At 40.2% G+C, this 288,358-nt stretch overlaps 1 protein-coding gene and 1 long non-coding RNA gene across 16 annotated transcripts; both read right to left on the reverse strand.

The window, feature by feature from the left end:
• Positions 1–9,461: 9,461 nt before the first annotated feature.
• LOC309651963 lies at positions 9,462–33,270 on the reverse strand. Its single transcript, XR_014258504.1, has 2 exons — positions 27,021–33,270; positions 9,462–19,710 (listed from the first exon to the last, which is right to left on the reverse strand). It is a non-coding gene; the product is annotated as an uncharacterized lncRNA (long non-coding RNA).
• Positions 33,271–48,598: 15,328 nt separating this feature from the next.
• HUWE1 (HECT, UBA and WWE domain containing E3 ubiquitin protein ligase 1) lies at positions 48,599–190,374 on the reverse strand. Of its 15 annotated transcripts, XM_082445060.1 has the most exons (86): positions 190,238–190,374; positions 189,946–190,038; positions 185,902–185,989; positions 183,937–184,073; positions 163,394–163,462; positions 159,169–159,267; positions 158,328–158,534; positions 156,782–156,934; positions 144,935–144,997; positions 142,994–143,071; positions 142,063–142,110; positions 141,914–141,982; positions 141,358–141,457; positions 139,959–140,080; positions 139,513–139,663; positions 139,247–139,374; positions 138,513–138,653; positions 138,193–138,298; positions 136,807–136,932; positions 136,181–136,282; positions 135,641–135,721; positions 124,816–124,922; positions 124,098–124,275; positions 123,147–123,238; positions 122,301–122,512; positions 116,206–116,263; positions 115,021–115,197; positions 111,254–111,499; positions 109,966–110,099; positions 109,105–109,199; positions 104,434–104,625; positions 102,042–102,258; positions 101,504–101,626; positions 100,477–100,714; positions 99,852–100,082; positions 98,434–98,556; positions 97,877–97,972; positions 97,041–97,310; positions 95,648–95,800; positions 94,025–94,152; positions 93,718–93,799; positions 92,867–93,043; positions 92,228–92,387; positions 91,577–91,935; positions 88,519–88,714; positions 87,143–87,310; positions 85,979–86,124; positions 85,495–85,561; positions 82,988–83,202; positions 79,504–79,715; positions 78,858–79,040; positions 76,325–76,497; positions 75,827–75,975; positions 74,988–75,063; positions 74,038–74,136; positions 73,316–73,449; positions 72,960–73,128; positions 71,385–71,613; positions 70,572–70,750; positions 70,204–70,293; positions 69,889–70,043; positions 68,676–68,721; positions 66,872–67,159; positions 65,616–65,871; positions 65,292–65,422; positions 64,549–64,763; positions 64,183–64,471; positions 63,940–64,042; positions 62,582–63,128; positions 61,258–61,861; positions 60,127–60,245; positions 59,858–60,014; positions 58,500–58,632; positions 58,033–58,235; positions 57,302–57,429; positions 55,904–56,000; positions 54,874–55,023; positions 54,220–54,465; positions 53,777–53,894; positions 52,998–53,138; positions 51,715–52,002; positions 51,486–51,591; positions 50,736–50,853; positions 50,256–50,437; positions 49,778–49,968; positions 48,599–49,228 (listed from the first exon to the last, which is right to left on the reverse strand). In XM_082445060.1, the coding sequence occupies exons 5-86, from the start codon at positions 163,436–163,438 to the stop codon at positions 49,126–49,128; spliced, it is 13,266 nt and encodes a 4,421-aa protein (XP_082301186.1). In that variant the 5' UTR covers positions 163,439–163,462; positions 183,937–184,073; positions 185,902–185,989; positions 189,946–190,038; positions 190,238–190,374; the 3' UTR covers positions 48,599–49,125. The 15 variants fall into 15 exon arrangements, with proteins under 15 accessions (XP_082301186.1, XP_082301185.1, XP_082301188.1 ...); XM_082445059.1 differs by lacking the exon at positions 185,902–185,989; XM_082445062.1 differs by lacking the exons at positions 189,946–190,038; positions 190,238–190,374 and adding an exon at positions 187,554–187,754.
• Positions 190,375–288,358: the final 97,984 nt, after the last annotated feature.

Raw genomic sequence — 288,358 nt, forward strand, 5'->3', positions numbered from 1 at the left:
CCTAACTCTACCTCAGGGAGACTAGCAGAGGGGCTCAGAGTAGGCTTCACAGGAGTGCTGCAAGAGCTGGGTCTTGAAGGACGAGTAGGAGTTGGTTAAGTGTATGGTTGAGGCTGGGGGTTTGGAAGAGCATGTGCAAAGGCTGAGGCATAAGTGCGGCTGCAGAAGGGCAAATAGTTTGGTATGGTACAAGCACAGGGAATAAATATGTGGTGGGGGAGAACTTTATCCTGTAGGCAGCAGGAAATCATCAAATGGAGGAGTGTGCGGAGAAAAGCAAGGTCCTTATGGAGGCGAGGGCATCTAAATTAGGTCTTGGAATATGAGCAGAAATTCAACAGGCAGAGATGTGGGATGGAGAAGAAGGCTTCCCAAGTCGGGGTGGGAGTGGGACGGGGAATAGTGTGAGCAAAGGTGTGGAGGCAGGAATGAGCCTGACGTGTGTCAGGTGCATTGAGGGAATCCATAATCTGGTATGCATGATCAAAATCATCTGGGGTGCTGTTTAAAAATGTCAATGCCTGGGCTCCACTAACCCTCTTCCCTAGAGATTCTGATTTATATGGTCTGGGGTGGGGGTGGGGTCCAGGCCTTAGTATTTAAAAAAAAATCCCTGTGATCCTAATACGCAGTTGGGCTTGAAAGCCACAGCTGTAGGGAAGTTGTTGAGGACGTGGGTGGGAAGGTAGGCTAGAGCCAGATACTTGTGATGATAAATGAGCTAACGTTTATTGAATGTTAACTATGCGCCAGACACTCCATTAGTCCATTTTATCCTCATAACCCTATGAGGACCGGTACTATTATCCTGTGTTGCAGGTGAAGAAAGAGTAATTTGACCAAAGTAAGTGGCAGGCAATCTGGCTTCAAAGCATATCCTAGAAGGATTTGTATTCCAGGCCAAAGAGCTTGGGTTTTCTTCTGTAACCATCTTTATTAGTTTAGTGTGTATCTGTCCAGAATACCTTTATGCATGTACAAGCAAGTATGAATACATATTCCCCCCTTTCTTACACAAAAGGTAGCATACTAGATACACTGTTTTGCATCTTGCTTTATTAACCATATATCCTGGAAATCTTTACAAATCAATACATAGAGAACTTTCTCATTCTTTTTTTACAGTTCCTGAGCATTTGTTTGTGTGTATGTACCATAATTTATTTATTCTTGAGTTGTCCTCTGTTTCTAACTATCAAAATGCTGTAATGAATAATCACATATGCATTGTTTTGTACATTTCCAGAAATGAAATTGCTGGGTCAAGGGGTATATGTGCATTTGTAATTTCAATGAATACTGCCAAATTTTTCTCCATAGGTCCTGTATTATTTTGCATTCCTACCTGCAGTGTATGACAGTATGTAGGCACATTTTTTTTCATGAAATAAGTTTTACTAATCATTTCAAAGGTCAAAAAAATTGAAAAATTTCTAGCAGGACTGATCAAGAGAAAAAAGTGAGAATTCAAATTACTAACACCAGCTATAAAAATTAGGATATCACTACATATCCTACAGATATATGAAGGATAATAAGTAAATACAATAAACAACTTGAACAATTTGATATCTTACATAAAATGGGCAAGTCCCCCGAAAATAAAATAACTAAGATTGACATTAGAAGAAATAGAAACTCTTAGTTGTTCTATACCTGTTAAAGAAATTGGATTCAACAACATTCCCCCACAAAAAAACTCTAGGCCCAGATGGCTTCACCAGTGAATGCTATCTAACATTTAAGGAGGAAATATCAATCCTACATGGTTACTTACAGAAAATGGAGAATAAGGGGATATATCTTACCTCATTTTATTTCAGCTTACTGTGACCAAAACTTGATTGTCTATATCTTCTCATGTTCATTTGGAGAGTTGTGTTTTTCAAGGAATTTACCTATTTTAATCTAAATTGTGAAATTTATTTGCATAAAATTGTTCATAACCATGTTTTAATACTTGCAATGTCTATAAGATCTGTAGTGATGTCCTTTTTTAAAAAAAAAATTTATCTATTATTATTTTTTTGGCCACACTGCACGGCATGCAGGATCTTAGCTCTCTGACCAGGGATCGAACCTGTGCCCCCTGCACTGGAAGCATGGAGTTTTAACCACTGGACTGCCAGGGCAGTCCCCTGTAGGGATGTCCTTTTTATTCCCGATATTTGTTATTAATATCTTCTCTCTTTATTCTTGATTAGTTTTTCTAGGTGTTTATCAATTTTTTAATTTTTTAATTTTTTAATTTTTGGCTGTGTTGGGTCTTTGTTGCTTTGCGTGGGCTTTCTCTAGTTGCAGCGAGCAGGGGCTACTCTTCGTTGAGGTGCGCAGGCTTCTCATTGCAGTGTCTTCTCTTGTTGCAGAGCACGGGCTCTAGGCACCCAGGCTTCAGTAGTTGTGGCACGCGGGCTCAGTAGTTGTGGCTCACGGGCTCTAGAGCACAGGCTCAGTAGTTGCGGCGCACGGGCTTAGTTGCTCTGTGGCATGTGGGATCTTCCCAGACCAGGGCATGAACCTGTGTCGCCTGCACTGGTAGGCGATTCTTAACCACTGCACCACCAGGGAAGCCCTTATCAATTTTTAAAATAAGTTTTCTAACAACCAACTCTTGGTTATTAATATATATTTTTTGTACATTTGTTTTCTATGTGTTTGTTTTCTATGTGTTTGTTTTCTGTACTTCCTTTTTTTATTTTTTATTTTTGGTACTGCCTTGGAATTTCAGGCTTTTCTTTTCCCAACATATGCACTCAAGATTATAAAAGTTTCTTTAAGGACCGCTTTGGCTGTACCCTCTAGTTTTCTAATTTCTAATTTGATTTCTACATTGACCCTTCTGTTATTTAGTGATGTACTACTTAATTTCCCAGCAGTTCTGGATTTTCTAGTTATCATATTGTTATTTATGATATCACATATTTCTACTATGATCAGAGAATGTGCTCTGAATTATTTCAATACTTTGAAATTTATTAAGCTTACTCTATAGCTCTGGATATGGCTAATTTTGGTAAATGTTCTATATGCATTTCAAAATGTTTATTCTGTTTTCATTGGCTCTGGTGTCCTGTATATGTCAAATTTTTTTTTAAAGGTGGGTGTTTTTTTTTTAATTTTATTTATTTTTTGGCTGTGTTGAGTCTTCATTGCTGCGTGTGGGCTTTCTCTAGTTGAGGCGAGCAGTGGCTTCTCTTGCTGTGGAGCATGGGCCCTAGGCTCATGGGCTTCAGTAGTTGTGGTGCGTGGGCTCAGTAGTTGTGGCACGAGGGCTCTAGGGCACATGGGCTTCAGTAGTTGTGGCACATGGGCTTAGTAGTTGTGGTGCATGGGCTTAGCTGCTCCGCGGCATGTGGGATCTTCCCAGACCAGGGCTTGAACCCATGTCCCCTGCATTGGCAGGCAGATTCTTAACCACTGCGCCATCAGGGAAGTCCCTATGTCAATTATTAATAGTTGTTGAGATATTTTATATCCTTCCAGATTCATGGAGTGGAACTGGAGATGTTTGGGTCTAAGTTCTTATTTTTTATATTGAAGTATAGTTGATGTACAATGTAAGTTTCAGGTGTACAACATAGTGATTCAAAAATTTTAAAGGTTATACCCCATTTATAGTTACTATAAAATATTGGCTATATTCCCTGTGCTGTACAATATATCCTTGTAGCTTATTTATTTTATACATAGTAGTTTCTACCTCTCAATCCCCTGCCGCTCTCTTGCCGCCCCTTCCCTCTCTCCACTGGTAACCACTAGTTTGTTCTCTGTATCTGTGAGTCTGTTTCTTTTTTGTTATATTCACTAGTTGTTTTATGTTTTAGATTCCACATGTAAGTGATATCATACAGTATTTGTCTTTCTTTGTCTGACATTTCACTTCATAATACCCTCCAAGTCTCTCCATGTTGTTGCAAATGGCAGAATTTCATTCTTTTTTATGGCTGAGTAGTATTCCATTGTATATATGTACCACATCTTCTTTATCCATTCATCTGTTGATGGACACTTAGATTGCTTCCATATCTTGGCTATTGCAAATAATGCTGCTATGAACATTGGGGTGCCTGTATCTTTTCTAATTAGTGTTTTTGCTTTTTTTTCAGTTAAATACCCAGGAGTGGAATTGCTGGGTCATGTGATAGTTCTATTTTTGTTTCTTTGAGAAACCTCCATGCTGTTTTCCATAATGGCTGCACCAATTTATATTCCCAACTACAGTATACAAGGTTTCCCTTTTCTCTACATCCTAACCAACATTTGTTATTTGTGGTCTGTTTTTGATGATAGCCATTCTGACAGGTGTGAGGTGAAATCTCATTGTGGTTTTCATTTGCATGTCTCTAATGATTAACGATGTTGAGCATCTTTTCGTGTTTTTGGATGCACTCCTACTTCCAAAGGTACCTGATACTGTCAATTTTGGAGTCTTTTGGGGATTCCACTTTCAATATTATGCTGATTTTTATCCTCCCAACTGCTAGTATATAATTTTGCTTTCTCTGGTCTGCTATATCTATTACCACACATCCATATGCCTCCCACATACCAAAATACATTCCAGAATTTTCTCCTATAATTCTTTTTGTCCTTATGGGTTGAGGTCTTTTTTTTTTTTTTTTGTAGGCACAATTTAAAGAATTACTTAAATTTGGAATAGATGATATGCATTTACTTCAAAAATGAAGATTAAAAGGTGTACAGTGGACGGACTTCCCTGGTGGTCCAGTGGTTAAGACTCTGTGCTCCCAATGCAGGGGCCACGGGTTTGATCCCTGGTCAGGGAACTAAGATCCCGTATGCCACACGGTGTGGCAAAAAAAAAAAAAAAAATGGTGTGCAGTGGAAAACTTCCTGCCATCACTGTCCATCTACCCAATGTCCACCTTCCCCAACATTAACATTATTCCTTTTTTTTTTTGCCACAAGGCTTGTGGGATCTTAATTCCCTGACCAGGGATTGAACCTGGGCCCTTGGCACTGAGAGTGCGGAGTCCTAACCACTGGACCACCAGGGTATTCCCTAACATTATTCTTTATTAATAATATTCTAGTGTTTTCATTCTCTCACCACACCCCCCCCCCGCCCCAACTCTCTCTCATGGGATTTAAAAAAATTTATTAATAGAACTTTTCATACATACACAAAGATAAAGAATAATTCTGAAAAGGAGGAACAGTCTGAGTCCTATGAACTGTCAAAGCAACCACACTGGAAACACTGGGAATAGAATCCAATGTGAGTAGGAGGAACATAGTGTTAAAGGAAAAAGAAGGTCCAGATAAAAGTGAGGGAGGAGAACAGAAACCCCAGTATCTCAGAGAGCAAGCACCCATAATTTTGAGCTCTTCACAAAAAATAGAAGAGGGAGCTATAGAGCCATGAAGTTAAAAAAGCCATCCTGAACCATGCTTCCCTTCTAAACATTCAAGAAAATTGATTTCATATAAAAGAAAGGAGGTCAAATCCCATATAACGTTATTATAAGAAAAAAGAGGATAAGGAGCAGAATAACATCCCTATGGATAATGAGAGAATGCCAGAAAGACATGCCTACGAAACCAATGAAAATTCCATACTGGTATTTCCAAATGAGCTAAGAGATTAACAAGTGATACAAGATATGAAAAAGCAGCATAAATCAGAATGAGAAAAATCCAGAAATCGGACTTCCCTGGTGGTGCAGTGGTTAAGAATCCACCTGCCAATGCAGGGGACATGGGCTTGAGTCCTGGTCTGGAAAGATCCCACATGCCACTGAGCAACTAAGCCCGTGCGCCACAACTACTGAGCCTGCGCTCTAGAGCCCGTGAGCCACAACTACTGAGCCTGCGTGCTACAACTACTGAAGCCCGTGCACCTAGAGCCCATGCTCCACAGCAAGAGAAGTCACCGCAATGAAGAGTAGCCCCCGCTTGCCGCAACTAGAGAGAGCCCGCGTGCAGCAATGAAGACCCAACGCAGCCAAAAATAAATAAATAAATAAATTTTAAAAAAAGAGAAAAATTCAGAAATGAAGTAATAGAATTAAAGAATTCGAAACAAAACAAAAACTCGTTTCAGAAACGAAGTCTAAAGTAGAAGGAATGTAAGAACAAATAAACACAACAGATAATGGCTTAAGAGAAATAGATGAAAAAGAGGAAAGCTGTTAAGATAAAAAATAAATGAAAAAGGGACTTCCCTGGTGGCGCAGTTGGTAAGAATCCACCTGCCAGTGCAAGGGACATGGGTTCGAGCCCTGGTCCGGGAAGATCCCACATGCCACAGAGCAACTAAGCCCGTGTGCCACAACTACTGAAGCCTGTGTGCCTGGAGCCCATGCTCCACCAACAGGAGAGGCCACCGCAATAAGAACCCCGCCCACTGCAACGAAGAGTAGCCCCCCCCCCCACCACAACTAGAGAAAGCCTGTGCGTAGCAACGAAGACCTAATGCAGCCAAAAGTAAAATAAATAAATAAATAAATGAAAAGACTTCTGGTTTCAACTTGGACATGTAAGGAACTGAAGGAAAGAAGCTCCCATCCTTACAACAAGAAATAAGTTGGACAGAGAGCAAATTAACAACAGTGTGAACTCATCAGAGAACTGAGATCACAGGACAGATGGTCATCCTGAAATCTGGAGAGAAACTAGTGCCTGCAGGGAGACACAGGACCAGAGCATTTGCTCACCTGGGGCAGAAGCCACTGGAAGCTATATGAGCTGAGAGGAACATTAAACCAGAAATTTTGACAGATTGCCAGAGGCTGAGTGCAGGCTAGGGAGAGAGTGTGAAGCTTCTGGGGGCTGCAGTGCAGGTTTTTACCTCAGGAACCCCACCAAGCTCTCACAGGAAGGATAAGGGAGAATCTGGAGAAAGTTCCCTCCCTGGCCCCATGGCGGGAGGAGGGAGACAGCAGCCACAACACCAGACCACCTACACTGTCCCCTTACCTGCAGGGGGCAGAGTAAGGCTTCTAGACTGGCTAAGGGGCAGTGTCCCAGGTGTGAGATCTCTTAGTTCTTTGGGGATCTGTGTCCTAGGGCACGGGGTCCATGAACTGTTTGGGGCTCTGCTTCCCAGTATGTGAAGACTTTGAGTACTTTGGTCTATGTGTCCAGGGTATGAGCCCTCTGAAGTATTTGGGAGTTGCTGACCCACAGTCTGAGGTTCTGAGATGTTTGGGAGTCATTGTCACAGGATGTGAGGTCACTGAGATATTTGTGTTTCTTTGTCTCAGGCTGTGAATTCCTTGGGATGTCTGGGAGTCTGTGTCTGAGAGTGTGAGGTCTCTAGGCTGTATCTCAGGCTGTGAGGCCTCTGAACCCTTTGGGGTTCTACTTCTCAACGTGTGACATCTCACACTTCCTAGCATGTACAGTCTCTGAGCTGATTTGTTTTTGACCGTGGCATGAGTTCTCTGAAGTCTTTGTGGGTCCATTTCCATGGATGTGAGGTGTTTGATATTTTGAGGGTTGGCGTTCCTGACTATAAACATCTCTGAATTTTTGAGTTTCTCTCCTTGAATTTGAGGCCACGTTGCTGTTCCAAGGTGGTGTTTAGCCATGTGTCAGGTTTCTGAGCTGATTTAGCAATTATGTCCAAAATGTGAGGTCAATAAGCTTTTTAGTCTCTTTGGAGGCTGTTAAATGTACAAGTAATTTTGGGAGTCTGTCTTCCAAGTTGTGAAATCTCAAATGCTGATGGGGGCATTTTATCATACGGTGATACTAGGTGTTTAGGGGCTCTGTGTCCCAGGGTGTGAGCTGCTTGAGGGCCTTCATCTACGTCATGATATCTTTAATCTGTAGTTTATTTTATTTTTTAATATTTATTTATTTATTTGGCTGTGCTGGGTCTTAGTTGTGGCACGCGGGATCTTCGTTGCCACGTGCGGGATCTTAAGTCGTGGCACGCGGGATCTTTAGTTGCAGCATGCGAACTCTTAGTTGTGGCATGTGGGATCTAGTTCCCTGACCAGGGATCGAACCCAGACTCCCTGCATTGGGAGCGTGAAGTCTTAGCCACTGGACCGCCAGGGAAGTCCCTAATCTATAGTTTGATATGTAGAGTCTCAATACCATGGTGTGTGGTATCTGAGTTACTTGGGTCTTTGTTCCACAGAGTGAAATCTCTGAGCTCTTCTGTGTCCCATGGTGTGAGGTCTCTGGGCTTTTTGGGGATCTGTGTCCTAAGTATGAGGTCTCTAAGTAGTTTGGTGTCCTGTTTTCTATTTTTTTTTCTCTTTTCTTGGCCACACTGAACAGCAGGCGGGATCTTAGTTCTCCGACCAGGGATAGAACCCGTGCCCCCTGCACTGGAAGCGCGGAGTCTTAACCACTGGACCGCCAGGGAATCCCTGGTGTCCTGTTTTCTAGGTTGTGAATTCTTCAAGCTGATTTGTTCATTTTCTACCTGGGTTTGAGGCCTCTGAGCCCTTTGTGCTTTTGCTATCCAGGGTGTGGGGACTCTAAACTTTTGTGAGACTCTCCCTGATGGTGAGGTTTCAATATTCTGTGGGTCTGTGTCCCTGAGTATGGAGGCTCTGATTTTAAGGTTTTCATTCCTGGTTCCTGTTCAGAGGTATGTTTCAGGCCTCTGAGCTGTGCTGATTTAGTACCTATGTCCAGAATGTGAGGTCACTCAGCTGTCTGGGTTTCTGTTCAAGATGATAGTGCCCAAGCAGTTTGTGGGTCTGTATCCTTGGATGTGTGGCATCTACAGTTGTTTTGGGGATTTTGTCGTAGAATGAGATGTCTCTCCTCTGTTTGGGATCTGTTTCCAGGATGTGCTGTCTCTGAACTCTTTCTAGGGCTGTGTCTCTGGGTGTTAAGTTCTCTATGATGCTTTTGTGGAGATGGGCCACGTAATGAGGATCTTTGAACTGATTTAAGTTTTCTGTCTTAGGATCTGATGTTTGTGTTCTTTCAGGGTTTCTGTGTCCCAAGGAGTAAGGTCTCAAATCTGTTTGGGATTCTGTGTCCATGGTATGAGATGTGTAGGCTTTTGGGGGTCTGTGCCCACCATATGTGGCCTATGAGCTTTTGGTGGATCTGTGTTTCAGGGTGTGTAGTTTCTAAGGTGTTTGGGATAGATCACCAACTGAGAAGATCACTGGTGTGAGATACCTCTGAGCTCTCTGAGGATTTGTGTCTGATGTGTGAGGTGTCAGAGGTGATTGGGGCCTCTGAGGTTTAAAAAGGAAGGCTTATGTCAGGGTTGTAGATCTCAGAACTCTTGGGAACTATGTGTCTAATGTATGAGGTATCTAAGTTGTTTGCTGGTGTGTTTTGGAGGATGAGGTCTGTGCTATTGGTGGTCTGTACCCCAGGTTGTGAAATTCCTGTACTTTTGGGGGGGGTCTTTGTCCCAGGGTGTGAGGCACCTGAGGGATTAGGGGTTTATGAATTTTGTGGGTTCAGTCCATGTGGGAGGTTTCTGAGATGTTCATGGATCTTTGTCAGGATTTTTAAAATTTATCTATTTATTTATTTATTTATTTATTTATTTATGGCTGTGTTGTGTCTTCGTTTCTGTGCGAGGGCTTTCTCTAGTTGCGGCAAGTGGGGGCCACTCTTCATCGCGATGCGCGGGCCTCTCATTATCGCGGCCTCTCGCTGCGGAGCACAGGTTCCAGACGCGCAGGCTCAGTAATTGTGGCTCATGGGCCTAGTTGCTCCGCGGCATGTGGGATCTTCCCAGACCAGGGCTCGAACCCGTGTCCCCTGCATTGGCAGGCAGATTCTCAACCACTGCGCCACCAGGGAAGCCCCCTTTGTCAGGATTTGAAGTCATAAAGATTTGGGGGGATGTTTTCATGGTGACTTGTCTCTGACGTGCCTAGGTGTGCAAAGTCCATGGGTGCAAAGTCTTTAAGATGTTTTGGTGTCTGTTTTTTAGCGTGATTGGTTGGGGTACTAGAAGAAATGAGCTGAAGCAATGGGAAAAAGCTGTCTGAGGGTGTGATGCACGAACTTAATATTGTACATTTTCCAGTTTGGGTGATGATGTCAAGGTTATTTCTGTGGGAGTGAGTGACTGAGAACATCACTGGAGGAGAGAAAGTCAAGGAAGGGAGGCCAGGTCTCTGTGTGGAAATGGAAAGGTCATTTAAATGGAAATGAAATCAGTAAGGTTCAAGGGAGGGGTGATATTGGAGAGAGGCATAGCAATCTAGGAGCTAAAATTCCAGAGAAATGAGAGTTGGTAGATGACTTTCACCAAATTGGGACTCTTGTAACATGAGCATTGAAACTGAGGGGCTTTGGGGGGAGGGATAATATAGGGGTAGGGGAAAAAAGGGTTATTATGGGATTATATGAAATTATGTCTGTGAAACTTCTTTTTATATAAATTTATTTATTTATTTTTATTTTGGGCTGCATTGGGTCTTTGTTGCTGCGTGCAGGCTTTCTCTAGTTGTGTCAAGCGGGGGCTACTCTTTGTTGCAGTGCGTGGGCCCTAGGTGCGCGGGCTTCAGTAGTTGTGACTTGCAGGGTCTAGAGTGCAGGCTCAGTAATTGTGGCACACGGACTTAGTTGCTCCGCGGCATGTGGGATCTTCCCGGACCAGGGATCGAACCTGTGTCCCCTGCATTGGCAGGTGGATTCTTAACCACTGTGCCACCAGGGAAGTCCCTGTGTGAAACTTTTGAAAATTATAAAGCACTATAGAATTTAAAGAATCTTTCATTCAATAAAAAAATTTTTTTTTGAACTGAGGGGCTTTAAGACAAAGGGAGGCAGAATTGTTTGAAAGTAATCTCTGTGTAACAAGGATTTAAAAAATAACTCTTATACTGAAGAGGGAATGACGGACTCTCATCACTTTGCACACCACTAATGAAACAGTGGATCCAGGCAATGGCTATCTAGGGCCACAGAGTCACGAGAGAGAACCGGACGTACATGCCTCCTGATGGAAGACCTCACAGCACCACCTATGAAGGATTCTTGCCCCAAAACTGAATGCGTAGAAGATCAATTTCTAGATCCAACTACCAGTTTATAGATCTCCAGGCGTCAGAAGAACATGTTAAACTAGACCATAGGAAGCAGTCAGCCTAATAATCCAGGCTTCCTTCAGGTCTCCGCTTGAATGTCACCTCCTCAGTGAGATCTGCCCTGACCATGTCATATAAAATAACAAGCCCTCCCTATCTCAACGACCCGGCACTCCCTCTCCCTTTGCTCTGATTTGCACTCAGTATCATCATCTGAGTTTCTTATTTTTATTGCTCATTTATTATTTGTCTCTGTCTTGTGAGAAAGTGACATTCATGAAGGCAGGGGCTTTGTCTGGTTGCTGTGTTGTGTGTCCCCAGCAGCCAGAACATGGCCGGGTACAGAGTTAAGCAATGCATAAGCATCTGTGGAGTACATGCATGCATGAATGAATGGATCTGGCAGAGCATCAGAGCAGTAGTCCTAGCCCAGCTCAGCGCTCATGGTAATTCTCCCACCTGCTTTCTGTCCATCAGAAGGCCCTTCTCCCCACCCCAAGGATGTTAAGGCAGATGTGGGCTCACAGCTCATCTTCAAAAGGCTATTGTACCTTTTGTCATAAAACATACTTCCTCAATCCTAACATAATAAATATAACTTCTGCTTCTCTTTTCCTGGAGTGGGGGTAGGTGTGAAATAAAATTCTATCAACAACTTTAAAAATAGTTAAAGCAGGTGATCCCTGTGATCTTAGAATATCGAGACAAATGTAGCCATTCCTGTTGCTATTTGGATGATAAATTCTTATGGTAAATGCAACCTGGTTTGAAGGGGTAGTCTGTAGGAAGATGAATTGTCAAAAAGAATACACCACCTTGATATGGGTTGTCATTAAGTCCCATAATTGTGACTTGTCAATGAAACATCATCCCCAACTGGACCTACAGAACATTGTGCCGGAGGGTCATGGGCCAAATCACTAAGTTCCTTATTAATTCATTTCAGTGCCATAGTCTGTGCTTTTTGTCTGGCTCCTCACTATCTTGGTGTGTGCTCAAAGGTCCGGCCCAAACTCTTGATTATCCGGGCTGCTGGGAAGGGTTGCCTCTTCATCTCACACCAGCTCTGCCAGACATAAGCACAGAGGGGCTGCGGTGTCCCTCAAGCTGAGGCCTCGGCCTCCTCCCCGCCCACCTGACAGCTGCTGCATCCCTGACCCTATGGTGCTCATGCACACAACACGAGGTGATGGTAGTTTTCAATACTATCAAAAGGTTTGGTTTTTTTTTTTTTTTTTTTTTTTTGGTTGCACCCGGTGGCTTGTGGGATCTTAGTTCCCCAGCCAGGGATTGAACCCAGTCCTAACCACTGGACCGCCAGGGACTTCCCAAGGTTTGATTTTTTTAAAAATATAGAATTAGGCTTTTTATCTTGTGTCATGGAACCGTCTATTTCCTTACCACCAATTTATTTTAATTTTGGATTAAATAAATGATTTGGATTAAATAAAAAAAATTCTATCAACATTCTTTAGGTGAGTTCCTAGTACATAGAGTTACTTGAGCCACAACAAGTCCATTGGGGAATTTCCTTTTTCTCTACTCTAGAACAGTTTATATCAAGTTTGAGACAAAGTGATGGAAGCATATTATCTAGAGCTGCACTGTCTAATATGGTAGCCACTAGCTACATGTGTCTATTTGCAAATAAATTAATTAAAATTAATTTAAAGTATTTGACACATGCTACAACATGGATGAATCTTGAGGAAATTATGCTAAATGCAATAAGTCAGTCACAAAAGGACAAATACTGTATGATTCCACTTATATGAAGTACCTAGAGTGGTCAAATTCATAGAGACAGAAAGTAGAATGATGGTTGCCAGGGGCTGGGGGAGAGGGTAATGGGGAGTGATTGTTTAATAGGTACAGAGTTTCAGTTTTGCAAGAGGAAAAGAGTTCAGGAGACGGATGGTAGTGATGGTTGCACAGCAATGTGAATGTACTTAATACTACTCAACTGTATACTTAAAAATGGTTAAGATGGTAAATTTTATGTTATTTTGTATATTTACCACAATAAAAAAAATTAAAGTAAGAATTCAGTTCCTCAGTCACACTTGCCACATTTAAGTCCTCAATAGCCATATATGGCTTGTGTCTGCCATATTGGACAGTGTAAAAATAGAACACTTCCATCATTCAGAATGTTTTATTGGACAGTGCTGCTCTAGAGTTATGGGAGAAAGCACTGGAAGAACTAAAACCAGAAAGAAGTTGAAGAGGTATAAATGGTTGTCTCTGGGCCTGAAATATGGGGTGAGGAGGGTCCCGCAGAAACCTTGTTTTTCACCAAAAGTCCCTCAGGACTGTGGGACTTATTCCCATGCTCATGAGTTACTGTGATGAAAATGTCTGAAGGTCGAAGGGTACAAAATTTCATTTATGAGTAAATTCTGGGGATATAATGTACAGCGAAATGACTATAGTTAACAATACTGTACTGTATACTTGAAAGTTGCTATGAGAGTAGTTTTTATGTTCTCACCATAACAACAACAAAATGGTCATCATGTGAGGTAAAGGATGCATTACCTAACCTTATTGTGATAAGCATTTCACAATATATAAGTGTATCAAACCATCACATTGTGCACCTTAAACTTACACAATATTTTATGTCAGTTACATCTCAATAAAGCTGGAAAAAATGTCTGAAGGAAAACCCACTCCCCCAGGCCCCACCAGAGAGTTAGATTCCCTCCTCCTTCCCCTTCTTTCCTCCTCCTCCTCCTTCCCTCTTTTTTTGCCTTCTTTTTTAAATTGAGGTGAAGTTCACATAACATAAAATTAACTATTATAAAGTGAGCAATTCAGTGACAACTAGTATATTCACAGTATTATGCAGCCACCACCTCTATCTAGTTCCAAAACATTTTCATCACCGTCATAAGGAAACTTTGTACCCATTAAGCAGTTGCTCCCCATTCCATCCCTGCTACCCTCCCAGCCCCTGACAACCACCAATCTGTGTTCTATCTCTGTGTATTTACCCATTCTAGAATCATACAATATGTGACCTTTTATGTCTGGCTTCTTTCACATAGCATAATGTTTTCAAGATTCATCCACGTTGTAACATATATAGTATGTACTTCATAACTTTTTATGACTGAATAATATTCCTTTGTATGTATATACCACATTTTGTTTATCCATTCATCTGTTGGTGAATATATGGGCTGTTTCCATATTTTGGGTACTGTGAATAATTATGCTATTAACATGTATGCATATCTATTTGTTGAGTACGAGTTTTCAGTTCTTTTGTGTGTCTACCTAGAAGTGGAATTGCTGGATCAGGTGGTAATTCTATGTTTAGCTTTTTTGTTTGTTTGTTTAGCTTTTTGAGGAACCGCCAAACTGTTTCCACCGTGGCTGAACCATTTTACATTTCCACTAGCAGTGTACAGGGGTTCCAATTTCTCCACATCCTCACCAACATTTATTTTCTGTTTTGTTTTTTTTTGTTTTTTTTAAATTATAGCAGTCCTATTGGGAATGGTACCTCATTGTGGGTTTGATTTGCATTTTCCTAATGATGAATGATGTTGAGCATCTTTTTGTGTGCTTTCTAGCCATTTGAATATCTTCTTTGGAGAAATGTCTATTCAAGTCCTTTGCCCCTTTTAAAAATCAGATTTTTTTGTTGTTGTTGTTGAGTTGTAAGACTTTTTAAAAATATATTCTGGATACTAGACCCTTATCAGACATATGATTTGCAAACACTTTCTCCTATTCCGTGGGTTGTCTTTTCGCTTTCTTGATAATGGTCTTTGATCCACAAAAGTTTTTAATGTTTATGAAACCCAATTCATCTATTTTTTCTTTTGTTGTCTGTAATTTTGGTGTTATACCTAAGAATACATTTTCTTTTTTTAAAAAAATTTTTATTGAAGTATAGTTGATTTACGTGTTAATTCTGCTGTACAGCAAAATGATTCATATATATATATATGTATATATATATATATACATATATATATATATACTTTTTGTTTTTTGCGTTTTTTTGGCCGCACCACGCAGCTTGCAGGATCTTCCCCGACCAGGGATTGAACCCGGGCCATGGCAGTGAAAGCCCAGAATCCTAACCTCTAGGCAACCAGGGAACTTCCTATACATTCTTTTTCATATTCTTTTCCATTATGGTTTATCACAGGTGGCAGGTGCTTCCCACCCAGTGGATCACCTGACTCTTGCAGTGCATACCTTGGCCTATGGGAGTGGGAGGGGAGAAGATTCTAGATCACAGTCTTCTTGTTATCTCTCTCTTTCAGTCAGAGGTACAGACACAGCCCCCTGAGTGACCCAGACACACCCACGTACAGTGACCATGCGTTACTCACACACCCATGGCACACAAACCCAGACATAGGCACACGCACTCTGACACATGGCAACAGCAAACACAGACACCTGCAGATACAGTCACCCAGAGACATGCAGTATAGTGACCATTAGTCACTCACAAAGAGACACAAATCCCATAGAGACCCACATGCCATGTGGACACACAGCCCGTGAGCACAGGTATGAGCAGAGCCCATGCAGGCTAACACACAGCAATGCCAAACCAGACCTATACAGACACAGTCACACAGGTACATACACAAGCAAAGGTGCTGAGAAACAAAGGGGCATGCAGACTGGGGTCACACACACCCAGAAGCAGCCATAGAAATTTTCCTAAAACACACTGTCAGACACAGGTACACAGAATGGAATATAGTTTTCACATCTGGTGATATCCAGTATGTCTCTTTTTGGGATGTGGCAATCATTAGTGATCACTGCCTGGATCTATATTTTCATTAGGAGATAAGCTGTAGTGAATCCAATGAAGTAAGAGAGGTACAATCAAACATAATTATGGACCATAGAATTTAAGCTGGGTAAGGAGGAAAGTGAGGACATGAGAGAGGTCTGGAACAGTGAAAAGGTAGTGGCATCAATAAATTCTGGGTCCTAATGGGGTTGAAGGGTGTGATGGTTAATTTTATGTGTCAACTTGACTGGGCCATGGGGTGCTTCCTGTTCCCACTACCGTGTGCTCTGCTGGCCCAGAGGCCTTAGCTCAAAAGGGAGGAATGCTTCCACAAGGAGATGCAACAGTAATTCCATTGAAATGAAAGTTAAGACTGCTGCCCCACCTCTTTGGTCCTTTTGTGTCTCTGAATCAACAGTCAAAGAAGGGAATTACTGTGCTGGCTGGCGTGAATCCTCACTAACCAAGGGGACATTGGACCACTACTTCACAATGGAGGTAAGAAAGAGTATGTCTGGAATACAGGTGATCCCTTAGTATTACCATGCCCTGCGATTGAGGACAATGGAAAACTACAACAACCCAATTCAGGCAGGGCTACTAATGGCCCAGATCCTTCAAGAATGAAGGTAAAGAACCACAACAAGCTGAGGTTCTTGCTAAAAGCAAAAGGAATATGGGATGGGTTGTGGAAGAAGGTGGTTATGAATACCAGCTACAAGCACATGACCAGTTACAGAAATGATGACTGTAATTGTGAATAATTCCTCCTTATTTTGTGCTATACTGAATTTTTGTGCCCCTCAAAATTCATATGTTGCAACCCTAATCCCCAATGTGTTGGACTTTTTTTTTTGAAATTTTATTTTATTTATTTTTAAAATAGTTTTTAAATTTTATATTGGAATATAGTTGATTAACAATGTTGTGTTAGTTTCAGGTGTACAGCAAAGTGATTCACTTATACATATACATGTATCTATTCTTTTTCAAATTCTTTTCCCATTTAAGTTATTACAGAGTACTGAGTAGAGTTTCCTGTGCTATACAGTAGGTCCTTGTTGGTTATCTGCTTTAAATACAGCAGTGTGTACATGTCAGTCCCAAACCCCCAATCTATCCCTCCCCCCACCCTTCCCCACTGGTAACCATAAGTTCGTTCTCCCCAGTGTGTTGGACTTTGGATGTGGGACCTTTGGGAGGTAATTAGGTCATGAGGGTGGAGCCCTTATAAAAGGGATGGGATCAGTGGCCTTATAAAAGAAACTCCAGAGAGCTCCCTTGCCCCTTCCACCATGTGAGGGCACAGTGAGAAGATGAACATCTATAAACCAGGAAGCAGGTCTTCACTGGACACTAAATCTACCAGCACCTTCATCTTGGACCTCTCAGCCTCCAGAACTGTAAGAAGTAAATATTGTTTGTAAACCACCCAGGTTATGGTATTTTTGTTATAGCAGCCCAAATGGAATAAGACATTTTGTTATGAACGTGTATGTGTGTGTGTGTGTGTGTGTGTGTGTGTGTGTGTGTGTGTGTGAAATATCTTTTTCTTCCCGCTCTTATTCTCTTATCATGGAACATAAGATGTATTCACTTTATATCATAGTATTTAAGTATCGTTAACTTTACATCATAGTATTTAAGTTATGGGATATCAAGGAGAAGATTAAACATCACCCAAGGACTTTACCTCCTCTTTTGGGGAAGGAGTTAGTGCATTTTTGGTGTACGCAGGATAGCTGAATTATGATAGGTAGAAGGATAACCTTGTTATTACCTTCATTTGGAGATTAAGTATGATTTAAGGAGATGTGTATGTGTGTCAAGTTGACAAGGGGTGGACTTGTGATGGTTAATTTTATATGTCAATTTGACTGGGCCATGGGGTACCCAGATATTTAGTGACATTATTCTAGGTGTTTCTGTGAGGGTGTTTTTGGATGAGATTAACATTTAAATCAGTAGACTGAGTAAAGCAGATTGCCCTCTCTGATGTGAGTGGGCCTCATCTAATGCGTAGAAGGCCTGAATAGAACAAAAAGGCTGACCCTCCCAACAGGTAAAAAAGAATTCCTCCTGCCTGACTGCCTTTGAAGTGGGACATCACCTTTCCCTGCCTTTGGCTGTGAACTGAAATATCTTCTCTTCCTGGGTCTTGAGCTTGCTGGCCTTTGAACTGGAACTACACCAACAGTTCTCCTGGTTCTCAGGACTTCAGGTTTGTACTGGAACTACACTATTGGCTCCCCTGGCTCTCCAGATTGCTGAGTCACCACCGTGAAGATCTTGGGACTTGTCAGCCTCCATAATTGCATAGGCCAATTCCTTATCATAAATCCCTCTATATAAATCCTATTGGTTCTGTTTCTCTGGAGAACCCTGACTAATACAAAAGGAAAGTGAGTTGGAAGAAGAGGTGGTGGTCAAAGAGTGAGAGCCTTTTTTTTTTTTTTTTAATTTATTGTTTGTTTGTTTATTTATTTATTTACTTATGGCTGCGTCAGGTCTTAGTTGCGGCATGCAGGATCTTCGTTGAGGCATGTGGGATCTTTCGTTGTGGTGCACTGGCTCTTCATTGTGGTGTGCAGGCTTCTCTCTAGTTGTGGCGTGCAGGTTTTCTCTTCTCTAGTTGAGGCGTGCAAGCTCAGTAGTTGTGGTGTGCGGGCTTAATTGCCCCGTGGCATGTGGGATCTTAGTTCCCCGACCAGGGATCGAACCCACGTCCCCTGCACTGTAAGGCGGATTCTTTACCACTGGACCGCCAGGGAAGTCCCAAAGAGTGAGAACCTTGAAATTGATATTGTAGAGAGGCTGCACTTAATGTTATCCATACAGGTTAGGGTATAATGATGGGAGTGGGTGGATGAAGGAGGGTGGGCACAATATTAATGGAGAAGAAGAGCTCATGGAACAGAGAGGCCAGAGGTTTGGAATGTGTATTTTGAATCCACCATCATGTAGATTTTGAAATCACCAAGGTTCTGAACAAGAGAGGAACTGGAGAGAGTGACAGTGAGCCAGGGGAAAAAACCCTCAAAACCTAAAGAGGAGTGAGGAGGGGTGTGGTAGATGACTGTAACGAAGATGCAGAGAAGGCCTTGTAGACTGATGCTTGTGCCTCAAAGGAGCTGGAGGACTTCCTGAGTAGGAAGGGAACGTGATCTGGGGGCTGTGTGTGAAGTGCAAGGACATTTATGCCTCCTAGATCAGTGGTCTGAGAGCTGTGGGAGCAACTTCACTGCTCAAGAGGGCTGCACTACTGTCCAGGAAGATTCATGTTCCCACTGGAGTGAGAAGGCAAACTCAACCTTCAGAGAAGAGGTTGAGGATGGAGGGATTCTGCTGATGACTAAGTGTGAGTTCCAGAAGGCAACATCTCAGGAGACGGGTCAGAAAAGAGAGTTTGGGGACTTCTGTTTCCAGCCATGATGCAGGAACAGGGACTAGATTTAGTTTCTTGCCTTAAACAACTAAAAAAACAGATAAAATATATGGAATGATGGTTTATAGATATTAGACAACAGGGAACATGGGACCATGTTTCCTCAGAGAAGGGAAACATGAATAAACCATATGATTACCTGGAGAGAATTTCCATGTGCAGTGCAAGGATGTGGCAGGGAGGACTCAAAAGGAGCCTGGTGGTCTCCCTGAGTTTAGAAGACACAGTTAAGAGTTTGTGGAGGGGCTTCCCTGGTGGCTCAGTGGTTAAGAATCCGCCTGCCAATGCAGAGGACACGGGTTCGAGCCTTGGTCCGGGAAGATCCCACATGCCACGGAGCAACTAAGCTCGTGTGCCACAACTACTGAGCCTGCGCTCTAGAGCCTGCAAGCCACAACTACCGAGCCCACATGCCACAACTACTGAAGCCCGCACGCCTAGAACCCGTGCTCCGCAACAAGAGAAGCCTGCACACAGCAACGAGGAGTAGCTCCCGCTCGCTGCAACTAGAGAAAGCCCGCGCAGCAACGAAGACCCAATGCAGCCAAAAATAAATAAAATAAATTTAAAAAAAAAAGAGTTTGTGGAGGTCACAGCAGCTAGAATTTGCAGGACAGGTCAGAGTGCTATGGAAGAGAGAGCTGCGCACAGAGAGAAAGCTGTGGAGACCTACAGACGGTTCCCTTCAAGTCTTCAACCAAGTACCGATCAGCACACATATGTGATAAAACTGCCTGAGGCCAAGGAAAGGCCACTGAAAAGGATCAGGAGGAACAGTCCTCAGAGGCAGGAATAGTTCATTTCCAAATCAGCCTGAATGGAAAAACCTCCTCAGAAACATATTGCCTCAGTACTAAAGTAGCTCTATACTAACAGTCAAATTAGCCCTGGACTAAAGGCTATTCAGGTCCTGCCTAAAAAAACTTAAAAGCAAGCCTCAAAAGGATTAAATTGATTAACTGTGTCCTAGAACAAAGCTCACCCCCCTACCCCAATTTTTTAAGTACCAAAAATTTTTAAAAAAAGCACTCAGCAAGGTAAAATTTACAATGTCTGGCATCCAATAAAACAAAGAAGCAGGAAAATACACCCATAATGAGGAGAAAAAGAATTCATAGAAAATGACCCAGATGAGAGAACCAATAGACAAAAGGACATTAAAACAGCTATTACAAATATAATCCATACATTCAAGAAGGTAGAGGAGAGCATGAGCAGGGCTGAAATACAGCACCCAAGGAAGACCTTACTCTGCCCCTGCTCCTCCCAAACTGAGATCCAGTCCTTGTTGGAGAGAATGTGATCGTGGTTCTCTGAATGGTGGAACTTGCTGGAAATCTGCTTTCTGGAACTTGGCAGATATCTACCCTCTAGGGTGCCAAAGAAGGTTGTTCATGGGGAGGTGTGTCACCAGAGGCACTCTGCTACAAAACTACCCGAGGGAAGGCGCGGGGGTGGGGGTGGGGTGGAGGGAGTGGCCGGCCACTGGGCACTTCTGGCTGTTATGCGTGCGCGTTGCAAGAACTGGAGAATGAAGATGCTGTGTGAGTGCTTCAGAAGCCGGAGGCAAACTGCTAGTGAGCTGGCTGATGGGGGATTCCAGGGAGGAGCTGCTGGCCACCGGGTGCTGGCGGTCACCACGCACTGCAGGAGCCAGGCACTGGAAAATGTGTGGGTGCTTCAGGCCCCCGGTGCTGGAGAAAGCTGTGTGTGCTGCAGGACCCTGCTGAATGGGCACCCCAGAACCAGTAAGCAAACCCATTTTCCACCTTGAAATGCCTCTCTAGCGCCCTCTACTGGCAAAGCTTCAGTGCGGGCTGGCAAAGGAAAAAATATTTAAATGGACCAGATCCATTTGCGCAGAGCGGGCGTAAAGAGTGGATTTGAAGCCAAGAGGCAAAAATCAATAAGTGGCACAGTCCACCCCTTTGACTACTCAGCTTCTGTGTGCACCCTTTTTGAATTCTTGCACAACAAAACAATTTTATTTCTTCCTAACAAGATATAACTATTCTTCTCATAAGAGAGGAAGTTATCACTCTCTCCCCCAAATGAGGAGACACCAGACAGTTCCAAAAGCCATTGTATCCATTACTGGCTGTTAATTACTCCTCAAAGTTAGTCGCAGTTCCACTGATATTCTATTATCTAAAGACTAAATTGTAAAATTAACTTCCAACAACTATTTGTATATAAAATAAAAATGATATAAAATAAAAATGGGAAGGAGAGAGAAAAAGAAAATGGCTAGCATATAAAAATAAATGCATAAATATAACAAGCAAAAAGAAAATTGGCAAAGCTACAATAGTACTCATTTCTGTATTTGATCATGAGGCTGTAATTCCCATCGATGGCTTCCTTCTTCTTTCTTCCACTATCCATTCTGTATTTCCCCCTGCCTTCTTCCAGAAACTCAGATGCTTTTTCACCTGATGGAGTGACTCAAACTTTTATTCCTGAGTCCTCAATCATCCTGCCAGTTTTTAGTTGCTGTAGTTCTCTACTACTTTTTACTATTGGGCATGGAAGTAGTAAGAGGCACCCTAAATAATCCTCTGGGTTGCAGACATAGTTCTCCTTGCCTGTGTTGTGTAGCAGCAAACCAATTTCTCCTTGGTAATGAAGATCAATCATTCCAGCCAGTAAATTAACTCTACCTCCCCCCACTTTTTTGCCTGTAGTTTCATTGGCATAGAGCCTAAAATGTCTCACGTTCCCATTCAGTGGACCCATTGATGTGCCTCCTGGTAGAGGCCTCTCCCACTGGCAGAGAAGACTCATCAGAATTTAGGGCACAATGCCCCCAGCTTCATTAGGGTCTTCCCACATGTACGCATTCTATCTTACAGGATCCTATTCCTTCCCCATCAGTGCCCTCAGTTTAATAGTAGACACCCTGCGAGGCTAGGGGTTCAACTTGCATTGTAATTCAGCCAGTCACAAGATGAGATTCTGCATTTGATTTTTCAGCAAAAGACTGATCCCCGCTCAAAGATAGTCAGGCAGTGAGGGAGTGAATTCTCCATCACTCAGCCTTCTTGTTGTATTCAAGATTTCAGTTGATTGGATGAGGCCAACTCACATTGGGGAGGGCAATCTGCTTTACTCAGTCTACCAAGTCAAATGTTAATCTCATCCAGAAACAGTCTCAAAGGCATACTCAGAAAAATACTTAACCAAATATCTGGGCACTCCATGGCCCTATCAAGTTGACACATAAAAATCAGAAGGACTTGAAAGTGAAATTAAGAAAACACTCCCATTTACCATTGCAACAAAAAGAATAAAATACCTAGGAATAAACCTACCTAAGGAGACAAAAGACCTGTATGCACAAAATTATAAGACACTGATGAAAGAAATTAAAGATGATACAGATAGATGGAGAGATATACCATGCTCTTGGATTGGAAGAATCAACATTGTGAAAATGACTCTACTACCCAAAGCAATCTACAGATTCAATGCAATCCCTATCAAACTACCACTGGCATTTTTCACAGAACTAGAACAAAAAATCTCACAATTTGTATGGAAACACAAAAAACCCTGAATAGCCAAAGCAATCTTGAGAAAGAAAAACAGAGCTGGAGGAATCAGGCTCCCAGACTTCAGACTATACTACAAAGCTACAGTAATCAAGACAGTATGGTACTGGCACAAAAACAGAAATATAGATCAATGGAACAGTAAAGAAAGCCCAGAGATAAACCCACGCACATATGGTCACCTTATCTTTGATAAAGGAGGCAAGCATATACAGTGGAGAAGTGACAGCCTCTTCAGTAAGTGGTGCTGGGAAAACTGGACAGCTACATGGAAAAGAATGAAATTAGAACATTCCCTAACACCATACACAAAAATAAACTCAAAATGGATTAAAGACCTAAATGTAAGGCCAGATACTATAAAATTCTTAGAGGAAAACATAGGCAGAACACTCTATGACATAAATCACAGCAAGATCCTTTTTGAGACACCTCCTAGAGAAATGGAAATAAAAACAAAAATAAACAAATGGGACCTAATGAAACTTAAAAGCTTTTGCACAGCAAAGGAAACCATAAACAAGATGAAAAGACAACCCTCAGAATAGGAGAAAATATTTACAAATGAAGCAACTGACAAAGGATTACTCTCCAAAATTTACAAGCAGCTCATGCAGCTCAATATCAAAAAAACAAACAACCCAATCCAAAAATGAGCAGAAGACCTAAATAGACATTTCTCCAAAGAAGATATACACATTGCCAACAAACACATGAAAGAATGCTCAACATCATTAATCATTAGAGAAATGCAAATCAAAACTACAATGCGATATCATCTCACACCAGTCAGAATGGCCATCATCAAAAAATCTAGAATCAATAAATGCTGGAGAGGGTGTGGAGAAAAGGGAACCCTCTTACACTGTTGGTGGGAATGTAAATTGATACAGCCACTATGGAGAACAGTATGGAGGTTCCTTCAAAAACTAAAAATAGAACTACCATATGACCCAGCAATCCCACTACTGGGCATATACCCAGAGAAAACCATAATTCAAAAAGAGTCATGTACCACAATGTTCATTGCAGTTCTATTTGCAATAGCCAGGACTTGGAAGCAACCTAAGTGTCCATCGACAGATGAATGGATAAAGAAGATGTGGCACATATATACAATGGAATATTACTCAGCCATAAAAAGAAACGAAATTGAGTTATTTGTAGTGAGGTGGCTGGACCTAGAGTCTGTCATACAGAGTTAAGTAAGTCAGAAAGAGAAAAACAAATACCGTATGCTAACACATATATATGGAATCTAAAAAAACACAAAACATATATATATATATATATATGTATATATATATATATATATATATGTATATATATACTTATATATACGGTCATGAAGAACCTAGGGGCAAGACGGGAATAAAGACGCAGACCTACTAGAGAATGGACTTGAGGATATGGGGAGGGGGAAGGGTAAGCTGGGACAAAGTGAGAGAGTGGTAGTGTATACATGGACATATATACACTACCAAATGTAAAATAGATAGCTAGTGGGAAGCAGTCGCATAGCACAGGGAGATCAGCTCGGTGCTTTGTGACCAGCTAGAAGGGTGGGATAGGGAGGGTGGGAGGGAGGGAGACGCAAGAGGGAAGAGATATGGGGATATATGTATATGTATAACTGATTCACTTTGTTATAAAGCAGAAACTAACACACCATTGTAAAGCAATTATACTCCAATAAAAATGTTTAAAATAAAATCAGAGGGACTTAGATATACAAACTAGCAGAGATCAAAGTTGCCAAGATGGGAAACAAAAATTCTGTGAGTGAGTTATTAGGTGTACTACTTAGAGGGACCACTCCTAATTCTACCCCTTGATTTCAGGACCCATTTATACTGGCTATGGGGGGAGACAGCACCATATAATGGTCTCTGATTCAAAGTATATACTGCGTCCTATAAAACAGCATCCCATCCTTTTAGGGTGTTGTTTCCCAACTAGCATCATAACTGAGTCTTCAAAGCCATTCTACCTCTCAATTAGGCTAGCTGCTTCTAGATGATGTTGCATGTGGTAAGACCAGTTAATTCCATAGGCATGAACACCTTGCTACACGTCCTTTGCTGTGAACTGAGTTTCTGGATTAGATGCAATGCTGTGCAGAAGAGTCCACAGGTGGTGGTGCTGGCACAAGCATTATGGGCGGGGAAGGGAAAACCGTATCCAGAAAATGTGTCTATTCCTGTGAAGATGAGTCTCTGTCCCCCTCTTGATGAAAAGGTCCAATATAATTAACCTGCCACCAGGTGGCTGGCTGGTCCCCACACAGAATAGTGCCATACTTGGGACTCAACTTTGTTTTCCATTGATGGCAGATTAGTCACTCTGTAGTAGCATTAACCACACCACCCTCAGTAACATGAAGACCGTGTTGTTGAGCCTGGGCATAGTTTCCATCGCTGCCACTTTGTTCATGGGCTTTTATGGACTGAATTGTGTTCCTCAAAATTCATATGTTGAAACCCTAAACCCCAATGTGATGGTTTTTGGAGATGGGGCCTTTGGAAGGTAATTAGGTCATGAGGGTGGAGCCCTCATGATGAGATTAGTGTCTTTATAAGAAGAGACATGAGAGAGCCCTTTCTGTCCACTATGTGAAGACAGAGCAAGGAGATGGTTACCTGTAAGTCAGGAAGAGGGATCTCACCACAAACCAAATCGGCCTGCACCCAGATGGTGGAACTTTCCAGCCTCCAGAACTGTGAGAAATATATTTCTGATGTTTAAGCCACCCCATCTATGGTACTTCTGTTATGGTTGCCTGAGCAGACTAATTTACATGGGCCCATTGTTTCTTTTACCAAACACTGGAGAGGATGGTGAAAAAGGCTGATTGGTAGGCAGAGAGCACATCATTTTATCCACCCAATTATTAAGAATCTCCTCTGCAGTGTGTGCCTTTTGGTGGGCATTCGCATGGGACACAAATATCTCCACTGTCTGTGTCCATTCAGAGGTCTGTTCACCTCTCTCCTCCCTAGACTTCCTTGTCACTAATATTCCAGTCCTGTTCCTTCCAAGTCCCTGACCACACATCAGCACAGATCTATACTTTTGGCCATCTCTCACTCTAGACACAGTGGACAATGAATATACTGCTCTGTGTTCTGCTCACTGGAGAGGATTTTCCTTCACTACGGTCATTCAGGGTCACCCCTGAGTAGAGCTGTGATGTGCATCTGTCCATTTTCAGATGGTACCAGCATATCATGCAGATGTGTATGTAAGTCAGGCTTGAGTCTTTTCATCCTCAGTTAACTGGTCATAAGGAACGCCCCATGACACCATAGACATCAACTGAAGGAGAGGAGGCAATACAACAGGAGTTGGTGTCAAAAGAGTCTGAGCCACTTGCTCAGGCAACTTACTTGGACCTTCTGGACCTGTCCAACTTGGTCTCTTCTATACCATTTTCATTTGATATTAGATTGCTGCTACACATGGCTTATTTATGGCCCTATGGCTGTGTGGGTCACACAAGACACCTACGTGGGGATCTTAGGCTGTATGGTTACCTGCTATCTCATGGTTAGGTGTTCAGTCTCTGCCAGGGTCCAGTACTAAGCCAGCAGCTGTTTCTCAAAAGGAGAATAGTTATCTGCAAAAGAGGGCTCAAATTGCTCTAAAATCCTGGAGGCTAACGCTGTGATTCTTTCATTAGTGCTTACCAGAAATGTCATACGGCATTCTCCTTTGTCATAGACACTTCGAGTATCATTGGATCTGCTGGATCATAAGGTCCAACTTGAAGAGCAGCTTGTCCTGCGGTCTGAACTGCAGAGCTTTAGCTTGTTCTGGTCCCATTCAAAACTGGAAAGCTTGTGAGCAACTCTGTAGATAGGTTCAAAGTAACACACTCAAATGTTCCTTCCAAAATCCAAAGAAGCCTGCCAAAGTGTCTTAGACCGTTCAGGCTGCTATAACAAAATACCACAGATTGGGTGGCTTATAAAGAACAAACACTTAGAGGCTTCCCTGGTGGTGCAGTGGTTAAGAATCCACCTGCCAATGCAGGGGACACGGGTTCAAGCCCTGGTCTGGGAAGATCCCACATGCCGCGGAGCAACTAAGCCCGTGCGCCACAACTACCGAGCCTGCGCTCTAGAGCCTGCAAGCCACAACTACTGAGCCCACGTGCCACAGCTACTGAAGCCCGCATGCTTAGAGCCCGTGCTCCACAACAAGAGAAGCCACCGCAATGAGAAGCCCACGCACAGCAACGAAGAGTAGCCCCTGCTCTCCGCAACTAAGAAAGCCCGCGCGCAGCAACGAAGACCCAATGCAGCCAAAAGTAAAATAAATAAAATAAATAAATTTATTAAAAAAAAAAAGAACAAACACTTATTTCTCACAGTTCTGGAGGCCGGAAGTCCAAGATCACAGCACTGGCAGATTCAGTGTCTGGTAACAGCCCGCTTCGTCATTGACAGCCATCTTCTCACTGTAATCTCACATGGTAGAAGGAGTGAGGGAGCTCTGTGGGGTCTTTTTCATAAGAGCACTAGTCCCATTCATGAAGGCTCCATCCTCATGACCTAAGTACATTCCAAAGCACCTCCTAATACTGTCACACTGGGAATTAGGATTTCAACATACGAATTTTGGGGGGACACAAACATTCAGACTATAGCACAAGAATTATACCTCTTTGTGGTAGAAGGTGTGAAGTGTGGCAGCTTGTCTTTCCCCTTGGAGGGAATTTTTCAACATGCTCTAGACCATTTATTCCTAGAGACTTCGTTGAGGCAGCAGGCCCCTGAATTTTTGCAGGGTTTATATACAACTGTATTCATCAGGCTTCTCCAGGAAAACAGAACAAATAGGATGTGTATATACTAGAGAGAGCTTTATCTTAAGGAATCGACTCATATGATTATGGAGGCTACCAAGTCTAAAATCTGCAGGGTGGGCTGTCAGGCTGGAGACGCAGGGAAAAGCCAATGTTGAAGTTCAAGTATGAAGGCCATCTGCTGGCAGAATTCCTTCTAGCTCGGGAAAGTTAGTTCTTCAGCTGATTGGATGAGACCCACCCACATTATGGAGGATGATCTGCTTTATTAAAAGTCAACCAATTTTTTTTTTTTTGGCCACACCACGCGGCATGTGGGATCTTAGTTCCCCCACCAGGGATCGAACCCATGCCCCCTGTAGTGGAAGCACAGAGTCCTAACCACTGGACCACAAGGGAACTCCCCACCGATTTAAATGTTAATCTCATCCAAAAAAATCACCTTCACAGAAACATCCAGAATAACGTTGGACCAAATATCTGGGCACTGGCCTAGCCATATTGACCCTTAAAGTTAACCATCACCCAGCACTTCCATTCTTACTAAGGCATCTAAAGTACTTGTTACTTCCTGCTCACCAGATCCAATCAACATGTCATCAATGTAGTAGCCCAGTGTGATGTTTTGTTGAGTGTCAATGTTATGGAGATCTCTGCAGGCTGTATCATGGCAGAGATCGAGAGATTTGACATAGCCCTGAGGCAACACCTTGAAGTTATACTGTTGTTCTTATCAGGTAAAAGCAAATGGTTTCTGGAAGTCCTTGAAAATTGGTATGGAGGAAGAGTCATTAGCCAGGCCAATACCTGCATACTGAGTTCCAGGGGTTATGTTGAGTTGTTCCAGTAAATATACTATAGCTGGAACAGCAGCTACAATTGGAGTCACCACCTGATTAAATTTATCGTAGTCTATGGTCATTATGCAAGATTCATCTGGCTTCTACACAGGCCAAACTGGTGAGTTAAATGGAGATGTGGGAGGTGTCAGCACATCTACTTCTTTAACTTCTTCTACAGGGCCATTAATCTCTGCATTCCCCTAGGGATGCGTTATCACTTCTGGTTTACTAACTTTGAAGGGAGTGGAAATTCACTTCCATTTAGCCCTTCTTACCATAATGGCTCTCATTATTATCAGCAAGCTGATGTGGGGATTATGCCAGTTTCTAAGTATGTTTATTCCAGGGATAAATTCAGGAATTGGAGAAATAACTACAAGGTGGGTTAATGGACCAACTGGGCTCAATGGGAATCAGATCTGAGTTAAGACTCAATCACCTGACCATCGTAAAGCCCCCCACTTTCGCTGTTGGGCCACAGTAGCATTTCAGGTCCCCAGGAATTAGTGTCAAATCAGAGCCACTATCTAGTAATCCTCATAAGGTCTGGGTATTTCCTTTTCCCCAATGCTCACTCACTCTATTAAATGGCGACAGGTCCCTCTGGGGAAGACTTGGAGGAAGATTTACAGTATGTTCTTACAACAATGGTACAGGCTCCTTCCTCTAGTGGACCTGGCATCTCCTTCAATCAAGGGGCTCTGGGTCAGTGAACTGACTTCTGAAAACAGTGAGAGGCTGACTCTCCACTGTGGTGACTTGAGTCAGATTTTTAGCTACTAGATCTAGAACTTTTCCTATCATATAGATTGAGTGATATTCTAGTAGGCTATTCATCTATTTTATTCCTAGGGACATCATGATCAATTTGCCTGTACATCCATGCTGCCCTTTACAGATGTGCCCACTTTGTCTTTGGCAGTTAAGTGCTACCACTTGGCCTCTGCTTCTCTGGGTTTCCATCATCACCACTGAAGCCAGGAAGCCTATCTTAGCCTGTTCTGGCTGCTATAACAGAATATCATAGACTGGTGGCTTATTAACAACAGAAATTTACTTCTCACAGTTTTGGAGGCTGGGAAGTCCAAGATCAAAGCACTGGCAGATTCAGTGAGGGCCTGCTTCCTCGTTCATAGATGGCTGTCTTCTTCCTGTGTCCTCACATGGTGGAAAGGGCTAGAGATCTCTCTGGAGCCTCTTTTATAAGGGCACTAATCCCATTCATGAGGGCTCCACTCTCATGACCTAACCACCTTCCAAAGTCCCCCATCTCCAAATACTATCACATTGAGGATTAGGTTTCAGCATATGAACTGGGGGGGGAACATATTCAGTATATAGCATTCTGCCCCTGGTCCCCCAAAATTCACGTCCTTCTCACATGCAAAATACATTCATTCCATCCCAACAGCCTGAAAAGTCTTGATTCATTCCAGCATCAACTCTAAAGTCTAAATTCCAGTCTCATCTAAATATCATCTAAATCAGATATGGGTGAGACTCAAAGTACAATTCATCCTGAGGAAAATTGCCCTCCAGCTGTGAACCCAACAAGTTATGTGCTTCCAAAATACGGTGTTAGGACAGGCATAGGGTAGACATTCCTATTCCAAAATGGAGAAATAGGAGAGAAGAAAGGAGTGACAAGGGCCTGAGCAAGTCCTCTTTGGCCAGGTGCTCTGCTCTCCAGGCCCACTGGGGTGGAGGCCCACCTTCCAGATACACTGGGGTGAAGCACAATGGTGTGGCTTTGCTGGGCAAGGGCTGGGCTCCCAAGGCTTCAGACAGCCAGCTCCCAGGTTGTTCTCTGCCACGGCCCCATGGCTCTTGCATCTGGAGTCCTGAGCCTGCAGCTCTGCCAAGAGGCCCAGTCCTTTGAAATCAAGGTGGAGGCACCATGTCCCCTCGGTTCTGCTGGATGTAGCCCATACCACCCCAGGCCGCCGGAGCTGCACCTGGGGCAGTTGGGGAGCCCAGTGCCGAGTGCAGTAGCAGAACCCACCACCACGTGAGGTGGTGCCAGGCAATGTGCCAGCGGCGCCTCCTTTGAAATTACTCTGCCCCCAGGGCCCTTGCACTCTGGACCTGTGATCAGAAGGGCAGCCCTGATGCTCTCTGGATTGTCTTCAGGGTCATTCTTCCCCTATGTCATTCCTGGCCTACAGAAGAGAGCAACCACAGAGCTTTCCAAGGTTGCAGGTGCGCTTCTCACTAATGCTTTCTCAATGTCTCGGTGAAAGTAGTGTCTTCTGAGCCTTGTCATGGAACATAGTTGGGGGTTGCATTCAAGTCATACATGATAAGTTCTGTCCAACATTCCCAACGCCCGAAGCCTTTGGATTCCCTCCTCCATATCATGCCAGGACACCTCTAGCATCTCAACCTCATTAACTGTAGGCCACAATTGAGTCTCAGTTTCAGTCAGCCAACCAAGTAAACCCTTAGAGCATGTGCTGACACATTAAATCCAGAATCTCTAGTAAGTGTACCTATATCAATGAATTCTGCCTAATCTAGAGTTATATTCTGCCCTCCTTCATCTAACACCCTTAGAGTCCTCTTCTGAATATATTCCCCAGATTTCTGCCAATATATATAAGCAAAGTCTTGCGATTATTTTGGTGTATAAGCAATTTCCAACTTGGTCATAGTATGCACTTGTTCCCCTGGACCATGCTGAGATTTGACCTCAGTCATGGGTCTATCAGCAGTAGGGGTGGTTGTGGTGGGTCTTGAGGAGAATGAGTATCCCTTTTCAAGGCACCTGGACCAGGTGAGTTTATCACAGCATTTTCAAGGAGAGAAAGGTTAGTTTCAGACACTGAAGGGCAAGCTACTTCCGGAACCGTGAGTTTCATTTGGGACCAAACAGATGTCCCCATTCCAAGTTTCAGGATCCCATTCTTTAACAGTCAATACCATAACTTTCACATGGAAAATAGTCAAGACTGTGAATTCAACTGTCGTTGTAATTCAACAACTTATACAATTAAATGTTGTGTTTGATGTTCAGCAATATTAGCCCTGTCGCTAGGCATCATGAAAGTTCTCTGGTTCTTAGGCTGTGACTTGAGCTGAGAAATTAACAGACCCAAGCTTGTTATTTTTTTCTTTGTAAGCGCTCAAGTGCATTCAAAATAATCTATCCCCCATCACGGTCTTCATAGTCATGATCATGGCCATAATAGTCAAGTGCAGCAGCCATTTCGGCTTCCAGGGAATGTGCTTCAGTTGGCACTTCATCACAATCAACCATAGGTTGATTAATTGTGATGCAACGGCATGCCATGGATTACTAGCATCCATCTCTCATTGGCAAGGAGTTCAGCACCGTGCATAAGCCCAGAGGTGTGAACAAACCAATCTCAAAGTCCCATCTCTGCAGATTTCCTTCCTGGCACCACTCCTGGTAACAATTCTGTATCAGTCTGAGTCCTATCTGGAGAGAGGAGTAACAGTAATTTGAACAGGGAAAGTTAATATAAGGAATTACCTATAACAGGGGATTGGAATAATGAGGGATTGGTTAGTGAGATGTGAAGAGAATTCAAAAGAATATAGAAATAGCAGATATAAGAAGTAGTCACAAGGGAATTCCCTGGTGGTCCAGTGGTTAGGACTCGGCACTTTCACTGCCGAGGGCCGGGTTCAATCCCTGGTCGGGAAACTAAGATCCAATAAGCCATGCAGTGCGGCAAAGGAATTAGTCACTATCCCTAGGCTGGCATAGAATGCCCCTGGGGCTGAGGTCCAGATCTTGTTGGAGAGGCATGACTGTAGTTCACTGCAGGGCAGAGAAGTCATTGTGGTGCTGCACTGGTGGAACTTTCCAGAAATCTGCCTGCTGGGAGGCAGGAGAAAGCTGTTCACTGAGTGCTGCTGGCCTCTGTGCACTGCAGGAGCCAGGCCCTGGGGAAGCTGTGAGTGCATCAAGATCCAGAAGCATTCTGCTTGCTACCAAACTGCCTGAGGGTGAGTTCTGGAGGGAGAGGAAAGCTGCTGATCACTGGGTACTACTGACCACCATGCACGGTAGAAATCAGGCACTGGAAGAGTTGTGAGTGCTGCAGGAGTCTGATTCTAGAAAAAGCCATGCAGAAGGAGCCTGTCAAGCGAACACGCAAGAGTCAGGAAGGAAACCTCTTTTCCTCTTGCAATATCTCTCTAGCACCCTCTACTGAGAAAGTTTCAGTGCCAGCTGTCAAAGGAAAAATAGTTAAAATTGCTTCATTATCACAGAATAGGCAGAAAGGGTGAATTTGAAGTTGAGAGGCAATAAATTGATAACCAGCACACCATGGGTCAAACAAGAAATCCTAAGAAAAATTAGAAAGTATTTTGAATGAAATTAAAATGAAAATATAATGTATCAAAATATATGGAATGCAGCAAAAGCAGTGCTTAGAAAGAAAATTATAGCATTAAATGCTTATATTAGAAGAGAAGAATAGTCTCAAACCAATGACCTCAGCTTCTACCTTAAGAAATTATGATAAAAATAGGAAATCAAACCTAAAGTTGAGCAGAAGAAAGAAAATAATCAAGAGCAGAAATCACTGAAGTAGAAAACAAAAAAAAAATAGAGAAAAGCAAAGAAACCAATAGCTGGCTCTTTGGGAAGATCAATAAAACTGATAAACCTCTAGCCAGATTGATGAGGGAAAAAGGAGAGAAGACCCAAATGCCTAATATTAGGAATGAGATTTTGGACAACACTACAGATCCTACAGAAATTAAGATAATAATAAAGGGATGTTATTTATTTTTAAAATTTTATTAAAGTATAGTTGATTTACAATGTTGTGTTAATTTGTTGTGTACAGCAAAGTGACTCAGCTATATATATATATATATATATATATATATATATATATATATATATATATATATATATATATATTCTTTTCCATTATGGTTTGTCACAGAATATTGAATATAGTTCCCCTGTGCTATACAGAATGACCTTGTTGTTTATCCATCCTATATATAATAGTTTGCCTCTGCTAATCCCAAACTCCCATTCCTTCCCTCCCCTACCGCCCCCCCCCCGCCCTGGCAACCACAAGTATGTTCTCTATATCTGTGAGTCTGTTTTTGTTTTATAGATATGTTGATTTGTATCGTATTTTAAATTCCACATATAAGTGATATCATATGGTATTTGTCTTTCTCTTTCTGACTCACTTCGCTTAGTATGATAATCTCTAGGTCCATCCATGTTGATGCAAATGGCATTATTTCATTCTTTTTGATGGCTGAGTAATAGTCCATTGTATATATGTACCACATCTTCTTTATCCATTCATCTGTCAGTGGACATTTAAGTTGTTTTCATGTCTTGGCTATTGTAAATAGTGCTGCTGTGAACATAGCGGTGCATGTATCCTTTTGAATTATAGTTTTGTCTGGGTATATGCCCAAGAGTGGGATTGCTGGATCATATGGCAACTCTATTTTTAGTTTTTTGAGGAACCTCCATACAATTTTCCGTAGTAGCTGCACCAATTTACATTCCTACCAACAGTGTAAGAGGGCTCTCTTTCCTCCACACTCTCTCCAGCATTTGTCCTTTGTAGACTTTTTAATGATGGCCATTCTGACTGGTGTGAGGTGATACCTCATTGTAGTTTTGATTTACGTTTCTCTAATAATTAGCGATGTTGAGCATCTTTTCATGTGCCTATTGGCCATCTGTATGTCTTCTTAGGAGAAATGTCTATTTAGGTCTTCTGCCCATTTTTGGATTGGGTTGTTTGTTTTTGTTGAGTTGTATGAACTGTTTATATATTTTGGAAATTAAGCCCTTGTTGGTCTCATCATTTGCAAATGTTTTCTCCCATTCTGTAGGTTGTCTTTTTGGTTTGTTTATGGTTTCTTTTGCTGGGCAAAATCTTGTAAGTTTGATTAGGTCCCATTTGTTTATTTTTGCTTTTATTTCTATTGCCTTGGGAGACTGACCTAAGAAAACATTGGTACGATTTATGTTAAAGGAATGTCATGAAGAGCTTTATGCTCATAAATTCGACAATTTAGATAAAATAGAGACATTCCTTAAAAGACACAAGCTACTGAGCTCACTCCAGAAAAAGACAATCTGAATAGCCACATGTCTTTTTTTTTTAATTTATTTTTGGCTGCATTGGGTCTTCATTGTGGCGCGCGGGCTTTTTCTAGTTGTGGCGAGTGGGGGCTTCTCTTTGTTGCAGTGTGCAGACTTCTCATTGTGGTGCCTTCTCTTGTGGCGGAGCACGGGCTCTGGGCATGTGGGCTTCAGTAGTTGTGGCACGTAGGCTCAGTAGTTGTGGCTCACGGGTTCTAGAGCGCAGGCTCAGTAGTTGTGGCACACGGGCTTAATTGCTCTGCGGCATGTGGGATCTTCCTGAACCAGGGCTCAAACCCGTGTTCCCTGCATTGGCAGGTGGATTCTTTTCTTTTTTTCTTTTTTTTTTAACTCAAGTGAGTTTTTCTTCTCTCTCTTTTTTTAAATTTTATTTATTTATTTATTTATTTATGGCTGTGTTGGGTCTTCATTTCTGTGTGAGGGCTTTCTCTAGTTGCGGCAAGTGGGGGCCACTCTTCATCGCGGTGCGCGGGCCTCTCACCATCGCGGCCCCTCCTGTTGCGGAGCACAGGCTCCAGATGCGCAGGCTCAGTAACTGTGGCTCACGGGCCTAGTTGCTCCGCGGCATGTGGGATCTTCCCAGACCAGGTCTCAAACCCGTGTCCCCTGCATTGGCAGGCAGATGCTCAACCAATGCGCCACCAGGGAAGCCCGGCAGGTGGATTCTTAACCACTGCGCCACCAGGGAAGTCCGTAGCCATATGTCTTTAAAGAAATTTATTTCATAGTTTAAAACTTTCCTACAAAGAAAACCCCATGCCCTGATGGCTTCACTGGTGAATTTGACCAAACAGTTAAAGAAGAAATAATAGCAGTTGTACACAAACTCTTCCAGGGGATAGAAGAGGAATGTATTAATTTTCTTTTTTTTTTTAATCAGTCATCAATTTTAATTTTCTATTGCTGCATAATAAATAACTACAAACTTAGTGGCTTAAATCAATATCCATTTATAATCTCAGTTTCTGTAGGTCAGAAGTCCAGTATAACACAACACTGTCCAATATAAAATAAAAATTAAAAAAAAAAGTCCAGTATAACATGACTCTGCTCAGTATAACAAGGCTGAAATCAAAGTGTTGGCCAAGCCAAGATCTTGTCTGGAGGCTCTGGTGAAAAATATGCTCCCAAGCTCATTCTTGTTGTTGGCAAAATCCAGTTCCTTGCAGTTGTAGGACCGAGGATCTCACTTCCTTGCTGGCCACCAGCTGGGGCTGTTTTTATCTCCTAGAGGCTGCCCACACTCTTTGCCATGTGGCCCCCCTCTGTCTTTGGGCCATCAACAGTGCATCAAATACTTTTTGTCCTTCTGATTTTGGACCTTTATTACATCTGCAAAATCCCTTCACAGCAGTAACTAGATTCATGTTTAATTAAATAACTGGGAGAAAGTATGTGTACACCAGGGGCTGGAAATCTTAGGGGCTGTCTTAGAATTCTGCCTACCACAAGGAAGGCATACTTCCCAACATATTCTATGAGTTCTGTATCACCCTGATCTTATATCAAAACCAGACAAAGAAATCCCAGCAAGTTATTTTATGGATATCAACAAACTGACTCTAAAATGTGTAATGGAGAGGCAAAAGATCTAGAATAGCCAAGTCAATATTGAAGGTGAAAAACAGAGTTGGAGGACTGATGCTACCCGATTTCAAGACTTACTATAAAGCTACAGTAATTAAGACAGTGTGGTATTGGCAAAAGAATAGACAAATAGATCAATAGAACAGAAGAGAGAGACCAGAAATAGACCCACATAAATGTAGTCAACTGATCTTTGACAAAGGAGCAAAGATAGTCTTTTCAACAGGCTGTTGACACCTGTCAGGATGGCAATTATCAAAAACAACAGCAACAACAATGACAAAGGACAACAAGTATTGGTGAGAATAGGGAGGAATTAGAACCCTTGCACACTGTTGGTGGAAATGCAAAATGGTGCAACTACTATGGAAAAATGGTATGGCAGGTTCTCAAAAATTAAAAATAGAACTATCATAGGATCCAAGAATCCCACTTCTGGTTATTTATCTGAAAGAATTGAAATCAGCATCTCAAAGAGATATGAGCACTCCTATGTTCATTGCAGCACTATTCATAATAGCCAAGATGTGTGAACAACCTAAATGTCCACTGACAGGTGAATGGATAAAGAAAACATGGTATATACATACAATGGAGGGACTTCCCTGGCGGTCCAGTGGGTAAGACTCCGAGCTCCCAATGCAGGGGGCCTGGGATTGATCCCTGGTCAGGGAACTAGATCCTGCATGCATGCCGCAACTAAGAGTTCACATGCCTCAACCAAGACCCCACATGCCGCAGTGAAGATCCTGGCGTGCCGCAACTAAGACCTGGCACAGCCTAAATAAATAAATAAATATAAATATTTTACATACAATGGAATACTATTGAGCCTTTAAAAAGAAGAAAACTGCAATATGCAACGACATGGATGAACTCTGAGGACATTATGCTAAGTGAAATAAGCCAGTCACAGTAAGACAAATACTGCATGAATCTACTCATATGAGGTATCTTAAGTAGTCAAATTCATATAATCAAGGAATGGAATGGTGGTTGTCAAGGGCTGGGGTGAGGGGGCAATGGAGAGTTACTAATCAATGGGTGTAAAGTTTCAGTCAAACAAGATGAATAATCTTTAGAGAGCTACTGTGCAACATTGTACCTATATAGTCAGCAATAATAATTTGTACACTTAAAAATTTGTTAATGGGGTAGATCTCATGTTAAAGAGTTCTTATCACAATAAAATAAATTGTGCTGAAACAACTGGACATTCACATGCCAAAGGAGTAATCTAGACACAGAACTTACACCGTTCACAAAAATTAACTCAGACCCAAATGTAAAATGCAAAACTATAGAACTCCTAGAAGATACCATAGGAGAAAAATCTAGACGACTTTGGGTTTGGCAATGACTTTTTAGATACAACACCAAATGCATGATCCATGTAAGAAAGAATTGACAAGCTGGACTTCATTAAAATTAAAAACTTCTGCTCTGTGAAAGACACTGTCAGGAGAATGAAAAAACCAGTCACAAACTGGGAGAAAATATTTGAAAAAGAGATATCTGGTAAAGGACTATTATCCTAAATACACAAAGAATTCTTAAAACTCAACAGTAAGAAAATGAACAACCCAATTAAAAAATGAGCTAAAAACCTTAACAGACACCTCACCAAAGAAGACATACAAATGGCAAATAAGCATATGAAAAGATGATCCACATCCTATGTCATTAGGGAAATGCAAATGAAAACAGTAATGAGATGCCACTACCACCTATCAGAATGGCCCAAATCCAGAATGCTGACAACACCAAATGCTGGCTAAGATGCAGAGCAACAGGAACTCTCATTCATTGCTGGTGGGAATGGAAAATGGTACAACAACTTTGGAAGACAGTTTGGTAGTTTCTTACAAAGCTAAAGGTACTCTTACCACATCATCGGGCAATCACACTCCTTGGTATTTACCCAAAGGGATTGAAAACTTATGTCCATACAAAAAACTGCACGTGCAAATTACCAAAACTTGGAAGCAACCAAGATGTCCTTCAGTGGGTGAATGGATTTATAAACTGTGGTACATCCAGACAATGAAATACTATTCAGTGCTAAATAGAAATGAGCTATCAAGCCATGAAAAGATATGGAGGAACTTTAAATGCGTATTACTAAGTTAAAGAAGCTGATCTGAAAAGGTATGATTCCAACTATATGACATTCTGGAAAAGGCAAAACTACGGAGACAGTAAAAAGATCAGTGGTTGCCAGGGGCTAGGGGGAAGGAGTGAGGGATAAAAAGGCAGAGCACAGAGGATTTTTAGAGAAGTGAAAATACTTTGTATGATACTGTAATGGATACATGTCATTACATATTTGTCCAAACCCACAGAGTGTACAGCACGAAGAGTGAACTCTAATGTAAGCTATGGACTTTGAGTGATTATGATGTGCTAATGTAGGTTCATCAGTGGTAACAAACGTACCCCTCTGGTGCAGGATGTTGTTAATGGGGGAGTCTATGCATGTGTGGGGGCAGGGGGTATATGGGAAATCTCTGTACCTTCCTCTCAATTTTGCTATGAATCTAAAACTGCTCTAAAAATAAAGTCTATTAAAAAATCAAAGAAAACTACAGATCAATATCCCTCATAAACATAGATACACAAATGAATGGATAAAAAAAGATGTGGTATATATATATATATATATATATATATATTTACAATGGAATACTACTCAGCCTTAAAAAAGAATGAAATCTTGCCATTTGTGACAACATGGATGAGAGTATTATGCTAAGTGAAATAAGTCAGACAGAGAAAGACATATACTGTATGATTTCACTCATATGTGGAATATTTTAAAAAAACAAAATAAATGAACAAACAAAGCAAGAACAAACTCATAGATACGGAGAACAGATTGGTGGTTACCAAAGGGGAACAGGTGTGGGGAGAGGGAGAAATGGGTAATGGGGGTCAATTGTATGGTGATGGATAGAACCTAGACTTTTGGTGGTGAGCATGCTCTAGGGTATACAGAAGTCAAATTGTAATGTTGTACACATGAAAATTATATAATGTTATAAACCAACGTTACTTCAAAAAAAAAGAGAGGAGTAGACAGTTGTGGGGATCCTTTCACAATGTATATAGATATAAAATCATCATATTGTACACTTTAAATACATTACAATATTATTTGTCAATTATACCTCAATAAAGCTGAAAAAAACCCCACAGATACATGAGTTTTTAACAAAATTCGAGCAAATCAAATCCAACACAATATATGAAAAAGATAATGCATAATGACCAAGTGGGTTTTAATCCCAGGAATACAAGGTTGGCTTAGCACTTGAAAACCAATCAATGTAATTCACCATATTAATGAACTAATAAAGAAAAACCATATGATCATCTTGATTGATGCCAGTAAAGCATTTGACAAAATCCAGCATCCATTTCTGATAAAATAAAATAAAAAAGAAGCAATAAACAATCTCTTAGAAATTTAGGAATTTGGGGGCTTCTTTAATCTGATAAAGGGCACCTACATAAAAACTACAGCTAATTTCATTCTTTTTTTTTTTTTTTTTGGCCACGCCGCGTGGATTGCAGGATCTTAGTTCCCTGACCAGGTATTAAACTTGGGGCCACGGCAGTGAAAGCGCCGAGTCCTAACCACTGGACCACCAGGGAACTCCCTCATTCTTTTTTTTTAATTGAAATATAGTTGATTTACAATGTTGTGTTAATTTCTGCTGTACAGCAAAGTGATTCAGTTTATATATATATATATATATATATATATATTCTTTTTTAAATATTCTTTTCCATCATGGTTTATCACAGAATATTGAATATAGTTCTCTAGGCTATACAGTAGGACCTTGTTTATCCATTCTATATATAATAGTTTGCATCTGCTAATCCCAAACTCCCAATCCATCCCCCCACCTTGGCAACCACAAGTCTGTTCTCTATGTCTGTAAGCTTGTTTCTGTTTCATAGATAAGTTCATTTGTGTCATATTTTAGATTCCACATGTAAGTAATATCATATGGATGGGATGCCTTAATCCTTCCTTCCTTCCTCTCTTCCTCCCTCCCTCCCTTCTTTCCTTCCTTCCCTTCTTCCCTCCTTCCCTTCCTGATGCCCGCTTATCTGGGGCTGCGGCTCTGGCCGAGTCCACGGGGCCAGGCCCTCAGGCTGCTCTCCCACTAGATGGTAGGCTGTTTAATTTTAATTTTATACTGTATTGGAGTATAGCTGATTAATAGTGTTGTGTTAGTTTCAGGTGTACAGCAAAGTGATTCAGTTATACATATACATGCATCAATTTTTTTTCAAATTCTTTTCCCATTTAGGTTATTACAGAATATTGAGCAGAGTTCCTTGTGTTATACAGTAGGTCCTTGTAGGTTAGGCTGCGGGATCTTAGTTCCCTGGCCAGGGATCAAACCTGGGCCCCTGCAGTGAGAGCACCAAGTCCTAACCACTGGACTTCCAGGGAATTCCCTAGGCTGTTTATTTTTATTTAAGATTTATTTATTATTTATTTTAATTTATTTATTTTTGGCTGCATCAGGTCTTAGTTGCGGCATGTGGGATTTTCTTTGAGGCGTGCGGGATCTTTCATTGGGGCACAAGCGCTCTTCATTGTGGAGTGCAGCCTTCTCTCTAGTTGTGGCATGCAGGTTTTCTCTCTCTAGTTGTGGCGTGCAGGCTCCAGGGTGCATGGGCTCTGTAGTTTGCGGCACGCAGCCTCTAGTTGAGGCGCGCGAGCTCAGTAGTTGTGGCCTGCGGGCTTAGTTGCCCCGTGGCATGTGGGATCTTAGTTCCCCGACCAGGGATTGAACCCGCATCCCTTGCATTGCAAGGTGGATTCTTTACCACTGGACCACCAGGGAAGTCCCGAGGCTGTTTATTTATTTATTTTTATTTATTTATATATTTTTAACATCTTTATTGGAGTATAATTGCTTTACAATGGTGTGTTAGTTTCTGCTTTATAACAAAGTGAGTCAGTTACACATATACATATGTCCCCATATCTCTTCCCTCTTGCATCTCCCTCCCTCCCACCCTCCCTATCCCACCCCTCTAGGTGGTCACAAAGCACAGAGCTGATCTCCCTGTGCTATTCGGCTGGTTCCCACTAGCTATCTATTTTACATTTGGTAGTGTATATAAATCCATGCCACTCTCTCACTTCGTCCCACCTTACCCTTCCCCCTCCCCGTATCCTCAAGTCCATTCTCTACATCAGCATCTTTATTCCTGTCCTGCCCCTAGGTTAGTCAGAACCATTTTTTTTTTTAAGATTCCATATATATGTGTGAGCATACGGCATTTGTTTTTCTCTTTCTGACTTACTTCACTCTGTATGACAGTCTCTAGGTCCATCCACCTCACTACAAGTAACTCAATTTCGTTCCTTTTTATGGCTGAGTAATATTCCATTGTATATATGTACCACATCTTCTTTATCCGTTCATCTGTTGATGGGCATTTAGGTTGCTTCCATGACCCAGCTATTGGAAATAGTGCTGCAGTGAACACTGGTGTGCATGTGTCTTTTTGAATTATGGTTTTCTCAGGGTATATGCCCAGTAGTGGGATTGCTGGGTCATATGGTAGTTCTATTTTTAGTTTTTTAAGGAACCTCCATGCTGTTCTCCATAGTGGCTGTATCAGTTTACATTCCCACCAACAGTGCAAGAGGGTTCCCTTTTCTCCACACCCTCTCCAGCATTTATTTATTTATTTAAATAAATTTATTTATTTTATTTATTTTACTTTTGGCTGCGTTGGGTCTTCATTGCTGCGCGCGGGCTTTCTCTAGTTGTGGTGAGTGGGGGCTACTCTTCATTGCGGTGTGTAGACTTCTCATTGCGGTGGCTTCTCTTGTTGCGGAGCACAGGCTCTAGGTGCGTGGGCTTCAGTAGTTGTGGCACACGGGCTCAGTAGTTGTGGCTCGTGGGCTCTAGAGCACAGGCTCAGTAATTGTGGTGCACGGGCTTAGTTGCTCCGCGGCATGTGGGATCTTCCCGGACCAGGGCTCGAACCTGTGTTCCCTGCATTGGCAGGTAGATTCTTAACCACTGCGCCGCCAGGGAAGCCCTCTAGCATTTATTGTTTGTAGATTTTTTGATGATGGCCATTCTGACCGGTGTGAGGTGATACCTCATTGTAGTTTTGATTTGCATTTCTCTAATGATTAATGATGTTGAGCATTCTTTCATGTGTTTGTTGGCAATGTGTATAACTTCTTTGCAGAAATGTCTATTTAGGTCTTCTGCCCATTTTTGGATTGCGTTGTTTGTTTTTTTTTTGATATTGAGCTGCATGAGCTGCTTGTTAATTTTGGAGATGAATCCTTTGTCAGTTGCTTCATTTGCAAATATTTTCTCCCATTCTGAGGGTTGTCTTTTCATCTTGTTTATGTTTTCCTTTGCTGTGCAAAAGCTTTTGAGTTTCATTAGGTCCCATTTGTTTATTTTTGTTTTTATTTCCATTTCTCTAGGAGGTGTCTCAAAAAGGATCTTGCTGTGATTTATGACATAGAGTGTTCTGCCTATGTTTTCCTCTAAGAGTTTTATAGTGTCTGGTCTTACATTTAGGTCTCGAATCCGTTTTGAGTTTATTTTTGTGTATGGTGTTAGGGAGTGTTCTAATTTCATTCTGTTCCATGTAGCTGTCCAGTTTTCCCAGCACCACTTATTGAAGAGGCTGTCTTTTCTCCATTGTATATTCTTGACGAGGCTGTTTATTTTTAATTGTGGAAATACATGCTCACCATGAAAAACAGACAGCAAAAATGCTGCTACTGTCGCCGCCAGCGCCGCCACCATCACCACAATGATAATAATACAGATAGGGAATTCCCCCAGTGGTTAGGACCCTGAGCTCTCACTGCTGAGGGCCCAGGTTCAATCCCTGGTCAGGAACTAAGATACATTACAAAATGACCACCATGTTAAGTCTAGTTACCATCTGTCACTATACAAAGGTATTACAGTATTACTGACTATATTCCCTATGCTGTATGTTACTTTCCTGTGACTTACTTATTTTTCTAAGTTGAAGTTTGTATCTCTTAATCCCCTTCACCTATTTCGCCCAACCCCCCCACCCCCCTTCCCTCTGGCAACCACCAGTTTGCTCTCTGTAAGTCTGTTTCTGTTTTTTTTTTTTTTTTTCCTATTTTTTGACCACGCTGTGAGGCATGCAGGATCTTAGTTCCCCGACCAGGGACCGAACCTGTGCCCCCTGCAGTGGAAGCATGGTGTCTTAACCACTGGACCACCAGAGAAGTCCCTGTTTCTGTTTTGTTTTGCTTGTCTGTTTTGTTTTTGAGATTCTACATATAAGTGAAATCACACGATATTTGCCTTTCTCTCTGATTTATTTCACTTAGCATAATACCCTCTAGGTCCATCCATGTTGCTTCAAATGGCGTTATTTCATTCTTTTTTATGGCTGAGTAATATTCCATTGTATATATGTACCACATCTTCTTTATCCATTCATCTGTTGATGGACATTTAGGTTTCTTCCTTGTCCTGGCTATTGTAAATAGTGCTGCAATGAACACTGGGGTGCATGTATCCTTTTGAATTATGGTTTTCTCTGGGTACATGCCCAGTAGTGGGATTGCTGGGTTATATGGTAGTTCTATTTTTAGTTTTTTAAGGAACCTCCATACTGTTCTCTATAGTGGCTGTATCAATTTACATTCCCACCAACAGTGCTAGACGTTTCCCTCTTCTCCACACCCTCTCCAGCATTTATTGTTTGTAGATTTAAACAAAATTTTTTTGTTTATTTATTTTTGGCTGCATCAGGTCTTAGTTGCGGCACACAGGATCTTCGTTGAGGCATGTGGGATCTTTCGTTGCGGCGCGTGGGTTTCTCTCTAGTTGCGGCGTACAGGTTTCCTCTTCTCTAGTTGTGGCGTGCAGGCTCCAGAGCACATGGGCTCTGTAGTTTGTGGCACACAGGCTCTCTAGTTGAGGCTCACGAGCTCAGTAGTTGTGGTGGGTGGGCTTAGTAGCCGCGAGGCATGTGGGATCTTAGTTCCCTGACCAGGGATTGAACCCGCATCCCCTGCATTGCAAGGTAGATTCTTTACCACTGGACCACCAGGGAAGTCCCTGTTTGTAGGTTTTTTTATTATTTATTTATTAATTTTAATAAATTTATTTATTTATTTTTGGCTGTGTTGGGTCTTCGTTGTTGCGTGCAGGTTTTCTCTAATTGCGGTGAGCGGGGGCTACTCTTTGTTGTGGTGTGCAGGCTTCTCATTATGGTGGCTTCTCTTGTTGCGGAGCATGGGCTTTAGGCACGCGGGCTTCAGTAGTTGCGGCACATGGGCTCAGTAGCTGTGGCTCGCGGGCTCTAGATCGCAGGCTCAGTAGTTGTGGCGCACAGGCTTCATTGCTCCACGGCATGTGGGATCTTCCCAGAGCAGGGATCGAACCCGTGTCCCCTGCATTGGCCGGCAGATTCTTAACCAGGGAGCCACCAAGGGAAGTTCCTGTAGATTTTTTAATGATGGCCATTCTGACCGGTGTTAGGTGATACCTCACTGTAGTTTTTTTTTTTTTTTTTTTTTAATTTATTTTTGGCTGCATTGGGTCTTTGTTGCTGCACGCGGGCTTTCTCTAGTTGCGGCATGCAGGGGCTACTCTTCGTTTTGGTGTGCGGGCTTCTCATTGCGGTGGCTTCTCTTGTTACGGAGCACGGGCTCTAGGTGAGCAGGCTCAGTAGTTGTGGCGCACAGGCTTAGTTGCTCTGTGGCATGTGGGATCTTCCCGGACTGGGGCTCGAACCCATGTCCCCTGCCTTGGCAGGCAGATTCTTAACCTCTGTGCCACCAGGGAAGGCCCCTCACTGTAGTTTTGATTTGCATTTCTGTAATAGTGATGTTGAGCATCTTTTCATGTGTTTGTTGACCATCTGTCATTTGTGTTTCTTCTTTTCTGAATTGCCTTTTCATGTCCTTGGATGTTTTTCTGTTGCGGAGTTTGTCTCTCAGTGATTTGTAAATAAAAAAATATATATACAGCAAGGATTAACCCATTGCCTGTTAGAGATGTATTGTTTCCTAGATTGCCGTTGCTTTTTAATTCTTCTCGTGGTGTTGCCAATGTTTTAGTAGTCAAATATATCAGTCTTTTCCATTATAATGTCTTTTGTAGTTTTTAGTGTTAGATTTTCCATATCCCAGATCACTTATTTGCCCCCAAAAATAAGTTCACGTTTTTCACACTTGAATCTTCCATTTGGAATTTATTTAGTGTGAATTGCAGAGCAAACTTTCTATTTCTCCCCCTTCCAATACTTAGGCAAGTTTCCCAAACTTAACATTGACAAAGCTATTCCTTCCCCAACTGGCTCTTGGTGCTTCATTTTCTCTTTACAGTAGACCATAGCACACTGAATAGTCACGGCTTGAAGCCATTCTCTGTCAGGTCTGCTCATTTCAGCTTCCACCTTGCTTAGCATGTCTGTTTTCCAAAGTCTCAAGACCAGCTATACTTGCAAATGAAGACAGTAAGCCTGTTCATTTGCCTCTTTTTATGCTTCTCACAAGAGTTTTGCAGCATCCTTCTTCACATGGATCCCAAACACTGCTTCTTAAGATTATTCCTAGGTATTTTATGTTACTGTTGTGAAGGGAATCTATTTCCTGTTGTTTTCTAACTGGTCATTGCTTGTATTTGAGAAAATGTTTAATCCTGCTACCCCTGCCTATCGAGTCTTTGTGTATCCATTGCTCCCTGAACTTTCCTAACACCTAACCCCTTCCCTTCAGTGAGTTTTTGGAAAGCAGTGACTTCTCAGTGTTGTCAGTACATGGTAAGCGCTCAGTAAAAATGTTTATGTTGGGTAATAATTGTTTCTCCAGCCAAGACATACTATGCTTCATAAGTATAGAGCCATACATCCCAGTTTATCTGGGTTTGTTTGCACTTGTGGCCCAGCATAATTTTTTTTTTTTTGGTGGCTGTGCCATGTGGCATGTAGGAATCTTAGTTCCCCGACCAGGGATTGAACCCGCGCCCCCTGCAATGGAAGCATGGAGTACTAACCACTGGACCACCAGGGAAGTCCCACAGCATAATTAATAACACCCTTTTTATTTTAAAATTTGCCCAACCTTGGATGATAAGTTATATGGTCACCCTAATTATAAGAAAAGGGGACTATTTTAATAAGGAGATAACCAGTAGTAATTGTAACACACATACATCAGTGGAGGGAATTATTAGGGGGCAAAAAGAGACATGTTTAATCATATCATGAAAGCAGCTATTAATTAGCCTTCACGTAAATTTAGGCCTGTTATTGACTTCCTTGATACCTGCCTCAAATGCATTTGGAACTATTGAATTGTCCATCTCAAAAAACTTATTTTGAAATATCTCAGGTGTAGAAAAGTTATAAAGTATTATAGTATTATAAGAAATACTTATGTACCCTGCACCACCCAGCTTAAGAAATAAAACATTTAATTTAAGCCCTCTGGGTAATGTACCTCTTCCCAACTTCATCCCCTTTTGTCCCCCATAGCTTATCCTGAACATCGTGCAGTACTTTCATACTTATGCACGGGCTTCCATACTCTTCATACATGTGGATGTGGTTTTTCATGTTCTTGGTATACACATATGTAGTATTGTTTTGCAATTTTTAAACAGGCAGGTCTCATACATTTTTGCTTATCTTTGAGATTGTGTATGTTGATATATGCAATGGATATTTTTACTATTGTATAGGATTTCTTTATATTAATTTATCAGATTAGTTATACTTGTTGGACAATAAACGTTTACACGTATGTTTTGTTCATTATAACCAGGCCTCTTGCTGGACTCACTTAAGCTCTAATAACTTTTGATTCTCTTGGTTTAGCAAAATAGTTTCTCTTCAACAGCTATACCTTGTTTCCTGCTTTATGGAAATGGCTAGAACTTGCAGAACAGTGTTAATGGTGATAACTGACCACTTTATGCTTGCAGTGTGATGTTGACTCTTGGTCTGATGCTACCTTATCAAGGTAGTATCTTTACAAGTTACCAGGAATAGTTACTGTTGGCAAATGCCTTGCATCTACTGTCAAAAGGTTTTTCTCTTTTGACATTGAGGTTATGAATATCCCAAAGGCAAATCATACTCAGTCACATTAGGTTTTTGTGGTATGCCATTGAATTAGATTCATTTATTTCCTTCAGGATTATTCCATCTGTACTCCGAACTCCCACACCCGACTCCCAACCCTTGCACCCCTTTCAAATTTAAATGGTCAGAGCTTTAGTCTACTTTGATTTTTCAAAGAACCAGTTCTTAAGTGTATTGATCAATTCTACTATATTTCTGCTTATTTGTTCCTTTTATTTTAAAGCCCTGGTGGACTCCCAGCCTCATCTCAGGCCACTATCCTTTGCTCAAGCCTTGCCCTATCAACTGGACCCTTGCTGCCTTGAGCTAGATTACCCTGTTCTTCTTAATCTTCACTCTCACACAGCCTTATGATTCAACCCAAATGCCACTGACGATAGAAAGCCTTTCCTGATCTCCCAGACTAGACCAGGTACTTCTGCTGGGCACCCAGACCCCCTTCCTACACCTGGTCACAGAACTGATCTGTCTTCACCCCTTGACTAGAAGCTCAATAGGAGGGACAGGGTTGATTCATCTGTCTTCTCAGTGGTCAGGGGGGGCCAGGAACAGACAAGTGTGAATATTGGAAGAAAAAAAAAAAGACAAGCAGCCATTTGCATCAGGACCAAGGGATCAGGTTAAGGACAGACACACCACTTTCCTAGATCCACACTTTGGGACATGGTTAAGGGGAAAATCTCTAAGAAGTAGAGCCTCGGAGAATGAGAAAACCCACACAAAGCAAGTACCACTTGAGGTTATTTTTCTAACTAAACTTTTATTACTTTTTTCTTTGAAGGCTGGAACCATCAAAGTCCTTAGATCAACTTTAAGTGCTGGATGGAGTAAAAAAAGCCACAAAAGACTGTTGGGCGATCCGTGAACAGACTGGCAAACAAGCAGATGACAAAACAAAACCAAAAAGGATGGAAAGACCGTTCTGGGGAGCTAGTCAAATTATTTGCTTATTAAAATTTGTTAGAAATAAACTAAAACATTAATAAATGAAATCAAAATTTTAAACTGAGCTCCAGGCTTGAAACTGTTATAAAGGCTCAGGAAATAGAACCTTCGGTTGGGATGAGTGAATTCTCTTAGAACCCTGCTGGTTTGTTCCCCTAGAGCAAGGCAATGCTTTGTCCTTGGCTATAATCTCTAACACCATCACCACCCCCAAGTGCAGATCCCATTCTGAAAAAGATCTCCCCAGTTCCTGATGACTCTGAAGGAGGAGGATGCACCCGTGTGGTGACAGAGATGGCTTTCTGGAGAGTCCATTTGGATTTCTTCTTCAGCCATCTAGCATGTGCTCAAGAAGTGTTTCTTTTTAAACTTGAAAAAAACTCCATTGTGAAAAGTGAGTTATGAAGAGTGCTCTTTATTTGAAACCTCCACAACACAGACGCCAATCTTTTCTCGCATTGAATCATTAGCTGTGCACATCAACACATTCCAAGCACAAATTAAGAAATGCAAACAGAACAAAAAAATATATATATATATAATTTTTTCCCCTATCCAAAGGTTTCAAGTCTCAATGCAGCAAATCCTTCTGAACACAGAATCTGAGGAGCACACTGTTCAAACAGTTGGGACAAACGGGTCCCTGTAAAGGCTATTGCCTTTTTAATACACGGGGTGAGGGATCATGGACGGCATGGAACGGGGAGAGGAGGTGAGGAAAAGGGAGCGGGGAGAGAGAATGAGCAGGAAAGGGGGAACGGGTATGCGCTGGGGAAGATGGGGCAGCTGGGACACACACATGGTGAGTTGGTGGATTTTCATTTATTGGTTTTGACATTTTCTTTCTGGTTCTTTTTTGTTTTCATTTCCCCCCTTCCCAGGTCCAACAATGGTAGAAAAACCCCACAGTGGTGGGCGGGGCCTTATTAGGCCAGCCCAAAGCCTTCAGAGCACTCCTGGATGGCCAATAGTAGCATGTGGCGGAGCTTCTCAAAGCTCTCATAGGCAGGCAGGTCCAGCTGATTAAAACTAGGGAAAGAAGAGAGATCAATTCGTGACAAAAGATGATAACCAAATCCGTGTTCCCATGGTGCCCACTTGACTTCTGCTCGTAGACTCCCAATCCTGTCCTAGCCTTGTCTGCCCTCCTCTAATCTGGCCCCAATACTGGCCACCAGGCACCTAAAAACATAATCTGACCCTGTCACTCCTCCTTAAATACCACGACCCTACATGAAAGCTCCAAGGAGGCATTCAGGGTCACTGGTCACCCCTGCCGAGTTCTTTAGCATTCTGCTCCCTGCAACTCCTTGCTCTGGCCACGTTGAGCCCTGGAATACACCTTGTTCTCACATGGCAGTGCTCATCTGCAATGTCACCCCAGCCCCACTGTGAGTCTGGGCCAGCTTCTCATCTCAAATATCATCTTCGCCACAAAAACCACCAAACTGTGAGCTACCCCAGGTCCAGGGTACCTGGGGCCAGATTTGCGCTCCTGACCACGGGTAGGGGCCTAGAAGTAGCAAATACGCAAATTCAATCTAAATGCTGAAAAGGAGAACAAACCTTTCCTCTTACCATGTGTGAGCTGAAGGCAGGCGGTCTGTGGACCTGTCATCTCGATGGATCTGAAACTTCTGAATGCCATTCATGCCTTCAAGGGCAGCAAAACCTTGCAGGGGCACCTTGGAAGTACCCGTGACAAACTGGAGGAACTTGGCACGGTCAGCTTGATCGAAAGAACGCAGTGCTCTCCAGAACCACTGGATCTACAGGAATGAACACAAGAAGCCAGTGTTAGGTAGAGAGCTCTTGGAAGAAAGGGGGATGGGATTTGGAATGTTAGGCAAGCCCCTTCTGTGAGACAGGTTTCAGTTCCTCCATTCACAAGATGAGCAAGGAGATCACCTGAAAACTGAAACTCCAGAAGAGTGAAGAGTTAGGTACAGGTAAGCTGTCACTCAAAACTCCCTTCCCCTAAGAGTACTGGTTTATTTGGTGTCATACAAACTAACGCTGCTTAAGGATACAGGGAGGGATGCCAGCAGCAGCTCACCTGAATAGAGTTGGACTGGTACTTGTGGTATTCAGTGTTGGATTTCAAATCGTCAATGTCGATTGTGGGCAGTCCTGATATGAGCAGCTCTAACTCCTGCTCAGTGAAGATGGAAATGAGGCGCTTTGGAATGATCTCATAGAAACCTTCTAAGAAAGCTGCCAGCTGTTTGCGGATGGCTCCTGGGGAGAGAACCAACAAGCCACGTGGCATCTGAACTCATACAACTGTTAGAGGTCAGAGATCCCCAATCTGGCAGGATGCTGACTGATCTGCCTACCTCACCTACCACTCTGTTTCTAGGCCCCCATATGAGGGTGGATGAAGGGAAATATTTTTTGGTCAGGTTTTTGGACTTCTTTTATGCAAGGCATTTGTGGCTGGCATAGGGGAAGAGAAGAAACAATGTCTGTGAAATGAGTGAGGCCTGACCTTGCCCCATACTGAGCAACTAGGGAGTCTAATGGACATTTCCCCTACCTGTCATTCTCATCTGGCACACCAGGTGTACATACTCCTTCTTATTCTCCTCTGTTACCAAGATGTTGGCCCCATTGGGTTTGAGGTCACGAACTTCACACACTCCAAACTCTTGGACCTAGAATACCCAAAACCAATAATATGAATCAGGCTTGGTCTAGGATGGAACTTACATAGATACCTGGAAACACACCCTAAACTCTTTGCTGTATCCTGGGCAAGGAGATGAAGCAAGGTCATAAAAAACAGTGACTTTTCTCATGAGCTCATAAATCCCTAATAGGGAAAGGCCAAGGGTTTGGTCCTAAAACATACGGAAACTATCAATAGTAAAAGGGAAAAGGGCATGGATAACATACATAATGTAACACAACAGAATCTTTATGGAAAGCAATTTGGGGGAAGAGTAACCTTGAAATTTTTTTGTTTTTCATTTATGTCTATTTGTACAATTTTTCTAGAGTGAACTGCCTTTGGGAATGAAGAATAATGTACTAGAGCATTTTTTCAAAATACAGAGGAAACTAGGAAACAGCCTGGATTGTTTTACAAATTCTGGTTTTTCTGTTTGTGCCATCTCATGCAAATACCCACTGCTCTCTGCCAGATGGGGAACGGGGAATGGGACTTAAGACATCAAGATGCTTCCTTAGAAGCATTAGAGGTTATCCAATGCCAGTTCAAGGACAACCCCATAACGGGTTTCCTCGACTAGCTGGGATGTGCCATGGCCAGGATCTCCTGACCTACCTCAGTGCTGAAGGTGAGGTCGTAGCCTAGTGTGGAGACATCATTTTCCAGCAGATAAACCAGGCCCTGGTAGAAGTGGTAATCTTCGCTCTCCATATCTGTATATCTAGATAAACAAAATTAGGGCCATGGGTTGGGGTGGAGGAGAGGCAGCCTAGTGATGGGACACAAGAAAAGGGACTAGATTTCCAGGACTGAAGACAGTCCCAGGTTTGTGCCACATCCTCACCTGACAGACTTGCCCAAGATGTGTTTGTAGAAGGACCGAGTAAAGTAGCACTCTAGGAGGCGGTTGTCATATACAGCTTTGGCCACGATGCGTCCAACAAACTTGAAGTAGCTAAGGTGGTTGGGGTTGCAGTGGGAAGATGGATTGATGGTGTATGTGACCCGATCACCAGGTGAGGTACGGAACAAGGCATACATAGGATTAAACATCTCCCGAGAGATGATCATATACCACTCCCGCAGGAGCCCTCCGGCATCCTGCCCTTCTTCTCCTTCAAACACTATATACCTGTATAAGAGAGCAGAAACAGGGATGTGCAGAAAGCCCAGGACAAATCCATTCTTTTGCACAGCATGACCTGAGTGAGCGATTGTGAAGGAGTAGCTGGGGAGTGCAGGGTCAGAGGACAGTGGTAAATGCAGAGTGCCAGGAGAGCCCAGAGGAGCGGTGGGGATCTGGGACAAAAAAGGGCATCACTGATGGAAGAGATGTCCCGAAGTATCAGTAAATCCTCACCCATATTCCAGAAAACAGTAATAGGAAAGGTATAAAGGCCTAATAAGAAAGCAGGAGGCTTTCATCAAGGAAGGAATCATCAAGTGGCATCAAAGAGAGCTGAGCTCAGAGTCCGACGTCTATAAGGATTTGGTGGTGGAGGAGTAGGGTTCAGTCTGTCTTGGAAGCCTCTCTGACTTCCTGTGTGACTACATGGATAGTGAGCCCATGCCATAAGGGAAGGGAGGAATCAAGTTCCTGAGTTCAGGAGGATCAAACTACATCAATAGGTCTATCATCTCAATGGCTCCCATGACACATGGTACTGCAAACTGCCAATCTCCTCTAGGTGGCGCCAGAATCACCAGTGAGGGATTACCAATTTGGTGGGGAGCCACTCTTGCAAGTATGGTCTCCCTCAACCCAGGGTACCATTTGCTTAGCAGGGTTCCCGTTCCTAGTGTAACAATGGAGGAAGCTCTCTTTGCGAAGCCATCAGGTGTACCTTTGTAAATGTGAAAGACTCTCCGGTCTGTACAGGAATTGTTGGATAGCTCAGCCCAAGGGCCAGATGGCCAGCAAAAGACCAGTCTCATGAGACTGGGTGGAGAAGACAGGTGACAGTTCAGTGAGATTATCTAAGCTGGATTCCTCTTAGGAATTCCTACTGGGGAGGGCAGCACCTCCCTAAGTTCCCCTGCACATTTGGGCCCCAAGTAAGCCTTCACTACCATGTAGGGAGGGTCCCAACCCTCCCATCCTGCTTATTCTCTGCTCTGGGCTCTTACAATCGATTCTTCATTTCTTCAGGGGATTTCCGGTGCAGCTCACGATAGGAGTCTTCAAACACATGGTCACGGCGGACGTGCACAGCCATGTCTTCTTTCCGGAGCCCCTCGTCCAAACGCTCCAGCTCTTGGCGGAAATATCTTGGGAGGTAGGAAAGGAAGGAAAATAAGATTAGGGGTGGCAGAGTAAACTTTTGTTTGCCTGAATAGGATGAAGATCCGCAGTGATGTTCCCCCCATCCTCCAGACACTTTGATCCCTCCAGTGTTTGGGAGAGGCAGGTCATTCACTACCAACTCTAAATTTTTCCCATCTCCATCGAATAGGGGCCCACAGACATTAAGGCATGGAATTTCTGCAATAAGCAGGTAAGCATGTGTAGGTGCACAGGAAGGAAGAGAAGAGTAAAAAATGACAGGAGTGTTGTGGAGGCTCGCCCCCCCATGAGCCCTGCTGTGGCTACCTGCACCTCCTGTATTACCCCAAAGGAAGGACTGGGACTTTAGAAATCATGTGATTAAACAAAGGCTTGCATTTCTCTGATGAAGAATGGAGACTGGGTTGGAGAAGGCCAAGGAGTATTTACGTACAATGATTGTCCGTGGCACAGACAGATGAGTCTCTCCCCGCCCCCCCCACCCCCCAGCACCATTCTAAGGGCTGCCACCAAGGGAAACTTTTTTCCCTGAAAACATCATCCCAGGAGAAATTTTGGCTCCTTTCTGGGAGCGGAGATACCATTTAGAGAGTTCCCATCCCCCCAACACCAGGGCACATACTTGCGCTTGACATCAAAGTCGAGGACACGAATGTAGTCTACCAGGACAGCAAAAGGCCCATCAGCGAGGTGGGTGGTGGACTGCCGTAGGATCTGGTTTAACACAGTGCGATGAGTCTCTGGGGGGAGAAAGGACAGCAGGAATCAGCACATCATGGGTCTCAGAAGAATGACTGAAAGCCAACCAGCCAGCAACTCTCTCTTCCTTGTTTCAGGGGAAAAAAACGTAGTGTGGCACACAAGGACTTCCAGACCCAGTCCCTACCTCACTAGCCTCACTTTCCAACACACACACACACACACTCTCTCTCTCTCTCTCTCACTCTCTCTCTCTCTCCCTCTCTCCCTCTCTCACCCTGCAAATCAGCTAAGAACAAAATGTATGAATTGATCCTGTAAAAAAATGAAGCCTTCTACATTTGGGTACCTAAGAGTTCCCTGTACCTGCAAAGCGAAGAAACTTCTGTGTGTCAGGGGGCAGGCTTGATGAGATGTGCATAGACGAGGGCTCCCGGGAGAAGAATGGGTCAAGGGAGGAAGGAGTGGCTGGGGTTAAGGGGGCAGGGGAGAGTGGAGGAGGCTCATCCTTGATGTGTGCCAGCTGGCTCTCACGGGTGTCTCGGACAGGAGGCTTGCTCTCCCGCTCTGTGGCATGGACCAGAAAGAAGGCCTCGACGGCAGGCTGTAGTACTGGGGGTAGGAACGATAGGACAGTGACAATTTACTTTATAAACTTCAACATATAAACCTCTTCCCCCCTCATAATCAAATTTCAAAAGTACTACATGAAAAAGTAATGAAAACTTGCAGGAGAAATATAATGGTGCCTCAGAGGAAGTCAGAGTTTCCAGAGAAAAATGGGATAGGCAACCAGTTATAAAGATTCCCCCAGTCTAAAAAGTAAAAGATACCAGCTACCAAAAGAGAACGTTAATCTTTTTTCTGACAATGAAGTCAGAGAAAAAAAATCCTCTCCTTTGAACTCCTATTATGGAGATCTGACAGAGAGGAGTAATCTGGAAGGAAGAAAATTAAGCTGGCAGAAAGGGCCCCAGAGCAGATCAGCGGACCTGGGCCCTCCCTCAGGCCACAACTCACCTAGCACCGCATGCTGGTCATGGGATTCCTCCAGTTCCTTTAGGCACTCTCCCAGCATGTCCCACAGCTCATCCAAGCTCAGTTGCTCGCTGAGCAGGGGTAACTCGGGTGGCCTCTCCTCCTTCTCCTTCTCCCCCTGTGGAGTTCCATCTGAGCATAGAGGGCACAGAGAGGAGAGATTGGGAAGCCCCTGAGGCTTTTCCTTCATTCAGACCAAATGCACAGGCCATTAGGCAGATCAAGTAGATTGGTCCACTGGCCAATGAGTAATTGAGTGACATCTGAAAGCAAGTTCTAGTCCTATACTGGATGGCATTTAAACTTAAACTGAATAAAATTAATACAAGAAAAAGTTTGTCTAGTTGCACTAGACGCTTTTCAAGTGCTCAGTAAGCTACATGTAGCTAATGGCTACTGCAAGAAAATTCTACCAGACAGCATTGGTCTTCTCATTGCCTTACTAGCTCCCAGAAAACCTATGGATTATTAAATGATTTAATATATTTTAAAAACTGGATGTCCTATGACAACACTATCCCACAGGAATGTGTTAAAAGGGTGCCAAAAAGCATTCTATATGAAATTAACCTTGAAAAATGCTGCTAATAATAGCATCCACTGTGTGCCAGGTACTGCTCTAACTGCTATATGTACACGTGTTAACTCAATCCTAACTATGAACATCCCTATTTTAAATGAGGAAACTGAACAAAGAGAGGTTTGCCTCAGGTCCCAGAGATAGTAAATGGGGAGACAAGACTCAAACGTATGCTGTCTCCACACAATATCATCATAGTTTCTTTACTACAGAAATTGCAATGTGTGCTATGATTCTCCAATGAGGACCAGGTGGTGATGGTTAGTGATCTTAGTTGATTGGTACGGGCCTATCAACATACAGAAACCAGGGTTCACTTGAACAAACTGGAAAACACTGAGCTTATGTATGTTGGAAGCAGGGGATCCAGCAGGCATTCCATGAAGACTGGTTCTCCCTTTTGTTGGGCTGGAGATGGGAAGCAGTACTGACCAATGGACTGAGTATCTTGAGCACTGGGAGATGGCTGGTCCACATCCATGGGTGATTCCTCCCTTCGGACAGATGCCTCTGACTGGCTTGACTCCGACTGGATAAAAGGGAGACAAAGTCACATAAAGGGTGCAACTCTGCTTTCCTCAGGGACAGGCTAGAGGCTGTCCTACAATCTCTCACATATCATAAGCTTGGAAAGAAGCCTCCCATGTCTTCCCATATGGGAAGAAGTTTCCTTAGGTAGCTCTCCAGGACAAAAGAATGGCCTTCCCACCTCCTTTGCTGTCCTCCACCCTGAGCTAGCAAGCTTTTGCAAAGAGCTCCCTGGATGCCCACATTTGCCTCCACTCTATTCCAGGCCTGTGTCCAGTCAGGCACCATCCTCCTGGACTTCAAGACTTCTAGGGACAGTTTACACACACATATATACCTATATATAAAACTCAGATGGGCAGAAGGTAGGTTTACTCTTTGTTCCTTTTTGCTCACAAAAGGGGAAATAACGGGAATGAATTAGTGCAATCTTTGATGGATGGGATTGGCTTTTTAAAAAAGCCAACATCTGTCATATCAGGTGTGGGAAAGAGACTGGGCAGAAAAAATAACTCCAGAATAATAGTTCTCTATTCTCCCTTTCTACCCTGCTGGAGCTACAGCTCTTAAATTCTAGGCTGTTCCCAGCATGCTCAATGAAATCACACTGTATAACAGTAATTACAGATAAAGAAAAAATAGGCATCGAGATATCCTTATTTCCCGGATCTTGGGAAGGCGACTTGCATGTTGTTACAAGGACAGGAAAACAATGAGTGCCACAGCATATATACATGATTCCAGGCTTTTCCTACAGCCACTCTGTGCTGAGATCCCAACAATGAACTGGCTACCTAGGAACCTGAAAAGGCTTCCTCCTAAAAGTGCCCAACTGCCTGGGTGCCAAAGGAGTATGAAGAATAGAGGCAGAGACCAGGGTGGAGGGATCAGCCATAGCCAGAAGAGGCTGTGTGGGATGTGTACCAAGCTTGGGGGACTTTCAAGGGCAGGATTCCTGACGTGTCTCTGAGGTACTTGCATTGTTCCATGAGACTGAAAAATCTTTTATCACGAATCCCCTCAGAACCCAGACACTTAGCATTATGCAGTTTGCAAAAGCGCCACTGTTGATTGGATAGCTGGGAGTGGGGTATGACGGCCAAGCTTTAAATCAAACCAAACCAAACCAATAAACAAACAGTAAAGAAAGCACCAAGAGAAAGTAACCCTGTTATCCAGAAGCATTCATATAGCAAACTTAATGCAAAAGCATACAAGGTAAGGGCAATGAAACCCCACTGATGATGTGGTGGGGGAGGGAGGAGAGACAAATGAATGAGGGGCCACAGGCATCATGCTAACCGTTGCTGCTTGTTGCTGTCTCCGCGCCCTTTGACCCTCACGTACCATTTGTATAATGGCATCAGCCTCAGCCTCCAGCTGCCGAACAGCTGCCTGGATGCTGCTAGCTGAGCCTAAACCGGAAGAACCTGGGAGAAAGAAAAAATAAGGTAAGATGTAAACTGTAGAAAGAGAGAATGCTCAATATTCTCTCTCCCATCTCCTGGGCCACCACGGGACACCTTGCTGAAGTCTTTGAGCTTTAAGCTCAGGCAGCCTCAGAATGCTCATCGTCAGGCACTAAGAGCTACCATTACAGATAAGGGCAGGCAACATGGGGCTGGGCAGACGGATGGTGGCAGGTGAGAGAGTTCTGCGGGACAGGGGGAAAGACGTTGGATTTGGCATGCCATAGCTGAGGCAACATGGCTACAATATTTTAGCCAAGAGTGTTCAAGGAAGCAGAGAGGAGACAAACTCAGTGAGTTAAATCTTGTTCACCAAAAGATCTGTCCCCAGTTTCCTTGCCAGATTTCCACTCCCCTTTAATTCCCACTTGCCCTAGTGAAATTTCCTATGTAGACGGCTTGAGTGAGATACAGAATGCAGCCACCAACATTTTAAGATAGGATCATCATTTTCCTTAGAAAAGATCAAACAGGAAGGAGACATGACATTAAGTCCTGCCCTCCAGGGTCTCTTGTTTTTCCACCGCCAACCTTGCCCCTCAACTGGACACCCCAGTTCCATACCTAGCCTGCCTGTCTGCTTGGCTTTCTTGTTAGCTCGGCGTGTGTCGTCCCGGAGCTGGATGATGACCTGCAGTACCCTCAAGAAGAACTTCTGGGTAGATGTCTTGGATGTCAACATGGACATAGAAGGCAACTGGAGCTCCCGGCCACCCAGAGGTCGCTTCTGAGATGCCACGATTACCACATTCTCAGCCATGTCAAACCTGGAGAGTGTAGAGGTGGCTTGCGTATACTGAGAGCATCAAAGCATCAACACCCAGAGCAGGCAGGGCTTTCTTGTGTCAAGCAGGGGGTAAGGAATCTCAGAAGAAAATCACACAAGTAGGAAAAATAGGGCCGACTGTGTACAGGACAGAAACAAAATCTGTCCAGGGAAGAGGGAAAAAATAACCAGGAAGCCAGGAAGAGCCACTTTTCAGAATGTCCCTGATCCCAACCCCACAGCCAAATGGGCAGCTGCCACCTACCTGCTCTGCATTTTGCCTTTCAGCTTGGTGGTCTGTGGCTGCTCCTCAGGCAGGCCATCAGGGGAGAGGGTCTCACACTGGGCTCGTCGCTGCTGTTCCAGATTGTATTCCCGTAGTTCAGCCAGAAGGGTTCCTGGGCAGGCAGAGAAGCCAGCAAGTGTTCAGAGACTTCCCTAATGAAGCAGTGAAAAGCCAAACCTTTCCAAGAAAACTTCCTAGGTGCTTTGTTCAGCTGCACTGAACCTGGAATGAGCAGAATTTTGCTCTGTTCATTTTACTATGTGTGCTCACAGATCAACTAACTGCTCAGGGGCCACTGGTTTATCTGGCCTTGAGAATTTGCTGAATCTACAAGAAATACAGCTCAGTGCAGAGGGGAAAAAGTATCTCTTTTGAAGCCCGTATACCTCTCAAACTTCTTAGGTTTTTGTGGTAATCTCAGGCAAATTGCTTAATCTCTTTCCCAATTTGCTTACCCATCTTAATAATGTGGCTCATACTGCCTAACCTCACAAGGCTGCTTTGAGAATTAGGAGATAACTGTCTAGCAGAGTGCCTAGGACACTGCCTAACCTATGGATGTTGAATAAATGGTGGCAGTCAAGAAAGATCAGAGGCCTCTTTTGGAAGAACTCTGTAATTCTCATGCAACAAAGAACATCCTAGATCACATAGTTTAATTGACTCTCATGTCACCTCAGCTCCAGGGATGTTTGTGAGAAGGAGATAACTACACAGGTGGTTGAGATCTAGGGAGACCCATGATTGGGATGGGGGGTGGGAGAGAGCAAAGAGTGTCTCTATAGATGCTGAAAGCAAATCTGGCCCCACTCCTTGATTCAGCCACCCCATCACCTGGGTTTTAGTTTTCTTGGTAAAACAGGAAGACTGAAACTAGATAATTTGCAAGTATTCTTAGAATTTTTGTACCCTCAAAACTGCACAAAGGCAGAGGGTATTATTCTTTCAATTCCCGAGCCTGAATGTAGTATAGGTGCATCTCTGAGGTGGCGAACTGCCTCAGCAGGCTCATCATAGGGCTCTTATGAGTGCCCAGAATGGAAAAGCAATGTCGGTCCTATGGGTTCTCATTTTCCTTCACTAAGCACCAATTACCAGCTGTGTGCCAGGGATTGGGAATGTAGAGAGAAGACCAGCCCTGCTCTCAGAGAACTGGGCAGAGGAAAACAGATGACAACCTAGTATTATCAGTGCTGTGAAAGAAGAGCTCATGGGGCTGTGCTACAGATGCACAGAGGAGTTTGATTCAGCCTGGGGGTTCAGGGAAGGCTTCCATAAAAAGGTGACACCTAAGTGGAAGGTTTCAGAAAAACAGGGTGCTTTACTCCTATTATTACCTATCTGTTTACAAAGGGTATAACCCAGATGGCGGGCTCCATTCAGTAGCAGCTTCAAAACAGTGTCCCGGGTCCCAGGGTCCCCCCGAGAGAGCTGCAGTAACACATTGGCTGCATCCTCTAGGCCTTCTTCAGAACAAGAATGGGATGTCAACACCTGGGAAAAAGAAAGGAGATGGGGTGAGCACCAACTTGAGAACTAAAACATTATCTACCCCAGTAAACTCTTTCTCCCCCAACCTTGGGAGGTCAGAAGAGCTTGGACTCACCTCTACAGAGAGCTGGAGCTGATTTTCAGTGAGGCCAGAGGATACCATCTTAAAGTCCGTGCTGCTGCCGGTATCACCCACCTTCGCTGGAGATTTGCTGGCCTTAGTAGCAGTAGAAGCTTTGAGGAAACAGACAGAACACTGTAAGCCTCTGAAACTCGCATGCCAGAGACTTAAGTGGCAGAGCCAATTGCTGCACTGCCCAGGGCTTCAAAATGGAAAAGTAGTGAAAATGAAGATCCACCCCACATAGCCGAATCCAAATGACTTGGGATACCAAGGACTCTTATGACTGTACCTTCTAAAGTGACAAAGAATCCCAGATATTTCTCGCAACTGTTCCCCTACCGTCAGAGGGCTCTCTGAAAGCCCCCCTTCCTTCAAAATCTGTTTCTTCAAATGATTCTTATTAGTGTGCCGCAGGGCACATTCCCTTCACTTCCTGGGATGGCCTGGCTACTTGATTCTACCCTGATTCCCACTGTTATCCTGCCTGCTCTTGAACTGCTTCCTCTGAGAACTGGCTCCCTCAACCAGGCTAGAAAGACTGGGGATTGTTTAAAGACAGGGACTTTCTCCCTCTCCTTTTTTTAAAAAAAAATTATTTATTTATTTATTTATGGCTGTGTTGGGTCTTCGTTTCTGTGTGAGGGCTTTCTCTAGTTGTGGTAAGCGGGGGCCACTCTTCTTCGTGGTGCGCGGGCCTCTCACTATCATGGCCTCTCTTGTTGCGGAGCACAGGCTCCAGACGCGCAGGCTCAGTAATTGTGGCTCATGGGCCCAGTTGTTCCACGGCATGTGGGATCTTCCCAGACCAGGGCTCGAACCCGTGTCCCCTGAATTGGCAGGCAGATTCTCAACCACTGCGCCACCAGGGAAGCCCCTCTCCTCCTTTTTGAGCTTAGCCTAGGGGAAGCCACATTCAGTGGTCTCCACAGGAGTGGTGGAGGGGGGAGGGAGGGGAAGACGGAGAGAACTTGGACAAATGAGGGTGAGAATTAACACATTTGGCTCTCACAAACACAAACCAAGCTGACTGCTGTCATTTAGGGAGGAATACCCGGGTGGGGGAGAGTTGGGGATGAGGTGGGTGTACACACCCCTCAGCTCCCAGCCTACATCCACACTTACTTGAAACAGTAGTGGTAGAAGTCGTGGGGGTAGTCACTGTGGTTGAAGCGGCTACAGCAATGGTGGATATAGTCGTGGCAGCAACCAGGGCCGGAACAGAAGTGACAGGGGTGGTTGCAGCAGGGGGAGTGGGTGTGCTGGAGGCAGCAGTGGTAGTGGTGGTAGATGTGGTTGATGTGGCAACACTGGTGGAGGAAGCACTGCTGCCAGAATTAGCCTGTGCTTCCGACACTTTGTTTTCTGGGAGAGCAATTGAGATGAGAGAAAGGAGTCTGAGGAGTTTCTCAGTTAAGAGAGAGCTCCGGCGGATGACTGGGTGTGACAACATGTTCATGAGCTGCCCCAGTGGAGAGGCCTCGAGGCTGTATGGGGAAGTTTCCCCCTCACCACCAGCGCTCACTGGCACTGACTTCACAGAGTTCTTGCCTTTCCGGCTGACATTCATGTTGTCCAGTTTTACCAATAAGTCCCAGAAGTCTGTGCAAATGCCACTGCTCGTGGACTGTGAAGAGCATGGGCTGCAGGCCTGCTTACTGCCCCTCTCCCGATCACTCTCACAGTTTGTTTCTTTGGTCCGCTGCTGTGTGAAGTGGCTGGGAAACACCTGCCAGGAAAAGAAGGACAGGCTTGGCGTACGAGGTCTACACAGAAAATGTCTTGTGACAAGGAAAGACAACTGGCTCCTAGACTCTCCACTCCTTTGGACAGCTTTAGTAACACTGGAGAGATGTAACATAGGAGTTTTATCCAACTGATGTTGTGAAGCAGCCTAGAGAAACTAACAAAAGCTCTGTAGGGAGACAGACGATTAGCAAACTTTTCTGAGCATCTATCTCTATACTTACAAAATGGGGAGGATACCTACACGACTGTGCAAAATTGTTGAGATTAGAGGTAATGCATTTCGCATAGTGCCTGGTATAAGGCAGGCCCTCAACAAATGGCAGCAAAGCTTATGAAAAAGAGGACTGAAAAAAAAAAAAAAGAGAACTGAATTAAGTTCTAGGTCCAGCCAGCTCCATCACTTACTAGCCACGACAAAGCCACTAAAGATTTCTGTATCCCAGCTTCTTCATCTGTAAAATGGGAACCATGCAAACCACTGAGGGTTGTTTGATGGCTGAATGAGACAATGCATAAAAATTGTGAAGCGTGAACACAAAAAACCCACAAAATTATTTACTGGACAATCTCCCAGAAACAATACAGGCCTCAGCACCAACGATGAGGACCTGGTAGCTCCCTCAGAATTCAGATTTCACCTACGCTATGGCTGATAACCGTCTTCCATCCCCAGGAGTTGGGTTCCCTCCAAGCTCCTCACCTTGGCTAATTGAATGAGTGTATCCAGAACGTGTCTGCAGACAACAGGAGCAGCCTGGGGGTGGATGTGGACAGTGGAGCCACTACTTGCATGCTTCTCAGTATGTTTGCGCCCCCCTGAACGCTGGATCTGGAATATATTAGTCCTGCAGCCTAGGGCTGCATCCATGGATACTGAGAGCCAGGAAAGCTGGTTGGAGCTCTTAGACTCCATCTTGTGTAGCAGGTCCAGGGGCCGGTTCTCATGGCTGCTTGACCCACAGCTCTTGCTTGACTTTTTGCCCTTTTCCTCACTTGAGGAGAGCCTGGGTGTTTCAATGCAAAGCTCACTCTCACTGCTGCGCTGCAAGATGGAGAGCAGGCTTCGGATGACCCAGTGGCGGGTCTGGGCGTGGTAGCAGAGATTTCTCAGTACTCGATGTAGACGGCTAGTATTGAGCTTCGGCTCATCCACAAAAAGTAGGACCAGGAGACAAGACAGGGCTTCGTGATCCAGGAGGAGCCGTCCTCGGAGGCGTAGGAGAGTGTCCACATTACTGCCAGAAGGCCTGGAACAGAGCATAGTTTCTGGGTAATATTTTGGCTAGAGCTCTGGGATCAGGCATAGGCCTAGGGGAGGGGGATGAGCTGGATACATCCCAGGAGGCTCGAGCAGGGAGGGTGTCCAGTCCAAGGACTCTTAAGTATTCTTAATAGTAACAACAGCTGTCCCCTTGAGTGCCTACTATGTTCCAGATACCCTACAATATCTGTAACAGCTTCCTCATGGGGCTCCTGTAAAGACTAGAGAACCACCCAATTTTGAGATGATGAGCAAGAGGCTCAAATAGGTTAAGTGACTTGCCCTACATCACCCAACGACTGAGAAGAAAGCAGAGACTGCAGCCCAGGTCTGTATCAACTGGTAAAATTGGACTGCCCATAAAGTCCTAGGACACAATGCTTATTTTGGCCTTCTATAGACTACCAGGAGGTTGTCTGCTGAATAGGGACTGATCACTCCCTTCACGCTCTGGCCTCGTTAATAATGAACTCTTCTGCAGCCTAGGTGCTGTAATCTCAAGGCAAGCGGTTGTCACTGTTTTCCTATTTGTGTGGGAGGCAGGTGGCTTTCCTTGTTGTAACCACAGCTAGAGCCTGCTGCCTGCCTACCTTACTTTGTGATTATGGTCTACAGTAGCTACACTAACCAGAAGTGTGGCTTTCTGAAGGGGGAGTCCAAAGATCTGGCTTCCCCATTCATTCAAGTAAACATCCTAGAGAGGTCATTCAGCCTCTCCACCTATAAATAAAGGGAGTTGGACTAGTAGTAGACATGAAAGGTGGTATGGCAAAGAAAAAAAGACAGGCAAAGGGTACCTATTATGGCTGCTGCTACCCCCCATCTGGAAGGTGCCGCCTCTCTGCACGGCAAGCCGAGTGTATTGGACCCCACGGTTGCCACTCAGGCGACTGGTGAAGGCTGGAAGGAAAGAAAAAGGAAACTGAAATTGGGGAGGGGGTGTGTGCTGAGCTGGGCCCAAGTAATACAAAGGAGAACAAAGAGTCTCATGTGGCCAAAGCCAGACATTCCAGAGCCCTCCCACTTGCCTCCCTCTGTACCCGGGCTTCGAAGAATGGCAGAGAGTGCAGAGGTGCTGCTGTGCCCAAAAAGCCGCTCATGCATGAGCTGCCTCTGCCGGGCTTCCTGCTCTCGCCTCAGGGCTTGAGCCTCAGCTGCAATGTCAGGTGGCATCACGGCCAACACGCTGTCCTCCATGTCCTCTAGGACACTACGGCGCAGGTCTGAGGGCAGAGTCTGGATGAAGGTCACAGGGTCCATGGGGGTATCTGAGCTGGCATTCTGTGCCAGTTCCCGTCGCTGTTGCTCAGCTCTCTGCTGTGCCAGTACCTACAGAGCAGGAGGAGTCAATGGGGGCATACCCACAGCCAGGTAGCCTGGCACCACCAGCCCCCCCGCTCACATACTTCCTCCTGGATGGCTGGAGGCAGGGCGGCCAGGAACTCAGGGCTCACTTCGGTCACACCAGGATTCCCCACCACTGCAGGAGCTGAGCTATTTGTCGAGGGGGCAGTCCGCGTTGGTGGACGAATGCCCAGCTGGTTCTGTAGAACTTCTCGGCGAATGTCATCAGGGAGCGCGGCCAGAAAAGAGGGGTCCACGCCTTCGGGGAGACTAATACCTGAGGGGAGATGCAAGATGTGAAGGGACTTTTACTTCTACTGAAGCCTGAAGATGTACTTGGATCAAAGAAACCCATGGCCTTGGATGAGGGAGACCAGCTTTCTCTGTCCTCATTTCATGCCAAGGACACAGGGGACACAGAGAAGGCCCACCCACCCTTCCCTAGGCTCCGAACAGCTCTTGTTATATGCCAAGTTCTGTGTGTGCACTGTCACTTAACCTTCAAGACCCCACCATGTAGCTATCATCACCCTCTCAGTATCAATGAGGATCAGAAAAGTTAAGTAATGGCTCCAGTTCCTAAAAGTAGGTGGCAGAGAGGGGATTTGAGCTAAGATCAGTTTGACTCCAAAGGCCTGGGCTCATTCCATTGTGTAGCATCAGCATCCCCTTACTGCAGGCCCTCCCCCCATATATATGCCACCCGCCATCTGGATGGAACGGTTCGACTGGTGGGCATTTCCATGCCAAGGGTTACTAGAAGCCTAAACAGCCCCAGGATGGCCTGAGCACACATGGAGCTCACCTGCTAGAGGATCTTCTTCTTCACTGCTTGTTGAAGGCAGTGGTTCTTCTAGGATTCCCCGGGAATCTGCTCCAGAAATGGCCACGGCAGAATCTCTGGTGGAAGAACTCTCAGAGGATGCAGGGGTAGAGCTAAAGGAAATCATTTTCAAGTTCTCTGTATTATATTTTCCACTTATAAAATATTCCTATAGTACCCCTTTTCTCACAGAAGCCAAGTTGATTTCCCCAGTATACAAAGCATGTGCACTGGTTACTAAGTATGAATGTGGCTTGAAATACCCACCAACACACCCTGCCCTCCTCTCACTCACACAGTGCTTACCTGTCCTCTGGGGGCTGGGTAGGTTCCCCTGACCCTTCACTCCTGCCTTGCACTTCTGTCACAACTGGTGGGGCATCCCCAGGAGTGGAGCTGCCTGCTGTGGGCTGCTCAGAACTGCCAGGTGCTGAGGTGTCACCCACAGCTTCCTCCAGGGTGCAGGAAGCCAGGCTGCTGGTGTCCATGGGAGAGCCTTCCAGTTGACTGCTGACAGCTGTCAGAGCATCAGAATCTTCAGCTCTCTCTGGGGAAAGAGAGGCTAGGAGGAAGTCACATGGAGAGGTTAGATCTCTGCTTCGAAGAGGGGGAGGCTGAATTAAGAAGCAGCCAGATCAGACTTCTCACTTCTTCACCTTCACTTCACGCTGGCCTGATGCTCCCCCCTCAATCTCATTTGCTTTAAAAAACTCAACTCAAGCCCTTTCTATTATCTGTTAAACATTTATGGTGTTCCAAGCATGCCTGTGAAACATCTTCTCTAGGCACCCCAGGTAAGGGATCCTGTCACTTTCAGATTTCCTGCAGGTATCATTTACACAAGCTCTTTGGTTCTGCTTGTCTAAACAAACAAGGTTCCTTTAAGGCAAAACCCCCTACACCCTAAGGTTTTTCCAGAGCTCGTCACAGGCAGTATGGTAAAGAGCAGGAACGGCAAACAGGCTTGTTTACCCTGTTGGAACACTGCTGAGAAGAATTTTGAGGCCCCATTTCAAACCAGTGGGAAACAGTGCCATGAGATAAATGGTGTTGGCTGGGATGGGAGAGCTGCTAAGTGTGCGGTCACGTGCTTGCCCATTCCTGGAAATGTTGAAGAAAAGCAAGCTCCAGAGTTACACAGATCTGGATTTTAATCACAGCTCAACCACTTACTGAGTGACCTTCGGCTAATTATTTCACCTTTGAGTTCCAGTTTATTCATGGAGATAACACCCTCTACTTTGGATGATTGTTTTTTAAAGAAGTTAAATAATAAAATAATAAGCATGGCATGATAGCCAGGAACAGAGTGATCACCTCAAACTGTTGGCACCATCACTAGTATCATTAAGACACTCAGATGTATATATAATCACTTGAGGACACAGAGAAGAAACCTCAACTTTAGCTAAAAAGGTAATGTGCAATATGAGACCCTACTGTGAGGGCTTGAGCTTCTACTTTAGAAATTCTCTAAAGTAAGAGAGTAAAGAGGAACTACAAAGATGTCCATTCTTCCCCCCTGTTCTACCCCTACCCCCAAACCTTGAAATTCTACTCACTTATAGTGGGAGCTGGGGATAGCTCCATCTGAGTTGTTTCTGCTTCTCCACTTGGCCTTGTGGGACCCAATTCCTCTGGCTCTACAGGCATCAATAGCTGGGTAGAGCTTCCCGCTTCTCCAGTCGGGGACTGCAGCTCTTGAGAAATCTCTCCCAAGGCTGGTGGGGGTGGGAGTGTTGGTTGCTGTTGTGAGGGCTGCAGAGTGACAAGGGACTCCTTGGGCTCAGATGTAGCTGCATCAGTTGAAGATGGGGTTGTTGGGTAGCTCTCAGGCATGGGAGTCCCATCTTTCTCGGAAAGAACGACAATGGGGTTGTTAAAAGGCAATCAGCCAAGGACCGGGGGAGCCACTCAATCAGCACATGTGGCACAACAAGTATCCCACTCAGTCAGTGATGCAGGATTCCCCTCAGTCACCAACTGCTCCTAGGAACAGCTCGTGGCTGGTCTGGTATACTCAGGATGAGGGCTAAGGCACAGTGCTATCTTAGTCCCAAGAACCAAAAGATCTGACTCTTTGTAGACCCTAAGAATTAAATCCATTCTGTGCCCTGGGTGGAAGGGGGAGAGTTCAAGTCACTTTATAATACTTGCCTCACCCTAAATACCACCTGTCCCCTTCCACCTCCCTTTTCTCGCAGTCCTGATTATCCAAGGAACATCTACAACTCTGTCTGATGGAGGCAACGGTGTTAAGACTAAATGTGAATATGCAACACACCAGGGAAAGTAGTAAGTTGTATAGTTATCTTCTAATTGGGGCTTAAAATCCCTACCCCACAACAATACAACTTACTACCTCACCCCGGCATGAGCAGAATCCTCTAGCAAGGGCAGCAGGCAAAAGGCCATTTTACCTGATGACAGACCCTTTCAAAGACCTTCTACCAGATTCAGGGCACCAGGACACCTACCCTCTTTCACTGCTTTAAAAAATACTGTGTAGGCTTTGGTACAATCATTTCCCAACTCAAGTGCCAAAGGAGACAGAATGTATAGGGAAGCAGAAGAAAGTTCTGAGGAAATAGGGGTGGGGGAGACATATAATACCATATGGACCAGTTATTAGAATCACAAAGTGGCTACTGACGTTAGGAAAATTAGGAGGAATGGAAAGCATAGAGTAGTAATACCATTTAGCCCACTGAGCTACCTTCGCCAAAAGCAGATTGCTCAAGGCAACATTCTTAGACTTTTAGATTCCACAGACCCACGAAATTTATAGAAAAAGGAAAAAATAAAAAGAGACAAGAGACTAACACAGGGTCACCAACTTTTAATTTTAGCCAAGTAAGAAAAAAAATCCCATTAATATCATTTAATAAAAATATTTTGATACCAAAGAAGTAGGAAGTACATAATCTCTGTAATTTATAATAGTCCTTTAAATTGAACAAACTCAGCTTTTTGAGAAACTCATTAAACCTCCCTTATTCTGTTCATTTCCACTGAGGACTAGCATTTAGGAACCACTGTCATCAGGTGTTCTCATTAAGCACCACACCATGGGGGTCAGTAAAGGGGACAGGACACATGGCCTCACTACACATGCCAGAACGCAGTACAGCATAATCAGAATGAGAACCTAAAAACACAGCACGTCGGAGGGGAAGCGCACCACCGTGGGAAAGACAGTAGACTGTATAGTTATCTCCAAGATGGGGTATGACCCTAAAACTATACAATCTACTACCTCATCCCACAGAGCACCAGCGTTCATCTTCAGCCCACTTGGGCCAGCTATTTGGGTCAGGATAAAAAACCAACCAATTATCAAGAAGGGGAAAAGGGAGGGAGAGTTACCTGAGAGGTTCTGTTCAGTGGAGTCATTTGTCTTAGATGTAGTACACTGCAAAGAAAAGGGACAGACCAATGTGGGACTTTGCAAGCACATGAGATAGAGGTCAACTTTAATAGTTGCCATCTCCCACATATGACACGTATGACCTGGATGGAAGATGAGCACTTTAGCATGCAAACATACCTCCAATTTCTCTAATACATACTCATGCTCAAGGATTGCTTGGGGACAAGGGGGAAACTGTCAGGGGGCTGACTAAACAATGAGAGGAAAGGATAATAAAAACCACATTGGAGATTGGCTTGGACATAGGACATGACCTGAACACAATCGCTGAGACAAGCAAGAATTTCTTAAAAGTTTCACCTATATATATTTCCCTTCCTTGGGCTCATTTTGTACACTCCGGCTTACAAAATGCCAGGCTTATTTCCTATCCCTTTACATGTGCTTGAAACAATGTTACTATTTATTAGGCAAAAGTTCTATACAAAGATATTTGTTAGATCAAGCTTGTTATCATAATTGAACATTTCAATATCCTTTTAAATCTGATGCCCTGTTGAGTGAGGTATAATAAAGTCTTTCACTCAAGTCTTTTAGTTTCCTTGTATTTTTATCAGCATTTACTTCATTTATTTCAAAGCTATACTATTCAAGGTTCCAGAAGTTTCAGAAAAACCAAAATCATGTTAGAGATTTCACAAATTGAGCCCTAGAAAATGACATGTGGTCATGGGGTTCAGGGTAGGAACATTTTCTCTGATCTGAAGCCTAAGCCCAACTTATTCAAATGTTGGAATGGAATCATATTGGTAAGTTTTCCCTGACACTTAAGAAGGCAATCCACCGAAACGGAATTGAACCATTAAGAGCATGGGCTTAGTCAAGGTCATTGTTCTTGTCTAGCTGTATTCACTGAAAGTAGAGACTGTACAGTGAGTCAGGAGCTGTTGAGTCAGGAGCTGCTCTGGTTCTGACTCCAGTTTTCCCCAGCAAAACACCGGAGAAACAATTTTCCCCCTGGGTTTGAATTCTTTTCCCCTAAAAACCATTCAAGTGTACAGTGAATTTGAAGTGGATCATTTCTCAGTTTCAATGTGAACGTCCTAGAATCTTCCATGACTCTTGGGGCCAACCACATGTATGCTAAAGCCATGGGAAAGTTAAGGCAGACATAGCCAAAGATGAGTCCTCCCAGCTCTTGGGAATCACCTGTGCACTCTGATCCCTGTTCTCCTTATCTTCTTTGCCTTTGTCGGTTATCTTTGTTTCTTCCTCAGCTAGTTGTTTCCTGCGTTTCTCCCGCCTTTCTTCCAGCTCCTCATCCCTCAGGAATTCCAGGTGATTGACAATGGGCACTTTAACAACTGGACCAAAGAAGCAAAGATCGGAGGCTGCTCAGGGGAGGTGGGGGAGAAAGCCAAGAGGCAGAGCTTGGGGCCACAGAGAACCAGGGAAACAACTTTCCATGCACTGTCCCAGCCCTGGAAGACTCACTACTGCCCTGATAACCGAACTGCCACACACCTGAAACACAGTCATGCATGCTCTCAGCATCAAGAACCTTGCATTCCTCTGTCCAACGGGTCAGGGCTGTGGGGATGCTGGACAGGGTCCCTGTAGGGAAACAAAGGAGAGTGAGACTCTTGGCATTGTCATGCATCAATTGATCCAAAAATTGCAGTATTTCCCTAACAGGACCCAATGTCTATCACAAGGTTTGGAACATCATAGGTATCCAGATGTAAAACGGTTTTTATTGCCCTTGGCTAAATCACTGAGTGGTTCTGGCTCCTATAAAATGGGATTTCTCCAGGCAGGGCAGATACTGTTCTGCTTTCCCTCAGCAGGGAAAAAGACCAGACAAACGTTACCCTTTCACCACATAAACTTGCCTGCTTGGCTGGTAGCTGTACTCTGATCATGGAAAAAGTCATCTAGTAGTTCATCATCAGACCGGGCGATGATGTGGACGTCATCGTTGCCCACTAGGAGGCGGGCCCGGCCTCGGCTTTGTAGGGGAAGGCTGCTGCTCAGCTGAAGGATGTCAGCAGCAGCAGAGGGACCAAGCAACCTGTAGGGTGATGGTGGGGTACCATGGTCACTGTACATCCATCCACAGGGGCACTGCAAACTGTTATTGTGAGATCCTTTCTGTATCCTCTACGAAATGCATGACATTATTATGGACCTGATCATAGTGCACATAAGTCTTAGTTACTTTTCTAACTACTCCATCAGTTTGCAAACTTGTTTTGGGCTAAGGCTGCGTATTACTCCATAGTTCCTGGAACAGAGTGAGCGTCACTGATAATATCAGGCACTGTGTTAGGGTATAATCTCTCTCTTGTACACCCACTACCGTCTGTACATTGACCATTATGATACCTATATTCCTTCCTTTCACTTCTAAAATTGTTTCTCCCTAGTGGGAGAAACTCTAAGCCAAAGGGCAGGGATCCTGTCCTGACCATATCTTAAGTGCTAAGTGTTTGGCATATGAGATGCTTAGTGACTGCTGAATGTATGTACAGGACACTTAAGCAGAAGAACATGTTATACAATTTGGTATTCTCCCGAAGGCTGCACATATAATCCACAAAGAAACAGGACAAATACATTATCTGTGTGTGTGACAAGAGCATTATCCCCCCAGGTCAAGACAATGCTGAAGCTCATTGAGCCCAACAATCTTCCTTGTAACTCACCTCTGGAGTATAAGAGGAGGATTGGGCTGACGATTCCCAGGGTAGTGAACGTGAATGGTGTGGCCTGTGTTGGCCGTCAGCTGCCTCAGGGTCCTCTGACTGCGCCCAATGCCCTGGGTGAGACGCGTTGTAGAAGAGCCACTGCCCAGAGTCAGGGAACTGTGGTCTGCATGGCGTACCATCAGTGGGTGGGTGGTAGGGATATTTCCTGGGGATGGGGGGATGTCTGCTGCAAGGACAATATGCAAAGGGGTCAGTGCCAAAAAGAAATTTCTTCTATGGTTGTTCAAGCAGAACCATGTCTCCTGGGCCTTACTTCCTCACACGGAAACCTGAGCTTTGTCCTTTCTCCCTCATTCCCATGCCTCATCTACGATCACTGACACTACCATGGCTTATGCCACCATCTCTCACCTAGATACTGCAACAGCCTCCTAAATAGTACCTTCTCCCAATCCATTTTCTATACTAAGCCGCAGTGATGCGTGTAGGCCCCTCAGAAACATGCTGTTCTCTCCACCTTGCCGACTCCTCTCCCCCTTCTTCACCTGTACTTTTTGTTCTTGGCCTAGATATCACTTTTTCTGATTCTACAAATGGGCCTAAAAACCCTTTACTCTGTGCTTTCTTACCATACTACAATGTAATGCCTGCTTACTCATAATTCCTAACAGACCATAAGCTCCTATGAGGGAAAAGGACTGTTTTCTTTTTTATTGCTGTATCCCTAGCACCTAGGACACAGTAGGCACTCCTCAAATATTTGTTCAATTTGCTGAATGGACAGAGGCTCAACTTAATAAGGAAGATTGATGGAAATCACAAAAATGCAAAGAAAATCGCAGAATAGAAAGTATCTTGAAAATTATGTAATCCACCCCATTTTTTTTTCTTTTCACGTTTTTCATTTACAGGTGACAAACTGAGGCTCAAAGGTGACAAACTGAGGCTCAAAGAGGTAAGAGACTACTTGGCCAAGACAACAGACCAGAACAGTTCAGTGTTTTCTGCTATATCATGCTTGTGATTTGGGAGTAAAGACCTGCCTTCTCAAGACAGCTTGATTTTAAGAATTGGATGCTAAAAGGGAACTTTGACGTTGATGGGGGAGGAGAGAAGAGATTCACTCTCTCCTCCGAAAAGATGCATTCTTGATGAACAGAGTGAATGTGTTCAAATCTACTCCCCAATGCCAAGCTCAAAGGTGTCTATCCAAACTCTCAAGATCCAGTGTTACAGACATAAGGATTAGTGATTGCCCTATCACTATAGTGTACACATGGGTGCCTGATGCAGTCAGCCTTGGTCTCACTTTTGTTTTAATTCAAGCAAATCATCAAGTTGTCCAGGCTCTAAAATGGCTGGCTGCCTGTTTACTGAGGTGGAGAGAACAAAAGGAGCCTCTCACAATCCCTCCTTCTAGGTATACACTTACTGAGAGAGATGGATTCAGGTATCCCTTGCCCCAGGAAGTTGGCATAAGAAAAGAGGTGCTTTCTGTATCAGATTGATAGCTGCTCTAGTTCAGGGTATAAGAATCAAGAGATAAAACCCAGCTGAGCCCCTGTGTCTTACTAGCACTGGAGAACATGTTGTCAAACTCAATGATGAGATCATCCTCCCGGTCAAAGCGCTCAAATCGGACCAAGGGAGAAGCGTTCATATCAGGGTAATCCTCATCCAATTCCATTTCAGAGCCATCGTCGTCATCGTCTTCATCTCCCTCTTCACCTTCATCATCCTCCTTAAGGGGAAAATAGGAGATGGAGAATTGCTGGAGGTAAGGATTTTCTGAAGTCTGGTGTCATGGCCACATTTGCACATGAGGGAGGGAGGCGCTGAGGCTAGCAACCCAGACTGTTGGTTTTCTCCAGCTGTGTGTTCCCACGGAAGAGGATGTCTGAACCAACCCAAACACAGTCCCCCCTCACCTGATCATCTTCCTCATCTTCCTCCTCCTCCTCCTCTTCATCCTGACTATCATCCTCATCCTCGTTACTGCCACTGCTGTCCTCTTCCTGAGTGTGCTCCTCCTCATCCTCAGGGTCCAGGATATTCATGGAATCTAAAACAAAGGGAGCACATTGGAGGACTATACTGAGTAGCTAGAAAACAGGCTACTGTGCAGGCCAGCAGATTGAGTGGGAAGGCGATGGGGTATTTGACTCTAGGAGAGGAAGAACCAGATCTGGGGTGATATACAGACTTAGTGAGCCAGCCCCGATTTCCTGAGAGTGCCAACCAATGCATCAATATGCTGAGCCATGCGGCTGAATGTGGAGGCTGGCTATAGGGTGGTGCTTGAGGAGCCATGGTCTAGGACTTGGCCAAGTCTGTTGGTGCCCCCTTGCCTTTCCAGCCCTACTTTGCTACTGACTGCATCCTGTTGGTAAGAAGGAATCTGGAGCGATGATAGCAGGTGGGTGAGAAGAAAGCGAACCAAGTAAGAAGTGACAAACTTTTGGGCAAGCAGTAGTTAACATGTTATTTGAAAAACTGGCTGAGGATAAAGTGGATGGTGTATGTCAGCGCATGCAGACAGATGCTTCCTTATTCTGCACATGTGGGCAGCTGCCTCCAGGAAAACCCTAGTATAGTGTCTGTCAGACGTGCAGGGCAAGAAGGGAGGCCTTTCTGGCCTCGGCACTCTCACCTTCTCGGTTGGCCTGCAAGGTGGAAGCTTGGCTGAGGTTGGAAGGAGCTTCATCCATCAGCACGTCCTCTTGTGATTCATCCTCTCCACTTCTGCTCACTGAAGGTTACAGAGCAGAGCCTTCACTGAACAACAGAGGACTTCCCTTTCCAGATTGGGTGGGCCTAAAGTAGCTATGTACACCCAGCAGATATCCACTTTTTTTTTGGATGAGGAAGACCTGGGTTCTCTGCTGTTGACTAGCTAGGTGAGCTTGGCCAGTCACTTTACCTGTCTGAGTCTCAGTTTCCTCAACTGTAAAATGGGATGATCACATCTGCCCTGCCAATCCCACTAACTGTGAAACCGCAGAAGATAATGGGTGTGAAAAAGCCTTGTCAAGTTTAAGAATACATGTCTACTTCTGTTTATCCTTTGATTTTCTTCATCAATAAAATAAAAACAAGTAACATATACCCTTGGAGCCAGGTGACAGTAGAGTACCTTTGCTGTTTTTCCTGAGTTGTAAAAAGCAACTTTTTTACAACTCAGCTGTAAAAGTTGTAAAAGATCCTTAGGGAATGATCACTCTTTTTACACTACTGAGACTTGGAGGCAGAAAGCTCCTGGATTCACTGAAGAACTGAAAGGAAAGCACTTTCTCACCCTACAGCCTCTATAGCCTCCTCTAGGCCTCCATGAATAAACACTCTTGATGTGCCTGATGTATTATCTATACTGATGGCCACCCCCTCCACCTCCCCCACAGAGGCAACACTTCAGACCAGCCACAGGTCTGTAGATGGCTTGTGAATTTCTCATCTGTAAGACTGTCAACATCAAGACAAGCAGCAATCTAGGCTGGCTATGAGCCCTTAGGCAGAGCTGAGCAAGCAGATGATGAGAAAAAGGGTCCTCCCGAGAGAGACTGAGGCAAAGGAAGAGGCTATACTCAGTTCTGGGGCTCTCACCTATAATTGTACTGTTCCCAGATCCGCCATCCCTCTCAAGCAACTCATCTATCAGGTCCTCCAGCTCATTCTCAACCTGGAGAGAAATAGAACATATATATGGATGCACACAAGTCTATCATTGTGCTGGTGCTCAACCCTAAAAAAAGCCAGCAAGGGAGCATATATTTCTAGGATAATATGTGACAGGATGTTACATAAACACCACACACTTGGTGCTAAGAGCACAGCAACTACCAGGTGCTGCCAATCCACACTCAGACTGTCCTTCAAATGGGTCCATCCCAGTTATCTGAGACCAGATTAAGTCTTTATACTCTTCAGGAATTCAGGAATACATGCAGATCTCCTTAGAGCTAGCAGCTCAGGACTGTAGGCCCCATTTCTTACCATTGCTACCAGCTCCAGAAATTACAATGCTTTCTTTAGGGTCTGTAGAAGACTGCCATTTCAATGCCCCAGTGAGAGCTGGTGCTATAGGCACAACAGTGATGTTAAGGAGAGTCCATTAATGGCCAGAACCAAGTAGATCAAAGACCCTGGGCCCAGAGGGCTCAGGCCAGCTTTCTATATCAACATTTCACCCGTGCCTATGTTTTCTTGTTGGGATCTACTCCATTTTATATCGATAGTATATGGCATTCTGGCTCTGCACCCACCCCTCATTTAATACAATTCAAACACATTTACTGAGCATCTACTAAGCATTATCATCTGTGCTCCTCTGCAAAATAGACAAATGCATTTAGGCAAGGATCTAAAGTACTCACCCACCCACACCACTTGGGGGTTTGGTTCAGCACCACAACAGGGGTATGCTGGGTGATCTGCCTCCCTACCTGCATCTCTTGTGAACTGAGCACCTCAGGCTGCCCAGCAATCACCACTGAGTCGGTTTCAGCCTCCCCATCCATGATATCCCCATCTGCCACCTCTGTCTGAGTGACATCATGATCCTCCTCCTGCACTTCTGCTTCCCCAGGCTCGCCTGAAACAATCAACCAACCAGCAAAATAATCAAAGGGTGCCTATGTGCAGGGCACCACGAGACAAGCGTAAGACAGTAAGGTCCCTTCCCTGGGCAAATTTACAAGTTCTCAGAGAATAAATGAATGGGTGACAAAGGAAAAGACAAGGCTACGTGTGAGGATAGCCAAATAAGGCTGCAATTTTAAGGAATTCTTTGTGGGGCAGATTCCCACGCCACTATGACAGATCTGTGGAAGGCCAGCAAGTTCCCAGGGAAACAATACCAAGCTAGAACAGTTGTGATGCCATGCCCATAAAATAACTACACCCACCCGGCCAGCTCTCCAGTCCATTGGCTGATTCCCTACCTGGGTCCTGTTGGTTGCTATTAGAGTCCTGAGCAGCTCCTTGGGCATCCTGCTCAGACTTGCTCTTGCTAGAAGCACTCTTGCTGCCAAAAAGGCTACTGGGCTGGTTCACAATCCGGGAAAGTGTTTCCAAAGGCTTCAGAGCAGCATTGACTGTGTTGGCCATGTTGGGACTGAGATAAAGGAAGATACAGAGATGAACTGAGCACAGAAATCCACACTAAAAGGAACCAAGGCTCATCAGAGTAACAACTGATCCCAGGAATGGGACATGGAAGGTACAAGGTGAGCCTGAGACATCTTGTTGTGCCAGAAGGCCTTCAAAAGCAAGAAGGCTTTAAAAAATTAATGGGGTCATTACCACAGGCCAAATCTTAGCATCAAAAAGAATAATGATGGTAATGGATTATAACACATTAAATATAATCTGCAGCCACAGGGATACAAATGCAGGCAGAAAGAGGTCTTCATTATATAAGAACGCCAGCTAATAAACAGGAATGAGAGAATCAGAAAACTATCACTGCAACCAGCAATGTTAAGTGATCTAGGTAAAGACCACTAGTGAATGCTAAAACTACTGAGTTAAAAATCTTCAGGGCATAGGATAGTCACGTGATCTTCACGTGAACTCAAAGCATCACCTCACGGATAATTTGTTAATACAAAGTGGAACTCTAACCATTAACTATGTGATCAAACTTAGCATCACCCAATAATGGGACAAATTGGCATTATGCGTCTCCTGATGTGATGCACTTAGAAAGGCAAACATCACCTATGTAGTATTCTTGCCAAAAAAGTTTACCCTGAACCTAACCATAAGGAAGCAATTAGACAAATCCAGACTATGGGATGTTCTGTAAGACATTTGACTTTCTGGACTCTTCAAAACAGTCAAACGTCAAAAAAAATAAGAGACACGTGGCAATCAAATGCAATGAATGATGCTCTCTGGATCCTGGATCAACACACTCTCCCCCAGGATATAAAGACATTCTTGGAATAATTGGAGATAGATGAATATGAAGTATATAGTGAGTATTATTATATTAATGGTAAGCTTCTTAGAGGTGATGATGGTATTTTAGCTATGTAATGGAATGTTTGTTCTTAGGAGACACATGCTGAAGTATTCAGAGGTTAAGCATCACGTTTATAACAAATTTCGAATGATTTACCTCACGAAAAGAGGAGGGGGGGAACTAAAGCAAATAGGACAGAATGCTAACCACTGGCTAATCTAGGTGAGACATACAGTGCTCATTATACTGTGAGCTCAAAATCTTTAAACATTAAAAAAAAACTGATGAGGTTGTTATCAAAAGAATAAAGAAGTCAGTCTGAAGAGGTCCCACAAGTCCAAAGGTGTAATGAAAAAGAACGTGAAGGATGAGCATGAAAAGAAGGATAACTGTAGTGATCCAAGTAATTCAATCAGATTTTAAAAATCAAGGAAAATTCATGAGTCCATAATACTACACAGAAAATAGAAAGCCAGAGCTCGTATTTGAGGTAGAGTTTAACCCATTTTTGACTTTACTCTGAAAATTGGTGACTGAAGGGAAAAAATTAAGTTTTTATCCTGCCTTTTTAGTAGGAACTGTATTATAGGGTAACCAACTTTCCCTCTTGAACTGGAGCTATAATCACAGAAATATAGCAGCTAATAATGTAGAAGGAATGACAGAAATTACAAAGTTGTCACTGATAATCCTCTAAGAAATGAAAAGACACAGGCAAGGATTATCAACTGGTGTTAAGACCATTAATTAGGTATATGGTTGATAGGGAACTAGACATTTGTACAGTGCTGAAGCAATAACACTGTTTATTTTCTAGTAAGAAGGAGGAAAATATAACAGTACAATGATGAATTATCACTCTACCCTAGTGGTCAATCTTATCATGATTAATGGTAGTTCAAAGAGATGCATCGCCCCATGATACAATATGAAATGTACATCATCTACGATATATCCTAGCCAAATAATGTTTAAATTGCTCCATTAAGCCTCTACCTCTAAGCTTACAGCACACAGGGAGTAAAAGCAACAAGTTAAACTACACTGCGTGGAACTAAGTGGACCAAATCTAGGAAAACGTTCTGCAGGTCTGATCACTTCAATAAATTCGTTCATGAACAACAGCAATAAAATGAAGATTAAAAAAATTAAGGACCTGTATTAGAATAACAGAGACTCAGAGGACACAACCAGATGTAATACAAGGTCCATAATGATCTTCTTACGATAATTAAGAGGGGGGAAGCTTGGGGAAAAAACTACTGATACAGACCAACTCATGAGTTTGCGGCAAATGAGAGAATTAAGGCCCAAAGAAAGGAAAGTGCCTTGCTTAAAAGCAACAATACTAAGAACTCAGGTTCCCGCCTACACCCAAACTTCCTATCACACTGGCTGCTAATTACTTATCTGGCGAGGATACATGAAATACTAGGCAAATGGACAAGTATGAAGCACGATTAAGGAGAGGGCAAAATCCTGGTGCTGGAGGTCAGGAATAATTTTACCTGGACAGGTCCAGGCTGTGAGGCACTCTGGCCAGGTCATTAACCAGTCCCTTCTTCAGGAAGAGTCGAATGATGTTGTTCATGCCATTGTGTTGGGTCTTGGCTGTTGCACTGCTGTAGAAACTGGAGGTGGAGGGGCAGGACTCCATGATAGTACTGATGATACACATCACTGCCTGAAGCCTAGGAGAGAAGTTTGACATCTCTATCATGTGAATACAGCCCATTCTTAGGCCACGTCTTCACTAACTCGCCTCAGATAACCCTCCTGGTTTCCTTCGTGTTTCCTTCTGGAAGTAACATCTAAACAGGTAAGAAAGAACTCACTCCCTGGGTAGAGGCATTCTTCATTTTCTTTAAACATAATTTGAAAAAGTAAAGTAGAATAACCCCCTCAACTTCTTGCTTGAAGACCCTAGAAATATAACGAAAACATCCCTTTGTTTTCTCTAAGCCGTTTACCCACCTCCTCCAAGTGTCATTAGTGCTTTGGGTATTTTGTAGCACTAGAACTATCTGAGAGAACCAGAGAATGTACAGTGCCAGTATGACCGGAACTCTTGTTCAAATGCAAGGAATCCATGGGACAAGAATGAAGTTAGGGGATGCTACTGGTTTTTAGCACTAAGTCAGGCATGGATTTTACCTGGCATGTTTCTCTGTACTCTCAGCCATAGCCAGTGCCCTTCCCAGGGCTGCTTTTACTTCATTCACAAGGGCCACCTGGGCATCTGTGCCACTCCCTGCGGCAGCCAGGCTTGCGAGGAACAGGCGGGCCAGGGCAGGTGTGTCCTTGTCTTCTGCATTCTGGGTATGTGGGAGGAGGTGGTCCAGGACAAAAGCTAGCACACTGCAGTCCTGAAAAGTCATTAATCATGACATTTACTCACAAGCACAATTATGCCATACTGTTTGCACATCAACAAGGTACACGCACACAGAACTGATCCTTGGAGTCATCCAGTCAATGATTATCAGGCCCACTTTATAGATGAAAAAACCAAGACTTAAAGGTGCAAGCCAAGTGAGTAACAAATCTTGAGTTTATGCTTCCAAATTCCATTCATTTTTCACAAGTTTACACATCTTCATTAATCTGAGACCTAAAGAAATGTGGCTTGCCAAAGCACTTAAGTCAATGGCGATGATTCAAACCTTGATCCCTAATTCAGTGCTACAATTACTCCAGTTTCTAATTAAATTGTAGTATTTACTGAAACCTACAATGTGCCCAGGACCCTGGGCTAAAAATTGGCAGGGGTTGAATGAGAAACACACAGCACAGTCACAGATATGGATATGAAGAAATAGTTAATGCAGGGTTACTTAAAATAGCAAAAAAGGCCCAATAACAGGGAAGGATATTAAGTCAGACTTTCCCTCCCCCTCTAAAAATGATTTCTGCCCTGATAATTCTTTATCTTAGAAAGAAACTTAGTTCTGTTGTCATTCAAGTAGATTTTGGATCAAAACGCAGTGGTGATTTTGGAACCAGATAGAGATGATGGTTGCACGACACTGAATGTACTAAATGCCACTCGACTGTATACTTTAAGATACTTAGTTTTATGTGCATTTTACCTCAATTTAAAAAATGCATTGAAGGGACCTCCCTGGTGGTCAAGTGGTTAAGACTCCATGCTCCCAATGCAGGGGGCCTGGGTTCGAGCCCTGGTCAGGGAACTAGATCCTGCATACTGCAACCAAGAGCCCACATGCTGCAACTAAAAGAGCCCGCGTGCCGCCAACAAAGACCCGGCGCAGCCAAATAAATAAATAAATATTTTTTTAAAAATGCATTGAAGAATTCTAGGCTCTGGGAAATTAGATAAGGTGTCCCTGTTAACTATTAGAAATAAAAATTTCCCAGTAGTGAATAAAATACAAAGTTAAAACAGTTTTCTGGAAAAAAGTGTAACATTACCAGTAAAAACTGAAAAAAAAGCAAGCCTTGCAATTTGGGCGACTGAGTGGATTCGTGCAACCGTGACTCAGTGGAAGGAATCTGGATATGAAACCAGAGACCTGGGCTCTAATCCTAGTCTTGCTACTCTGCAGTGTGGCCTTGGGCAAGTTACTGACCTCTCTGAGCCTTCTCTTCTCTCTGTTAAGGGGAGCAATACCAACAACCTTGCAGTGCTGAGGTGAGGATTATCAATAGTATCTGTAAAGCACCTATGAGTACCCAGTACCAGTAAGTAGGTCACTTGATACATATTAAAGCAGATACTTAATAAATTTGCAATTAAATGTCTTATTCCACAAGTATGCTATTATAACTACAACTGGCATAAATGAGTATAAGCTTTGAAATAAATGTCTAATGTATACTTAATACACACATTCCATAAAGGACTTATATCCAGAATATATAAAGAACTCAGTAGAAAATAAGAATAAAAGACTTGGACACTTCACAAAAGAGAATATACAAATGGCCAATAAAGACAGGGAAATTTTAACCACAATGCAATACCAGTATGAACCTACTAGAATGGTTAAAATGAAAAACAGGAATACCAAGTATTGGCAAGGAGGTGAAATAATCCAAACTCCCATATGCTGTGCTGGTGATAATATAAATTGACACGACTGCTCTGGAAAACTTGGTATCAGTTGCTAAAGCTGAACACACCGGCAATTCCACTCCTAGGCACATAGCACCCAACAGAAATATATGAACTTACGTATGAACGTGAGTGTGTGTGTAAAAATACACACACACACACACGAACTTATATATGTTCACCAAGACATGTGTAAGAGTGACTGTAGCAGCACTACTTTTAATACTTCCAAAAGAAAAACTAGCCAACTGTCAATAAGCACTAGAATGGATAAGACTGTGTTACATTCACACAATGGAATTCTATACAGCAATGAAAATAAACTAAAACTACACACAAAGATGTAGTTGCAAATATGTTAAGCAAAAGAAGCCAGACACAGGACATACTGTAAGATTCCACTTATATAAAGCGCAAGCCCAATTCACGAACGCAAGATAATGGTGACCTTATGGAAGTTCAAAGGGGAAGGGGAGACATGCAAAGGTGTGAGTGGGATTAGCTTTTGTGGAGTTTCTAATGTTTAATTTAGTGGTAGTCATCCAAGAAAAATTAACTGGTGAATCACTTAGGAGTAGTGTAGTTTTGTATGCATTTTAAAAGCTTGGATTAAGATAAAAATAGCTTAAAAAATGGCAGCTGCTGTCATAGATTCTTTGTCTGCAACATTATTGCCCCTGTTCCATTCTCACACCCTTTACTGCTTACTAACCATAAAATAACTATGTGACCTCCAAAACAAGGTCTCCTTTATGAAAAAAACGTCCTTGGGTACCCCTTTTACATATATGGGAACATGATATGGTTTCTTAAAGTGTCCTTTCACTTGAAAAATCCAACCTGAAGATAATTCTGTATCAGGACATATAAAATATGACTTCATTCTTTCCCATGCTCTATTGATGAACATTTAGGCTTTTCTTATATTCTATTTATTACCAATACTGTTACACATCAGGTGTCTGCACAGGTGTGAGTACATCTGGAAGATAAACTCCAATACTGTGTACTTCATTTATTCTCCTGTCTCTTAGATACCTTTACCTAGGTGATCCACAGATACCTCTCAAATTCTACATTTTCTCTTCGAACCATTTCCTCTTCTAACAAAAGGAATAAAAAAAACATAAAACAAGAAACATCTCGAGTCCTTGATTTCACCTTTATCCTCCAAATCCAATCTCGTCCATTTCTACTGGTAAAACATCTCTTCAACTCATTTATTTCCCCCTCCAACTTCATCAAGGTCCTGTATTACTTAGACTACTATACCAGCGTCCTGACTGGTCTGACTCCAACCTTGCCTTTTGCAGTCTCTAATAAGGCAGACCAAGTGATTTTCTACAAAACAAATTAACAAACTACATCAACTCACTTCCTGCAAATGAGCCTGATGGCTCCACATCATGGAAAAAAAGGCCTAGCTCTTTAATGTGTCTTAAGAGGCCTCTGCCTCTCTCATCACTGGGTTAGCATGCACGGGCTCCTAGCAAAGCATCCAACACATAGCAGGTATCCAAATGATAAAAGTATAAAATATTAAGCAGAAATTAGAAATCTTACCTCTTTGATCAGCTCAGACTGGCCCACAGTATAGCTGTAGTTGGCAATCAGGGTAGCAATACCAACATAGGATCTCACCAACTCTGCCAGAAGCCGAAGAATAGTGGAGGTGGGCATTAACGGTTTGCTGCCCTTGCCTTTCTGCTTGCCCTCCTCAGACGCCCGGTCCCCTTCTTTATCTTTCTTCCCATCCCGAGACTCCTCCGGAGTTGAAGCTGTTGAGAAAGAGCCAAACACTGGTTCAATTCCACACTGGAATATTGGCAAAATCAAGTCTTAGGTGGAAAGGATACTTCAGGCCACTAGTACAAACTGAATGCCCTCCTCCTACTGCAGTGGAAAGACAGATAGCTAATATGACACAGGTCTCAGATGCGCTCTACGGATATAGTACAACAGAGAGGCTTTACCCAACTGTTCACACATCGTCCGCCATTTCCCTCCTCTTATACATTTTATGTTCCAGAAATACTGTACTAATAGTAGTTCTCCAAACATGCCTTGTATACTCTTTTACCTCTTCTTCCCACATGTCTGTGTGGCACACATTTACTTAATCTAGCTAAGTTCAAAAGCTGATCTCCTCTATAAATGATTTCCTGCTTCATCCAGGCATACCGAGATGCTATCTTATCATGTGCCCACTATATCTTATCCCAGCACGCCTCCATTCCAGCAGTTATCTTGTACTAAGAGCACTGCATGTCACCCTCACTAGACAAAATTCTTTAAGTGCAGGGAATGAATCTGATTCATTTTGGTGTCTACTATAGTCTGCCACATAGTGGGCAATGATGCTTCCCTTGAATGATACTACCATCACCCATACTATATACTACATATGAGCAGTAAGTCAACCAAAATGAGTTAGCCAATATTTTACTAATTATTAGCCTTTTAAGCATATCCTCCAGGGACTAAACTGGCATTAAGTACAACATCTCAACTTAGATTTCAAAGATCCTTCCTGTCAAGGAGAAGGAGCTCTTGAAAGGTCTCATTAGAATTGCTTCCATGACATTTCTCTAATTCTTGGCAAGTAGCCAATGGGCTCTGTTGAAACTGCTAGAAAGTAAGAATCCACCATATAAATCTTGTAGCCAGAATAGTGTCACTGGCACCAAAGTTCTATAAGCCAGCATGGAAGCTACCAAAAGAAATATACGGAGAGGTTTAAAGAGTAGAACTAAAGGACGTTACCACAGCAACCACTACTGGGTTAGTTAAGCTACAGTTCCATTAACTTCATTTATTCTATATTCCCCGTGTTGTACAATATATCCTTGTAGCTTATTTTATAACTAATAGTTTGTACTTCTTAATCCCCTACCCCTATACCGCCCCTCCCCCCTTCCTTCTCCCCATTGGTAACCACTAGTTTGTTCTCTGTATCTGTGAGTCTGCCTCTTTTGTTATATTTACTAGTTTTTAAAAAATATACACATATATTTAAAAATTTATTTATTTTTTGGCTGTGTTGTGTCTTCATTGATGCACGCGGGTTTTCTCTAGTTGCGGCGAGTGGGGTCTACTCTTTGTTGCGGTGCGCAGGCTTCTCATTGCGGTGGCTTCTCTTGTTGTGGAGCACGGGCTCTAGGCACGTGGGCTCAGTAGTTGCGGCGCGCAGGCTTTAGTAGTTGTGGTGTGCAGGCTCAGTAGTTGTGGCTCGCGGGCTCTAGGGTGCAAGCTCAGTAGTTGTGGTACACGGGCTTAGTTGCTCTGCGACATGTGGGATCTTCCTGGACCAGGGATCGAACCCATGTCCCCCGCATTGGCAGGAGGATTCTTAACCACTGCGCCACCAGCAAAGTCCTACTAGCTTATTTTTTTAGATTCCATGTATAAGTGATACCATACAGTATTTGTCTTTCTCTGTCTGACTTATTTCACTTAGCATAATGCCCTCCAAGTCCATCCATGTTGCTGCAAATGGCAAAATTTCATTCTTTTTAATGGCCAGTTCCATTAACTTTAGCATATAATGAGGGGTGGGTGCAGGGCCAGGATGCCATATACTATGAAATGGAATAGATCCCAATAAGAAAACGTAGGCACGTGTGAAATGTTGATATAGAAAGCTGGCTTTTGGGCCCAGGGTCTTTGATTTACTTGGCTCTGGTCATTAATGGACGCTCTTTAACATCACTGTTGTGCCTATAGCACCAGCTCTCACTGGGGCAATCAAATGGCAGTCTTCTAAAGACCCTAAAGAAAGCATTGTAATTTCTGGAGCTGGTTGCAATGGGGCCTACAGTCCTGAGTTGCTAGCTCTAAGGAGATCTGCATGTATTCCTGAATTCCTGAAGAATATAAAGACTTAATCTGGTCTCAGATAACTGGGATGGACCTTTTGTTTACAGAACGCTGAGCACAGCCCCGAGAAAGTTCACTTACGCAAGTAAACGTGACAATTATGCCTGTATTCCCCTACTGCCTGCCCAGGACACTCCGTTTCTTCAAGCTCTCTTCTCAAGAAATAAGAACAAAAGAGAAAAGCAAACCATTACCTTCTCCTTGGGATGTCCCAGATGTGGCAGTCTCAGTGGAGGTACCATCTGCAGCAAAGACCTGACTCTATGGGGGAAGAAAACTCCTGAGCCATTATTAATTTCAAAGACAGTTGTCTCCAAATGGCAGGACTCCTTTTCAGGGTACTGGCTGTAAATGTTATAGACTCTCTTTGTCTATCTTTTAACCACCTTTTCCTTCTCTATACTATAATCCGTGGGAAGCCATCATTATAAACAGCGACTGGAAGATTGAGGGGAAAGGGAACGGGGGAAGATGAGAATGAAAAATGAATTAAAGAAACATTTCTAATCCAAGGAGAAAAAAGAAAATCCCAGGGACAACCCGATCTTCATTTTTAGGCAACAGATAATTTATAGATACATCAAAATTAATACCTTTGAAATATCCCTGGCATAACCCTATATCCCGTAGTAGGTACTGAAAAGGGAGAAGGCAGATAGAAGGTTGGAGCTGACTTACATTAATGGAAAATCCTGGCTGTGTGTCAAAGTCACTGCTCTGACGGGTAAGTGACCGGTACTGCTGGTATACATCATCACCCATGTCTTGCAGGAGCTGGCCAACCTCTTGAGTCATGCCCCCAGGTTTAGGATCAGATTTGTCTGCTAGAAAAATAAAAACAAAACAAAACTCTTTAGACTGTGCAATGTTAATGACCATCTGGTAGCTTGGTCAATTTTGCTCCAAGTTGCTACAGCTGTTTACACAGTAATATTGCTAGGCTTTGATTTAAGAATGAGAAATGTAGAGAGAGCATGGTTGAAAGCCTCATTCTATCACTAGTTTTGTGACCACAGGCAATTTACTCTCTTCACTGTCCTTAGTTATCACTACTAAGCTTAAATGAACATACCTGACATTTTGCCTAGTACAGTGAGAGGTCAATAAATGGTTGCTATATATAGCTAAATTATTATTATTATTATTATTATTTTGGGGGGGGAGGGTTTAGGAGGTGGGGTAAAGGTTTTGCGATTGTGGGAAAAGCAAGGAGCTCTATAAGGATCAGAGTGCTGTATGGATGAAAAGCACTAAAGACTCAGATTTTCTTGACTTGTTAAATGCACTATTCATGAACTTTTGGCAATTCTGTGGGACCTATCAAATAAGTATGTCCTGAATAAAATCCAGAAGGATCTGACTGGAATAGAACTTGAGTTCCAAGCAATTCATTCATAACTTTCCCAATACTTAAAAGCAGCACCTTAACTAAGGACAAAAGATAGGGATGGTGGTCTCAGAGGTCAGGAAGCCTAGCCACACCTTCTAATATTGTTCCCAGATCTTAGGGCAACAACTATGTTTTGTTTCTGAGAGTGAAAACATTGGAGACTTCTTGGTATTTTATCTTCAACCTGCTCAACCTGCTTATTATCTCCTTTTTAATCTTTGTTCATTCTTCCCTCTGTATGGGATGTACTCTCATACAAAAGATTCTGGTAATCTCCTTATCCTTATCATTCATACTGTATGACTATTAACTTCTTCAGAGAAGTGGGCTATATGTCTTATTCATCTTGATTCCCAGAGAGTGGGCAAATAGTTGAGTGCTCACTAAGCCATGAGTTAGTTGAAGTGACCTAAACAAAGTGCCCAGCCTCCTCAGGTGGGCTAGTTACATACCTTCCTCTGGAGCATGGTATGCAGCCAGGGCATTTAACATGTCATAGATCACTTCCTTGATAGTATCAGGAATGACAGGCAGAGGTGAGGGCTTCAAAGGGGTTGTCTTCACCAGCTGTACAGCATTAGGGCCTTTAATTCTAAGATTTTCAAATTCATCATCTGAAGCTAAGCCAAAGTGAGACAGAGAAAAATCAGTCAATAATGAACGGGTACCTACATTTGGTTACTGATAAAGACTCAGAAGCCGGGGGTGGGGGGCACTTCCAAACAATGTTCAAGTAGTCTACTAGAAAATCTGGCTTTTACCTTCCCTAAATCCCAGAGGATTTCATACAGCAATATCAAATAGTAAAAAAAGAGTATAGGCTTTGGAGTTGGGGACACTTGGTTTTGAAATCCAGTTCTGTTACAGGATCATGGCCAAATTATTTCAACAAACCTCAATTTTCTCATTCTTGAAAATTTGAGGATTAAAGGAGACCATACATGAGAAATGCCCAGCACAGAGCCAGGGTGGGGCTCCTAAAATAATTAGTCCCTTTCCCAACTTTGAATTTAAAAAACAAACAAACCAACAAACAAAAAAACCCCTAAAGCCCCACGACCCCACAGAAAAGTTGAAAGGTTAGTACAAAAAAATCCATATACTTTTCATCTAGAATCACCATTTGTCCACCCCTAAATATGTCTACCTGCATCTAAGATCAAGGATATTTGTCTACATAGCCAGAATACCATAATACCCAAGAAATTTAACACAGATACAATTATATTATCTAATACATAGTAACTGTTCTAACTTCTCCAAATCTCCTTTATCTAGATTCAGCATCCCATCAAGGTTGGTGGTTTTCTCTCATCTAAAAGGAGATTTTATCTAGGAGATCCTTGCATTTTTTCCTTTCACAACATTAATATTTTGGAAGAGTCTAGGTCAGTTGTTTTATGGAATGTCTCACAATTTGTACCTATCTAATTGTTTCCTCATAATTATAGGTCAAACATTTTTGGCAAGAATACACCGTGATTCTTCCTACTGTATCACATAAGTCACGTCCATTTGTCCCTCAATTATCACTCTATCTGTAAACCATTCACTGTTTACATTCACTGTTGTCACATCAAGCTAAGTTATTTGAAGGCAAGGACTAGACTGAATGAGTCCTTGGTATCTCTGGCAGGAACTACCACAGGGCAAGGACCAGAGAAGCTACTGAACTACCCCTGAATTGACCCACTTGATCAACTAGCCAATGTCCCAACGCTTGCCTAAGGAGGTTTTCCAAGTTATAGGCTTCCTCACAGAAAATTTTTGGAGTTATACTAAGCCACAGACCTCAATGTCTCAAAGGCCAAGAGAAGGGTAAACTTACCAGTTCCTGAGCCTCGAGGGGCTGGAAGGGCAATGCGGATACAGCAGTTGGCCACTTCTGTGAAAATGTCTGGATTGCGGCATGCGGCTGGCCCAAGGACACGAAGGATATAGTTGATCTCCCGAGAGCCGAGGCTGCCAGATACAACACCAGAGGTAGTGCTACCAGCTCCACTTGTAGCTGCTGAGCGAACAACCTAGTAAAGAGAGGGAGAACACTGCTGATTAAAGACCACTTTCTAAAACACAACTGCATTCAAGGAAGAGTTACCAAGGATTAAAATACCAAACAAGTTCTGCCTCAAGACAGTGGAGGACAGCCTTTGATCTTTGGGAGAAAGATACACTTGGTCTTTCAAGTCCTATTCCTTCCCAATTCAAAAAATGTGGCTTACAAAAAAGTTACAGCATTCAGCATACCCCCAAAATTATCAGCTATTAGACTAGATGATATGTGACCTTTATAGAAACTGGGTAACGTATATAGATCATTGATCATCCAGATTATGGCTCCCAAATTTAAGTGCCAGCTCCTAGCCTTCCCAAATGCCATCCCAATTTTAAACCAGAATGGTTCAAACTCTAAAAATATGTAATATTGACATCCACTTAGTGTATAAAAACAAGATTAAATGCTTTCTTTATGTTTCAAAGTCAATAATCAGTCTTGGATAATGACAGCCAGGAGATATCAAACTACTTATGGACTGTTTGCTTTGATACCACAGGGCTTAGACATTGTCATGCTTTTGCTCTTCTCATAAAATGACTTGTTAATCATGGAAAATATAGGAAAGTATAACGAAAATAGTTCCACTGTATTTCCCATGATCTATTGCTTTGTGAATTATGTTCATAAAGGTAAAAATCTTTTGGACTCAATGCTTTTCTTACCAAACTGGTCATGCTCTTCAGTTTAGCATAACAACTTCTACATCTTGCCTGCCAGGCTGCTGCAATCGTAAAATAACTCCCATTTTTTAAGTACAGAAAAGTGTAATTCCACTATGTGCCATCATTTATTCAGTCCTCTGCTGGACATTAGATCTCTAGTCTTGATATTACAAGTAATTCTACAGTGAACTTTCTTGTATATGTACCTTGGCATACTTTAGTTATCAGATAAATTCTTAGCCGCAGAATTTCTAGGTCAAAGGATATCTTAAACTGACAGTACCAAATTGCCCTCCAGTGTGGTTGCACCAATTTCCAATCCTACCAAAAGTAAGAGTATGCCTGGTTCTTCACACCCGTACCTGCAATGGATATTATCAAGCATTTACATTTTGCTACTTGATACGTTAAACCTGCCACTGATCTTCCTTTGTTTCCCACACCCCCAAATAAAATTTCCTTTAAGCTTACAAAGTCTTCTGTCATCCAAAAAGAACCTATATTTTTTCATAGCATTTTAAAAAGTTGTATAAACTTTAAACATTTTAAGTATGTTTGTTTTTAAGTCAGAATCCTATCTGTATATAGTTGTTTCTTCTCTGTTGGGCTGTCTCCTGACCTTGGATCAGTGTACATGCTGTCTTTAACAGCCTTCTTTTGGTTTTGCTCATGTCAGGTGAAATCAAACAGGCTGGCTGAAGAAGAACTGTCTGAAGAATGTGAGATATATACTCATATACGCATAGAAGCATGAAGTGGCACCACCTTTCCGGCAAGCAAGCTAAAAAACAATATATACCTTTTGATCCAATTTCTAAGCATTTATAAGAAAAACGACCTTAAATGTGACAAAGCTATGCACAAAAATGCAAATAGCAACACTATATATCAACATGGGAAACGATGTTCCAAGAGAGGAAATTGAAAGTGAAGGTCAGTAGCATTCACCTGATGATTGTTGAGAAAGAATTAGCAGAGGAAAGAGTTTGTAAAAGTACTGTGGAGAAAAAGCCTTACTGGTGAGATGTCAGCCCCCAACCCCTCTGTTGATGTCTTAAAGTTGATGACATAAAGGTTTTTATTTTTCTAATTGCTTTGTTATTTCTTCTACTGCTTTATATGTTTCCTAAAATAAACAAATAAACCTCAGTTTTCTCATGTGCACAATGCATATTTGTAAAGAGCTTATCACAGTCATAAACATTCCAAAAATTTTACTACGGCTGACCCTTGAACAACATGGGGGTTGGGGCACCAACCCTCCGTGCTGTCGAAAATCGACGAATAACTTATAGTGGCCCTCCACATCTGAGGTTCTTTATCTGTGGATTCAACCCACTGTGGATTGTGGTAGTACTGTAGTGTTTACTATTGGAAAAAAAATCTACATATAAGTGGACCTGTGCAATTCAAACCTGTGTTATTCAAGAGTCAACTGTACTTTTACAACCCCAAAACACAACGTTTGGAAAACAGGCTCTTGGGTGAAGTACTCCTATAAGAGAATGACCTTTAAAACATGAACTTGGTGGAGGGTATCCTAGTTCCTTATTAACAAGTTTTGGAGGACACAGGGAGTGGGAAGGGTAAGCTGGGACGAAGTGAAAGAGTGGCATGGACATATATACACTACCAAATGTAAAACAGGTAGCTAGTGGGAAGCAGCCGCATAGCACAGGGAGATCAGTTCGGTGCTTTGTGACCACCTAGAGGGGTGGGATAGGGAGGGTGGGAGGGAGGGAGAGGCAAGAGGGAAGAGATATGGGGATATATGTATATGTATAGCTGATTCACTTTGTTATAAAGCAGAAACTAACACACCATTGTAAAGCAATTATACTCCAATAAAGACTTTAAAAAAAAAGTTTTGGTTCAAGAAACCTATATTGCTAGAGAGGACTTTCTAGATAAGAGCTACCACTATAGTAAATTTAAGGGTAAAAAATGTATTTTCTAGTACCTTTTAAATGTCACTCAATGGGATAATCTACCATACACCTAAGCAAGCACCTAAGCACACAGTTGGGAAATTCTGTTGGGCAGAGCATATCTGTAACACCTAGCTATATACTTGATGAAGAATCAGAAGTCTATCTGCTCTGAGAGCAAGGAGAACAAGGTTATTATGTAACACTAAACCAGCATCGGACACCAAAAGGACTCACCTTTTCCATGGTATGGCGGAGGGTGCAGGGGTCCTCAATAATGTGTCTTAAGAGAAGGGTGACCAGGGGAGTAAACCCATTGAAGCCTGAACTCTGGGTCAAATTCAAGATCATGCGGGTACTCTTCAGCTCTGCAAACATCATGGCATATTTGTGGTCTCGGGTGAGCCTCAGGCAGAGGCGAAGGGTGGCATGCAAAGTGTCTGGGTCCACAGGGACCCCTAGCATGCTCACACAGGCCCGGATTAAAACAGTCACCATATCCTCTGTCAGGCCCTGGATCAGGATCTCCCCAATTTTTGTTTCTTCCAGGCTTGTCTCCTTTTCAGTATTTGTACTGTCTAGGGCCAAGGGGGTATCTATAAATGGGAAAGTAAGTGTTCAGACAGTTAACTTGACATTTCCTCCCATCCTCTCCCTCTTAAGTAACCAGTCAAACACTTGGGTCCTATTAAGAGAAACAGACCAAATACCAATTCAAAGACCAGATGAAAAGGCACATAAAGAGGAGGACTGTGTATCTTTAAGTCACCAAGCAATCTGATGGATAAGAAATCACTCATGATGAAATCTGGCCAGAATTTAAGCCATAAAGGCACACTAGCTTTGTGTAAGACACTCCTTGAAAGATTCAAAACTAAAAGTCCATACCATTGGCTTTATTTTCTTTACGTTTGATATCCATTTCTTTGCTTTCTTCCAATGTCTTCTCTAGTTCCTGTCCATTGCTGTTTTTAGAATTTTTATTCAGCCGTGGTACCCTCAGGAGTGTCAGCATCACCGGGCGCCGGTTCCCTGTTTCCTCATTAACCTAGGAATTCAAGCAGACAAAAACATCTCTACCGAAAAAAGAATTGTAAGGGGGGTGGGGGAGCTGGAACTCTGTAGCAAAATGCTGTAACAGGAAGGAACCTTGGCAATTTATCCCACCCCTATCATTTACAGAGAGAAAGCCTGAAGGTCCTCAGAAGGAAAGTGGCATACACGAGACCCTACAGCAAATTATAAACTTTCCAATAGAGCAGACTCCATCCCCCAACCACTCCCTAATCCTTGACTGAACACTTAAAATCATTTCTGGGTGGGACAGTATCAAATTGCCACAGATTCATGGCCTAACACATGGCTTTAAGAAGACTCAGTTCTCTGAAAACTATACCCCATTTAGTAGTGGTAATACTGTTCTTATAACACGTCAGGACTGCTGGTTCAGGAAGAAGCAAGTGGAAAGGCATACTCAGCACCTTCCCCTCTTTTCAATCAAGTTTATGGCATTGAGTGAGCATGTACCTGCACCATTGTAGTGAACTGGACAGTATATCTTCTTCGGCCTGCAGTGAAACGCACACTTGTCTCTCCAGATTTCCAGGCGGAATCAATAGTGCTATTGTTGCTTGCACTGTAACTACACCAACGTCCAGAGCGGTCATCAAACCAGCGCCAGTTGTTGTTGTTGGACTGTAGGTACTAAATACAAGAACACAAAGTTTCATTGTACTTCCTTACAAGGTTGATTGTTAGAAGAAATAGTAATTTCATCAGTGTTCATTGCTAAAGCTAACCCAGGAAAAAGAAATATATTGGACATTTAAAATGTTTTGCAAACCAAGAGAGAAGTTTTCATATACCTTAACCCTCGCATTCCTGAGCCTCTCCATATGCACAAAACACTCTATACCCTTATCCTGTGATGCTCTGCTTTCCTTTTGTTTCCAACTATTTTCCACAAAAGGTAAACATTTTAGATGTACTGGAACAAAACTTGTTTCTGGGAAGGTACTAAGATGATGTGGCGTATATAATTTTCGTATAAGGAGCACTTGCTTTTGGAGGAATCCTTGCACACTCAGTCCTTCACATAAAAGAAGAGCCACTCCTCCTCTGGAGACAGAACACTTCTTTAACATTTACTTCCAGGGTAAGTTCTTAGACCCTTTAGCCAGCAGCTCCATAAAAAAAAAAAAAAAAAATTTCTAACTCCCAATTCAAAAGAAAACTCTAGCTATCAAGATCCCTCAAGAGATTTATGCCTTGATCAGAGAGCTTTACATTTTTTTACCACTATCCCATATTCTCTTCTGGTCTATTCTTGCCTCAAGAAGCTGAGCCGTTCTGCTCACCACATACACCACATTACATACCTTAGTCATTTGGGCTCTCCTTTTTGAGGAGATGGCTGTCTTTTCATAGAAATCAATCAGAAGCAATACTGGGGTGATCCACCTATAACAGGAGAAATGATTTACTCTGGGCAAGCCAGAAACCTGCACAACATGGGAAAACTTATCTTGATTTCATCAGGTACCTCACAATTTTCAAACCACAAAAGGTATCCAAGATTTGTCCCATACGTGCCCCAGAAAACTGCCTGATTCAAGCCCTAAGCTTGAGGGCCCAAATCCCCAGGGCAATAGAAATGAAAACAAGAGAGATTACAGGGTCACTCACTTTGGGGTCTGGACCTCCTTTTGTTCCTTGGCGGCCTGTAGGCAGGGCTGAACCACTTCCAACAGTTTGATTAGGACATTAAGGATGCCACTAGATTCAACCACCCAAGCACAAGGTAGCTTCAACTCCTGATTGATCAAAGGAAAAAAAATAAAACAAATACCAGCTTCTACTCAGTATCAAGGATTAGCATGGTATAGAACATAAGAGTGAATGCTAATAGAATTGGTTGAATTCAAATTGCATTTCCACCACTTACCAGCTGTGTGGTCCGAGATTAGTTACTTAAATTCTCTAGGCCTTGGTTTCCTCATGGGTCAAAGGGAATAATTTCTATCTCCAAGGTAATTGTGATACACTGTGCCAACATAGTGGCTGGTACATTAGTATGTGCTTAATATGGAAACTGTTACTAGTATCATTAATATCATTAAGACCTGTTACCTACGCTAGTTGAAAAGCTTCTGATTTACAGACAACCTTTATAATCTCCCAAGGAAGATGGAATAATTAAACACAGCAACATAGTTAATGGTTCCCCTTACAAGGGCTACAAAAAGTGTTACTGATGTAACAGGAAATCACTGGAAGTGATTTAAATGGCCGACAATAGGTAGTTATTTAAACTAGGGGACCTCAAAAAGATGGAATAGTATATACATGACGTGGGAAAATATTTGTAATATAATACTGAGAGAAAAGAATATAAAACTTTCTAAATACTCTGATCCCAATTGTTTAAATGTACAAAAAAAAGACTAGAAGAAAAATATTAGCCTGTCCTTTGTGATTTTTTTAAAAAGGGGGGCTCATGAGTGATTTCTTTACATTGTAATGTTTTGAGGGACCCCCAGCATTCAGTACTTTGCAACATTTCCCACAAGTATCTATTCACAAGTGCTATATAATAAGAATCACCACTTTTATCACAAAGGAAAGCCCTGAGACTGTAGACACACAGACTGACACATATATTGGACTTAACTCCTGAATTGCTACAAGGGTTTACTCCATTAAATCCAGGTTTTACCATTAAACATGATAAGCTAAGAATGAAGAATCACTTGCTCAAGGTTAGGCGCCTCCTAATTCCTATGATGGCTGGAACAAGAACATGTCCTGGCCAAAGCACACTTTACCTCAAATAATCTGCTGACTGACCAGGTAGGAAAGAAGAGTCAGATTCTATCTGACACCTATTACCAAATTTCCACATCCTACCCCACTCTTTGGCTGCTAGTTAGTTTTCCTCAGAGAAGCCAAAAATATTCCACAACTTAACTGTAGTAGTCATTCTAAGTACCTTCTTATAATTACACCCCATCCCGCAATCCTCTAAGACCCAATTCAATTAACATTTGTTCTGAGAAGCCCTTCTCTCATTATCCAGAAGTGATGTATACTGCCCCCTCTGAACTCAGATAAAATTGTTTATGCCATTCATGTGGCATAGAATGCTGTATTTTGTACTTAATTGTGTGCATTACAGCCTATTAGAAGCTGTAGGCTATGAAATGCAGACATTTCCTTCATTTCTCTTTACCTTCTTCAATGTCTCAAATGGTAGGTGTTTGATGATTCTTTGATGAATGAATCACAAGGACCAAAAGGTCTAAATCTTACCTCAAAAAGCAGTGTTAAAAGCAAGATTCTAGTAGCCAAATTGGAGGCCTGGGGCAGGGTGGCCATCTGACTGATCCACTCTGACACAGTTTTTGTGTCACTTGTTGTCAGGGGAAGAGCGGCTTTGATCAATACATCAGCAGCTTCCCACACCTAGGAAAGCAGAAAAGTGGCCAAGTCAAAAACTGTAGATTGAGTATGATGAGGTATGTCAAAACATTCTCAACCTTATAAAATACTCCCTCCACCTCTAAATACATTCACTGAAGGAGAGGGGGTAAATATTAACATATTTACTATAGGGTGTCTGTATCAAAAGAAGATGTATGCTATTAAAGGAGCACCTCTAAAAAATTATTTTCTTAGGCTAGATTACAAGAAGTCTAAATTCTAAGTTAAAGAAAATGAATATTTTTTAAAATTTTCTGGTGCATATACAGAGTCAACCCCACAAAGGTTCTACCAACTTAAAATCTTTCACTACACCCGCCCCAGAATTATCATTAAAAACAGAAAACAAAAATCCCCGTTAGAAACATTGGTCTTGCTTTAGTATGCACGTTAAAAATTTCTTGTAATGAATTTTATGTAATTGCTCTTGTCTATTAAGGTTTTAGTTTGCTTAAAATCACTTCTATAAGCTCTTAATATAGATTAAAGATAACTAAACATTGGCCATATCTTGTGGGGGGAAGAAAAAGGGTTTATTCAGTTTGCCTTTTACTCTTGTGATGTTTCCATACACTAAAGTTATGTTTACATACAACACTTACTTTCTTCCTCTGTCTCTAAACTTAAAAAAATATATAAAACGAGATTCCAATGATCTAAATACATAAATCATAAAAAAACAGTAAAGGAAATACAACCAAAATGCTAACTGGCTATGTGGGAATTTAGGGTAATTTATTTCTTATTCTACTTCAACAACTAGCATACATTAATTTCATAATGAGGAAAAACACTGCTTAAAAAAAGACAAACAATAGGTCACAACTACTCATTCGGATGGGGACTCATCTGTCAAAATGGTTGTTGCATAGGAGGAGAGGGAAAAACATTTATTTAGGCCAGGGGGCCTAACTTGGTTCAAGAGTGAGAGACATTTTTGACATTTTAGATGAATCTAAGAAGAGACACCTAGAAAAAGAGAGCTTTGTTTTTTTCTTTCAAAGACATTTTTTTGTGTGTGAAGCAGTTAATTCATGTTTTGCAGGAAAACACTCAAGAAAGAGCTAGATTACTAGATCTACAGAATTCAAAGAACGAATACATCCATATCAAATAAAATGCAAAAATACTCATTAAAAAAATAAAAAAAGAAATCAGGTTTTGATAGATGGCAGGAAAACCATTTTACATACTCCCCTCTTCTGGCCCCTGGAGAACTTACCTGATTGACTACTTGCTTCAGAATCATGTCTCGATAGTCTGCTCCATTACGTTTGATTGCTGTCATGATCAGATCACACACCCGGTACACTGTGTCTGGGAGCTCATCAAGAAGGTGAAAGCAGCCTGGCAACATGGTATCTGTGAAAGTGTGGAGTTCATCTTGCTCCAATGGATCAGCATCCTGGAACTTCTCTAGACATTTAGCCTCTTCCTCTTCCTGCTTTTCCCGAGCTTTCCGTTCCTCCTCCTCCTTCCGGCAAGCAACTTCCTGGAGGCAGGGAAGGAAGAAAGTGAGAAGACTCTAAAAATGTATCTGCCCTACCATATGAATATTCTCTACCTTCTCCTCAAGCAGGTGATACATTCGTTAGAGTGTGGCAATGAGTATGAGGGCAGCCACACAGGCTAAGGCAAGACAGGGGAAGGACACCTCCAATCCTCAAAGCACTGGCAACTTAGGTGCATCATCCTACATCACCCCCCACAAATATCATTTGTAGACATTGCCCTGCATTCTCTGCAGGTATGGTAAACTGAAGTAATTATTACCTAGATTCCTAGGTAATAAAGACAGCCAAGTTTGGCCTAATGGGTACTACCAAGGACATTTTGGGCCTCTTATTTAACAATAAATATTAATGCTTCATCTGTTTCACTTAAAGCTTCAGGTCAATGTAATGTAGATTAGTGATGGCAAGGTTGGGATGAATGAGTATTCACATGTCTTTGTTTAGACTTTAATTCGACCAATTACTCTGCAGTAGTAGCAGAATGTTCATAGAAATACTAAGATTAATGTGTCAGACCCTCTTGGAAGCCCCGTTTCCTAGTTACCTCAGGTGACTCTGCCCTTTGATCCATTGGGATATCCTGTCCCAGAGACATGGCAATTGCTCTCATCATCTGATCCTCTTCGGACATACTCAGATCCTAAAGAGCAACAACAGAAAATCCAGCAACTATACACACTCCAAGGAACTACACACACAACTCATAAGGAACCAGACATCCTGTGCTCAAGCTTTAGAGAGGAAGAGAAGGGGCTCTGAATGCTGCTCTCTAGAGTCAAACTCAATTAGGCTTACCTGGTCACTTACGAGAACGAGAGGGAAAAAAATCACAATAAAATTAAATATAGGAAAGGAGCTTCAATGTGACCACCTATTTGGCATCTCACAAGAGAGCCTTCCTATTACTTTCTTATTATGCATAATTTAAGAGTTCCTCTGCAAAGTCCAGTAATTTCCATGACTAGGAGACAGAAAGCTTCTGCTCCTTATATTCTAGAGCCATGAGAGTTAGCATATAAAGAAAATATTGGCACGGAGAAGTAAAGCACATCAGCAGCCAAACCAATGCCCTGAAAGATTAGAGCCCCTGAGCCAACTCACCCGAACAACTCCTCCCATGATCGGGGGAGGGTGGGTTAGAAGGTACTCTGTGGCCTGCTCCATGGTGCTGGTGTTCAACAGGGCCTCCATAGCATGTTCCCTTGTGAAGCCCATGTCCATGAGCTACAAAAAGAAGGCAGGATCTCAGAACCATGGTAAAAGAGAAATCCAAATGCATTTTAAAAAGAAAGGAATCCTTTTAAGACGTAAACAAGTTTTCCTAACTTCATATGAACTGAGAACATTTATAAGGTTAAGGCAGTTAGATAACGTGAATGATCCTTTCTGCCTGGTGCCTCCATACCATTTACACAGAGCTACACATTGAGGCAAGGAGCCAAGGTGATTCTCAATTCCATCCTTTAAGAAAATTCACCTAGATGGTTATTATCATTAGGAAGATTATTCTAATTCAAAGATTGAGACTCACACACAGAAACAAAACTTGGTCCCACTTTTCTTGAAGACAAACTGGCAACAGAACAAGAGACTGAAAAACTGACCCAGGAAATCTACAACTAGGAAATAATCATGAGATGCACAGAAAAATTTGTAGAAAAAGAAACTATACATCACAGCTTTACAACATCAAATAATAAGAAAATCAACATATCCAGCAATAAAAGAATGATTAAGAAGTAAAAAAGACCCATTTTCTTAATGACAGCGGTATAAGCCTACATACTGTATGATGTTACTATGTAAAAATTAGGCATAGAACTAAGTGATGAAAAAAAGGACATAATGACTATTTTGTGTGGTGATATTAAGAATGCCTTTAAAAAGTATTTCAGTATATTTCTAACTTTTCTTTAAGTGAGCACTTTTAACTATTATAATAAAAAAAAGTGGCATGTACATATAGAAGACATGTTTGAACAGGACTCTAGATATAAAGAGAACACACATACATACACACAAATTGCAAGAGGAGTACGCTAAATGCTGTTTGAGACTGAAATGTGAGGATCTAAGTGCATCCCCCCCCGCCGCCACTTCTAGCCTCCAATTTTTTAAAATTTAAAAATGAAAACAAAAGTTTTATAGGTGACTAAGGTTTCCAAAAGCTCTTGATGGAAAATAAATTTGGGCCACAATATTCCTTCTCTTCATAGACTAATGAGAAAGTAGCTGAGGACAGTTTGCCTCCAAAGAACATGGCAACCACAGCCTACTGAGAATACGTAAAAGACTTCCAATACTAAACAATATGCTTGGGAGGACACAAATCTTTTACCTATTAGGAGTACTGAAACTATTCTCCAGCTTTCTCAGGAGAAGAAAATAAAGAATAAGAGAGGGAACATATTTAAACCTATCCCCTAACAGGACCAGGCATTAAGAAACTTAGAAACCCCACGAGCAGTATACTCTCCGGTGCAAAGTCTTGGCCCTGGAGTGTGAGGTCAGAACCCCACCTGTTGTAGTTGTTGCTGGTTGACTTGAGGTTCCCGGCGGGAGCCACCTTCCTCTTGTCCTGTATCCTCTTCTCCTCGAGACCCCTCCTTCTCTTTGCTCAGTCTTTCTCGAATAACAGGTTCTCCTCGGAGGATGTGGCACAGGATGGCCAGCATGGACTCAGCCATTCGCCCACCATACACCTTCAAGGGTTTCCGGTTCCACAGGTTCTTGATGCAAGTAAAGGCTGCCTATAAGTCATTTGAAAAGCTGTGTGAAGATCATTTTGTTTCAATTCAAAACCCCAGGAAGAATAAGTCAAAGACTTATGAGATGGTCCTTCCACAATCAGTGCCAACAACAAAATCCTAGGCAGTACTGAGGTTGGGGGGAGCCCAAGGAAGTACAGAGAAGGGGCATTTAACCCAACCTGGAAGTACCAATCTGAAGTTTACAGTTCAAATGTTTACACCACAGAAAATTATCAAGTGATCTCTATCCCATTCTGCAAGGCAGCCCTATCTGGGAGTAGGATCCAGTGGTTCTCTACCAATCGAGTTGTTTCACTAAGAAGGACAAAACAGAGTGGGAGCTACCCAGTTGGCATGAGAAATTGCTCTTGGTTTTAGAATGCTGACTACTCACTTTCTGAGTTACCACAAGGAAGCGGAGGGCACTGAATTGTGGAAAGTTCTGAACACCTCCAGGCAATTTAGCAGGCAGTGAATGTGGAGATTCAAGCACCGTGGTGGGATTCACCATCTTCTCCACCAGCATTAGCCAGGCATCTAGGAATTCTCCTGTGCCATCAGGTAAGTCTGAATGTTCTAATCCCTCAGCAACAGGAACTTTGCCTCCCATGGACAGAGCCCAATTGAATGTTCTAAATTCAAATAAGAGAAAGTATAGAGATAGAATATTAGTATTTTAGATTGGTGATGGGGAGAGAAAGGGACACATTCAAAAGCTTCCCAGTCCCTCCTCTTGGAGCTATTGCTTCCAGTCTATCCAACATTTATTAGCTTTACCCCCCACCCCTTTTTTTTTTACTTGAAGTATAGCTGGTTTACAATGTTGTGTTAGTTTCTGGTATACAGCAATTCAGTTATATATATATATATTTATATATATTTATATATATATAGTTCTTTTTCATTATAGGTAATTACAAGATGTTGAATACAGAGCTTTACCTTTTATTTGGGTTTTTATTCCAGCTTTATTGACATATTATTGACATATATTTGTTATACGCATATATGGCAAAATTACTACCACTTCTAGCTTTACTTTTAAAGCCAAAACAAACAAAAACCCTAAAGTGAAACTTAGCTTAGAATCTTCTGACCAAAAGAAGCAGAAAAGTGATCATATTCAGAGAAAACAGCAGAAAAGGACAAGTCTATTAGAAAAATATGTACCAGACATTACAAGCCAAATGAAGAAAAACAGAGACCCTTACAAACATTCCTAGGACAGGCTGAATCCCACCCTCCAGGAAGATGGAGATAAATACAGTTAGTTCCTGAAACGTGAAAGGGTATACCCAATGGCTGTCCCTATGTATCCCACTGTCACAGGATAGGTGGCTTAGAAAGTTGTGGGCTGATAAGGCACACAGAAAAGACCAAACTCCAAACAATGCTTCTCTGTAAAGCAACATGATCCTTACTCAAAAAGAGCATTGTGGCCTCCAGAGCAGAGAAATTTTTGCAGCATGAGGTGGTAGGGATACTTCCTCTCATCAAACAGCATTGGGGACGTAAAACCAACTGAACAGATGAAGAATGTCAGCCTGGAAGAGGGAAAAAGCAAAAAGTTAACCTTCTCTGAGGCAGACACAGAAGCAATGGGAAATTCAAGTAAAAGCCAAGAGTAAAATTTAACATTGCACTGAAGTGACTGATAGACTGACTAGAATGCAGGTGGGTGACTAGTTTGGATATTAAAATTTCTAAGGCAAAAAAGGGTGACAGTTCCCACCTACTAGTAAATACAAGGTTATTGGAATGCAGTTTGATTACAAATGCTTTTAAAATCTCTATATTTTACACTAGGCAGAACCAAAACAAGTAGCTTAAACAGTATTTGGGGTACACATTTAAGAGTAAAACAAGGGACCTCCAAGTCCTCTAATTCAGTGGCTCACTCTGCATTCAAGTGGAGAAGGAACCAATTAGATTCTTTCTGCATCTCAAGCGGAACCTCACCTGAAGCGTGGAGTAGGCGTATATGGTGGAGGCTGCCAAGATAAGCCCTTTGTGAGGAGCTTAGTGAGAGCTGAGGCCGTTGATCGAGCAGCAGGTGTTGGTGCTGTGGTGGTGCTGGCAGCATGATGGCTCCTTCTCTGGCGGACAGGAGACCCCACACAAAGTTTAACAAGGAGTCCAAATAGCTCAGCCAGTGCTCTGCCTAATCTAGAGGAAGCTGGAACCCAAAAGTCAGAATAAGGCTGTACAGCATTTTCAGAATGGTTTCATTATAACAGACACATTACTGTTAATACATTTTAATGACTGACTACTCCCTCCCACTCAAACATTCTATGAAACACCTGGACTTGTCTCTACATATGATATCTGAAAAGGAAGCTCCACAGGGAATAAATGCCTCTTTTGAAGGCAGGAGACTGAGAAGTATGTTGGCATTCAATATATAATAAATATGAAAGACAAACAAGATAAGCACTCACACTGTTAGGAGATATAAACTGAAACTACCTTTGTAGAAAGCAATACACAATATGAACTATTTAAGTAAATGATATATCTATGTATTGAATTATGGAGTCACTTAAAATGCCTACAGAGAACTTTAAAAATGGGAAAAATGCTAACAACTTAGACCAGAAAAAAACATCACATATATACTAGTATCGTCTCATCATAACATTAAATGTATGGTCCCCAAAGGAAAAAAGGTTGTTAGGAAAAGCATAAAAATTTAAAAAGTGGCCTTCTTAACACATTATATTTGGGTAATTTCCTTGCTTTTCTTAAAACATTTCTCTGTACTTTTTCTATAGTGAATATTTATTACTCCTAAAATCACAAATGAAAATGCTGTCACAACATGTCTGAAATAAACATTATTTCATCATGATCCAGGTCTGAATCAAAGCACATCTCTTAATTATACACATGTATATATGAACCCACTGTAAAAAAAATAGGCTCTACTTGAGCTGGTACCACATATCGTACCCCAAAACCTCAGTAAGCTCTGAGATACACAGCATAAGAAGAAAGGAACAGGTCTTTTCTTTTTCCCAATCCATCCAAATTAGGATCTCCCAATCCTAATGAGGGATCAGGCTACAGATACTCGCACTGCCTGGCTGGAGGTTGGGTGGGCCTAGACTCTGAAAGCCTAATGCATGTACACATTAAGTTTGTACTTTTCCACCACCGTTTTCAGGTGAATAGACAGCAAAGTGGCTCAAAGGTAGTCAGCAAGGATAAAAGAGAAAAACAAAAGGCCAGTAACCATAGAGAAACAGACATCAAAAGCATGGGCTGGGCCCACACAGAAACCTCAGAATGTTCCAAGGTCACAGAGGTCTAACAAAGAAAGGGGAGATAAACATTAGCATCTTCTTGGATGGTCAATTTTTCTTCAATTTGGGGAAAGCGGCAGTAGACTTTCAAATTAAAACAAAGGAGCAGAATTAAACAAATTAAAACAGAACATAAAATTCACGGAGGTTTAAAATAACAAATGGAAACACCAAAGGCCATATTTTGCTTGCTTTTGGGCAGAGCCCCCAATTCCCAGGAGTTGTCTACATTTTCCTTCACATTAAGGTGTCAGAAAGTGGCAAATGTACAAAATTGGTAGAGGTACAGAACACAGAAAATAGGTTCCCCACTGATTTTACATTAAGGGGCAAAAGATGGCAAAGACAGATCAGTGCACATCTTTATTCACTGTTTTGGTTGCACCGCACAGCACGCGGAATCCTAGTTCCCCGACCAGGGATTGAACCCGCACCCCCCACAGTGGAAGTGCAGAGTCTCAACCACTGGACCGCCGGGGAAGTCCCCAGTGCACATCTTTAATGTGGTCTTGCATCATATTACTGTAGTCTCCACAGAGCTGGCAAAGTAACTACTAAAACACAAATCAACTATGTCACTTGCCAGCTACACTTGAGGGACAGAGAAAGGAAAAGGAGACTGAGTGCAGTAGCCAGACAGGTAACAGGAAAGTAGGAGGGCTTAATATTAATACCACAAAAGCCAAGAAAAGAGTATTTTGAGAAGGAGGTGATAGGTCAACCATCATGCTGTGGAAAAGTGAGAAGTGGACTGAAAAGTATCCAATGGACTTAGCAACAAGGAGGTTACAGATACCTCGGTGAGACATTTCAGGGAAATGGTAGGAGCAGAGGTCATTTGCAGTAGTAGAAGAGTGAGCAGGAAGAAAAGGAGGGGTAGACTTGGCTTTCAGAAAGCGATTCTCTCATCTCTGTATCCCTAACAGTTAGTACAGAGCCTGTCACATGGCAGACACCTGAAAATGAGCCACCAAGTTTAAAACTTCCTTAAAGGAAACAATACAGCCATACCAGGCTCTAAAAGGGAGCAGAAGAAAGAGAATCACCTGACAATAACGGCTTGATTTGCTTGATTCTGGCAGCCATGGCAGGTGTGATTTTAGATTTGCCCTTAGAGTCTGAAGCAGTAGGTTCATCTGTCTCCATAGGAGCCAGTGTGTCACCATCAAGCCCAATGCCTTCCAACAAGCCCTGGGTAGAAGCATCCATACTTCCAGCAGTTCCATCCTGTTCCCCATCTGTAGACATAAGAGGGGAGCAATAAGACCATGTTGACCCAGCACTCACCTGGTTCCTTGTTCTGAAGAGTCCGAAGAAAGAGGTACCTACAGTGCTTGTTACTAAAATGTCCACAACTTTCTAAATCTGAAAAGAAAAAAACGCAAAACTGTACTTCTTTCCCTGGAGTCCTTCTAAGTAGCTAACACTGACATCTTCCAATGAGAGCATGTTAAAAGTCTTAACTTTCAAGGGCTACCTTGGAAGACTGTAGGCACACTGCATGACCCAGAAACTTCACATAAACTGCAGTGTGTGTGGTGACCCCATGCACTCAAGGCGCATACCCCACTAGAGTTTTAGAGCTCGTTAATAAACTCATTTGGACATCACAGATTACCACTAGAGAAATATATTTCCTAGAATTTAAGATTTTTGTATATGAATGTGAGATGAGTCTTTTGGGGGGGGGGTGTGCTCTTGATCTAAGAATCAGCATTAGGCAAACTATAAAACACATCAAATTTTCTTTCTAATATTCTGGAAAAACTATGTGGAAATGGAGATACCTTTGTTAAATGTGAAAGAAACTGCTGGGGAAAAATATATCTAAATTGTTATGCAAGGCAATTCTTTGACTGCGAGTCTAATTTTGTTCTTGGTTTTTAGTAAATTATTTTATTCTTTCCTTGACTTAAAGTTGGTATATTTAAGACTGACAAAATTTGAGATTCTAACACTTGGTTTCGTCCATTTTCGTGTATATTTTATTAATTCTGTCCCCTTCCTCCAAAATACAATAACTAGCTGTCACATAAAATCCTTATTTGTTGTTTCATAACTTATGTCTGCTTTATTAGTTCCTTATCATTTTCTCTATCTTTAGCAATCTCAATACAATTTTTAAGCATATCTTTTTTTTAAACATCTTTATTGGAGTATAATTGCTTTACAATGGTGTTAGTTTCTGCTTTATAACAAAGTGAATCAGTTATACATATACATATGTTCCCATATCTCTTCCCTCTTGCGTCTCCCTCCCTCCCACCCTCCCTATCCCACCCCTCTAGGTGGTCACAAACCACTAAGCTGATCTCCCTGTGCTATGCGGCTGCTTCCCACTAGCTATCTATTTTACGTTTGGTAGTGTATATATGTCCATGCCACTCTCTCACTTTGTCACAGCTTACCCTTCACCCTCCCCATATCCTCAAGTCCACTCTCTAGTAGGTCTGTGTCTTTATTCCCGTCTTACCCCTAGGTTCTTCATGAGCTTTTTTTTTTTCTTCTTAGATTCCATATATCTGTGTTAGCATACAGTATATCTGATAGGTTTTTAAAAAAAAATATCTTTATTGGAGTATAATTGCTTTACAATGTTGTGTTAGTTTCTGCTGTATAACAAAGTGAATCAGCTATACATAAACATATATCCCCATATCTCTTCCCTCTTGCATCTCCCTCCCACCTTCCCTCTCCCACCCCTCTAGGTGGACACAAAGCACCGAGCTGATCTCCCTGTGCTATGCGGCTGCTTCCCACTAGCTATCTATTTGGTAGTGCATATATGTCCATGCCGCTCTCTCAGTTCATCCCAGCTTACCCTTCCCCCTCCCTGTGTCCTCAAGTCCATTCTCTACGTCAGTGTCTTTATTCCTGTCCTGCCCCTAGGTTCTTCAGGACCATTTTTTTTTAAAGATTCTATATATATGTGTTAGCATACGGTATTTGTTTTGCTCTTTCTGACTTACTTCACTCTGTATGACAGTCTCTAGGTCCATCCACCTCACTACAAATAACTCAGTTTCATTTCTTCTTATGGCTGAGTAATATTCCATTGTATATATGTGCCACATCTTCTTTATCCATTCATCTGTCCATGGACACTTAGGTTGCTTCCATGTCCTGGCTATTGTAAATAGAGCTGCAATGAACATTGTGGTACATGACTCTTTCTGAATTATGGTTTTCTCAGGGTATATGCCCAGTAGTGGGATTGCTGGGTCGTATGGTAATTCTATGTTTAGTTGTTTTTTTTTTTTTTAAACTTTGGGTTTATTTTATTTATTTATTTATTTATTTATTTATGGCTGTGTTGGGTCTTCGTTTCTGTGCGAGGGCTTTCTCTAGTTGTGGCAAGTGGGGGCCACTCTTCATCGCTGTGCGCGGGCCTCTCATTATCGCGGCCTCTCTTGTTGCGGAGCACAGGCTCCAGACGCGCAGGCTCAGTAGTTGTGGCTCACGGGCCTAGTTGCTCCGCGGCATGTGGGATCTTCCCAGACCAGGGCTCAAACCCGTGTCCCCTGCATTGGCAGGCAGACTCTCAACCACTGCGCCACCAGGGAAGCCCTATGTTTAGTTTTTTACGGAACCTCCATACTGTTCTCCATAGTGGCTGTATCAACTTACATTCCCACCAACAGTGCAAGAGGGTTCCCTTTTCTCCACACCCTCTCCAGCATTTATTGTTTGTAGATTTTTTAAAGATGGCCATTCTGACTGGTGTGAGGTGATACATCATTGTAATTTTGATTTGCATTTCTCTAATGATTAATGAGCATTCTTTCATGTGTTTGTTGGCAATCTGTGTATCTTCTTTGGAGAAATGCCCATTTTTGGATTGGGTTGTTTTCTGGATATTGAGCTGCATGAGCTGCTTGTATATTTTGGAGATTAATCCTTTGTCAGTTGCTTCATTTGCAAATATTTTCTCCCATTCTGAGGGTTGTCTTTTCATCTTGTTTATGGTTCTCCTTTGCTATGCCAAAGCTTTTAAGTTTCATTAGGTCCCATGTGTTTATTTTTGTTTTTATTTCTATTTCTCTAGGAGGTGGGTCAAAAAGGATCTTGCTGTAATTTATGTCATAGAGTGTTCTGCCTATGTTTTCCTCTAAGAGTTTTATAGTGTCTGGCCTTTCATTTAGGTCTTTAATCTATTTTGAGTTTATTTTTGTGTATGGTATTCTAATTTCATTCTTCTCCATGTAGCTGTCCAGTTTTCCTAGCACCACTTATTGAAGAGACTGTCTTTTCTCCATTGTATATTCTTGCCTCCTTTATCAAAGATAAGGTGACCATATGTGCATGGGTTTATCTCTGTGATAGGTTTTTTTTTTTAATTTTTAATTTATTATTTATTTATTATTTTTATCTTTGGCTGTGTTGGGTCTTTGTTTCTGTGTGAGGGCTTTCTCCAGTTGCGGCGAGTGGGGGCCATTCTTCATCGCGGTGTGCGGGCCTCTCACTATTGCGGCCTTACTTGTTGCGGAGCACAGGCTCCAGACGCTCAGGCTCAGTAGTTGTGGCTCACGGGCCCAGTTGCTCCGCGGCATGTGGGATCTTCCCAGACCAGGGCTCGAACCCGTGTCCCCTGCATTGGCAGGCAGATTCTCAACCACTGCGCCACCAGGGAAGCCCCTCTGTGATAGGTTTTTATACACAGAATTATCTTCACTGTTTTCTTAATAGTTTATCAAATTCATTTTCGCCCTGATGCAGAGTATAGGAGAAGAAAACTTTCTAGAAAAGCTACTTCTGTTAATTTTTGGTTTGTTGCATTACGGTCAGAAGATTGTATTGGGTGGGCCAAAAGGTTCGTTCGTTTTTTTCCGTAAGATGGCTCTAGTAGCACTTAGTTGTCTTTTAACTTCCTTCAAAACAATTTTGTTAGATTTTATGTGACAGCTGTCATATCAGCATGCATTTAAAAAAAGACTTATTAAAATTGGTGAATTTCTGTGTAGCCATTTTAATATTGAAGATGGGAGGGAAAAAAAGCAACATTTTCAGCATATTATGCTTTATTATTTCAAGAAAGGTAAAAACGCAACTGAAATGCACAAAACGATTTGTGCAGTATATGGAGAAGGTGTTGTGACTGACTGAAAGTGTCAAAAGTGGTTTGCAAAGCCAGAGCCACTTAGAATAGTCATTTACCATTTTAACGTAAGAAATTAAGCTTCTGAAAAATAAGCATACAAAAAAAATTAAAGACCCACCATAATCTTTGTTACAGTAATTTCTAAGAATCAATCTTACATTCTCAAAAAACTACATACAAAGATGTTCAGTTTTCAAAATAGTACATTAGAAACAACAGGGAATGGTTAATTCATGGTACCTTTACATGGCACTTAATATTAAGTGAAAAGAGACCTGTAAAATATTATGTCTAAGATAATCACAACTATGTTAATAAAACATACCTTCAGGGAAAAAGATTAGCAGATACTTCCAAAATATTTTTTGTGGTATAAATATGGGTGATTCTTCTTTCTACTACATTTTCTAATTTTTATCATTGTGGGTATGTATTTTTTTAATAGAAAAAATAACTGAAAATAGTTTAATTTTAAAATAAATAATTAAAAATTAATGAACGGAAAAAACTGAAGACTACAGATGATAGACCTACTAAAATTTCACAATAGACCTATAAAGACAGAGACAGACAGAACTTAAGAGAATTAATGGCTAGGATTTTAGTTTCTTGGAGTTACCTGATCTTTTTCCGCCCTGGGTCGTACCTGCCTTCTCATCCTTTGGAACCAGTTTCTGCATGTCCGCCTGACCAAATTCACACCCAGATGGCAGGCTGCAAGAAGAGAAACAGTGAGCAAAAAAACCTCTGATAACTCATCTTTTTAATGTTGTGCTTGGTCTCTGACCTGCTTGGCTGACACTATCCCCCTCCTATAGCAGGTAAGTTAACCTAATAAAACATCTGCAATGATGGAATTCCTGAGGTCGTACTCAACAGGTTTCCAACTCAACTCTTTATATCTGGCTAACAACAGGACCAAACTGTAAACACCCACCATGCTGACACAGCATAATTGAGATATCAGGTTAAAGATGACACATTTGTAAGGAAGTCCTTTGGCTGATAAGTGGGAAGGACAATGCTATTGGTTAAATGTTGTGTCTCCTCAAAGTTCAAATGTTGAAATCCTAATGTCTGATGAGACGGTATTAGTAGTAAGGCCTTTGGTAGGTGCTTAAGTCTTAAGAGTAGAACCCTCATGAATGGAACTAGTGCCTTATAAAAGAGGCTCCAGAGAGATTCCTAGTCCCTTTTGCCATGTGAGGATACAATGAGAAGTCTGCAATGTGGAAGACAGCCCTCACCCAACCATGCAGACTTCCAGCCTCCAGAATTCTGAGCAATAAATTTCTGTTGTTTATAAGGACCCAATCTGTGGACTTTGTTATAGCAGCCCGAATGAACTAAGACAGACAAGGAGGCCTCTGAACTCTTTACCTTTCTATCCTTGACCAAAGCAATACCCCAGGCTCACTAAGCTTAGTTTCTCTGTTAGGAAAGACAACAGAGATAGTGAAAGAGATGACCATTTCCTTACCTGTTTGGGGTACACAGGGAGAGAAGGACAGTGCTTTCCCACACCAGGGAACAGTATAACTGGCTCAGCTTGCTCAGAACACTCAGACCCAACTGAGAGCCCCACTGGTTTACGGAGATGGAACGAATTTCACTCTGTAGCCAAAGTAAAACAGGTGATCTCTGGGATGCCCTCTGAACATTTATATTCAAAATCAACTTTCAGCTATTTACAAAGGATAAGGGATTTCTATTTTTCCTTCCTTACTATTCTCAGAGTTGTGTACTTCATCAAAATTTCCACACTTAAGAGATCATAGTTCCAGAAGGTATTCTCTTACAATATTTACAATCTGTCTCTAACATCCCTTCTCATTTCTTCTTTGTAAAATGAAAAACAGGAGTCATAGGCAACTCTGTTCTTCTAAATGGAAGAAACAGTTTTATAGACACATTGACAGCTTCCTAATTTTTTTAGATGGTGAGGGGGCTTGTTATTTCCTGTTTATTTCTTTATTTCAATCAATCAAATCACTCCCTAAAGCTCTGCTATGTAATTTACTTATTTTCTAAATAGTTTATAATTGTGCTTTTCATTTATTTTGATCCAAAGAACACACTCCTAGCTCAACAGCATAAAACAGGGCTGCTAAAAACACGACACCAATAATCTTTAGACTTGATTACTTGACAACTAAAGGTAGCAAAACTGTGAGCACTCAAAAAACAAATAAACAAACCCCCCCACCCCCAAACTTCAACTTTCTGGAGCCATAAGAGGACCCTCACATGGAGTGCAGACATAGGGTTTGATATTTAGGAAATCTTTAGTAATCTGTTGATCACCATTAACTTAAATGTTCTGTGGTCAAATTTCCTTCTTGCCATCTTATTATCAAGCCTACACGCATTTGTAGAAAGATTAGGAAGTAATACGGTCAGATGAGCACCCAGTTGAGGCTTGTTTGCTAAAAGGGGTGACTATACATCCCTAAGGCCTATATGGATGCTACAGATCTATTAATACCTGTATTTATCTCAACCTCTTTCACTCTCAAGAAGGTCCAGTTGACAAAACAAGTTATATGGTCACCCAACTTCCAATGAAAAAAATACTAAGGGGAAGTGAAACTAGACAGCAACTTGAAGCATAAACTTAAGTCATCCACCCAAAAGAACTCACCCTAAAACTGTTCTTTCAGCAGCTCGCCTAGGTAGAACTGCTTCTAAGTACACTAAGATGCCACGTATATGCCCTAGGTATTTTACCGACTTTAAACCAACATGTTCACACTTAACATAATTCTTACCTGTCCAACTCTACAAGTATGAACAAACATCATGATGTAGGCGTGGGCAGCAGTGAGCGCATGCAGTAGAGGTGTGGCTTGAGCTGAGAGGGTAGCATCAGCGACATTGCCAGCACAAGCCAGTTCTCGCAACAACACTGAGCCCCCAGGGGATTCTATTGGGCGGTGTAAGGGCTCCAAGGAGGAAAGAATGGAGTCCAACTGAAGGAGACCCTCCTGAAGGACTTTGGGTTCATGTGACAGTGTCTGAAATAAGAAGAATAATTAAAGCATTAATGTACAATGAACTTCATATGCATGTCTTAATAGTCACGATGAAAGAAATGGAAGACAAGTCTCACAAATTTCAGACCTGGCCATGGTCTTGCACCTGGTAAATGGTGGAGCCAAAACATGAACGAAGGTATGACATACCTAAACGCCTTTTAGAGCAACACATTACTTCTCTTGAATGAGAGGCTTTCAAAGGTGGTAGGCCAATCAAATTTAAAAGATTGTGATAGCCAAACTGGACTACTGTTACAGCAAGGACTCCATGCTGTAAGATTAATTCCAAATTTTGCACAACAGGGAGCAATGTTAGGCAAGGTTCCAAAGCATGGAAATGAACCACTATTACAAACGTTTTTTTCTTACCACAATAAGAGAGACAATTCTAGGATAGGCATCAGCTAGGCATTTTCTTATTTTGGAGACAACTCAAGGATTATATGGCCCCTGCAATTTCTTTCTGAGTATGAAGAAAAATCTTGACAGTGAACACTATCACTTGCCATTCAAAGACAGGAGAACTTATGTGCCTTTCCTACGGCTTTAAATAAATCTATCCACCCTCACACAGTATCTTACAGGTAGGATAAAGATGGAGCAGCCCTTTCCCCCCTCTCTCTCTCATAAATAGCACTTAATTAAATATTTGCAAAAAGAAAAGCAAAATAAAATATCAAATGCAGATGTCACAATTATGGATCTTTCCAAGTCCGCAAGAAATTGGATTTCTGATTTTTAGCAGAAATTACTTATCATTGCACAACTCAGCTAATAAATAAGCTTCACAGATTTAATCCAATTCCTATAAAAATCCCAATGGCTTTTTTTTTTCAGAAACAGAAATATCTCTCTTAAAATTCGTACAGAATCTCTAGGGACCCCAAATAGATATAGCTATCTTAAAAGAGAACAAAGTTAGAGGTCTCACATCCCCAGATTTGCAAACTTACCACAAAGCTACAGTTATCAAAAGTGTAGTACTGGCATAAAGACAGACATCAACACCAACAGAACAGAGAGCCCCAAAATAAACCCTTGCATATATGGTCAAATGATTTTTGACAAGGTTGCCAAAACAAGGGTACAATAGAGAAAGGACAATCTTTTCAACAAATAGTGTTGGGAAAACTGGATACCCACATGCAAAAGAATGAAGCTGAACCTTACCTTACACCATACAAAAAATTAACTCAAAATAGATCAAAGACCTAAATATAAGAGCTAAAACTATAAAACACTTAGAAAAAGCCATAGGATAAAAGCTGCACGACACCGGATTTGGCAGTGATTTCTTAGGTACGACACCAAAAGCACAGGCAATGAAAAGTAAAAAGCAAAAACTAAACAACAAAAAACCCCCACAAAAAACAAACTGGACTTCATCAAAATTAAAACCCTTTTTCACATCAAATGACACTACCAAGAGTGAAAAGCAACTCATGGAATGGGAGAAAATAATCTGCAAATCATTTATCTGATAAGGGATTAATATCCAAAATATATTAAGGATTCTTACAACTCAACAACAAAAACAGACAACCCTATTAAAAAATGGGCTCTCCCTTTTCCTCAGAAGCTCTAGGCTGATGAGAGAAGGAAAGCATCAGGCAATTGAGGGGAAAAAAAAGTGCCAGGCTATCTAGAGAAAATGTGAAGAGATGCTCCAGGCCAATGAGAAGCATTAGGCAAGAAACACACAGATGTGCCAGCCTTCTGAGAAGCACCAGCCTGCAATGCCTTACTTCTTTGAACTTGGAGGAACGGCTTCATCTCTACCCTTCTACCTCAAAGGGAATCTATGCCAAAATGCTCCAGTGAATGGAGGACACACTTGGATTTGTGAACTGAAGTGAAACGCAGAATCTCTGAGCCTTGGTTGTTTTGAAGATTGAAAAATCTTGTTCAGCATGGGTGACCACCAAAAAAGCAATCTAAAGCCATCTATGTGTCACAACTGAGACAAACTGCGGAGTCTGTTGTCAAATAAAATGTACTGTTTTGGAAAAAAAAAAATGGGCAAAGGCCCTGAACAGACATTTTTCTAAAGAAGACATACAGATGACCAACAGGCACATGAAAAGATGCTCAACATCGCTAATCAACAGAGAAATGCAAACGAAAACCACGAGATCTCATTTCACATCCATTAGGTTGGCTAGTATGAAAAAACTAGAAATTAACAAGTATTGGTGAGGACGCAGAGAAATCAACCCTTGTGCTTTGCTGGTTGGAATGTGAAACGGTAGAGATGTTGTGAATAATACAGTATGGCAGTTCCTCAAAAAATTAAAAACAGAACTACCAAATGATCTAGCAAATTCTACTTCTGGGTAGATAACCAAAATAACTGAAAGCAGAGCCTTGAGTATGATCTCACTTTAAAGTCAAACTCAGAACCAGAGAGTAGAACGGTGGTTGCCAGGGGCTGGGGGAAGTTGCGGAGATGTTGGTCAAAGGGTATAAACTTTCAGTTATAAGATGAATAAGTTCTAGGGATCTAATGTATAGCGTGGTGACTACAGTTAATAATACTGTATTATATACTAGAAATTTGCTAAGAGAGTAGATCTTAAGTGTTTTCACCATACACAAAAGCAGGGTCTGGAGAACATACCCATGTTTGTAGCAGCACTATTCGTAAGAAGTGGAAGCAACCAAAATGTCTATCAATGAATGAATGGATAAACAAAATGCACTTTAAACATACACTGGACTATTATTCAGCCTTTAAAAAGGAAGAAAATTCTAACATATGCTACAACATGGATGAATCTTGAGAAAATTATGCTAAGCAAATTAAGCCAGTCATAGAAAGACAAGTACTTCATGAATTCAACTTACATGACATACCTCGAACAGTCAAAATTCAGAGACAGAAAGTAGAATGGTGGTTACCAGGGGCTGGTAAGGAGAGGGGAATTGAAAGTTGTTGTTTAATGGGTGCAAATTTCAGTTTTACAAGAGGAAGAGAGTTCTGGAGATGGGTTTCACAACAATGTGATGTACCAAACACTATTAAACTATACACTTAAAAACGGTTAAAGCGGTAAATATCATGTTATATCTCTTTTACCACTATTTAAAATAAAGCAACTTCATTTTTGGGCAAAATTTGAGCAATGAACTACAGGTCAATCATGCTTAAAATACACAACTATCAAGCCTGAGAAAGGGATAAAAAAATACATGGCTAAACAAACCAGACTGTGTTAAAACCCACTTCCAAAGCTTTCTTGGAGATTTATTTTCCCTTCCAAAAAACTCATATGTTAGAACTATATACCAAATTCAGGAACAAAGAACAAACACTTTGACTTTTCAATGAGAAATAACGTGGCACACTATTTATTAGTCACAAAATCCACTTATAGTACATAACCTCAAATTTCTTCATTATGTTTTAGTTGAAGGGGAGACCACAGTAAAAACACGTATATAGAAGTATTGCAAAATTGATTTCTAAAAGAAATGAAAATATTCAGCCAGATGCTTCTTACCAATATGGATTTGCAGACACCTGCAACAGCCTGACAGGCTGCAGATGTGGGAAAGTCAATGGGCAGATTGGGAAGACCCAAAATGGTAACCAAAGGCAAGAGTCCTTTCTGATTCACAAATTCCTGGCAGTGGTCATCGGTTGTATTGTTGCTCAGAATAGATTCCACAAATTTCATCTAGGTAATAAAAATTAAAAAAAAAAGTCAGAGCCTGACACTTGGAACTAAAATGCCAGCTTGGAATTAGGACAGGGGTAACCTTATAGTCATGAAACCAGTATTTTCTAGAATATCAAAACCTCAGGTAAGCAGTAATAGGTATATGAAATGACCCCTAAACATCCAGAAAATAAGGAATTACAACTTCTTCCCAATATATCTTTTCAGCCACACCTAAAGTCACATAATCTGAGAAGCACAGAGAGGTTAAATGACTTGCTCAGGGCCACACCATGAATTAGTGGCAGAATCAGGTCTAATCTCTTAATTTGCTCATTTAGTGCTTCTTGCAGATAATGTGTTGCCTCTCCCCTGGAAGCAAACATCATGGATACTTTTCTTCAAATATGCTCATAATGCAAATGAAACCTAGAACTCTGGAAGAGTGATTCAGACTAAACAGAGCATTTTGTAAGGGTAAGAAAGTAAAATACGGGAAACAAACACACAGGCAGAAGAGAAACCATCTTTGGAAGTCTGGAAGTGCTTACTGGGCTAGAACAAATGCTAAATGGGCTTCCCCTTATAGGTAAATAACTCTGGGAAAATTCAAACTCTTCCTTTTTTCCTGTGAGACACACAGAAGTTAAAAGAAAACACCACATTTTTATTAGTATTATTATTGGTAAAAGAGAAGTTAATGGGAAAAAAATGGCAAGTAACGGGAAAAAAATATGTTGGGACACACTCAAGGAACATAATACTGGACTGGCCTAACAAAGCCCATTCTCCTCCTGTTTGGATTCCAAAGGGGAATCAACAGAAAACTGGGAATATTCAAAAAGGGACTGTTAGCTAATTTTTGGCAAATCACACAGAACAAGGTTTACACATCTTTCCCCGCTGCTCTCTGCACTTTAAGGGCCCCAGTGAAAATAAACACAAGTCATCAGACTATTTGGTAACCCCACACATTTTCCAGAAGAGCACACACCTTTACTCAGATTGCCCTACCATTAATCTTACCACATTAAGGATGTAATCCATGAGGGGAATAGGAATACGTTCCTCTGTACCAACAACCCTGTTAAGGGAGAAAAGAGTGAGTTTCACAGAAATTCACAATACCAGTGCAAAAGAACAAAGCGAAGAAAAGGAAACCGTGAAATTCTAGTCCTTTCTCTCAGTTAGACTTATAGCCTTTAGTATATAGCACAGAAAAAAAAAAAAGAAGGAAAAAGAAAAGAGCTGAAATCAATTCTGAAGGTAGCTTTCCTAGCCTGAGTAGGTTGAGAGCACAAAAGGAAAAACCAAGCTTTCACAAACTCAGCACTTGTACATATCGCAAAAGAAATTATTCTATCTTAGGCAAACTACTGTAGGAGGAATTCATCAATATGAAAATATTAAAAATAAGCAAGTTCAATTAAGAGACTATTTAAATATTTGCTTGAAGAAAGGAGCTAGGCAAAGAAACAAATACATAAACATCTTACCGTGTTCTTGCATCAGATTTAATGTTATAGAGAGCAGGAAATGGAATTTAATTTTGGTCAAGAATCCATGCTTAGATTGGTAAACCATTCAGAATAGTCAAAGTTGGTCAAAGATGAAGGCAACACCCAAGGCCTCCTTCTCTAACAACCTTTTCCTGAACTACCCAAAAATTGTGATCAGGTCCTTTTGCTTCAGGTGCTTCAATGATGCATTGAAGATAAGAAGGCTGCAATAATGCCATAGCTGCAGAAAATGCAGCCTTTAGACCAATGGCTACACCTTGGCTTTTGTAAGAAATAAACAGAGGGAAAAACTCCACAAAGTATATTGAAATGAAACAAAATCTACCTAAAACGGGCTTCCCTGGTGGCGCAGTGGTTGAGAATCTGCCTGCCAACGCAGGAGACACGGGTTCGAGCCCTGGTCTGGGAAGATCCCACATGCCGCGGAGCAAATAGGCCCGTGAGCCACAATTACTGAGCCTGCGCGTCTGGAGCCTGTGCTCCGCAACAAGAGAGGTCACGATAGTGAGAGGCCCGCGCACCGCGATGAAGAGTGGCCCCCACTTGCCGCAATTAGAGAAAGCCCTCGCACAGAAACGAAGACCCAACACAGCCATAAATAAATAAATAAAATTTTAAAAAAAATCTACCTAAAACATAAACCCTAGAAAAGGACAAAACTTGAGTTGAATAAGGAACAGTTTAGATATAGGCCCTTGGGAGAAATTTGGGAGAAAAGGGCAGAGATAGAAGAAGGGAGAGGTAGGGGGAGAAGGCAGAAAAATTGGCAAGAAATAATTTCGTCTCTGAGCAAGATAAAATGTGAACAAAGATTTGCCAGGCATGGGGATATGTGGCAGCAAAATGGAGACTAGGCAATAGGCAAAGAGAGTGGAGAGGCATGACGAACTGCTTTAGAGCTAAAATATCTGGAGCTAGGGGGCTTGGGTAGGATGTTGTGAACATGCTCAATGAAGAATCTGGGGAAGAACTTTGTACAAAGGGAGGACCTATATATAAGCCAGGAGTGAAATGATTCCATGGGAAGATTGCAAACCCTTCCCTGACTGTAAACTTCCTCTGCAGAATCACTGCCACATTTCCTGCTACTTACACCAATTATCCGCCCCAGCTTGACTGCACCTCCCTGGGAAGAACTCAGAGATCCACCTCTACAGCTAAGAAGTACAGGTGTGGCTCTAAGCCCAGGGAGATACCTGCTCCTTTGCAGAAGCCAAATATAATGGTAAAGACCCAAAGCACCATCATGAAATGTACTTTCTTCATTTGCTAGATGGAAGTTGGAGAGAACAAGAGAGAAAACAAACCAACAGTGGTTCTTAAACTCCAGTAATGAACTTGTTCAGTAACCACTTTTCTCCCCACCCTCATCTTTTTGGCTTCCAGGCTCAGGGCATCATATAGGAATAGTAAAAATGATCAACTTTCTTCAGTAGAAATCCCCCTACCACTGGTTTTAAGAAAAGTCATTCTAATCCTAACCTGATATGAAACTTTGACCCATAGCATCTTTGAAACAATGGAAGACTGCATTTCCATGAAGAATGAAACAAATTTATCTTAACTGTCAAATTAAAAACTGCTGCCTCTCCGCCTTCTCCAAAACAGACACACATTCCCAAACTTAGTTTTAACTCTAGTCACTTTTACATGTGTATTTATGATGTTGGAGCCCTAAATCAGATGTAGAGGAGAAGGATTCCAATTGAGTGTCATAGTACACGGGTACAGGACAACAGATCTCATGTTTTGGGGTTTTTCGGTGGGGGGGGGCGGGGGTGGGGGTAGGAAAATCAGGTCTTTCTTCCCACTCCTGAGGAGACACAGCTGCCTTTGGCAAAAGAGCCCTCCCAGTGGGCCACGATTCAGGGAACAACTGTTTCTCTGCATGTGATGCCTTTAAGGCCCAGACAGTTGTTATTCAAGTTACAAAGACCACATGGATATATATAACCCATTTCTTTCAAGTTGTTCAGGGTAGGTGGTTAAGTTAGGCAAAATAAATGGAATCAATCACAAAAATAAACCATGGTGCCCCAACTGAAAACCTTGGTTACTTACTGGCAAGTATATTCACCCCCAGCAATATCAGTTTTGCTGAGCTCAAACAATTCAGAAGGCAGAAGAAAGAGGCCAAAAGACAAGTATTTAGAACTACTTGTGGTGAATGCCTTTGAATGTAGAACAGAACTCCATGTATTTGGGGTAGACTGTAATGCCTAAGTTTCCTTATTGCAGATTTGTAGCACAAAACCATGTGTCTCAAGATCAAATACAATCAACCATTTTATTCAATGCTAGCTGCTGATTTTGGGGACAAAACCAAGGGAAAAGAACACTGTCTTAGTCTGGAAAAAAGAAAAAAAAAAAGAAAACTCAAAACTTCATCAACAGGTGAGTGGATAAATGCTGTAGTATATTCATACAATGGAATACTATTCAGCAACAAAAACAACATACTGATAGACACAACATGGATGAATCTCAAAAATACGCTATGCAACAAAAGCCAGAAACAAGAAAGTATATACATTAGATATGATATACATATAAGACTCCATTTATTCTATTTATACGATGTTCCAGAACAGGCAAACTTATTCTATGAATGACAGAAATAAGATAGGTAGCTGCCCCATTTTAGGGTAGGGAAATAGGAAATTTAAAATCTGTACCATTTACTGCATAGGAATTATATACCTCAATTAAAATTAATGGAAAAAATTTACTCATGCGTGTATTTAAGGCATTGGAAAACAGATGTGGGCACGGGAAACCAGAATTTGTTCGGGAGTCCCATTGAAGAATTTTGCGTTGGGTGGGGGAAGGATACAAACAAGACTTTTGGGGAGAGGGGTGGCACACACTGCAAATTTTTCGAAGCCACTTTCCCATATTGGCAGAAAGTACATAGCAACTCCCACCATAACAACTACCTGGGATAAGGAGATAAAAGAATTTTACCTTTAATAGATAGTGGCTTTCAAAACGTAGGTTGAGTTTAGATAGTCTTTTGTGTTCCCTTCCAGCTCTAATAATCCACGTAATGACCCAATTGAAGCTTGTGAAGGTGGCAGGAGTAGAAAAGTACATGTGTCAATATTTGTGAGATTCTTAGATATGTTATGCGAATGAGGTGTTGATGAACACCCAGACCATGCAAGATACAGAAGAACATCAATACCATGGAACAGCAACTATTAGAGTCCTTTGCAGCTTAGAAGCTACATATGACTAATACTATGATAGAGTATTAATGTTGTGGGTCTAGATTTTAACTATTTCTTCATTCTTGTTCATGTTTCATTAGGCCCAGCTCTCTTGGCATTTAAGACTCGGGGACTCCTTAATCTAATACTCTTGATTCATTTTATCAACTCACTAAATAAACAGTTATTGACTGATTACCTACTATATACAAAGTGATCGGGATACACTGTTGAATGAGACATTGTTCCTGTCTTGGAGAACTATGTAGATTAGTGGGGGAAACCATTAGAATATATAAATAATTTTAACAAAACTGTTGGAAGAACACAAAAGATCAACTTCCTATTTGGAGGTTAAAAAAAGTTCTTTTAAGAGTAAGACACTTGAGCTGGACTTGTAGGAATTTGGTAGATGGAAAAGAAGGAGATAAGATAATTTGAGGATGGGGGATAAATATGAATAGAATATACAGTGACTCATGATATTCCAAGAAAAGCATGCAGAGTGAAGACATATGAGGGCTTGAGAAAATGTCAATTTAGCAAGGCAGCTTAAAATCTGGGCATGTTAGACAAAAGGTATTAAGAAATCCAGGTCGTGAATGGATAAAGAAGTTGTGGTACATATATACAATGGAATATTATTCAGCCATAAAAAGGAACAAAATTGAGTCATTTGTTGAGACGTGGATGGATCTAGAGACTGTCATACAGAGTGAAGTAAGTCAGAAAGAGAAAAACAAATATCGTATATTAACGCATGTATGTGAAACCTAGAAAAATGGTACAGATGAACTGGTGTGCAGGGCAGAAGTTGAGACACAGATGTAGAGACCAAACGTATGGACACCAACGGGGGAAAACTGCGGTGGGGTGGGGATGGTGGTGTGCTGAATTGGGCGATTGGGATTGACATGTATACAGTGATGTGTATAAAACTGATGACTGATTAAAAAAAAAAAAAGAAATCCAGGTCGAAAAGTTATATCCAGACGAATGTACACAGCTTGACTCAAAACCACCACCACTACTAACATTCAAGAAATCCATCCCTAGTTTGTAGCCAGGAACGGGAATCCTATGCCAGCAGGATGGCTGACAATCAAGGATGTGGCAACGAAGCACTAAGATTCCGACTCCTTTGCAAATAAAGTCCTGCTTCCTTTTAGGGTATCCTCCTTTTCCAGAAAGAGAACATTTTTTTTGTGTGTGTGTAAACTTTTTATTGACACACAACATACAAGCAAAAGGTGCACAAACTTAAGTGAACAGCTTGACAGTTTTATACAAATTTAACTCACTATGTTACTACCAGCACTCTACAACACCTCCTCTCAGAAAGAGAACATTTTAATCAAAACAGAAGATGGTGCTAGAAGAAGGCAGGGTTGCCTTCTCAGACAATGAAAATATATCTGCCCAAGAAAGCAACATACTTAAAACACAATGCCTCTCCCCTCCAAAAAATTCATACCAACAGGCTCATTACTTTCTAGAGTTCCAAGAGGGCATACCTGTTTTGGATTCTAGACCTTCGCTCCTGCTGTCTACTCCACCATAATCTTCTCTTAAGTCCCAAGCCACCCTTTGAGATGAGCTCAAACCCATTCATATCCACACCTAAAATGCTCATGCTTTTCTCAGAACTACTTCTATATATACACCAAAAGAGCACTTATTAAAGACTGCATGGCTGTCCAGAGGGATCATGCCCATTTCGAGCATGAAGGTGATTAAGAGTTACAGCTACAGCAGTTGCTTTTCATCCCTTGCATGCGAACACTGTAAGCTCGAAGAACCAGGTCTACCAGCAGTCTTTAAGCTCACCCCCATCCCCATCTCACCATCCAGGTAATCAATTTTCATGTAGAACAAACCTCAAATAAATACAAGGAAAATCTACTGTGCCTAGTTACAATCATATAGTACATTCCAAAGCCTTCTGATGTATCTGGAATGAACAGATGAAATAAACAAAAACAGAGACCGACCAACAACAAATCCCTGTAACTCTTAAGAACTTCTTAGGAGATAGGCTTCGAAAGTGCAACATGTTTAATGTATGCTCACTTATAGAAAACAATCAAGCAGTCGATGACATGGAATACCAAATCAACAAAGGGAAATCCTCTGAAGAAGGCCTTTTAATTTGATATACTGAATTCTGATTCAATTTCATGAACAGCGTTTAAAAAAGAAAGCTTGCTAAAGCAACCAAAACAATTAAACACCAAAGCACAAATGACACACAAGGGTCAAAGAAAGATAAATTACAGACATTTAGGGCCGGAAGAACCTTATAGCTGGATCTAATCCAACTCCCTCATTTTTACAGATGAAAACAACATGCTCAAGATCACAAGGCTAGAGAACTTGTCTTGTGAACACTTACTGCTGATTAGGCTCAGTTTCATTCTGCTGGGTAGAATTAAAGCTCTGCATGGCCTGTACTTCCTCTTCCTCCTCATCCTCACTAGAGGCCTCTTCTGCAGCATGATTAGATCTTGGGGGAGGAGCAGTGGCAGTGCCATCTGCCTTCTGGATTGATGGCTTCTGACAGATGTATTTAGGGTCTCTTCCAAGGTTACAGATTTCTTCAAGTAACTGAAAGGCAAAGGAAACAAGATTACTTATTAGTAATTAAGGAATGGGGAGATGACTAACATTTTTGGAGCACTTTCTATGTACTATATACAGAAGTGCCAAAACACTTTATATACATGTTATATACACTATTCCTGGAGTATAGTCATTAATTTCATTTTACAAACAAGGAAACTGAAGTCCTATGAAGTTAAATAACTTCTTCAGTGTCACATGGCTGTTAAGTGACTGACTGACTGATGTGACTCCATGTTCTAATTCACCAACCACCAGTAACTCATTTACCAGTTTCAACAATCCTAAGGGGCAACTGGCAGGGCCAGTAAATGTGGGAAAAAAAAACCCCAAACAAAAACCAAGCAACAAAGATTAGAAAGTGTAATATGCTTTTACAAACAGAAGCTAAGCCTTGGCAACTTCTTAGTATCCTGTATAAGAAAGCAATACTTAAGTGACTTTTTTTGGGGGTGGGGTAAAGGACCAACCCAAGGACTTGGAGAAAATGAGGCAGACATAATCCTCTTATAGGCACAGTCTAAGAATCCAAATGACCTCCAGTAGGTCATGCCTTTTCCTAAAAACTCCCACTTCACTGCTCTCTCATGCCCATGGTCACAGCCGTATCACTTCCCACCTTGATGATCGCAGTCGTTGCATCTGTTTTGAGGGTTGGCTGATGTCTCATGAGCTCATCAACAGCACTCCCGAGGTTGGAGGCAGTATCCCCTTAAAGCCAAAAATGGAACTGTTAGAAAGACTGAAGAAAATAGAGCTTGGGCTATTTTTTTTTTTTTTTTGGTGCCAATATAAGGAGGAAAGAAGAAACTGAGCTGGTTGTTGTGATTTTCTAATGCCATGCTTTCTCAAACGAATTCACACCAACCTCTGCAACCAAATCACTGGGGAGGAGGAAAGAAATTTATCAGTCTAGTAAACACACTTTAAGGTAATCATGTATGTTAAATTCTACCCTAGTAATCTCTACTGTCAAGGTCTGAACTAGTATTGTAGCGTGAAGAGAGAACGAGAAACGAAAGAACCATAAACCATTAACCCTGACTGCCCCGGTAAAGAATGGCAGTGGCTAAAATGCTACAGTGGTGACAAAGCACAAAGCACATTTTTGAAAACTGGATTCTTTCTGGAACCCTTCCTTCTTGCTACGCCTCAATGATCTGGTCTCAAATACACTGAGAAGGAAATCTATTAATTTGTGACTATCTTAGGGACTTGGATATTAGAACAGAAGATTACCAGGATCTCCTGTTGCTGAAGACTAGACGGTGGACCTGAAAATCTACTGCTGGTTTTCTAATACCTATTTCTCACCAGCACTGTAACAGTACATTTAACAGTGAACTGTTGAGAAGCATGGAAATATTATAAGCAGAGGCTAAGGATGAAGTATTCTTTTCTCCCTGCAATAGACTATATGGTGATAATTCCCATTAAGATTAGCACACCTAGCCAGAGACATGAAGTGAGGTCAAGGAAGAGTTTCCTTGCCAATTGGTGGCCTGATAATCACCTAACTCTCGGCACAACAGCCAACCAATTATTTATTTTAAGGCAAATCCTTACTTACCTAGAGGATCAGAACTCCTCCTCCTCCGCATGGCTGGGAGGTAATCTGGAGACAGAAGAACTTTGAAGAGACGTTCAAAAGGCTGACACTGTACAAATGACTGAAGACCTCGGGCATTCAAGCAGAGTGCACTGAATACATTTGGGAGAGAGCCAAGGACTTCACGGGTAGCAGGAACCTAGAGAGAAAATAAAGTGAGCTTGAAGACATCTGAAAGAGTCCAGGTACAGAGTTAGGAAACTTTGGCCAGGTGTACTACACAGAGAGATCAAAGGGATCTTGATGACCAGGTGCCAATGGTTTCTTTCTTTTTTAAAATACTTTTAATTTTACATTGGAGTATAGTTGATTAACAATGTTGTGATAGTTTGCAGGTGTACAGCAAAGTGCTTCAGTTATACATATACATGTATCTATTCTTTTTCAAATTCTTTTCCCATTTAGGTTGTTACAGAATATTGAGCAGAGTTCCCTGTGTTATACAGTAGGGCCTTATTGGTTATCCATTTTAAATACAGCAGTGTGTACATGTCAATCCCACACTCCCTAACTATCCCTTCCCCCCACCCTCCAACAGTTTCAATACTACATATAAAAAACAAAAGATAGGATTTTCATGCCATAAGACTGCTTTTCAAGTGTGTGTGTGTATATGTCTACATTTTATGGAAAGGGGTATGCATGGAGCATTCTTTACAGATCAGCAGAAAGGTCTCACGTCTTTGATCAGCAGTGCATGCAGCATGACATCTGTCAATCCATTGTCCTGGAGTGAGGAGAGCAATGATGGTTCTTGAAATACAAACACAGTCACCACTTCAGTAGCTAAAAAAAAGATGAAAAATATAAGAAACTGAGAGATTCTTCACAGGTATTAAAAGCAAAACTTCAAAGGCTCAAACAAAACAAAATAACAAAAAAAACCAAACCCAGAGCTCAATGTACAACAATTTAATCACGTGCATGTGCTTAGTAAAAGTTCTAATATTGCCCATCAGAGATTGATCACTATTAGGAATTTAGTGACTACTCTTCAAGATTTTTATGGGGCAATGTATAGGCATGACAGTTATAGTTAGTAATATTGTAATGAGTAGTGGAAATATGCTAAGAGAGTAGATTTCAGGTGCACTCATCACATAAAAAAGGGAAACTATGTGAGGAGATAATGCTTGACTGTAGAAATCATTTCACTATGTATAACAGATTATGTTGTACACCTTAAATATATAAAATTTAAGAAAAAATATATAAATAAAACCTGAAAATTTCAAGATTTTTATGAGCATATTTTGACAAGAATGAGGTTAACTTGTTTTTTCAATTGTAATATGCACCATATAATCTCCTTTATCTTTTCCATGTCACTACAACTCATTCAATTTGAATGGCTGCATACTGTTCTACTAAATACATGTACCACCATGTATATAAACCAGTCCATAATGGTGAGAATTGATAAACCTAAAAATATACCCTTTTTTGTCTGCTTAAGCAGGAAAAAAATGTAAGATGGTGGCGTGTGTTTGCTGGGTTAAAGTGAATGTAAACTTACTGATGAAAATGGACAAAATGTCTTCTAAAAAGCCCTTTCAGCAATTTAAAAATACCATCAGCAATGTTAAGAGTCCTTGGGTAAGGACTTCCCTGGTGGTGCAGTGGTTTAGAATCCTCCTGCCAATGCAGGGGACACGGGTTCGATCCCTGGTCCGGGAAGATCCCACATGCCGCGGAAAAAAAAGAGTTCTTGCGTATTAATCTGACCAATTTTTGTTAACATCTTTATTGGAGTATAATTGCTTTACAATGGTGTGTTACTTTCTGCTTTATAACAAAGTGAATCAGTTATACATATACATACGTTCCCATATCTCTTCCCTCTTGCCATCTCCCTCCCTCCCACCCTCCCTATCCCACCCCTCTAGGTGGTCACAAAGCACAGAGCTGATCTCTCTGTGCTATGTGGTTGCTTCCCACTAGCTATCTATTTTACGTTTGGTAGTGTATATATGTCCACGCCACTCTCTCACTTTGTCACAGCTTACCCTTCCCCCTCCCCATATCCTCAAGTCCAGTCTCTAGTAGGTCTGTGTCTTTATTCCCGTCTTGCCACTAGGTTCTTCATGACCTTTTTTTTTTTCCCTTAGATTCCATATATATATGTGTTAGCATATGGTATTTGTTTTTCTCTTTCTGACTTACTTCACTCTGTATGACAGACTCTAACTCCATCCACCTCACTACAAATACCTCCATTTCGTTTCTTTTTATGGCTGAGTAATATTCCATTGTATATATGTGCCACATCTTCTTTATCCATTCATCTGTTGATGGACACTTAGGTTGCTTCCATGTCCTGGCTATTGTAAATAGAGCTGCAGTGAACATTTTGGTACATAACTCTTTTTGAATTATGGTTTTCTCAGGGTATATGCCCAGTAGTGGGATTGCTGGGTCGTATGGTAGTTCTATTTTTAGTGTTTTAAGGAACCCCCATACTGTTCTCCATAGTGGCTGTATCAATTTACATTCCCACCAACAGTGCAAGAGTGTTCCCTTTTCTCCACACCCTCTCCAGCATTTATTGACCAATTTTTGACAGTATATAGAATCGTGCCTTAAGACTACCATTAATGCAAATATGGGAAAAAGAATATGGAAAAAACTCTATGCAAGAGAAAACAGTACAGCATTAATGCATTCATTAAAAAGTAAACAAAAGAGAAACTAGAAAAAACAGAAGAAAGTAGAATTTAGTGAAACTGTAAGCAAAATGCACAAATAATTAAAACCAATTACCAGCCCTCTGAAAAGACTGAAAAAGCTTACAAACTTAAGGGAAATCTAATAAAGAGAGCAATATATATTAGCAATGAAAAAAAGAGATTTAACTGGATTCAGAACAAATAAAATTTTACAAACTGCATGTTAACAATGAAGTGCAATGCTTTTGTAAGAAAATGTCATAAAAATTGACTATCAAGAAATGATAGCAAAGCAAACTAGACCATTACAAGAATTTTTAAAAATACTACCAAGTAACAGAAAGGAACCAAGCCAACAATTTTAGACATGAGTGTTATTAAACCTTCTAGGAGCAATTAAAACAAGGCTTCCTGGGCTTCCCTGGTGGAGCAGTGGTTGAGAATCTGCCTGCCAATGCAGGGGACACGGGTTCGAGCCCTGGTCGGGGAGGATCCCACATGCCGTGGAGCAACTAGGCCCGTGAGCCACAACTACTGAGCCTGCGCGTCTGGAGCCTGTGCTCCGCAACAAGAGAGGCCGTGACAGTGAGAGGCCCGCGCACTGCGATGAAGAGTGGCCCCCACTTGCCGCAACTAGAGAAAGCCCTCACACAGAAACGAAGACCCAACACAGTCATAAACAAATAAATTAATTAAAAAAACAAGGCTTCCTAATTCATTTAATGAGATTTTTAAAAGTCTCATTTTAAAACCTGACAAGGAAGGCACATGCACATACAATAGCCATAAACCATGTATAAAACAAACTCATAATTGCTGATGCCTGAGATCTAAAAGAAACCAGAGGATTTTCAGTTCATGATGGTCAACAGAGCACCTCTCATCAAATGCTATTGAAATGGCAGATATATGACAATTACTGGGACCAACAGTTGTCAATGGCCTTTGGTATTTCTGAGGAGCTATAAACTTATCGAAAATTTAAGTCCCTTTTTTGGGGTTTCTATTGGTGTATGACAGACCCTTCAATAGACTTCCATTCGTACAAATGTCTAAATTCTAAGGAGCTATTAAAATTGAGTATTCATAAACTAAAATTAGTGTTCTATTAGAGATTACTAAGACATCAAGTCTGTTATTTTAAGGAGGTCTAACTATTTAATATAATGCTATGTCATAATGCTACTGTGCAACGGGGACAGTTTTAAGCCCTCTTTTAAAATTAATAGATGATTAAGAATTCGAATGAACACACAAAAACCAATTAGTTCCAGATGGAACCAAGCAACTAACTCCTAAAAGAAATAACTCTTAAAAAATTTATGATTAAAATCAAATTCTAGAAACCACAAAACCCATAAAACAGCAATAATATAAGACAAAGGGTCTCTTAAAAATAAGGTAATAGTTGGCGATCAAAAACATTTGTAAAGAATTAAAGATTTGATAATGCAATAGGCATCTTGAAAGATTATAAAGAAATTCTCTCAGAAAGTAAGTGACATGAGATCAATATGGTAGTCTAATTAGCTAAACAATAGGGTTTCCAGGAGAGAACATTAAGTTAAAAGGAACCAAAGGAATTTCCCTGAAGCAGGAAAAAAAATTTAGATTTTTAAAAGGGCCTAACCAAGTGCTATGAGGGAACACTGAAAAGAAACAGAACTAAATACATCCTGGTAGGGCTTCCCTGGTGGCGCAGTGGTTAAGAATGGACAAAAAATGGACAAAATGTCTTCTAAAAAGCCCTTTCGGGCTTCCCTGGTGGTGCAGTGGTTGAGAATCTGCCTGCCAATGCAGGGGACCCGGGTTCGAGCCCTGGTCTGGGAAGATCCCACATGCTGCAGAGCAACTGGGCCCGTGAGCCACAGTTACTGAGCCTGCGCGTCTGGAGCCTGTGCTCCGCAACAAGAGAGGCAGCGATAGTGAGAGGCCCGCGCACTGCGATGAAGAGTGTCCCCCGCTTGCCACAACTAGAGAAAGCCCTCGCAGAGAAACGAAGACCCAACACAGCCATAAAAATAAAATAAATAAATTAATTAAAAAAAAAAAAAAAGCCCTTTCAGCAATTTAAAAATACCGTCAGCAATGTTAAGAGTCCTTGGGTAGGGACTTCCCTGGTGGTGCAGTGGTTTAGAATCCGCCTGTCAATGCAGGGGACACGGGCTGGATCCCTGGCCCGGGAAGACCCCACATGCCGCGGAGCAACTAAGCCCGTGTGCCAAAACTACTGAGCCCACGTACCACAACTACTGAAGCCCGCGTACCACAACGAAGAGTAGCCCCCGCTCGCTGCAACTAGAGAAAGCCTGCACACAGCAATGAAGACCCAACACAACCAAACCCCCCCGCCAAAAAACCCACAAAAAACAAAAAAATAAGTAAATTTATAAAATAAATAAATACATCCTGGTAAAGTTTGTGAACTTCAAGGGTAAAGAGAAAATGAAGTTACCTACAAAGGAACAAGAACCAGTTTAACAACATGGTTATTTACAATATGTAACATAAGACAGTGGAGAAATGTCCACAAACTTCTTAAAGAAAAGGAAGTATAACACCCTAAAAATTACCCAAAGATGTACTCCAACAAAATTAAAAAATGCATCAAAGAGAGGGAAAGCCAAGGGTTACTAAAAAGAAAACAAAGAGAATGCTGAAAAAGAAGTGAAGTAAAGGCAAGCTAAAGGTCTTATTTTGTCCATTTTGGCAGAGGATAGAACAAGAAATTTTAAAAGTTTAGATGTCGATAAAACAATATAAGGATAACAATTACAAAAAAAAGGAGTAAGAAAATTAATTTAAGATTCAGAATATGAAAAAAGCACCAAGAATTTAGAGCCTCAGGCTTTTGTCCTGCAAATAATTTACCGAACCAAGTGACCTTGGTTTTCAAGACTGTTTAGGGTACTTGGAATAGGACATAAAAGCAGAGGGACATACCTTTGTTGAGTAGAAAATCCAGTAAAAAGGGGATTTCATTTATATTATGGATGGCAATCATACGTGATAGAGCCTGCTGGAGAGTTGCTGCTTTCCACCCCTTGACTGCGTCACTCTTGATAAAGGATGGGACTTAAGAGTCAGCTCAACTTGAGAGCTGACTGTAGTCATTTTGGCACTGGAGAACACACTTCAATAAAGGTATGCCCATTTTCCATATGTTTATAGATTCCTGGGTGGTAGCTAATGGCCTCACTGTTTATTTCTGGTCAATGGGCTCAAAGTAATTATCCCATTCAGGATCATGCCCTATGGGGCCTTCCACATTGGGGATATATTGCTGCTCAGACTTTGCATATTACAATTAAAGTTTCGTGTCTCAACTCATGCTAAGGCCACCACAGAAGAAGTTCATTTTAATGCCACAGCTGACTAACTTGCTCACACTTTTTAAATAAGCTCAGATATTACTCCCTGTCCTTGGTTCAGTGGGTCCATGAGATGTCCAGTCACCGCAGTCCCCAGACCCTTAAATACGGGCTAAATACCATGGCATCCCCATGACACTGGCCTTAGCCCAAACTATGGCCTCTCAATGTGATCTTTGTGTCCTGTCCTGTCATTGGCATTATGGCCAATGGAAATCCATACCAAGGAATGAACACCCCTTCTCTGACTGGCAAATTCATTTTGTTAAGCCAATGCCTCAATATGCTGGTGCAAATTGCTATGCCCTCAACAAAGATTGTTTGTTAAGACAGGCCTGCTCTTGGTTTATCCTTCCTGCCATGCTACTGCTAACAATAGTATTATTATAGGCCTCACAAAACGTTAGTTCCCTTTGGGCTTCCTGGTAACACTGCCTCTGATGAGGGTACATATTTTACTGCTCATTCAGTCTGGACATGGGCTGTAAAAACAAGGCATCACTTGAGCTTCCAATCTGTCTTAATGTCGGCAAGATAGCAGGCCTAACAGAGAAACATAATGGCCTACTCAAGGACGCTCTCTTAAATTTACAAAATGGACGATGGTCTCCTAAATGGGTCTCTCTTTTGCCCACTTTCTTATTCTGAACTCTTAACCTTTTAACTCATAGGGCATCCTAACGAAACACAATGAGGACCTCTCCATTCCCTTTTCTGGCCACAAAAGGGGACACTCCCCATATATGAATCTATGATCCCGAAGAAAATCCCCCATCACTTAAAGACCCCTTCCCTTTTTGATCATGGTGCAATCTATAGACTGGCACTTACAAGAGAGTGGATAACAGACTGGGATTCACCGGAAATTGAGGGCCCTCACACTGCCAAACAGACTATTCTGTATGCCATGAGAAAGGTCTCTGCCAAAGACCTTGCCCAATATATTGGGTTGGCGAAAAAGTTCATTGTTTTTTTTCCGTTAAGATGGCTCTAGTAGCTTAGCTGTCTTTAACTTCATTCGAAACAATTTTGTTAGACTGTATTGTGACAGCTGTCCTATCAGCATGCATTAAAAAAAAACCGTATCAAAATTGGTGAATTTTTGTGTAGCCATTTTAATATTGAAGATGGGAGAAAAAAAAGCAATGTTTTCAGCATATTATGCTTTATTATTTCAAGAAAGGTAAAAACGCAACTGAAATGCAAAAAAAGATTTGTGCAGTTTATGGAGAAGGTGCCATGACTGATTGAACGTGTCAAAAGTGGTTTGCAAAGTTTCATGCTGGAGATTTCTCGCTGGAGAATGCTCCACAGTCGGGTAGACCAGTTGAAGTTGATAGAGATCAAATCGAGACATTAACTGAGAACAATCAATATTATACCACACAGGAGATAGCCAACACACTCAAAATATCCAAATCAAGCACTGACATTCATTTGCACCAGCTTGGTTATGTGAATCGCTTTGATGTTTGGGTTCCACATAAGTTAAGCGAAAAAAACAACAATTCTTGACTGTATTTCTGCATGCGATTCTGTAGTTAAACAAAAATGTTCCGTTTTTAAACAAATTGTGACGGGCGATGAAAGTGGACATTGTACAATAATGTGGAACGGAAGAGATAGTGGGGTAAGCGAAATGAACCACCACCAACCACACCAAAGACCGGTCTTCACCCAAAGAAGGTGATGTTGTGTATATGGTGGGATTGGAAGGGAGTCTTCTATTATGAGCTCCTTCCGGAAAACCAAACGATTGATTCCAACAAGTACTACTCTCAATTACACCAACTGAAAGCAGCACTCGACGAAAAGCGTCTGGAATTAGTCAACAGAAAACGCATAATCTTCCATCAGGATAATGCAAGACTGCATGTTTCTTTGATGATCAGGCAAAAATTGTTACAGCTTGGCTGGTTCTGATTCATCCGCTGTATTCACCAGATATTGCACCTTCGGATTTATTTCGGTCTTTACAAAATTCTGTTAATGGAAAATTTCGGTTCTCTGGAAGACTGTAAAAGGTACCTGGAACAGTTCTTTGCTCAAAAAGATAAAATGTTTTGGGAAGATGGAATTATGAAGTTGCCTGAAAAATGGCAGAAGGTAGTGGAACAAAAGGGTGAATACGTTGTTCAAAAAAGTTCTTGGTGAAAATGAAAAATGCGTCTTTTATTTTTACTTAAAAACTGAAGTAACTTTTTGGCTAACCCAATAGTTTTAAAGGTTCGCTAACTGGAGATCCCTCTTTGCAGGAAATGGAGGTCTTGGTGCCTGGCTGGGCCCACGTCTACAACTTTATGGTTCTTCCAAAGAGGAAAGGAAGATCTTAAATTAGTTCCCAGTACCAGCACTCTTACATAGGATGCTAGCTCTGAATCCATGCTATTACGGAGATACTGACTGAGAAACCACTACATAATCTGGGATAACAATGCCCGTGGCCCCTATAATATATAGGCACCTCTAGCATGCCAAGGCCCGGAGACCACAGGTTTGAAAATATTATGCAACATTCTAGCATAATATTATGCCAGACTCTGGTTGGCCTGGCAATGCCTCATTTGGCTGGCTTGGGTCTTGGATTCTACCACTCCAGCTCAATGCCAAAGTCCTTGGGCCCTTTCTTGTCTATGCTGTGACTTCACTTGTTTGGGGTATTCAATCAGTCCACAGTTTTCCTGTAAGAAATTACGTTATAACTCCTGGGGACAAAGGAATACTGATATTCAGTCACTTCTCTAAGTACTTCTCCAATGTATAAAACTTTCCATCAAAGTTTTGGGGCTAGGCCAGGACTCCCATCAACCCAGCATCCTAGATAACTTAGACATTCAGCATAATTGATAGTCCTAGCCTCGATGCTGACACCCTCAAATGTTAACTGCTCCCATATCTGCTGCTATACCACTCATCACAACTCCATGGCCCCATGAGCTGATTTCCCCTCATCGGACAGTCTCATACTTCACTCTCCATTATTCCCCTATCACTACCCCACATTTCCTTCTTCCTCAACTTGATGGACAATATTTTTTGTAATAGTAACAGAGAATGTCACCTGAGCACTAAACCTCCAGCAATGTTACCAGGTGCCCCAGGAGAGGCAACCACTTATACAAATAACTCTTGCTGCTCTGGAGGTCTTCAATATTCATACTGACTACCTGTCACCCTCTCCAGTTAAGCAGTCCACAATAACCATGTTGGTACTAGTGTCAGCTAGGCTAGGAACAGAGCATATGCAGACTTGAACAGATTAAAATGTGGCAAGGCTAAGACAGGAGGTGAGAGAGAAGAAAAGGCAGTTGAGGAAGTTAAAGGGGACACAACTGGGTATAAAAGTGGGGTAGAAGAGCCAGAGGTAGGATATGAGAGGAGTCAGAATCTTTATTTGGTGGGTTTTAGCATGGAATTGTTGCAACAGGACACCACAACCTCACCAGGTGCTTCCTCACTGACTTCCCCTTCATGCCCTCCCCCTAGGCTCCCCTATCAACTGGCTACAAAAGGGAGCACTGGGACATCTTTTTACCTATTATATTGGGCCTCATCACCAGCTTTGGTGTAATAGGCACAAGGTGTTTAGGTGTTTTCAATTCTGTAACAGATTCATCTCATAGAGGCTACCCAGATAATGGCATAACTCCTGGTCGACCACATAAACCAAACAACTCAGGTCTTAGAAGCCCTTAATGAGGGACAAAGCAATCTACTTGCTATGACAATTGATAATACATTACATTAAACTACCTACTGGTATTTCGAAGTGGAGCTTGTGCCTTAAAGGGGACCTCCTATTGCATGTGGGTTAATAATATAGGAAACATATCCAGAATAGTTCAACAAATAAAATAACAAACCAAAACAGCCAATTATATTACTAAAATACTCCAAGAGATTCTCAGACCCCCATTAATTTCTTTTCCTGGCCATCTCCTTCTGCCTGGGGTGAAAGGCTCTACACTATTATTTATGGAGCTAAAATAATTGCCGGACTAATTACTTTGGGTTGGCTTTGCAAATCTGGTCCCTTTCAAGTACAAGTTTATTTACAGGGAACCTGGGAGGTTGTTATGCTAATTCAAATGCCAGGGATGAATCAAGACTTTAAAGAAGGAATTTTGACCTACACTGACGTTTGCTTTTATGCTCTAAGTCTCATTTACTGCTTCCTTCATCATCCTGAGAGGGCTCACCTGCTCCCCACCCCAACCCACAAGCACATGTATCCTCTTGCTGCCTTTTAAACTTCCCCTTTATAAATAAAGGCCTGTGCACTTGCTTTTCTCTGTTCTGGGGCTTTCTCCCAAAGAGAGCCATCCCTCCCCGTCCCTTGACCTGGGACTTCTCCAACTGTGTAACAAATCCTTTTTTGATCATACCAAAGGACTACTGTCAGGAGTTTTTCCATCTGAAACTAACCTTGGGAGGGAGCCTCTCCATGTCAAAATGGAGTTGCTGTAACACAAGGGAACACTTCCTCAACCTGATCAAGAGGAACAAAACATTCAACACAAAATCTTCTGCTAGCCTCAAACTTTTTTTTTTTTTTTTTGGCTAACCTCAAACTTAATGGTGAAATACTGACTGAATGCTTTCCCCTCTGAGTTCAGGAACAAAAAATAAAATAAAATAAAAAGCATTTAGCAGAGTCACAGGATACAAAGGTAATACACAAAAAAAACCCTAAATTGCTTCGGCAAGGCAGTTAAGCATCTGAGTCTGTAGTAGCCAAAACCTCTCCCTCCAGGCACCCAAAGTATTAAAATATGTGTGCTACTGGTACAAGGAGGATTTCTCTATTTCTACACCTCCCACTAAATTCCTTTACAGTTTTAAGGAGAATTCTAGAAGCATATATATCTTGTGTATTGTCCTGAATATGTATGGCACTCAATAAATGCCAGTTAATAAATATGAGGTTTTAACAACAGCAATACTCAAAGTAGTGGTGATGTCAAAATGCAAGGACATTTTCTATAAGTAACTACAAAGTACCCACAAGTTCCAAAACAATTTTCTCCAGTAAGAAACAATTTTCTATACTACAGCTTACAGGTCTGGCATTCAATTCTGAGAATGGAAACCATTCTGATTGGGCTTTTTAGACCAAGGTTAGGGACTAACCACTGAATAAAGACATGTTTCCTATCACACCTGCAATGTAAGTATAGCACAAAAATCCAAGTGTACAATAATACTATTGATTACAAATGATTCACAATACACTGCAAAAAAGAGTTCTGTAGTGTAGTAGTTATCACATTTGCCTTACACAATACACTGCAAATGGATATTTATTTGAAACTGGACTCTGACCTTTCTCTATTTCATCACCAACTAGAAAGACACATAATCACACAGTGGACAAATGTGGATAGTAAAATTCTACAAGGATATAAAACACACAGAGAACACTGCTAGGTTATTCCAGCTTGGTATGAACAAATTCAACTCCACTTACCTAGGAGAAAAAGTGATGGGCCATAATATTCTGCATTGCTGATGATGTGTTTCAGGGAGGTAGGCAGAGAACCATCCATCACTAAGAGAAAAGCAAACATCAAGAAGACTATGATCAGTCCAGTAGTAGTTTGATGGGTGGGGATGATGGATCAATATATTACATATACCGCACGGTGGCAAAGTCTATGTTGATTCCAATTTAATGGCCTCCACTTGTCTCCTCCTAAAATTCTATTATTTATTCCTTGTCCATGCAATAACCTTTTAACAGTAGGTCAAAGAATAAAAGAATACAGACACTGAGAGACAGAGTGGGGTAGCAGACTGGAAGTGAACACAGATTCAAAAGCTGAAAAAGGAAAAAAAATAGGTGAATCATTATTAAAATAGTTGAACGAACAATCCTTAGGTCTAGGAAAAGTGACACTAAAGGACTAAAAGCTATTCAAAATGGCATGGCCTTTTCCTAAAAAGTATGAAAAGGACCAATTTTTGAGAGAGTCAAACACCCCTCCAGAAAGTATCTAGAATCAAATACCATGTCGTATGCCATCCGAGAAAGCAGGGTCTTGAATGGCCTTCTTGAGGAAATTCAACATGGATTTCAGAAGTGCGGCTCGCTGTGGAATACACTGGACTCCTGGCAAGGGAGAAAGAGGATTATACTGGTTCACCATTATGTACAATGAGCAGGTACATAAAACAAAGTTTTAGGAGATCCACATGCACTATAGCAACACTAGCAGACATGCGAAGTGAAACCTCTGGATGTTGGGAAGAACATTTACCTAAGCTTTAAAACTGGAAAAAATAAATCACCAAGGACTACACAAAACCTATACTAAAATTAAAAGTCTAAAGTAAAAAAGAAAAATTACAAAGTAAAAAGATTAACTCTGATCCTCAGTTACTATTTTGAATATTATCTGCCCTCAAACATGGATGTTTTGATAAAATAATCAATGTGTGAATAGCTGGAAAACTATAAAATGCTATGAAATAAATGTTAATACGAGAAAATGAATACCAGAATGGCAAAGTAACAGTCACAGTCATAAGAAGCAAACCTCCAAATGTACTGCTTAAGCTCCCCCAAAGCACCTTGCTTCACTAGTTTAGTAATTCAATCACTGTTATCGGCTGTGTCTCTCTATGTCTACATACCAGGACGAGGGCCAGGGCCAGAGGAGATGCTAGTGCTGCTGGAACTTGATGCCCTTAATTCAACATCCAGACGGTGCTCCACAGAGATGGATGAGCCGGGACTACTTTCCATAGTCACATCTGCAACTAAAGGAAAAGTTATGATAAAGAAATTAGTTAGAATAAAAGGCACCACCAAAGAGAAGGGTATTTGAGAACAATTTTTTTCCGTAAGGTGAGATGAATGATATCAAAATGGAGGATTAGAATATTGAAACCCAAAATGAAAATACAGTTGGCCTTTGAACAACACAAACGTTGGGGCCCCAACCCTCCATATAGTCAAAAATCTGCATATAACTTTACAGTCAACCCTACATATCCGAGGTTCCACATCTGTGGATTCAACCAACTGTGGATTTTTCTTCTAATCTTTTTTATACATATACAAACATACATACATGTGCCTACTTATACACAGGAAACACAAACTCATGGTTTTGTAACCTGCTTTTCAGTGAATATACAATTTTCTCTATGAGTATATCATAATCACCAGGATTAGTTTTTAAAAATGTAGGTTTCCTGGTCTTACTTACTAAATCAAGCATTGCACTATATCTTTATTTTAGCAAGCACTTTAATTTATTCTTATGCTTACTAAAGTTTGACAAACACTGATTTATAGTGAACAGTGAGTCTTTAAATTGTCTTCTACACCACCACATTTAGGATAGGTCACATTTTAATCAACACTCAGGACCACATGACCACACCCATTACCTCAAATGCCAAGTCACCCACTGTAGACTAGAGATAGAAATTGGGTAAAGGGGCCTCTAGGGGCAGCAATGCACATAGTTAATTGTGTTCGGGGAAAAAAAGGAATGGAAACTTAGGGATATTTAGTGTAAAGAATGAAAGCATTATAAAAATTCTAATACCTTTATTATTAGCATGATAACAGATATATGTAATGACATCCTGGGTCAAGATAAGATTAAATTCTAAGAAAGCTGTTTTGTGGAAGTTTTTTTATTTTTGGTACTATTAAGAGCTATGAACTGGGGGAAGTTTTAAAAATGGACTCACCTGATGCACCCCAAGATTAAGAATACCTGGTCTTCTATCTTTCAGATTTTATGATTTAAAACTTATTCCCTACCAACAACTTTTTCACCTCTCCCTTTCCTTCTCAAAATGGCCAGATAGTTTCACAGGGTCCCATTTTAGTGTCTACATTCTCCTTATCTTTCCCTAACACATATTTAAACACTTACGATATACATATCAGGCACTACTGGAGATTACAGCAGTGAACAAAACAGTATCCTGATCTCACGGAGCTTACACTTTATTGGGAAAAAAGAAGATAATGAACCAATACTTATAGTAACTGTTAATTACCATCCATATCAGTTTCCATTTCTTCTCCTTCTTGTGTAGTACTGGGTCTCTGGATCTTTGGCTTGATCACAAAAGGACATTCTTTTCGGCACAAATCTACTTCATGCTACGATCAAGGGGAAAACAGTAAGATAATCCTACGTAAATAACAGAGATTAAAAACAATTATAACAAAAGAATATCACAGGCAGATTACAGAACTGGTTTCTAAAAACAAAAGAGGGATAAAATGGCTCTTTAGGGTTATAAGGATAGTTCCTAGGCTCAGCTCTCACTACATACAAGTATATGCAAAGTGCTCCAAAGTGCTCCTTGTATACCTCAAGTCTATAAATGAAGATAGAAAGTCCACTATGGGATTGAAAAGCTGCCATGTCCAGATTGGTGATGAGGTCAACCACTCTGACAGCTCTGGTGACAAATGTTATCTGGTCCTGTTCATCACCAAGAAACTTTATGACCTATTAGGGAGAGAAAAAGGTAAAACCAATCAAATGAAAAGACACAAAGCTGTAAATAATGTGCTCTTCTGGAAACATGCAGTCTAGGGTTTCAGGGAGGCAGTATGGTATAGGAGGAAAAAAATATATGTTTGATTTTTGGTGCTTGCCAAATGATAGCTCTATCACTTCTGAGACTCAACCTCCTGAGGTAATAGGGACATAAATTACCTTTCAGGATTAAATAAAATATTCAGGGAGAAAAGAGCTGGTGGATTAAATAAAATATTCAGGGAGAAAAGAGCTGGTGCCCAGTGCCCAGCACATGGCAAAGCCTATCATGCCTAAGGTCATGATAAGATGTGGCAATATCTTAATTAGTACCCAGGGCCTCCTATCACATCATGCTGGACTATGAGCAATTCTTAATAATGGAAATAGCTGCTCTTAAAAGTTGTTAATGAGATAACTAGAAGGCCAAACTTGAGAAATTAAGTATAACATTTTCTGGGTAAGCTTTCTTATGCTAACTGTTCTCACTGTAAACCATTCACAACTCTGTAACCTCTTAGTTGATTTCCCCACAAATGTATTTTTTAAAACAAGTAGAGCACCTTCAATAAGGCTTCCATCATTCCACAGGAGACCAAGGCTTCGCCACCAGCATCGTAGCTGGCCAGATGATATAAAAAAGAGAAGAGAGCAGTGGCAAACTGGTGAGGGTACGGATCCATGGAAGGATCTACAAGGGAAGTGGAGAGAGGGAGAGAAAGAGCAAGCTCAGAATTTGGTGTTAAGTTGGCAGGATGTTAAACAAAGGCAGACAAAGCAAAGGGTAGGGTTCCTCTTGGTGGCTAGGACAATAACCACCAAAACTTACCAATCATGGCCTGGATACAGTTCCGCACAAGTACAGGCAAAAATCCATGGTAGGAGGCAGTTCCAGTACAGTCAATAATACTGCTGAGTTTGGGAGTTCTCTCCAAGTGGACAATTGATGTTAATGTTCGTAAAGAAGCAGCTTTAATCTCCTTTGAAAACAGAAAGTAAACATGGGGTGTGTTAAATAAGAAGTAGATGACTGAACCAAGTTGCTAATACCCACTCTAAAATTTAAGTCAGTCTACTGGTAATTGCTTGGAGTAGATGGAGGTCTGTTGAGAATAACATTGAAAATCCTGCGTTTGTTAAATCTGCAGCGAAATATCCAAAGAGTAAAGGGCTAAGCGTCCCTCTTGGGCTTCATTTTAACCTCTGGGAAAAACCAAAAATCAGATAAATACATACGAGCCTGATATACACAGGAAAATATTAATAAATACTCACCATAAGCTGCTTATCTGTTATCTGAAGGACATCTACCAACTCTTCTATCAACCCATTATACAAGATACTGTTTGCAGACTCCTGCAAGGCATTGGAATACACTGCAAAAGGAGAAATAAACACTTTAGGCAAGAAGGCAGTGGTCAAGCCACTGCCCAATGACAAACCTTTTGGCACCTACTGGTTCTGGGGAAGGACTCCCTTCCCACCAGTACTGGAGGGCAGAATCACTGAATTCTAGGGGATTGGATCAAATATAGTGATAAGCTCTAAATACCCACCAAACTGACAGATTCTCCTATTAATGATATTGTCTTGGGCAAAGATTTTCAGGAATCAAAAGAGAATGAAGAATTAATATTCTATAACATCACTACTTGATAACGCTATTACACCCTGGACTTCCATTTTAGTCTCTTCATGTGTTTGTTTTACACTGGAAACACTTATACAAACTGTAAAGAACAGAATTTATGGACTATTGCAGACTAAATCAGAAACTTGTATGACACTGTAGTAAAACTTGAGAGAATGCATGTAATCCACTTCCAATAAATCCCACACAAAGGTAATACTGAACACAGTCTCCTGAAGTGCAAACTAATGGGATTTGAGCACATTCAGTTTTCAACAAACATTTCCTGGGTACCCACTAACATACCAGAAGTTATGCTAGGTATGTTATGCTAGGTATGAATATAAATAGAATAGTAGGAATTTCATTTCAAGGAACTCATAGTTTTAAAGAGTAGAAAAACAAGTAATTACATAATGAAGGATGGTAATATTAACAGGAGCTACCATTTTATACCTTCTATGTGCCTGGCCTGTGCTAGGTACTTTACACGTTTTCATTTAATCCTCAGATCAGCTTATAAAATACTTATTAAATGAGGAAACTGAGGCCAAAAGGATAAACAGGTGCCTAATAAACTGAAGTCAGGGCGAAAGCCCAGGACTGATTTCAAAACCAGTGTGCTTTCCACTATACCACCCTACAGTTAAAAGTAAAATGCACAGTACTGACTATTTAATGAATTTCAAAATTATACTCCCAAAGAAGAGGAAGATGAAATGGCAAGAGGAAAAATAGTGCCCAGAGGAAGACGACTATCTGAACACTCATAAAAACAAAAAACAAAAAACAAAAAACCCCCGCCCAAATAAAGACTAAACCTATGTGATATATGTCAATCATATCCTCTTTCTGACCCAACATTAAGGAGCCCAAGGATGATGAATACAGTGAACACTAGGAATGCTGGCAATTTTACAATTTAACTTGCCACCTAGGTAACTACAATAAGCCCCACAGCAACAAAGACAGATGAAGTTCAAAGGAAATCAAGTCTAAACTGCCTAACCAGGGCCTGTTAATTATAGGGTGTTATTCTCTTACCTAATATAGATATTGCATGCAGCCTGGCCTGAACAGCTTGCAATCGCTTCCTGTGATTAGAAAAGCCATGGGCCAGCCGTATGTGTGTAAATAACAGCATCTGTAGAGACATAAGACCTAAATTAGGAAACCAATGGAAAAGGTGACTATACTTTCTGAGGGAGGGCTAAATCTTACTCATTGGGCTACTTGACATTTGGCAAGAGTTCTGATTGTTATTAATCAAATCAAATATTTGATCACCATTACAATGAGCGGAAAAAAATAACACAACTAAACGTTTTCTTCTTTGGTATCCAAAGTGTTGAGCTACCACCACTTATTAGATATTCATGGTGAATAAGGCTGCTTCTGTTTTCCTCAAAGTCTCACCAGGACCTAGGAAGTCAGTAAGTGTTGGTCTCATAAAAGATGAGGAAACTAAGGCCCACGGAGGCTAATTTGCCCACTGTCTGACCCCATTCTTTCTGCTATGCTATATCCCAGCCCCAGCACATATCACTGATCTATATGGATAACAACCACACCCTTTAGATATTTTTAAGACATATCATACCTGCTTATCCTTAGGAATGCTGTACATTTTGGTAAGAGATTCCATGATTTCAGAAGGGCTTTCTGAAATCTACATTAGAAAAAAAACTGTTAGGAACAAAAAGTGAACCAAATGTTAAGAACTAACCCAGAGTCAAAGATTCCTCTTACCTTGTCAAGTTGCTCTATGTGAATATAATGTAGTGTGTTACTAGATGTCTGAAATTAAAAAGATAGGAGAGTTGTTAGGAGTCACTGTATACCTTAGCTTCCCCCTGCCATAGGACTGCAAGAGCTATCTGAAAAACAAGCTGTCACCTCCTAGGTTGAAGCCTCAACTGAATGCTCTCAAAAATCAAAATATTCTTTAGAATCCCCCCAAATGTTCATTTTATATATTTTCAGCAAAACTTCTTTGAAACCAGTAGATTAAATATATAATGCACATAGCCAGATACATTTCATGTTCTTCCTTATCCCTTTTTAACCTGTATTGACTTAATACCTACAGCCTCTGTATTCACAGCAGAGTGAATCCATGAAAATGGTTTCTTTCTAAATATGCATTAGAGCTGTTCTCAAGGCACCAATAATCTAGAAAGATTATTTATTATTATTATATATTGTAAGTAGAAAGGAAAAAAAAAAAGATCTTGTTCACTAGGCCACTTCTAAGCCAAAGTGAATTTTGGTATCTCCTCAAAGAATATGCAATGTCCAGATAATTGAAGCAGGACCTTGTAAGCAATACATAGACTTCTTGCAGGCTGGCTTAAGTAGAGAAAGTTCAGCCGATCACTACTCTAGACTATTATACTAAATGGTGGAATTCTCAACTGAGACTGAGAAAAATACACCAGTCCTAACAGTGCCACATAAACAGAGTCCTGTCTTTTGGCAGTTCCAACATAAGTAAGATTCAAACCTATCAGAGCTGGGCAAACAATGAACACTTATTCCTGAGAAGCTGCTGGATATATTTAGCTTGGAAGGGCAGCAACGTAGCTCAACATCATTCCCTCTTTTTACTGAGGAGTCCTAGAAAAGTTGACCCCAGCTACGGATTACTGACTTTATTAGAACAAGTGTGAATGAGACTCACCCTTCTCTCGATTTTGACCTCGGCCCCAGGGTCTGCATAGAATTCAAAGTGTAGTGTAGTTGCACTGGGTGGGTATTTCTGTGTATAAAACACATGAAAAGAATGAGATACCATCTTCTCTTAAATCTTCCCTCGGACTTAGCCACTTGTCCAACTCAGTGTGACAGCAGAATGAGCAGTGTCGTCAGCAGCTACAGTGCCTTCACTCCTTGTTTTAGCAGAGCTCAGATGTCTTGTAACAACACAGAATCAGGAGGGTGGAGCCCAGAGCTCCAAAAGCCTTCATATTCCTTACTGATAACTCAAGTTATCAGTTGCTCTTTCTTTCAAGAGATCAATTTTGACTGCAGCTATTCTCAAGAGGAAAAAGAGAGGCAAGTCTGCCCCCAATAATTAATAAGAATCCAAGGATGAAGGACAAATACAAGGGTCTAGGTACCAGTTCGAGAATGGAAAAGAACACTCTTATGGAAATCTCAGTGAATATAATCGCCTTTTGAAATATTTTATTCAAACTATGCCTCATGGGCCTACCTTCATAATTCTTTAAATACTCCTTTCCATACCATCCTACATCATTTCTCATGATATCCAACTGCTTTTCTGCACAGGTAGATATCAAGTCAATATAAACCAGACCCTGACAACAATTCCTATTTGACAACAATTCCTATTTAACTCTAGAAAAGCAACATGAAAAACAAAGTAAGACTGCAAGAGCATGCCCATTAAAGTGTATCTTTGAAAGAAACCGGTAGCAGTGGTTGTCTCTGGGGATGGAGAATTATTGTATACCCCTTTATACTCTTAGAATTTTTTAACATGTATATGTATTACTTCCTTTCAAAGTACACAAAGTTTTCAAAGTCCTATGACATGCCAAATACCAATAAATAAAAGAATGCATGATTTCTTAATATAGGCTGAGATCAAGATGGGTAACAGACATCACGCAAGCCTAGTAGAGTATATCATACTGTTTTGCTCAAGTGGCCAAGAACAAGCTTGATATACATAAGGAGTCTCAGAATTAATCAACTAAACTTTAAGATGAAAAATAATTTTCTCAGAATTAGAATTCCAAACTGAATACCCTTTAAGATTTATATAGCTTTGATTATTAAAACAGACAACATTCACCTCTCATATTACCCAATATCCACTCATATAATGCACACTAAAGAAAGTATATACCAGCTAAGGTGGGAAAGTAATTTGTTCTATTTGTAGTTTTCTGTGACCAGAAAAAGAACCATTCTCCTAGGGGTAAAAAGGCTTGTTAAGATAAATACACTAAATTTCACTGCAGCCATTTGTCCTATACATGACAAATTGACAAAAGCAGCAGTACATCTGTTGGAAAATACAGCTGCTTCTTGGCACGGAATTGTATCATAATAATCCAGTTGTGCTTTGTGGTTCTATAGCAACGTATCAAAGCAGAGGGGAGGATGGCCTGAGTTCATAGTCTAAACATGGGTTAAAGGTATGAGCAGGACAGGCACGAGGGGTAAACATGGAAAGCACACAAAACACTACAAGTTCTCAATAACCAAAATGGCAGAACTGTTTTCCAAGCAGCCATTCTTAAATCATGCCAGACTGCCCAGAGTTCTGATAGTTCCAGTGAAAAAGTGCAAGGAAGTGTACTTTCTGGGATTTTTCATCACTTTCAAACTGACTCACCAAACGCAGTTTCTTACTCAAGAGATGGGTATGATCATATACTTTGTTTCTGAGATTCTTCATTTACCACCAGTACATTGAGAGCCCAAGCATTTCTAGAAAAGGTATGCTATATCTCAATTGATCTCAGGTTCCTCAAAAGTCCTGATGTGAAGTGGCAACTTTAAATACCATATATTCATTGTAAAGTAAGGCTCAAAAAGAGATCACGCACAGCTCTGTCAAAAGACACCCATATCCCAAAGAGTTACTTACCATCATATGCAAGTCTCTGCAACATTCTGCAAGTCCAAAGCCATTCTCCTTTCCACCCCAGCTCTTGGAAAAAGAGAAAAGACAGTGTTAAAACAGTGCCTAAGGTAGCTTTGTGTATAAAATATTTATGAGTATGTGGCTGCCTGGAACACAGTGTTGAGAGACATCCAATGTTAAAGTCAAACAAAAAGAGGGAGCAAAGAGAAGCAAGAACTTCAGTAAGACTCAAGGCAAGATGGTCTGCCTAAAGGTGATTTCTCCAATGAGATCAATTTCATTATTCTGTGAGGATGCTACTGAGAAGAACATAAACAGCTCCTGCAAGCAAATGTATTTTATATGCCTGCAGTCAGGCTTGCTGAAAGGTCAGTCTTGATCCATTGGGTCTTCAGTACTGTACTGTGCTTTCCAGGCTCAGCCTGCTCACCTCTCACATAGGGTGGAATCACATGCTCTCCAGTTCCTTACTTTTTGACATGAGCCAAAGTGCAAAGTAGACAATTCTGCATTGCTTACTACTACTGTACTCTGCCACCACAAAGTCTAAAAAACTCATCAACAAGTACTAGCCCCTACGGTAATAGGGGAGAATGGCTCAACTGTACACTATTATTGACTTCCAAATCCAAAACCCCAGCCATACAATCTTGCTTAAAAACTAACCTGTATTTTCAACAGCGTTTGAGATATCCATCATTTTTGCCTAATTCTGAACTCTCCCAGGGGTGGGGGTGGGCACTTGTTGAAAACATTCAAGAGTAAGTGCATTAGTCCCCTGGAACAGGCATACAATTGGGGTAAATAACAGACAAACTGAAAAGCTTGGGAAGAAAGGCTGGGGCGTGCAATGCTTTGGGGAATAAGGGCTTTGAAAAGCCCTTTCCACACACTCCTGGGAATCTAGAAGGCCACATGTATGCCCAAGGTTGGGCACATTCTCAGAAAAGACCTGAAAAAGCACTAAGTTCCCACATCTCTGGCTGACATCAGGCTCTATGCAAGCCAGAAGTGAAGGCTAAGTGAGAGTTGTAAACTTCCTGGCTGAGTACCGAAGACAGTGAGTATTCACACTGAAGATACCAACATACACACAGACCCCACCGGCAAAGACAGAGATATTTCGGTTCCAGGAATTTAAAGCAAATCACTAGTTGACCACTAAGCTAATAGAATAGAGACTTCAATGACCACACAAAACAAAGAATTACGAAGTCAGTTCAGAAAAGTCTAAACAAACAATGACAAATCATAACAACAAACCCTGGGGAGGGGCGAGAATCTGGTTTCCAGAGTTGCCACATATAATATCCAAAATGTCCATTATAGCAACATAAGGAGTGATGCCAGCAAGATGGCCGAATAAGATGTCTCTCACTGCACCCCCCACCCCTGCAATAATTTGGCATCCATTCATGGAGAAAAGTGCCTTTATGGGAGCTGTGGAAACCAGCCTCATATGCAAAGGGACCTGGGAGGAGGCATACAGACCTCAGTCCCAGCTGTGGACCCTGCAGTGGCCTGTGAACCAGCTGTAGCCACTCTCAGCAGCTGTTTGAGAGCCCGAGGAGAACACTGTCTTAAACAATCATCCATGGATGATAAAGGTTAAAGGACAAAAGTTAAAAAAAAAATAAGAGCTAAAATAATTTGTTAATGAATACACAATATAAAAAGAGGTAAACTGTGACATCAAAAACATAAAATGGAAGGGGAATAAAAGGGTAAAGTTTTTCAGATGCAAAGTTAAGTTGTTATCAGTGTTAAAATAAAACTATTGTATCTTTTTCTAAAAGCAAAACAACAAAAACAACAAAAAAAAGAACTAGTAAGATGGCATTACTAAGTCCCTGCCTATCAATAATTACTCCAAATGTAGATGGACTGATTTTCCAATCAAAAGGCATAGAGTAGCTGGATGGAAAAAAAAACAAGAGCCAACTATATGCTACCTACAAGACTCACCTCAGCTTTAAGGACACACATAGGCTCAAAGTAAAGGGATGGAAAAAGATATTTTACACAAGTGGAAACCAAAGAGCAGGGATAGCTACTTATATCAGACAAAACAGGCTTTAACTCATAACCTGTAATGGGAGACAATTAAGGTCATTATAGAATGATAAAGGGGTCAATTCAAAGAGGATATAACAATTGTAAGTTATATGGACCTAACGTTGGAGCATCTAAATGTATTAAGCAAATACTAATAGATATGAAGGGAGAAACAGAGAACAATACAATAATAGTAGGAGATGTCAACATCTCACTTTCAACAATGGATTGTACTGAGAGAAAAATCAAGAAGGAAACATTGGATTTGAACTATACTTTAGACCAATGGACCTAGTAGGCATATGTATAACATTTTATTTAACAGCAGAATACACACTCTTCTCAAACCCACATGGAACATTCTCCTACATAGATTATATGATAGGTCACAAGACAAGTCTTAGCAAATTTCAGATAGAAATCATACCAAGTATCTTTCTGGACCCCAATAGTATGAAACTGGAAATCAGTAACAGGAAGAAAACTGGAAAAATTCACAAAGATGTGGAAATTAAACAATACACTACTGAACAACCAATGGGTCAAAAGAAATCAAAAGGGAAATTAAAAACATCTTGAGACAAATGAAAACGAAAACAAAACACATGAAAACGAATGAGATGCACCAAAAGCAGTTCTAAGAGGGAAGTTTATAGGAATAAATGCCTACATTAAGAAACAAGATCTCAAATAAACCTAATTTTATACCTCAACTTGAAACTTGAAAAAGAAGAATAAACTAAGCCTAAAGTTAGCAGAAGAAAGGAAATAACAAAGATCAGAACAGAAATAAATGAGAGACTAGAAAAAACACAGAAAAGATTAATGAAAATAAGAGCTCTTTTTAAAAAAACTACTCAACAAAATAGACAAAACTTTAGCTACACTGAGAAAAAAAGGCTGAAGACTCAAATAAATAAAATGAGAAACAAAAGAAGAGACATTACAACTGATACCACAGATACAAAGGATCATTAAGAGACTACTATGAATGAACTGTCAACAAACTGGATAACCTAGAAGAATTGGATAAATTCCTAGAAATATATAATCTAACAAAACAAAATCATGGAGAAATAGAAAATATGAATAGACCAATAGTGAGTAAGCAGATTGAATCAGTAATCAAAAAATACCCCAAAAAGAAAATTCCAGGACCAAATGGTTTCCTTGGTGAATTTCACCAAACATTTAAAGAATAACCAATCCTTCTCAAACTTTTACCAAAAAATTGAAGAGGTGGGAATACTTCCAAACTCATTGCTTGAAAAATTACCATTGTCTGGCCAAAATTACCGATACCAAAGCCAGATAAGGACACTACAAGAACAGAAAACTACAGGCCAGTATCCCTGATGAACAAACTTGCAAAGGTCCTCAGCAAACTACCAGCAAACCAAGTTCAACAGCATATTAAAAGGAACATACACCATGATTTAAGTGGGATTTATCCCTGGGATGCAAAGATGTTTCAACACATGCAAATCAGTAAGTGTGATACCACATTAAGAGAATGAAAGACAAAAATCGCATGATCATCTCAAAAGTTGCAGAAAAAGCAATGACAAAATTCAACATCCTTTCATAATAAAAACTCAAAAATGGGGTATAGAAGGAACATGCCTCAACATGATAAAGGCCACATATGACAAGTCCACAGCTAACAGCATACTCAAGGATGAAAGGGTGAATTCTTTCCCTCTAAGATCAGGAAGAAGACAAGGGTGCCCACTCTAACCACTCCTATTCAACACAGTATTGGAAATACTAGCCAGAGCCAATTAGGCAAGAAAAAGAAATAAAAGGCATACAATTCAGAAAGGAAGAAGTAAAACTGTTTCCATTTGCAAATGATATGATCTTATATACAGAAAACCCTCAAGGTTCCACCAAAAAACTGTTAGAATTAAATTCAGTAAAGTTGCAGGATACAAAATCAACATACAGAAATCAGTCACATCTCCATACACTATCTGAAAAAGAAATAAAGAAAACAATCCCATTTACAATAGCATAAAAAACAGTAAAATACTTAGAAATAAATTTTACCAAGGAGGTAAAAATCTGTACACGTAAAACTATAAAACACTGATGAAAGGCATTAAAGAAGACACAAACATCCTATGTTCATGGATTGGAAGAATACTGTCAAAATGTCCACAGTACCAAAAGCAATCTACAGATTTTAATTACTATCAAAATTTCAATGACGTTTTCCCCAGAAATAGGAAAAACAATCCTTAAATTTATATGGAACCAAGAAGACCTCAAAAAACTAAAGCAATCCTGAGAAAGAACAAAGCTACAGGTATCATACTTCCTGATTTCAAACATCATTACAAAGCTATAGTAATCAAAACAGTATGGTATTAGCATATTAAAAACACACACAGACCAACAGAACATAATCAAGAGCCCAGAAATAAATCCTCACATACACAGTCAACTAATATTTGAAAGGGAGCCAATAATCAATGGGGAAAATATACTCTCTTCAATAAATGGTGCTGGGAAAACTCGATAACCAGTTTTCTGGATAACACACAGAAAAATGAAATTGGACCCCCTATCTTATACCATTCAAAAAATTAACCTAAATTAAAGACTTCAACATAAGACCTGAAACCATAAAGCTCCTAAAAGAAAACACAGGGTAAAAGCACCCCAACATTGGTCTTGGTGACAATTTTTTGGACATGACACCAAAAGCAACAAAGGCAAACTGCATCAAACTAAAACACTTCTGCACAGCAAAAGAAACAATCAACAAAATGAAAAGACGACCTGCTGAATGGGAGAAACTATCTGCAAACCATTATATCTGATAAGAAATTACTATCCAAAATATAAAGAACTCATATTGATACAACTGAATAACAATAACAAAAACCAACCATCTGATTTTAAAATGGGCAGAGGAACTGAATAGACATTTTTCCAAAGACAATATACAAATGGCCAACAGTTACATGAAATGGTTCTCAGTATCACTAGTCATCAGGGAAATGCGAATCATAGCCACAATGATGTATCACCTCACACCTGATAGAATGGCCATTTCCAAGAAGACAAGAGATAACAAGTATTGGTGAGTATTTGGAGAAAAGGGGACCCTTGTGCGCTGTTGGTGGGAATAGAAATTGGTATAGCCACTACAGAAAACAAACAGTATGGAGGTGCCTCAAAAAATTAAAAATAGAACTATTATATGATCCAGCAATCCCAGTTCTGGCTATCTATCCAAAAGAAAGGAAATCAGGACAAAGAGATATCTGCACTCCCATACTTACTGTAAAGTTATTCACACTAGCCAAGGTATGGAAACAACTTAAGTGTCTGTCTATGGATGAATGGATAAAGAAGATGTGCTGTACATACACACACACACAATGAAATATTGTTCAGCCACAAGAAAGAAGGAAATCTCCCCTTCTGCGACAACATGGATGGACCTTGAGGGCATTCTAGTAAGTGAATAAATCAGACAGAGAAAGACAATTACTGTATGGTATCATTTATACATGGAATCTAAAAAAGCTCAACACATAGAAATAGAGGTAAGAATGGTGGTTGCCAGGGACTGGGGATTGGGGGAAATGTGGAGATGTTGGTCAAATCGCACAAATTTCTACTGTGGTAATCACTTTGTAATATATTAAGTGTATCAAATCATCATGTTGTATACCTTTAAGTTACACAATGCTTTATTTCAATTATATCCCCATAAAACCAGAAAAAATTAATTAATAGAAACCATTCCTGAGCAAGTCCAGACACTGGATTTAGTAGGCAAAGACTTTAAATCATCTATTTTAAATATGCTTAAAGCGCTAAATGAAATCATATACAAAGAACTAAAGGAAACCATGAGAATGATGTTTCATCAAACAAAGAATGTCAATAAAGAGTCAGAGGTTATAAAAAAGGAAGCAAATAGAAATTCTGGAGCTGAAAAAGCACAATAACAGAAATGAAAAATTCGCTAGAGTGGTTCAACAGCAGATGTAAGCAGGGAGAAAAATGAATTAATGAACTTAATTAAATATATATAATGTTAGGTGGCAATATGTGCTACAGAAAAAAAATGAAGAAAAGTGTAATAGGGAGTAAGGTAGGTGTTCTAATTTTAAAACAGGATGGTAGGGAAGACTTCACTGAGATGGTGGCTCTTAAGACTTAGAGAAGATGAGGGAGCAAGCCATAGAGACAACTGGGGATGTAGCTGTGCAGAGGCCCTGCAGCAAGAGTGTGCCTGCCACTGTCCAGTAAAGCAAGGGTGCCAGTTATCTGGAATGGACTGAGCCTGGGGGAAAGAAATGTGAGGTGAGGTCAAAGTTTGATTTTGTACACATTACAATTGATATCCAGCAGAGATTTTGAGAAGGCAGTAAATATACAAGTTTGAGGTTCAAGGAAAACATACAATTTTTGGAGTCAATGGTCCTTAAAACCATGCAATTGGATCAGATCACCTAGGCAGAATGTATTGATAGCTGGATAAGACACAGAGCCTGGGGTGGAGTCCTGGGCCACTCTAACACTCGGAGGCAGCAGAAGAGGAGGCACCAGTCAAGCAGACATAGAAGGGCAACAATGGAGGACCAGGAGGGTGGTTTGGAAGCTAAGACTTTAAAAATGGTATTTTCAAAGAATATTTAATGCTGTGGGAAAATACTCACCATAGGTTACATGGGGGGGGGAAAGCAGCATATGAAACACAATGTTAGTTATTTTTTCTACATGGTGGTGGTTGAGGATTATTATTATTTTCTTCCTTTATACTTTTTTGTATTTTCTTAATTTTCAACACTGAACATGCATCACTTTTATAAAAATTCTGACAAATTTGAAAATAAATATTGGAAGGTGAAAAAAAAAAAGAATCAATGAACCTGATGACAGGTCAATTGAGATTACCCAGTCTGAAGAGCAGATAGAGAAAAAAAAAAGTAAATAGAGGTTAAGAGATCTGTGGGACTTCACCAAGTATACCAACATATACATAATGGGGGTCCAAGGAGAAGAGACAGAAAAAGGGGCAAAGAGATTATTTAAAGAAATAATGGCCAAAACATCAAATTTGACAAAAGACATGAATCTATAAATCCAAGAAGCTCAATGAATTTCAACAGGATAAAACGACATAGATCCACAGAAAGACACATTATAATCAAATTGTCAAAGGCCAAGACAGAGAGAATAATCTTGAAAGCAGAAGGAGAAATGTGACTTGTTATATACAAGGGATCCTCACAGCTGATTTTTCCTCAGAAACGATGGAGGCCAGAATGCAGTGGGAAGACATATTCAAAGTGCTAAAAGAAAATAACTGCCAATCAGATTCTATATCTGGCACAGTTATCTTTCATAAATGTAGGAGAAATTAACACTTTCTCAGATAAAAGCTGACAGAGCTTGTTGCTAGTAGACCTGCCTGTAAGAAATGCTAAACGGGAGTCCTTCAGGCTGAAATGAAAGGACACGCCACAGTAACCTGACTCCATATGAAGAAATTAAGAACACCAGTAAGTTAATTTCACAGGTAAATATAAAAGGCATTATTAATGTATTTTTGGTTTGTAACTCCTTTTTTTCTGAGTGTTTTAAAAAACAACTACATAAAAAAGTAAATTCTACATCTATGTTGATGGGCACACAATATATAAAGATGTAATTTGTGGCAACAACATACAGTGGGAGGAAAGTGCTATATAGGAGGAAAGTTTTTGTCTACTCTTAAAACTAAGTTGGTATTAATTTGAACTAACTTTTCATTAATGAAGATGTTAGTTGTAATACACAGGGAAAACATTAATAACTAGACAAAAGATAAATCAAGAAAACATAAGACTTGAACATTAAATCAACCAGACCTAACAGATATATACATGTATATAGAACAATCCACCCCGCAACAGAATATACATTCTTCTCAAGTACATACAAAATAGTCTCCCATATAGACCATATGTTAGGCAACAAAACAAACTTTAAGAAACTTCTAAAAAAGAATAAAATCATACAAAGTATCATATCCAACAACAGAAAGAAATTAGAAATCCGTAACAGAAGGAAATCTGGAAAATTCACGAACACGTGGAAATTAAACAATATACTGTTAACAACCAATGGGTAAAAGAAGAAATCAAAAGGGAAATTAGAAAATTCCTTGAGACGAATGAAAATGAAAACACTTCATATCAAAACTTATGGGATACATTTATGGGATAAAGCAGTGCTTAGAGGGAAATTTACAGCTGTTAATTGCCTACATTTAAAAAAGAAAGATCTCAAATCAGTAACCTAACAGTCCACCTTAAGGAACTAGAAAAACAGCAGCAAACTAAACCCAAAGCAAACATAAAAAAGGAAATAGTAAAACTGGAGCAGAGATAAATGAAACAAAATAGAAAAACAGAATCAGCTAAATCAAATTTGTTTCTTTGAAAATATCAACAAAAATAGACAAACCTTTAGCTACATTGACCAAAAAAAAAGTATGTTCTTGCTCTCTCAAGCTTGTTCTTTTAAAATATACATACAGGAGGAACCAGAGAAAAGGGAAAGATTTAAGACAGCTATTCTGTTCATCTTCAATAACAACCAGAACAAGTTACTTGATTTCTCTGATCTTTACTTCAAAATCGAGCCTATGCACAGGGGCATACCTTATTGTACTGTGCTTTGCAGATACTGCTTTTTTAATTGAAGGTTTGTGGCAACGCTGCATTGAGCAAGTCTACTGGTTTTTTCATTTTTCCAACAGCATTTGCTCACTTCATGTCACTGTGTCACATTTTGGTAATTCTTGCAATATTTAAAACCTTTTCATCATTATTATATTTGTTATGATGATCTGTGATCAGTGATCATTGTTATTACTATTGTCATTATTTTGGGGTGCCACGAACCATGCCCATACAAGATGGCAAATTTAATGGAAAAAAAAATATGTGTTCTGACTGCTCCACTGACTGGCTGTTCTACCATCTCTCTCCCTCTCCTCAGGCTTCTCTGTTCCCTGAGACACAATAATATTGAAATTAGGCCAATTAATAAACTTACAAGGGCCTCTAAGTATTCAAGTAAAAGGAACAGTTGCACATCTCTCACTTTATATCAAAAGCTAAAAATGATTAAGCTTAGTGATTCTTACACGTTGGATCCATTTCTGGAAATTTTCCACTGTTATTACCACACTATTTTAATTCCTTTTAGCTTTATAAAAAAAGTTAATACCCAATAGGAAGAGTATTTCCTCATTCCATTTTCAATATTTTCTTGGCTATTCCCAGGACTTCCAGTGAAGAAACATGGAATTTGCTGAGAACTGCGAGGATAAGGGATATATAAATACTTGATGCCACATAGGGGTGACAGGTAAGTCAAACCAAGGATCTGAATTTGCAAGGCGGAATAAGCTTGCAAGGTGGAATAAGCTTGAAAGGCTATATATCTTCACAATTACTTTCCTTTTGTTTCTTCTGTTGTCACAACTAATTGTTTTTTAGAATACTTCAACTATTACTGTCACCACTAAATCTTTCTATCTTTTGTGATCTAATAAAAATCAAGTGCCTACAATAAGAAAGTTGTGGTAAGCTGGGATCCTTAAAAGACCATGTCAAGCCATGATTCATGAAAGTCTGTGATGTTGTGACATTTCTGAGATATTACCATTATTAAATACAAAGAAACATTTCTTACAAAATTATGTAAAGTTAATATGGGAAAACACTGATGCTAGTATGTTAAGTAAATAAAGTAGGATATCAAGTTACATATACTATATGCATTCAGCTATGTAAAGAAATATGCATAAAGACTAAGAAAATGTACCAAAATGTGAAGAGTAGATACATAATTATGATAAATTTTCTTCCGTACATTTCCAAAATTTTTAAATACCAAGCACATATTTTTATTATGTTTGTTTTGCAGCCAACAAGATAAACCTACGGAATGTTTAAGATGCAAGGGTACTTATTAGTTAGTACTAAGAAGAACTAGTTCTTTGTCCTTTTAATTATGCCCCTATATCACTTTCTCAACTACTATGTGAGCTTTTTAAAGAAAAGAACATGTTTTATACTATCTCCCGTGCAGGATTAGCCATATACTTCTTGAATATTATCAAGTGGAAGAGTTGGGTGTGGATTCAAGTAGCTGGGTCTCAGGCTGACACCCAGGTTTGGAACATAAACCATGCCCAATCAACTCTACAAACAGCAGTTATCACATTTCACACTTTATCAGGGGCTAAAAGCCCATGGGCTTTTCCTAAAAATAACGTAACTTCTGAATCTCATCGTCTTCACCTACTCCATAGAGTTCCCATATGATCCTGGCAATTAAGTAGATACCCAATAAATAACATTTATATCAACCATGGCATATTTGACACCACCTCACTAGATGGGATTTGCTCAAGAATGGGTATGTATTCAGGTATCAGAGAAAAGGTCTTGATGCCTTTGGGATGGAACTATAAGAATCTGGTAAGATTCTGTAACTTTGCCCAATAGGATAGATTAAACCAATGGTTCTCAAAGTATGATCCCTGGACCAGCAGCCTCAACATTCCCTGGAAACTTATTAGGAATGCACATTACTGGGCTCTGCCCTAGGCCTAGTGAATCAGAAATGGGGGTTGCGGGAATTGAGGTAAAGGGGTATGAGCAGACAGAGGAGGGAGACTTCTCTATGCTTTAATAAATCGACTCTTTCTCATGCATGCTCAAGTTTGAGAACCAGTGTCCTAGACCCTCACAAAAATCAACCAACTGGCTTTTAACTGATTCAAGTCTTCTTGGAGAACTTCTGCTGTATTTGCAGTTCACTAATATCTGTGCATAGTCACAATTGGCTCACATCACTGGGTTAACTGAGTCACTAAAAAACTATCATGAGAAAATGGTTAAAAATAATCTTGTATTTGCAAATCCAAGAAAATATGCTCAAATTTTAAGGGAGGCTCCATCTGGATGAATATCAGGTGATTAACATTCTCTTTATACTTTCCTATACATCCTAGAATTTTTGCAATACATGTTACATTTATAATCACACAAAAATGATTTTAAAGTAACCATGCACCTAAAAATAGCCTGAAACTTGAGTTGTATGACTTGTGAGGTAACCATTTATTATTCAGCTTTTAAAAAGTTAGCCCTACCAACTTTCTTCCAAAAAAGCTTTCTAGCAATGGCTACCTCTCTCAAACCTGAGTATGTATTATCAGTTTGCCTCTACAAACACTGGACAATAGTTTGAGTAAGCTGAATTTAACATGAGCCTTTTTGCCTTCAATTAACAATCATTACCACCACACAACAATTACTGAGCGCAGCACTAAGAACCCTACATTTTATTTTATTCTGAAAATACTCTTAAGGTAGATATAACTAAATTCTCAGATGAGAAAACTGCTATCAGAGCTAATAAGGTAGGCCAGGACTCAAAATCCAGATCTTTTATTGCAGCCAATGTTTCCCTCCAAACAGAATCTGATTCTAAACTTTCTTTCCAGAAGAGAAGTGGCCATTTTTGAACAAAGAGAGATTCTCTTTGTGAGCAGAGATTCATGAAATTCCTCAAAATTACTTCATAAAATTGAGAATACTTCCTAGGATTTTTGGGGTACCTTAGTTAAATGGGCCCCAATAGCTCTACTCAATTAGGCCAGTAAAGTTAACTTATGGATTCCTATTCATTTTGACACTGCAAGAAACACCTGTGAAAAGGAATAACAGGGTCCAACTTCTGTGTCCTTCCAACTCTTCACCCATGACTCACCTCTGCCAAATGCTGCAGCCGGGTTAGCAGTGGGGTTCTCTTGTCAGATCCAAGGCGTGTGATATAATTTGATCTTTTGCTAAATACGTACAGAAGGTTGAGGACTGCCAGCACCACTTGCATATCAGAAGAAGCCAATAAAGTTGTCAAATGCTACAGGGGACAAAAATGGGGGGGCAAGTTCATGGTATCAGGCATACAAGACCTTGAAAACTTGAAATGCCATGGATTTACAAAGCTATCAAGAAGTTTAACAATACAAAAAAAATTTATAAATATTTGAGCACCTACAACATGTAACCTTATGCCCAAGCAGCTTATAATCTGGCAGCAAGCCAGAAAGTCCAATTTAAGTTAAAAAAAATGTGAACAGTTCAAAATTACACAGGTGTCTCCACAGGAAGAAACAGATTACAAAAGAGACATATGTAATATTTTAATACACAGCAGAACTCAAGAACATTAACTTTCCAACTAGACTAAAAGTATAGACTAAGATAATTTTATGCTCCTTCTGTATCCTTTACAACAAATACAAAATAGGAATTAATTAAAACACAGGGCTCTTCATATAGAAACTAAAAATAACAACAGCTGGTGGCACTTATGACTGTTACAATACAGTGTATGTAACAATAACCCAAGAGTTAACTATTTTTGCTTTTTAATACAATCAAAATTTACCAATATATTGAAACATTTGGTTAGTGTTAAAATCAGTATGTAATTTAGCTGGAAATGAACCAAAGTATTTCTGGTTGCTGATTATCCACAGAAGGCTATGGATTTCCTTTTGCAGCTTATCTATTTCATCTTCAACAGACTGCTTAGCCATCCCCTACTTAAAACTTCAGGTATTAGGTCTTCAGTTCAGTTATTCCACTTCTCTTCTTAAGCCATTTACTTTCTACCTGTTTGTTCTGATTCTGATTCTGTTTCTTTAATGAAGACTTAGGAAAAGTAACACATAACAACAGGGCACTAGATCAACAGTGATAAAAACTCTAAAGTTAGGCTAAAGGAAGAGAGTTTCTTCTTATACTGATTTTTGACCAATTCAAAAGTTCACTAATTCCTGTGCCCACTTTACTCTTTAAGAATACATAGCATGCTATTAATATACATTTTGGGGAGGGGGAGCAGAAATTAAAAAGCAGCACACTAAAACTTAGAAAAGCAGTAAGTGCAGTAATGTGTCAAGGAAATCGAATTATGTCTAATATTTTAAAAGTAATTTGGGGCTGCTCTGATAACCTGGGACCAAGATCAACTCCTGTAAATTCCCAAGAATACACCAATACATGTATTACATTCGCATTAATTTCTTGAATCTTAAAAGGCAAGGTGAAGGTGACAGTAAAGAACCTTCCCATCAACCCTGTGAAGGGTATCTTTAGCCAAGAAACATCCTACCAATGTCTTTGACATTGAAAACCCCAGAACTCCGTAATGAAAAGGAAAGAATCATCAGATAGAACAATTTCCTTATTCTGGACATGAACAATTCTAGTTAAGAACAGATCACAAAGGCTTGAACCTCTCCTACCTCTATGGAACTATACAGATGCCGGGAAAAGCTGTACTCAATGAGCAAGGCTGTGAAGTTCAACACAGCCAAGAGAAGCATCTTCAGTTGTTCTCTTTCTGGCCTATCACACACGAGCATCCATGACATATTCTCCACTGTCTGTCCAGCGTCTGCCAGAATTCCATCGAAGCGGTCCAACAGATCCACCCAGTGATATAACTCGCACTGGAGAGGGGAAGAGAAAGAGGAAGATATAAGAATAAGGTGAAAGTACTGTGTGGGTACTCTGTAGCTGAGCTTTGCTGCAATGGATTGCTAAGCATGACACCTAGACAAGTTCACTTCCCAACTTTGCTTCTCTTCAATCCCCCACCAGTACAGAAACCTATGAGAAAGATCATACTCTGAGCCACATGGACCCGAGTTCATTGCTATATCTATCAAAACCCCTACAGCTAGGTCTTCAAAAGGAGAATTCTGGCTACCTCTGAGGTCTAAAAACACAAGGACTTTCCCTGCCAGAATCCACTTTATCTGAAGTGCTCATTTTTAGAGTTATCTAAAGAAGAGTCTTTTAAGCTAAGAGTAAAAATCCTGAGACTATCTCAAGCTCATATTGTCAGTCAAACTAAAGGAATTTTGTGGTTGAGATTCTTTATCATCACCTGTATAAACATTCTTCATCCTTGGCTAGCAAAATTTTCCTTTTACATTTCTTTCAAAATTTCCTTGGCAACCATTCACAGGCTAAAATTACTGGTCTAGAGCTGTGCCAGACACACACTAGATGCTTATTAAGTAATTGCTGAATGAGGCTACCTCGTTTTGGTTTCTCTTTTGGGAGCATGGGTTTACATACCTTTCCAATGTTCCATGTTTTGATCTGCTGCAGTTCCAAGAGGAGTTGCTCATCATTACAAACTTTGAGTTTGTCTATTAAGGCTCTGCAGTCTGCAGGCTGAGAAAAACAAACAGGTATTCACAGAAGGGTGTTTTGGAGTATGAGGGAGACACAACAAGGAAGAATAGGAAAAAAAACCCCTTATGTCAACACACTCAATGATTTAACTTTTGATAGAACTCACTACTTAAGTGGAAATTTGCCAGACGATCACCTGAGATTAATACAGAAATCTTATAATGAAACAGTCCATCTGTGTATTTTTTTAAAACCTGGATGAACCTGTAGATGTAGACAAACTACTTGGAAGTGTACAGACAACAGAAGTAAAGGAAACAAGCTAAATATCAATAAAAACAAAATGAGGAATCTGTATCATAGTCTGAAAGTTAACTAGAATGCCTGATAAGAAATGTTCAATTAGAGGAACACTGAGGAGCCCTAGTGAATTCACAAAGGTGAAGATTAGCACTGGCTATATTTTTCTGCAACATTAAACCGTCCAATTATAGGAGGCAAAGAATTTCTGAACTGTGTAAAACTAGGACTCCATTCTTACTTGGGGTTTCCATTTCCATATATTCCTGCTCTGTTTTACTGATGAAAGGGCCTGTTTGTCAGGTAACAAGGTGTGGATTCAGAGTTCATAGTAAGTTTCCGAAAGTGGAGCTGGTGGCGGGGGGCGGGGGGGATAGAGACTGGGATAGAGATGCTGCTATTAATGGATGGCAGCTGGAAGTGATTACACTTGCTCTTTGACTCTGTAAAGCAGTATGGTATCCTAGGAATGGGCCTAGATTTGGAACCAAACAAATCTGGGTTCAGTTTTTCACTTGATGTTTACAAAGTTGTTTGATCATGAGCAAATCCAACCTCTCAGCCACAGTTTTCTCACCAGAAAAAAGACCTAAGAACCACCTTGGAAATGTGAAGCTCAAGTATTTGCATAAAGCACTTATCTCACATATTAGGAGCTTAAATACTGAAAGACAGCTTACTGTTACAAAGAGCATGGACTTTAGAATTAGGTGGTTGGTAAGCTACCTCTTTGAATCTCAGTATCCTCTTCCGCAAAATGAACTTAGCACGACCTATTTACCCAGCAATGTTGTGAGATTTAAACTAGGGGCATTTTCTGCAGCCAAAATGGAACGTGGAACAATAGGGGCTTAAGGGCAAATTTTTTTTAAGCTAAGTCTGAAACCTTTTCTCTCTCTAAAGTAAACATTATTAAGAGTCATCTCAAATTTCTGTGGTAATTAAAGACATGTAAAATTCTTGGCATAAAACCCTTCAACAAACCAGACCTGCACTTTTTCTTCCTCTCCTTGAAGTCATACAGGTTGAGGGAGAGGTAGTGAAGTAGTAGAAACAGATAACAAAGGAGTGTGAACCACCTGCTCATGCAGTTCACTTGTGCCTTCTGGACCTACCTGGGCCTACTATCAAATATACCACTTCAATTTCTAATGGATTGCAACGATGCAGACCCAATTTTATGATTCTGTGGGTTAGATAGCACCCAGTTCATGACAAACATTTGGGTCCTGTAATCATTTGGTATCTCATAATCAGGCATTCAGTCTTTATCAAGGTCCAGTAGCAAGCCAGAAGCTGCTTTTCTGAATGTCAGAATAGCTGTTGGCAGAGAATAGCATGGCCAAACTCTACCCCCTAGGTCTTAAGCTGTGATTCTCCTATTGGGGCTTGCCAGAGGCATCCCACAGCATCTTTGGCTGACACTTAAGTCAGACACCTGGATCTACTAGGCCATAATGTGCACAGAGTAGGGCAGCTTACATCATAGCCTGAACCTTCTGCAGAGTCTTCTCTAGATCCAAACACTACTATCACTTCAGAAATTATCCAGTAAATGGATCAAAACAGCATGCCTAAATGTAATACATGCTGGCTCCAAAATCCAAAGAGGCACCCCATACACTGTTCCTCTTTCTTCATGGTGTGTGGTACAAGGTGCAAAAACATGTCTCTCACTTTAGAAGGGAAATTTTGACATTTCCCAGACCTTTGAACCCCTAGAAAATTTCCTGACGTGGCAGGCCCTCAACCTTCAAAGGGCACTCTCTGGCACACATATGTCTAAGGCATCTAAAGTGCTTGTGCTTTCTGTTCACAAGCCCCAGTTAGCATAACAGCATCAATTTAACGTACCAGCACCATGTTGTTTTATCAGGAGTATCAAGATCCCTATGGACTTTGCGGTTTGCAGAATGCACCAGGGACAAAAGTGTATCTTTACCGTCTTGTCCCTGTTGCATAAATGCAAACTGAGTGTGATTTTCCTTACTTACGGTAGTACAAAACAAAGTACTTGCCAGTTCAATGGCTGCATACCAATTGCCATGGTTTATGTTGATTTGCTCCAATAAAGATGTCAAATCTAGGGAAAAAACCCTCTGCATAGCTGCCGATACATAAAGTGATCAATAAATATCTTTCTTGTGCAGCCACTATGGAAAACAGTATGAAGGTTCCTCAAAAAATTAAAAACAGAACTACCATATGATCTAGCAATTCCACTTCTGGGTATTCATCTAAAGAAAATGAAAACACTAACTTGAAAGGATATATGAACCCCCATGTTCATTGCAGCATTATTTATAATAGCCAAGATATGGAAACACCCAAGTGTCCATCGATGAATGGATAAGAAGATGTGGTACATATATACAATGGAATACTATTCAGCCATAAAAAAAGAATGAAATCTTGTCATTTGTGACAATATGCATGAACCTTGAGAGCATTATGCTAACTGAAATAAGCCAGGAATCTGTACATAAGTGTGACTCCAAGAACAAATCTATAACAATCTACTAGGTAAAAGAAAAAGAAACTGAATTTCTCTGATTATCTACAAGGTTGAATTATCCTGGAAGTTAAATGACTTCAGGCGAGTTTTCTTTTTGCTCTTCAGTTTCCAAAAAATTTGAGTATGTTAACTGTCGAAAATTCTAGATGCCAAAACATATCAAAAACAAAATGAAAAGGAAATGAACAGGTATGTAAAATGAACATACTCAATATGTATGGCATTCAATAAGAAACTGACATTCCAATGTCAAATACAAAATAAAACAGCACGAGCAGACAACTAATATAAGGCCAATAAATGTGAAAATATATGTATTAAGGCATGCAAATCAGAAGAGTGAAATATTTTTTCTCCACCTATTAACAAAAATTTAAAAGATAATCTGCAATGCTGGAGAGGATGTACGAAGACAGCACTTCTCATACTCATTAGTATAACACTGAATGAAAAGGGCAGGAGAACTGCCCATGCAATACTGGAATAAATATCAATAGTGATACCCTTGGGTGATACTTGCCAGGTAGTTACAGTTTTTAAAAAACCAAGTGGCCTGTATTTAGAAAATGAACCAACTAATTATGTGCCAGATACTTTACTGAGCAGCTGCCTCACATCAGGGAGGGAGGAATTTTCAACCCCATTTTACAGCTGTGGAAACCAGGCAAGTTAACTCTCAGACACAAAAATCTAGTAAGATTCAAACCCATGTCTAATTCCAAAGCTTGTGCTCCTTGAACTACAGCACATGGGGTCTATGGGAGTGTCATAACAATACAATACTTCCTTAATTTCAGAATGCAGTTTAAGCAGGCCAATAGAATATTGGACAGAAGCTGGGATTTCTACTGCTGACACAGGATCAACTGACATGGACACCCAATACACAGGTTAATATAGGTTAAGCTGAACTGTATGATTAAGAATCAGTAATAAAGAAAGCTAAAACACTGGCCTCACAAGAAATCTAGTGAGAAAGGTGTTACCACTTTAATTTTCTAGATAACAAAATTGAGAAAGATCCCGCAAATACAGACAGAATCTGAATCCATACTTGCTCTTTCCATTATACCATGCTGCCTTTCAATGCACAGAAACAGCAGCCAGATAGCCTACTTCAGGTACATATAGCTATAAACTGTTTAGTGCTCACTCTCCGCTGATCACTAGCTTATTCACCTTTTTAACCAAGGGAAGTTCAAAAGAAAATTTGACTGTTTCAAGACAAGTTGCTGTTTTACTGCACTGTGTGTATATAAGTGATGATATATTTGGAAGATCAATATGAGTGAACTGACTGAAAAGATTTTTTTCTGAAATGAAAAAACAGGCAAACTTTTGGATACTTACAGCCTCAGTAGGTGTCTTTTTCAGTTTAGTCCTGTCTACTTTCATGTTTTCGATTTTCTGTTTTATGATCTGAAAAGAAAATTCCCCAAAAAGTGAGAACTTAAAGTTGCAAGCTTGAGCTCTACATGCTTGGACATAGACAATATAGAACAAAGAGCATGCAAAATGTTTAAAGTAAGTTATGATGCAGGCCAACTCAGAGGTACAGGTACGAGGTAAGGAGTGGTAAACAATCTCTCCAAATAAAACTGGCCCACATTCAAGTTACACAAGCCTGTAACCAATTTAAGCCAAAATTAAAATGCCCCCCACCCTGACCTCTCAAACTCATACTTGAAAGTAAGAGTAAAATGTTTTAACACACCTCAGGATGGAAAAATTCACCACATCCTGCAGTATTTTGGAAAACTCAGCAATTCCACTTCTGGGAATTTACCCAAAGAAAATCATAAGAATGTATATATATATTTAATCACAAGAATCCATACTGCATGACCATGTATAACAGTGAAGAAGTGAAAAGGATCAAATATCCAAAATAGGATTGGTTTAAAACAGACTATTACACAGCTGTTAAAAACACTGCACACAATTACATAACAGCAAAGCTGTTCATGGTGAAATAAAAAGGTTACAAAACAGAATAAATAGTATAAACCCATGTTTAAAGAACACAGCTTAGAAGGGGTATGCATCAAAATGTTAATTCAATCTAACCAAAAGGATTATGTATGATTGTTTTACCTGTGCTTTTCTGTATCTTTTACTGTTTTAACCCATAAAAATACATTATGTCATAAGAACAAAGGAAACAAAATACTTTTATTTTTTTTCATTAGAAAATGAGGTATAAGACTCCCACTAGAAATATCCTGAGCACAGAACACAATCATTTTACTAAGGTCCATTAAGATGCTCCGGCCAAGGCACAGGAAGAAATAAAGGTTTCCCCCATTAGCAACTAGCACATATGCAGAGGAAGAGGTGAACTGCAGGGCTCTTTACCTCTAATAATGTATTTGCTATACAGCAGTCACTGGGGGTCAATGTCCCTCCTCCAAGAAGGCTGGCATAATATAAAGCTGACCAAGCTCAAGTATAAATTTTAGGCAGCTTTTGGTCTAGAGTTAGTCCAACATGTTCGGTATTCTGGAAATAACATGTATTTGTCTGTATGGCTGGCATCCATTCAACCAATGGGCATTCAGAAAGAGTTGGTACAAAATCCAGAATATGTTCTAAAATGTTGCTGTTGGGGTCATTCCTGAAGAAAAAAAGATGTTTCCCCTCTAAAGTTCACATTTAGGGTATGTGATTCCAGATTACTTTTTAAAAAAATTACCTCAGCATCTAAGAGAAAATAAGCAAGATGCCTTCTGCCAACAACTTCCAAATATATAAAATGAGGCCAACAGGATTCTGGCAACAATCTGATACATGTAGTGGAAACTATAAGTGAGCTACTTGTACACTTACTCTCAGGTTTGCTTTGTCTCACAAAACCTCACACCCATTAACTTAGAGCAAGTGGCTGTCACATCATTGTGGCTGTAGTCATTTGTGGGAGGCTATTACATTGCCTCAGCTACAGGAAGTAGCAGTTAGCCCCAACACCATACAAGCCGAATCACTGAATACTCTCCCTCCAAAATTAGGAGCAAAGTAAGAAGGTCTGCTCTCTCCAGTTTCATTCAACACAGTGTTGGAAGTTCTAGCCACTGAAATAAGGTAAAAAAAGGAAGTAACAGGTATACAGATCAGAAAGGAAGAAATAAAACGGTCCTTATTTGCAGGTAACAAAGTATTATCTAAGTATAAAATCCCAAGGAGTCTACAAAAAACTTCCCAGAACAAGTGATTTCAGCAAAGCTGTAGGATACAAGATAAACATACACAGATCAATCATATTTCTGTATACTGGCAATGGACATGTGGACTCAAAACTTTACACCACCACTCATAATTGCTCAAAAAAAATTTGAAATACTTAGGCGTAAATATAACAAAGCATGTACAGGCCTTGTATGCTAAAAACCAAAATATGTTGATTTAGAAAATCAAGACCTAAAAATATGAAGTGATATACTATGTTCATGGACTAAGAAGACTCATATTAAAGACAATGGAACTACAATAGCTCAAACAATTTTGAAAAAGGAGAGAGAGGGAATCACTCCATCCAATTTTCAGACAGACAGACAGACAGACAGACAGACAGACAGACACACACACACACACACACACACACACACACACACACACACACAGAGCTACAGTAGTCAAGACTGTATACACAGTAATAGAGGAGGGATAGGCACATATGCCAATGGACCAGAATAGAGAACCAAGAAATAGACCCACACAAATACGCCCAACTGATTTTTGACAAAGGCGAAAAAGCAAGTCAATCAAAGGATATTTTTATCAACAAATGGTACCAGACCAAGTAGACATCTATAGGCAAAAAGATGAACTCTGACCTCAGTCTCATATTTTATATAAAAATTAACTCAAAATGGATCATGTGGCAAGGATGTGCAAAAAAGGGAACTCTTGTGCACTGCTGGTGGGAATGTAAATTGGTGCAGCCACTATGGAAAACAGTAAGGAGGTTCCTCAAAAGATTAAATATATGATCAATTCCACTTCTGGATATTTATCCAAAGGTAACGAAAAAAACTAACTTGAAAAGATATATGCACTCCCATGTTTACTGCAGCATTATTTACAATAGCTAAGACATGGAAGCAACCTAAGTGTCCACTGATGGATGAATAGAGAAAATGTGGCTGTAGATAGATAAAATGTACACCACATTTTATGTTTTTATATATATTAAAGATATACAAAATGTAATATTATACAGTCTTACAAAAAAGAAGGAAATCTTGTCATCTGCGATAACATGAATGGACCTTGAGGGCATTATGCTAAGCGAAATAAGCCAAACAGAGAAAAGACAAATTCTGTATGATCTCACTTATATGTGGAATCTCAAACAAACAAAACGCCAAAAAAACAAAAATACAAAAAAACAAAAATACAAAACTTATAGATACAGGAAACAGACTGGTGTTTGCCAGAGGCAGGGGTTGGGGGGTGGGGTGGATGAAACAGATGAAGGTAGTCAAAAGGCACAAACTTCCAGTTATAAAACAAAGAAGTCATGCGGATATAACGTGCAGCATGATGACTATAGTTAATACTGTATTATATATTTGAAAGTTGCTAAGAGCAGATCTTAAGAGTTCTTATCACAAGAAAAAAAATTGTTAACTATGGTGATGGGTGTTAACTAGACTTATTGTGATCATTTCACAATATATACAAATATGGAATCATTATGTTGTATACCTGAAACTAATATAATGTTAAACGCCAATTACATCTCAAAAAAGAAAAAAAAAAGGATGATGGACTTAAATGTAAAACTATAAAATCTACTGGGAGAAAATATTTGCAAACCATACATACTATCTAGAACATATAAAGAACTCTTGAAACCCAACAATAAAAAAAAAATCCTCCAGAACAAGAGCACAGACTAAAACTTGTGCAAATAAACAACTCACAACGATTTTACTGGTTTAAAAAAATGTAGATGAAGTCACTGGCAAATCTTCACACAAATATGTATCTCACTTTAACTAAAGCTATTTTGACTTATTCTGTACCATTCAAGGGTCTGGGTTGAAAACAATAGACTCTGGCTAACTAAAGCAAAAATGTGATTTACTGGAAGGGTAACTGATAGCTCATGCAATCAACAGGAAAGCTTAGAGATCCACATTCAGAAAACAGACGGAACCAAGGAAGCTAGGCATCCTGGAACTACAGCCAAAGACCTCCCACAGACACAGCTTAGTTGGGGGTGCCTATGCTGCCAACACCGGACTCTGGATGCCTAGAAGCTACTGCTGGTGGCAGTATGATTTCTAAATGGTCTCAGGTATTTGCATCAGTGGCTCTAGATGCACTGTCCCAAGTGTGAGCATCTGATTGGTCAAGCTGAGGTCCCATGCCTACGCTCTAGTTGTCAAGGTTCTGGGAGAGCAAGTGCATTTGGCTTTTTCAGTTTCCACATTGTTCAGGTTCCAAACTTTTCATAAACAGATTCAGATGATAGGCACCCAAATAAAAAAAACAAGCCAAAACAAATGAATGATCAAGCACACGTTCCCATAACAAGTACAATGTTAGCCTGGCTTCTATAATTTTGTTGCAAGAAATACCTATAGTTTAAAAAAGAAAGATATCACTGCCTGTGAGACATCAATTAAGAAAATTCAAGTCTTTTTTGTTTCTGTTCTATTTCTAAGCTGGTTTCACGGTAGGAAGGGAGAATACTTTTTGAGTGCCCAATACAAACCAGGTAATACTTAGGCTGGTGTTTCTCAAAGCATTCTAGAGCATCTTGCTCCATGAAGACTAGGTTCCAGTAATTTAGGAAATGTTACAAATTTCTCTTCCTTTAGGACAGTCACATGGCTGACTGATATTACTAACAGCTCCAAGAAATCCCGGGTAAAGGAAACTTATTAGGACATAGAAACATTTTTCCTCCAGGTGGCATCTATTGAAAGTCCAATTTAAGAATCCCAAAGAATACACTTTGAGACATGTTGCTCAGGGGCCTCATATTTGTCTTTCCTACAATCCTCACCATTCAAGCCAAGTTCTTTCCCCATTTACAGATAGAAAACTGAGGCTCAGAGAAATTCAGAACCTTGCCTGGTTAGTGAATGTTAGCTCCAATATCTAAATCCAGGCCCTTCTGACTCCCAAGTCCATGCTTCAATAACATGCTGTTCACTTTATTTACTAGTTTTATTACAACAATAAATGCTTGCAGATGAAAATACAAATTTGTGACAAATTCCTCTACACTGTTGGATCCTATTGTTCAAAAAAATATCGTAAGAGAGGAAGCTGGGGCACAAGGTGAAAAGCTGAGATATTATCAATCTCACTAATGATGGAACAGTAACTAGAGAATGAGTTCTACCTAATGCTTAGAAGTTAAACAGATGAAAATCCCATTACATAAAAAAGTCTCTAACAAAAAGAAGTTAATTCTAAACAAATCCCTGGAAATAGCCTACTGCCTTTGTTGGGTCAGACCAGAACTCTGTGCACCAAGCAATCTCTACACATAATAAATATTTCTTCCTAAACTCAGGTTAGAAAGATCAACTTTCAGAAAATTAATGAATTATTATGAATCACCACCTGTAGCGATTACCATTACACTTAAATACTTCCATTTAATTAACCATTTCTTTTTTTCACTCCTTCATTCCCCCCAGCTTCACTTATCTTTGAAGTTTGAATCTTGGTTTTATAGGGTTTACATCAAGACAAGAGGGTACAATTAAAATACACTGAGGGAAGTCACTCTTTAAACGGTAACTCACTCTGTAGTAATCACCTGCGGTTGATCAAATTTAGAATGACTTTCAATATTGAAATCAGCTTAAGGGCAGAGGACACCTATAGTTCCAAATCTGGGTCAACAGCAGTTGAGTACAGTGGTGAACTAGCCTTACTATTCAAAGTATGGTTGAAGGATCAGCAGCACTGATATCACCTGGGAGTTATTAAAAATGCAAAATCTCAGGCCCCACCCAGACGTGAAGAATCAATCTGTATTTTAATAATATCATATATTAAAGTCTGAGAAGCACCAGATTATAACACAGATTATATATCCAAACCAGGAAACCCAGGTTAGAATCCCTACTATATCACTTACTCACTGTATGAGCATGGACAAATCAGCGTATGTGCACTTCTGTTTTCTCAACTGTGAAATATGGATAACGGATCTCCCCACTTCCATACTCACTTTCATCCAATCCATTCTCCAGAGAGCAGCAAAAGTAATCTTCTTAAAACATAAATCAGCTCACGTTACTTCCTTGCTTAAAACCTTTCAACAGTTTCCCTAAAATTATTTCCAAATTCTAACCATGACCCAGAGGGCCCTGGCATGATTTAGTTCCTGGAACTCTCTCCAATCTCCTCTCTGCACAACCACATTAGTCTTTCCGTTTAGTTTCTGGAACACTCTAAATTGTTTCTAGCCTCTAGACTGTTACAGGTGCTATTCCTACTGGAATGCTTCTGCGCCACACTCTCATTCTTCCCACAGCTAGTTCTATTTGAGAAATTGACTTTAAACTAAGACCCAACGCGGCTTCCCAAGGCAACCTGCCTAAAGCTGTCTGTTATTTTTTTTTATGATAGTAATCCTGCTTATTTTCTCTCATCGCAAATATCAATTAGTATAACTGGTTTGATTTTCTACAGTGTTAAGCTCTCAGCATCTAGCACAGCATCTTCCATGTGATAGATATGCAAATATTTATAGAACTGATTCAGGAAAGAAGTATGCACTGAGAAAAAAAATCTGTGATTGTCAGCATACAGACAGTACTTGAAGCCATGGGAGGAGAATCCAGCAAAGGAGAGGCTGGTGAGGTAGAAGCAAAACTAGTTCATCACGGCATCATGAAAGACACAAGATGGCAAGGCTGATCAACTGGGTCAAATGTCAAAATGAGGTATGTCCAGAAAAATGTCCATTGAAATTGGGACTAGAGATAACTTGACAAGCATTAGTTCCAGTGGCGTGGTTGGAAAGGAAGTCAGACTGGAATGAGTCAAGGAATCAATAGGAAGTGAGGCAATATAGATGGCACGTGTAGAACACTCTTGAAAAGGCTGATTGTAAATGCAAGCAGAAAATTATGGGGTCTCATTGAAAGGCAGAGGGTAAGGGAGAGGAAAAGGAGATAATGGAAAGAAAATCCCTAAGAAAGTTGAGGGTAGGGGACTATTTAGAATCTCACTATTTCACCTTAACATAGTGAACACTTACGTGGGTTTTGAACAGCAGAAATAGTACTAACCAGAATTAGGACAATCCTCTTCTTAATCTCTTAAAACTTGACTGAGTGTCCTTCCTACATGCTCACACTGTACCCTGTACCTATCACTTCCTGACATTAATGAGAAAATGTATGCCACAGGGTGAGGAAGAAAACCAACCAACCAACCAACCAACCAAACCAACCAACCAACCAACCAACCAACCAACCAACCTTGGGAAGGAAAGAAATATACATTATCAGTGGCTGCCTCTAGGTGGCAGGATAACACAGCTTTATTTATGCTTCTTGCTTTTCAGAGCCTTCCAAATTTTCTATAATCATCCATCCATTTATAATGAGAATTTTTCTTTTGTACAATTTTTCTTAAGGTAGAAAACAGTGGCCCCTGAGCCAAAGGGCATGCATCAAATTAAGAAAAATATCCTCTAAACAAATGCCTTGGATTGGCTGCTGTTGGCTCTTGGAGCCCCTTTCCTATACCTCTTGCTGGTTAATCCTGAAGTATGGCACACAGCAAGCATTCAGTATTTATTGATTTGGTTTATTATTGGTAGGTTAAGAAATGCTGCACACATGTATGGGAGTGTGGATGAATCAGAGTCAGCCTACCCATGGGAATGTCTGCTCCGTGAAGGCATTTTCCCTATTTGATTGTTTTGTTCACAGCTTAGCTGTACACTAAACTCCTATAGGAAACAATAAATATTGGCTAATTAAATGAAAAACAAAAAGAACAAAACAAAAAAGTCAGCCTAAAATTCCCACTGAAATCATGGAAAAGCATTATGGTGGTTTTAAAGCAATGCTTTAGAGAATACTAAACTCCAACGTCTTACAAAGCAAAATACTTAATTATATTTGCCTTTTGCCTCTCTGCAGACTCTGAAAGTAAATTCGGGTGAGAAATGCCCAGACCGTCCACCATGTCAGGAAACAGCAAGCTGAATCTTGAAACCCAGCCTGCTATTGACCATTTGATTAGAGGCAGAGACATCACATTGACTGATTTGTAAAAGGGTACAAGGGGACACCACCTGATTATCAGGCCTTTCCATCCAGTCTAGTTTCTGATTATTTACATTAATACCCACTAAATATTCTGAGAACCCATTTATCACCATAATAACAACAGATAACATTTACTGACCACCTATTATGTATTATCTCTAATCCTTATAACACCTTGGAGATGAAGATCACTCCTGGTTTACTGAGGCCAAGAGTAGCCACATACCCAGTAAGTGGTAGAACCTAGATTCAAACCAAATTTGCTCCACAACTCTACAGTACACAAAATGTCTGTATGCACAGTCCACCCCACTACACCCCTCCTATAGACACCGATATCCCTGTCCTTGGCCACATAAAATATGACCCTGAGAACTGCTGACCTAGATTTTATTGGACATTTGATAGTAAGATGTAATAATAAAGCAAATGAGGTATAGCCTTTACTCACCCAAGACAAATCTGGAAATTATCTGCAGAAATACGTCGACAGGGTCTCTCCCTCAAAATCTGAAAACACTATACCTCAGATAAGTTTTCATGCTTGCTCTTGGTGCTTTTCTGCACTGCAGTATACTCAAAATAAGGGCAGGGATACCGAGGAGGAAGAATCTGAAACCTCCAACACTGACTTTGGAGGTGAGAATGGCGTCTGAGAAGTCATCCCCTACACGTCCTCTACCCTACAGTCCTGGGAAGCTGCAGATCCAGGAGTTATTCTTCTGGTCATTACTCCCAATTACTTAGAGAGAAACTGGCATCAAAAGAATTTAGGCAACAAATAGGGCTCACCAAAGTTGTAAATCAGTTTTGCCAGCAGAGAGGAAATGGCAGCATGCCAAGGAGACCTCCCTTCCTAGCATTCCTAAGAAAAAAAATAAAAACAGCAATGCCTGTGTGAAAGTTATGCTTATTAAGGAGGAGAGGAAGAGACTCCTTGTCTACACATTTCAAATTGGTGCTCTGGAATAATCTCAGTCTACCCTTTAAGAATGCTCTGTCTCCCATCCCCATCTTTACTTGTGGCTGGATTTGGTGCAAAAGATCAATTATAACAATGATGGATTATTCCCTATCTCATCACATCCAATTTCAAAGACGGAAGTACTTTTCAGTCTTGCCCACCTCTAACAGAAAATTAAGACATCAGCCTTTAAACTAATATGCTCTATTGAATTGTCAACAACTTAACCACACAAAAGCCTGCCACTATCTAATAGATGATCTTCACTCAGAAGAGCCACAGGCAGCATTCAGTGAGTTCAGGAAAACACATCCATCAGAAGTCAAAGCTAATTTAAAAATATCTTTAAAATAATTTACTTAAAAATTAAATCTGGAGTTCTCAACCCTAGCTTTGTAAAATCAACTGACACTTATTTTGAAAACGAAAAATGTCTGGCCATATAAATATATGACTCAATAGATAAGAGGTGGGAACTTTTTTTTTCAAGCTGTGTAGGTGATTTGGCTGCACAGCCAGACTTGGGAGCCACTTTGTTATATATTGTTAATTATGCTTTGCCAATCTGTGATTCATTTAGGAATATGCTTAAAAATAATGGGGGAGGGAATGGGATATAAATAAGTATAGCCATGTGTTGACAACTGTTGAAGCTGGGTAACAGGTACATGGGGGTTCATTATACTGTTTTCAAACTTTTGTGTATGTTTGAAAATCTCATAAATTAGAAATATTTTAAATCAAGACTTTATCTTGCTAGATCCCCCCATTCCATCCTCCACATTGCTCCCAGAGCAATCTCCCTCAAACTCAAAATCTACCTACAACATCAAGTGTAAACTCCTTACCTAACCAGCATTCAAGACCTCTAGGACCTAATGCCTGCTTACCTCTCTTACCAGGGCCATGACATTACATAATATTCCTCTTGGCAACCCACATGCTTTAACCATGTCAAGTTTTTACAGTTTCCCTACCATTCAAGACCTTTGATACCTTGACTCAGATTGTTCTCTCTGCTAAAATGGCTGCTCCCTGCATATATTCCCTAGAGCTCAGCTTAAATGTCACTTCCTCTGTCAAGCCTTTTCAGATATCCCCTCCCCCAGAGTAACACTGATCACTCTCTCCTTTGTGTCCCCACTGTATCCTGCACATACCCTCAATCAACACACCTCTCTTTATTTACATGTCAGTCTCCCCACTAGAGTGAGTTCTGCATGAGTGGGATTCTATTTATCTTTGCATGCCTGTTGCCAGCATAGGAACTGTCACTTAGTAGATTAATAAATGAATGAATGACTACCCAGTAAATGTTTAATGAAGCTAAAAATTCCAAATCACTTTAAACGCTTTTTTAAAGTGACATTTTCAACTGAGAAAACCAATGTATACAACTCATTCAATCTGCATCTTTCATTCAACAAATAGTTATGAATATGCTATATGCAGGGCATTGTGATAGGTGCTATGAGATGGTCAGGTGTAAATCAGAGAAAAATGAAGACTAGAAGCAATGGTAATATAAAAGCAACAAATAGCCAGTACACAAAACACACAAATTACAGCTTCCTAGTGGTCAAAGCAAAGCTGGAAACACAATCAATTACAAGATCAACACACTACATAGGATAAATCCTTATGTAACACCAACCATAATCTTCTTGCTTTTTAAAAAAATTTGGATTTTTAGAGATTAAAGTTGCATAAAGCAGAGTACATCTTTAGCGAAACTGAAACAATTTTAGCCCAGCTTTCACCTTTGGGCATAATGCTTTGGTCTAGGAAAAAAAAAATACACACACACACACTAGGAAATATAAGCACAAACAACAGCAATTTGGACATCCTCTTAATTACACGTGGAGAAATCTTTAGATTTCTTTGTGTCCTATATTGAGGGAGCACCACAAAAATCCTAAAATTCTATGGAAAATTTTCACCTATGTGGGTATTTTTCTGAGAAGATAGCTGATAGCTTTCATTGGCTTCTTAAAGAGATCTATGACCTGAAAAACATTAGGAACTATCACGCCCCAGAAATATCTCCAAGACACTGTGTGCTTAGCCACTACAGTGTTTTCACTTTCATTTATGAAACACAGGCATATGGTATTTCCCTTAAAGCCACATGACGGGCCACTGTCAAATACAATAAAGACAGTACAGGAAACCAAAGAAACAGAATTCCAACCCTTGTGCATTATTCAGCTCCAATTCTCTCATGTCCCTAGGTTTATAAAGAAATATGCAGCATCTCTAAAATTAAACCTCCTCTATGTAAGGGGGAATTCTGTATTCCTGGATAAAATCCTCTAGTTCTGTATCCTGAAGACAGGTAGAAAAGGCACAATCCTTTTATAAAAAGGTTAGATTAAGTATATTTCTAAATAAAAGCTAGGTTTTAATGCCTTAAAATATTCTGACAAAAGATATATCTATATGAGGGGAAGAGAGAACTTAGTATTTATCTGCTACCATACATGAGGATTATTATTTTTTTAAATTTAAAAGTAGAAACTGAGGAATACTACTGGAAGAAAGTAAAAGTGAAATAGAGGACAACAACAGAATAGAAAGGCCTGGGAGTCAAACTGGGCTTAAATTCCACTTACTAGGTGTATAATCTCAGACAAATTACTCCAAGTCAGTAACCTCTGTAAAATAAACAACACAGTCTATCTCATAGGATTGTGCCTGGCAAAGAGTAAGCCATATATATTATTACGTCTTATTTCTTTTAGCTCCAGATTAATCTAAGGGCAGCAATCTTATGCTGGGTATCACACACACACACACACACACACACACACACACACACACACACACACACACACACAGAGGATCAAGAGCCAAAAAAAGCTGTTTTTTCCCCAGTCTTTCTACATGATATCTGCATATGAAGAACATAAGGTATTTATTAATCTCCAAACTGTTCGCCTTAATTACGGACATAAACTTAACTTTGATGACAAGATTAGGAAGCTCCAGGTCTCACTCTCAAGTTAGTTATAGTTCTCCAAAGGTTAGTCTACTAAATAATGTTCGGGCCATGCCACTTAAGAATCAGAAATTTTAAGTGTACCTCAACTATTCTGAGCTACTTTTAATGAATTTGGAAGGAACAAAGATTCTTTTACATGGTTAAAAGAATAAGTTATTTATAGCAATTATCAACATGGCAGCAAACTCCTTTCAGAATGATGAAAACAATTCCAACTTCAGAGGTTTGTTACAAGGATCAAATTAGTTCACTGATAAGAAAGCTTTAAAACAAAGCCTTTAGAAAAAAAGATTATGTCCCAACATATAGACGAAACTGGCTCTGTTTGAGTAAATTTAACACCACTACACACAGCCCGGCACATAGTCATTTCCAATGTTCTTTAAATAAACCAGACAATGTGAACAATCTGCTGCTTTAAAACATTTATAACTGAAAGGTGTTTGCTAAAAATGTTAAGAATAGTATGCAAAGGCACTCTAGTTCCCTGACACAAACTGACTTTGTGACTTTAGGACAATCTGGGCCTCAAACATACGTAAAATGGAAATATAATAAATAAGATCCCTTAAAACACTGTCTATAACACTATGCCTTCAGTTCAAGACAAATGTTAAAAGTATTAAACATGAACAACCTGAATTATTCTCAAAACCTATAGAGCAAAAAGTAACCAACCCAGTTTGCTACTTGGCCAAATTCCAACTTAAAAAAAAAAAAACTATTAAAAAGAATTAGAAGATAAAACGCAGGGAAATATTCTTGTAATCCTGGTAAAGAAAAGATCTCCCAAGAAAGATGTGCAACCTAGAAACCATAAACGAAAGAATCTGACTACATAAAAATTCCAAACCATAAACATAGAAAATATCTGCAACAGGAAAAATAAAGGGTTAATATTTCTAATATACAAAGAACACCCAAAACTCACTAAGACAATCTTATTGAAAACCAAGTAAAAGGGAACTTGTAATTTGCAGAGGATATAAACATTTGCTTATCCTTACAAGTAACTACAAAAATGCTAATCAAAACAAGGAGATGTGATTTCTCGCTCAACAGACTGGTTAAAATTAAAAGGACCAACTTTATCTTGTTTTGGCAAATGTAGGTGGAGAAAAGAACACTCACAAACACTTCAGTGGAAATGGCAATTCTATATAGCCTTTCTGGAGGTCATTTTGGCAGTACCTATCAAAAAATTAAATGGGTACCACCCTTTGACCCAGGATGAATTCTATTTCCAAGGCTCAGGGAATGATGAAATTATAGCAGATTCATGCTTTTGGGATGCAATGCAACCATGAAAAAGAATGGAGTCCAGCCATATATTCTAACGTATAAAAATACGTATAGTACATAAATGGATAAGCATAGTATGTAAACGTTAAAAGCTATAAAAGAATATGTACACATTGTTAACAGATATAAAAGGAGACCATCATTTGTGGGGTGGGTACTAATTTTTAACTGAAATGTTTATTTTGTTTGAATCTTTTTTTTTAAATAGCAAACGTTACTTTTATAATTTAAAACAGTTGAAAAGGAAGGGAAAAAAAGATGAGCTTAGAAAACATCACTTTAATTTGAAAGTTTTACAAGCAGGAAATTTAGTCACATCTATAGATTTATAGCATCCATAAATATGCATGAAAACATGCAACCAAATCGAATTGTCCCATGAAAGAGCTCCAAATTAACCTTATGTTGCAAAGTAATAACCATAGTCAAAAGGGCAAAAGAAACTGAGCTTTCTTTGAACTTCTGACTTTCTCATTTACCTTTCTACTCCCTTAAATTTCCCCCATTTTTTTGGTTAACTTTCTTATAGGAAGGGGGCCACTTATTTTGCACTTCTATGGATGACACCTGCTGGTATATTTAGAAATACAGATAATAAATTCAGTTTTAAGGAAAGATACAGCATAGTGGAAACATACCAAACTAGATAACCTGGGTTCAATGGCCAACTCCACCCCTAAGCAGCCATGTTACCTTGGGCAAGTCATTTCCCCAAAACCTGTGCCTATAAAATAAGGAGTTTGATGTAGACAATACCAAATATAAGGGTCTTATCCAGCTCTTCTGTTGGACATGGAGAAGACTACCATTTTTAAAGCCACTGGTAATTTGTTTTGCTAGAGGTAGATATGTGAATTCACCCATGCAGGCAGTCTGCCTTTACTTTTAAAAAGCAAAAATCTAAAATGCTCTATGTAAAAGGTTGTATTCAAGTGACATCTATACCTCTCCAGACTATACTTCCTTTTAAGGCTGGCCTCACCAAGACAGTTAAGGAAATTTGAGAAGCAGGGAACTGGAGCTCCAGATTAGGTCAACAGACTGCAAGGCACTCGTAAGCTGGAGTAGTCAAGCTAGTCCCTGTAAAACATGGCAGCAGATATAGATACAAAGAGAGAGGTGTCTATAGCAATGATACTGGATATATCCAGGTTTATACTCTTCTCTTATACTAATGTATGTCCCTAGCTCCTTGTACTTAAAAACACTCAGAGAATGCTTGTTGAACTGAAGAGAAGTAAGATGTGAGAGGGAAAAAGAAGATATAATATTAACAACAATGACAACAACAAAACCAACAATGGTTTCCAGTTTATTGAGGACTTACTATGTGCCATATGCTATATTTTATACAATATATGAAATGTTAAAAGTGCTACTCAAGGGCTTCCCTGGTGGCACAGCGGTTAAGAATGTGCCTGCCAATGCAAGGGACATGGGTTCGAGCCTTGGGTCTGGGAGGATCCCACATGCCACGGAGCAACTAAGCCCATGCGCCACAACTACTGAGCCTGCGCTCTAGAGCCCGCGAGCCACAACTACTGAGCCCACGCACCTAGAGCACGTGCTCTGCAACAAGAGAAGTCACCGCAATGAGAAGCCCACAAATCGCAACGAAGAGTAGCCCCCGCTCGCCGCAACCAGAGAAAAGCCCGCATGCAGCAGCGAAGACGCAACACAGCCAAAAACAAAAATAAATAAAATAAATAAAATTTATTTAAAAAAAGTGCTACTCAAGTATGTTAATAGTGGTGATATTGATAACCATTAGGAAGACTCATCATGGGTTACTAAGGTTACAGGAGAACCTTGAACAAACTAAAACACTAGGGGGCTGTGTAGCTGGAGGGTGGGAGATCAAGGCAATCAATGTACTGCACACCACCACAGAACTGGGTAAGACCCTTCAGGGGGTATGAATGTGACTCCAAAGGCTTGGCAAAGCGAAAAACTACTCTGGTGGAACGTTCAGTTATCACTGGCCAGAGACTTAGTTAGCCCCCAAATGATCAAAGAACAAATACCATTCCTCCTTAACCACAGACTTGAAGGATCCAGACAGGCTTTGCTAACTGGCCATCAGTTCACCGCCATGACTGCCCATCTTTGAGCTGTCAGAGGGGTTAAGTGAAATAGTATGTTAAAGAAATTACCATATACTTAACCATCTACAGTATACTAACACCTTATATTTTCACATTTAACCCCAATAAACCCATAAATAAGGTATTTTTCCCAGATGAAGCAACTGATAGGTTAAGTTAACTTGTCCAAAGGAACAGAACTAGTTAAGTTGCCAGAAAAAAATTTAAAACCCGAGCATTTATTCTGCCTTTCTTATATAAACTATAAATTATTCCAGCCAATACATGAAAAGAAAATGAGAGTTAAAACACCATTTTGCAACTCCCAATGAATTAATAATGGGTCTAAGCTTTGGGCAGCAGTGGCTGTTAACATCAAAAAAAAAAAATCCAAGACACCACTACAACCTAACAAATGTAAATGAACACACCACCGCCAAAGGGAATGAATCTGAATTTATAAAGCCTCTGGATGTAGCTATCAATTTTTAGGAAATACAGAGGACAGAAGAACATATTGAACTATACTGAGTATGCAATCAGCAAAATTCAGTCTGGGAAATTCTACAGGTCAAATGGCCTGAGTCTGTCAATAGACAAAGTATAAAGAAAAGGAAGAAAGGGAAGCTACAGATACTTAAAAGACAAATTGAGTTTTTTAAAATGGACAAAGTAAATTACACTGTCCAGGGATGCACACTTGTATGATTAAAACCATAAAAGAATGCAAAGAAGTGACTACTATAAAGTCAGAACAGTAGTTACTGTTACTGTAACAGTTACTGTTACTGTAAGTTACTGTAACAGTACTACTGTTACTGTTACAGTAACTATTGTTACTGTTAACAGTAGTTACTCAGAGGGAGGGAGGATGCTGTGATGGGGATGGGCACATGGAGGGACTTCTAGGGTGACAGGCAAAATTCTATTTCTTGACTTGGGTAGTAGTAACAAAAGTGCTTTAAGATAATTTATTAAACCATAAATTTGTTTTGGGGTAGTTTTCCACATTTGTTTTCTATTTTTTTTTTTTTTACAATAAAAGGAAAACATTTTAATCACATTAAAGTTTCTCACATACGGTAAGATTCCATTTTGTATGAAATGCCCCAAATAAGCAAATCTATAGAGACATAAAATAGATTAGTGGTTGGTTGTGAGAAAGGAGAAGGGGAGTGATTAATGGCCACTGGGTTTCCTTTAAAGATGACGAAAATGTTCTAAAATTGATGTAGTAATGGTCATACAACCATGAACGTACTAAATAAAAACCACTGTATACTTTAAATGAGTGAATTGTATGGTATGTGAATTATACCTCAATAAAGCTGTTAATAAAAGTCTAAGACACCCCAATTAAGTCAAGACACACTTTTAAAATAAAACTGGGGCAGAGCCTGAGAATCTGCATTTCTGACAAGTTCCCAGGTGATGGTGCTGATGCTGATCTGGGGACCACATTTTGAGAACCACTGCAATGAAGGATTTCAAAACTGCTTCTAGCTGAAGGCAGTACTAATCAGCACTGAAGAGTCAAGTGTTTTACTCAGGGACTGGGAAAGTAGTCCTGAATAAAAAGTTAACACTTTGTGCCAAGCACTGTTCTATTCTACTGGTTCCCTGACCATTAACACCAGCATCTCCTTGGGAACTTGTTGGAAATGCAAAATCTAGCCCCACCCCCACCCCGACCTACAGAATCAGAAACTCTGGGGATGGGGCCCATCAATCTGTGTTTTAGCTAGCCCTCTAGGTGATTCTGATGTTCCCTAAAGTTTCAGAACCACTGTTCTACGAACTTTATATGCATTAACTCAGCTAAACTTCTCAAAAACCCTATGAGGTAGGTAACACTATTATTATTTTATAGATTAAAAACTGTAGCACATAGGTTAAGTAATTTTCACAAGATGACACAGCTGATAAGCAATGGAGTCGGAACTTGAACCCAGGGAGTCTGGGTTCTTAATCACTGTGCTGAAAGCTCTTTCCACCTATAAGAATTCAATCAGCAGAATGCAGTAATAGAAAATTAGTAGGGGAAGTTTAAAAACAAACAAACAAAAAAAGCAAAGACCAGAAGACGGGAATTCCCTGGTGGTCCAGTGGTTAGGTAGGACTCCACGCTTTCACTGCCGAGGGCCCAAGTTCAATCCCTGGTCAAGGAACTAAGATCCTGCAGGATGTGCGGTATGGCCAGAAAAACAAAGCAAACAAAAAACAAAGACCAGGAAAAATACACCTCACTATAAAGACAGGAAAATAAGAAAATAATTGTAGCAAATAAGGTAATCATTAAAGCAGTCTTCCAAATGTGTTCCAAAATATAAGCAGCCACCAAATACAATATAACCAAGTATTTCCAGAGCAATTATCTTGGTACCTAATTATAAGGACTTAAAATTTGTGTTATGCTAAAGATGGTACATAAATTCATGGCAGTATGTTCACACTTACCAATCTTTAAAATCTAAACGATTATACTAAAAAGTCTTTCCAGAATAATTTGCATCTCCCTACTCCTTGTCCCTTTCAGTCACTACTTAAAGATTACTGAAAAGGAAAAACTGCTTTCTTTCAATATCTAAGACTATACAATCAGAATCTCAGAGCTGAAAAAGAATTTTCACATTCACCTAGTCCAGTCAGCAATCCAAACTGAATCAATCTACAATACCAATCTCCATTTAAAGATATATTAATAAGAAGTTGAAAGAAATTCCAATTTTCTGTAAAATCACATTCTGGAACTAATCCATGTCACCACTGTAATTTTTAAAGCCAAATGACTAAAACTTTTAACTAAAAGTTGAAAATGCTCAGGTTAACAGCCCAAACAAAACCTACAGCTGTTTTACTCAGAGAGGACCACTCCTTCACTATCTGAAAGTGTTTCTATACCAAGCTGGTCAACAAGTACATCAAGTTTTAGCAACTCAACCCTTATGACACATCAAATGAGAGGGTTTCCAAAGAATCTGAGCTGAATTATCCCTGACATTAACATATGAACATCTGGTAACCGGTCATTGAGGAAACAAGTCAGAGAACAATATAGCAAAACACCCAATTGCTTGTGACTATCAACTTTACAGATAGTGAGATCACTGTAAAGCAGCCAAATATGATTACAGCTACACATCAGATTTTAACAATTTAATCAAACTGCAAGAGAGGTAACATGGAATGTGAAAGACAAATATTTTCAAAGCAACCAATTTTGGCATTTCAGTAATACTTTGACTCCGCGGTTGAAAACACACAACAAAAGGGAAAAAAAGCAACAGATTTCCATTGTAAACTTGTAATTCTGGAAACAATTCAAATATTGAAATGTCTGTGTGCAAAGCTCTCTCCCAAAACTCTAGTTATCCTAGTTTCACAAACTCAGGATTACAAGGTTTAAGCGATATTGTTCAAACTTCCTAACTACAGAAAACTCAGGACAAGGGTAAATGTCTAATCACTATACATAATGTGCTCAAATTATTTTCTTGAACAAATGGATTTCACTGTAATTCCCAAGAAATCACTTCTTTAATACTTAGTCAATTTACAACTAAGGATCTGATTTCTCCATTAATGAACAAAGAACTGAAAAGCCTGAACTCATGATCCATAGCACTGATGATTCACAATCATATTTCATCTAAATACCTCAGAAACTTTCATTCATGACCTCTAACCTTCTCTGCCCCTTCAACTTGTAATCACTCTCATTTCAAAGGTAGGCACAAGTGGCCTTGCTCTGCCCCCAACGTGTGCTTAAGTCAAAGGCTGACTGGAGCATATGTGCCCAACTTCCATTCTCAGGTTTTGACCATGGAAGGGACATACAGTAGCTCCTACGATGGCCAATGCTGAACAAGGAAAGAAATGAACAGTATAAAGGGCTCTATGCTGGGGGAACAGCATTTCCAGAAGAAATAAAATGAAACAATAACAACAGGAAAACTACAGTTGTGTATAATAGCTGAAAATCAGGATGTCTAAGTGGAAGCTCTCAAAAATTGTTTAGTATTGCCATTTCAAAAACTGTATTACAGCCAGAGGAACTCATCACTAAGTCTTAATAGCTTAGAAGTTATGGGTCGGAGCAGCTGAGATACCAACATCAAAAGAATAAAAAGCAACATTATAAGATAGTATAAAAATAACTAAACTACCTAAGGAAATTGAAACCATGATGAAAAACCCCAAAGGCACAATCAGGTCATTATCTAGGAAACATTAGCTTCTTCCACAAGGAGGCCTATTTTTCATGTGGAGCAGTAAGCAGGGCCAAGACATGGAACTGAAGTCAGGTATCAATTAAATCAGACTCTGCCACAGAAAAAGGAACCCATGACTAGTTATTTTGGGATAGTGCCTAGGCCAGCAGTATCAACTCCAACTGGGATACAGGAGATTACTGCCATTGTTCCATTATAATGGGGTCCTCCAGGGTCTTTAACTTAGTAAGAATGGGTTAGATACCACTTTGAGAATGTAATCACCAAATGTGGGGGAAACTCTACAGGACAAGTTCTTCAACAAATAAATTGGAAGAAAAAGAAAAGGGAGGGAACCTGCAGATTAAAATAGATTTAAGAGAGATATCAATCTTCCTTTGTGATAAATGGACTTTCTTTGGATCCTGATTCAAACTAAAATTTGAACACTAGCTTCATATTTGATATTTTAAAAAATCAGTTAATTTTTTTTATCATACTGAAAGTCTTAGCAAGTGCAATACAGTGAGAAAAAGAAAAAAAAATCAGTTAATTTTTTGAGTTGTGGTAATGGTTTTGATGTTTAAAAGAGCCCTTTACCTTTTAGATACAAATATTTTGCAAATAAAAAGAAAACAACAGCAGGGGTTTATTTCAAAATAATCCAGGGGGTAGGGAATAAGGGGCCGCAGTGGGTAGAAGTATAGATGAAAAAGAATGGCTGCAAGTTGGCAACTGTTAAAGCCGGTGATGGGTACACAGGGGGATCATTATATTATCCAATTTTTATATGTTTGAAAAATTCCGAAAAATTGGTTAGACATAATATCTTGCAATTTTATTTTTTGAATGATGCTTAGAGTGACTTAAAAAATCATGTATAGACAGAATTCATTTAAATTTTAATTTAGTAATGAGCTCCACTTAAACACAAGAAACAGCCAGTACCACATCAGATCCAGACAATGGAAGAAACCAAAGTAGCTCAATTACAGAATGGAAATACATACACCCCTACCATCTCCATTCCAGGAAGTAAAATACAAATACTACCCACAAAGATCCACAAAAACTAACCTAAAATCACAGCCAATCATACTCATCCTGGTAGGAAATCCCAACACTGCTCCAACAGCTTCCTGAACCTTCCTAACCAAGTTGGTCTGCTGGTTCCTCTGGAGTGCTAACCCACTCAGCTCAGACTACTGGAGGACCTACAAAAAAACAAAAAAAAAAAAGGAGGGGGAGAGATACACAACACATTGATTAGGGTGTGGGGGAGCTAACCATTGTATCAACGTTCAAACATAATCACAGTTATTATTTCTTAAGCAATAACCCTCACATATCAATTTTCATTTTTTAGAACCTGCTTTGAGCAGCAACAAGAATTCAGAATCAAAGCTAAAGCAATTCTTCTGACATTTAGACAACACCCCTAAAAACTCAGCTCTCAATTCCAATGAAATTATAGGGAATAGTGATTATTTTATAGACAAAGTTATATCCTTGTTGTGAATTGACACTAAAACAATGTTGAATTTTTTGCGAAAAAAACTGCACACATAAATTATTTTTCACCTTCATACACGCTTTTTTGGCCATACTGGGAAACAAATGATAAACACCCTGGAAACTCAGATTGAACTTTGCCACTGAATCTTAGACAGTTTTTAACTGGTATTGCCACTCCTTCCTCCTTTCTCAGAGACCAACCTAAAATAAATTAAACCTTTTAGAGGTCACACCTAGATTATCATTCCCAGATTTATTCTAGTTCCGAATGACAAAAGTCAAATTAAGGTTTAATTTCTGATCACTACTTGACCCATTGTGAAGAACACCAAGGCAAAATCTCAAAACAGAAAGCGATCTCTTGTCCTCCCATGAAAAAGGGGGGAAATTACATTACCTCCAAAGCACTTCAAACTAAATAAAGCAAACCCTAAAGCACAAAACCAGTGTCTGCATATAGTTAACTAACAGACGGTTACCCATGGTAAAATTTTAATCCTATGCAAACTTTTCACCATCATATTCCTATTTCAAACCCCATCATCCATCCAAGGTAATTAGAAAAAAGCACTCACTTTAATATTGGTCTAATTAAAATATAAACAGTAAGGAAAACTACATCCAAATTGAATACAGTAGGAGTATTCTACTTAGTATTCTACTTAGTAAGAGTGTTGGAAAATATAAAATGGCAGAAACACAACAGGGGATAGTGTATTAAAGAACTGTCAGTAATTCACTTTGGAAAAGAAGCTTGGTATCCCAAACAACCTTTCTAAATCCTCTCAGATAGGAATTATCCTGCTCAGGTAAGCCCAAATAACAGATCCCCACACTGATCTGAGGGACCAAAGAAAGGAGGTAGGGGAAAAGCAGTATGAACACTTAAAAACTAGCTAGCAGATGTTCTCTTTCTTACTGTGAAAAGCACAGCACCAAATTTCATTACTTTCATAGGGTGAATGACAGGACAGACTGACTTTGAAGGAGTGGAAGGAGGGAGTAGGCAAGGGATGAAACATCCCTTCCTAAAGGCAGAACACCTGGGTGTGGTTCTTGACAGGAACATTATGGCCAGGGGTCATTCCAGGAAGGTGATTTTGCATTAAAATTCCTAGACCAGAAACATAGGTAGGAATCACATTCAAACATAATAAACCACTGGAGATAAAAAGTTTGGCTTACGAGGGGGGAAAATATACAAAAATGATAGGACTGGCCTAGAAATATACTAAAAATTTACAGTTCTTTAACTGTTTCTTTAAACAAAAATCTCTTCTTTTCCAGGTCATAAAACTACCATATGACACAGGTGCATCTGCCAACGTATTTTTACACCAAGAAAAAATAACCACATTTTACTGTATGCCTACTATAAGCCAAGCACTTTATAAATTGTTTAATTCTAACAACTATTAAGAGCTACTATCCCCATTACACAGATGAAAAACTGAGAATACGAAAAGTAATTTCCCCAAGGTCACAAAGTTTGATGTGAACCCAAAGCACACAGTATTTCTACCATACCAGGCTGCCTCCCTTGAGTGGGAAATGTTGGTGTCTCCTCAATATACGCAACTCTGGGGCTAAGAGAAAACAATGTTGAACATGTAATCTAAAAAAGAAACAAATGATAGGGAATTAATTGTCTATAGTAATTGTGGAATGGGGGGGGGAAGTAGAACAGGGCAATGATTGAGGGACAAGACATAATCTATCAAAGCTACTTTATTTTCCAGCACATGGTGGGGTGGGTAAATGTAGTGGACTGACAAGGGGCTACCTTTCTCTCTAGGGGATTCAGCTCCCAGAAAAACGGGGGGGGGGGGACGGGGAACAGAAGAAGTAATAAATCCTTAACGATTACATGAGAAACATGTAAGAGGTGGTTAGCAGCAAAAAGAGATGTCCAGACCAAGAAGGCCACAGGAACTCAGAGCAAGGCAGGGAAAAGGGACGGTTCCCAAGCTTGCAAAGGGGATGGGCGGGGAGGGGGGGCGGGGGAGGAAAGAAGAGCAAAAAGTTAGTTCACTGGAGAGTTATTCTCTACAGCCTTTTTTAAAGTTTTTTTCCCCAGCCTTTTTTAAAGTTTTTTTTCCCTTTTTTGGGGGGAGTGGGTGTTTATGAGGAAGGAAAGGCTAACGGCCCCGAGAACGAAGAGGTCACAAAGACTGCAATCATCCAACCACCAACCCATTCATTGTTCCACCTAAAAATGGTTGAGCAGCAGAGTTGGAGAAATCAGTGCCCTGTGCTCCGATCAGGGTCATACAGGCTTGAAGGCTACTATGACTCCATCCACGAAGACGGAATAAATGCAGGGAACAGGAAAGGGTCTCTAGTCAACGCCTGTGTCCAGTGGATCAATTGGGGGGGGGACGGGACGGATTAGTAGACTTGGGCTAAGCTCTGCCTTAGCAGGACCTGGGAGGGGATGACAGGGAAAAGCTTTGACTCTCCCTCTTAAATACGAGCCTCAAATATCCATGTAGATGAGGAAGATTCAAAGGGATGATGGAATTAGGGGAGAATGGGGAAGGAATACGTCAGAGGCACCAAAGCTTGACCCGTTCTATCTTAGTTCAAAGACCACGGGAGTTGGAGAAGTACAGCCCACCTCAACTCAAGAAAAACTAGAGGATTCATTTGGGCCCCGAAGGAGCGGAAAACCGAGGCGAGCCCACAAAAAGGTAGGAGGAGGGAATCAGTCATCGTAGGTTGGTCCCATCTCCCCCGCTGCCCAATCTAACCCCCAACCCCACTCCCCAACGAACTCCAGGACTCCCGCCCCCCACCCTTCCCAACCCGCCCACTGCGGCGGCGACAACGGAGGCGTTGACCGATTGGTGGGGTAAAGGCGGGCCCACACGCGGCTGAGGCCCGGGAAATGGTGTCGCCTCAACCGACTAAAGACGGAGTGGTCTTCGCCTCAGGTTCGACTTATTGGCACCTCGGCTCTTCGCCAATCGTCACTTCCTTAACGTCGGGTACCTGAGAGGTGTCACAAACGCGGACAGCCAACATCTCGGTCCCGGGTCCTGGCCGGACAGACATCAGCTTCCGCCGCCATCTTAACAGCAGGCGAACCGACCCTAGTCACTGCCACCCCCCACCCGAGGTACCTCCGCCACCGCCAACGGATCCCAAGAGAACGTAACCCCGCTCCCGCGAGAACTCACCGGCTAGGAACAGCACGAGCCGAAGACGCTGCCGCCGCCTCCGCGGCTACTGCAGTCTGTAGCCGAACCGCGGCCGCCTCCGCGCGATCCCGCGAGAACCTCTACCCGACGGGAACAGCCTGAGCCCAGCCCTTCCCAGACCCCTCCTCCCACCAAAGCCGAAGTCGCTACGGCTCCGCTCTCACCCTACGCGAAGCAGAAAGCAAATGACGCACAAACTCACGGAGAGCCGAGGGGCGGAGCCACTCTGCCGCCGCCGGCTCTCGCATGCGCGGTCAGAACTATCGCGATAACACGTTTTGGTCTCCGCGAGACCTTCGAATTCACCGCAGGATGCCGCCCGCGCCTCTTTAGGAAATACGAGATCTCGCGAGACCTGGGGCACGCTCCTAAAAAGGAGAGAGGCGGGGCTCCATGAAAATGACTGGGAGTTTTCAGGGGAAGGGAGGAACCTCCCGTCCTGCAGGGATCTCGCCTACCACGAGGTTTCCGACCCACTGCGGAGCTGGCTGCCAAACCTCGCGATGACACAGCTCAGCGCCAAATCTCGGCCATGTCCTGAAAACTGCCTCCGCCCCCGATCTAAGGTGTCTAGAGCCTAGTGCTTGAGGAAAATTTAAAAAGTCAACCTGTTTATTCTCACGCTTCCGGGCAGAGCTGTACCAATTAACCAAACTCCATTCTGGAAGAGGAGCAATAGATCTCTCATTGTTACCTGACTCCAGGAATCACATATTATTTTGGACTAACACATAAAAGACGTTCTATCTCACAATAAGCACGCAAATGCAAATGAAAACAATGACATAACATTTTTGGCCCATTAGATCGGAAAAAAATTTTTTTAAGACCGATAATATCCAGACTCCTTCCCTCGCCGCACTGCAGGCTACTGAATCCATCTTAACTAAAGGCTCATATCGTTAGCTCTAGCTCCAAAGCCACAAATTTTAACTCCTGAGGCTTTACCTTGGCATAACCAAAAGATCCAATAAAGTGGTTTTCTCCAAACAAAGAGGTCTGCCCTCAGGAAAAATTCAAGCTTCCAAGGGGGGGGGGGGTTGGGGGGGAGTGCGTGCTTTAAGCTTTTAATATGGCAGTTTTTCCACGTCTAGCCAACAATGTTTCTCCAATAAATCTTGGGAGCCAATCTGGCTCGATTTGTGGGCTTTCCTATTCTAATGCATTGTTCTGTCTATTCTAATTTATATAATGTTCCTTTAGAGTACATTTTAATAGCTGGTAGTACAAATACCCCATCTTTACTTATCTTTAAAATATTTTCTTGGTTGTTCTTAGCCATATTTTTTCTGGATAAACTATAGAATCATATTAAGTTCCAAACACTTGGTATATTTATTGAAATTGCATGAACTGTATAAATCAACACAGAAAAAATGGGCATCACTACAAAATTGAGCCTTCTTATACAGAAGCACAGTATCCCCTTCTTCACGTATGCAAACGTTCTTTCATTATATTCCTCAATAAAGTTTTGTAGTTTACGTCTAGGTATTTTTATTCTTTTTTCTTGCTATTGCGAATGGGGTTTTTTTAGTGTTAAATTTTCGAAATGCTTACTGCTTATAGATAGGAAAACTATCGATATTTGCCTATTTAGTTTTGTAATCGGACAAATAAAAAATATGTTCAACTTCACAAGTAATCAGGGAAATGCAAATGAAAACAATGACATACCATTTTTTGCCCTTTAAATTAGCCAAAATTACAAAGGTTGATGATAATTCGTGTTGGCACAACTGTGGAAAAATGGGTATTCTCGCACAACATTGAAGAGTGTAAATTAGTATAGCCTTTAGGGAAGACAGTTTGGACAAATCTATCAAAATTCAAAATGCATAAACATTTTGACCCAGCGATTACTCTTCTAAGAATTTCTCCTACAGAAATACTCATACATGAAATATATATATATATACACACACACACAAGCCCATTCATTATAGCATTGCTTGTAATAGCCCCTTCCCTCCCCCAAAAGGGAAACAAGCCAATGTACATCAATCGGGAAATAGTTAAATAAACTGTAGTACAATCATACAATTCAGCTGTTTATAAATGAGATAAATTTAGATTGCCTGATATAGGAAGATCTACAAGACATATTGTTAAGTTTTTAAAAAGCAATTAGCCGAAATTAATGTGTGTGTGTGTGTGTGTGTGTGTGTGTGCGCGCGCGCGTGTGTGTAGTACCATTTAGATACCAAAACCTACATATACGACGCCTAAGTAGTTACCCGCGAAGCCTGCCTGCCAGCCCCTCACCTTCCCCCTCCTCTGAGGCCGCCTTCCTCGAACCCCTGAGAGAAATGCCGAAGGCCCGGCCTTTACTCCCTCTCTAGGGCCACTTGGTCACGACTAATGCCGGTACCTCGCATCCCCACTGTCGGCCGCTCTCTCGCCGCACTGCCGGCCGCTGCCCCCGAAGATGCGGCGAGCTCTCCTCACTGGCGCCGGCCGAGGCCTGGGGGAGGGGAGAGAAGGCGGGGTTGAGGGAGGGCTGAGGAAGGCCGCCGGGTTCCTTCACCAGCCTCTCCCGCAGGCTCCCCAAGGCCGCCACCTCCGCGCCTCAGCACAGGGTCCCGTGGGAACATCCCCCCGCGAGGAGCAGAGGACGGCCGCGAGAGCAGAGCCCGCCCCCCAGCCCGGAGGAAGACGCTCACCTCGGCGGCACTAGCTCCGCGGGGCCCGCAGGAGCGTGCCGGGTCCGCGGCCCTGCTTCAGACCTGCTCCCCTCGCTCGCCCTCCGCCGAAAACCTCCCCCTCCGGCTGTCCTCATACTCGTTCTGAGGCTCCGCCCCCCGCTCGAGAAGCCCCGCCCCTGCCCCCCGGGAGGGCACTCCCTCCGCGGTGAAGCCGGGTCCCCTACGGGGGACCGCGCCTGAGTTACTCCAGGCCCAGCAAACCCAACCGTAGAGGATAGTAGGGTCACTAGGGAATTGGGAGTTGATTCGAGGCACGATGGAAACCGCTGAAGGGCGACGTGATTTGATTTGACTAACGTTTAAAAATTAATCTCTCCAGCTGCCTAGCGAAGACTGGGGGGCGAGAGGGCAAGCGGGGACACTGTGTGGAGGGCGGGAGATGACGGGGACGCCTACCATAGTGAGTTTACACAGGTAAACCCGTACTTCAGGGAGGTAGTGAGACCTCAATAAACATTATCTTTTTCTCCTTGGTATTATTTGGGGTGACAGTGCGATTGGCAAAGAGCTTATAGAGGATCTACATCTGTGAATGCATAGGTATAAAAAAGATCAGGTAGGAGTTACCACTATTAACCGTGCTTTTCTTCTGGGGTGCAGAAGAAGGGAGCTTTGACCCGAAACTCTAGATACTTCGGTAAGGTTTGAATTTTTAACAAAAAGCATGTAAAGTATAGAGACAAAAGTACTATCTGAAGTACTCTTGAGACATAGAGGAAATAAAAACTGTAATTGTACCCTCCGGTTCTAATTCCAGCCCTCCAGAGCAGTGGTTAATGCCCCAAATTGAGAATCTGATGAATAGATCCACTGCCCGCCAAATATATATATTTACACATAAAATTTTCTGTATAATCTCAGTTTTATGGCGGCCCCTTTGAGGTAGATTGATCCATTAAATATTCTTACAATGCTATTTTTAATGGGTGAATGTTACTCCATTGTAATGCTAATTATTTAACCAAGACTCGATGTTTGTCTTTTTTAATTATAAGAAATACAGGTATGAAATTTGATGTAACTAAATATTTGGATATTTCTGAGACGTTTCTCGAGAAATTTGTAGAAATGAAGTAGCTAGGGTCCCACCAGAAATATGAGAATTCCAGTTCATTCAGATATTCCCATACCCTCACTGATATTGCCATTATAGTTTTCAAAAAACCTTTTAATTTAATACGGACTTTGATTTTAATTACAATCTCTCACAGCATCTGCATTAATTCTAATAATCCATGGTCTCTACTCCTAATTCTAACCCTTAAATTTCTATTGTCAATTCCTAGGCCCCATAAAGTCTAGTTCCCCAACTCCTAATTCTAAAATCCCACATACCCCACAACTCTAGTTTTAATTTCAATCTGCAGCACCCTTTAGTTCTCTTGCCAGCTCCACTCCTTTTGCAGTCCTAATTTCAACTAATATCCCCCTACACACACAAACACACACACACCTGTTGTTTCTTTTTTTTTTTAATTGTGGACTACTCAGAAATTATATGAAAGCATAAAGAAGATACCAAAAGATTAAAAATTTATAATCCTACCACCTAGAGAGGACCACTATTAATGTTTTGGTTTTATGTCCTCCCAGCCTTTTTCTAGGCATTACATATGTACTTATTGTTCTAAACAAAAACAGTATCATAGCATGTTATTATTTAATAACCTAGTGAATATTTGTCATGCCATTAAATATTTGTCTGTAACAATTTTAATGGCAACATTAAGCATTCCTTTCTTTAACATGTAATTAGTTTCATTTTTGTTCTTTTTTCATTTAAAAAATGTTTGCCTAATTACACATGAATGAATACATTATTGCAAAACACTCAAAACAGAAAAATGTAAAGTTCCTTTTATATACACATATAGAAATACATAGCTTTGTTTTGTGTTTTTTACTTTTTAAAAATATAAATGGCATCCTATTTTATGTATGGTTCTAATTGCTTTATTCACTTACTATGTCTTGAAGATCCTTCCATGTCAGTATATATAAATCTACCTCATTCATTTTACGTACTGCATAGTATTCCATTGAATGAGTGTACTAGAGTTAACTATTGATAAGTAACCTATTGATAGATACAAAATTGTTTTCAATCTTATACTGTTACAGTGCTTTTGTTTTTTTTTTACTATTAACTATTTTAGCTATGCTAAAATATTTCTATAAGATAAATATGAAGAAGTAAAATAGGTGGCTCAAACAGCACTTTTTGGAATTTTAATAGGCAATGACAAATTGCCATGCAGAAAGACCCAGTTTACACCTACATCAGGAGTGAATAAGAATAACCATTTCCCTAAATTTTTATCCATGCCGGTATTAACCAATCATTTCAATGTTGTATCAATGTGATGGTTGAAAAATGTCTCATTATTTGCGTTTCCCTGATTATTATCGAAGTTAAGGAATATTTTCATGTGATTTTTTTGGCCATTTGCTTTTGTTGTTTGGTGACTTTGCCTGTTCATATCTTTTATCTGTCTTCCAATGGGATTTTTTGACTTCTTATTAAATTATGTAGTCTGAATATAAATCTTTGTTACAGGTATGGGAAATTTTTTTGCAGACTTTTCATTATTTTTAAACTTTGCTTATGGGATCTTTTTGAGTATAGATGTTTTAAATGTTGATGTATTCAAATTTATCATTGGTTTCTTTTATGGCTTTTGCATTTTGAATCTTGTATAAGAAGACTTTTCTACTCCAAGATTAGAAACGTTGTTCTATATTTCCTTGTAATATTTTAGAATTTTATAGATTTAGCTCTTTAATTTTCTGGAATTTTTTTGGTAAACATTTTTCTTAGTCATTAAATGTTCTAACAATAGTATGTTTCATAGGTGAATATTATTCCATTGTAATACTAATTACTTATTAGTATTTTTCATAGGGCCCTAAGCATTAATTGAACAGATCATTCTTTCCCTCTATCAAAAACCAAATTCCTGGGACTTCCGTGGTGGCGCAGTGGTTAAGAATCCACCTGCCAATGCAAGGGACACAGGTTCAAGCCCTGGTCCGGGAAGATCCCACATGCCATGGAGCAACTAAGCCCATGCACCACAACTACCGAGCCTGCTCTCTGGAGCACGTGAGCCACAACTACTGAGCCCACATGCCACAACTACTGAAGCCCACGTGCCTAGAGCCCGTGCTCTGCAACAAAAGAAGCCACCGCAATGAGAAGCCCATGCACCGCAGCAAAGGTAGCTCCCTCGCCACAACTAGAGAAAGCCCGCGCGCAGCAACGAAGACCCAACACAGCCAAAAATAAATAAATAAATAGAAACCAAAATCCTAAGTATGTATATGGGTTTGAATGTAAATCATCAGTTCAATAGTCCTAAAATCCATACCAGCATCAATACCATACTTTTTAAAAACATTTGAGCTTTAAATTATTTCATCTCTGCTAGGGCAAGCTCCTCTGTCTTTTTTTCCCACAAATTTCTTGGCTATTCTGGTGCATTTTCTTTTCCAGATGAATTTTTAAATTAGCTGGTAAAGTTCTATAAGAATTCCTATTGGGCTTTATATTGCATAAATTTATTTCATCAAATGGGTTTAGGATATTATATTTGACAAACTAGTCTTCTATTGCCATATATTCATGTTGTCTCTAATTGTCCACTGTTAATAAGCAATTCTGTAAAGGACATTTAGAAAAATCTTTCCTCACCACTATAATTATTTAACTACAATAAATTTCAATAAGGCACAGCATATCCACATTTTGGGAGAGGTTGACAGGCATTGCTCAGTGTACTTTGAGAAAGATTTTCCCAATTTACATTTCCGTGGGGTGTATGGGATGTCATCTCCCTATCCTGCTGCATGACTGGGTCATTAACAGATTTTGAACTTTTGAAAATTTGATAGAGGACACATCATTGTTTTGCTGATGTAATGTATTTTGTATTTGTTTTCTATAGTTGCATAACAAATTACCACAAATTTAGCCATTTAAAACAACACCTTATTGTCTCACAGTTCTGTAGGTCAGATGTCCTGGTGGGCTTGATTGAGTTCTCTGTTTAGGATCATACAATGCCAAAATCAAGGTGTCCCCAGACTTGGCTTTTATCTGGAGTTCTCTGGAGAAGAATCCACTTCAGGTTCATTCAGGTTGTTGTCAAGATTTAATTCCTTACTGTTGTAGGACTGAGATCCCCATGCTCCCAACTTCTAGAGGCTGCTCACATTTTTCCTTATGTGTCCCCTTTCATCTTCAAGCCAGCACTGGCACACTGAATCGTTCTTTTGCTTGGAATCTCTCAAAGCTCTCTGCTTTTAAAAGGTTTATGTGATTAGATTAAGGCTATTGGGATAATACAAAATAATCTCCCTATTTTAAGGGGAACCTTAAATACATCTGCAAAATCTCTTTTACCAGGTAATGTAACATAATCATAGGCATGGTATCTCATCACATTCAAAGTCCAGAAATTAGGGTGGGAAATCTAGGGAGGGGGCATTCTAGGATTCTGCCTACTATAGATTTATTTTCCCCTTTTCAAACAACTACGTGAATCATTCTGGTTGTAAAAGATTCAAACATTACGGAAGTACCGTTCACAGAGCAAAACATGAAAGACGTGTTTCACCACCCTTCCCCCTCACTACCACCTCTATTTAGAAGTAGCCCTTTATATTTTTCGTGCATAACGGGATGTCTTTTTGTAACTGGTCATCCTACTTACCTTCCTTATAAGTTCTAGTAGTTTTTCTATTCATTTTCTTTGGTTTTCCAGGTGGATAATGATTTCCCCTCCTTATCATATTTATAATTCCCATATGCATTTACTTGACATATAATGTTTTATTGAATTTCTAGGAAAAAAAAGGTTAAATAGTAGAGGCAACAGTGGACATCTTTGTCTTTCTCCTGGTTAGTGAAACTTCTAGTGCAGTGTTTCACAAACTCATGTTCTGGATGATAATAGGTTTTTAATCTATTTAATTATGAACATTTCAAACATGGAGCAAAGTTGAAGGAGTTTTACAGTGAACACCTGCATACCCACAACATAGATTTTATCATTAATGTTTTGCTATACTTTATCACATAGCTATCATCTATCCATCAATCAAACCATATTTCTCAGATTTATTTTCCTATTCTACCACTTTCTCCCATCCTATTCTCTACTTAATAAATTATTTTCAGCTTTATATTTATTAATATCTTCCTCTAGTTCTCTCTAAGTTTGTTTTGCTGTTTTCTTTGAAATGGCTTACATTAAATATGTGGCTTATTCATTTTCAGTCTTCCTTACTTATTTCTAAAATCATTTAAGGTTATAAATTTTTTCTGTTTGACCTTAATATGTAACACTTTCATTCTCATTAATTTCTAGTCTATAATTTTGGTTTTGATTTCTTCTTTGACCATGAGTTATTTAGAAGTGTTGTTTGATTTTTGAAGTGACAACTTTTTTTTTTTTGGCTGTTTTTGTAGTTAGAAGTTAGTTGTATAGCACTGTGGTCCAATAGCGTGACTTTTATGATTCCTACTATTAGAAACGTATTATGCTTTCTTTCGTGACTTAGTACATGATCAACTTTTGCAAGGGTTGCATAGGCATTTTTTTTAAAAGTTACCTTATAAAATATAACATCTGTTTTTCTGATTTCTTTATATATTTTAGTGGAATATTGTTTGGTATATATGTTCATGACAGAAGATATTCTTGGTTGATAGTATCTTTTGTCAGTATCTCTTTTACCCTATTTAAAATTTTTTGCCTCGAATACTAACATTTCTAATGTTAATGCTGTTGCTCCTATATATATACGTCTTTATTGGTTTTTTTCTGATTACAGAATGTCAGACAAACAAATTATTCAAATAGAGTTAACAACTGTTAGTATGATATATATTCTTCCAGATCTTTTTCTATCTATACATTGATAGATATATGTATTATAATATAGATTTTTTAATCATAAAAAGGAAGAGAATCATGCTATATCTGTTTTACAACTTGCTTTATTGACAATGTATTCTTGACATGCTTTCTATGTCAGTGTATATACATCTACCTTATTCTTTTTAACTAATCTCTGGAGTGAGCATTTGTACAAAGTGCCTGGTCCATCACTATCTTTTTTTAATTCAAATATCACTTCAGGGAAGCCTTCCCTCACCACCCCAAAACTAGACCAAGGCAGCCTGTAATACACTTTCATGATACTCTGCTATTTTACTCCATAGGCACCCAAGACAGTTGTACAGCTGTGTGATTAATGCCTGTTCCCCTCACCACACACAGACATACATATACCCTACACACACATCTTATAGTGGACAGTGAGCTCCTCGAGAGCAGGGACTATGTCTGTTTTGTTTATATTTGTACCCCAGCACCTAGCACAGTACCTAACATTTGTATCTATTCAATAAATATTTTTTGAAAGAAAGAATGAATAAACAACCCTATGAGGCAAGTATTACAATTATGCCCATTCTACAGGTTACAAAGCTGTGCTAATTTAAGTAATAGTCACCCTATAAGAATCCCCTGAGGATCCTCAGAAATAAGTGGATAAGGTAACAGTAGATTATGGGTTTCTTAATATATCAATACTTAAAACTTTACCTTTTTTAAAAAATTAGTTGCATGGGGTGGGTGCTCCTTTGGATTATTACTGATTTTTCATTATTATAGAGTGCTAAAATGAACATCCTTGTAAATAGCTTTGCACATGTGTATAATTCTTTTTTTTTAATTAATTTATTTTACTTTTGGCCGCGTTGGGTCTTCGTTGCTGTGTGCGGGCTCTTCTCTGGTTGCAGCGAGTGGGGGCTACTCTTCCTTGCGATGCGCAGGCTTCTCATTGCAGTGGCTTCTCTTGTTGCAGAGCACGGGCTCTAGGTGCGCGGGCTTCAGTAGTTGTGGCACGTGGGCTCAGTAGTTGTGGCTTGCGGGCTCTAGAGCACAGGCTCAGTAGTTGTGGCACACGGGCTTAGTTGCTCCGCAGCATGTGGGATCTTCCCGGACCAGGGCTTGAACTCACGTCCCCTGCATTGGCAGGCAGATTCTCAACCACTGCACCGCCAGGGAAGCCCCACATGTATGTACTTCTGTAAGACAAATGCTGGAAATGGAATTGCTCCAATGGGTATGCACATTTTACAATTGGATAGCTATTGCCAACTTGCCCTCTAAAAGAAATTATACAAATTTATATTTGTAGTACCAGAGTATGAGAGTGATTTTCCCCCATACCCTTGCCAAAGCTGTGCATTTTCATTTATTTTTTCTTTGTTAGCATGATATGTCATTGCTTTCATTGTTTTTGATTTTTGGTAAAGTTGAGGACCTTTTCATTTGTTTCTTAGCCATTTGTATTCTTCTTCCTTTTTCAAATGTGTAGCCTGTTTGTGTTGTTTGCCCATGTTTTTACTGAATTTAGTATTTTGTTACTGATTATGAATAGTTCTCTTTTTTAAATTTTTATTAAAAATTTTTTTATTGTGGTGACATTGATCTATAACATTATATGTTTAATGTATACCACATTATATTTCTACTTCTGAATACATGCCAGCATGCTCACCACCGAAAATTTATTTCCCATTTACCACCCTACAGTTGACCACCTTTACCCAGTTTGCACTCCCTCCCCGCCACTTCTCCTCTTGTAACTACTACTCTGTTCCGTATATACATGTTTGTTTTTGTTTGGTTTGGTTTATTCATTTATTTTGTTTTGTTTGTTTGTTTTTTGTATTCCACATATGACTGAAACCGTGTAGTATTTGTCTGACATTTCACTTAGCATAATAACTTCAAGATCGATCCATGTTGTTGTAAATGGCAAGATTTCATTTTTTTTTATGGCTGAGTAGTATTCTGGTGTGTGTGTGTGTGTGTGTGTGTGTGTGTGTGTGTATATGTAAAACATCCTCTTTATCCATTCATCTGTTGATGGGCACTTAGGTTGTTTCCATATGTTGGCTACTGTAAATAATGCTGTGATGAACATAGGGGTGCGTATATCTTTTCAAATTAGTGTTTTTGTATTCTCTGGATAAATACCCAGAAGTGGAATAGCTGGATCATATGGTAGTTCTATTCTTAATTTTTTGAGGAATCTCCATACTGTTTTCCAAAGTGGCACAAATAAATGGAAAGATATTTTGTGCTCGTGGATTGGAAGAATCAACATTGTTAAAATGTCCATATTACCTAAAACAATCTACAGATTCAATGAAATCCTTATCAAAACCCCAAGGAGGGCTTCCCTGGTGGCACAGTGGTTGAGAGTCTGCCTGCCAGTGCAGGGGACGCGGGTTCGAGCCCTGGTCTGGGAGGATCCCACATGTCGCGGAGCGACTGGGCCTGTGAGCCACAATTACTGAGCCTGCGCGTCTGGAGCCTGTGCTCCACAACAGGAGAGGCCGCGATGGTGAGGGGCCCGTGCACCACGATGAAGAGTGGCCCCCGCTTGCCGCAACTGGAGAAAGCCCTCGCACAGAAACGAGGACCCAACACAGCCATAAATAAATTAATTAATTAATTAAATAAAAAGAATGAATTGACTAATGTTAAAAAAAAAACCCAAGGAAATTTTTCACAGAAACAGAACAAAAAATTCTAAAAGTTATATGGAACCACAAAAACCTAAAATAGCCAAAGCAATCCTGAGAGGAAAGAGCAAAGCTGGAGGTATCACACTCCCTGATTTCAAACTCTGTTACAAAACTATAATAATCAAACAGATACATAGGTCAATGGAACAGAATTGAGAGTCCAGAAATAAACCCACACATATATGGACAATTAATTTACAACAAAATAGCAAAGACTATACAATGGAGAAAGGATAGTCTCTTCACTAAATGGTGTTGTTAAAACTGGACAGCCACATACAAAAAAAAAAAGAAAAGAAAAAGAAACTACACTATTATTTTATACCATACACAAAAATCAACTCAAAATGGATTAAAGGCTTGACTGTAAGACCTGAAACCATAAAACTCCTAGAAGAAAACAGAGTCAGTGCACTCTTTGACATAGATTTTAGCAATATCTTTCTGAATATATCTCCTCAGGCAAGGGAAACAAAAGCAAAAATAAACAAATGGGACTACATCAAACTAAAAAGCTTTGCCTAGCAAAGGAAACCATCAACAAAACAAAAAGACAAACTACTGAATGGGAGAAGATATTTGCAAATCATATAGCCAATAAGGGACTAATATCCAAAATATATAAAGAATTCATACAACAACAACAAAACCTCAAACAACCAGATTTTAAAATGGAATAGCTCTTTTTTATATTATGGATAATAACCCTTTGTCTTCCTGTCTCAAATATTTTCCTCAGTTTGTTATTTGTCTTTTAACCTTGTAAATTTTTTTCTTAGAATATACAAATTTAAAATATTTTATATAATCAAATTATTGTTCATTTCATTTATAATAGCTGGCATATGTGTTGTACTTTGAAAAGCTTTCCCTACATCAAGATTATAAAACTCTTTCTCCATGTTTTCTTCTAGCACCTTTATGCTTTTAATTTTTACCTTTGAATACTTGTCCTATATAGGTTTTATTTTGATGTGCAGAACAAATGTAGATTTCCAACTTTAATTTTTCCCAATGGCTATCCAATTGTTCCTACATAATTACTGAATAGTTGACATTTTACTCATTCATTTGAAATGCCCCCTTTATTAAATGCTAATCTCCCAGATATCTTAGAGTCCACTTCTAGAATCTTATGTTCCGTTGTGTAATAGTAAAGCGTGCAAGCGCTGAAGCCAGACTACCTGGGTTTGTACCCAGTTCTGCCATTTATAGTTTCTGCATCTGTAAAATGGGGAAAATAGTACCCATATGATAGCGTTGTGATTACTAGATAAGTTCATTTATGTACACTCATTAGAGCAGTCCCTGGCACATAGGAGTACTGGTATTTTTATAATATTTATTATTAAAATTTTAATTATTTTATCATTTTTCATAGTACATGGTATCATCTGCATATGTATTTCTATTATCTTGTTGTAGAATGACTTCTCTTTTTTTTTTTAACATCTTTATTGGAGTATAATTGCTTTACAATGGTGTGTTAGTTTCTGCTGTATAACAAAGTGAGTCAGCTATACGTATACATGTATCCCCATATCCCCTCCCTCTTGCATGCAGAATGACTTCTAAGCAACTTGAATAATTTGCAGATGACCTATAACAACTCTACTTATCCTCCACTCTTATATTTCATCCAAATTAGGCATCTTAATCCTAGGCAGTTAGGGAGGGGGAGGAGAGGAAAGAAGGGAGAGGAGTAAAACTGTCCCTATTCACAGATGACATGATTGTCTACACAGCCAGTCACAAATAACACACACACACACACACACACACACACACACACACACACACTCACCCCCCTGGAACTAATAAATGAATTTAGCAAGGTTCAAGAATACAAGATCAAAATCAAACAAAACATGTGCAGGATCTATACGCTGAAAACTGCAAAACACTGATGAAAGAAATCTCCAAAGGCCTAAATAACTGGAGAAATATACCATGTTTATGGACTGGAACTCTCAACATATTAAAGATGTCAGTTTTCCCTAAATTGATCTGTAGATGTAATGCAGTTCCTATCAAAATCCCAGTAAGATTTGTTGTATATACAGATGAGCTGACTCTAAAATTTATGTGGACAGGCAAAGGAAGTAGAATAGCCAAAATGATATTGAAAATATTGATAAAGTTGGAGGAATCACACCATCTGATTTTGAGACTTACTATACAGCTACAGTATTCAAGACAGTGTGGTATTAGAGAAAGGATAGACATATGGACCAATGCAACCAAAGAGAGAATACAGAAATAGACCCATACAAATATGGTCAATTGATTTTTGACAAAGGTGCAAAGAATTCAACGGAGAAATGACAGTCTTTTCAACAAATGATATTGGAACGATTGGACATCCACGTATAAGAAATGAACCTTGACCAAAACCTCACACCTTGTATGAAAATTAACTCAAAGTGGCTAATAGATCTGAATGTCAATCATAAAACTATAAAATTTTTAGAAGAAAGCATACAGAAACATCTGGAACTCTCTTATGTTGCTGGGAGGCATGCAAAATGGTACAGCCACCCTGGAAAAGAATTAGGCAGTTTCATATAAAGTTAAATATACACTTAACATATGACCAAGTAATCCTAATCCTAGGTACTTACCCTGGAGAAATAAAAAATTATGTTCACAAAGAACGTGTACATAAAAGCTTAAAGTGTTCTATTCATAATCACCAAAATCTGGAAACAACAAATATCCTTTGTGGAATGAATGGATAAACAAACTGTGGTACATCCATCCAATGGAATACTACTCAACAGTAAAAAGAAACGAACATGCAACAACTTGAATCAATCTCAAAGGCATTGTGCTGAGTGAAGGAATATGATCTCGAAACATTACATATTGTATACTTCCATTTATATGACATTTTTGAAAGGATAAAAATATAGTGATGGAGAACAGATCAGTGGTTAGGAGTGGGGGGAGGGTGTGACTTCAAAGCAAAAGCATGATAGAGTTTTATGGGACAATGGAACTGTTCTGTATCATGATTACAGTGGCGGTTACACAAATCTATGCATGTGTTAAAATGGAACTATATACACAAAAATTTAAATTTACTGTATGTTAATTAAAAAATAAAATACAAAAAAATGATGCTAGAATTAGAATGACACCTGCTATGTCTGGTGGGTCCATACACAACTGCAGCTTTGTTTAACCATTTTTTATTTGAACAATTTCTTCTGAGAATTCTAAGCTCACAATAAAATATCTTAAGTACAGCTAGGCCTCTGTACTCAGACTAGTTAACCCTGTCATGTCCTGCAAGGTGCATCAATTAGAATTCTTTCAGTTGCAAGTAACAGCAAAGCCAACACAAAGTAGATCAACAAGTAAGCCCATTTTATTATCTCCCATATATACATAGAGGGAGGGATTAAAAAGTAGGTGATTCAGCAGCTCAACAACATCATTAAGTACCCACTTTACCTCCATCCTGTACCACTATCCTCAGCCTATTGGTCCTTCACCTTATGATCCCGAGATGGCCGCAGCTACTCAGTCATCACGTGGTCATATACCAACATCAAGAGGCCGGAAGAAAGAACATAACTGTCATGTGTCCCTTATTAAGACTAAGAGAAACTTTTTCCAGGAGCCCCCAGTAGACATCCTCTCTTAGCTCAATGGCCAGAAATCATGTCTCATGCCCATGCCGAAACCAACTATTTGGCAAGGTAAATAGAATTACCATGATTAGTTGCCTCAGACGAGTGCCCCTCTCAGTATGGTCCCTAGCCTGGTACTAGTCTGCAAACTGTTGGTTACCAGCTAGGTGCAGAAATTGAGATTATACGTTTAGAAACTTTTTAAAAAAAAATTGAAGTATAGTTGATTTACAATGTTGTGTTAGTTTCACTTGTGGAGCAAAGTGATTCAGTTATACACATTTCAGTTATGTATATTTTCAGATTCTCTTCCATTATAGGTTATATTGAATATAGTTCCCTGTGCTATACAGTAGGTCCTTGTTGGTTATCTATTTTATATATAGTACTGTGTATCTGTTAATCCCAAACTCTTGATTTATCCCTCCCTCCTTTCCCCCTTTGTTTTCTATGTCTATCATTTGGAAACTTTTATAACAAGTTGACTGAGTAGTTGTTATGCCTTTTGAATGTAATAAAAATTGGGGGCTGGCATTTTGTAGGTAGGTCTTCATTTGAGAATCCCAGCTCCCATGATGCACAGGGTTGCCCTAAATATTCACAAAAATGGGGACTGTAAAGTGAAGGATGGCCATTGGGTAGGATACCAACAGTGCGGGCCATGCAAAAAATGAAGGGAATGATGTTGCTCCTAGATACCCTGGAAAATTCCAGACAAGAACAGATTTTGGGTCCAGCACTGCAGAGCAGTCTCTCCTTTCGGCTTCACTTGCATACTCACCTGCGGTGCTACCACTCCCAGGAGGGAGAGTCTTGAGCAGCCAGGTGGAGTTGTGCTTCTCCTGAGAAGCCACACCCCAAAACCTGTTTCCCAGCTGGCCCAACATTACCTGTGTTTTTTCTGATACTGGAGAGTCCTCTTTAGAAGGCTATAATTGGCCTACATCTGCCATTCTTGCTCACAACAGCAAAAACAAATACAAAAGAGAAAAAAAATCCACTAGACTTGCCAAATTAGGCACATACAGTCAGCGGGCCACAGTGACTCACTCTGTAGCCTGTGACAGGGGCTCTCAAACTTTTCTGAGCTCAATTCACAGAGTAAGAAACATATTCGACATCACAACTCAGTATACGTGCACCTGTGCACACACGCACACACACATACCTGAAACCAGTGTTTCACAAAACAGTATTTACTGTGTGTAATACAACTCTGTTTTTTAAAAAACTTGTATTTATTTCTTTTCATTAAAAAATTATGATCTCGTCCCACTAAATCAACTTCACAGCCCACCAATGTGTTACAACCTATAGTTTGGAAAAAGGTGCCCTTAAGGGGGGAGATGTAATGGTTTTCAATTACAGAGGCCTTTAGAGTGGCCACCATTGGCTCTGTGTGGGATGTTGTGGCTCCCTCTGTACCTACTACCAACACTTGAGCCCTAACCTCAGGACAATGCTTCTGCAACTTTATCTTTTTCCTCATAAGCTTCCCTGACCTCAGAGCTCTAGCCTCCTAAATCAGCTGCCTTAGCAATGAGAAGGACAGAGGCCCTCCAGGCTGTTCATGAAGCCTGAGTTGCCCTAGCAACACTTGGCTGTAATTGACTCCCGCTGTCACCTGCTCCAACCTAGCCTGCTTCTCCACACTGCGGGCTGTGGCTCCCTTTTCTCCTGCCTTTCATAACAATCTCTCCATCCTCATTACATAGACAGATGTCTTCTTATTCTTCCCCCTCCTGATGGATGGTCAGATTCTTGGCACACACCTCCCTGGCACTCTCCACATTGCCAAATACTCACTCTGACATGATTAAACACTCATGGAGATGGATGATTTGCATGTCTTTCAGATCACAAACAATATCTAATGCTGGTCAGTTTAAATCAGAGATCACAAGCTCAAATGTAGGCAAGGGCTAGGCAGGTCACACAGAAGCCTACATGGAGACTGTGCCTCTTCCTAAAAGAAGCATGGCTTCTTTGTACAGCTGATTTTGCCATACAGAAATGCACATCCACGTGGCCAGAATCTCCCGACTTTTCCAGAGAAGCCATAAAATCTGAGTTTTTATATGAACTCTACCAATTTTTATATGCTGACAAGTACTTTAAAAATATATTTTTTAGGGCTTCCCTGGTGGCGCAGTGGTTGAGAATCTGCCTGCCAATGCAGGGGACGTGGGTTCGAGCCCTGGTCTGGGAAGATCCCACATGCCGCGGAGCAACTAGGCCCGTGAGCCACAATTACTGAGCCTGCGCGTCTGGAGCCTGTGCTCCGCAACAAGAGAGGCCGCGATAGTGAGAGGCCCGCGCACGCGATGAAGAGTGGCCCCCGCTTGCCACAGCTAGAGAAAGCCCTCGCACAGAAACGAAGACCCAACACAGCCATAAATAAATTAATTAAAAAAAAAATATATATATATATATATATTTTAATTCTTATAGGCCAAATCAAACACATCTGTAGACTGGGTCTGTTCAGCAGGCTACCAGCTTGCAAGCTCTGTTTTAAGCTCTCTTATCCTCTGTCTTGCATTTGGACTTGATGTCTTCTGCCATCTGGGGCAAAAGAAAAAAAACCACCACCAATAACTGGGCTTAAATTGACTTTAAAGTTCTCTCTCTCCCAGATGGCCACAGTAATCAGGCACGACTCTTAAGAGATGTTCATGGGATGAAAGCAGTATGTTACACTGTTTCTGCTGGGCACTGGGGCACCCATTTCTACATATCACTGTGTTCTAGTTTGTTCCAGTCATGCAGTGAGGATGTAAGCCACTGGAGAAAGCCCTGCCCTCTTGGGGAGGGAGCCCTTCTCTTGGTGCTACTCCTTTGACCATATTTATTAATGACGTAATATTTCCCTTTCTAGTATTCCCATCTGTACCTGAACTAGAAACTTTTGCCCTTTCAGAAGTATTAGGAAGAGAGCTTCTCAGCACCCCCTGCACTACTCCCGCCTTCACTCACCTCCTCCCCACAGTGACTGCTGGGTGAGATTCCAAAATGTCATCGAGGGTTGTTGAGCATCCTGCTCTCTATTTTTCAGAGCTCCCTTGTTCATAGCATGCTTGTGTCCTCCTCTCTGCCCCTCTGTGTAGTCAGCCCCACTAGGGTGAGCTCAGCAGGGTGAGGGTCTGCTACAGACCCACCTTTTCCCTCAGAAAGGTGCAAAAGTCTAGGCTTAGGATGAAAAAGTTGAAAACCTGATTCAGACTGCAGGCCATAGACTTATTCTCCAAACCAGTCTTGTCAACGGTAAATCTCAATATTCCTATCCTTCTTTGACTCCTGTATATATCTCTCAATTACTTTGGAATTCAAAGGGAGAGATTGGGCTGATTATAGGACCTTTAGAGAGCTCCCACGGGTCGGGTCAAGAAACTTTGGAAATGGATACAGTGTCTGGCCTTTGAGATCTAGAGTAACATTTGAGGGAGGCAGTTCTCCTTGCGGGAGTGTGGTGGCTGGCATGCACATGTGTTGCAGCTGCTTTTTTTTTTTTTTTTTTCATAAGGGTAGGCCTTAGAAAGCACTGGCCATGCACATCATTGACTTTGGGAGTTTGCAGATGTTTATATTATGATTGATTGGCTTCTGCAGGCACACAACTGCTTCTAATAGACAGCAGCTTTAGAAAGCACAGGCCTCATAAGTTTTTGACCTTACAACTGTGGCTGGTATCTAAAAGCAGGTGGGCCCAAGTGAACCCTAGCAAGAACAAGCTATACCTGCTTTTGTGGCAGAGACAGGGATTAGGGTATCAGGAAAATAATATTTTGGTACCTCTTAAGGTTCACCTCAAAGCAGCTTCAAAACAGCATCAGAGGGCTGAAAATTTTTTGCGTCCCTTTTCCTATTTCTTAGCCAGGACCATAGGCTGAGGCTTTTAACTGCAAAAGTAGCTAAGTTCCAGGTGAGTACTAAGGAGTGAGATTATATCTTTACATTCAGTAGGTGGCATTCCATCAGTGCTGTTTCTCTATCTTGATTTGAATTGCATCCTGTCCCAGAGGCAAGGAAAAACTCTGGAGTAGCTGCCTTCTTGAATTTTTGTGGCACAGCCACAGACTTCTAGACTTACCCCACCAAACATACACCACCTCCACATGGTCTCAGGTTGGCTCTGAATTTACTAATGACATGAGCCACGACCATGACTTTGGATTTTAAAGACCCAGACTATGGGCTTAACCTAGGAAAGCAGGTGATTTTTTATCAAGGTACAGATAGAGAAATGGGAGTCCTTACCATATATAGGATATAGCATCTTCTTGTATTGAGGTGGAGAAACATGTCTTAAAATTATTAAAATTCCAAAGGCTAAGCAAAAAACTTTAAAGACCACCTTCTCTAGGAATACAGTTTGCTCACAAAATCAAGGAGGTACTGGATTTCTTTCAAAATAATGCTTCATACTAATTTATTTGTGAGTGATATGACATGATGTTTGAGATTAGCTTAATATTCCAGAAAAAATGTATGAATAGATGAATTTAAATTGACAAAGTGTTCTCCTGGGATCTCTGCGGCCAGCATGGAAGGTGCGTGAGAAGGGCAAGTTTCCCCAGGCAGGGAGGGTGCCATTGTTATAGTTTGATCTTCGGACTGGCCTGAGGCCGGAGGCCTCCCGGGTTGAATGGCGGTCCGTCCCTTGCCCCAGCCCAGCCCGCTGGCCCCGATCAGGCTGTGCGGTCGGCTCGGGAGTCAGTTTTGCCAAGCCTCGATTTTTTCATGTGTAGAACGAGATGATGCAAAGGAGTGTCAGCAGATCCTGACAGTCAAATTGTAATTGTCGTTATAAATTAGCACCAGCGGAGCACTTTCCCTGAACTCCCCTCAGATTTCCCGGCCACAGAGCTTTCTGCTTGTAATAAAAGCTATCATTCAGCGAGTGCTCAATGTTGCGCCAAGTCGTGTTCTAAGCACTTTCAGTGGATCAGCTCGTTTGAGGTGCACAGCGATCCCATGAAGTGACGTCAACAGGTGGGGAGTCGAGGCTCGGAGGGGATAAGTAACATAGCCACTATGCTACTGCCCTGCCCTGTGATTGATAACTGATCTCTTTCCCAGCTAGGCTGTGAGTTTCTTGAAGTCAGAACATTGTTTTTGGTTCCTAAATATGTGCTGGGTATGGGTCAGACACGGTGAATCACATGTGGTCCTCGCCCACAAGGAGCCCCTACTGGGGGAGGGAAACCCTTAGAAGATTATAGTACAGGTGGTGAGAGCTTTTTCTCCATTTAACACATTCTAGTCAGCACCTACTACGTGCTGAGATCATGAGAGGGACCAAGACAGTCTTAGTCCCTACTCTGGTGGAATTTAACAGTCTATCAAGGAATGTACTAGACATTATACAAGCAAATACACACACACAAAAAAACACAAGAAATAAATTGGCAAAGTGTTGATAATTGTTGAAGCTGAGTGATTCATTATTATTCATAGGGGTTTGTTACAGTATTCTAATTTTGTGTATGTTTTAAATTTCCCATAATAAAACATTAAAAAATAAAAATAAGCTTTGATCTTACTATCAGAACAAGATCAGTGACAGAGTGAAAGAAAAAGATCTAAGAAGATATACTATTTAAGCTGGAGAAAGAGAGATTTTCTTAGGAAAATGTGATCTTGGAGAACAAACTACACAAAGATGAAAGGGAAAAAGAAGGTACACTCAGATCTAAAGGTTCTTAAAGATGTAACTAGAAAACAGAGATATTTTAATTGTTAGTAAGTCAGAGACGTTGTCTGGGTCCCAAAGAAACCAAAGAGAGATAGAGAGAGAAGAAAAAAATGCACTGGAATTACTCTACCAGCAAGAGTCCTGATCTACAATGCTATGAGGAGGTATTCCCACAGAAAACTGTTCTCCAAAAGCTGACCCTAGACAGTATATTTAGAACAGCTGGGAAAAAACCCCCACATAGTATAGGCAAAATACACCCCCCCAAGATGTTCACACTCTAATCCCTAGAACCTGTGAATATGATATATTACATGACAAAAGGGACTTTGCAGATGTAAATAAGGGTACAGGCTTTAAGATAGGAAGATTATCCTGGATTTTTTGGGTAGGCCCAATCTAATAACATGAGCCTTTTAAGAGCAGTGAACCTACCCTGGCTGTCAGCAAGAGAGATATGGCAGAAGTCAGAGGGATTCCAAGGGTAGGATGTAGGGGCCCATGTGCGAGGACTGGAAAGGGGCCTTTAGGAGCTAAGGGCTGCCCTCAGATGATAGCCAACAAGGAAACATGGTTCTCAAGCCTACCAGAGTATAGAACTAGATTTTAACAACAATCTGAATGAACTTGGAAACAGATTCCAGAGCCTCTGATAAGAGCCCAGCTGGCCAATATCTTGGTTATGGCCTTGTGAAACCCAGAGCAGAGAAACCAGTTGAGCCAATCCAGACTGCTGACTTACAGAACAGTGAGATAACAAATTCGTATTGCTAAGCCTTGAAGTTTGTGGTAATTTGTTGCAACAGCAATAGAAAAATACTATATACCATAATATTAAGTGGATATAAAACACTTGAACTGATTTATGAAAGGGAGATAAGAATATCATTATAAAATACTTCAAGCGTTTTATTTTATTTTATTTTTCTTAGAAGCAATATAAAATATTTATTCAAATTTTATACATTTATAGAGACCTTTACTTCAAGCATTTTAGACGAGTTTCAAGGCAAAAAAATTATGGGTGGAGAAGCAGGTACGACATGTCCTTGTGAGAAGTTCAGAACAAGTATGGGGTTAGGACTCCAAGAGAAAGAAACAAGGAAGATGAAACACATAACAAGAGAGTAAGGCAAGACAGTAATAGATTGAGTTAAGCCTGGAATAGACATTGATTTTAATGGGAGAATACTTCCTTGTGGAATTATCCAATTCTGGGAGGTGAAAGTAGATAAGAATTGTTGAACTGTGGATGCTTTTCCAGATCCAGAATTTCTTTCTTCCCCCTGCCCAGTTTTATTGAGGTGTAATTGACATATAACACCTTTATCACACCTAAGGAAATGAACAATAATATTCTCACAATAAAATTTTAATATCATCTAATAATATCATCCAAGCCATATTAAGATTTCCCTAGTTGTCCCCCAAATGTCTTTTCATAGCATTTTTAAAAACCAGGATCCAGTCAAGTTTCATGCATTGCATTTTGTTATATCTTTTAGTTTGTTTGAATTTGAAACATTTGTTCCACATTTTTTTGTTCCACATTTTTATAAAATATTTTTGAAGTTAAAAAAAATGGACAGCTGAACTTGAAAACTAACAAAAAAAGGAGCTCTCCAGGGGTCAGCAACAGAGAGAGTCCAGTCTAATCACAATCACATGAGTCTTTAAAAGTGGAAGAAGAGTGGGATAGAGAGATGTGACATGAGAAGGACTTGACCCATGTTGCTGACTTTGAAGGTGGAGGAGGGGCCACAAGAGGAGGAATGTAGTTAACCTCAGTTTATAGCCAGCAAGAAAATGGGGACCTCAGTCCAACAACTGCAAGGAACTGAATTGTGTCAACAGCTCAAATGAGCAACGAACAGATTCTGCCCTGGAGCCTCTAGACAGGAACAAGCCTGGTGACACTTGATTATCAGCCAGTGAGACCTGTGTGGGACATCTGACCTCCAGAACTGTAAGAGACCACACATGTATTTTAAGCTGCTAATTTTGTGGTAATTTGTTTCGGCAGCAATAGGAAACTCCTATAGCAAGATTCTGAACGAGGCTCAGAGCTATGCTTACTTTACTTTAGAGGGAGGAAGCTGCTCACAAGAGTGTGGAGGCTGGGTCACCACACCAAGCCCATCCTCAGGGCAATGTTGGGATGCCAGGAGCTTGGGGTTCAAAACAGGGATGTAAGTGGTTTCAAACAGAAACAATGATGACCTGAGGGCTAGGGGTTCCACCCCAGAATATCTCTTAACTTTTCAAGAAGATAGGATTGTCCCAAATGCCACTCTCCAAGAGAGGAAACAGTAAACATACATGGAATTCCACTCTCCTTTGTATGGTAAACTGAGTGCCATTGTTAATCTCTTGATAAATCCCAGTAGAATTTAAATTGAGAGGTTGTAAACCCTATCCTAGACAACTAACACACTCTAAATTGCCTCCTATTGAGGCTGAAAGCAAGATGATTCCCTCTTTCTCTCACATTTTCTATGGTTACCCTTCTTTCCTCCAGATATCACTGTCTCGGATATATACTTGCTTTCTGACAACAGTGTGGGTCTGGACACTATTATGTACTAGTTTCTAGCAACATAATTCTGCTTGGGATAACTGCTTCAAGGCCTGAGTTTTGTTTGTGGCTAAGAATTTTTTCTTTTAAATAACTTTCTATTAATACAGAAGCAATGCAGATGGATTGTAGAAAATTAGACAATATAGACAAGCAGAAATATAATAAATGATTAAAAAAGTAAAATTTCCACTACCTAGAAATCACCACTGTAAGACCCTAGTGCGTGACCTGCAGTTTCTCCCCACACACAGTGTGTGTGTGTGTGTGTGTTTGTGTATACATGCTTTTATTTTATTACCAAACTGAGGTCTTACTACACATACTGTTCTATAGCCTGCTTTTTGTCAGTCATCAACCTGTTTTCCTATTTTAGTAAATTTTCAACTTATCTAACACCCAGATCATATTCATATTTCCCCAAATGACCTAAAAATATCCCTTATAGCTGCTTCATCCAAAACAGTACCCAATCCAGACCATGCATTGCATCTGATCCTTATGTCCCTTAAGTCTCTCTTTTTTTTTTTTTAAATTAAACCTTTCTTACAACACTTCTTAATTTTATTTATTTATTTATTTTTGCTGTGTTGGGTCTTCGTTTCTGTGCGAGGGCTTTCTCTAGTTGTGGCAAGCGGGGGCCTCTCTTCATCGCGGTGCGCGGGCCTCTCACTATCGCGGCCTCTCTTGCTGTGGAGCACACGCTCCAGACGCGCAGGCTCAGTAATTGTGGCTCACGGGCCCAGTTGCTCCGTGGCATGTGGGATCTTCCCAGACCAGGGCTCGAACCCGTGTCCCCTGCATTGGCAGGCAGATTCTCAACCGCTGCGCCACCAGGGAAGCCCCCCTTAAATCTCTTTTAATCTAGCACAGACACCATTTTTAATGATCCTGATTGACCAAAGATACCAGGCCAATGGTTCTGCAGAGTGTTCCACTTACTGGGTTTGTCTGATTGCTTCCTTGCATTATTTTCATCTAAAGTTTGTACATGTGGCATTGGTGCAGGGAAAATCTTACGTGTCCTTTTTGAACTCTTAGACATGTGAATCTTGGAGTTGGATTAATTCTTTTTTTGGAGGTCCTGTATGAACTTCACCTATTCCAGTGGATGACAGCCCAGTTTGCAGTTGCCAAAGGAACTTCTACTCTCCTCATACCTCAGAGTGAGATCCTTCTAGCTGAAAGTGAGCAGAGACAGAAATTGGGGAGGAAATGATTTTGGACTTAAATTTCTCTGTAATTTTGTAATTTATTTTCTTCCCAAGGATTTCAGAAGAGGAGAGATCTCACATTGTTCAAATCTAGGACATTTATATATTATCTGGGACATTTTAATGCTATCATTTTGGCTGAATGTGTAACTTCTGGTGAACCATATTGGACAATGTGGCTGGGCTTAATTTAGGATGGGAAAATACAACAGGGATAGACTTTACGGCCTAGGATGTGGCACGGAACTTGGAGTTAATTTGATTAATATCCTATTCTGATCCACTTCAGAGCCTTCTGGAGACAAAGCAGAGGTGCCCAACATTGGTCCTAGGAGGAGCAGGGGTTAGTACTGGGAGAATGGTCTCGTGAAGGTGAAACCTGGACTGCCCTGTTGAACTCTAGTTCCTCCCCCTGATGCAGGCAGCCATATTCCCAAAGAATCTTCCGTTTGGCTATTAAACCCAAGAGGTTAAGATAACAAAAAGGTTGAGAAGTCTTAGAGGAACCTCTCCTTTGTAATGGGTTGAATTGTAACCCCCTCCATTCATATGTTGAAGGCCTACAGTAACTCAGAATGTGACCGTATTTGGAAATAGGGCCTTTAAAAAGGAAATTCAATTAAAATGAGGCTGTTAGGGTGGCCTCTAATCCAATCTGACAGTGTCCTTATAAGTAGAGGAGATTAGGACACACAAAGATACCGGAGGCAAGTGAGCACAGAGGGATGACCCTGTGAAGAGGCAGCAAGCCAAAGAGAGAGGCCTCAGGAGAAACCAACCCTGCTGATACCTTGATCTTGGACTTCCAGGCTTCAGAGCTGTAGGAAATAAATTTCTGTTGTTTAAGTCACTTAGTCTGTGGTATTCTTTTTCCTGTGTTCCTGTCAGTCCATGATATAGAAACTCATCCCCTTTCGGAAGTATAGACATCACCTGAGGTGTTTTTTAAAAATACTGCTATTTGGGCTCCACACCCCAAAGATTCTTTTTTTTTTTTTAATTTTTATTTATTTATTTATTTATTTATGGCTGTGTTGGGTTTTCGTTTCTGTGCGAGGGCTTTCTCTAGTTGTGGCAAGCGGGGGCCACTCTTCATCGCAGTGCGCGGGCCTCTCACTATCGCGGCCTCTCGTTGCGGGGCACAGGCTCCAGACGCGCAGGCTCAGTAATTATGGCTCACGGGCCCAGCCGCTCCGCGGCATGTGCGATCTTCCCAGACCAGGGCTCGAACCCGTGTCCCCTGCATTGGCAGGCGGATTCTCAACCACTGCGCCACCAGGGAAGCCACCGCAAAGATTCTTATCCAATTAGTCTGGGTGGTGTCCTGGGTGTCAGGTAATTCTAAACTGTTGAGAGTTTGAGAACTGTTAAGATAGGAGGTCAACCAAGAGTTGTGTGGGACAGCAACTGGAGATGAATGAAACCAGGACTTCACCAACAAAGCAAGAGAGTGGTAGGAATCCAGCCACTCCATACAACTTTTAGGGAAAGTTGGTCCTATTACTGGGAATTTGGATCCTGTGGACTGTTGTTCAGTGCAAACTGCTTTCCTGGCATTCAGTGATTCTACCAGGCCTGTTATTATGCACATAGATGTCAGTTTTTAGGGTCTAAGAATAAATAGTACTATAGCAATACAAAAGGGGAACAGATTCAGCCTTCCGCAGGAGCCTGAAAAAAAGCCATGCCCAGTACCCTCCTTACAAATTTGAATTCTTGGCCCTAAAAAGGGCAGTCACTCACAAGTCTTAGAATTTCATGTTTGAGGTGGCTATTGAGCATGAACTGATAGCCACATAGTACTTTCAGATTAGATGGAGACACTGTCTTCCACTGTGGTCTTGTGCCTGCATGCTGTGCCACTGCACAGTCATAATTCACGAAAATGGATATTATAGCACTCATATTCTTTAAAATTTTTTAATTCATTTTTAATTTACATGTAATAAAATTTACTCTTATTAGTATACAGTTCTATGAGTTTAGACAGAGCCTAGAGTCATATAACCACCACCACAATCAAGGTCTAGAACAGTTCCTTTACCCCCCCAAATTCCTTTACCAGCACATATATACTTGGTATGCATCCCCCCAAGCCCCAGATGCTTAGAGCCTTTGTAGACAGTTTTGGCACAAACCACAGTGCAGCCCACTTTTGATCATCCTGAAGTGGGCACAGCAGGTGGAGATAAATACGAAAGTTGAGTCCTGGTAGTCATGCGGGGGGGGGGGTGGCCCCATAGCCTTCCCAGATAGACCCACATGGCTGGAATTCAAAGTTTTAGCAAGGGGTGGCCCTATTTTGGTCAGGTTTTAGGGAAATGTTAGTACCTTATCATTTAGGGCTAGATTCTGTACCAGAGCTTAGAGAGAGAACCAATCGCTTACCAGATTTCAAATGTATCAAGATAAATTTTGAAAGCCTTCCTGCCAGCGCACTCTGGAGCAGCAGACTCAATACCAGGCAGTTATTGCATCATCTCAAAAGAAACACTCATAATCAATTAAACTCATTATATTTGAATATTTAGTTCCTGCCAAAGCACTTTTTAAATCCCCATTTCAAAATAATGTATTCACAGAGATCAGGTCTACTATATAAAGGATGTCATGAAACTAATTATTTCAAGAAGCGCTGTAAAGTTTTTTGCTGGGGCAAAATATCTTTAAAAGGGGCTTTCCAACATTGCTCAGAACTTATATGCTCACTGATACTAAACGAGATACTGTGGGACAATGGTGGGTAGACTTACTGTTTCTAATTTTAGCATTCATAACAGAATGGACATCTACAAAGAATCCCCTTCAACTCTCCCTAGGAACAAAAAAAACCCTTAGGGGCTTCTCAGAAGTAGAACAAATTCTTGAAGGAGATATAGCTGTGTATCAGTCCAGATCTTTGACTGTAAGTAACAGAATTTGACTCTGGATGATTTAAGCAGGAAAAGAATTCATTAAAAGGATATTGGGCAGCTCCCAGAATCAGCAGGTGGGCTGGAGAAGCAAGTTTCAGACAGGAACAAGCACTCAAACCACGCCGCAGAACTGGTCTGGTAAGGAGCCCACTGCAACACCTCTGAGCACTCCAGTCTGCAGCTTTCACCACTGTTGCCCTGCAAAGAGCTCTATCTTTCTGTGAATGCTAGTGCTGCCCACGAGAGAGACTCTGCCTGTGTCCCTGATTCTTTGTCTCTAACTCTGAGAAAATCTAGGGTGACTGGTCTAGGTTATGTGCCAACACCCTAGCTGCAAAGGAGAGTAAATGTGGCATTTTCAAGTCTGTAGCGGGAGGCAGGCTCTGCCTCCTTCCAAGAATTGTAAGATGGGGAAGTCCCTAACCAGAGGAAGTGGGTTCAAATGCACGCCCAGAAAGAGTAGCAAAAGATCCAGCACAGGCTGACGGTTGGGGGGCTGCTTGGTGTCACGTGGCACCAAGTCAATAGTCATTGCTACCTCATTTGGGTGCAGAGTAGAGGAAGACAGAGTGGGCTGACCCCGAGCCGAGGAAAGTTATCAAAGAAAGAAACAAGGGCTCTATTTCCCTTGGGGCCTTAATATTTTCTTGTAAGGTTGGAGGGAATGAGAACTGCCTAATCGTTGGAGGTGGAGGATGTATCCGGAGCTTCAGTGCCCTGTACAAGGCAGAGGAAGCAATCAGTGTCATCCTCAGAATATATAACTTCCTTGTCTAGAGACCGTGGCACGATGACTTGGGTGATCTGGGAGCAAGTGGGTGGTGGCGGTGGGTGGAGGGAGAGAATTTAGAGTACTTTTCTCAGCAAGCCATTGCCTTTGATCCTTTGATGAGATGCACCTGAACATACCTAGGGACAAAATCAGGCACCACAGTATGTTCTGATTGTAGCCATTTGGTTCCAAAACTAAGAGGTTTATGCATAACAACTTTAGGAAGTTCCTGCCCTAAAATTCTCAGTGAATGAACTCTCCCCTAGATTGACATTTGCTGACAACAGTACTTCAATTAACTAGGGTGCAGAGGTTCAAGACTGAGCCCCACTGTGCCTGGGGAGACCCACAACCAGAGGGGTTTAACTAACTTGTATTAAATATATTTGGGATGCTCAGGCCTGATCAGAAAATGCAGTGAAGCCAATATGAGGCATTCTTGGCACACATCTGAAATGCCACCAGGAGGAATTAATGCCATAAGTTTTGCTGCTGCTTTTTGGTGTTTGGAAAATACACTTGGCTGTTCACTGATCTCTGATTTGGAATGGGTGAGGGAGGCAAGGCTACAGGGAACTTCACTCATTGTTCATCTACCGTTAGTATCCTCAGTAGTGGCTGATAAGCTAGCCACTACTGCCTCTTACCGTGAACAAGAGGAAAAAGCAAGGGGAACTACAGGATAAGGGGCCTGGGTGCTGCTGTGAAATTTGGGGCTGCCCTGTGAGCAGCAACTTCCTAGCATGTGGTAAGGAAACTTGGGTCCCTCTGCTGTGTACAAAGTGTAGTCAGAAAGTGGGGCAAGTCCAGATAAAGTAATCTACCAAAATAACTTATTGCTCATAAAGGAACTGGTTAGGAAAACTACCTCCACATACCCCAGTGTAGATAGGGTACAATCTTTCCACACCCAGAACAGAAGGCAAGAACAAATCCTTTGAGGGATTCAGCTTTATACTAAATTGAAGGAAACAGCACCTTAACCCTCAGAGAGTGAGGGAGTTGGGTGGTGAATTCAAGTGGGAATATGGAGACAGCCACCTATCACGCTGCCCACCCACCTACAGCCTTGGAGAATCCTGTGCAGCACTCTTTGAACCAAACAGTCCATATGTGGGGAATCTGGATGTAGGTGGGTAAAGCTGATAAGGCCAGTTGTTTGTTTGCCTACATCCATTTCTCCCTCTTCTTCCTTGCTGGTATGGTCCTGAAGTGGTCATGTGCTTAGGGATGAGTCGTACCCCAGCCCCATGTTGAGGTGGTGGTGGAATCTTGAATAGTCAATGCCAATCACTGATGGCCTGATTCTCCTTGCCAGTGATTGGTTTAGGTATGGGAATGTGACCCAGTCCTAGGACCTGAGGGGAAGCCTACTGGGGCAATTTTGGAATGGTTTTCCTCAGTAATAAAAGGAGATGTATAGGAGGAAACTCCCCTCTTTTTTAACAGGATGTTGCTATGTCTGCATGCAGTGCTGGAACTGCTACAGCCATCTTACAACCAGGAGGAAATATCTGCTGTCAGTAGAGGAAGGCAGAGAAAAAAGAATGGAAGCCCTTGTGCCTTTGATGATGTCGTTTGATTACTGAATCAATCAACCCTGAAACTACCATGCAGGAATTTTTGAACCAGTTTTAGAAAATGATGTTTTCCATTTTCTCATGGAGAGGGATGTGGGATGTAGAGTGAACTTTCTTTGTGGAGGCATAAAGATTTTCACCGGGAGCATAGGGTAATAGGTTATGAGAGCTCAAATCGTGACACACATATTGTGTCAAGGAGTCCTTCCTGGGGGTAGGCTGAGATCATGAAAAAATAAAAACATTTACCTGTCTTTTAAGGTAATGGAGACCAGCCACTGGGTGTAGTTACAAAGCTGATCAGTGGCCTGAGAAGGGCTAGGTCAGTGGATGAGGGATATTGCCATGAGAAACACTGATCTGGACCAGAGAACCAAACCCAGAACCATGGCCAGGAGCTAAGTCTCAAGAGTATCCATCCCATGAATGGAAACATTACCTTATTTGTGCTTTGACATCTTGCCACCTGAGCATCTGCGTAAGTGAACTGCTGCCCTGCCTGTACCTCCAAACCTCACCTTCTCACTGCCTTCTTATTACATGAATGGAAACAAGATCCTGTCTGTGCCTCACGACCTTGTACCACAATCATCTAGCCAATGTGTGAGGACCCTTAGCCATGGCACTTGAAGGGGTGCTTTCTGGTCACCCTGGACTTCTGCAGGTGTCAGAGAGGAGCTCTTTGAGACAAGAACTGGGGCGTATTAATATATCACTAGCTAGGGACAGAGGGGCATAGACACTGTTATACACCTGACAGCTGAAATAATATGTTTTAGTATCAACCTTAGTACCAAAAGCAGTGGTAACATGGATATTAAAATTATTTGGCTGGACTTGACTATAAGATAATCATCCAAATCTAGAATCATAATTGTTGTAATTAGATGATCATCAAAAGAAAAATACAAAATTAAAATATTTTATGAAGAATATGTGGACAACTGAGAATATGCTTTTGGACCCCCCACAGGCCATGGACCTTAGTTTGAGAAACATTAGGTTAGGACAGCCTCAGAAGGGATTATCAATATGAGATGAAATAATATTGAAATCTAAATTGGACTTTTCTTTGTATGAAATGAGAGTGACAATTCAAGGCTTAATCCAATGTTTCTTAACTACAATATACCTAAGAATCACCTAGAATGCTTTGTGAAATGGAAATTCCTAGGCCCCTAGCTATTCTGATTCAGTAGTTCAGGGGTGAGGCCCAGAAGCCTGCATTTTAAACAGGTGATTCTGATTCAGACACATCGGGGATCATACTTTCAGAAACACTGAATCTGCCAACAACAAGTGGGCCACTAAAGTGATACAGCCCCAAGAAGAGGAATTCTCCCCAATAACCCTCTTCTATGGGGCCAAGGGGGACAACAGGCTGGAGAAATTTTCCCAAGACAGACCCAGAGGTGGGAGCAGACAGATTGGTTGATCAAGGGATGCATTCTACTGGCAGAGGAAGGGAACCTTTGCTACCCCAGTAGAGTCTGGATTTTGGACTGGTAGCCGACTGCTATGTGCTGTTTCCTTTTCTCTTTTCCAAATGCTAGTTTTAATTTCAATTATCTGGTTTTCCTTCCACCATTGTGTAACTGGGTATATTAGAGGTTGGTTAAATGTATCATTTAGACATAGTTTGCCTAACTATGACAATTGTGTCAGTTAAAAATTATAGTTAAAAATGATAGAAAACCCATATGAACTTGTGTAAGCAAACAGAGATTTATATTTTAATATTTTTATTGAGATTTAATTCATATGTAATAAATTGCACATATTTAGAGTGCACAATTAATTGTGATAAGTTTTGACATATATATGTGTATATATATATATACACACACATATATGAAGTCATCACCACAATCAATATAATGAATATATCCATCACCACCCCAAATTTCCCTATGCCCCTTTGTAATTCCTCTCACCTACCCTTGCCCCCCTGCCCCCCCAGGCGACCACTGCTCTGCTTTCTGTCACTATAGATTAGCTGTAATTTCTAGACCTTTATATAAATGGAGTCATGCAGTATGTTCTCATTTTTGTCTGGCTTCTTTTACTCAGCACACTTTAGTTTGAGATTCATCTATGTTGTGGTATTGTAGTTCACGCATTTTTATTGCTGAGTAGAATTCCATTGTATGGATGTACCACAATTTTTTAATCCAGTTCACCTGTTGATGGACCTTTGGATTGTTTCCAGTTGGAGACTTAAAAATAAAGTGGCTATAAGCATTCTTGTACAAGTCTTTTTGTGTGAAAATGTACTTTCATTTCCCTTGGATAAATTCCTAGGAGAAGAATGGTTGAAGCATATGGCAGATGTATAGCTAACTTTTACAAAACTGCTAAACGGTTTTCCACAGTGGCTGGACCGTTTTATATTCCGCTAGCAGTGTGTAAAAGTTCCAGTTACTCCACATACTCCAACAATTGGGTTGGTTAGTTTTTTTTAATTTTAGTCATTCTATATGGTAGTAGTAGTATCTCACTGTGGCTTTAATTTTCATTTCCCTAATGACTAAAGGTGTTGAGTGCCTTTTTTATGTGCTTATTGCCATCCATATATCTTCTGTGGTAGAGTGGTCAAATATTTTGCCTGTTTTTAATTTAAATTTTTCTTTTTTAATTTTTAAATTTTTTTGGCTGCGTTGGGTCTTCATTGCAGCATGTGGGCTTTCTCTAGCTGTGGTGAGTGGGGCTTCTCTTCGTTGCAGTGCACGGGCTTCTCATTGCGGTGGCTTCTCTTGTTACGGAGCACAGGCTCTAGGTGCGCGGGCTTCAGTAGTTGCAGCACGCAGCCTCCGTAGTTGCCACACACGGGCCCTAGGGTGCGTGGGTTTCAGCAGTTGTGGTTCAGGGGCTCTAGAGTGCAGGCTCAGTAGTTGTGGTGCATGGGGTTAGTTGCTCCACGGCATATGGGATCTTCTGGGACCAGGGCTTGAACCCGTGCCCCCTACATTGGCAGGTGGATTCTTAACCACTGCACCACCAAGGAAGTCCCTTAAGATTTTTATTATTATTATTGAGTTTTTGTTTTGTTTTTTAGATTAAAGTAGTCATATTTGACTTATGGATGCTTCACACTGATCAATTAACAGAAAAATAAATATAACCTAATCATGAGGAACAAACATGCTGCAACTTTAATGACACAGAGGGCATTCCTACTATGAAAAAAATGAGAGACTTGTGCTCCTCCTTGATGGGAGTTTTTTGTTTTTTGTTTTTAACATCTTTATTAGAGTATAGTTGCTTTACAATGGTGTGTCAGTTTCTGCTTTATAACAAAGTGCATCAGTTATACATATACATGTCCCCATACTCTTCCCTCTTGCATCTCCCTCCCTCCCACCCTCCCTATCCCACCCCTCTAGGTGGTCACAAACCACCGAGCTGATCTCCCTTTGCTATGTGGCTGCTTCCCACTAGCTATCTATTTTACATTTGGGAGTGTATATATGTCCATGACACTCTCTCACTTTGTCCCAGCTTACCTTTCCCCCTCCCCGTATCCTCAAGTCCATTCTCTAGTAGGTCTGCATCTTTATTCCCGTCTTGCCCCTAGGTTCTTCTCACCATTTTCTTTCTTTCTTTTTTTTAGATTCCATATATATGTGTTAACATACTGTATTTGTTTTTCTCTTTCTGACTTACTTCACTCAGTATGACAGACTCTAACTCCATCCACCTCACTACAAATAACTCAGTTTCGTTCCTTTTTATGGCTGAGTAATATTCCATTGTATATATGTGCCACATCTTCTTTATCCATTCATCTGTTGATGGACACTTAGGTTGCTTCCATGTCCTGGCTATTGCAAATAGAGCTGCAATGAACATTTTGGTACATGACTCTTTTTGAACTATGGTTTTCTCAGGGTATATGCCCAGTAGTGGGATTGCTGGGTCGTATGGTAGTTCTATTTTTAGTGTTTTAAGGAACCTCCATACTGTTCTCCATAGTGGCTGTATCAATTTACATTCCCACCAACAATGCAAGAGGGTTCCCTTTTCTCCACACCCTCTCCAGCATTTATTCTTTGTAGATTTTTTGATGATGGCCATTCTGACTGGTGTGAGATGATATCTCATTGTAATTTTGATTTGCATTTCTCTAATGATTAATGATGTTGAGCATTTTTTCATGTGTTTGTTGGCAATCTGTATATCTTCTTTGGAGAAATGTCTATTTAGGTCTTCTGCCCATTTTTGGATTGGGTTGTTTGTTTTTTTGATATTGAGCTGCATGAGTTGCTTGTATGTTTTGGAGATGAATCCTTTGTCAGTTGCTTCATTTGCAAATATTTTCTCCCATTCTGAGGGTTGTCTTTTCATCTTGTTTATGGTTTCCTTTGCTGTGCAAAAGCTTTTAAGTTTCATTAGGTCCCATTTGTTTATTTTTGTTTTTATTTCCATTTCTCTAGGAGGTGGGTCAAAAAGGATCTTGCTGTGATTTATGTCATAGAGTGTTCTGCCTATGTTTTCCTCTAAGAGTTTGTTGGTGTCTGGCCTTACATTTAGGTCTTTAATCCATTTTGAGTTTATTTTTGTGTATGGTGTTAAGGAGTGTTCTAATTTCCTTTTTTTACATGTAGCTGTCCAGTTTTCCCAGCACCACTTATTGAAGAGACTGTCTTTCCTCCATTGTATATTCTTGCCTCCTGTGTCAAAGATAAGGTGACCATATGTGCGTGGGTTTATCTCTGGGCTTTCTATCCTGTTCCATTGATCTATATTTCTGTTTTTGTGCCAGTACCATACTGTATTGATTACTGTAGCTTTGTAGTATAGTCTGAAGCCAGGGAGTCTGATTCCTCCAGCTCCGTTTTTCTTTCTCATGATTGCTTTGGCTATTTGGGGTCTTCTGTGTTTCCATACCTGTGTGCAGAAAATTATAAGACACTGATGAAAGAAATTAAAGATGGTACAAATAGATGGAGAGATATACCATGTTCTTGGATTGGAAGAATCAACATTGTGAAAATGACTATACTACCCAAAGCAATCTACAAATTGAATGCAATCCCTATCAAACTACTATTGGCATTTTTCACAGAACTAGAACAAAAAATTTCACAATTTATAATATTGAGTTTTGAAAGCTCGTTTTAGCTTCTGGATTCAAGTCCTTTATCAGATATATGATTTGCAAATATTTGCTCCCATTATGTGGCTGTGTAATTCAATGAGCAGAATTCTTTATTTTGATGAATTAAAAAAAAAGAATTTTGACTGTTTTAGTTAGAATTCCTAACAGAAAATGTAACTCAATAATAAAATGATAATTAAAAATAGGAAAAATTTATTATCTCATATAATAAGTTCTGAACTAGGATGACTCCAGTGTTTGTTAATTTAGCTACTCAACAGTGTCATCAAGGACTTGGATTCTTTTCATCTTTTTGCTCTGCCATCCTCAGCCTCCTGGCTTTAATCTTCAGGCTACTCTCCTCACAGTTGCCAGGTGGCTGCTAAAGTTCTGTGTATCACATACAAACATGCAACATCAAAAGGACGAATCTGGACTGTCTTTTCTATGTGTCTCTCAGAGTGAGGAAACCTTTCTTGGAAAAGCCCCAGCAGACCTTTCCCTATATCACATGATAATCCATAAACTGCATAAACCCCTTAGATCAGGGGTTTAACTACCCCTGTGGGTCAAATACAGCCTGCTGCCTACTTTTATATGGTCTGTGAGCTAATAATCGTTTTCACATTTTTAAAGGGATGAAAAAGTCAAAAGAAGAATAATATTTTGTGACGTGAAAATTATATGAAATTCAAATTTCAGTGTCCAAAGAACTTCCAGTTTCAACTTGGAGATGTAGAGAGCTGGAAAGATGCCACACTTGCCCTAATAAGAAAAAAGCTGGTCAGACTGCAAATCAATGGCTCTTCATGAACCCCTCAGAGAACTGAAGCCACAAGTCAAATGGAGAGACACAGGTGCCTGCAGGGAGACACAGGACCCAAACATTTGTTTCCCTGGGGTAGACATTACTTGATGCCATATAAGCCAGTAAGAACATTAAACTAGAAATTTTGATGAATTGCTGGAGGCAATTGCTGGAGTGTGAGCTAGTGTGACAGTATGGCTCTCCTGGGAGCTGTAGTGAAAGCAGCATTCTCAACTTCTTGCTGCATTTTCCTCCAGGAATCCTCCCACCTCAGGTTCTCACAATAGAATGGGGAGAATCAGAAGAAGAATCCTCCTCTCTCTTTCCTTCTGTGGTGCTGGCTGGGTGAGTGGAACAGCAGCCTCTGCTAAATCCAAAATCCACCCAGAGTCTTGTCCATGTCTCCCTTACAGAACTAACAACAGGTTAATCTTCAGTGGGTCAGGATCCCATGGAAGGTCCTGTTAGGGGAATCACAACTGAGATCTTTAGAGGTTTGAAATATATCTGTGCCCCTTTCCTCAAGCACTGATCTCCTTTTGAGTAACACATCTTGGTTTGCTCTGGTGGAGACTGAATGCCTTGACCCTAGGCATACAACACCCCTAGGTGTATAAACTAAGCTGTCTATCAGTAATTTTTTTTTCTGATCTACCAAGCAATAGCATATGGTGTTCCCATAAGTATTCCATAATGAAAGTGAAGTAAATACAAGGTTGCATTCAAGCAGATCCTGGAGGCACAAGTAAGTTGTATGAATGGTGGTTCACATTTCCTGGATCCCACACCAATGGAATCAATAAGAATTACCTATGGCCAGATTATAGAGGAATAAAAAAACTATTTGGCCTAGTTTACAGATTGTTCCATGTTATGTTTGCTGTTACCAGTTGGAAGTAGACTGCTATAGTGTTACCGTTCTACACAGGGATGTTCCTGAAGGACAGTGGTGAAGGAACATCTTATCAGTGGGCAGAACTTCAAGCAATGAAACGGGTTGTTCAATTGCCAGGAAGGAGAGATAGAAGTGTGGGACGTACACTAGATCATAGACAATTTCGAATGGTTTGTTTGGAGGGTTGAGAACTGGAAAGGAGTAAGATTAGAGGTATAATGGCATAAAGACCTGGGGAAGATGCATGCACACAGAACTCTCAAAATGGTCTCAGAGTTTGGAACTGTTTATATAAATTGATAATACTCACCAAAGCCCCCAGCTACAGAAGAGGCTCTCAATAATCAGATGGACAAGACGACCCATCCTGTGAACATCAGTCAATCTCCCTTCCCAACCACCCCAGTGCTTCCTCAACGTACTCGTGAACAAAGGGCCAACTTCCCCTTATAAACCTGGACTGGTCTTTGCTGAGTGACTATTTTTTTAACCCTGATTGCTTGCCATGAGCTTCCAATGAGGGATTATGACTAGTGAGGACAAACCAGCCACACAGTGGCGTTCGATTATACTAGACCCCTTCCCTCATGCAACAGGCAGTGATTTGTTGTCTCTGTAATATTAAATTATCCTGGAAATGGATTTACCTTCCTTGCCCACCATGCTTCTGCAAATCTCACTATCCATGGGTGTATTGAATACTTCATTCATCATTATGATATTACATAAAATATTGTTCTGGCCAAGGAACTCATAGCAGAAAAAGCCAGGCAATGGACTGATGTTCACTGGTCTTACTACATATCCCATCACCCCAAAGCAACTGGCCTTATAGAACGGGAAGGGAAGTTACGGCACTAGTTGGGAGACAGCACCTTGTTAGGTTGGTGTGCCATGCTACAGTAACTGATAAATATATGGTGCTTCTTTCTCACAGCCAGATCACGCGGATCCAGGAATCAAGGATTGAAAAGGGGCATGATCACTCTCATTATTACACTTAATGAATTATTTATAAAATTTTTGCTTCCTGTCTCTGTGACTCTGAACTCTCCCAGTTAAGAGGTTTTAATACTGAAGAGAGGAATACTTCCCCTGAGATATATTTGACAACAGCCACCTTGTCATTTCAAGCTTCTAATGCCACTGGGAAGACAGGCCAGAAAAATAAGAGGGAGTTACTGATTATATTGGAACGATTGACTTTATCAAGGGGAAATAGGGTTACTACTGCCCAATGAGTCAAGGATGAGTATGGATGGCACCTGAAAGGGTTCTTCTGGGGCACTTCCTGCTGCTACCATGTCGTCCAGAAGTAAAAGCTAGTGGAAGACTAAAGCAACTCCATATAGGCAGGACCTCTAAGGGCTAAGAATTTATAATGGGTAGTTGGGAAGGGGAGTCATAAATACCAGCCACAAGCTCCTGGCCAGTAACAGAAATGAATATTTCCACTTGAATATCTTTACTTTATGTGTTACACATATGTATGTACATATTTATATATGTTTTAAAATTATTTTTCTTTCACTCTCATCCATTGCTATATGTAGACGTGATGGATGTGATGGTGAACTTCATCATTTAGTCCGAAGGTTACAGACTATAAGATCAGGATGGAACTGGAGAAGGAAAGACATCATGTAGAGATCCTGGACTTGGGGCTGGATGTAATAACTGGTGAGACTTTTGGTGATTGTCTATGAAGAAGGAGCAAATGTACTTTCAGTTGTACATGGAATAGTTGCATTATATAAGGGGTTGCATTATGCAATTTTTAAAATTACAAGTATAGGAAGGTGGCTATTGAGCAGACAAGGAGTGGCCTGTGGTGGACAGCAATTGTTTGTGCCTGTGGAGCATCCTTCTTTTAGTACTAACTCCTCCTTTTTTCCTATGGGGAACTATCCCACCCCAATAATTACACACACTCTTGTCTTCTTTTTCTGACTTACTTCACTTAGTATGATAACTTCTAGGTCCATCCATGTTGCTGCAAATCGCATTATTTCATTCTTTTTTTATGGCTGAGTGACATTCCATTGTATATATGTACCTACACACACTCTTGATGAAACTGCCATTTAAGTCCTTTTATTTCCCATGGTGAAAGGGTGAGCATGTGATCTAGTTTAGGTCAGTAAGACTCTCTCAGGAACTTGAACCTTTGTGTAATAACACAAAGATAGGAAAAATATCGTTGGAGCAGATCCATCTTGACAATGGCGTCTTGTCAATTAGAACCGACTAGCTAGATCCTAGGAGTTGTCCTGGTTCTTGTCCTTTCTGAGATTCAGTTGTTGGGGTTTTTTTCATTAATTCTGTGAGTTATCTCATTCTTCTTCCAGTAAATTCCTTTGGTTCTTTTGTTAGAATAAATCAGGTTTGGTTGCTTGCAATCAAGGGACCCTAACTAATACCCCAGTATATATTGTTGAGTGAAAAAGGCAAGTCATAAAGCAGTATGAAGGAGAGTAGATCAAGATGGAGGACTAAGCACATGCTCCAGCATCCTGCTCCTACTCTAAATATTTGGAAAGGACAGAAATGATATATTTTAAAAAGAAATAAGTATTGTGCTTGAAAACTGGAAGAGGCACTCCCAGTAGACCCAGAATTATGAGGTATCTGTGGAAGATGGAAGGCAAATATAATTGGAAAGACAAAGGAAACCAAACCCTTGAATCACAAAAATAGGCAAAAATTGCTGCAAAAGGTGGAGGCATCTTAGAGGAGGAGATGTTCCAAGCTTAGAGATAATAGAAACTTGTAGCAAAAGAGAGCCAAGGGCGTTTGCTTGAAGGATGAAACAAGGGCAGCTGTGTGAGGAGAAGCACTTGGGCTGCAGAGGCAAGTTAGTATCCAGGCAGCTGATGCCCCCAGGAGGCAAGGAATTCTCCTACCCCCAGAAGACTACCTAGGAGTGTACTCTGTCCAGCAGTACCCTGACCCCATACCCCAACACTGAATGCAGGCTCTGGTTAACACAATGTAGCACTCATGCAAGGTTCAGAGAAAATTCAAAATCAGCATACAGTATGATTCCATCTATTTGATCTTTGTGAAAGAGGAAAAAAACTCACCAAACCTATTTATGGAGAGTATATATACATTTTATATGCATAACAAAGGGTCTAGAAGAATATACAGCAACCAATTGACGGTGGCTACTCGTTAGAGGTGATAAGGAAACAACTTCTACTTTTTACTTTGTGGAGTTCTTTATTGTTTAGATTTTTAAAAAGCATGATTTTTTTTAAACATCTTTTTTTTTTCACACACACACACACACACTGTATTTTATTTTTACAAGAGATAAATAGACTGACACCAAGCATTGTACATGGATGACCACAACAAAAGCAACAATGATTGCAATTACCAAACATGAAACACACTCATACTATGTCATAATATTGACATTCAGTCCAGTAATCTTCCACTGTAACAGCTCCTTTACTTTGCAGTGAAAATTGATTTGTATATTCTTTGCCTCTGAGTCCTTGTGGGATTTTTTTTTTATTCAAACAGAAAGTCACAAAAATTATATTCATCCTCATCAGTTCACTCAGTCCCATGTAATTAATTTTTTTTTCATCTTGATCTTTTGTTAGCACTTTTTTGAGTTCATCAGTTTTTCATTAGAGTTCTGAAAATGCTTATTCATTCAGTTCAGCAGTACAGTCAGTTACCAGAAACCTGTACTTGTCAGAGTCTTTTCCATGAATTTCTTGAAGATGAAACCCTTTTATAGGAACATATTTGCAAAAGCATCAGAGTACACCCAGAACTGTCTGTAAATGACAAAAGACTTAAAAATGACCACAGTTAAAGATTTGATGAAAGTTCATAATAATGCAGTTGACAAGAAAATTAGTTATTTCTGAGATATACATTTTAAAGTAATAACTAGGATTATGACTTATAACATTATACCAGAACATATAAGATTTTTAGAAATTTCATGTAATGTCTGAAACATGTATATTAACATATTCCAATACAAATAACCCAATGAAAGTTTAGTATTAGTTGTTTTGTTTGTTTGTTTTCTTATAATGCAGGTTCTTATTGGGCATCAATTTTATACACATCAGTGTATACATGTCAATCCCAATCGCCCAATTCAGCACACCACCATCCCCACCCCACCGCAGTTTCCCCCCCTTGGTGTCCATATGTCTGTTCTCTACATCTATGCCTCAACTTGTGCCCTGCAAACCGGCTCATCTGTACCATTTTTCTAGGTTCCACATACATGTGTTAATATATGATATTTGTTTTTCTCTTTCTGACTTACTTCACTCTGTATGACAGTCTCTAGATCCATCCACATCTCAACAAATGACTCAATTTCATTCCTTTTTATGGCTGAGTAATATTCCATTGTATATATGTACCACACCTTCTTTATCCATTCGTCTGTCGATGGGCATTTAGGTTGCTTCCATGACCTGGCTATGGTAAATAGTGCTGCAATGAACATTGGGGTGCATGTGTCTTTTTGAATTATGGCTTTCTCTGGGTATATGCCCAGTAGGGGGATTGCTGGGTCATATAGTAATTCTATTTTTAGTTCTTTAAGGAACCTCTATACTGTTCTCCATAGTGGCTGTATCAATTTACATTCCCACCAACAGTGCAAGAGGGTTCCCTTTTCTCCACACCCTCTCCAGCATTTGTTGTCTGTAGATTTTCTGATGATGCCCATTCTAACTGGTGTGAGGTGATACCTCATTGTAGTTTTGATTTGCATTTCTTTAATAATTAGTGATGTTGAGCATCTTTTCATGTGCTTTGTGGCCGTCTGTATGTCTTCTTTGGAGAAATGTCTATTTAGGTCTTCTGCCCATTTTTGGATTGGGTTGTTTGTTTCTTTAATATTGAGCTGAATGAGCTGTTTATATATTTTGGAGATTAATCCTTTGTCCGTTGATTCGTTTGCAAATATTTTCTCCCATTCTGAGGGTTGTCTTTTCGCCTTGTTTATGGTTTCCTTTGCTGTGCAAAAGCTTTGAAGTTTCACTAGGTCCCATTTGTTTATTTTTGTTTTTATTTCCACTACTCTAGGAGGTGGATCAAAAAAGATCTTGCTGTGATTGATGTCAAAGAGTGTTCTTCCTATGTTTTCCTCTAAGAGTTTTATAGTGTCCAGTCTTACATTTAGGTCTCTAATCCACTTTGAGTTTATTTTTGTGTATGGTGTTAGGGAGTATTCTAATTTCATTCTTTTACATGTAGATGTCCAGTTTTCCCAGCACCACTTATTGAAGAGACTGTCTTTTCTCCATTGTATATCTTTGCCTCCTTTGTCATAGATTAGTTGACCATAGGTACGTGGGTTTATCTCTGGGCTTTCTATCTTGTTCCATTGATCTATGTTTCTGTTTTTGTGCCAGGACCATATTGTCTTGATTACTGTAGCTTTGTAGTATAGTCTGAAGTCAGGGAGTCTGATTCCTCCAGCTCCGTTTTTTTCCCTCAAGACTGCTTTGACTATTCGGGGTCTTTTGTGTCTCCATACAAATTTTAAGATGCTTTGTTCTAGCTCCATAAAAAATGCCATTGGTAATTTGATAGGGATTGCATTGAATCTGTAGATTGCTTTGGGTAGTATAGTCATTTTCACAATGTTGATTCTTCCAATCCAAGAACATGGTATATCTCTCCATCTGTTGGTGTCATCTTTAATTTCTTTCATCAGTGTCATAGTTTTCTGCATACAGGTCTTTTGTCTCCCTAGGCAGGTTTATTCCTAGGTATTTTATTCTTTTTGTTGCAATGGTAAATGGGAGTGTTTCCATAATTTCTCTTTCAGATTTTTCATCATTAGTGTATAGGAATGCAAGAGATTTCTGTGCCTTAATTTTGTATCCTGCAACTTTACCATATTCATTAATTAGCTCTAGCAGTTTTCTGGTGGCAGTTTTAGGATTCTCTATGTATAGTATCATGTCATCTGCAAACAGTGACAGTTTTACTTGCTCTTTTCCAATTTGTATTCCTTTTATTTCTTTTCCTTCTCTGATTACCGTGGCAAGGACTTCCAGAACTATGTTGAATAATAGTGGCGAGAGTGGACATCCTTGTCTCGTTCCTGATCTTAGGGGAAATGCTTTCAGTTTTTCACCATTGAGAATGATGTTTGCTGTGGGTTTGTCATATATGGCCTTTATTATGTTGAGGTAGGTTCCCTCTATGCCCACTTTCTGGAGAGTTTTTATCATAAATCGGTGTTGAATTTTGTCAAAAGATTGTTCATCTATTGAGATGATCATATGGTTTTTATTCTTCAGTTTGTTAATATGGTGTATCACATTGATTGATTTGCGTATATTGAAGAATCCTTGCATCCCTGGGATAAATCCCACTTGATCGCGGTGTATGATCCTTTTAATGTGTTGTTGGATTCTGTTTGCTAGTATTTTGTTGAGAATTTTTGCATCTATATTCATCAGTGATATTGGTCTGTAATTTTCTTTTATTGTAGTGTCTTTGTCTGGTTTTGGTATCAGGGTGACGGTGGCCTCATAGAATGAGTTTGGGTGTGTTCCTTCCTCTGCAAATTTTTGGAAGAATTTGAGAAGGATAGGTGTTAGCTCTTCTCTAAATGTTTGATAGAATTCACCTGTGAAGCCATCTGGTCCTGGACTTTGGTTGTTGGAAGATATTTTTTTAAAATTTATTTATTTATTTATTTTTATATTTATGGCTGTGTTGGGTCTTTGTTTCTGTGCGAGGGCTTTCTCTATTTGTGGCAAGTGGGGGCCACTCTTCATCGCGGTGCGCGGGTCTCTCACTGTCGCGGCCTCTCTTGTTGCGGAGCATAGGCTCCAGACGCGCAGGCTCAGCAATTGTGGCTCACGGGCCCAGTCGCTCCGCGGCATGTGGTATCTTCCCAGACCAGGGCTCGAACCCATGTCCCCTGCATTGGCAGGCAGATTCTCAACCACTGCGCCAACTGGGAAGCCCTGTTGGAAGATTTTTAATCACAGTTTCAATTTCATTACTTGTGATCGGTCTGTTCATATTTTCTGTTTTTTCCTGGTTCAGTCTTGGAAGGTTATACCTTTCTAAGAATTTGTCCATTTCTTCCAGGTTGTCCATTTTATAGGCATACAGTTGCTTGTAGTAGTCTCTTAGGATGCTTTGTATTTCTGCGGTGTCTGTTGTAACTTCTCCTTTTTCATTTCCAATTTTATTGATTGGAGTCCTCTCCCTCTCTTTCTTGGTGAGTCTGGCTAATGGTGTATCAATTTTGTTTATCTTCTCAGAGAACCAGCTTTTAGTTTTATTGATCTTTGCTATTGCTTTCTTTGTTTCTATTTCATTTATGTCTGCTCTGATCTTTATGATTTCTTTCCTTCTGCTAACTTTGGGTTTTGTTTGTTCTTCTTTCTCTAGTTTCTTTAGATGTAAGGTTAGATTGTTTACTTGAGATTTTTCTTGTTTCTTGAGGTAGGCTTGGATAGCTATAAACTTCCCTCTTAGAACTGCCTTTGCTGCATCCCATAGGTTTTGGGTCATCGTGTTTTCATTGTCATTTGTCTCTAGGTATTTTTTGATTTCTTCTTTGATTTCTTCAGTGATCTCTTGGTTATTTAGTAACGTATTGTTTAGCCTCCATGTGTTTGTGTTTTTTACGTTTTTTTCCCTGTAATTCATTTCTAATCTCATAGCATTGTGGTCAGAAAAGATGCTTGATATGATTTCAATTTTCTTAAATTTACTGAGGCTTGATTTGTGACCCAAGATGTGTTCTATCCTGCAGAATGTTCCGTGCACACTTGAGAAGAACGTGTAATCTGCTGTTTTTGGATGGAATGTCCTATATATATCAATTAAATCTATCTGGTCTACTGTGTCATTTAAAGCTTGTGTTTCCTTATTTATTTTCATTTTGGATGATCTGTCCATTGGTGTAAGTGAGGTGTTAAAGTCCCCCACTATTATTGTGTTACTGTTGATTTCCTCTTTTATAGCTGTTAGCAGTTGCCTTATGTATTGAGGTGCTCCTATGTTGGGTGCATATATATTTATAATTGTTATATCTTCTTCTTGGATTGATCCCTTGATCATTATGTAGTGTCTTTCCTTGTCTCTTGTAACATTCTTTATTTTAAAGTCTATTTTATCTGATATGAGTATAGCTCCTCCAGCTTTCTTTTGATTTACATTTGCATGGAATATCTTTTTCCATCCCCTCACTTTCAGTCTGTATGTGTCCCTAGGTCTAAAGTGGGTCTCTTGTAGACAACATATATATGGGTCTTGTTTTTGGATCCATTCAGCAAGCCTGTGTCTTTTGGTTGGAGCATTTAATCCATTCACGTTTAAGGTAATTATCGATATGTATGTTCCTATGACCATTTTCTTAATTGTTTTGAGTTTGTTTTTGTAGGTCCTTTTCTTCTCTTGTGTTTCCCACTTAGAGAATTTCCTTTAGCATTTGTTGTAGAGCTGGTTTGGTGGTGTTGAATTCTCTTAGCTTTCGCTTGTGTGTAAAGCTTTTGACTTCTCCATCGAATCTGAATGAGATCCTTGCTGGGTAGAGTAATCTTGGTTGTAGGTTCTTCCCTTTCATCACTTTAAGTATATCATGCCACTCCCTTCTGGCTTGTAGAGTTTCTGCTGAGAAATCAGCTGTTAACCTTATGGGAGTTCCCTTGTATGTTATTTGTCGTTTTTCCCTTGCTGCTTTCAATAATTTTTCTTTGTCTTTAATTTTTGCCACTTTGATTACTATGTGTCTTGGCGTGTTTCTCCTTGGGTTTATCCTGTATGGGACTCTCTGCGCTTCCTGGACTTGGGTGGCTATTTCCTTTCCCATGTTAGGGAAGTTTTCGACTATAATCTCTTCAAATATTTTCTCTGGTCCTTTCTCTCTCTCTTCTCCTTCTGGGACCCCTATAATGCGAATGTTGTTGCGTTTAATCTTGTCCCAGAGGTTTCTTAGGCTGTCTTCATTTCTTTTCATTCTTTTTTCTTTATTCTGTTCCGCAGCAGTGAATTCCACCATTCTGTCTTCCAGGTCACTTATCCGTTCTTCTGCCTCAGTTATTCTGCTATTGATTCCTTCTAGTGTACTTTTCATTTCAGTTATTGTATTGGTCATCTCTGTTTGTTTGTTCTTTAATTCTTCTAGGTCTTTGTTAATCATTTCTTGCATCTTCTCAATCTTTGCCTCCATTCTTTTTCCGAGGTCCTGGATCATCTTCACTATCATTATTCTGAATTCTTTTTCTGGAAGGTTGCCTATCTCCACTTTATTTAGTTGTTTTTCTGGGGTTTTTTCTTGTTCCTTCATCTGGTATATAGCCCTCTGCCTTTTCATCTTGTCTATCTTTCTGTAAATGTGGTTTTTTTTCCACAGGCTGCAGGATTGTAGTTTTTCTTGCTTCTGCTGTCTGCCCTCTGGTGGTTGAGGCTATCTAAGAGGCTTGGTGGGAGGCTCTGGTGGTGGTAGAGCTGACTGTTGCTGTGGTGGTGAGAGCTCTGTAAAACTTTAATCCACTTGACTGTTGATGGGTGGGGCTGGGTTCCCTCCCTGTTGGTTGTTTTGCCTGAGGCAACCCAAACTGGAGCCTACCTGGGCTCTTTGGTGGGGCTAATGGCAGACTCTGGGAGGGCTCATGCCAAGGAGTACTTCCCAGAACCTCCGCTGCCGGTGTCCCTGTCCCCACGGTGAAACAGAGCCAGCCCCCGCCTCTGCAGGAGACCTTCCAACACTAGCAGGTAGGTCTGGTTCAGTCTCCCCCAGGGTCACTGCTCCTTCCCCTGGGTCCCGATGCACACACTATTCCTTGTGCGCCCTCCAAGAGTGGGGTCTCTGTTTCCCCCAGTCCTGTCGAAATCCTGCAATCAATTCCCTCTAGGCTTCAAAGTCTGATTTTCTATGAATTCCTTCTCCTGTTGCCGGACCCCCAGGTTGGGAAGCCTGACGTGGGGCTCAGAACCTTCACTCCAGTGGGTGGACTTCTGTGGTATAAGTGTTCGCCAGTCTGTGAGTCACCCATCCAGCAGTTATGGGATTTGATTTTACTCTGATTGTGCCCCTCCTACCGTCTCACTGTGGCTTCTCCTCTGTCCTTGAATGTAGGGTATCCTCCTTGGTGAAGTTCAGTGTCTTCCTGTCGATGATTGTCCAGCAGCCAGTTGTGATTCTGGTGCTCTCGCAAGAGGGAGTGAGAGCACGTCCTTCTACTCCGCCATCTTGGTTAATCCGTCTTTTAAACATCTTTATTGGAATATAATTGCTCTACATTGTTGTGTTAGTTGCTGCTGTATAACAAAGTGAATCAGCTATATGTATACATATATCCCCATATCCCCTCCCTCTTGCGTCTCCCTCCCACCCTCCCTATCCCAGCCCTCTAGGTGGTCACAAAACACCGAGAAATGCATGAATTTTTTTAGAAAGGTCTCTTTTGTGTCTCCCTCCCACCCTCCCTATCCCAGGAGATATGGGGATATATGTATATGTATAGCTGATTCATTTTGTTATAAAGCAGAAACTAACACACCACTGTAAAGCAATTATACTCCAATGAAGATGTTAAAAAAAGCTCTCTTTTGTTTTATTTTAAAATATATTTATTTACTTATTTATTTATTTTTGACTGCATTGGGTCTTCGTTGCTGCGTGTGGGCTTTCTCTAGTTTTGGCCAGCGGGGGCTACTCTTCATTGCTGTGCGCGGGCTTCTCATTGCGGTGGCTTCTCTTGTTGCGGAGCACGGGCTCCAGGCACGCAGCCTTCAGTAGTTGCAGCATGTGGGTTCAGTAGTTGTGGCTCACGGGCTCTAGAGTGCAAGCTCAGTAGTTGTGGCGCACGGGCTCAGTTGCTCCGCGGCATGTGGGATCTTCCCGGACCAGGGATCGAACCCCCGTCCCCTGCATTGGCAGGCAGATTCTTAACCACTGCGCCACCAGGGAAGTCCTAAAAGGTCTCTTTCATTATTTTTTCTCATACAATGATTTTATTGAATTATTATTCACATACCAAAAATTCATCCCTTTAAAGTGTACAATTCAATGATTTTTGGTGTGTCCACAAGGTTGTGTAAATCATCACTAATATCTAATTCTAGGTATTGAATGTTCTAGAATATTTTCTTCATTTCATGAAGAAACCCTATGCCCCTTAGCAGTCACTCCCCATTTCTCCTTCCCCCAGCCTCTGGCAACCACTTCTAGTCTCTATAGATTTGCATCTCATATAAATGAAATCATGCGATATGTGGCCTTTTATGTTGCTTTCTTTTACTTAGCATGTTTTCAAGAGTTCTCCATGTTGTAACATGCACTAACACTTCGTTTTTATGCTTGAATAATATTAAATTGTATGAATATATCACATTTTGTTTGTCTATTCAGCAACCAATGGACATTTGAGTCATTTCCACTTTGAGGCTATTACGAATAATGGTGCTATGAACATTTGTGTACAAGCATTCATGTAGACATGTGTTCTCAAGTCATTTGAGTATATACATAGAAGTGGAATTTCTGGGTGATATGGTAACTCTATGTTTTACTATTTGAGGAACTGCCAAACAATTTTCCAAAGCAGTGGCACCATTTACATTCCCACCAGCGATATATGAGGGTTCTGATTTCGCAACATCCTCATCAACATTTGTCATTGTCCAATGTATTCCTTTTTGTTATTAAAATAATCTACAGTAGACACCTCTAAGGAGGACTTTGGGAACCACCCTAGATGCACAGGTGTGGGCTTCCAGACACCAAGTTTGTAAACATGACCCTGTTCTCTGGTCACAGATGATTAGACTGGGAATGTGCATCTGATCCAAACAGAAACAATAAGCCCTTTCCGTGCGGCCCTTGGAACTGAGACTAAGAGATTCCAGTCTCAGTTTGATAACTCTATTAAATGATGGAGGAGATGGAAACTCTCGAGCTGTTGATAATCATTTCCCACCCTGTAGACCAGGAAGCAGCGAGAATCAATTGGCAGTAAGAGAGAGAAGAATGAAGCAAATATGTATTGAGTAGCAGAGACTAGAGATGGAAAGAGAGGACTTTCTGGGTGTTTGAGAATTTGATTCCTTCCTGAGGCCCAGTTTCTGTCTTTGGATTTCTTTAGCTACTCTTGTAACTTTATAAAGCATTCTCTTTCTTGCATAAGCTAGAATTTGTTTTTGTTACTTGCGTCTATAAGAACATTAACTACTACAGAAATAAAACATGAAAATGACAAAAATGGATTTTATAAAACAAAAACAACAGGTGGCCTCTTTAGATAATCAAGGACAGGAAAATAAATCATTGTTTCTCTTTCCTTTCTCTCTCTGGATCCACTCCATCCTCTTTTTCCTTCTGCAAATCAGGTTCTTCCTCCCTCTCAAAGCCCCACTGCTCCACCATAATTTCAACTTGAGGGTCTACAATGCTGGTGACTCCCACGCTGACCCTAAATGACCTTTTGATTCAAATGCCCAGAGTTATCTCTTTGACCAATACCTCAGAGTCCCATTTCTAGCTCTCAGAATAACCTGATTGGTTCAGTTTGGGACATGTATCCAGCACTGGTCCAAAGAGCTGTGGCCAGTTGTCTGGGGCCACCTTGCATGGTCTGTGTACAGGGAAGTTTCTCTACAGAGCAGGATTAGACATAGAGGAAATGAATGTGTATACTTTCTGAGTCCCTGCATATCTGGGAACGTCTCTTCTTCTGCCCTTATACATGAATGATAGCTTGGTGGGATATAGAATTCTGGCATCACAACCTTGGTTTCCCCTAAAACTCCATAGATAATGCTCAATTGTCCTCTCACATTTTGTGGTGTGAAAGAAAATCTGAGGGTGACCTGATTTTTCCCCCCCTTTGTTGTTAACCTGCTTTTTTCTTTCTGGATTCTTATAGGATTTCATTCCTTACTCATGAAATTCTTTCATGTTGCTTTTCTTTTTACTCATTATCATCATCTTTTTATTTTTTAGGTTATAGAAGAATTTCTTTCAAGAATAACTGACCTGGTTTGCAGCAGGATCCAATGTACTGTTCACTATCTCCATTGTGTTTTCAAATTTGATAATTAAGTTTTTCATCTGAAAGTAAGCTTGACTTGTTTTTGAAATGTCCTCTCAAATCTCTTTGAGAATACCTATTTGCAATTTTCTAAAGTTGTCACCTATTATCAAAGGTAAACAGTTCCTCAGAATGGTCTCCTGTCTTAAATTATTGAGTCTTTTTGTGAGCTCATTACTTGTCTCTGACTGCTTATTCTGAAGAGGGGACCTATATTTGTCTATTACTGACGTTAGAGATCGGTTCCCTCTGTCTAGAATAGATGCTATCCTAGACCAAGGGGAAAAGAGAAAGTTTATATTTCCTGTAGTTTTATTTTGCTATATTGGGGGAATTCAACTGGGACACGAAGAGGATGGATTGAGCTACCAAAAGATGATCATATGCTGGGGAAGTTAACTGTTTTATAAAATGATCAATGTTCCCCCCAACCATTCCACGTGCCAGCATCATGTCCCAATGTCTCTCATGACTCGAATTTTCTCCCTAGAGTGACCTTTCATTCCCTTCACCTCAGGCTCCTGCTGTCTGAGATTTGGAACTCCTGTGACTGGTCATAAGTCTAAATGCCCATGGAAAATAGGGAGCCTACAGTACAACAAGGAATGTTCCTGATGTGCCAGTGCTTATTGTGATAGCCTGAAGCTAGTTGGGGCACAACAGCCCTTCTCTAACTGGTTCAACTACCTATTTTAGAATCTTGCTATGGTGATGCATCCCACTTTGCTTGCCATCTGCAGCAAATGAAGGCTAGAGTCAGACTTCAGCCAGTTCGTTCACATGTGGCATGCTGGAACAGTTACCCCAGTCCTTTGGTTTTCTCCCTGGCATCTGTCCTATGGCCTGCCTCTGTTCCCAGGCCCTGCTGCTGACTTTGGACATTTCCAAAGCTCTTCTGGGGAATAGTTCTCTTTCTTCTTACTACTTTGCCTGAATTGAATTGTAGGTTACTCACTGCTTTTATCAAACTGTCTTGTAGCTGTTTTAAAAAGTTTCTGATGTATTCATTGTTAACTCATAAAGACTTTGTCCTATTTTTATAGTTCTTGGGTTGTTTCAGTGGGATTATGAAAGGAAAAGACAAACACATGTGCTGAAATCATTATCTTTTATGCATACTGAAATACTTAGTGAAAAAGTATATTGATGTCTCTAACTTACTTTGAAATGCATCAAAAAGCAATATGGGTTGATGGATAGATATATGATAAAACAAATATAGCTAAATATTAATTATAGAATCTAGGTGGTGGGTATGTTAGTGTTCACTGTATAATTCTCATGATTTTTCCATATGTTTGAAAAAATCATAGTAAAATGTTAAAAAATAATTATTTTCAAACTGGAAGCCAATTCTTAAACTTTGCTTCATCATTTGTTTGGAGATCATCTTCAAGTAACTTTCACAAGCAGGTAATGAGAATGTATGTTTTTGAACCCATCATTATCTTTTGCCTTCTAAAGGACTTCTCTCCTTGGGTTATCCCCTCTGCTGCATAAGAGTATTTCTTTTTCCACTAGATTATTGACATACTCTAGTTTAACCAGCCTTAAAAACCCTCTTTGGAGTCCTTATCCAGATACTTTTCCACATTAGGGCATGTGTCGCCCTGTCTTGTTCACAGATATATCCCCAGAACCTAGAACAATGCCTAACCTATATTAGTCATTCAGTAACTATTTGCAGAGTGAATGAATGAATATCTCTGTTCTCCTTCACAACCACACTTCTCAAAATGGTTGTCTATACTCTTCTTTATTGCTGCCACCTCTTGATTTCCCTTTACTCATCAGCCCATTCAAATTGGGCTTCCACCCTCATAACCTAACGAAAACTGCTCTTGTCAATATGACAAGTGGACCTCACGTTGCCAAGTCCAATGGCCACCTTGCTGACTTCTAATTCCTGCTTTCAACAGAATTTGGTAGTTTATCATTCCTTCCTTATTGAAGTGTTTTCCTTTCTCAGCTTCTGTGACAACACAGTCACAGAAGACTTGTAGGTTTGCCCCTATTATCACTGGCTTTCTTTACACATATTTCTTTTATGACTTCTCTTCTTCTACATATTTGAGCTCCTCAGGACTTGGTCCTGACCCCTTTCTTTCTCTACATGTCCTCCCTAAGTGATTTTGTCTAGTCTCATGGCTTTAACCTGAAGATTCCCAATTTAAACTCTCTAGCCCAGACCATTCCTCCAGGCTCTAAATTTATACATCCAATTGCCTACATGACATCTCTGCTAGGATATCATACAGACATTTCAAATTCAACATGTCCAAAATGAAAATGCTGCTTTCCTCACTCCTCTCCTTGAAACCCATCTCTGCCTCTGTCTCCTCTATCTCAGAAAATGCCGAAGATATTGAACAGTTTCTGTTTGATTCTTTTCTTTTCCTCATTCTTCATACCCAGTCCAATAGCAAGTCCATCTAATTCTATTTCCAACATATATCTCAGATCCATCTGTGTCTATTTGACTCCACTGCCATCACTCTAGTCCAAGCTACCATCTCTGCTCTGGAACAACTCAATGGTCTCCTAACAAGTATACATGTTATACTATCTTAGCCTCCATATAAGCCAAACTCTTACAGAGCAGCCAGAAGAAACATTTAAAACTAATTTTTGGACTTCCACTTCTTTCCAAGATGGAATAATCCCATTCCTCCCAAGTCTTCCCTCCTACAACTAACAAGCCCTGGACATAACACAGTAAATAAGCAAAGGAAGACTCTGAAAGGTGGAAAGAAGATAGACTGCCTTGGGACTTGAGGAACACACAACAGTGAGTTCCCTGGGTTTCCTTAGTGCCTCCCATATATCCCAATTGGACAGGGCACTGCAGAAACCTCCAACCCTGAATTGCCAATAGGCACACACACAAAAACTCCAAGAATGGCCTGGTCCCCTAGCCAAAGGACTAGGAAAATAGTGGCCTAAAGCAGAAAATCTTTTGGCTTTTGTTTTCAACCCAGTCTCCTCAGGGGGCTGCCACAGCTTCGGACACCAAACTCCCATACAACCACATCAAAAAATAGAAAAGAAAAAGTTCTCTTTTGCATTTTATCAGGGAGAGAAACCTTTCCAAGAAGCCTCACAGCTGACTTCTCAGGTCCCATTGGCCAGAATTGGATCACATGTCTGCCCCTTAGTTGCAAGGGAGGTTGGGAAAGTGGGTGTTTAGCTCTCTCAGCGTCTGTGATGAGAACGTGTCTCTGTCAACAAATAAAGGGGCTGGGAATGATTTGGAACAGGAAACCAATAGTAAGTACTAGTTCTTGTGTAAGTGCAAGTCCACATCTTCTAAATTAGGTTTTCCCATGTTATTCTGAATCATGGCACTCTATTTGTTTCCTTTATGGAATCTATCTCAGTTTTAAAGTATTTCTTCATTTGTTTCTTTGCTTATTTATTCTAAACCTACTTCACAGTACTTTTGGGGGTTTTCATGAGGGCAGAAAATATATCTTTATTTTCACTCTTTTATCTGCAACACATAGCACATTCCCTGTTATGGAATAGGAGCTCAAAATATCTTGTAGAACAAATGAATGAAGTTGAACACATATTTATATTTCCTTCACATATGAGAGACAACTTGGCTAAGTATAAAATTCTTGGGTCACAAGCATTTCCATTCAAAACTATAGACAAAAGTCTCTTGTCTTTTGGCATTTAGTGTTAAAGGGAAGGTCAGCTTAATTTGTAAGCAACCTGATTTGTTTGTTAAAGAAACTATTTTGAACTAAGTATAGATTCACAGAAAGTTAAAAAGATAGTACAAAGAGGTGAAGTGTACTCTTCACCCAGTTTCCCTAATAGGTATTAGTATAAAGTACCTAGATATGTGTAACCATCACTGCAATCAACATACAGTACTATTCCATAACCTCAGTGATCCCCTGATGCCTTTATAGTTACATCCATCCCTTCTCTAACCCCTACCATCTCTAACCCTTGGTAGCCACTAATCTGTTCTCCATATCTATAATTTTGTCTTTTGAAGAATGTAATATAAAAGGAATTGTATGGCATGTGATATTTAGGGATTGGCTTTTTTTTCATTTGGTATAATGTCCTTGAGGTCCATCCAAGTTTTTGCATGTATCAATATTTCATTCCTTTTTTATTGTTGAGAGCCCATTACATGGATGTATCAGAGTTTGCTTAGCCATTCACCCATTGAAAGATATTTTGGTTGTTGCCAATATTTTTGCTGTTAGGAATAAAGCTCTTATGAACATTTGTGTACAGGTTTTTGTGTAAACATGTTTTCATTTTTCTCAGATAAATGTCCAAGAGTGCAATTCCTGGGTCATTGTATGTTAGTTTTATTAGAAACTGTCAAACTATTTTTGAGAGTGGCTGTACCATTTTACATTCCCACCAGCAATGCATAAGAGATCCAGTTTCTCCACATCCTTCCCAGCATTGAGTTTGCCACTATTTTTTATTTTAGCTGTTTTAATAGTTGTGTAGTGGCATCCCTTTATGATCTTAATTTGCATTTCTCTAATGGCTAATGGTGTTGAACAACTTTTCATAAACTTATGTGCCATCCTCTTGTCCTGTTCTGTGAAGTGTCTCTTCATATCTTTTGCCTATTTTCTAATTGGATTGTCTATTTTTTACTGTTGAGTTTTGAGATTTCTTTATAAATTTTAGATAGAGGTCCTTTATCAGGTATGTGGTTTGCAAATGTATTCTCCTAGTATATAGCTTATCTTTTCATCATCTTAACAAGGTCTTTTGCAGAGCAAAGACTTAAATTACTGATGAAGTCCAATTTGTTGATATTTTTCTTTTATGGATCATCTTTTTGGTGTCAAGCTTAAGAACACTTCAACAAGTCCTAGGTTCTGGAGATTTTTCTCCTATGTTTTCTTCTAATATTATTATAATTTTAAATTTTATATTTAAATATATGATCCATTTTTAGTTAATTTTTGTGTAAGGTTTGAGGTTTAGGTTGAGGTTCCTCTATTTGCTAATGGATATCCTATTGCTCCAGCACCATTTGCTGAAAAGGCTCTTTCCTCCTTTGAATTTATTTTGCATCTTTGTCAAAAATCAGTTGGCTGGACTTGTGTGGATCTATTTCTGTGTTCTCTACCTGTTCCATTGATCTATGTGTCTATCCTTCCACCAATAACACACAGTGTTGATTATTGTAGCTATACACTATGTTTTGAAATCAAGTGGAGTGTGTCCTCTTTATTATTCTTTCCCAAAATTGTTTTACCTATTATAGTTCCTTTGCTTTTCCATATAAGTTTTAGAATAATCTTGTCTATATGTACAAAACATCTTGCTGGAATTTTGGTAAGAATTTCACTAAATATGTACACCAATTTTAGAAGAATTGATTTCTTTATTAAAATTTTCACAGAATTCTCTCCACTTATTTAAGTTTTAAAATTTCTTTCAATGATGCTATGTAATTTTCAGTGCACAAGTGTTGCACTTCTTTTGTTAAATTTATTTCTAAGTATTTTATTCTTTTGATGCTTTCATAACTGGAATTGTTTTCTTGATTTCATTTTTGAATTATTTATTACCAGTGAAAAACAATTGATTTTTATACATGGGTCTTGTATATTGTGACATTGATGTACTCACTTATAAGTTCTAATAAATTTTTTGTAGATTATTTAGAATTTTCTAAATACAAGATCATGTCATCTGGGAATACATGTAGTTTAACTTCTTCCTTTACAATCTAGATGCTTTTTATTTCCTTGCTTGGCTAATTACACTGGTTAGAACCTTCAGTATAATGTTGAATAGAAGGGGCAAGGGTGGACATCATTGTTTTCTCCCTGATCCTAGGGGGAAGCATTCAGTCATTCACCATTAAGCATGATATTAGATGTAAGTTTTTCATAAATGGCCTTCTTTTATCAGGTTCAAGAAGTTCCACTTCATTCCTAGTTTGCTGAGTTTTATTGTGAAAGGGCGTTGTATTTTGTCAAATGCTTTTTTTCTGTGTCCATTGAGATGACCATATGGTTTTTGTCCTTTATTATTGTACTATGTTACATTACTTGATTTTTGTATATATTTTATTTTTTATAAATTTATTTATTTATTTATTTTTGGCTGCATTTGGTCTTTGTTGCTGCACACAGGTTTCCTCTAATTGCAAAGAGCAGGGGCTACTCTTTGTTGCGGTGCATGGGCTTCTCATTGCGGTGGCTTCTCTTGTTGCAGAGCATGGGCTCTAGGTGCGTGGGCTTCAGTAGTTGTGGCATGCGGGCTCAGTAGTTGTGGCTTGTGGGCTCTAGAGCACAGGCTCAGTAGTTGTGGCGCACAGGCTTAGTTGCTCCATGGCATGTGGGATCTTCCCGGACAGGGCTCGAAACCGTGTCCCCTGCATTGGCAGGTGGATTCTTAACCACTGCGCCACCAGGGAAGTCCCTAAAAGCCTATATTTTAAAAGGTAGAGAGATCTCAATTCAATAACCTAATCTTCCACCTTAAGAAACTAACCAGAGAAGAGCAAACTAAACCCAAAGCAAGCAGAGGGAGAATATAATAAAGACTGGAGAGGAAATAAAAGAAAGAGAGACCAGGAAAACACTAGAGAATATCAACAAAATCAATAATTGGTTCTTTGAAAAGTTCCACAATATTGACAGATCTTTAGCCAGACTGACATAAAAAGAGAAAAGACTCAAATTACTAAAATCAGGAATGAAAAGGGACATCACTCACAACCTTAAAGAAATAAAAAGGATTATAGATTAATACTATGGAAGGGGGGGTGTAGAGAAGATGGCGGAAGAGTAAGATGCGGAGATCACCTTCCTTCTCACAGATACATTAGAAATACATCTACACGTGGAACTGCTCCTACAGAACACCCACTGAACGCTGGCAGAAAACGTCAGACCTCCCAAAAGGCAAGAAACTCCCCACGTACTTGGGTAGGGCAAAAGAAAAAAGAAAAAACAGAGACAAAGAATAGGGACAGGACCTGCACCAGCGGGAGGGAGCTGTGAAGGAGGAAAGGTTTCCACGCACTAGGAAGCCCCTTCATGGGCGGAGACTGTGGGTGGCGGAGGCGGGGAGCTTCAGAGCCACGGAGGAGAGCGCAGCCACAGGAGTGCGGCGGGCAAAGCGGAGAGATTCCCGCACGGAGGCTCGGCGCTGAGCAGCACCCACCAGACTGAGAGGCTTGTCTGCTCCCCCGCCGGGGTGGGCGGGGCTGTGAGCTGAGGCTCCGGCTTCGGTCAGATCGCAGGGAGAGGACTGGGGTTGGCGGCGTGAACACAGCCTGAAGGGGTTAGCGCACCACAGCTAGCCGGGAGGGAGTCCGGGAAAAAGTCTGCAGCTGCCGAAGAGGCAAGAGACTTTTTCTTCCCTCTTTGTTTCCTGGTGCGCGAGGAGAGGGGATTCAGAGCGCCGCCTAAATGAGCTCCAGAGACGGGCGCGAGCCACGGCCATCAGCACGGACCCCAGAGACAGGCATGAGACGCTAAGGCTGCTGCTGCCGCCACCAAAAAGCCTGTGTGCGAGCACAGGTCACTCTCCACACCACCCCTCCCGGGAGCCTGTGCAGCCCGCCACTGCTAGGGTCCAGTGATCCGGGGACAACTTCCCTGGGAGAACGCACGGTGCGCCTCAGGCTGGTGCAACGTCACACAGGCCTCTGCCGCTGCAGGCTCGCCCTGCCTCCTCCGTACCCCTCCCTCCCCCCGGCCTGAGTGAGCCAGAGCCCCCGAAGCAGCTGCTCATTTAACCCCGTTCTGTCTGGGCGAGAAACAGACGCCCTCAGGCGACCTACACTCAGAGGTGGGTCCAAATCCAAAGCTGAACCCCGGGAGCTGTGCGAACAAAGAAGAGAAAGGAAAATCTCTCCCAGCAGCCTCAGAAGCAGCGGATTAAAACTCCACAAACAACTTGATGTGCCTGCATCTATTGAATACCTGAATAGACAACGAATCATCCCAAATTCAGAAAGTGGACTTTGGGAGCAGGATATATTAATTTTTCCCCTTTTCCTTTTTTTGTGAGTGTATATGTATATGCTTCTGGGTGAGATTTTGTCTGTATAGCTTTGCTTTATAATAGCTTTATTTTACGTCACTACATTATATCCTCTTTCTTTCTTTCTTTCTATTTTTTCTCCCTTTTACTCTGAGCCGTGTGGATGAAAGGCTCTTGGTGCTCCAGCCAGGCATCAGGGCTGTGCCTCTGAGGTGGGAGAGCCAACTTCAGGACACTGGTCCACAAGAGACCTCCCAGCTCCACGTAATACCAAACGGCGAAAATCTCTCAGAGATCTCCATCTCAACATCAAGACCCAGCTTCACTCAATGACCAGCAAGCTACAGTGCTGGACACCCTATGCCAAACAACTAGCAAGACAGGAACACAGCCCCATCCATTAGCAGAGAGGCTGCCTAAAATCATAATAAGGCCACAGACAACCCAAAATAAACCACCAGACGTGGACGTGCCCACCAGAAAGGCAAAATCCAGCCTCATCCACCAGAACTCAGGCACTAGTTCCCTCCACCAGGAAGCCTACACAACCCACTGAACCAACCTTAGCCACTGGGGACAGATACCAAAAACAACGGGAACTACTAACCTGCAGCCTGTGAAAAGGAGACCCCAAACACAGTAAGATAAGCAAAATGAGAAGACAAAAAAACACACAGCAGGTGAAGGAGCAGGGTCAAAACACACCAGACTAACAAATGAAGAGGAAATAGGTAGTCTACCTGAAAAAGAATTCAGAATAATGATAGTAAGGATGATCCAAAATCTTGGAAATAGAATAGACAAAATGCAAGAAACATTTAACAAGGACGTAGAAGAACTAAAGAGGAACAAAGCAACGATGAAAAACACAATAAATGAAATTAAAAATACTCTAGATGGGATCAATAGCAGAATAACTGAGGCAGAAGAACGGATAAGTGACCTGGAAGATAAAATGGTGGAAATAACTACTGCAGAGTAGGATAAAGAAAAAAGAATGAAAAGAACTGAGGAAAGTCCCAGAGACCTCTGGGACAACACTAAACACACCAACATTGGAATTATAGGAGACCCAGAAGAAGAAGAGAAAAAGAAACGGACTGAGAAGATATTTGAAGAAATTATAGTGGAAAACTTCCCTAATATGGGAAAGGAAATAGTTAATCAAGTCCTGGAAGCACAGAGAGTCCCATACAGGATAAATCCAAGGAGAAACACGCCAAGACACATATTAATCAAACTGTCAAAAATTAAATATAAAGAAAACATATTAAAAGCAGCAAGGGAAAAACAACAAATAACACACAAGGGAATCCCCATAAGGTTAACAGCTGATCTTTCAGCAGAAACCCTGCAAGCCAGAAGGGAGTGGCAGGATATACTTAAAGTGATGAAGGAGAAAAACCTACAACCAAGATTAATCTACCTAGCAAGGATCTCATTCAGATTTGATGGAGAAATTAAAACCTTTACAGACAAGCAAAAGCTGAGAGAGTTCAGCACCACCAAACCAGCTTTACAACAAATGCTAAAGGAACTTCTCTAGGCAAGAAACACAAGAGAAGGAAAACACCTACAATAACAAACCCAAAACAATTAAGAAAATGGGAATAGGAACATACATATCAATAATTACCTTAAATGTAAATGGATTAAATGCTCCCACCAAAAGACACAGACTGGCTGAATGGATACAAAAACAAGACCCATATATATGCTGTCTACAAGAGACCCACTTCAGACCTAGAGACACATACAGACTGAAAGTGAGGGGATGGAAAAAGATATTCCATGCAAATGGAAATCAAAAGAAAGCTGTAGTAGCAATACTCATATCAGACAAAATAGACTTTAAAATAGAGACTATTACAAGAGACAAAGAAGGACACTATATAATGATCAAGGGATCGATCCAAGAGGAAGGTATAACAATTGTAAATATTTATGCACCCAACATAGGAGCACCTCAATATATAAGGCAAATACTAACAGCCATAAAAGGGGAAATCGACAGCAACACAATCATAGTAGGGGACCTTAACACCCCACTTTCACCAATGGACAGATCATCCAAAATGAAAATAAATAAGGAAACACAAGCTTTAAATGATACATTAAACAAGATGGACTTAATTGATATTTATAGGACATTCCACCCAAAAACAACAGAATACACTTTTTTTCTCAAGTGCTCATGGAACATTCTCCAGGATAGATCATATCTTGGGTCACAAATCAAGCCTTGGTAAATTTAAGAAAATTGAAATCGTATCAAGTATCTTTTCCAACCACAACGCTATGAGACGATATCAATTACAGGAAAAGATCTGTAAAAACTACAAACACATGGAGGCTACACAATACACTACTTAATAACGAAGTGATCACTGAAGAAATCAAAGGGGAAATCAAAAAATACCTAAAAACAAATGACAATGGAGACACGACGACCCAAAAGCTATGGGACGCAGCAAAAGCAGTGCTAAGAGGGAAGTTTATAGCAATACAAGCCTACCTCAAGAAACAGGAAACGTCTCGAATAAACAACGTAACCTTGCACCTGAAGCAATTAGAGAAAGAAGAGCAAAAAAACCCCAAAGCTAGCAGAAGGAAAGAAATCATAAAGATCAGATCAGAAATAAATGAAAAAGAAATGAAGGAAACAATAGCAAAAATCAATGAAAATAAAAGCTGGTTCTTTGAGAAGATAAACAAAATTGATAAACCATTAGGCAGACTCATCAAGAGTAAAAGGGAGAAGACACAAATCAATAGAATTAGAAATGAAAAAGGAGAAGTAAACACTGACACTGCAGAAATACAAAAGATCATGAGAGATTACTACAAGCAACTCTATGCCAATAAAATGGACAACCTGGAAGAAATGGACAGATTCTTAGAAATGCACAAACTGCTGAGACTGAACCAGGAAGAAATAGAAAATATGAACAGACCAATCACAAGCATTGAAATTGAAACTGTGATTAAAAACCTTCCAACAAACAAAAGCCCAGGACCAGATGGCTTCACAGGTGAATTCTACCAAACATTTAGAGAGGAGCTAACACCTATACTTCTCAAACTCTTCCAAAATATAGCAGAGGGAGGAACACTCCCAAACTCATTCTACGAGGCCACCATCACCCTGATACCAAAACCAGGCAAAGATGTCACAAAGAAAGAAAACTACAGGCCAATATCGCTGATGAACATAGATGCAAAAATCCTCAACAAAATACTAGCAAACAGAATCCAACAGCACATTAAAAGGATCATACACCATGGTCAAGTGGGGTTTATCCCAGGAATGCAAGGCTTCTTCAATATACGCAAATCAATCAACGTGATACACCATTTTAACAAATTGAAGGAGAGAAACCATATGATCATCTCAAGAGATGCAGAGAAAGCTTTCGACAAAATTCAACACCCATTTATGATAAAAACCCTGCAGAATGTAGGCATAGAGGGAACTTTCCTCAACATAATAAAGGCCATATATGACAAACCCACAGCAAACATCGTCCTTAATGGTGAAAAACTGAAACCATTTCCACTAAGATCAGGAACAAGACAAGGTTGCCCACTCTCACCACTATTATTCAACATAGTTTTGGAAGTGTTAGCCACAGCAATCAGAGAAGAAAGAGAAAAAAAAGGAATCCAAATCGGAAAAGAAGAAGTAAAGCTGTCACTGTTTGCAGATGACATGATACTATACATAGAGAATCCTAAAGATGCTACCAGAAAACTGCTAGAGCTAATCAATGAATTTGGTAAAGTAGCAGGATACAAAATTAATGCACAGAAATCTCTTGCATTTCTATACACTAATGACGAAAAATCTGAAAGTGAAATTAAGAAAACACTCCCGTTTACCATTGCAACAAAAAGAATAAAATATCTAGGAATAAACCTACCTAAGGAGATAAAAGACCTGTATGCAGAAAATTATAAGACACTGATGAAAGAAATTAAAGATGATACAAATAGATGGAGAGATATATCATGTTCTTGGATTGGAGGAAGAATCAACATTGTGAAAATGACTCTACTACCCAAAGGAATCTACAGAGTCAATGCAATCCCTATCAAACTACCACTGGCATTTTTCACAGAACTAGAACAAAAAATTTCACAATTTGTATGGAAACACAAAAGACCCCGAATAGAAAAAGCAATCTTGAGAACGAAAAATGGAGCTGGGGGAATCAGGCTCCCTGACTTCAGACTATATTACAAAGCTACAGTAATCAAGACAGTTTGGTACTGGCACAAAAACAGAAATATAGATCAATGGAACAGGATAGAAAGCCCAGAGATAAACCCACGCACATATGGTCACCTTATCTTCGATAAAGGAGGCAAGCATATACAGTGGAGAAAAGACAGCCTCTTCAATAAGTGGTGCTGGTAAAATTGGACAGATACATGTAAAAAGAATGAAATTAGAACACTCCCTGACACCATGCACAAAAATAAACTCAAAATGGATTAAAGACCTAAGTGTAAGGCCAGACACTATCAAACTCTTAGAGGAAAACATAGGCAGAACACTCTATTACATAAATCAAAGAAAGATCCTTTTTGACCAAACTCCTAGAGAAATAGAAATAAAAAACACAAATAAACAAATGGGACCTAATGAAACTTCAAAGCTTTTGCACAGCAAAGGAAACCATAAACAAGACGAAAAGACAACCCTTAGAATGGGAGAAAATATTTGCAAATGAAGCAACTGACAAAGGATTAATCTCCAAGATTTACAAGCAGCTCATGCAGCTCAATAAAAAACAAACAAAGAACCCAATCCAAAAATGGGCAGAAGACCTAAATAGACATTTCTCCAAAGAAGATATACAGATTGCCATCAGACACATGAAAGAATGCTCAACATCATTAATCATTAGAGAAATGCAAATCAAAACTACAATGAGATATCATCTCACACTGGTCAGAATGGCCATCATCAGAAAAATCTACAAACAATAAATGCTGGAGAGGGTGTGGAGGAAAGGGAACACTCTTGCACTGTTGGTGGGAATGTAAATTGATACAGCCACTATGGAGAACCGTATGGAGGTTCCTTAAAAAACTACAAATAGAACTACCATACGACCCAGCAATCCCACTATTGGGCATATACCCTGAGAAAGCCATAGTTCAAAAAGAGTCATGTACCAAAATGTTCATTGCAGCTCTATTTACAATAGCCATGACATGGAAGCAACCTAAATGTCCATCAACAGATGAATGGATAAAGAAGATGTGGCACATATATACAGTGGAATATTACTCAGCCATAAAAAGAAATGAAATGGAGGTATTTGTAACGAGGTGGATGGAGTTAGAGTCTGTCATACAGAGTGAAGTAAGTCAGAAAGAGAAAAACAAGTACTGTATGCTAACACGTATATACGGAATCTAAGGCAAAAAAAAAGGCCACGAAGAACCTAGTGGCAAGACGGGAATAAAGACACAGACCTACTAGAGAATGGACTTGAGGATATGTGGAGGGGGTGGGGTGAGATGTGACAGGGTGAGAGAGTGTCATGGACATATATACACTACCAAATGTAAAATAGATAGCTAGTAGGAAGCAGCCTCATAGCACAGGGAGATCAGCTCGGTGCTTTGTGACCACCTAGAGGGGTGGGATGGGGAGGGTGGGAGGGAGGGAGTTGCAAGAGGGAAGAGATATGGGAACATATGTATATCTATAACTGATTCACTGTGTTATAAAGCAGAAACTAACACACCATTGTAAAGCAATTATACTTCAATAAAGATGTTAAAAAAAATACTATGGGAACATGCCAACAAATTTAATAATCTATATAAAATGGGCAAATTTGTAGAAAAACACAAACTACTGAAACTGACTCAAGGAGAGAAAATATGAATATTCCTATAACAAGTAAAGAGATTGAATTAGTGATCAAAAAACTTCCCACAAAGAAATTCCCAGGACCAGATGCCTTCACTGGTAAATTCTATCAAACATTTAAAGAAGAATTAACACCAATCCTTACAAACTCTTCCAAAACATAGAAGAGGAGGTAGCACTTCTTATATGAGGCCTGATACCAAAACCAATGACATCACCAGTAATGAAAACTCCAGATTAACATCCCCTATAGATATAGATGCAAAAGTCATCAACAAAATATTAGCAAACTGAATTTAGCAGGACACAAAAAAGATTATACACCATGACCAATTGGAATTTAATCCAGGAATGCAAGGTTGGTTTAATATACAAAATTCGGACTTCCCTGGTGGTGCAGTGGTTAAGACCCAACACAGGCAAAAATAAATAAATTAATTAAAAGAATTTAAATATAGGCATTTAGCGGGTGGGGTCAAGATGGCAGAATAGGAGGATATGGAGTATACCTCTCCTCACAAGTACATCAAGAATACATCTACAAATGGAACAATTCTCACAGAGCACCTATTGAACAATAGTGGAGGACCTTGGACACCTAAAAGGACAAGAAAAATCCCTGTGCAACCAGGTAGGATGAAAGAAAGAAAAAAGAGAAAAGAGGAAACGGGACGGGGCCAGCACTCCTTGTGGGGAGCTGAAGGAAAGGAGAGGTTCCTGCAATCAGGAAAGCCCCTTCACAGTGGGGAGATCAGCTGGAACAGTGAAGGGGCTTCGGGGGATCAGAGGGCAATGCAGCAACCAGTCTGTGAAAGGCAGGACAGAGTAAGACATATGTGCATGGTCCATGCCGAAGCTCTGAACACCCCAGCCTGAGTCATGTGTCTCCTGGTGTAGAGGGGGGCTGGGTGCTGGAAAGTGGTGTTTGGAGAGTGGACCCAGGGAGGGGACAGCTGTTGGCTGTGAAGAGACAGACTGAAGGGATGGGACTAAGGAGCTCCACAACCAGGAAAGTTTGCAGAAGAAGCCCGGACCAAAGTAGAAATAAGGCGCCATTGTTGAGTGGTGTGCAAAGGGAAGGCTGCCATTGCAACCCACTTCTCCACCCGCCAGCCCCTGCTTCCGCAGGCAGTAGCAGGGACATCTGCCTGAGCAGACTCACCCACACCTCAAGCCAAAGACTCCTCCGCCTGTGCAGGCCCCAGTGGACCTGAGCACCACCCCTGCCAAAACTTCCTCTGTGCAGGCTCCAGTGGGCCTGAGCACCATCCCCGACAAAGCCTCCTCTGGCCATGCTGGCCCCAGCAGCCATGCCCATCATCAACACCTGTGCCCCTGGCGGCCTGCATGGACACGTGTGCTCTGGGGCAGCCTCGGGAGCAGACTCTGGTGGGAGGAACACATGCAGAGGTGGGGCTGAAACCACAGCTGAGCCCCAGGGACTTTGCAACTAAGGAAGAAGAGCTGAAATCTCTCCTTGCGGTTACATGAACCACAGAGTTACACCTCTGCTGATAGCTTCCTAAATTTAACGCCTGCAGAATATCCAAACAAGTGCTCCTGCAGCTGAGACGGGTCTGGCTTTAGCAGCTGTGGACTTTGTGGGCACGTACACACAGGGTTCTGTGCTGCTTTGATAGCTCCCACAGTGGGTCCAGGTGCACAACTACTGCAGTCCTGGGACCTGACCTCAGTGGATCTGTGCTGGTGACATGGTGAAAACAACACCTGAGAGTCACCAGGGCCAATTGCCAGCATACCCATGGTTAAGATGGGACTGAGAGCTGTGCCAACAACAGTGTACTTTGTGAGCCCACACAATGGGTGAAAGGGGACACAACAGAGCACATTCACAGGTGAACAGCCCCAGAGGAGGAATACTCAGAGGCTTCTTACAGAGTGGGAGTGCTCCAATCCCACCTACCTCACACTGCAGATCAGAAACACAGCTAAGAAACAGACTTTGGGGCCTCTACTTCAACAACTAGGGAGCACACCACGTCCCTGACAGGGCAGCGACAACCACAGAACAAATGGGAGGCCCTGCTCAATATCCAACTCACCCACCGGGGGCAGACACCAGAAGCAAGAGGAGCTATAATCCTGCAGCCTGCAGAAAGGAGACCACAAACACAATAAGTTAGACAAAATGAGACAAGAGAGAAATCTGCTGCAGAAGAAGGAGCAAGATAAAAACCTACAAGAATGACTAAATGAAGAGGAGATAGGCAATCTACCTGAAAAGGAATTCAGAATAAAGTTAGTAAAGATGATCCAAGATCTTAAAAAAAAAAAGAGAATGGAGGCACGGATTGAGAAGATGCAAGAGATGTTTAACAAAGACCTAGAAGACCTAAAGAACAAACAAACAGAGATGAACAATACAATAACTGAAACAAAAAATACTCTATAAGGAATCAATAGCAGAATAACTGAGGCAGAAGAACGGATAAGTGAGCTGGAAGACAGAATGGTGGAAATCAATGCTGCAGAACAGAATAAAGAGAAAAGAATGAAAATAAATGAGGACAGTCTCAGAAACTTCTGGGACAACATTAAATGCACCAACATTTGAATTATAGAGGTCCCTGAAGAAGAGAGAGAGAAAGGGCCTGAGAAAATATTTGAAGAGATTATAGTTGAAAACTTCCCTACCATGGGAAAAGAAATAGTCAACCAAGTCCAGGAAGTGCAGAGTCCTTTACAGGATAAACCCAAGGAGGAACACGCTGAGATGCACAGTAATCAAACTGATAAAAATTAAAGACAGAGAAAAAATATTAAAAGCAACAAGGGAAAAACAACAAATAACATACAAGGGGTATCCATAAGGTTACCAGCTGATTTTTCAGCAGAAACTCTGCAGGCCAGAAGGAAGTGGCGTGGTATATTTAAAGTAATAAAAAGGAAAAATCTACAACCAAGATTACCCTACCCAGCAAGGATCTCATTCAGATTCGATGGAAAAATGAGAAGCTTTACAGACAAGCAAAAGCTAAGAGAATTCAGCACCACCAAACCAGCTTTACAACAAATGCTAAAGGAACTTCTCTAGGAGGGAAACACAAGAGAAGAGAACAAAAGAGGAAGGGAAGAAAAAAGACCTACAAAAACAAACCAAAAAAATTTAAGAAAATGGCAATAGGAACATACATATTGATAATTACCTTAAATGTAAATGGATTAAATGCTCCAACCAAAAGACAGACTGGCTGAATGGATACAAAAACAAGACCCATGTATATGCTGTTTACAAGAGACCCACTTCAGGCCTAGGGACACATACAGACTGAAAGTGAGGGGACGGAAAAAGATATTGCATGCAAATGGAAATCAAAAGAAAGCTGTAGTAGCAATACTCATATCAGACAAAATAGACTTTAAAATAAAGACTGTTACAAGAGACAAGGAAGGTCACTACATAATGATCAAGTGATCAATTCAAGGAGAAGGTATAATAATTGTAAATATATATGCACCCAACGTAGGAACACCTCAATATATAAGGCAAACGCTAACAGCCATAAAAGGGGAAATTGACAGCAACACAAAAATAGTGGGGGACTTTAACACCCTACTTACACCAGTGGACAGATCATCCAGGCAGAAAGTTAATAAGGAAACATAAGCCTTAAAGGACACATTAGACCAAATAGACTTAATTAATATTTATAGGGCATTCCATACAAAAGCAGCATAATACACTTTCTTCTCAAGTGCACATGGAACATTCTCCAGGATAGATCACACTTTGGGTCACAAATCGAGCCTCAATAAATTTAAGAAAATCGAAATCATATCAAGCATCTTTTCTGATCACAACGCTATGAGATTAGAAGTCAATTACAGAAAAAAAAATTGTAAAAAACACAAACACATGGAGATCAAACAATATGTTATTAAATAACCAAAGGGTCACTGAAGAATTCAGAGGAAATCAAAAAATACCTAGAGATAAATGACAATGAAAACAGGTCAATCCAAAATCTATGGGACACAGCAAAAGCAGTTCTAAGAGGGAAGTTTATAGCAATACAATCTTACCTTAAGAAACAAGAAAAATCACAAATAAAAACCTAACCTTACATCTAAAACAACTAGAGAAAGAAGAACAAACAAAACCCAGACTTAGTAGAAGGAAAGAAATCATAAAGATCAGAGCAGAAATAAATGAAATAAAGATGAAGAAAACAATAGCAAAGATCAATGAAACTAAAAGCTGGTTCTTTGAGAAGATAAAAAAATTGATAAACCTTTAGCCAGACTCAACAAGAAAAAAAGGGAGAGGACTCAAATCAATAAAATTAGAAATGAAAAAGGAGAAGTTACAATGGACACCACAGAAAAACAAAGGATCATAAGATATTACTACAAGTAACTATACACCAATAAAACGGACAACCTAGAAGAAACAAGTTCCTAGAAAGGTACAACCTTTCAAGACTGAACCAGGAAGAAATAGAAAATATGAACAGACCAATCACAAGTCCTGAACTTGAAACTGTGATTAAAAAACTCCCAACAAACAAAGGTCCAGGACCAGATGGCTTCATAGGCAAATTCTATCAAACATTTAGAGAAGAGTTAACACCTACACTTCTGAAACTCTTCCAAAATATTGCAGAGGAAGGAACACTCCCAAGCTCACTCTACTAGGCCACCATCACCCTGATACTAGAACCAGACAAAGATATCACACACACACACACAAAAACAAAGAAAATTACAGGCTGATATAGAACATAGATGCAAAAATCCTCAACAAAATACTAGCAAACCAAATCTAACAGCACATTAAAAGGATCATACACCCTGATCAAGTGGGATTTATCCCAGGGATGAAAGGATTCTTCAATATATGCAAATCAATCATTGTGATATACCACATTAACAAATTGAAGAATAAGAACCATATGAACATCTCAATAGATGCAGAAAAAGCTTTTGACAAAGTTCAATACCCATTTATGATAAAAACTCTCCAGAAAAGTGGGCTTAGAGGGAACACACCTCAACACAATAAAGGGCATATACAACAAACCTACAGCTAACATCATACTCAGTGGTGAAAAGCTGATAGCATTTCCTCTAAGATCAGGAACAAGACAAGCATGTCCACTCTTTCCACTTTTATTCAACATAGTTTTGGAAGTCTTAGCCATGGCTATCAGAGAAGAAAAAGAAATAAAAGGAATCCAAATTGGAAAAGAAGATGCAAAACTGTCACTCTTTGCAGATGACATGATACTATACGTAGAAAATTTTAAAGTTGCCACCAGAAAGCTACTAGAGCTAATCAATGAATTTAGTAAAGTTGCAGGATACAAAAATAATACACAGAAATCTCTTGCATTCCTACACACTAACAACGAAAAATGAGAAAGTGAGATTAAGGAAACAATCCCATTTACCATGGCATCAAAAAGAATAAAGTACCTAGGAATAAACCTATCTAAGGAGGCAAAAGACCTGCATCAGAAAACTGTAAGATGCTGATGAAAGAAATCAAAGACAACATAAACAGACGGAGAGATATACCATGTTCTTGGATTGGAAGAATCAATATTGTGAAAATGACTATACTACCCAAAGCAATCTATAGATTCAATGGAATCCCTATCAAATTACCAATGGCATTTTTCACAGTACTAGAACAAAAAATTTTGCAATTTGTATGGAAACACAAAAGACCCCAAATAGCCAAAGCAATCTTGAGAAAGAAGAATGGAGCTGGAGGAATCATGCTCCCTGACTTCAGACTATACTACAAAACTACAGTAATCAAGGCAGTATGATACTGGCACAAAACAGAAATATATATGAATGGAACAGGGTAGAAAGTCCAGAGACAAACTTACACACCTATGGCCACCTAATCTATGACAAAGGAGGCAAGAATATACAATGGAGAAAAGACAGTCTCTTCAATAAGTGGTGCTGGGAAAACTGGACAGCTACATGGAAAAGAATGAAATTAGAACACTCTCTAACACCATACACAAAAATAAAGTCAAAATGGATTAAAGACCTAAATGTAAGGCCAGATATTATAAAACTCTTAGAGGTAAACATAGGCAGAACACTCTATGACATACATCACAGCAAGATTCTTTTTGACCCAGTTCCTAGAGAATGGACTTGAGGATATGGGGAGGGAGAGGGGTGAGATGTGACAGGTGAGAGAGTGTCATGGACATATATACACTACCAAAAGTAAAATAGATAGCTAGTGTGAAGCACCCACATAGCACAGGGAGATCAGCTCGGTGCTTTGTGACCACCTAGAGGGGTGGGATAGGGAGGGTGGGAGGGCGGGAGATGCAAGAGGGAAGAGATATGGGAATATATGTATATGTATAACTGATTCACTTTGCTGTACAGCAGAAACTAACACAACATTGTAAAGCAACTATACTCCAATAAAAATTAATTAACAAAACAAAACAAAATATAGGCATTTATAACTGTATTATGTTATAATAAGCAATACTCTAGCTGCATTCTATAAGTTTTTGTATGTTGTGTTTTCATGCTCATTCATCCCAAAGTATTTTCTATTTTACCTTATGGTTACTTCTCTGAACCATTACTTATGTAAGAGTATAGTGTTTAATGAAAGGATGCTCAACATCACTAATCATTAGAGAAATACAAATCAAAACTACAATGAGGTATCACCTCTCACCAGTCAGAATGGCCATCATCAAAAAAAATCTACAAACAGTACATGCTGGATAGGGTGTGGAGAAAAGGGAACCCTCTTGCACTGTTGGTGGGAATGTAAATTGATACAGCCACTATGGAGAACAGTATAGAGATTCCTTAAAAAACTAAAAATAGAACTACCATACGACCCAGCAATCCCACTACTGGGCATATACCCTGAGAAAACCATAATTCAAAAAGAGTCATGTACCATAATGTTCATTGCAGCTCTATTTACAATAGTCAGGACATGGAAGCAACCTAAGTGTCCATCGACAGATGAATGGATAAAGAAGATGTGGCACATATATACAATGGAATATTACTCAGCCATAAAAACAAACTAAATTGAGTTATTTGTAGTGAGGTGGATGGACCTAGAGACTGTCATACAGAGTGAAGTAAGTCAGAAAGAGCAAAACAAATACTGTATGCTAACACATATATATGGAATCTAAAAAAAAAAAAAAGGTTCTGAAGAACCTAGGGGCAAGACAGGAATAAAGACGCAGATGTAGAGAATGGACTTGAGGACACAGGGAGGGGGAAGGGTAAGCTGGGACAAAGTGAGAGGGTGGCATGGACTTATATATACTACCAAGTGTAAAATAGATAGCTAGTGGGAAGTAGCCGCATAGCACAGGGAGATAGCTCGGTGCTTTGCGACCACCTAGAGGGCTGGGATAGGGAGGGTGGGAGGCAGATGCAAGAGGGAGGAGATATGGGGATATATGTATATGTATAGCTGATTCGCTTTGTTATAAAGCAGAAACTAACACACCATTGTAAAGCAATTATACTCCAATAAAGATGTTAAAAAAAAGAGTATAGTGTTTAATTTCCACACATTTGTGAATTTCTCAAACTTCCTTCTGTTACCGATTTCTGATTTCATTCCATTATATTCAGAGAACATACTTTGTATTATTTCAACATTTTCAATTTATTGAGGCCAGTCTTATAGCCTAGAATGTGCTCTATCATGGAGAATGTTCCATGTATACCTGAGATGAATGTATATTTTCTTGCTGTTTGGAGTGTTCTCCAGATGTCTCTTATGTCGTGTTTGTATGTAGTTGTTCAAGTCTTTTATTTCCTTGTTGATCTTCTGCTTAGTTGTTTTATTTATTTTTGAAAGTGGGGGATTGAAGTCTCCAATTAGTATAATTAAATTGTTTGTTTCTCCCTTCAATCTTGGCAGTTTATGCTTCATACGTTTTGGGGCACTGTTGTTAGGTGTACCTATGTTTGAAATTGTTATATACTCTTGATAGATTGACCCTTTTATCATTATAAAATGTCCTTTCTTGTCTCTAGTAACGATTTTGTCTTTGAGTCTATTTTGCCTGCTGTTAGTATAGTCACTATAGCTCTCTTTTGGGTACAGTTTCCATGGTATATATTTTTCTATCCTTATGCTTTTAACCTATGTGTGTTTTAGAATTAATGTTTGTTTCTTGTAAACAGCATGTAGGAGTCATATTTTTTTTCTTCCACTTTGCCAATCTCTGCTTCTTTATTGGGGTGCTCAATCTATTTACATTTAATTTAACTATTCACAAGGTAGGATTTTATTATTTATTTTCTGTATGTCTTTTATGTTCCTCCATTCCTCTATTACTGTCTTATTTTGTGTTAAATTCATATTTTCTCGTATACCATTTTTATTGTCTTATTGTTTCTTTTACTATATTTTGAGGTGTTTTCTTATTGAATGCGCTGAGGTTTACAATTAACATCTTTACTTTAAACACTTGAGTTGGGATTAATTCCAGCCTAATTTCAATAATATAAAAAAATATGCTCCAATATATTCCTGTTTCCCCCTCCCATTTGTACCATTATTTTTGTACAAATTACATTTTTATGAGATGTAAAACCAAGAATTGTAGACTCCACCTGAATTTACTTTTATTAAGCTATATATGTTTTAATATATTTTAACTATCTCCCTTTTCTTTCTTCTCCTTTTTCCCCCCATTACTTCATGTGGGGGATGTTGGTAGTGAGAGTGAGCTTTACAATTTACACCATAGTTGCCTAATATTGAGTTAGTATTGCATCAGAACTAGAGGAGGGATGAATATTACCCAGAGATCCTGGAACTGGAGTCAGATGCAGTAACTAATGAGACTTTGAAATGTCCTTCATTTTAAGGAGAGGATGAGTCTGTTTTCAGCTGTAGGAATTTTAGCTGCATTATTTTAGGTTGGAGCAGTTTGGGGCACAAAGAGTGAAATGGAAAGAAGGGTGTATGTAGACTTTGAGCAAATTGGTAAACTTCAGTGGGCATTTATAATCATGGGTATCATATCAGAACACACTTTCTATGCGAGTATCATCTCCTATTGTGAGTCTTAGTAAGAGATAGGACCTTGGGCTTTTCCCATAAGATGCTTCCATAACAATATTGAATCTTTTTTTAAAATATCTTTATTGGAGTATAATTGTTTTACAATGTTGTGTTAGTTTCTGCTGTACAACAAAGTGAACAATGTTGAATTTAAACAGTGATGCAGAGGCACAGAGACTGTTGAGAAATTATTCATAGAAGTTACAGCAGCATCAAGAGTCCATTGACAGGGACTTCCCTGGTGGCGCAGTGGTTAAGAATCCGCCTACCAATGCAGGGGACATGGTTTCGAGCCCTGGTCCGGGAAGATCCCACATGCCGCGGAGCAGCAAAGCCTGTGTGCCACAACTCCTGAGCCTGTACTCTAGAGCCCACGAGCCACAACTACTGAGCCCACGTGCTGCAACTACTGAAGCCTGCGTGCCTGGAGCCTGTGCTCTGCCACCACAATGAGAAGCCCGCGCACTGCAATGAAGACCCAACACAGCCAAAAAAAAAAAAAAAAAAAGAGTCCATTGACAGTGGTGGCATGCCAGGAGTGGCATCCTTACCAAACTTATGATGGAGTGATTTTAGATATACCAGTCAATTCTCATTCTTGGATCTTGCATTTGTGAATTCACTTACTATTTAAAATTTATTTGTAACCCTAAATCAATACTCACAGTACTCTCACAGTCGTTTGCAGATATGCACAGGAACAGAGTGAAAAAATTTGAGTTGCCTAATGTGCATGTTCCCAGTTGAGGTCAAACAAGGTGACATTTTGTCTTCTTGTTTCAATTATCATACTGTAAACAAGTATCCTTTCTGTGGTGTATTTAGTGCCATGCTTTTCACATTTTGTGACTTTTGTTGGTGATTTCACTGTTAAAAATGGCCCCCAAGAATAGTGCTGAAGTGCTATCTAGTATTTCTAAGCACAAGAAGGCTGTGATGTGCCTTATAGAGAAATTATACATGTTAGGTAAGCTTCATTTAGGCATGAATTATAGTGCTGTTGGCTGTGAGTTCAGTTTTAATGAATCAATAATATATATTAAATAAGATGTCATTAAACACACTTGAAGAGGTTTCACTGAGGAGGAATGGAACAGGAGCATGTAAAAAAACATTCAGCATCATTAGCTGTTCTTAAAACTCTGAAAGGATTCTGTCTCAGATTGCTTCAGAATCCTCTTTAAGTTCTTGCGCCACTTTGAAGAAACCAAAACTGTAACTCATAGATAATGCACTGTGAGTACAGTTTATGTAGGGAAAATGAGACAGAAGGTCAATTGGTAGGAGCATACACAAAGAAAAGGACTTGATCTTAAATAAAGATTGGTGAATGAATGTACATTTATATTTTTTTAAAAAAATAAATTTATTTATTTATTTATTTATTTTTGGCTGCATTGGGTCTTCGTTGCTGCGCGCGGGCTTTCTCTAGTTGTGGCGAGCAGGGGCTACCCTTTGTTGCAGTGCATGGGCTTCTCATTGTGGTGGCTTCTCTTGTTGCAGAGCATGGGCTCTAGGCGCACAGGCTTCAGTAGTTGTGGCACGCGGGCTCTAGAGCGCAGGCTCAGTAGTTGTGGAGCACGGGCTTAGCTGCTCCGCGGCATGTGGGATCTTCCCAGACCAGGGCTCGAGCCTGTGTGCCCTGCATTGGCAGGTGAATTCTTAACCACTGCACCACCAGGGAAGCCCCCATTTATATGTTTTAACTTAAAAGTTTTACTATATTAATGTGTCATGCCTATGATTCCCTACTTTACTAACTTTTTCCATTCACTGACTGACGACAGTTGTAATAGCACCTGATAAGGGGGCTTCTATTCTACCAAATCCCCTCTTTAGAAGTCTTGTTTTAATATGCAAGGTTTTCAATAATTTTGTGCCTATAAATTTTATCTTCCTATAAATTTTAAATTTTATACAGTTGCTGCTCAGAGCCTTGGAGTTTTGTACTTGTAGAACACATGAGAATATTAATGGTGTATTAGTCATCTCATTGTATCATTTTGAGCTTTGGGAGGACTGATATGATTTACAAATAGACAAGAATACTTGAGTAGCATGTCCATGGGAACAGTGTGGTGATTATGCATATCATCTCCTTTTCCTTTCGTTCTCCTTACACTTTTGGTTGTTGCTCAGTCCAAACATCCTGGAATTGGCTCCAAAATGTTACCCTGTCAGCATCATTTGGGAAGAGCCTCCAATTTTGCCTTCTATGGCATATTTTATTTTATAATTTAAAAAATACAGAAAAGTACAAAGAATAATATAACAAACACCCATATACCCAGGATTCTTCATTGTTAACATTTTATTACATCTACTTCAAATCTGTGTTTTTAAAAGTGATAATGGCAATTAAGGAGTTAAGTCAAAGTACCATTTTCCCCACCCATCCTCAATCCTGTTCCCTTCTTTCCACTCAGATGCAAACACTATTGTTAATTTGGTATTCATGTTTTAATACTATTTACAAGCATTTATATCTCTATAAACAATAAAGTATTGCATTGCACACTTTTAAAAAATAAATTTATTTATTTATTTATGGCTATGTTGGGTCTTCGCTGCTGTGCACAGGCTTTCTCTAGCTGTGGCGAGTGGGGGTTACTTTTCTTTGTGGTGGCTTCTCTTGTTGCCGAGCACAGGCTCTAGGTGCACTGCCTTCAGTAGTTGCAGTATGCGGGCTCATTAGCTGTGGCTCACGGGCTCTAGAGCACAGGCTCAGTAGTTGCGGCACACGGGGTTAGTTGCTCCGTGGCATGTGGGATCTTCCCGGACCAGGGATTGAACCCGTGTCCCCTGCATTGGCAGGCGAATTCTTAACCACTGCACCACCAGGGAAGTTCTGCATTGTGAGCTTTTTAATTTTACAGAAATAGTTTCAGACTATACATACATATATACTATATATTATTGCATAATATATATTTATAATATATCTTATTTTGCAACTTGTTTTTTTTACTCAAATGTTGATAATACATAAATCCAGTTCATTTCTTTTAGCTGCTGTGTAGTATTTGATTATAGGACTATACCACGTTTTATTTATTCATTCACTTACTGAAGGACATTCACCCACTGTCCAATTTTACAGTATTACAATGCTGCAATGAACATCTTAGTACATTCTCCTTGTGCACACGTTGAGGAATTTCTCTAGGGAAAATAATTGGAAGTGAAATTACTGGGTAATATGGTAAATACACCTTTTATATTACTAAACAGAGTCAAAATTCTCTCCAAAGTGGTTGTCTCAATTTACACTTCCACCAGCAGTACACGAAGGTTTCTGTTGTTCCACATATCCTGTATCAGAAGACTTAAAAATTTTGCCAATATGATGGATGTGAAATAGTTTTTCATTGTTTTAACTTACATTTTCTTGATATTTAGTGAGGTTAAATATCTTTTCATTCGGCTTTCCTTTTCTGTAATAGCCTTTTCATAGACTTTGCTTCTTCCTCTGTTGAGTTTTGTTTGTCTTTTTCTTATTGTACTGTGGGAATTCTTTGCAACAGTGTTTTTGGGGGCGGTCTGTTATGTGTGTTGCAAATATCTTTTTCCAGGTTATCACCTGTCTTATAAATTTGTTAATGGTGCTTTTATTTTATAGAGGTTTTAATTTTAATAAAGTCAAACTAATTCTTTTTTTAAAATTTTTGTTGGAGCATAGTTGATTTACAATATTGTGTTAGTTTCAGGTGTACCGCGAAGTGAATCAGTTATACATACAAATTAATTCTTTTTCTTTATGGTTTGGGCTTTTTGTAACTTGGTTAAGAAAACCTTTCCTACTCCAAAGTCATATTATATTTTCATATATTTTTTTCTAATAGGTTTAAAAATTTGCTTTTCACATTCAGAGCTTTAGTCCATCTAGCTTTGTTTTCTGTGTTAGATACAAGGTAGTGATCTAATTTTATTTTTTCCATGTAAAAATGTGTTGTTCTAACACCATTTATTGGTGTTGAATATTTATTGACTATTAATTCTTTTCCCCAGTGTTTGAACTGCCACTTCTATAACATTCTAAGTTCCACGGACCTGTTTCTGGGTTTTCTATTCTCTTTCAGTAATCCATTTGTCTATTCCTGAGCCAGACTCACACTGTTCTAATTACTAGAGCTTTAAAATAAATCTTGATATCTGGTAAAACAAGTCACCTTCTCCCCCCATTCTTTTTCAGATTTGCATTAATTATTCTTGAACAAATCTATTTCACATGAATTTTAGAATCAGTTTGACAAATTTCATGAAAAATCCTGTTGAGCTTGGGAATTTAATTTAATTTAGAAATTAACTGGAGAGAGTTAATAGCTTTATTATAGTGAGCCTTACCATACAATAACTTGTTATAGATCTCCTTTTATTCAGGTACGTTCTCTTTGATAGCCAATAATGTTTCATATTTTTTCTCAAAGATATGTTGCACATTTTTTGTTATATTTACTCTTAAGTGAGTAGGCAGAATTCTAAGATGGTGCCCAAGATTTCAGCTGTCTGGTATGCATGCATGTATAATCACCGTCTCTTGAGTGTGGATATGAATATGATGGGCTAGTTGCTCCCTTGATTAGATTACACTATATGGCAAAGGTGATGGGATAATCACTCCCATGATTATGTTACATTATGCAAGACTCCACCATAGCAGACTGGGATGAGATTCTCCTGCTGGCTTTGAAGAAGTCAGCTGCTATGCTGTGAGAGGGCCTCATAGCTGGGACCCGAGGATGGCTTTTAGGAGCTAAGAGCGAGCCCCTGGCTGACAGTCAGCAAGAAAATAAGGCCCTCAGTACTACAACGACAATTCTGCCAACAATGATGTAAGGTTAGAAGAGGAGCCTGAGCCCAAAATGAGAGGACAGGCCCTGCCAACACCTTGATTGCAGTTTGACACCCTGAACGGAGGATCCAGCTAAGCTGTGCCCAGATACGTGAGCCACAGAAACTGTAAGGTAATAAATGTGTGTTGGTTTAAGCCCCTAAGTTTATGATAAATTACTATGCAGCAATACAAAACTAATACACCAGGTATCTCATTTTATCCCCCCTTTATACTGTGAATGGGTTTGTTTCCTTCTTTCTGTGAATGGGTTCTTTTAAAAATTTCATTAAAAAATGGTTATTACTGGATCCAGCAACCCTGGTAAACTCTCTTAATCTCTTGTTAGATCTAATAATTTGCAGATTTTCTTGGATTTTTCTATGTGGACCATCATACTGAATAATAATGATAACAATCTTGTCTATTATGTTCAGATTCTTATACCTCTTAATTCTCTTTTTTTTTGAATTTTTGCATAAAGCCCTTTAGTACAACATTGTGACAGAAGATATAAGAACTCTTTTTTTTTTAAAACATATTTACTGGAGTATAATTGCTTTACAATGGTGTGTTAGTTTCCACTTTAAAACAAAGTGAATCATCTACACATATACATATATCCCCATATCTCCTCCCTCTTGCGTCTCCATTTCACCCTCCCTATCCCACCCCTCTAAGTGGTCACAAAGCACCTAGCTGATCTCCCCTTGTGATGCAGCTGCTTCCCACTAGCTATCTATTTTACATTTGGAACTGTATATATGTCCATGCCACTCTCTCACTTCGTCCCAGCTTACCCTTCCCCTCCCCGTGTCCTCAAGTCCATTCTCTACGCCAGTGTCTTTATTCCTGTCCTGCCCCTAGGTTCTTCAGAACCGTTTTTTTTTAAAGATTCCATATATATGTGTTAGCATACAGTATTTTTTTTCTCTTTTTGACTTACTTCACTCTGTATGACAGACTCTCTAGCTCCATCCACCTCACTACAAATAACTCAATTTCATTTCTTTTTATGACTGAGTAATATTCCATTGTATATATGTGCCACATCTTCTTTATCCATTCATCTGTCAATGGACACTGAGGTTGCTTCCATGTCCTGGCTATTGTAAACAGAGCTGCAATGAATATTTTGGTACATGACTCTTTTTGAATTATGGTTTTCTCAGGGTATATGCCCAATAGTGGGATTGCTGGGTCGTATGGTAGTTCTATTTTTAGTGTTTTAAGGAACCTCCATACTGTTCTCCACAATGGATGTATCAATTTACATTCCCACCAACAGTGCAAGAGGGTTCCCTTTTCTCCACACCCTCTCCAGCATTTATTGTTTGTAGATTTTTTGATGATGGCCATTCTGACAGGCATGAGGTGATACCTCATTGTAGTTTTGAATTGTATTTCTCTAATGATTAGTGATGTTGAGGATCCTTTCATGTGTTAGTTGGTAATCTGTATATCTTCTATGGAGAAATGTCTATTTAGGTCACCTGCCCATTTTTGGATTGGGTTGTTTGTTTTTTGGATATTGAGTGGCATAAGCTGCTTGTAAATCTTGGAGACTAATCCTTTGTCAGTTGCTTCATTTGCAAATATTTTCTCCCATTCTGAGGGTTGTCTTTTCATCTTGTTTATGGTTTCCTTTGCTGTGCAAAAGGTTTTAAGTTTCATTAGGTCCCATTTGTTAATTTTTGTTTTTATTTCCATTTCTCTAGGAGGTGGGTCAAAAAGGATTTTGCTGTGGTTTATGTTATAGAGTGTTCTGCCTATGTTTTCCTCTAAGAGTTTTAGAGTGTCTGGCCTTACATTTAGGTCTTTAATCCATTTTGAGTTTATTTTTGTGTATGGTGTTAGGGAGTGCTCTAATTTCATTCTTTTCCATGTAGCTGTCCAGTATTCCCAGCACAACTTATTGAAGAGACTGTCTTTTATCCATTGTATTTTCTTCCCTCCTTTATCAAAAATAAGGTGACCATATGTGTGTGGGTTTACCTCTGGGCTTTCTATCCTGTAGAAAGGATGGTACCAGGATAGTACCATACTGTGCCAGTACCATACTGTCTTGATTACTGTAGCTTTGTAGTATAGTCTGAAGTCCAGGAGCCTGATTCCTCCAGCTCCGTTTTTCTTTCTCAAGATTGTTTTGTCTATTTGGGGTCTTTGGTGTTTCCATACAAATTGTGAAATTTTTTGTTCTAGTTCTGTGAAAAATGCCATTGGTAGTTTGATAGGGATTGCATTGAAAATGAGATTGCTTTGGGTAGTATAGTCATTTTCACAATGTTGATTCTTCCAATCCAAGAACATGGTATATGTCTCCATCTGTTTGTATCATGTTTAATTTCTTTCATCAGTGTCTTATTGTTTTCTGCATACAGGTCTTTTGTCTCCTTAGGTAGGTTTATTCCTAGGTATTTTATTCTTTTTGTTGCAATGGTAAATGGGAGTGTTTCCTTAATTTCACTTTCAGAATTTTCATCGTTAGTGTATAGGAATGCAAAAGATTTCTGTGCATTAATTTTGTATCCTGCTACTTTACCAAATTCATTGATTAGCTCTAGTAGTTTTCTGGTAGCATCTTTAGGATTCTCTATGCATAGTATCATATCATCTGCAAACAGTGACAGTTTTGCTTCTTCTTTTCTGATTCGGATTCCTTTTATTTCTTTGTCTTCTCTGATTGCTGTGGCTAAAACTTCCAAAACTATGTTGAATAATAGTGGTGAGAGTGCACAACCTTGTCTTGTTCCTGATCTTAGAGGAAATGGTTTCAGTTTTTCACCATTGAGGACGATGTTGGCTGTGGGTTTGTCATATATGGCCTTTATTATGTTGAGGTAAGTTCCCTCTATGCCTACTTTCTGGAGGGTTTTTATCATAAATGGGGGTAGAATTTTGTTGAAAGGTTTTTCTGCATCTATTGAGATGATCATATGGTTTTTATTCTTCAATTTGTTAATATGGTGTATCACATTGATTGATTTGCGTATATTGAAGAATTCTTGCATTCCTGGGATAAACCCCACTTGATCATGGTGTATGATCCTTTTAATGTGCTGTTGGATGCTGTTTGCTAGTGTTTTGTTGAGGATTTTTGCCTCCCTGTTCTTCAGTGATATTGGCCTGAAGTTTTCTTTCTTTGTGACATCTTTGTCTGGGTTTGGTATCAGGGTGATGGTGGCCTCATGGAATGAGTTTGGGAGTGCTCCTCTCTCTGCTATATTTTGGAAAAGTTTGAGAAGGATAGGTGTTAGCTCTTCTCTAAATATTTGATAGACTTTGCCTGTGAAGCCATCTGGTCCTGGGCTTTTGTTTGCTAGAAGATTCTTAATCACAGTCTCTATTTCAGTGCTTGTGATTGGTCTCTTTATATTTCCTATTTCTTCCTGGTTCAGTCTCAGAAGGTCGTGCTTTTCTAAGAATTTGTCTATTTCTTCCAGGTTGTCCATTTTATTGGCATATAGTTGCTTGTAGTAATCTCTGATGACCCTTTGTATTTCTGCAGTGTCAGTTGTTGCTTCTCCTTTTTCATTTCTAATTCTATTGATATGAGTCTTTTCCCTTTTTTTCTTGATGAGTCTGGCTAATGGTTTACCAATTTTGTTTATCTTCTCAAAGAACCAGCTTTTAGTTCTCTTCATCTTTACTATTGTTTCCTTCATTTCTTTTTCATTTATTTCTGGTCTGATCATTATGATTTCTTCCCTTCTGCTAACTTTGGGATTTTTTTTGTTCTTCTTTCTCTAATTGCTTTAGGTGTAAGGTTAAGTTGTTTATTTGAGATGTTTCTTGTTTCTTGAGGTAGGATTGTATTGCTATAAACTTCCCTCTTAGAACTGCTTTTGCTGCATCCCATAGGTTTTGGGTCGTCGTGTTTTCATTGTCATTTTTTTCTAGGTTTTTTTTTTTTTTAGTTTTTTTAAACATCTTTATTGGAGTATAATTGCTTTACAATAGTGTGTTCGTTTCTGCTTTATAACAAAGTGAATCAGCTATACATATACATGTATCTTCATATCTCCTACCTCTTGCGGCTCCTTCCCATCTTCCCCATCCCACCCCTTCAGGTGTTCGCAAAACACCGAGCTGATTTCCCTGTGCTATGTGGCTGCTTCCTGCTAGATATCTATTTTACATTTGTTAGTGTATATATGTCCATGCCACTCTCTCACTTCGTTCCAGCTTCCCCTTCCCCCTCCCCATGTCCTCAAGTCCATTTTCTACGTCTACATCTTTATTCCTTTCCTGCCCCTAGATTCTTCAGAACCAATTTTTTTTCTTTTTTTAGATTCCATATATATGTGTTAGTATATAGTATTTGTTTTTCTCTTTCTGACTTCCTTCACTCTGTATGACAGATTATGTCCACCTCACTACAAATAACTCAATTTCATTTCTTTTTATGGCTGAGTACCATCCCATTGTATATATGTGCCACATCTTCTTTATCCATTCATCTGTCGATGGACACTTAAGTTGCTTCCATGTCCTGGCTATTGTAAATGGAGCTGCAGTGAACATTGTGGTACATGACTCTTTTTGAATTATGGTTTTCTTGGGGTATATGCTCAGTAGTGGGATTGCTGTTCTAGGTATTTTTTGATTCAGTGATCTCTTGGTTATTTAGTAGTGTATTGTTTAGCCCTCATGTGTTTGTATTTTTTACAGATTTATTTCTTCTAATTGATATCGTCTCATAGCGTTGTCGTCGGAAAAGATACTTGATATGATTTCAATTTTCTTAAATTTACCAAGGCTTGATTTGTGACCCAAGATATAATCTATCCTGGAAAATGTTCCATGAGCACTTGAAACGAAAGTGTATTCTGTTGTTTTTGGATGGTATGTCCTATAAATATCAAGGAAGTCCATTTTGTTTAATGTGTCATTTAAAGCTTGTGTTTCCTTATTTATTTTCATTTTGGATGATCTGTCCATTGGTGAAAGTGGGGTGTTAAAGTCCCCTACTAGTATTGTGTTACTGTCGATTTCCCCTTTTATGGCTGTTAGCATTTGCTTTATGTATAGAGGTGCTCCTTTTTTGGGCGCATAAATATTTACAATTGTTATTATACCTTCTACAATTGTTACATCTTCTTGGATTGATCCCTTGGTCATTATGTAGTGTCCTCCTTTGTCTCTTGTAACAGTCTTTATTTTAAAGTCCATTTTGAGAGAAATTGTGAAATTTTTTGTTCTAATTCTGTGAAAAATGCCCATGATAGTTTGATAGGGATTGCATTGAATCTGCAGATTGCTTTGGGTAGTATAGTCATTTTCACAATATTGATTCTTCCAACCCAAGAACATGGTATATCTCTCCATCTGTTGGTATCAACTTTAATTTCTTTCATCAGTGTCCTATAATTTTCAGCATACAGGTCTTTTGTCTCCTTAGGGAGGTTTATTCCTAGGTATTTTATTCTTTTTGTTGCAGTGGTAAATGGGAGTGTTTTCTTAAGTTCACTTTCAGATTTTTCATCATTAGTGTATAGGAATGCAAGAGATTTCTGTGCATTAATTTTGTATCCTGCCACTTTACCAAATTCATTGATTAGCTCTAGTAGTTTTCTGGAAGCATCTTTAGGATACTCTATGTATAGTATCATGTCATCTGCAAACAGTGACAGCTTTACTTCTTCTTTTCCGATTTGGATTCCCCCGAATAACCAAAGCAATACTGAGAAAGAAAAACAGAGCTGGAGGAATCAGGCTCCCAGACTTCAGAATATACTGCAAAGTGACAGTAATCAAGACAGTATGGTACTGGCACAAAAACAGAAATATAGATCAATAGAACAGGATAGAAAGCCCAGAGATAAACCCATGCACATATGGTCACCTTATCTTTGATAAAGGAGGCAAGAATATATAATGGAGAAAAGACAGCCTCTTCAATAAGTGGTGCTGGGAAAACGGGACAGCTACACATAAAAGGATGAAATTAAAACACTCCCTAACACCATACATAAAAATGAACTCAAAATGGATTAAAGACCTAAATGTAAGGCCAGACACTATCAAACTCTCAGAGGAAAACATAGGCAGAACACTCTATGACATAAATCATGACAAGATCCTTTTTGACCCAGCTCCCAGGGAAATGGAAGTGAAAACAAAAATAAACAAATGGGACCTAATGAAACTTAAAAGCTTTTGCACAGCAAAGGAAACCATAAACAAGATGAAAGGACAACCCTCAGAATGGGAGAAAATATTTGCCAATGAAGCAACTGAGAAAGGATTAATCTCCAAAATTTACAAGCAGCACATGCAGCTCAATATCTAAAAAACAAACAACCTAATCCAAAAATGGGCAGAAGACTTAAATAGACATTTCTCCAAAGAAGATATACAGATTGCTGACAAACATATGAAAGAATGCTCAACATCATTAATCATTAGAGAAATGCAAATCAAAACTACAATGTGATATCATCTCACACCTGTCAGAATGGCCATCCTCAAAACATCTACAAACAATAAATGCTGCAGAGGGTGTGGAGAAAAGGGAACCCTCATACACTGTTGGTGGGAATGTAAATTGATACAGCCACTATGGAGAACCGTATGGAGGTTCCTTAAAAAACTACAAATAGAACTACCATACGACCCAGCAATCCCACTGCTGGGCATATACCCTGAGAAAACCATAATTCAAAAAGAGTCATGTACCAAAATGTTCATTGCAGCTCTATTTACAATAGCCAGGACATGGAAGCAACCTCAGTGTCCATCGACAGATGAATGGATAAAGAAGATGTGGCACATATATACAATGGAATATTACTCAGCCAGAAGAAGAAACGAAATTGAGTTATTTGTAGTGAGGTGGATGGAGCTAGAGAGTCTGTCATACAGAGTGAAGTAAGTCAGAAAGAGAAAAACAAGTACTGTATGCTAACACGTATATATGGAGTCAAAAAAAAATGGTCATGAAGAGCCCAGGGGCAGGACGGGAATAAAGACACAGGCCTACTAGAGAATGGAGTGGAGCACATGAGGAGGGGGAAGGGTAAGCTGGGACAAAGTGAGAGAGGGGTAGTGTATATATGGACATATATACACTACCAAATGTAAAATAGATAGCTAGTGGGAAGCAGTCACATAGCACAGGGAGATCAGCTCGGTGCTTTGAGACCAGTTAGAAGGGTGTGATAAGGAGGGTGGGAGGGAGGGAGATGCAAGAGGGTAGAGATTTGGGGATATATGTATATGTATAACTGATTCACTTTCTTATAAAGCAGAAACTAACACACCATTGTAAAGCAATTATACTCCAATAAAAATGTTTCTAGAAAAATAAAGTCTATTTTGTCTGATATGAGAATTGTTACTCCAGCCTTCTTTTGATTCCATTTGCATGGAATATCTTTCCATCCCCTCACTTTCAGTGTGTATGTGTCCGTAGGTCTGAAGTGGGTCTCTTGTAGATAGCATATATACAGGTCTTGTTTTTATATCCATTCGGCAAGTCTATGTCTTTTGGCTGGAGCATTTAATGCATTTACATTTAACGTAGTTATCGATATGTATGTTCCTATTACCATTTTCTTAATGTTTTGGGTTTGTTATTGTAGGTCTTTGCCTTCTCCTGTGTTTCCTGCCTAGAGAAGTTCCTTTAGCATTTGTTGTAAAGCTGGTTTGGTGGTGCTGAATTCTCTTAGCTTTTGCTTCTCTGTAAAGGTTCTGATTTCTCCGTCAAATCTGAATGAGATCTTTGCCAGGTAGAGTAATCTTGGTTGTAGGTTTTTCCCTTTCATCACTTTAAATATGTCCTGCCACCCACTTCTGGCTTGCAGCATTTCTGCTGAAAGATCAGCTGTTAACCTTATGGGGATTCCCTTGTATGTTATTTGTTATTTTTCCCTTGCTGCTTTTAATATTTTTGTGTGTATTTAATTTTTGATAGTAATATGTGTCTTCGCATGTTTCTCCTTAGATTTATCCTGTATGGGATGGGACTCTCTGTGCTTCCTGGACTTGATTGGCTATTTCCTTTCCCATATTAGGGAAGTTTTCAACTATAATTTCTTCAAATATTTTCTCAATCCCTTTCTTTTTCTCTTCTTCTTCTGGGACCCCTATAATTCGAATGTTGGTGCATTTAATGTCCCATAGGTCTCTGAGACTGTCCTCAATTCTTTTCATTCTTTTTTCTTTATTCTGCTCTGCGGCAGTTATTTCCACTATTTTATCTTCCAGGTCACTTATCCATTCTTCTGCCTCAGTTATTCTGCTATTGATTCCTTCTGGAGAATTTTTTTTTTTTATAATGACATTTCAGCCCTAAACACTTCACCACTCATCTCATAAGAATAAGAATATTAACATTAATTAAATTAATTAACTTAGTTCACAATTACTATTTAATATACAGTCCATATTTAAATTTTCCCAACTGTCCCCAAAATATCTCTTATAGTTGATTTTCTTATCCGGGATTCAGTTAAGTTTCATGTATTGCATTTGGTTGTTGTATCTCTTTACTCTGTTTTAAACTAGAATAGTCCTCTGCCCTTGCCTTTTTTTTTTTTTTTCACAATATTGAATTTTTTTTTTTCACACACACACACTGTATTTTATTTTTACAAGAGATAAATAGACTGACACCAAGCATTGTACATGGATGACCACAACAAAAGCAACAATGATTGCAATTACCAAACATGAAACACAATCATACTATGTCATAATATTGACATTCAGTCCAGTAATCCTCCACTGTAACAGCTCCTTTACTTTGCAGTGAAAATTGATTTGTATATTCTTTGCCTCTGAGTCCTTGTGGGATTTTTTTTTTTTTAAATTCAGACAGAAAGTCACAAAAATTATACTCATCCTCATCAGTTCACTCAGTCCCATGTAATTAATTGTTGTTTTTTTTTCATCTTGATCTTTTGTTAGCACTTTTATGAGTTCATCAGTTTTTCATCAGAGTTCTGAAAATGCTTATTCATTCAGTTCAGCAGTACAGTCAGTTACCAGAAACCTGTACTTGTCAGAGTCTTTTCCATGAATTTCTTGAAGATGAAACCCTTTTATAGGAACATATTTGCAACATCATCAGAGTACGCCCAGAACTGTCTGTAAATGACAAAAGACTTAAAAATGACCACGGTAAAAGATTTGATGAAAGTTCATAATAATGCAGTTGACAAGAAAATTAGTTATTTCTGAGATGTACATTTTAAAGTAATAACTAGGATTATGACTTATAACATTATACCAGAACATATAAGATTTTTAGAAATTTCATGTAATGTCTGAAACATTTGTATTAACATATTTCCATACATATTTCCATACAAATACAAATATAAGATTTTTAGAAATTTCATGTAATGACTGAAACATTTATATTCACATATTTCCATACATATTTCCATACAAATACAAATATAAGATTTTTAGAAATTTCATGTAATGTCTGAAACATTTATTTTAACATATTTCCATACAAATAACCCAATGAAAGTTTAGTATTAGTTGTTTTGTTTGTTTTTTTATACTGCAGGTTCTTATTAGGCATCAATTTTATACACATCAGTGTATACATGTCAATCCCAATCGCCCAATTCAGCACACCACCATCCCCACCTCACCGCACTTTTCCCCCCTTGGTGTCCATATGTCCATTCTCTACATCTGTGTCTCAACTTCTGCCCTGCAAACTGGCTCATCTGTACCATTTTTCTAGGTTCCACATACATGCATTAATATATGATATTTGTTTTTCTCTTTCTGACTTACTTCACTCTGTATGACAGTCTCTAGATCCATCCACGTCTCAACAAATGACTCAATTTCATTCCTTTTTATGGCTGAGTAATATTCCATTGTATATATGTACCACATCTTCTTTATCCATTCATCTGTTGATGGGCATTTAGGTTGCTTCCATGACCTGGCTATTGTAAATAGTGCTGCAGTGAACATTCGGGTGCATGTGTCCTTTTGAATTATGGTTTTCTCTGGGTATATGCCCAGTAGCGGGATTGCTGGGTCATATGGTAATTCTATTTTTAGTTTTTTAAGGAACCTCCATACTGTTCTCCATAGGGGCTGTATCAATTTACTTTACCACCAACAGTGCAAGAGGGTTCCCTTTTCTCCACACCCTCTCCAGCATTTGTTGTTTGTAGATTTTCTGATGATGCCCATTCTAACAGGAGTGAGGTGATACCTCATTGTAGTTTTGATTTGCATTTCTCTAGTAATTAGTGATGTTGAGCATCTTTTCATGTGCTTCGTGGCCGTCTGTATGTCTTCTTTGGAGAAATGTCTATTTAGGTCTTCTGCCCATTTTTGGATTGGGGTGTTTGTTTCTTTGATATTGAGCTGAATGAGCTGTTTATATATTTTGGAGATTAATCCTTTGTCCGTTGATTCGTTTGCAAATATTTTCTCCCATTCTGAGGGTTGTCTTTTCGTCTTGTTTATGGTTTCCTTTGCTGTGCAAAAGCTTTGAAGTTTCATTAGGTCCCACTTGTTTATTTTTGTTTTTATTTCCATTACTCTCGGAGGTGAATCAAAAAAGATCTTGCTGTGATTTATGTCAAAGAGTGTTCTTCCTATGTTTTCCTCTAAGAGTTTTATAGTGTCCAGTCTTATACTTAGGTCTCTAATCCATTTTGAGTTTATTTTTGTGTATGGTGTTAGGGAGTATTCTAATTTCATTCTTTTACATGTAGCTGTCCAGTTTTCCCAGCACCACTTATTGAAGAGACTGTCTTTTCTCCATTGTATATCTTTGCCTCCTTTGTCATAGATTAGTTGACCATAGGTGCGTGGGTTAATTTCTGGGCTTTCTATCTTGTTCCATTGATCTATGTTTCTGTTTTTGTGCCAGTACCATATTGTCTTGATTACTGTAGCTTTGTAGTATAGTCTGAAGTCAGGGAGTCTGATTCCTCCAGCTCCATTTTTTTGCCTCAAGACTGCTTTGGCTATTCGGGGTCTTTTGTGTCTCCATACAAATTTTAAGATGATTTGTTCTAGCTCCATAAAAAATGCCATTGATAATTTGATAGGGATTGCATTGAATCTGTAGATTGCTTTGGGTAGTATACTCATTTTCACAATGTTGATTCTTCCAATCCAAGAACATGGTATATCTCTCCATCTGTTGGTATCATCTTTAATTTCTTTCATCAGTGTCTTATAGTTTTCTGCATACAGGTCTTTTGTCTCCCTAGGTAGGTTTATTCCTAGGTATTTTATTCTTTTTGTTGCAATGGTAAATGGGAGTGTTTCCATAATTTCTCTTTCAGATTTTTCATCATTAGTGTATAGGAATGCAAGAGATTTCTGTGCATTAATTTTGTATCCTGCAACTTTACCATATTCATTAATTAGCTCTAGCAGTTTTCTGGTGGCAGTTTTAGGATTCTCTATGTATAGTATCATGTCATCCGCAAACAGTGACAGTTTTACTTCCTCTTTTCCAATTTGTATTCCTTTTATTTCTTTTTCTTCTCTGATTGCCGTGGCTAGGACTTCCAGAAATATGTTGAATAATAGTGGTGAGAGTGGACATCCTTGTCTCGTTCCTGATCTTAGAGGAAATGCTTTCAGTTTTTCACCATTGAGAATGATGTTTGCTGTGGGTTTGTCATATATGGCCTTTATTATGTTGAGGTAGGTTCCCTCTATGCCCACTTTCTGGAGAGTTTTTATCAGGAATGGGTGTTGAATTTTGTCAAAAGCTTTTTCTGCATCTATTGAGATGATCATATGGTTTTTATTCTTCAATTTGTTAATATGGTGTATCACATTGATTGATTTGCGTATATTGAAGAATCCTTGCATCCCTGGGATAAATCCCACTTGATCGTGGTGTATGATCCTTTTAATGTGTTGTTGGATTCTCTTTACTAGTATTTTGTTGAGGATTTTTGCATCTATATTCATCAGTGATATTGGTCTGTAATTTTCTTTTTTTGTAGTGTCTTTGTCTGGTTTTGGTATCAGGGTGATGGTGGCCTCATAGAATGAGTTTGGGAGTGTTCGTTCCTCTGCAATTTTTTGGAAGAGTTTGAGAAGGATAGGTGTTAGCTCTTCTCTAAATGTTTGATAGAATTCACCTGTGAAGCCATCTGGTCCTGGACTTTTGTTTGTTGGAAGATTTTTAATCACAGTTTCAATTTCATTACTTGTGATTGGTCTGTTCATATTTTCTGTTTCTTCCTGATTCAGTCTTGGAAGGTTATACCTTTCTAAGAATTTGTCCATTTCTTCCAGGTTGTCCATTTTATTGGCATAAAGTTGCTTATAGTAGTCTCTTAGGATGTTTTGTATTTCTGCAGTGTCTGTTGTAACTTCTCCTTTTTCATTTCTGATTTTATTGATTTGAGTCCTCTCCCTCTTTTTCTTGATGAGTCTGGCTAATGGCTTATCAATTTTGTTTATCTTCTCAAAGAACCAACTTTTAGTTTTATTGATCTTTGCTATTGTTTTCTTTGTTTCTATTTCATTTATTTCTGCTCTGATCTTTATGATTTCTTTCCTTCTGCTAACTTTGGGTTTTGTTTGTTCTTCTTTCTCTAGTTTCTTTAGGTGTAAGGTTAGATTGTTTACTTGAGATTTTTCTTGTTTCTTTAGGTAGGCTTGTATAGCTATACACTTCCCTCTTAGAACCGCTTTTGCTGCATCCCATAGGTTTTGGGTCGTCGTGTTTTCATTGTCATTTGTCTCTAGGAATTTTTTGATTTCTTCTTTGATTTCTTCAGTGATCTCTTGGTGATTTAGTAACGTATTGTTTAGCCTCCATGTGTTTGTCTTTTTTACTTTTTTTTCCCTGCAATTCATTTCTAATCTCATAGCGTTGTGGTCAGAAAAGATGCTTGGTATGATTTCAATTTTCTTACATTTACTGAGGCTTGATTTGTGACCCAAGATGTGATCTATCCTGGAGAATGTTCCGTGCGCACTTGAGAAGAACGTGTAATCTGCTGTTTTTGGATGGAATGTCCTATATATATCAATTAAATCTATCTGGTCTATTGTGTCATTTAAAGCTTCTGTTTCCTTATTTATTTTCATTTTGGATGATCTGTCCATTGGTGTAAGTGAAGTGTTAAAGTGCCCCACTATTATTGTGTTACTGTCGATTTCCTCTTTTATAGCTGCTAGCAGTTGCCTTATGTATTGAGGTGCTCCTATGTTGGGTGCATATATATTTATAATTGTTATATCTTCTTCTTGGATTGATCCCTGGATCATTATGTAGTGTCCTTCCTTGTCTCTTGTAACATTCTTTATTTTAAAGTCTATTTTATCTGATATGAGTATAGCTACTCCAGCTTTCTTTTGATTTCCATTTGCATGGAATATCTTTTTCCATCCCCTCACTTTCAGTCTGTATGTGTCCCTAGGTCTGAAGTGGGTCTCTTGTAGACAGCATATATATGGATCTTGTTTTTGTATCCATTCAGCCAGTCTATGTCTTTTGGTTGGGGCGTTTAATCCATTCACGTTTAAGGTAATTATCGATATGTATGTTCCTATGACCATTTTCTTAATTGTTTTGGGTTTGTTTTTGTAGGTCCTTTTCTTCTCTTGTGTTTCCCACTTAGAGAAGTTCCTTTAGCATTTGTTGTAGAGCTGGTTTGGTGGTGCTGAATTCTCTTAGCTTTTGCTTGTCTGTAAAGCTTTTGATTTCTCAATCAAATCTAAATGAGATCCTTGCCGGGTAGAGTAATCTTGGTTGTAGGTTCTTCCCTTTCATCACTTTCAGTATATCATGCCACTCCCTTCTGGCTTGCAGAGTTTCTGCTGAGAAATCAGCTGTTAACCTTATGGGAGTTCCCTTGTATGTTATTTGTCGTTTTTCCCTTGCTGCTTTCAATAATTTTTCTTTGTCTTTAATATTTGCCACTTTGATTACTATGTGTCTCGGCGTGTTTCTCCTTGGGTTTATTCTGTATGGGACTCTCTGCGCTTCCTGGACTTGGGTGGCTATTTCCTTTCCCATGTTAGGGAAGTTTTCGACTATAATCTCTTCAAATATTTTCTGTGGTCCTTTCTCTCTCTCTTCTCCTTCTGGGACCCCTATAATGCGAATGTTGTTGCGTTTCATGTTGTCCCAGAGGTCTCTTAGGCTGTCTTCATTTCTTTTCATTCTTTTTTCTTTAGTCTGTTCCGCAGCAGTGAATTCCACCATTCTGTCTTCCAGGTCACTTATCCGTTCTTCTGCCTCAGTTATTCTGCTATTGATTCCTTCTAGTGTAGTTTTCATTTCAGTTATTGTATTGGTCATCTCTGTTTGTTTGTTCTTTAATTCTTCTAGGTCTTTGTTAATCATTTCTTGCATCTTCTCAATCTTTGCCTCCATTCTTATTCCAAGGTCCTGGATCATCTTCTCTATCATTATTCTGAATTCTTTCTCTGGAAGGTTGCCTATCTTCACTTCATTTAGTTGTTTTTCTGGGGTTTTTTTTTGTTCCTTCATCTGGTACATAGCCCTCTGCCTTTTCATCTTCTCTATCTTTCTGTAACTGTGGTTTTTGGTCCACAGGCTGCAGGATTGTAGTTTTTCTTGCTTCTGTTGTCTGCCCTCTGGTGGTTGAGGCTATCTAAGAGGCTTGATGGGAGGCTCTGGTGGTGGGTAGAGCTGACTGTTGCTGTTCTGGAGAATTTTTAATTTCATTTCTTGTGTTGGTCATCATTGTTTGTTTGCTCTTTAGTTCTTTTAGGTCCTTGTTAAATGTTTCTTGTATTTTCTCTATTCTATTTCTGAGATTTTAGATCATCTTTACTATCATTACTCTGAATTCTTTTTCAGGTAGACTGCTTATTTCCTCTTCATTTGTTTGGTCTGGTGGGTTTTTACCTTGCTCCTTCATCTGCTGCATATATCTTTGTCTTTCATTTTGCTTAACTTACTGTGTTTGTGGTCTCCTTTTTATAGGCTGCAGGTTTGTAGTCCCATTGTTTTTCGTGTCTGCCCCCAGTGGGTAAGGTTGGTTCAGTGGGTTTTGTAGGCTTCCTGGTGGAGGGGACTGGTGCCTGTGTTCTGGTGGATGAGGCTGGATCTTGTTTTTCTGGTGGACAGGATCGCATCCGGTGGTATGTTTTGGGGTGTCTGTGACCTTATTCTGATTTTATGCAGCCTCTCTGCTAATGGGTGGGGTTGTGCTCCTGTTTTGCTAGTTGTTTGGCATAGGGTGTCCAGCACTGTAGCTTGCTGGTCGTTGAGTGGAGCTGGTTCTTAGCGTTGAGATAGAGATGTCTGGGAGAGTTTTCGCTGTTTGATATTATGTGGAGCTGGGAGGTCTCAGGTGGACCAATGTCCTGAACTCGGCTCTCCCACCTGATATAGGAACTCTTGTCCTGTTCTTGACTTAAATGAATGGTGCCATTAATTCTCTAAGTGTGATGTTTGCTTTAAGTTTTTGTAGATACTGTTTATCAAGGTAAGGACTTTGGTTTTTTTTTGTTTTTTTGTTTTTTTGTTTTGCTTGTTTGTTTTATCCAGTGTGATAATCTCTATCTCTTATCTGGACCATTTAAGTTTGTTTACCTATGAAATGGTTACTGATATTTGGAATTTAAATCTTCCATCTTATTTTATGCATTCTCTTCAGACTCCCATTCTGTTTCTTTGTCTCTCCCTTCTTGCTTTTTATTTCTTTTAGATTGAATATTTTTATTTCTCCACTTTTTTCTCTCTACTAGTTTGGAAATTATATCCTTGGTTTCTATTTCACTGGTTACCTTGCATCTGATCAAAGTCTAAGGTTCCTCAAACCTCATCCCAGACATTTCCCTTTGTTCCCTCCCAACCTACATGGTATTGTCTGGTACTTTAATTATTCAATCCTTCTAGATATTATTATTACTTTTTAACATGGCTAATATTTACTTACATATTCCCACATATTTACCACTCTTTTTGCTCTTTGTTCCTTCTTGCACCTCAGACGTTCCATTTGGGATCACTTCCTTTCTTCCAGAAATACATTCTATAGGATCTTCTTTAGTGGGAGTCTGATGATGGTGAACTCTCTATGTCTGTTGTTTCTGAGAAGATGTCTTCATTTCCCCTTGTTCTTGAATGAGAAAGAGCTGGATATATAATTATAGGTTGGTAGACTAAAATGGCTTCCTCAATAAACCCTGGGGTTGAAAAAAGGAGTTTAGTTTTGGTTTGCCCTTATCCTGACAATGCAGACCTTTGGAGTCCCCAGTAAAGTTTCCCCTATCTCTCCCACCCAGAAGGAGGAGCTGAGCCTTCACTTCCATCACCTTCACCATTGAACAGAAGCTAGGTGTGATTGTGGACAAATACCCTCAAGGCAAAAGCCTCTCTGATGCTCTAATATTCTCCTTACCTTTATGGATTTGGACTTTGCTTCACCTTCACCCACTCCCCTCAAATATAACCTGGCAGTTTACCAACTATCTTTTCAGCTCTTCAGTGTTCTAAGATTTTTATATGCATACACATTTACATACATGCCATATATATATATATATAATGTGTGTGATGTATACCTTAAACCTTTTTAGTTTTCTGTAAGACAGTTGATCCAAGTAGCCTAGCCTGGCATTACTGCAACCAGGAAATCCTTGCCATTATTTTTTTAAAATATTGTCTCTCTTTCAGTGTCTCTCCACTTTCTCCTTCTGAGACTCCAAACATTTGTTAGATCATCTCATTCTATTCTCCATGTCTCTTAACCCCTCTTTAATATTTTCATTCTCTATATCTCTCTATGTTGCTTTTGGAATAAATTCTTCCCATGTATCTTTCAAATCACTAATTATCTTTTCAACTGTTTCTAATCTGATGTTTAACCCATGCATTTAGTTTTAAAATTTTAACAATTACATTTTTCATTGCTCAAAATTCAACTCATTTTCTTCATGTCTATTCATTTCTTATTGATTTTTATGGCATGCTTATCTTTGTAATTGTATCCTTTATTTCTCAACATTTCATACATAACTATTACGTACTGGATTGTTCCAACGTCTATCATCTTGAGGATTTACATGTGTTTTTCTTTTGTCTTATTTCTACTGATTCTTACTAATGGATGAGATCTGGTGTTTGGTAATCTTTGTGAGATCATGCTCTGTTTAATCTGTGTAAGGCCTAACTTGGGGAAAACTTTCTTCCCAAAAGAAAGGATCACGTCAGCCTCTCTCTTCAAGGTTTGGCTCTGAGTTGGAGTCTCAGACTCAGCTTCCCATTTCCTTGCCATTCCAATATTCATTATCCATACAAATGGTTGCTAGAGGACTCAGGCTTCATGGAAATTCAACCCCTCCCTGGTCCCTGTCACTCTGGCTCTACAGATGTTGGAATTCTTGGCCTGGCCAAGCTCTTGCCTTTGAGGCTTTGTTCCCTAGTGGATGACTCCTGGATATTACCACTACTTCAGAGTATTACCACCAAGACTGCAGGTTTCCTGACTCTACCCCATGCCCAGCTCATATTGCTTGGTGGTGGCAGTGTGGGGTGTTGCTGGAAAGCTCCTCTACCTTTTGTTAGAGGCACAGTGTAACATATCTGGAGTCTAGTTTTTGTGGAGGGCCTCTCAGAGCTCCTACTCACCCATTATACTGGAAGTGTAAGCCCATTACTTCATTTTTTATTTAAAAAATTAAATGTTCATTCTGAAATAATTTTACATTTGTGAAAAAGTTACAAATTTAGTACAAAGAATTTGTGAATACTTGTCACCCAGCTTTCCTGAATGCTAACGTCTTACATAACCACAATACAATTCTGGAAAACAGGAAATTAACATTGCTACAATATCATTAACTAATCTGTAGACCTTATTCAAATTTTGTCAATTGTCCCACTAATGTGACATCCAGGATTCCATATTTTGTTTAGTTGTCGTGTCTCCTTAATCTCCTCTGGTTTTTTTTTTTTTAACTTTTATTTAAAAAATTTTATTGGAGTATAGTTGATTTACAATGTTGTGTTAGTTTCCAGTGTACAGCAAAGTGAATCAGTTATACACATACATATATACACTCTTTTTAAGATTCTTTTCCCATATAGGCCATTACAGAGTATTGAGTATTGAGAGTTCCCTGTGCTATACAGTAGGTCCTTATTAGTTATATATTTTATATATAGTAGTGCATATATGTCAATCCCAATCTCCCAATCTATTCCTCCCTCTTCTTACCACATGATAACCATAAGTTTCTTTTCTATATCTGTAACTCTATTTCTGTTTTGTAGATAAGTTCATTTGTACCCTTTTTTTAAAGATTCCACATATAAGTGATATCCTGTGATATTTGTATTTGTCTGACTTACTTCACTCAGTTTGACAATCTCTAGATCCATCCATGTTGCTGCAAATGGCATTATTTCATATTTTTAATGGCCGAGTAATATTCCATTTTATATATATGTACCACAGTTTCTTTATCCATTCCTCTGTTGAATCTACAAACAGCAAATGGTAGAGAGGGTGTGGAGAAAAGGGAACCCTCCTACATTGTTAGTGGGAATGTAAATTGGTACAGCTACTATGGAGAAAAGTATGGAGGTTCCTTAAAAAACTAAAAATAGAGCTACCATATGACCCAGCAATACCACTACTGGGTATATAACTGGAGAAAACCATAATTCGAAAAGATACATGCACCCCAATGTTCATGGCAACACTATTTACGATAGCCAGGACATGTAAGCAACCTAAATGTCCATCTCCTCTGGTTTTTGACAGTTCCTTAATCTCTCTTTGTATATCATGACTTTGATACTTTTGACGAGTGCTGGTCACTTAGTTTGTGGAATGTCCCTCAGTTTGGGTTTGTCTGATATTTTCTCATGATTAAATCCAACTTATACATGTTTGGCAAGAATGTGATAGCAGTGATGTTATGCCCTTCTCAGTACATCACTATTAGGGGATACATGCTCCCGATATAGCTAATTATCTTGACCACTTGGTTAAAGTCAGTGTCTGCCAGGATTCTCTACTGAAAAGTTTCCCCTTTGTAATTAATAAATATCTTGTGAAAAGATAATTCAAGACTATCTAAATATCTTGTTTCTCATCGTAAGTCCACTAATTTTAGCACCTCCTGAGATCCACTGAGCATGTTTGCCTGAAACAATTATTCCTGTGATATTTGGCAAATGGAGGTCTTCTATTTCTATTATTCTGTCTACATTAATAATTGGAATTCTACTGTAAGGAAGAGCTTTCCCTTCTACCCTATTTTTTGTTTATTAAATTATTTATGTCAAGATGGACTCTTGGATATTTACTTGTACTTTTTTTTTTTTTTTGCTCAAATTGTCCCTTATTTGGACATTGGGAGCTCTCTCAAGTTTGCTCTTGGGTCCTTTTGACATGTCACCATCATTTTTGGAGCGATTCCTTACTTTTTTACACCTCAAGGTGTTATAGCCCCTCCCTCCATATCAAAACCACCTTTTAAATGATTCTTTTCCTATTGTTTTTTGCCTTGCTATGGGTTGATTAAAAAGATTTTTTCATTTCAAATTCAATTTTCCTTCTAATCTTGGAAGTTATACACTTATGTCTTTTCTTCTAATGGCTAATCTAAACTATTTTAAACATTTTTATTGAGCTATATTTTACATCATAAAATTCACCCATTTCAACTGCAGAGTTCAATTATTTTAAGTAACTTTACTGAGTTTGCAACCATCACCATAAATTAGTTTTAGAACATTTTTATCCCCCCAATAAGTTCCCTCATGCACTCAAAGCCCCATTCCCACAAACTGTCACTATTTGATCTGTTTAGCAGCTCCCTGGAAAAGCCTCATTCTCAGGACTTGTCTTGATTTTATCTTACTCAATGAGGAAAGCTCTATTCTGAGGTCCTTTTCAGAAAATAATCAGTGACAATTGTTTAATATTGCAGACACCTAAGAATGAGTTACCAGTTGCAAATAAGAGGCTAGCCAAAAACCTTAAAATAAAAATTTAGTGAATTAAATGTCCATACAGGGGTTTGAAAAGCACCTAGGAATCTAGAAGGTGAAGTGCATGTCCAGGGCTGTGAGTGTTTCCAGGAAATATCTGACAAAGCCAATATTAATCACCCCCTGCTGGCCTTGAGGGTCTAAACAAGAAGGAAGTGAAAGCTAAGTCATAGTTTTAAACTGTCAGATTGTTGAAGGCATGTCCCAGCACATACAAATCCCCTTGGCAAATAATAGAACACTTATTTGTTCAATGTGTTTAAGAAAATCTCTTTCCAATCATTAGCTGACCACTAAGATAAATGAGAAGAGACTTCAGTAGCTACACACGACAAAAAAATGCAGACTTTACAGAATTAGTCCAGAAAAGTCACTAAACAAACATAAAGTAGCAACAACAGCAGCAACAACAGCAACAAACTCTGGGGAGAGGGGTATCTGATTTCCAGAATTGCCACATTATATTATTTAAAATATTCAATTTAAAATAAAAATTAAGGGACACAGAAAGAAACAGGAAAGTACGGTCTAAACACAGGTTAAAAAAAGCCAACAACCCAAGGAATCCCAGATGTTGGACTTAGAAGACAAATATTTTAAGTCAGCTGTTATAAATATGTTCAAAGAACTAAAGTAAATTTGCCTATAGAATTAGAAAAGTATGAAAATGATATCTCATCAATTAGAGAATATCAGTAAAGAGGTAGATATTATAAAACAGAACCACATAGAAATTCTTGCATTTTAATGGCATAATAAATAAAATGAAAAATTCACTAGAGAGACTTAATAGCAGATTTGTGTTGGCAAGAGAACAAATCAGCACATTGGAAAATAGGTCTAGACTGGTCCTGAACCAAGATGGCAGAGTAGAAGGACATGCTCTCACTCCCTCTTGTGAGAACACCAGAATCACAACTAGCTACTGGACAATCATCGACAGGAAGACACTGGATCTCACCAAAAAAGATACCCCACATCCAAACACAAAGGAGAAGCCACAGTGAGATGATAGGAGGGATGCAATCACAGTAAAATCAAATCCCACAACTACTGGGTGGGTTACTCACAGACTAGAGAACACTTATAACACAGAAGTCCACCCACTGCAGTGAAGGTTCTGAGCCCCACGTCAGGCATCCCAACCTGCGCGTCCAGCAAAGGGAGGAGGAATTCCTAGAGAATCAGACTTTGAAAGCTAGTGGGATTTGATTGCAGGACTTCGACAGGATGGGGGGAAACAGAGACTTCACTCTTAGAGGGCACACACAAAGTAGTGTGCGCATCGGGAACCAAGGAAAGGAGTTGTGACCCCAGGGGAGACTGAACCAAACCTACTGCTAGTGTTGGAGGGTCTCCTGTAGAGGCGGGGGGTGGCTGTGGCTCACCATGGGGAAAAGGACACTGGCAGCAGAAGTTCTGGGAAGTACTCCTTGGCGTGAGCCCTCTCAGAGTCTGCCATTAGCCCCACCAAAGGGCCCAGGTAGGCTCCAGTTTGGGTTGCCTAAGGCCGAACAACCAACACAGAGGGAACACAGCCCCACCCATCAGCAGTCAAGCAGATTAAAGTTTTACTGAGCTCTGTCAACCAGAACAACAGTCAACTATACCCACCACCAGTCCCTCGCATCAGGAACCTTGCACAAGCCTCTTAGAAAGCCTCATCCACAAGAGGGCAGAGTGCAGAAGCAAGAAGAACTACAATCCTGCAGCCTGTGGAACAAAAACCACATTCACAAAAAGATAGACAAGATGAAAAGGCAGAGGGCTATGTACCAGATGAAGCAACAAGATAAAACCCCAGAAAAACAACTAAATGAAGTGGAGATAGGCAACCTTCCAGAAAAAGAATTCAGAATAATGATAGTGAAGATGATCCAGGACCTCGGAATAAGAATGGAGGCAAAGATTGAGAAGATGCAAGAAATGATTAACAAAGACTAGAAGAATTAAAGAACAAACAAACAGAGATGACCAATACAATAACTGAAATGAAAAGTACACTAGAAGGAATCAATAGCAGAATAACTGAGGCAGAAGAACGGATAAGTGACCTGGAAGACAGAATGGTGGAATTCACTGCTGCGGAACAGACTAAAGAAAAAAGAATGAAAAGAAATGAAGACAGCTTAAGAGACCTCTGGGACAACATGAAACGCAACAACATTCGCATTATAGGGGTCCCAGAAGGAGAAGAGAGAGAGAAAGGACCCGAGAAAATATTTGACGAGATTAGAGTCGAAAACTTCCCTAACATGGGAAAGGAAATAGCCACCCAAGTCCAGGAAGTGCAGCGAGTCCCATACAGGATAAACCCAAGGAGAAACACACCGAGACACATAGTAATCAAATTGGCAAAAATTAAAGACAAAGAAAAATTATTGAAAGCAGCAAGGGAAAAATGACAAATAACATACAAGGGAACTCCCATAAGGTTAACAGCTGATTTCTCAGCAGAAACTCTACAAGCCAGAAGGGAGTGGCATGATATACTTAAAGTGATGAAAGGGAAGAAACTACAACCATGATTACTCTACGCGGCAAGGATCTCATTCGAATTCGATGGAGAAATCAAAAGCTTTACAGACAAGCAAAAGCTAAGAGAATTCAACACCACAAAACCAGCTCTACAACAAATGCTAAAGGAACTTCTCTAAGTGGGAAACACAAGAGAAGAAAAGGACCTACAAAAACAAACCCAAAACGATTAAGAAAATGGTCATAGGAACATACATATCGATAATTACCTTAAACGTGAATGGATTAAATGCTCCAACCAAAAGACACAGGCTTGCTGAATGGATACAAAAACAAGAACCATATATATGCTGTCTACAGGAGACCCACTTCAGACCGAGGGACACATACAGATTGAAGGTGAAGAGATGGAAAAAGATATTCCATGCAAATGGAAATCTAAAGAAAGCTGGAGTAGCTATACTCATATCAGATAAAATAGACTTTAAAATAAAGAATGTTACAAGAGACAAGGAAGGACACTACATAATGATCAAGGGATCAATCCAAGAAGAAGATATAACAAATATAAATATATACGCACCCAACATAGGAGCACCTCAATACATCAGGCAACTGCTAACTGCTCTAAAAGGAGAAATCGACAGTAACACAATAATAGTGGGGGACTTTAACACCTGACTTACACCAATGGACAGAGCATCCAAAATGAAAATAAATAAGGAAACACAAGCTTTAAATGACACAATAGACCAGATAGATTTAATTGACATTTATAGGACATTCCATCCAAAAGCAGCAGATTACGCTTTCTTCTCAAGTGCGTATGGAACATTCTCCAGGATAGATCACATCTTGGGTCACAAATCAAGCCTCAGTAAATTCAAGAAAATTGAAATCATATCAAGCATCTTTTCTGACCACAAGGGTATGATATTAAAAATCAATTACAGGGAAAAAAACGTAAAAAACACAAACACATGGAAGCTAAACAATACGTTACTAAATAACCCAAGAGATCACTGAAGAAATCAAAGGGGAAATAAA

The sequence above is a fragment of the Balaenoptera physalus genome (genome assembly GCF_965194825.1).
Source record: "Balaenoptera physalus genome assembly, chromosome: X".
Lineage (NCBI taxonomy): Eukaryota > Metazoa > Chordata > Mammalia > Artiodactyla > Balaenopteridae > Balaenoptera > Balaenoptera physalus.

Excerpts from the sequence above, each read along its gene's own strand:
- HUWE1 (XM_082445048.1), bottom strand. The coding sequence starts at position 187,428 with ATGTCTGTCCGGCCAGGACCCGGGACCGAGATGTTGGCTGTCCGCGTT. Across the intron at positions 124,276-124,815 it reads ATGCACTGCTGATCAAAGAC|GTTCCTGCTACCCGTGAAGT; the intron begins GTGAGACCTTTC and ends TTTTCTCTCTAG. Across the intron at positions 54,466-54,873 it reads TGACCAGCATGCGGTGCTAG|TACTACAGCCTGCCGTCGAG; the intron begins GTGAGTTGTGGC and ends TCCTACCCCCAG.